General features: G+C 38.4%; 1 protein-coding gene across 1 annotated transcript; it reads right to left on the bottom strand.

The window, feature by feature from the left end:
• On the bottom strand, positions 6,425-202,221 carry USP32 (ubiquitin specific peptidase 32). The gene is made up of 34 exons (XM_018064149.1): positions 202,003-202,221; positions 140,422-140,549; positions 100,163-100,268; positions 96,648-96,766; positions 92,497-92,656; positions 64,625-64,756; positions 62,664-62,771; positions 60,658-60,773; positions 60,065-60,127; positions 58,664-58,747; positions 53,329-53,390; positions 50,081-50,183; positions 46,223-46,418; positions 44,055-44,230; positions 43,266-43,406; positions 39,096-39,213; positions 35,542-35,696; positions 34,350-34,431; positions 33,249-33,323; positions 32,620-32,758; positions 32,050-32,155; positions 30,443-30,616; positions 29,491-29,665; positions 28,821-28,972; positions 27,819-27,930; positions 26,413-26,624; positions 21,809-21,993; positions 20,545-20,631; positions 18,990-19,110; positions 13,105-13,296; positions 10,172-10,460; positions 8,322-8,746; positions 7,786-7,878; positions 6,425-6,752 (listed from the first exon to the last, which is right to left on the bottom strand). The coding sequence occupies exons 1-34, from the start codon at positions 202,058-202,060 to the stop codon at positions 6,579-6,581; spliced, it is 4,818 nt and encodes a 1,605-aa protein (XP_017919638.1). The 5' UTR covers positions 202,061-202,221; the 3' UTR covers positions 6,425-6,578.

Here is a 204,891-nt window from a genome sequence, read left to right as displayed (position 1 = left end):
TAGTGATGCTTCCTAAGGCCCACTTGACTTCACATTCCAGGATGTCTGGCTCTAGGTGAGTGATCACACCATCGTGGTTATCTGGGTCATGAAGATATTTTTTGTATAGTTCTTCTGTGTATTCTTGCCACCTCTTCTTAATATCTTCTGCTTCTGTTAGGTCCATACTGTTTCTGTCCTTTATTGTGCCCATCTTTGCATGAAATATTACATTGGTACCTCTAATTTTCTTGAAGAGATCTCTAGTCTTTTCCATGCTATTGTTTTCCTCCTTTTCTCTGCATCAATTGCTGAGGAAGGCTTTCTTATAATTGGGGTATAATCACCTATATCCCAATACAAAATAAAAAGTTGAAAAATTAAAAAAAGAGAAAATCCTGGTTTTGCTTTATGGCCTAGCTCATCCCCCTTCCTATATGATTTTCCTGAAGTACTCTGCCAACAGCTACTGTCTACCGTCCACGGTCAGCACTTCATCCAAGACAATTATATCTACCAACCCCCCTTACTCGTGTGCATGAGCATACCATCTTTCCCCAATTAGACTGGAAGTTGACTCATTCTCTGAAGAGGTGGTTTCCACAAATGACCAGTTTGCAGGACAGTGCCAACCGGCTGCAAAAGAAGCTCCCCTGAAAATTTACTAAAATGCAGAGATTTGGACTGCGTGGAAGGAGATGATCTCATAAATCTGGGTGTCAACAGGCAGAGAGCACAGATATTACATGACAACGTGGGTGGAACTCTGGAAACAGCACGTTTAACAAATTCCTAGTTGATTTTTAAAAATCTGTTTTTGGCTGTGCTGGGACTTTGTTGCTGTGCAGGTTTGTCTCTAGCTTTGGAGAAGAGGGCTACACTCTAGTCGCTGGGCATCGGCGTCTCATCGCCGGGGCTTCTCTTGCTGCAGAGCACAGGCTCTAGGCTGTGTGGCATTTGGGCTCTAGAGCACAGGCTCAGTAATGCGGCCCATGGACTTAGTTGCTCTGCCACATGTGCGATCCTCCTAGACCAGGGATCGAACCCCTGTCTCTTGAATTGCCAGCGGGGTTCTTTACCACTGAGCCACCAGGGAGGCCCAACTCCTGGCTGATTTTGATGATGCTCTTGAATTGACAGGTTGGGAACAGCTGCCCCTAGAGAACCAAGTGCGGAGCTCTGTACATGCACTCCTATGTGGTACGCTTCTTGACTGGTAATGAGTTTGATCCTAGTATTAGTTATGGTATACCTGGGTTCTGCTGCTCTAAGTGGGGAAAGAATACTGTGATTTGGGTACCCAATAGGTGTCAGGGCCTGTGCCTATTTACATTAATTATTTATTCCTTCTAATAACAACTTGAAATGGTACTCTCATTGGGAACGAGAAATCTGAGGGTGTGAAGGACTTGTTTCAGGACTTACTGTTATAGGACATGGAACTCTGCCCAAGGTTATGTGGCAGCCTGAGTGAGAGGGGTTTGGGGGAGAATCAGTTTAGTTCAGTTGCTCTGTTGTGTCTGACTCTTTTCGACCCCATGGAATGCAGCACGCCAGGCTTCCCTGTCCATCACCAACTCCTGAAGTTGGCTCAAACTCCTGTCCGTTGAGTTGGTGATGCCATCCAACTATCTCATTCTCTGTCGCCCCTTCTCCTCCTGCCTTCAATCTTTCCCAGCATCAGGGTCTCTTCTAATGAGTTGGCTTTCTGCATCAGGTGGTCAAAGTATTGGAGCTTCAGCTTCAGCATCAGTCCTTCCAATGAATGTTCAGGACTGATTTCCTTTAGAATTGACTGGTTTGATCTTCTTGCAATCTAAGGGACTCTCAAGGGTCTTCTCCAACACCACAGTTCAAAGGCATCAATTCTTTGGTGTTTAGCCTTCTTTATGGTCCAACTCTCACATCCATACATGACTACTGGAAAAACCATAGCTTTGACTAGATAGACCTTAGTTGTCAAAGTACTGTCTCTGCTTTTTAATATGCTGTCTAGGTTTCTTACAGCTTTTCTTCCAAGGAGCAAGCGTCTTTTAATTTCATGGCTGCAGTCACCATCTGGAGTGATTTTGGAGCCCAAGAAAATAAAGTCTGTCACTGTTTCCACTGTTTCCTCATCTATTTGCCATCAAGTGATGGGACTAGATGCCATGATCTTTGTTTTCTGAATGTTGACTTTTAAGCCAGGTTTTTCTCTCCTCTTTCATCAAGAGGCTTTTTAGTTCCTCCTCACTTTCTGCCATAAGGGTGGTGCCATCTGCATATCTGAGGTTATTGCTATTTCTCCCTGCAATCTTGATTCCAGCTTGTGCTGGATGTCTGGCATTTTGCATGATGTACTCTGCATATAAGCTAAATAAGCAGGGTGACACTATACAGCCTTGACGTACTTGTTTCCCTGCTGTCAACCTGAAACCATCACAACATTGTTAATTGGCTGTACTCCAATATAAAATAAAAGTTAAAAAAAAATAAAAGAGAGAAGACATAAACACACTTGGAATGAAAAAATGAAAATTAAGAACTTGTTTTAGTGCATAGTTGTAATATGGCAAGAAGCAGAATCTGACCCTGATAACGGACTCCAAGCTTTTCTACTTACCAGAGGGCATAAAACCAGTGGGTAGTATCTGGCTTGCAAATAACTTTTATTTAGACAATACGATGTTTAAAAATTAACAAAACAAAACAAAGCCCTGCCAACATTTCTAAATTGGATGTTCTGCATAAATACCTGGATTTCTGGCTTCTCTTTGGGGTGGAAGAGGTTTGGTAACACTGGGGCCTGCATTCCTGCGTGGCAACAAACAAATGCAGCCTTCAGATGGGATGGGTGTCCTAGAGCTCACCAGTCCCCACTGTTCCCCGTTCTCCACAGCGGGACCAGCTTCTCTGACACTCTGCTCCCAACCTAGCCCCTATGGGCCTCTGAAGGTGCAACTACTGCACTATTTATTACCTTGCTTTCCACTGCTACGAAATCTAAAGGCAGCGTTTTTTCCATTTTGAGGGCTCTCTCTAGTTGAGGTGAGCAAGGGGCTACTCTTCATTGAGGTGCACAGGCTTCTCATTGCGGTGACTTCTCTTGTTGTGGAGCAAGGGCTCCAGGCACAAGGGCTTAGTTGCTCCAAAGCATGTGGGATCTTCCTGAACCAGGGATCAAACCCATGTTGCCTGCCTTGGCAGGTGGATTCTTAACCATTAGACCACAAGGGAAGCCTGGCAGCCTCTTTTATTGCACCATCTTGTATGGGTCTCTCATCACAGAGGTAGGTATATTTCTGACCTCATGATTTCAATACTAAGGAACCTACCTGGTGATCCGTCATCGAGGAAAGCTGGGATATTTGTTCCCTAAGCTTCACGTTCTGGCCCTAGCCTATTAAAATTCTTATTTAATCTTTAAAACAGTTAGGGAAAATAAGCCAACTCATCTACTTGCTCCTGTTCATTGGTATATACAATGAAGTGGGCAATGCCACCAAGTGGAAGAGAGATTCCATGATGAACTGCCTTAGCCAGAGAGGCTGGGAGGCTGATGACCACTCTGTTTACAGGGCCATTCAGGAACTAGAAGTGAAACACCTGCCCATCTTTCTATGCTGTTTCTTTCCAAAGTTGTCCCTTATTCTTATTTTTTCATTAAAACATTATTTTACATATTACTGACTTCCTGTGTGCCAGGAACAATGTTTGAGATACAAGGATGAAAATATTCAAGGTGGTCATTTAAAAAGCCAGAGACACAGACTGCACTTTAGAAGTGGTGCTTCATTTTGGATCCTTTTCTGTTTGTTCGTTTCCTTAAACAAGCTACTACTGCTGCTGATTCAACATGTTTCATTCTATACATTTTTAATGTCTGTTCCTGTGTTTTGGAGAATGTAAGCAGAGAGATATTAAATTCTTTGAGTGTCAGTGTAATAAGCGAATACATAAATCTCTTTGTCAAATAGGACTGAATCTCATGGGGGTAGGATTTCACATTCACTGAGCACTTACCAAGAAACTGTCAGGTATTTGTATACCTCACTTCCTAAAAATGAGCCCAAGAGGCAGGTATTCTGATTTTAAAGATAAATAAAACAGGACTGAATGTGAAGGTCCCATTAACTCTAAATCTTCAACTCTTCTTAACACTGTCAATGGGCTCCCTGGAGACCTCTCAGAACAACAACCTGGGATATGTCCCTGGTTTCTCAGCGTCCTCTATAAACTAAGGGTCAGCTCCAGGCACCGTGTAAGAAGTGCCCCTCTTCTTCACTTTATTCCTTAATCTGCACGAAAACTATGGCAAAAACTCCTTCAATTCTCAGTTTCCAATGGGCAAGCTACTCTTCTCCTGAACCCTTTCAATGTCTTCCAAACACTTTCCTAACAGGGATATGAAGCAAATTTATCTGGTCACTGCAAGTACCTTGTTCTACATTCAACACACCTTCCATTCTCTCACAGATGGAACCTCCAACTCTGTAAGTCAGGTAGGTATTCAAATAGGAGAATTAAAACAGGGTCACAGAGAGGAAGGCTAAAGAATTTGACATTTTTGTGTTTACTTGTATACAGGAAAAAGAGCACACAGATGCAGCCACAGTATTTAATTTGTTTGGATAATAGTTACAGAGAAACAGGTACACTCCATATACAATTACCAATACTTTTTTATACAGTTCATATTTCAGTACATCAACACTATTTTATTTACACTCTATTTATGTACATTAACATCTTTCTAAAGTCAGTGCATTGTCAACAAGTTTTATACAGTAATTTACAAGGTGAATGTAGTTAGTTAATTTAATAAATTTTCTGCTAGTCATGAATTAAAAAAATTAATTACAACCAATGTAACAAACACAGATCAAACAACATTAGTAGATTGTGCTACCTGCTTAAATAAAACATCTGTAAGGAAATTATTTAAAATCTTCCACTTTTTCATGGGACTTGTCCAGTTAGGAATGGACAGATTTTATACACTGAAAATCATGAAACTCTCAAGTCTGCATTTTGTCTGACTTCATTATATTATAGCATTTAGGCCCCTCCTTCCTACTTGCAATTATAGTCTTCTTCTGAATAGGCTTTCAACTCAGCCATTTACCTTTGTAAATGCTCTGAGAACTGGTTAGTAATCGACTTTAGGTATCAAAACACAAACGCTTAATTACATTGGTACCTACTATCTATGAGGAAGGAAGGGTAATGGAATCTGACAGTTAATGAGAATCAACTTCCAGGGTCCAGATGAGTAAAAAAGTGAAATATTTACCTTGAATATATATTTAGAAACAACACAGAAAAAAAAAATGCTGCCTGAAATAAATAACATTTATATTTTTGTTCCAGTCTTGAATTATTGGAGGATAAAATGAAGTGAGCAAGGAAACATAACTTTTGATGACCAGCACTACTGAAAAAAAGCGAATGGAGATGCAAACAAAACATCTACTTCCTAAATCCCCCAACTGCATTAAAAATATTATACATTATCAACGTCTGGGATGTGTCTTGTTTTTAAATTTAATATGATAGGGGAAAACAACCCCATCAAGTTAATTTATAGCCCTTACAGCCATCAAATATGAACAAGTTTTGAAAAGTTTATCTGCACGTATTCTTTTTTTAAAGTGCAAAACAAAGAAACAAAGAAACAAAGAACAAACAACCACTAACTGCAAAACACCATCTAGCTTTGTGGCCCTGTTCCCTCTCAGACACCGTGCAACAGTGCGTGGAAGGATGGTGTCAAAGTCGGCCGTCACTCCCCTCCCACCCCCAGCAGTGGAGGGGTATGTTTTTGAGGGCACTTGAAGTACCCTCAGAGCAAGCTGCCTCTATCTGGAGGGCTATTTTATTTTAGCTGGATCTCCCACGATGCTTTTCTTTTTTCCTACAGGGTCTCCCAACCAAGGCCCTGGGGAGAAGGCACGCAGCTCTTGAGAGAGCCTCCTTTCAGACTGACCACTCATATATGTCTCTACTACAATGACACACAACAAAAACAGAAAGCAATGAAGATATAGAAAGAGCGGGAAAATGGTTTCAAAAGGAAACTGAAAAATCTGTGTCCATGCTGTAAGAATCCTTCACACGCCTTCATGATCTCGCTTTCTCCATCGTGTCAGTCGCTACAATGGAATAAAACTTCAGGAAAAAGGAGGTAGCATATCATGTCGTCCCCAGACAACACTACAATTTTTTGTTTTACTTTTGACTCCAAGGAGATTCGTAGTATTCTGTTATGATTATTGGTAAACTATATTCGCTACAGGGTTGTTCGTGTCTGGACAAGCACAATTTAGTTCTTATTTGGTCCCAGGTGGCTGGTGCCAAACCCTTTTGTTTACAGGCTAATGGTGGGCTCTGCCTGAAAGCTCTCTACCAGGGAGCTTACGTGAGACACTTCCAAACAAAATTATTACTACTGGTATGTTAACTGCTATTTTAATTAGGGTTTTTTTAAACTTTGTGCTTCAGGGTCACAGGATAAAATAAGTACACACTGAGCTTGCCTTTCAGTGATGCTTTTGCCAAATGTCAGCTACAGGGAGTCATCTCCCTCATCACCAGTCTACCTAGCAGCCAGAGTGGTAGCTTCACTGTAATACACAGTACTTTTTGTAATCAGACTCGAAGTCTTCGTCCATGCTGCTTGTGTCTGCCATCTTTTTGCCATCGATCTTTGGCAGAAATTGTGCATAGTCTATCCCCTGCTGCTCATAGAAAAGAATGTAGGCAGAGTCGGTGTCAATTTCATCAGGGTGAAGTTCCTGGAGGAGCAAGAGAAGTCTTTAACAAAACAGCCGGGCTTCCCTGGTGGCTCAGATGGCAAATAATCTACCTGCAATGTGGGAAATCTGGGTTAAATCCCTGATGGGGAAGATCCCCTGGAGGAGGGAATCCAACTCACTCCAGTATTCTTGCCTGGAGAATCCCCATGGACAGAAGAGCCTGGCAGGCCCCAGTTCATGGGGTTGCAAAGAGTCAGACACAACCGAGCGAGTACGCACACAGCATACACGCTGACTCTAAATCCTCACCAGGGAAGGGAGGACCAACCCTCTGTCATGACTAAAACTGATTGCTTCCAATCAGCTTAATATTTTGGCTATCTCATACCTGCCCCTAAAATAAGAACCATTATTTTCAATGTTTGGTTTTGGGGAAATATACAGGCCACAGACAAGTCCAAAGAATGATAGAAAACAAAATAACACATTAAATTCTAATCGCTCAAAAGATAATAACTTTTTCTTATTAATCAATACCTTCTATTTTTTTCACTGTTTTCATTTTCTGCTCTGCATATCACTTTTTTGGGGTGAAGGGGCATGCTGTGTGGCTTGTGGGATCTTAGTTCCCTGACCAGGGATGGAACCCAGGCCCTGACAAGTCTCAGCCACTGGACTGCCAGGGAATTCCCTGCGTGTCAGTTATATTCCTTTATGTTGAAGGCATCTATATATGGATTCTAATAGAAACAACTACTTTCTATTCAGGAGAAAGGGCTTCCCTGGTAGCTCAGTGGTAAAGAATCTGCCTGCCAATGCAGGAGACACAGGTTTGATCCCTGGTCCAGGAAGATCCCTTGGAGAAGAAAATAGCTACCTACTCCAGCATACTTGCCTGGAGAATCCCATGGACAGAGAAGCCTGGTATGCTATAGTCTATGGGGTTGTGAAGAGTAGGACATGACTTAGTGACTAAACAACAATAATTCTGGAGAAAATCCATTATTTCAACAAATGTCCTTTGGATCTGTTGACATTTCTGTTTCTTTATGAAAAGATCAGGGACATTTACCTTACAGCTGCTGTCATTGTAACAGTACCACTTGCTATTTGGGTTTTTGGCATAAGTGACGTAATGGCCCCCGCCCAGAATTCCTGAATGGCACTGTAAGAGAGAAGAAAGTGGAGGTGTATTAGTAGTTGACAATACTCAGGCCAGGGCAGGTGTAAGGATCCAATCCAAGGAAAAGTGTTTTCCTTCTTCCAAAAACAAACCAAGAAGGAAAACTGAAAATTTTAAAACTTTGAATCTTACCATTCTATTGTTGTAATTATTTTTAGAAAGCAAAACTCCTCAGAAACACACACTTCTGAACGGCTTAAGCCTGTGACTCCACCTAGAAGATTATATGACTGTTCCCTTTATTAAACTGTGAGCATCTTGGATTCTACCCAAAAGGCCAAGATATTTACTGCTAACTTAGTCTATCACCAAGCTCAATGCCTTCCAAATAAGCAGGCTCTGAAAAAATGATGAATGAATGAAGATGAACAAACCAACCACTGAAAAGGTAGATCACTCTAAAAATCATATAAGAAACCACTTACCGAAATTGCATATAGGTTATAAATAGGTTTAACATGAATATCTTCTCTTTGGTCATCAGTAATGTCTTCTTCACTGTGGTTTTCAAGCTGACCATTGCTGTAGCCATTGCCACATGCCTCATGCTCATAAAGGAATCCATTGGCCAAAGCTACTTCGTGGTCTTGCGGGGTAACCAGCTCAGGTTGGCTGCCCCCCAGCATGTGCCCTCGGCTCAAGGCATCAGACAGCTCACAAATGTGGCCAGCCCCATTCTCTTTGCTGGCATCCAAGTTCTCCTTACTACTCGACAATTTGTTTTTGCTGCCGATCTGGGGTAGGCGGAGCCTTCCTTTGCTCCTCCCTAAAGTCCTAGGGCTGCTGTTAGGGCTGCTGTTTTTGCTGGAGGGACAGCTGGTTCCACTTTTTCTTGATGTAGATGGTGAACCTGTGAAAGGGAAGAAAAGATAAATCCAAATGTCACAAGTTAAACCAGCCACCAAAAGCTAACTCTGCAGTCAACTGCACAAGTATACACAAAAAGGTAAAGACAGGGGCATCCTGGCTGGCGAGGCTTTACTCCTGTTATGTGGCCAATAAGTTACATTCTTGTCTTCCTCAATGCCAACCCTCTCAAGGCAGCAACGTCCTGAAAATGTGAAGTACAGTTAAGTATGGACTTAGAAAAAGAGCAGAAAGATGATTTAGGGCAGATTCAGTTCAAAATAATATTAGATGAAGGGGTTTGACAAATATGCATTCTTCTTTAGATTAAAATTATGACCACAAACTATCAAGCACTTATTCCTGCAAAGCGTGACATCGGAAACTTTATTATCTCTACCTCTCACAACAATCCTGCAAAGGAGCAGGTCTCAAACAGCTCCTGACTCCCTTATATGCCCTTAAAAATTGTTAAGGATCTTCAGAACTTTTGTTTTTGTGAGTTCCATTTATCAATATTTATCATGTTATATACTTACCATAGTAGAAGTTAAAACTGAGGAATTTGAGAAACACAAGACACATATATTTCATTGACAATATCACACCTATGTTGGCTCTAAGCCAACCTGTGAGAGAATGAGAGTGAAAAGGCAAATACTTAGCTCTGGTGTTTTTCTTTCGGCTGCACCGTATGGCTTGTGGCATCTTTAGTTTCCTTACCAGGGACTGAACTTGGGGCTACAGCAGCGAAAGCGCCGAGTCCTAACTACCAGACTGCCCGGGAATTCCCAAACATTTAGTATTTTTATGAAAACAGTTCTGATCTTCAGAAAGGGTTTCAGGCACCCTCTAGGGGTTTCCCCAAATTTTACTTTCAGAACCTCTGATATAAGCAAACAAGGATGACAACTATCATTCATAATCACCAAATGCCAGGCACTATGTAAAGTGCTTTGCTCTTCATTTTCTTAATAATATTTATTTATTTGGCTGCACTGGATCCTGGTTATGGCATGAGGGACCTTCCTTGCAGTGCCCAGGCTCAGTAGTGGAGGTGCTTGGGCTTAGTTGTCCTGCAGCAGGTGGGGAGCTTAGTTCCCCCACCAGGCACTGAACCCTGGACCCTTGCACTGCAAGTGGATTCTTAACCCCTAGACCACCAGGGAGGTCTCTACAGTGCTTAATTCTTGATGTATCAATTTCTCACTGTGAACTTAGTATTTTCTTCTTTTTATGAATGAGAAAAGAGATTTAGTGAGGATGTATCTCTTGCTAAAACTCACACAGCTCAAATGTAGATAGGTCTGAGTCCAGAAGGATCCTGGTACAACCAAGCTGTTGCTCTACAATGGAAGACGGAGGGAAACGTGCAGCCTAGAGGGGTCCCAGGAAAGCCGCCCTCCGGAATGAGGCTTGGGATCCTCACCTTTAGGACTACTGACGATGTTGGCACTCAGTGAGGACGGGCTCTTACTCAGGAGCACGGCGTCTTCCCCAGCGGAGTTCTGAGCATCTGCTTTCTTCACCTCTCCTGCTGGGATCCTGGGCTCAGAGAGGTCATCCCCCTGGGGTGTGAGTGGTTTACGATGACAGAGAGCTGGGTCCCTCGGCACCAGAAAAGCACTAGGGTCAAAACTTTCACGAGGAAATTTAACAATTTTCTGTGATTTTATCCATCGACCATTTACAAACTGAAATCGTTTGAGATGAATAATCTGGAGAAGAAGAGAAAACAGTTGTAGTAACATGTTCTGAAGACACAAATTACACACTTAAAAAAAAAGTCTAAAACATATGTAAATGTTCCAAAAATATGTCTCCCCCCCGGCAAAGAATATATGTTCTTATGTAACCTAGTTAAGAGGCCACTGCCCTTTAGCTATGTGGCTAAAATGGTAATCCCCCTAATTTCATAATCAGTGTAGATCCAAACTCTCTCCCAAATGTCTTCAACATCATAGGAGCCTCTTCTTCCATGTCCTCTGGGCTTGTGACTCATACTGACCTTTACCTCTCTCCAATATCATCCACTCACAAATACACGAGGCTAGAATACTATAGACCGAATCATTTGAAGAAAAGTGAAGGTGTTTTTAACAGATGAAAGTTACCCAGCCTCCAACAGGAGGCCTCTCCTTTTTTAACATTTCTGTTGGCTGTGATCATGGGGTTTCACTGTCCTGAAGAGCATAAGAATCTCCCTTCTCCTTTCTGGCTTCTCTTTCTTTTCAAAAGCAATGAATTTCTTCAGGCTTAAACACAATGTTATTATGCTCCCTATCGTAAGCATACTCTTGAGAGTCCCTTGGACTGCAAGGAGATCCAACCAGTCAATCCTAAAGGAAATCAGTTCTGAATATTCATTGGAAGGATTGATGCTGAAGCTGAAACTCCAATACTCTGGCCCCCTGATGTAAAGACCTGACTCATTGGAAAAGACCCTGATGCTGGGAAAGATTGAGGGCGGGAGAAGGGGACGACAGAGGATGAGATGGTTGGATGGCATCACCGACTCAATGGACATGAGTTTGCTTAAGCTCCGGGAGCTGGTGATGGACAGGGAAACCTGGCGTGCTGCAGTCCATGGGGTCACAAAAAGTCGGACATGACTGAGTGACTGAACTAACTGATTGTGGGCACAGATATCTGGGTGGCTACCTCTACCCTAAATGCTTAACTATTTACTATTTACATAAAGAGAATCCCTCTCTAAGGGCCATGCTGGTATGTGGATGTAACAAAAGCCCATCAAGCTATCAACATAACATTTACTCCTCATTATTCTTTGTGTTCAGTTGCTAAGTCATGTCTGACTCTTTGTGATTCCATGGACTGAACTGTAGCCTGCCAGAGTGATTCCTCTGTCTGTGGGATTTCCTAGGCAAGAATACTGGAGTGGGTTTCCATTTCCTTCTTCAGGGGATGTTCCCAACTCAGGGATTGAACCTGAGTCTCCTGTCTCAAAAACACAGTTTTATAAATGCTGATACTTCATGATATGTGATATGTTTTATGTGATGGTCATATGAGTATAAATAATTGTCAAAATTCATCAAACTAGATATTTTAAATCTATGAATTTAACTCCATGTTAACTATATACCTCAATCAAAAAAAATAAACCTTACCCCTTCCCACCTACCTGTTCTCAAGCCTGTCCCTATGCTCAGCTTCCCATCCCTGTGCTGTGCTTAGTCGCTCAGTTGTGTCCGACTCTTTGCGACTCCATGGACTGTAGCCTGCCAGGCTCCTCTCTGTCCATGGGGATTCTCCAGGCAAGAATAGTGGAGTGGTTGCCATGCCCTCCTCCAGGGGATCTTCCCAACCCAGGGATCAAACCTAGGTCTCCAGAATTGCAGGCGGATTCTTTACCAGCTGAGCCACCAGGGAAGTCCATGAATAATGAAGTGGGTAGTCTATCCCTTCTCCAGGGATCTTCCTGACCCAGGAATTAAACTGGGGTCTCCTGCATTTCAGGTGTATTCTTTACCAGCTGAGCTACCAGGGAAGCTATCTCTGGAGCTAGCCGATCCCTGTTAGTAATTTCTTGTGCTTCCTTCCCTAGGGAGTTGTTCTTGTCTACATTCAGTCTCACAGAGTGGTAGGAAGAAGACATGAATAAGAAAATAGACACAAGGTCTGGTTATCGATACGATTTCCTCCCTTATGGAAAAAAGCTTTCTTAAATGAATAGGAAGAACTGACACTTCCAACTCTTGACAACCAACAGGAGAGACTCCTAATCCATGAAGGAAGAAGGCAGAAGCGCATCAAATCGGAAAGAACATATTAGCCCTCGTGTACCTGGTGCACACACATTTAATTCGGCAGTGTCTGCACCTATGTGACCAAGCACAGCAGGACTGGAGGCTCAGGCTCCCCTGCTCTTCTACAGTCTGTAAAGCGCGAGCCTCAAGCTTCCTCTCTCCCTAGAGCTAGAGGTGCTTCCACCTTCTCCTGAAGTTCAGCCTCACCAGGCTTTACCACTTGGGGCACTTCTCGCGCGTCTCCCTCAACTGCAGTTACTGGTCCATATGACTGGAGGCTGCACCCTCTTTAGGATACAAAACTAGTAAATGTCTGTAGGACAATTCAGGTCTGCGTACACCAGCAAAAATGCTTTATGTATGTAAATATTTGGTTGAACTACATGGCTTATGGGATCTTAGTTCCCTTAGTTACCAGGGACTGAACTGCCAATGAAACTGCCGAGTCCAAAACACGGGACTGCCAGGGAATTCCCAGCAAAAGCATTTTAAACACTGTGGCAAGAAAGATTATTCTCAAAAATTCTTCTTTGTTCACAGCTTCTTTCCTTCAAGCTAGACTGCTACTCTCAGAGGTGAGGCTGTGACATACCAGGATGGGGGGAAGCCTCCAGAGATCCAGCTTCTTGGTTGCCAGGCAGTGGGTCTTACACTTGGAGCAATAGTACATCTCGTTCTCCCCCAGCTCCTCCTCACTGGTGAAAGCTCGGAGACAGCTGTCCAGGTTGATGGGCTCAGCTTGTGCACGCCGACTCTGTTCCACACTCTCGTGCTCATCTACCACCTGCAGGTGGAGGAAACAAGAGGAACGGGAGAAGGGGTAGGAGGGAGTTTAGAATGGTCACCTGCTCTGCATCATCCTCTTGGTGACTCAACCTCATTTACTTTACTTTAAAATACAACCAAACCAGAGTCTGTGCAAAGAGAGCATTTGTACATTTATTCCCAGATATCACATCAATAACATCTTTGATCAAATTTCTACTTAAATGACCATAGCTTTTTGGGAAAAATTTCTGCATGCTACTAAATGACAAAAACAAAACCAACAAGGAATTGCCTGTTTACTTTACAATTTTGAAATCCGAAAACAGCTTATATGCGGGCTGGCTTTCAAGTCAAGGGTGTTGAGGTTAGGACATTTATTTTTTTAACAGGGACAGGGGACATTATTAGTATGCTGCAGGCTCTACAGAGGCTATGAGAAATAATATCACCGGAACACAGAGGCCAGACCTGGATTAAATAAGAAAGGGTACAGACAAACTCACCTTGAGAGGACAGTCACCAGGGCGTTAAAACCCAAAGCCACAATCATTTGCATGTTGATGCCAAGTCGTAACACAAGAGTTATCAAAACACCATGTGTATGCTGAAGAGCAACTAAGCCCGTGCGCCACAACACGGGCTCAAAACCCTGGGAGCTGTGACTACTGAAGCCCTCACGCCCTAACTCCTGTGCTCTGCAACGAGAAGCCTCCGCCATAAGCCCGAGCACCGCAACTGGAGAAAAGCCTGAACAGCAATGAAGACACGGCACAGCCAAAATAAATAAATAAACAAAATTATGAAGATAAAAAAACACCATGTGTTTCATTACCTGTCTCTTGCCTCTTGGTGCTTTTTTATTTGACATGGTTAACAAAAGGAATAGCAGACTCAAAAAAACCTGATTTTGCTAAGACCTGCCCAGACCTCTGTGGTCCTATTAACCAGCATGCTAGGCTCTGAAGCAAGGAGGAGGTCCACACGAGGAAGGAGGTGGCGTGGGAATCAGGAGGAAGGAGACACTGAGGGGCCTAGGATGCAACAGCAAGAAATTTTCCCTCTGCCATTCTTGGCTGCCACTTAGAAAGCAATTAGGAACCACGGCGGGTGAGGCACACATTGCATGACTATGAATGACCGTGAGACCACACACAGCGATCACATCCCAGGGTGGAGCCCGGACGAGCACAACAATGAATGGCTCTTTTTGGCAAAGGTCATACTCAGGTCCCTTCACCCTACTTGTTACTCCTCCCTTCCAGAGGTGAAATGGTTCTCTTTGCCCGAGGCAATTTCCCTCCAGTTTTCCTTCCTGAGCTCTCAGTTTAGAACAGCTTTCAGGTGTGACTTTTTCCCTGCATGACATGGCTGAGTCAGAGGCTGTCAAATGTTTATATAAACTATCAAGGTTGGGGTTTGACCATGCAATGAAGAGTTTAGCATTGCATCACCAATCATTTCTAAAGAATTTATTTGAAAATGGGGAACTTCAAGGAAAACTCTTTCAGAAAGGAAATCTGGATTGACCTTGAGTCACTGGCTTCTGACCCTTTCCCAGGGAAAACTGACATGCTTCAGAAGGAAACATGCTATATCATGGTGGTTAGAATCAGACTAGAAAAAGAGGTATGCTGGGAAGGTCATGTGCACACTGCTATATTTAAAATGGATAACCAACAAGGACCTATTGTATAGCACAGGGAATTCTGCTCAGTTACACACCAGCCTGGATGGGAGGAGGGTTTGGGGGAAAATGGATTACATGTGTAGGTATGACTGAGTCCCTTCGCTGTTCACCTGAGACTACCACAACACTCTTAATTGACTATATCTCAGTACAAAATAAAAAGTTTAACGTTTAGGGGAAAAAAGAAAAAGAGGTATGTCAAATATAGTACTGTCTCTTTTCTCACAGCCAGTTAAACATTATCTATATTATCTCTACCAGGGGTTCTTTATGGCCAACCACAAATTACAGTAAGCAGGTAAAGAATGTTGACTTTTACTGACTATATTTTCTATATAACACACAGGCTAGACAGCTGGAAGAGACAGGAAGGAATGAGAAAACTGATGAAAAAACATATCTGCAGATGACAGTGATTTTTATTAATAAAATTTCCCCTTGGGATCTAGCCCCAGATTCTCTATAATTACTCAAATAGTCTAAATTACTTATTGGCACCCTCTTCCTTTATTTTTCTCTAAGTTGCCTGAAAGCTCATCCTTAGCCCAAAACATAAAGTAATGAAGTAATAGCTTTCATACATTATAAGACTATTAGAAAAAGAGAAGATCTAAGAAGTAATATAGTTTAATTTTCTATTAATGAATATGAGATTCAAACAGGGAAAAATTTAAAAGAATAAGAACAACTGCCTATTTTTTTCCCTCCTTATCAAATAAAACATTCATGTAGAAATTTTGGAAAGCAGTAAAAAAAGTTAAAAGGCAGGACACCTTATAAAGGCAAACCATCAAAATATTGGCAGATTTTCTTCAGCCCTTTTTATATGATATTTTTCAGGATATACAATTTTATATCTTACTTTATAAAAAACTTCACATGATATTATTAGTATCTTTCCATGTATGGTGGTGTAAAAACTTCTGGTGATCATCATTTTCAGTGATTGCATAGTATTTTATCCAATCACTATACCATGCTTTATTTAACCACTCCTCTAATGTGAGAAAAATACAAGTTGCTTCTAGTTTTTTTTAACTACTTTAACAAATGTTATGATGAAATTTGTCAGCAAATCAAGAGTATTTCCCTAGGATAAACTCTTAAAAGGGAAATTACTAGAATAAAAAACATAAAACATATATTTTACGGGGCCACATGAATAATCTCAAGTTTGAACCATGATATCTCTTTTGTCTAAGTGACTCTCCAAGCACATGCAGAAGCCACATGTAGGAAGATATTAGTCATGTGGCCCCATTCCCCAGAAAGGAAGGATATCTCACCAGCAGCTTGGTTTCCATGGTACCCTAAAAGCATCACTGAAAATGGAAGTGGAGTGAGATTTAACAGGTCACACAGGTCCTTCTTCCTGTAAGTAGGATGTCCTCTAGAGTTTTTCAGATTGCACACTGGGATTCTTAAAAAGGGAAGGAGATTTACAGCCAAATAGTTTTTCATCTTTGACACGAGTATCTTGTCACAGTAATGTCCTGTCAGATTCTGTGCTAACAAAGATTTAAGAATCTTTCAGTTGCTAAAATTTTCCCTCTTCAAAGGAAGTGTGGTGGAGGTTACTGAATTAACCTTGCTCCAATGAGCAAAATCTGCCAAAACATCAACTTCTCTGCAGCTTCCTTTAGCCCAGTGATCTTTCATTTGGCAAGTATCCATAAAGAATACTCATTCTTGGTTAGTGAGAGCCTGAGGGTGTGTGGGGGCATGGTTAGGGTTTCAAACAGGGAATCTGGTCTGGAATTGGGAGCTCCCCGACTCCTCAACAGCACAGAAAGACAGAAAAGTCCATAGAAAACAGACTGTGGTGGCCAAGGGGGTGAGAAATGGTTGGGAGGTTTGAGATTCAGTTCAGTTCAGTCGCTCAGTCGTGTCCAACTCGTTGCGACCCCATGAACTGTAGCATGCCAGGCCTCCCTGTCCATCACTAACTCCCAGAGTTCACTCAAACTGATGTCCATCAAGTTGGTGATGTCATCCAGCCATCTCATCCTCTGTCGCCCCCTTCTCCTCCTGCCCCGAATCCCTCCCAGCATCAGAGTCTTTTCCAGTGAGTCAACTCTTCTCATGAACTGGCCAAAGTACTGGAGTTTCAGCTTTAGCATCATTCCTTCCAAAGAACACCCAGGACTGATCTCCTTTAGAATGGACTGGTTGGTTAGCAGACGCCAACTATTATATATAGAATGGATAAATGACAAGGTCCTATTGCATAGCACAGGGCACTGTAGTCAGTACCCTGATTATAAACCATAATGGGAAAGAATGTATACATGTATAAGTAAATCACTTTGCTGTATACCAGGAACACAACACTGTAAGTCAACTATATTTCAAAAAGAAAAAAAGAGAAAATTTAATTTTCATTACTACCTTATCTAAAGGGAATGTATTAAGAAACAGTGAAGGAAATTTCCATCAAGAATCATATAAATGCAAAACCCACAACATTTCTTCCTGTGACTAAAACATCGCCATTGATTCTGTTCCTTTTACTTCTCAATCGGATTCTTCCTATCTCTACACACAAGCTATCTAGTCAATCTTCCCTTCAAACATTTTTGCATATGGAGTTAGTGGAGTTAGTATTCTCTTGGAAGTTTTATTTTCAAAATTGAAGAACTGCTCTGGCCTGAGAGTGGCAGTAGAGGAATGCTAAGTGTGAAGAAGAGGCATGGAGATGTACTCTTAGGTGCCCCATTTTGAAACAGTCAATCCTTTCTCTAATTATTCTGACCACTATGTCTATTAAAGGTGGCAGCTATGTCCCTGGAATGCATTTGAGCTAAGTAATAGTGGTTACCAAATGCTGTCACTTCAATATATCTTCTTACTTATGCCCAAACTTTGGTTTCAAGATTTACTATTAACATTTTCTTTACTTTCTTGGGCTCCAAAATCACTGCAGATAGTGACTGCAGCCATGAAATTAAAAGACATTTGCTACTTGGAAGAAAAGCTATGACAAACATAGACAGCATATAAAAGCAGAGACCTTATTACGCCAACAAAGGTCCATCTAGTCAAAGCTATGGTTTTTCCAGTAGTCATGTACGGATGTGAGAGTTGGACCATAAGAAGGCTGAGCGCCGAAGAGTTGATGCTTTTGAACTGTGCTGTTGGAGATCAATCCAGCCAATTCTAAAGGAAATCAGTTCTGAATAATCATTGGAAGGACTAATGCTGAAGCTGAAGCTCCAGTACTTTGGCCACCTGAGGTGAAGAGCTGACTCATTAGAAAACTCCCTGATGCTGGGAAAAACTGAAGACAGGAGAAGGGGAGGACAGAGGATGGCCTCACTGGATGGACAGTGGATGGCCTCACTGACTCAACTGACATGAGTTTGAGCAAGCTTGGGAAGATTGTGAAGGACAGGGAAGTCTGGCATGCTGCAGTCCATGGGGTCGAAAAGAGTTGGACATGACTGAACAACAATAATACAATTAACTCGTGGTGTGTGTGTGTGTGTGTGCAGTCCATGGGGTCAGAAAGAGTTGGACATGACTGACTGAACAACAACAATACAATTAACTCATGTTTTGTGTGTGTGTGCGTGGTGGGGGGTGCTCAGTCATGTCCAACTCTTTTTGACCCCATAAACTGTAGCCCATGAGGCCCCTTTGTCCATGGAATTTTTCCAGGCAAGAATACAGGAGTCGGTTGCCATTTCCCACTCCAGGGGATCTTTCTGACCCTAGAATCGGACCAGAGTCTCTTGGGTCTCCTGCATGGGCAGGCGGATTCTTTACCACTAGTGCCATCTGTGAAGCCCCACAATTATCTCTACAAGTGGGAAAACTGAAACCACATAATCATGCTAATATATCTAAGTGCCACAGAGAGTATCAATGAATATTTGTCTGGTTATTATTTAAATTATCTGAAAATAGAAACGGCATGATACAGTTAAGCTGGGGAAGATTTTACATATATTTTAATACAAAAAAAGTATATATTTTTATTTACATATAAAAACTGCCATCTTATGGTGACTTGGAGTACTTACCCTTTCCTGTGATGTTTGATAGCGGAGGTGAAGGGCTGTGGGGTCCCAATCCACAGCAATATAGGCATTTCCAATGAAAGCCCTGTCTTCCCCACAATCAATTTTACAGCCTCTGCAAAATCTAAAGGGGGGAAAAACAATCTACTGAGGAAAGAATAACTAAGGAGTCCAAATTTTGTTTATCAAAATTATTCTCCCTGGGAATTCCCTGGTGGTCCAGTGATTAGGACTTGGTGCTTACACTACCATGTCCCAGGGGTTCCATCTCTGGCCGGGAAACTAATATCCTGCAAGTCATGGCCAAAAAATAAAAAATTCTTTTTCTACTTCTCTACTTTCCTTCTTGGGCATCACAATTTGTCATGGGCTTCTAACTTCAGATTGATAAATGCATGAATATGTGTTAGTAATTATTATTAGTTCAGTGAATCACACTTAACACTTCTCAAATCTTTAGTTTTTCAAGGCATTTGATAACCAATTGTTAATCCACATGAATATGTGAAACTTCATGGCAAATAAATGATATGGGAAGTGGATATCTGAGATAATTTACCTCTCATGAAATTCTAAATTTACTTAATGCTTGAAGTTAGGACAACTTAGGGGGCATGCTGCTGCTGCTGCTGCTGCTGCTAAGTCGCTTCAGTCGTGTCTGACTCTGTGCGACCCCATAGACGGCAGCCCACCAGGCTCCCCCGTCCCTGGGATTCTCCAGGCAAGAACACTGGAGTGGGTTGCCATGTCCTTCTCCAGTGCATGAAAGTGAAAAGTGAAAGCGAAGTCACTCAGTCATGTCTGACTCTTAGCGACCCCATGGACTGCAGCCTACCAGGCTCCTCCATCCATGGGATTTTCCAATGCCTATTTCCTTGTTTGTCAAATAGCACATTAAATACATATAAAATTTATGAGTGGGTAGGAACCATGACACGGAGAAGGCAATGGCACCCCACTCCACTACTCTTGCCTGGAAAATCCCAGGGACGGGGGAGCCTGGTGGGCTGCCGTCTATGGGGTCGCACAGAGTCAGACACGACTGAAGCGACTTAGCAGCAGCAGCAGCAGGAACCATGACAAAGGCCGTGGCTTTACTGCCGATACAACTCAAGTTTGCTAAGGCTATTACAGTTCTCTGAAACCTGACTTCAGTACTCAGGCATTTTCCAAGCTGGAACACTAATGACTAATCAATCTCTATAACTTTTCTTAAAACCAAAAATAGACTCCCAGTAAGGTCTAGTAAATAGAATATGTTTTACCGAACTCAGAATTGCTAAACTGATTTATAAGGAGCAGAAGGTATTGAATGATAAATGTTGATCATAAACTATGAATCTGATGAGGATTGTAGAGTTAACAAAATCAGCTAAGTCTCAAGAGCAAAACTTAGCTATAGACCTCACAGGGAAGAGATGAATGAAGAACTCCTAAGTTTATTTCAAGCTTCCCATTACTACTTATTATGTCTAAAAATTGGAAAGCTTATGAAAAAGGTATAATATCTGAAGCTGCAATTCTACTAACATTTTTCTTTTGCAGAAGGTGACTTTACCTGTACCATGGGCACCAAGCACAGGAGTTCCCATCTTTCTGCACAACTCGTAGAGTAAATGGATACTGATAACCCATACTGTCATCACTGAAACAGAACATAAAGAGTGTAAGAAACATTTCTTATCTGGAGTCTCTTTCATCTTCTCTAAAGTAACCTTAAAAAGGGGCATCTGTCAGAGCAGTATGCTCACAATGACAGCTCCATGCTGGTTATCCTAACCCATTAACTTCAGCCCTGCACAGCTGTACTCAGGGCTCCTTGTTTGTAGAGGGGAAACACAGCAGACTGCCAGATGTCTCTGACAGAGTCCATGTGGTCCATGGAAATTTCGTAAAATAAGCTAATCATGAGATCGAATGCTAGTTATCTTTCAGTCCTAATTCTATCAAAAGATTTAATTCACATTAAACCAGACTCCTCCTATGACAAGAACACGGATACAACACAGGAGAGTGAAAGGTCACAATGGTTTTAGAGGAGTTGACTGACTATATATTTAGAAGCTTCTTTAATCAGAATCCCTGATATGGTACATGATAGACATCCCTTTTTCCTTGTCTTAACTATCTAAAGCTATAAGCTATATAACATATTTAGAATAATGTCTTAACTGCAAGATAGCTTTATGAGTTTTCTGACTATAAAAAAACAACAACAAAAAAAACTATTCATCCTTGCCCCAGTAAGAAGCAATACAAAGAATATAACATAAGAGCAATATACTTTATGGATCATTCGGCAGTTTGTAGTGGCTATTACATGACTGCTAAAGGTAATGAAACTATGATAAGGACTCATGGTTGTAAGGGCAACCATTGTAAGGGCAAGAATGAGTATTATGCCTGTCACAGCAGTTCCCATCTTTCTGTCTAACTCGTTGACTGAATGATTATGGATAGCCCATGTTGTCTAGTATCATGTCAGTGATAACTAGGTCAATGGTAAGTAAGGAATGCAAAGAAAGATACAGAGATAAAACAGCCAGGTAAAACTCCGGCACAGAACTGTACAACAATTCTCTTCTAAAAATTTTCTTTATTACAATACTTGCCAGAAAGATTTAGGTAAGAGATTATAAGGATTATAGGACTCTGGAATGTCTAGGTGATGAAAGGAAGGTGTAGCGTCTCTCCTACTCAGAAAACCAGAACAAATAAATGGTTGAATTGTAGTGAGTCCTATAAATCACCCAGAATTAACATAAATTCTCCTTTTTCTGCATTTGGAAACTGTAGATCTAGGAAGATGCCCAGAGACTCACCAATCCTGAGCATGATTACTAGCTTCCTGAGGTGGCAGTGGGCTGGCTAATCGTGACACTTGAATCCAAACCGCATCATACAGGTCTTTCTTCCGGGTATGCACAGTACATGGAACAATCAAAGGCATTCCAAAAAGGCTGGGGCGATTCTTCTGAGATGACAGGAAATACAGTTCTGTCCTCATCTGTAAGTACAAACAAGAGAAGAGTGAGCTGAGAAGAAGCCTCTGATTCCTCTCTTTTGTTCTTCTAGCACTGCCCCGAACAGGCATCACTACCATTTTCAAATCAGTCACTATCACACTTCTCTTTATTTACAGAACTATCTTTTATTAAAATGTGAAGAGAATTGTTATTCAAAGTGGAGACACTGAAGGGGTGCCAAGTTCTGAGTTGCTCTCTATCAAACTTGGGTTTTCAGCATATAATATTTTCAAATTACGTAGTTTTCTCTGATAAACATTTCTCACATACACTGAATCATATATAAAAATTTTTTAAATTATATTTTAATTATTTGATGGAATAAAAGGTAAACTTTTGAAATGTTTGCTCTGAGTATGTTAAAGGAGATTTTTATCACTTCTTAACACGTGAGATACTGCACAGAATTAGCCTGGAAATGGTGACTTAAAACAAAAGTTTAGTATAATAGAAAAGCTGCTGGGGAGTTAGTTACAGGATTATTCAAAAAATCTGCTGAGCACTTGGACATTTAATTCTTTAAATTTGAACTTTATGTAGTAGAAAAGCTAAGCCAAAAACTTATAAACTCACTAGTTTTCTACGTGGAAGACTCTTATTTCAGATCCCCAAGTATTTTATTTTGCTGTTATTCACTTAAGATTATTAGCTAAATACATGATTTTAAGACCCCATTTCATGTATTGGTGGTTATATTATTATAAGACCTATAGAAAGCAGACATAGTTCAGAATTATTTTTTAAAAATCAAAAAACTTTGATTAGTTTTTCTCTCCTTAAACTTATACCTTTCTTCCACTCCAACTCTCAGTAGATGACTTATGTTACTAAATAACTGAGATCATTTAAGCAACCATCTCTTTCCTCTACTCTCCTCAGTGTCGTTTCCTTTCTAAACTCCTATGATTCTCCTCCTCTCGGAGGTAACTTCTTCCAGGGCCCTGTGGCCTATACCTCCCATACCTGCTCGCTTCTTCATGGGATAATGCTCCCAGCTTCACTGTACAGGAATCTTTCTTTGGTTCTATCCTAACAACTTCTTTAATCTGAAAAATCTCACTTGACCTAATTGTGCTAAATTCTTGCCCTATTTCTTTACTTGGTTACTAGGCCAAACTTTTCAGTTTTCATTCTTTCCAATGTCTCTAGTCCATGTAGCCACTTTTTCTTTCCTTTTCTGAAGCTGACTTCCCTTTAGTAGTTGTGTCAACACAACACTATTATTTCTCCCTTTATTCTCTGATATTCTTGCTTATGTTACCTTGCCTTATTCCTCTTCTTTTTCTATCTTGTAGAAGGGAGTAGAAGACAAATACACTATTTTCAAAGTAACTCAATCATGAGATCAAAGTGTCTGAAAAAAGAAGGTGGCAACGAAAATGAAGGAAAATGGTAAATTCAAGTAGTATTTTGAAAGGAGAATTTAAAAGGCATAATATACTACACATAGAGTTTCAGAAGAAAAGGGGGGAAAAAATCTAAGAATATCTCTAGCCTTGAGCCTTTAACATGGAAGGATGACATTGCCTTTCACATAATGAGAAAGGGAGTTGACTTGGGACAGATGGTAAAATTGATTTTCAGTTCAGTCGCTCAGTCATGTCCAACTCTTTGAGACCCCAAAATTGCAGCACGCCAGGCCTCCCTGTCCATCACCAACTCCCGGAGTTCACTCAAACTCATGTCCATTAAGTCGGTGATGCCATCCAGCCATCTCATCCTCTGTTGCCCCCTTCTCCTCCTGCCCCCAATCCCTCCCAGCATCAGAGTCTTTTCCAATGAGTCAACTCTTCGCATGAGGTGGCCAAAGTACTGGAGTTTCAGCTTCAGCATCATTCCTTCCAAAGAAATCCCAGAGCTGATCTCCTTTAGAATGGATTGGTTGGATCTCCTTGCAGTCCAAGGGACTCTCAAAAGTCTTCTCCAGCACCACAGTTCAAAAGCATCAATTCTTCAGCGCTCAGCTTTCTTCACAGTCCAACTCTCACATAGATTTTAGGCACTCCCCAAAGCAGCTACTAGATTATGAAGTAAACTGGAAACAGGGAACTGGTTAAAAGGTAAAAATTTAGAGCAGACTTTATGGTCCAATAATTACAAAAAACCTTGTATATAATGCTTAAGCACTTACCAACCACTTTATATAACATACATGATAGATGAAGGGAGCTGTTTTGTAAGAAAGATTTTTTAAAAATACATCAGAGTTTTTAATATTTAATCTGATAACGCTTTGTTTAAAGAAATGGGGAAATGCACGAATCACCCCAATGATCTTAGCTGATGGGACTGTGCTTAAACGAGATTTAAGCTGCACTTAAACAAAATTCTAAGACACAAATATATCCCTTAATTCTCTAGGATGTTTACTCAAACAACCCTGTCTAGAAAATGATCCACAGAGCATCATCTACATGGTCAGAAAAATCACTTTTACTTGGGAGTTACTAATTCAAAGGGAAAATGTACATTTCAAAGAATTATCACAAAGTAATTAGCTGTGTAATCACCGATCAAGTCAAGAAGCAATTCGGTCAGCACTCCAAAGCCTTCCTCGAGCTTTCTCCTAAAGGTAACAGTTTTTCTGAATTTTATGGTAATTATATCTTTGCTTTTCTTTGTTTTATACCCTATGAATAATAAACAGTAAATTTCATCTTCCCTGTCTCTAACATTTTATTTATAAATATATTATTTCATTTCTTTTTGTTTCTGACTTCTTTCTTGCATTATTTTTATGAGATTCATTTATGTTGGGAATAAGTATAAATTCACTCATTCTCAATGCTGCATAACATTCTATGACTACAACTCAACTGCCTTACCCTTTCTACTACTAATGGACATTTTAAAAAACACAAAATAGAACGGTGGAATTATTTATCTTCAGTTAGAAAACAGTTTTCCAAGTAGCTGTATTAATGTGCACTCATCAGCAGTGTATGAGAGCTCTTGTTGGTAATATGAGTTACAAACATCTTCTACTCCATGGCTTGCCTTTAATTCTTTTAGTGATGTCTTCTGATGAAACTGAAGTTCTTAGTTTTAATGATGTCCAATTTAACAATCTTTCCTCTTATATTTAGTGCTGTGTCCTACTGAAGAAGTTTACCCCCCTAAACCAAGGCCATGAACATATTCACCTTTGTTTTGCCTTCATATTTAACTCTACAGTCCACCTGCAACTGATTTTTATGTGGTGAGATGTAGGTATGTCAAGTTTCATATGGATACCCAATTATCTCAGGACCATTTACCAAATGAGTTGTCTTTTATTGCTCTGTAATGCCATCTTTGTTATAAACCAAGTGCCCAAACATGTGTGAACCTGTTTGGGGGCTATTTTATTTCATTGGTCTATTTGCCTTTTCTCATACCAATATCACAATGTCTCAAATATCACTGCTTAATAAAATCATGATATCTGATAGTTCAATTCCTCATTCTTTGTTCTTCAAGACTGCTTTGGTTATTTTAGTGCTTTGCGCTTCCATATATTAGAATCAGCTTATGAAGTTATACACACACAAGTATAACACACAGAGTGTGCATTTTCATTGGGACTGTGTTTTGAATCTATAGATCTGTTTGTGGAGAATTGTTATTTTTGAAATATTGAGTCTTCTAATCCATGAGTGCATGCTCTGTTGCTTCAGGCATGTCCAACTCTTTGTGACCCTATGGACTGTAGCCCTCCAGGCTCCTCTGTCCATGGGATTCTCCAGGCAAGACTACTTGAGTGGGTTGCCATCCCATGGACATAGTCTATTTCTTCAAACTGAGTCTTCTTTAATTTCTAGCAATAATATTTTATTGTTTTCTACATAGGTATCTTGTATATATTTTTTAAAGTTTATTTTCAGGTATTTACAAGTTGGAAGAGGCAAAAAGGATTCTCTCCTAAAACCTGCGGAGGGGCACAACCATGTTGATGCCTTGATTTCAGACTTCCGGTCTTCAGAACTGTGAAAGAATTAATTTCTGTTGTTTTAAGCCACCAAGTTTGTGCCAATTTGCTATAGCAGTCCTAGGAAACAACTTGTCTTGCCTAGGAATCTTCTTGTTTCTCCCTCCAAAACAAACAAAACTTTATCTAAGGCATCCACACATATATGGTAACGAAGATGTACACGCTGACATGAACATAGAAGAGTCACAAACTTTCTAGAGACAACAGTATTCCGATGCACCAGCTGTCTTGTTGCTGCTTAATGTGAGTGAGGAATATCATTTCCTATGTAGGCTGTCAGATGTGATACTAGATCCTGGCTGTAATCACTTAGAACAGCATACACAACACATTGAAAGTGCACACACTGAAGATGTTGCCAAGGCAGAAACTGCTGTTTCATAAATAGCACTGGCAAGACCGAAAGTAACTGGCCTAACATTAAACTAACCATTTTCCGGTGGACTGCAATGATGTAGCCTGTAAAGGAACTGTCAGGAAGAGACGGCATATGACCATTCACCATTCCATTTGTGAAGTTTTTCTCAGTTCCACATGGCACAACAGTGTTTGGCATTCCATTGGGAATGAATATTGGTCGAGGCAGGTCCCCGTTGGTGGTCAGGGTGAACATTCCGTTTGTAGATGGGGAGGAGGAGAAATCTACAAATTCAAAGGTAAGCACAGCATCATTAGTTTGTCTTTTGCTCTTTATCTTTGCTCTTTTGTCAAACATTGCTTGGACCCAGACCACTGACAATCTCTTTTAACATAGGACCGGAAGTAATCATAGGTCAAATAATTCTAGATTAACTGGGAGATTTTCATTTTATAATTTACTTTTATTACTAATACTTTTGATTAAATGACTAAACAAGAGTAACTGCTAGAAAGAGTAAGTGGAATTTTTACAACAATCTTTATCAGTCCTATGTTGTGGCATGAAAATAGTTCTGCTTTTCTTTTTCTTATCCTCAAAAAATTCATTTCTCCATGTAGTCTATAGCCAGATATTTTACAAACATTTTATTTTTAAAAACACCTGCAGAGAACTCCCATCTGCTCCCTGCCCCCACACAAGCACAGTCTCCCCCATTAGCACTCTCACCCACCAGAATGAAACATTTGTTATAACTGATGAAAGAGGTTGCTTTTTAAATTACAAATGCATTTTCTTAGTTTTACTAGCCACAGTTCAAATGCTAAACAGTTGTGACTATTGGATACTCTATCGGATGGCAAAGATTAAAGAAAGTTTTCATCATTGCAGAGAGTTCTATAGGACAGTGGTATAAATGATATAAACAAAAAAGCAATAATAAATCATCCACCAACCCACATCAGTACTATCTACTGAGCACTAATGAGAGGAGCCCCCTTCTCTCTGAAGCCTTCGATAGCTGGGAAATCTAATTATCAACAATAAAAAGAAGAGACGATGGCCAAGAAGACTAACTGGATGACCATATTAAATTATATGAATGACCATATAAATATCAGAGTATAAGCAAATTTATTTTTTAGTCAAATTCACTATTCTGTTTTCTAAAGCACATTTCTCTCATACCATCTGTTGCCATGTTAGTATTAGATAAGAGAGTTAAAAGATCAGAATTCCAGTGGTAGATTTAGCTAAGAACTACCTATCCAACTTAGGTTCTCTGAATTTTAGGTTCCTCATCAATAAAATGAAGAATTTAAGATGATCACTACGGTTTCCTACAGGCGTCAAAATTCTTCTGCTGTAAATTTTTTTCTCTAATATTTTTAGCCTAAACAAAAGCCGAAAAAGAATGACAACCCTTAGACTATTATTCAAAGCTAAAATCATGAGAAAGAGCTCTAATTCTCTCTTACCTGTCTGTATTGGACTAGAAGCTGAAACTGGAGATCCAGGGATGGGAATTTCAAATGCACACAAAAATCCACTCACTGAGAGCCGTACTTTCTGGTTGTCCTGAGGAAAATTCTACAGAAAAAGAAGCAAGAGGAGAAGAGGGAGATGTTTCAGATAAAATGGAGAATCATCTCTGATATATTTGAAGCAAATGTCTTAGATTCTTTTACCAGTAAAGCAAACAAGATGTCTGAATAAATTTTCTAAAATAACTAAAAGATGCAGGTTTGATAAACTGAATGAAAACTAACCTTACTGGAGGAACCATTATCCCCTTTCATAGGAAGGAAGTATGATGTGTATAACTGACTTAAATTTTGCCCTTCATTTCAAAAATCTAAACCCCAAATCCCCAAAGATCTCATCTCTGCATTTCACATGAAAAAAAATGTTAAGGAGGCAGGAGTTTGTTTAAAAATCCTGAAGATGAATATAAATAATACCAATGGCAGGAACTCAATTTAGGGCAACTTATTTATTGAATTGCTTCTCTCTCTAGCTGGTATGGAGGAAGAAGTGATTTGCATCACTTTGTTTTTACCCTCTTAGTGTGTTTAAAGCCAGGTATATATATTTATAAATAAGTACTAAGAACACACATTCATAAATATACGTAAAATACTTAAAGAATTCTAGGAAAAGTAGTAACACATAAGAGATGTAAAACAAAGCACTGGCGGTCCTTGGGGTAAATTTAGACTGTACTGACATAGGTAGATGGCTCCATATAGGTAGCTCTGGGCTTACACGTTTCTCTTCTTTAAAAAATATCACCATCATTTTACTCTTTTAGTTTGGTGGACAACTCTTTTAGTTTCTTCTAGAATGAAAAGCATTACAATTTTTTTCCAGTTTTCGTTGTGTTTTATTATCTCCCTTGGTCATTTAACACAATAATTAATTGAGAAAACTGTGATTTTTGAAGGAATCAAGGGTTTCCCAGAGAGAATAGTTAATATCACCTTTATGTTGGAACCATGTACTTCAGCAAGAAGGATTTGTTCTGATTTAAGTCCACAGAGATCGCTCAGCTGTTTTTTTAAACCTGTGTACTTTTCATCCATATTCAGTCTTAGTCCATATCGTACAGGGGTAGTACCATCCAGCTTAATAACTAGTAAAGAGAAAAGATTTTTATTAGTAAAATTCAGGTTTCACTGAAAGCTTCATACCTGTGTGAGACTTGCAACTAGTAAACATTTGTCTAGAATTTTTATTTTATATGTACACACTACAACAGATGGTGTTTAAAATAATAGTAAGTGAAATCATTATTTTTTTATGTTTACCTGATAAAGAAGTGTGAGTGGCTTTGCAAGATTTTTCAAGAGAACTTCTGGCACATTTAAAATTAAGAGAACTCAATGAGCACAAAAGTGGAGGCATGTTCAAGTCTTTCAAACCTCAAATCATGCCTGAAACCAGACTTGTTATCATTACAGAAAGTGTTCTTCAATTATACTGTAAATCAATTATACTCCAACAAAATTTTTAAAAATCTGTAACATGCTGACTACCAATCTCTATGAGAACTCACTATAAACAAATGACTAAACTTACCAATTCAAGCTGACTGAATACAAGGTTAATAGACAAAGGAATTAAATAATGTTTCAGAACTTTGTGACCTACCTGTTATTTCTAAGTGCATGTAACTGTCCATTGGTAGTGGCAAAGACAAAAAATTGAAAGGGTCAAATCGGACACTTATATGCCCACATGTCTTGCATTTGACTTGGGACCTCAGCTGCCCATGGAACAAATCCACAACAATTGATCTATTTCTCCTTAGATGATTATCCCAGGCCTAGCAGGAAAAAAGATTAGAGAACTTTTTTATCCCCTCCAAATTCAAAAGATAAGCTTTTCTCCAAAAATTCAAGGCAATGGTTAAATGTATTAGATTTAATGTCAAGATTATAATCCTTAATTTTTCCTTCAAAATAAGCTTTCTGTCTATAGATTTACAAGTCAGGTATGTAATTTTAACTATATTGCCTGCTGAGAAAGTAAAGAAAGCCAGTGACTGAACAGAATGTAATTCTTTTTTTTTTTGGCCACACCATGCAGCACTTGGATCTTAGTTCCCTAAGCAGGCATCCAACCTGGGCCCCCTGCAATGAGAGAGTGGACTCTGCCACTGGACTGCCAGGAAATTCCTTAGAATGTTTCTTTTTTGCTCAATATATAAAATACTAAATTCAGATGAAAAATCCTACTTTCTTTTTACCATGGTAACAATGGTGAGTTCTTTGTCCATTAAAGGCACATAAAATATGCTTATTAGTCACTATACACATTACTTTAGCAATTATGGGGACTCCTAAAGTTCTACTGAATAATTATTCCTACATCCTCTCCCCAAAATATGTGATGTGAAAAGGAAACATTTTTCTATGTTCATTAAGGATACTTTGTTTTAGGATTATGGAACAAGAAATAAGCAGAGAATTATAAAATTCCTTCATTTTCACAGTAAAATTCTGATCACAGAACACTTTAGTCAGCATTTAAGTTGTGTAAAACTTATTTGGGGCCAGAATATTTTATCTGTGCTTACAGTAGAAACTCAAAAGTGACAAACCTCTGCAGCTACTTCCCAGTCTGGTCTGCCATCACTGTCCTTTAGTTCCACATATGGCTTCTCATGGACTCGGTTGAGATCTTCATGCAGACCATCCAAGAGAAAAGCCAGAAGTTCTTGGGAGTCTTGTTGTTGGAACCCATTAAACCTGGGAGCATATTTTGCTATGGTCCACTATAAATGTAAAAGGAATCAAACTCGTTATTTGCTAGCCCCCGAAATTGAGAATGACCATACCCATAATTCAATCAGAGACATGAGAATAAGTAAACTATACAGTCCACGGGATCCTCCAGGCCAGAATGCTGGAGTGGGCAGCCATTCCCTTCTCCAGGGCATCTTCCCAACCCAGGGATCGAACCCAGGTCTACCAAACTGCAGGCGGATTCTTTACCAGCTGAGCCACCAAGGAAGCCCAAGAATACTGGAGTGGGTAGCCTATCCCTTCTCTAGCAGATCTTTCCGACCCAGGAATCGAACTGGGGTCCCCTACACTGCACATGGATTCTTTACCAGCTGAGCTACCAGGGAAGCCCAAACAATATAGTACTTAGTCTATTTCAGCAAACATATTTTGGATAATCAGGAAATTTTTCTAATCTTTATATCAAATGATACTCCCCCAGCCCACTAAAAAAAGTATTATGGCTAGTCCCATGTCCTGGTTTAGTATCAGTATAGGTAAACAGTTCTTTAGGTACATAGATGCTATTTAAGATACAAGATGAAAATATTAAAATAGCATGTGGTCACATTGGAAGATTCCCTGTTTTCTTTTATAATTAACTTTTCTGGTGTTGTTGTATCCTAACTTTTATTATTAGAGGCAGAATAGCCCAGTATTCCACTGTGAGGACTTACTAACTAGCTTTCAACCTTGGATAGGCTACTTAACTGCTATTAGCCTTAGTTTCCTGAGCCATAAAATGGGGATCATAACACTGCTTTATATTATGGGGCCATTTAGAAGATTAAATGAGTTAATACACATAAAGTAATCAGATAGTGGCTGGTAAGTGATAAGTAGCCAAATTTTTAGTTACTATAATTAGTAATTTTTAACCTAAAAAGCTTTTGCCTTGCCTTTAAAAAAATTATTTATTTATTTGGCTTCACCAGGTCTTAGCTAGAGCACACAGACCAATCTTCATTGTGACATGTGGGATCTAGTTCCTTGACCAGGGATCAAACCCAGGCCCCTTGCAGTGGAAGCAAGGAATCTAATAAACCACTGGACCACCAGGGAAATGTACTGAGTATCATTAATTAGACTCAGGGCTACCTTGCAGTTAGAATACTGATAATAGTGAAGGTCAAAAAAATAAAAGTTTACTATATACACACACTATATTTACTTGTATACATATAGAAGTAAAATACCTGATGTTAGTAAAATGAATGAAATTTCCAAATTTAGACTGCACTTCTGAACTTTTTCTATCTACTATGTCTATAAGAGTATTTTGCTTATATTTGAACAAGTAAAAGTTTATGTCTATGAAAGACCCAAAAACATTAAGATAAAATTAAAAGATAAATATAAAAAACAAAGAAAATTAAACAGTTGTTTAAGACTTAATACCTTTATATTATTTTAACATGCTTACCCGAAGCTTTAATGGGGCGACATTCTTCTGCGTTCCACTCCAAAGCTCCTGTACTAAATCCCCATAGCATTTAGCCATATGCCCCTTCATACCAATGGGATTTGTCCTACAAGTTTTGAGAGGAAAATGTATTGTTTAATGATTCTTATAAATCACAATCATGTGAACACAGAAATGCCTAGTATCTGTTTTCTCACATCAAAATACATTTTCAAAACAAGAGAAGCAACATTTGGTCCTTATCCTTTAGTTGCTTCAGTCACGTCTGACTCTTTGCAACCCCATGGATTGTAGCCCACCAGGCTCCTCTGCCATGAAATTCTCAGGCAAGAATACAGGAGTGGGTTGCCATTTCCTTTTCCAGGGTATCTTCCTGACCCAGGGATTGAACCCATGTCTCCTGCATTGGCAAGCGGATTCTTTACCACTGAGCCACTAGGGAAGCTTACGTCATGCTTAACAGGGCATGAAGAATTTTCTCCCTCAGGGTGAATAAAGAACAGATTTAGGTAATATTGGGTTCATATCAAAATTACAAAAGTTAAGAGCCAATGACTCAAGGAAGATTACCTGTTGAGTTCATAAAGATGTCTCCCTGAGATAAAATACTGTGTCAGTGGCTGCGTGTTACTAACACACTGGATGCTTGAATTCATGAAGCATGTATTTCCCAGGTTACTCAGACCTGTGGCCCCCTTTTCTGTCGGAACTGGAACAAACAATATGAGAACAGAAGCCTAGCTGGAGCAAGATGTCATAGACCAAACAGTTATTTGTATTCAATGCAATGATTTTTATAATTTTTCTAGTCGGTTAAATGGAGATAATAATTTTCTGTTGGGTCCTGAACTGTTAAAGTAGGAGTTTTTCATGGAGCCTCACCGGCAATCACGATAATCTACTGGATCTATGCTCATCTGTGCTCTGGAAGTAGCAATGATTCTCTTCAACTGCTCTGACGGTTTTTTAGAGTTCAAACAATTCTCTCCTAGAATTGTTATCTTTTAAAATGAATAAATAATTTAATTGCAAGGTTAGAAAGAAATGTGATGCTTCAGGAAAAAGAAAAATAAGAGGGGGCCTAATCACTATTGAGCTGGAAAGCTACAATTTGTTAACACTTCAACAGTTGAAAGAAGAAAACATAAAATAATAATTTTAAGATCATCTGTTTAAAAAGAAATACAGTGGAAACTTACCCTTGTGTCTGTCTATTTTACTACTGTTTGCTATAAAGGACATTTCTTCAGGCCAACTCATATCTTTGTTGCGAACTAGAAAGATAATAATGTGTTAATCTCTTATCCAATCAAATCACACCCACTCAAGTGTTCTGTTTAAAAACAAAAACTTATTTCTAAACCAGAAACTGAAAAAAAATTTTTTTCGGTAATTGGCTCTGAAACTGTTCCAATTCTTTAGATAGGGGGCCTTTATAGTCAGTGATTAGAATTAATTAGTAAACTAATTCCTCAATTGCATACTTGAAGTAAAATTATACTCAACCTTCAATAGGAGGAGTTAAAATTCTTAAGCCTAAAACACTGGAACTATCACAATTCTTTCTTCTTTCTTTTTTACAATTCTTTCTTAAACTGTGAAGCTGCCAGAGTATTCATTCTAATACGAAGGCAGCTAGGAACGCTTCACGAATCTTGAGAAAGCCACACGACATTTTCAGTGGTCTGCACATGCCACTGTGTAAATGTATGCTTACTTGAGCTAAGCTTTCTTGGTCAGTGTTGAGGACTAATGAAAAGCCTGCAACGCTGACAATGCAAGAATGTTAATCTCCTCATTCAAACTCAAGGAGGCAGCTTGAAAATTTTAATAAACTGCAAACTTATAACAGGATTCACTTGGTTTTACAACTTTTTCCACCCTTTCCAGATAATGAATGTAGACATGTTTTTCCTCTTAAAACAATCTAAATAGTATTCCATTACAAAAGGATTACATAAAGGTTTAATGGGTTTTCTTTACTACGAAGAATACAGTGATCAAATACCAGTTGGAAAAAACTATAAAGCAGGTTTGTCATGCTCAGTCGCTCAGTCGTCTTCGACTCTTTGCAACATCATGGAATTTTCCAGGCAAGAACAAAGTAGGAGCAGGTTGCCATTTCCCGCTCCAGGGCATCTTCCCGACCCAGGGATTGAACCTGCATCTTCTGCCTTGGCAAGTGGATTCTTTACCACTGCACCATCTGGGAAGCCCCATGAAGGAGATTATCAGTGAGTAATTAAACCTTTCTTTCTTCCCCTAAAAATCTAATACAGATGTATGCTTCCATCTTGTACCTTCAATTACCAGGTGCTGCTCATCCTGGATTTTCAAATATTCCAATCTGTGATCCTCATCATCCAGGAGAGTGAGGTAATTCTGTATATGGAGGAGGAAATGTTTTGTTAATTTAATTACTAACTTTGAAACAAATGCTGAAATAAAAATGAATGACAATTTAAAAAATTCCTTGAAGGTACATAACTCATGTACAGACATTTAGCATATTAAGGTTATTCAAAAGTACTTATAATTTTGGTGGCAAGATGAGGGAGAGACAATCTATACTCTGTAAACACATATTTTATGTTTCTAAAAAATTTATATCTCATTTTGGGGAGACCACGAAAGACTGATCACACAAAACAAAATTCACTGAGGTTTAGATTTTCTAAACAGCTTACAGAAAAGAAGTCCTGATTAATATATAGTAAGTATATACTAAACTGAGTAAATGTTTACTCAGATCAAAATGTTAACTCAGATCAAGATGGACCTTGATCACTAACTAGGAAATGAAAAAGTAAAACCAAATGCCATACAAAAGAATTATACATTTTGTTGACACTCACCCTGTCTAAAGTGCTCAGAAAATTAACTCATCTAATTCTTACAACTATCCTAAGGGAAATACTATTATTTTCCCATTTACTCATGGAAAAACTGTGACAGAGAGTTAAGGGACTTGTCCTTGGTTAGTTAACTAACAGGTGAGAGACAGTCAGGACTTAATCCTTGGCAGTGAGGCGCCAGGAGCTGTGCTCTCAACTTTCTTTACTATACTGCTTCTCAGTTCTCAATGGTGACCAAAGAAGGATGTAAGAAAGAAGGAACTAGGAGATAAAGAGCTGGTTAAAACTACTTACCATCCAATTTCAGAGTAAAATGAAAACATATTGCATGTGTTAGGAAGAATACACAAATAATTAAAAGCACTGCCTCTAAGGAGAATGGAAGACAGAGGTCAGAGGATGGGAAGAATTTTCACCACATACTTTCGTATTGTTTAAATTTTTTTTTAATATGTGCATACCTTACTTTAAGACAAATCCAAAATAAACCATTTGTTAAAAAGATATTTATTGTTACTTTATAATAATAATTTTTTAAGATTGTACTGTCCATGAACAATTAATGTAGACACACCCTCCATACTTATGAAACATGGATCTAACAAGGAGGACTTTGCTTGACTGACATGCCTCTTACCTCACTGTTGTATAGCCACAGGCGCATATCTTCCTCTTTGATGCGCAGCCTCTGAGATAGATATTCATGAATTTCCTTGATGGTCTGCATTCGACTAAAACAGCCTGTATAGGCTAAGACTCGCTTTAATGGTGCATTCGGAGAAGGGACATTTCCTATGGTCATAGTAATCACAGTAAGGAAAAAGGCAGATGTTAAAAAAAGAGAAAGCACCACTTTTAGTAATGGGGACCATACTATTTTAGGAAATAATAATGAGAAATAAGAATTACAGATTTAATAATTTTATAAATTAAGAAATTTTAAGAAGCTTTAAAATGAAGATAGGAGACCTAAGCGTCTTAGAGTAAGTCTTAACTTTGAAAGGAAGAATAACAAAATCAGACACGCAAATAATTGGCACTATCTGGAATCCAAGAAGAGTGGCAAATAATGAGCACTGATTTCTTGGCCCTCAGCTGGATAATACTCAATAGCAAAATCAAAACTCAGCGTTAAAGAATGGGGAAGAGTCTTACACTGGGAAATGGGACTGGATTTGAACGCCACAGAAGGATAATTGGATTCACCTGATCTACTTTCTTAAAATAAACTATCTTTGAATTGCTAATCCCTCACTCTCATTAAGTGGCCCAATTACCTGGTCCACTGTGGCACAATTACTCAAGAAACTTTGACTTAGAATTCTAAGTAGGCACAGATACTACATGGCCAACAGAGTTTTAAAGTAAGCCAAGAAACATCCCATGACAAAAAAGAAACTGCCCTATTGAAAGGTACTAGGGAGAACCATAAGGCCTGTCTACTCAATAAGAGGACAGTAGACATGACCTTGAATTCCTGAAGGGCTCAAAGTGCAAACAAAAAGAGGCAATAAAGGGAAAGAGCAAAGACTAAAGGAAGAATGTATCAAGTCTAACCATATATTTCAAAAGAAAAGGGGGATAACATGACAAGAGATTATGGAAATCAAAAACAGGTTGCTAAAACTATCTGCTAAACCCTGGATAACTATTCAGCCAAAAATCTAGACAAAAGCTTTAGCTTAAAATGGTCATCTCTGCCTATAAGAGGTTATATTTAGTTCACTGAGCAACCCAAAACAAAAATACACTCAATGTATCAATATAATCTATTAAGGGTACAATTATACACTCCAGGTAATTTTCCACCCATTCAATGGTGACTTAGCTTTTTTTCCTCCTATTAAATGTGCTTTGAGTCTTTACTTACTAAACAGAGGAGAAAAGCACTGGCATCACCTACTTTTTCAGAGCTTCCAAGAATTAACTCACCTAAAATAGGCTGCAAAATCATTTAACAATGACTTCTGTAGCTTTGTCTGTTAAAAAGGCTACCATTAAGTCATCGATAACTGTAGTAAGGTTTGGAAACCTGTCACTTCAAAAGGAATAAACTGTGTGCTTAATCACTCAGTCGTGTCCGACTCTGTGACCCCGTGGACTACAGCCCTGCCAGGCTCCTTTGTCCATGGGGATTCTCCAGACAAGAATACTGGAGTGGGCTGCCATGCCCTCCTCCAGGGGATCTCAACCCAGGGACTGAGCCCAGGTTTCCTGCATTTCAGGTGGATTCTTTACAGTCTGAGCAACTAGGGAAGCCCAAAAGGAATAAAAGAGCCCAGTAAACGGCTGTGATAAATTAGAAAGAAAGATGAAAACTACGTATGGAGAACAAAACCCAACTATGATTAACTTTTAAACTCTAGCAAAGCAAATAATTTACTATCAGCAAGCAAAGGATAATCCTAGAAGAAAACAAAAGAGCAAATTTCTCTAAATACACATCAGAGGATTAGTTATAAGATTACAGCAAGAAAGCATATTTTTATAAACTTCAAAATGATTAATGATTGATTTCGTAACTAATTAGTAAGAAATAAAATTTCAAATTAAGAACAAATTTGGAGCATAATGACTATACAGTTGTAGGATTCAGAAGCATTTGCTGGTGTCCAAGTCAATTTCTATTGTCCTAAGCCATATAAGAAATTTATTTGAATTCTAGACAGTTTTTGTAGCATAGCTCATTAAGCAGGCAGCCACTTATTATACATAATTTCATACTTTTGAATAGCACCAAAAAATCTAGTGAAATTTACAGAAGCAGCAAAAATCTAGGATCAGCACAAGAGTTATAAAGAATACTTACTAAAAGCGCAACAACACATCTTGCCTCTCATGTTATCTTTCAAAGAGAATTGAAAAATATATGTACTATGGGTGCCATGAAAGAAAGGCAAATACTATTGATATTATTCAATGGAAAATTAAATCAAGACTGTTTCAGAGATATTCTTATTTCACTGTTTTTTGATTATAATGTGTTACCTAAAGACAAAGTTTGAGGGCACTGCTTTGGTATAGTGAAAGTGAAGTCGCTCAGTCATGTCCGACTCTTTGCGACCCCATGGACGGTAGCTACAAGGCTCTGAGACCCATGGGATCTTCCAGGCAAGAATACTGGAGTGGGCTGCCATTTCCTTCTCCAGGGGATCTTCCCAACCCAGGGATCGAACCTGGGTCTTCTGCATTGCAGATAGACGCTTTGCTGTCTGAGCCACTAGAGTGATCCAAACAGTACATGTAAGAATTTCCATATATTATCTGAATATAATCTTAAATGATGAAATAAAACTAATCCTACTAAATTTCAAAGGAGGAATGATATTTACAGGGTTGGTTTGGGTTCATAGGTGGTTTTTGCATAATAAGTTACAGTGATTATAATAACATTATGGCATTGTTAACACAGTCCAAGATTTTGTGTAAATGGATGAACTCATTATTTTTGCTGAAGAAATATTTGTAACTCAAAAGCACAGAGCAAGCCTGGCCCATCGGTAAAATTTAACCTCAGAGAGAAATCGAAAGGGAACTTTTTGCATCTATTACATTAAAATGGAAACCTATTTATATATCATTTTGATAGGCTTGATGTTTTTGAAGAAAATGTGTCACTTTTATTTTCAAAACCAGATCTTTTCCTTTGTATTATCTGTTATAAAGGCTCCTTGGGCCTAGCATGAGAAATACATCATGTTCTGTTACAAACCCCCCCCAAAACAAAAAACTCAACACACACACACAAGAAGAGGATATTGCCTAAGAAATTACTTCTTAGAAATCTGAGTGGAGTTGAAAAGAACAGTCACTGGCTGGCAGACTCTAACTGAGGTCAAGCACATAATTTATAATGGCTTGTTCTCAAAGAAACCAAGTATGTAAAATTCATTTCTGCTTATTATCTTTGTATGTTTGCAAGCCAGAAAAGGAAACAACCCTTTTCAGTTTGCTGCTGGGACTTTGCCTCTACCCCAGCTAGTCTTGCGCATGACCGTAGATCTAAGGCCCATAAGAGATTTTCTGATTCTGTATAAAAACAGATGAAAATGTGTATTAGTATAGTGGCACCAGACTTGGAGCAAATTGGTTTTCATTTTTATTATTTTCAAGGAAATGCACAGTATTCTTGCTGCATTCTTAAGTTACCTCTTGGTAAATGCTGAGGAAACACTCTCAGGCTCATCATACCCATATTCACCCAGATGTTAGACTGCTGTGTCCGAGTGGCAGGCTGCTGTCTCAGGAAGAGAAGATAGCGAGGAAACAATTCCAGTTCTGGGATTTCTGTCTTGCTATTTTTAATCACCTGTTGTTTTAAAATATATGAAGTGATCACTATAAAAGAAATAAAACCTGCCATTTTAAACTAATTTCTGATATTTACTTCCAAAATAAAATGTTCAAAAGGTTCACTGCCTATAGGGCAGAAAGTTGCCAGTTTATATGACATGGGTTTATAGGCCCTCAGGCTCTTGCATCTAAGTCCATTTTCCAGGATTAGGATTCCTGGTAGGTATTTTCTCCCCCTTCATTTAAAAGCAAATAATATCAATATTAAGGGGAAAATTTTAAATATTACCTACAATTCTAGTACTCTCACACAATAACTCTTTTCACTTTTATATATCTCATATAGAAAAATGATGTTCTTTTAGAGGACAAATTCTTAGGAATGGAGTCACAAGTAAGAGTACAGGATTATTCATCAGTCTTGCCTGGGGAGTCCCAAGGACAGAGCAGCCTGGAGGGATAGTCCATAGGGTCACAAAAGTCGGACAAGATTAAAGTCACTGAGCACATACGCATTCATGTCATTAACTCCATAAGTTATATGGCCTCCCAAAATGCAGCAATTTACAATATTCCCAGAGATATATGAATGTATTACTTTCACAAAACCTTATCACTGGACATGACTTTAATTTTTTAATACATATAAAGAATATTTTAAATGTACTTTAAATTTTATTTCTTGTATTAGTAGTGAGAACAAAAATGTTTCCATGTTAAAATTTACTATCTATGTTTTCTTTAACTGGACTGTTCATATATTTTTTGTCTATGATTAAAACAACTAAACTGGATGTACTAAACCGAAAGTCACATGGTTGAAACAGTCCTCACGGGCTCCACAACACAGGCTCAGCAGTGTGGCACATGGATTATAGTTCATCAGTGGCATGTGGGGTATATTTTTCAGGACAGGGATTGAACCCACGTCCTCTGCATTGGCAAGTGGATTCTCTACCACTGGGCCACCAGGGAAGTCCTCAAACTCTCTAAAACATAAAATCTTACAGAATCTTTAACAACCTCAAGTAATTGGGCTTTCATTTTCTTTTGCTTTAGAAATCAATGTATTCTGCAACAGAGCATTTTTTAATATCAAGAGGGGGCAGTAAAGAGCCAGATAAAAACAATGATACAAACCAAACCTTTAGGACAATTTCTTTAAAGTATTCTGCATGTTCTGATATGCTATCGTATACTGCAAAAGCTCCACTTGGAAGCTTTATCAACTACTATTTAAATAATAAGCAGTAAAAGGAGCTCTCCCCAACAGTAAGACCAATGGAGAAAAACAAGTCTCTCCATTTCTTCTAGAGAGTCACTGAGCGCTACAAAGCCAATAGTCAAATTTTCTTAGGACTTCAGTTTAACTGTGATTTGGGGAAAGATCACTAATTCTGTACCTGTAGTTATCAGGCTACACAGAAAACATACTTTTGGCAGAATCTGAACTGATAATGAAATAACTTTTAAATGTGTAGCTTACTTTTCAAGATAAGTGATTTTATGAGCAAATTACAGATCAACAAATTCTTATACATTCATGCGTAATCAAACATACATACATATTTATTTACATTTTAATTATTCTTGTCTATGAACTAATTGAACTACAACTTGATAACAATAAATGCAATTCCATTTACAGGAATTTATCTGAAAGAGATCATCACATGTTGGAGAAGAGAATATTAACCAGAAAATAGTTTTAAACAACGAAAATCTAGATGCAAACTAATTGCCCATCCATGGTGATTGGTTAATAAATTATGAGTTATTAACCTAGAAAAGATACCAATAACACCTATCTTAGATTGAAAAGATTATAAGACAGCAAGTATAATATGATTCAATTTCATAAAATTATTTATACTAATTTGTATATGAATAGGCACAGAAGAATGTTTGGGAAGACGTACACTGAAATGTTAATAGTAATTACTTCTTAAGGAGTAGGATATGGTTTTTATTTTCTTTGTTCTTTTTTACATTGCTCAATTTGTTATTGAGCTTGTTCACAAGAATTAAAGTTATTTTTTTTTAATGGTGTGATTTATGTAAACATGGCGATGAAAGTACTGATTTTTAACCTTGCTGTGGCAAATTTAGTATTCTTTAACATGGAACCCCATACTTTAAGTGTTTTTACAGCAATTTTTCCTGAAATCAGGCAAATTATCCTATTTAGAGGTGAAAAATATTGTCAAACCAGCAAATGAAGCTTTAATGTAGTAAAATGGTAGCTTAACTAATATTTATCTGATATCAATGTTAAAAAGCATGACCTTTTGTGAGACTGAAAAAACTCATTTAATAATTATAATGATGATGACAGCAGCAACAGGCAAAACTTGCTACTGACCATTACTATAACTCAGATGCTGTGCTACTCATATGGATTATTTACTTATCAAAACAAGTCTAATGAGGTAGACACTATTGTTAACTCCATTTTACAGAAGAGGAAACTAAGATTTAGAGATTAAAATACTGATGCTTTTGAACTGTGGTGTTGGAGAAGACTCTTGAGAGTCCCTTGGACTGCAAGGGTATCAAGCCAATAAATCCTAAAGGAAATCAGTCCTGAAGCCACCCGATGCGAACAACTTACTCATTGGAAAAGACCCTGATGCTGGGAAAGATTGGAAGGCAGGAGGAGAAGGGACGACAGAGGATGAGATGGTTGGATGGCATCACCAGCTTGATGGACATGAGTTTGAGTAAGCTCCGGAAGTTGGTGAAGGACAGGGAAGCCTGGTGTACTGCAGTCCATGGGGTAGCAAAGAGTTGGACACGACTGGGCAACTGAACTGAACTGAACTCAATGTGAATCCAGGCAGATTCTAAAATATCAAACTGCATCTATCTATCCATCTATCCATCAAACATCTATCCAATTATCACAATGATTCCCTTACAGGTACAGAATATTAGATAGAGCAGGAAAGTCCCAGAAATTAAGTGATTAATTCAAGGACTACCCCAAACCCCAATAAATAAAGAATATGGATACATATACATCTATGTATATTCATATTTACATGTAGCTACCTAGGAGTTCTGTTGATAAATATAGTAAAAACCTTTTGGAGGCAACAAATACAAACCCTAAATTCCTGATTAAGATTTAAACATAATTTTTGTAAACATAAGTATTAATAACAAAATCATTATTAAAATTATAGACTATGGATATACAGCAGAGTTTTACTCTTTTTGGAAGTGATCTAACTTACTATATCTTATCTATGTAAAACCTTCCTGGTATAAAAAAGTTCTAGTTTGGACATTATATAAGGGAGAGTGTTTTTTGATATAGCAAAAGAATCTGCTTATAAAGTATTTTACTGCATCAATAATGTAAAGAGTATTCAAGGCAATGAATACTGCTGTTTACTGTATAAGCAAAATAATGCTGTAGAGTTAACTAATATTTTGATATTACACACTCCAAGCCCTTTAAATTACTTCAGAGCATTTTACTTATGCTCTAAACGACTCATTCTATTAATGGTCACAATCAGAATTCACCAGCTTTGAATTCTTATTATCATCTATTGTGATCTTGTTATGTCCCTCCTTCAAAAAGACAAACCACAAAATCCAACAGCTAAGTGGATGTCTGTGTGGCTAATGGGAATAACAGTTTTAGAAATAACATCTGCACCACTCTGAACATCTTGGCACTGGCTCTCAGACTTCTGCTCCAGTCTAAGTTCTGCATTATCTTAATGTCTGTATTTGTGTGGATGACTTATGTAATTGCCTAGCCTCATAATTCCTTGACTCTATTTAGTCCAATGATTATTTCCTCCGCTTTATATAAGTTGCCCATTCCCAGAGGAATATCATTTTGCGGTTAGTATCTAATACAGTGCTCAATAAATGTATGAGTAAATGAATGAATGAACATAAAAGAATCTAAAATTTATTCAACTAATTTGAACAGGTATTGAAAGCTCTATCATGGTTAAGAACTAATTTGTGGGCAGTGAGGTTCATACAGTGAATTAATAGAAGGACCTATTATAAATGCTGCTTATATAAGGCAATACTGGCTGTACTTACAGGTCTAGGTAGGGCCAGGTTTGCTCCATACCAATGATAAAGTGCTCTCCATACAGGTTCTGGGACCATCTCATAATCTCTTCCATGGACCAGCTGTGGGGTTCGTTTTAATCGTCCTCCTTCTAATGTTAATGATGTAGCCTTAGAAAGAATGGAATGTAAATGTTGACTTTTTTTTGGCCCCACCTCTTGGCTTGTGGGACCTTAAGTTTCCCGACCAGGGATGGAACGCAGGCCCACAGCAGTGAAAGCTCGGAGTCCTAACCACTGGACTATCAGGGAATTCCCCCAAATGTTGGATTTTTAAAATTAGTCTCTTGTGTTTTAACAAAACCTAGACACAGGAAAATAAACACATGTCGCTACTCAGTTTCACATTACTAGAAAAAAAAATTTTTCTAAAAGGTTTTTATTTTGAACTTTCAAAATAAACTAATTAAGAAAGGAAACTCAAGGTAAATCACTTGAAAGAAAATCACTGGAACATTTGAAAATATTAAGGATGGCTTTCATAGACTTCTTTCCAACAGTCAAAAGTATTATTTTTTTAAAAAGCTTTTTTCGTATACACGTGAAACTACATTTTCATAGCAGCTGTTCTAAGTAAGAAAAATAACATTTCCAAGGATCACTAAACCGAGTCTATGCAAGTAGTAAGTCATAAAATACTCTCACAGAAACATTTATATCTACAACAGGTTAATAAAATGAATCACAAACATTTTCTATGTGCTGAACTCTTTAGAATGAAATTTATTAGCCACTTGAAAGAGATGTCAAATTACTTACCTTTACTGGTTCTTGAGTTACTAGTGGCTGGTTATCAATAGCCCCTGGCTTCTGAGGATTGAGGTGCAATAAAATATTCCCATTGGCTCCCAGTAAACACTGGTTGTTATTGTCAGAAGTGTTATGTTGTCGAGCAAAGCACATGTCTGTTCCTGGTGTGGCAGAATACAGAAAGCCTGTAAGGACAAAGAAGATGGAATCTCTGTTTTATTATACACAAAACAGGCTTGAAGATATGAACTCAATGTCCATGTATTAGGTTAATGCTATTATTCTGTGGACATGTCAGTACAGTGTTAGATTCTGTAATTGTGTAGAAGACACAGAGGTATTCCTTTCTGGAAAATGTCTAGAATAACACTAGGTAGAATAAAAGTTTTAAAAGCTATTATCAAATGAACATTTGGCCAGACTCCTAGAATATCTAATAATTCACAAGAATTCTGTCCTCTGATAGGAAAGGAAGAAACATAGCCAAGTAGCTGGACTCTCCCATATCTTTCCTTAATTCTCTTCTGCCTGCCCGCAAAGGTTCTTAGTAGATAAAGGTGGTAACAAGTCTCAAAAATACATACAGGAAAATGATAGGTAAGTCTGACTTAAAAGAGTTGTGAACCTGAATGGTATCTTAAGGTATTTCAACTCTCAACCACATGTTAATCTTTGGTAAACATTCTAGTCATCAACCACTTTTAACCTTCTACTTGTGGTGCTGCTCTGCACATGGACAGCACAGAGCTGAGCTGTGTACAAAATGAGCATATATCAAAAAGGACCTGAGGGAGGGTCAAGAAACAGTGAAAAGCTGATCAAAGACAGCACTTTTAGGACTGCTGAGTGATCTCTGTAATAACATCAGATGGGGAAAGAGAGCACCGAAGAACTGATGCTTTTGAACTGTGGTGTGGAGAAAGCTCTTGAGAGTCCCTTGGATACCAAGGAGATCAAACCAGTCAATCCTAAAGGAAATCAGTCCTGAATACTCATTAGAAGGACTCACGCTGAAGCTGAAGCTCAATACTTTGGCCATCTGATGCAAAGAACTGTCTCATTGGAAATGACCCTAATGCTGGGAAAGATTGGAGGCAGGAAGAGAGGTGGACAACAGAGGATGGGATGACTGGATGGCATCACTGACTCCATGGACATGAGCTTGAGCAAGCTCTGGGGGTTGGTGATGGACAGGGAAGCCTGGCATGCTGCAGTCCCTGGGGTAGCAAAGAGTCAGACATGACTGAGCGACTAAACCGAACTGAGATTCTACAAGGAGTTCTGCAGAGAAAATGCTAGTTGTGTTCAATTTGCCTTCTTGCTCCACAGAAAAGGAGAAGAAAAATCTCAAAGATGAAACAACTGAATAAGACTGAGAGTCCTGGAGAATAACAGGAATCAACTAAATTCATTTGGGCCAAAATATAGCAAAGCGCCTTTCATGTAAGGGTAAAACTACTAAGTTTAGGTAGGCATCAACAACCAAAGGGGATTATGGGCAACATTACGAAGAGCTGACTCATTGGAAAAGACTTTGATGCTGGGAGGGATTGGGGGCAGGAGGAGAAAGGGACGACAGAGGATGAGATGGCTGGATGGCATCACTGACTTGATGGACGTGAGTCTGAGTGAACTCCAGGAGTTGGTGATGGACAGGGAGGCCTGGTGTGCTGCGATTCATGGGGTCGCAGAGAGTCGGACACGACTGAGCAACTGAACTGAACTGAACTATCAATTCTTTCTAAATATGTTGACAAAATAACTCCCAAATTCCAGCCTGGAACGTCTGAATCTAATATGAGGATGCATTTGATCCAATGAAGGTGTGCTATGGTTAGAGTTCTGGAGATAAAAATTTAGATTTTCTTCAAAAATGGCTTCTCTAATCTAAATTTATTGACAAAATGATTTAATAATAATATGGAAAGACTGACCTAATCAATGAAAACTGTGAAAATATTTTCAAATTGAGAGATTAATGACACAGAATATAGAAGAGTTCCTCTTTGTAAAGCTACTAATACATTCAAGAATCTGTTAATTGACTATTTCATTCAAAACCTGTTTCTGTGAATGGAAGCCTGATGCCCATATCCCACCAAGCATACTCTCTGACAAACTGTACCACTTTAAGAAATGACCCTGCCTAAACCTCACGGAAAATAAGTTATACTGACCACTGCCAGCAGTTTCTGAGGCTTCAGATGCACTAGAAACGTTGTCTGAAAATTTTTCTTCGGTGGTGTTCACATAACTTGGGCTGCCTCCTCCAATTCTATCTTCACTCTGCTCTACAGGATGTACTGTTGTTCCAAATGAATATTTTCCTCCATTCAGCACAGATGATGGCTCAATCACAACAGGGCTGGCATCCTAAAAATCATGAAGTCAGAAATTAAAAGGTAAAATTCAATAATCTGACAATTATTCAGCCTTCAAAAATGAATCCCCCAACTGTCTACTGTTTCTAATTCTCCTATGGCTGGCTATGGCACTTAAAACATTTGGATGTATAACTGAGTTTTAATTTCTTCAAAGAAGAATTGTGTATATAAGAAAAACTGGTAAGGTAGAATGGGAACAGACTGCAAGCGACCCTGTACCACATAAAGTAATTTAGACTTTATTCTGTTGAAAGTTGAAAATCATGGAAAGTTTTTATCAATATTAAAAAGCTCAACAGTATTTATTCTTTTATTATTAAAGATTACATTGTTATTATAGAAAATATAGAAAAACATGAAGAAATTAAACATCACAAGTACTCAGATTCCATCATTTAGCATTAACTATAGTTGACATTTTGATGTGTTTCCTTTATTTTTTGTGACTGAACATATACACATATCTATAAAAAATAAATGTGGGGGATACGGTTAGAATTAAGGGCAGGGTACTGAATTACCAGCTATGCAGCCTTTCATAAAATAAACTTACAAGCCTCAGTTTCTTTATAGGTAAAAACCAGGATATTAGAATCTCAGAGTTATATGAAGATTACATGAGTGACACACGTAAACTGTCTGGCATTTAGTAAATATAAACTATCCTTCTGGCTGTTGTCAGAAAACACATTTTAAATACAGCATATTGCTTCTTTTTCTTTCACCTAACATTATATTGACAGGATTTTTCTGTGAGAGGCTTCTAAATAGGGGATAGGATAATCCAGTTTTTGTTTTAAAAATAACTCTATAGCGTGCAAAAAGCAGGCAGAAAGTGAAAATTGAGACACAAGTTAGAAGACTTCCATAATAATTTAGGCAAGAGATGCTGAGATACTCAACCATAAAGCTAGAACCAGGAATAAGGAGATGGAGAGAGAGCATGGATTTAAGAGACAAAAAAAAAGTGGCAATTAATTGTGTACGAAAGAAGGGCACAGATATTTCCAAAGTAGAACATGAGATGCTGACTTAGATGACTAGATGGGGGTTGACATCTTCATAAGATAAGGTGTATAAGTGAATGGGATCATTTTGGGAATGAGCTTATTTTGGTTTGAGATTCTGTGGATATTTGAGTCTAGTGCTCAGGACAGAGAATGAGATGAGACATAGACTGGGGACTATACAGATTTCTGGAAACACAAGAATACGGCATATGTACAATAAGGAGAGAACAGTATCTATAGGATTGGTGGCAGAAGAATCTAGGAAGGATACTGAGTCTGAATGACCAGAGAAGAATCAGGAGAGGCAGCTTCCCAGGTGGCACTAGTGGTAAAGAGTCTGCCTGCCAACGTAGGAGACGCAGATTCAATCCCTCTGTTGGTTGGGTAGATGCCCTGGAGGAGGAACATGGCAACCCATTTCAGTATCCTTGCCTGAAAAATTCCATGGAAGAGGCCACGCCTGGCTGACAACACGCAGTACATGGGGTCAAAAAGAGTCAGGCACATTTGAGTGACTAAACACACACACAGAGCCCTAGAAGCAGAGGCAGCTAGCATAGAATTATTTTCTACTAAGCTTATTTGTGAGGAAAAAAAAATCAGCAAACAACACATAGAAAACAGAGATAACTAAGACTGAGGAGAAGCAGAAGGGAAGGTGCTATGGGAATATGTATTTGTGAGCACTTTTAAAAGATCAGGATATTTTTAAGTGAAGGTAAAGAGAAAGACTAAAGGAGAACAAGGTCCCAGAGGCATCTGAGGAGACAGACAGCATGGCTAGAGGAACTAAAGTGGTATTCAGTAAACTGCGACATAAATTTTAGTAGATGAAACCGATGAATGGATGGGGGGCTTGAAGGCACCACTTAGAAAGTAACTAACTGAAACTTAAGAGAAACATCAAATCATAGCAACAGCACAGTGCAAGGTTTAGATTCTTTTAATACAATTAGAGCATCCCTGTGAAGTTGCTCGGTCGTGTCTGACTCTTTGCAATTCCATGGACTGTAGCCTACCAGGCTCCTCTGCGCATGGAATTTTCCAGGCAAGAGTACTGGAGTGGGTTGCCATTTCCTTCTCCAGAGGATCTTCCCGACCCAGGGACTGAACCTAGGTCTCCCACACTGCAGGAAGATGCTTTTTCATCTGAGCCACAAGGGAAGCCCTAATTTTAGCTAAAACAAGGAGACATTTAATCAATATTTTATTAGATGTTTTTTGCCTCTTTGATCTGTAAACCAGGTGAACACTATCAATATGTAGATTCTTCAAAAGCCAGTTCTGAAGAAATTACAGTGATTTACTCAAGAGTGGCAAGAAGAATGAGAATAAAACCTAGATTGCTTTCTACATACCAATTAACTCTATTGAACTAAGAAAAGTTAAATAGCTTTATTGTTAGAACTTCAAATAATTCAGAAGCACACAGATTCATAGTCTTTATTACTGATCCAAATGTTAGTATCTTCTATTAATTAGTAACTTTCTTAAAATATATGAAAGGTAGCAGATTATGCTGGGTTTTAAATAACTCTACTTCACAGTGAAAAAATTATTCCCTATTCAATTCTCTTCCAGTCCTTTGATTACTTTGAGGAAAGGGTCTCAGTTTGGTGTTAATGTGCTAACTGAATACTTGATATGCCAATCTAATACTTGATAATTTCTCTTTTTAACAGAGAATAGGCCTCAGTATCAGTCTTCAAAAGGCAACACTACTTGGAATTAAATATATTTCCATTAAATTTATTTTTACTTTGATCTTCTATTTCTGAAATGTGACACTGATTTCTATTTAAGATAGTGACATAAATAAGATTTAAAATAAGATATATTTATTTACATAAAAATGATAAAGTTATTTATATAAATGTAACTAAGAAAATAATAGTATGGAAATTATATGGCAAAAAAATGGTGACCACAGTATTCAAACGATTAAAAACTGGCAATCTACATTAAGCATAGATTTAGAGCCGTCAGTATTTTAAATTCAACTATTAACTAAATAAGTCATACTTGTATGGACAACAGAACAATAGAATCACATTGACCTATGGCCTGTGAATTAGGCCTGAGTATTTAAATTATTAATCATATGTTCGGACTTCAGTTTGTAGACTTCTTGGCAAATCATTAAAGATATATTGATCTTCTCACAGCTTTTCTAACAGCGTTCATACTGACAAAATGCATTCCATTTAAGTTAGATTTCAAAAGAAAATTTTCAGTATACAAAAATGACTTATTTAAATTAATTCAATCCCTTTCTCCAATTATGCTTTATAAATTTGTTTGCTCAGGAGTTTTTTTAAAGCTTTCTATGTGATTCTGCTATGCAATCAGAATTGCTAACCACTGTCCAAGTGAGAATTACAGTCTCATACTTTTGTTTTCATAATGTGCTATAAATAGTAAGTATATAGTACTTGATTTCTTAGCGAATCTATTACTTCCTCTGGAACTTGCTTTTTAGAAAAGCAGGTTGGTCCTTAGCAAGCATCATATAGGCATTCATTTCTTTCACCTTCAAATCTTTTTCTAGGTTGGAGCATTTTATTACTGTCCAGTAGTCACATAAAGTCTGATGGAGCTGAAAATCTTATTTTAAATGTAGATAAATAGGAATCTTACTTACATATTTGACATAGTCTTTCCACTGCTGCCACCACTGCATAGAGATGATAAACCAATTGTGTCCTGGTTGCAGACCATACCTGCTTTCTCGTTCTAACCATCCTCTACATACAAAAGAAATTCAGTACATCAAACGGTGTGTAAAACAGATGACCATACACCCACAAGTTATCATTAGAAACTTTTCAAAGGAAAAGTATGAAACAGATATACTTGGGAAATGGCCACATATTAAATTAGTGAAACACTGATAAGCCAATTTCAGGAGTCATAATACCACTATTAAGTCTCCAACTGATGTTTCAAAAACAGCTTCACTGAGGAATAATTTAATAACATACAAGTTATCTGAATTAAGTGTAGAACTCAATGATTTTGGCAAATTTACAGACATGTGCAACCATTACCACAATCCAATTTTAGACTATTTCAGATACCTCCCGAAGACATCTTATGCTTTATTTTTAGTCATTTTTTTTAGTCAAATTACTGCCCTCAGCCTCATGACACCACTGGTTTACTTTCTCTCTCTTAAAAAGTCACATAGTTATACATGACTCTTTGCGACCCCATGGACTGTGGCCCACACCAGGCTCCTCTATCCATGGAATTCTCCAGGTAAAAATATTGGGAGTGGATAGCTGCCATTCCCTTCTCTAGGGGGTCTTCCCAGGGATCTAACTCAGATCTCCTGGACTGCAAGTGAATTCTTTATTGTCTGAGTCACACACTCCTGATAGCAGGGTTTAACAATGCCTGTTCTCCCAGCACTGCCATTAGAGTGGCTTGTCAAAATTATTTTTTGTCAATGTGCAAAAGAGACAAATGATGTCTCAGGGTAGCTTTGGTTTGTACTTCTCTTATTATAAAGTCAATTTGATCCCTTTATATGAAGATGAGCCATTATATAGCTTTTTGGTGAACTGTTTATTCATGTCTTTTGTCCTTTTTTCTATACATTTTTTTTTAACTTTGATTTTTAAGAGTTCTTTCTATATTAGAATATTGTTGTATAGTTGTTAAATCGTGTCCGACTCTTGGGACCCCCATGGACTGCACCAGTCAGGCTCCTCTGTCCATGGGATTTCCTGGGTGAGAATACTGACGTGGGTTGCCATTTCTGAACATTTCACAATTTTAAAATGGGCAAGGGAATTAAATAAATAAATGGAATGTTATAACACATGGTCTCTTGCACCGGACCTCTTTTATTTAGCATGTTTTTGAAGTTCATCTATGTTGGAGCAGATACTATTACTTTGTGCTTTTTTAAAAATTATTATTACTGAGTAGTATTCCACAGCGTGTTGCTGTATGTTTTGCTTATCTATCTAATACCTGATAATGTGCAACAGGCACACTGTTTTCTCAAGCAGCTGCACCATTTAATTTCCCCATCACTACTGTATGAGGGTTGCAGTTGCTCCATTCTTCTCACTAACACTTGTTATTGTCTGTCTTTTCTATCACAAATCTATCTAGTGGGTGTGAAGTGGTGTCACAATGTGATTTTTAAAAACACAATTCTTATTGAGAAGAAATTCATATAACATAAGGTGGTCTCTGTACATTCTGACTGTACTAAATGCCACTGAATATTACATATGCTTTACAATGGTTAATTTTATGTTATACGAACTTCTCCAAAACAATTTCATACACCACAGCTAAGCAGTTATTTTCTATTACTCCTTTTCCCTAGCCCTTAACAATCCCCAATCTGCTTTCTGTCCTGATAGTTTAGTTTTACCTATTTTGGATATTTCATATACATGAAATTGTATAATACATCACCTCTTGTATCTAGCTTCTTTCATTTGCGAGGTTCATCCATGTCATATCATGTATCAGTACATCATTTCTTTTTATGGCTGAGTGATATTTCATGGCATATATATACATTTTGTTTATCCATTCACCTTACTGATTGATACTGGGCTGTTCCCACCTTATGGCTATTGTGAATAGTGCTAATAGGAAGATCTGGGTACAACCATTTTAGTGCCTATTTTCAATTTTTTAGATAAATACCTAGAAGGGAATTGCAGAGTTATGTGGTAATTGCAATTTTGAGGAAATACTAACTTGTTTTCTATAGCAGTTACACCATTTTACAAACTCTACCAGTGACGCAATAAGAATCCCAAATTCTCTACATCAAAATTATATCCTAGTAGGTACAAAGTGGAATTTCATGTAGTTTTGAGTTGCATTTCCTTAATGACAAACGACTTTGAGCATCTTTTCAACTGCTGGACAACCATGTGTATATCATTTGTGTATATCATCTCTGGAGAAATGTGCATTGAAGTCCCTTGCCCGTTTTAAATTGGGCTATATTTTGGTTGATGAGTTGTAGGAGTTCTTTATATATTCTAGTTACCTGACTCATGTCAGATCTATGATTTACAAATATTATGCCTCAGTCCATAGGTTTTCTTTTCAGTTTCTTGACAATGCCCTTTGAAGAACAAGTTTTTAATTTACATGAAGCCAAATTTACCCATTTTTTCTTTTACTGCTTCTAAGAGTCATATTTAAGAATTCATTTCAAAATCCAAATCACTCTTGAAGAAACATTTTTTTTGGGATATAGAATTCTTGGCTACAGTGTTCTTTATCTTTCAGTGCTTTAAATTTTATGAAGGATACACACAGGTATCTTAATGCTATTACTGCTTTAAAAGCTCTGCCTCTGGCTTTTGACAACCTAATGGTGATATGCCTTGACACGGATTGCTTCATCAGCTTGAAGAGACAGCTCTACTCTCACATTCACTGCAACATTACTCACAATAGCCAAGGCATGGAAACAATCCAAGTGTCCCAAAACAGATGAAACTATGAAGAAAAGGTGCTGTTTATGAATATATAAAATGGAATTTTATTCAGCCTTTCAAAATAGGAAATCACGTCTTTACAAAAACTCACAGATGAAGCTTGAGGGTATTATTCTAAATGAAATAAGCCGGACAGAGAAAGACAAATATTGCACGGTATCCAAAAAAAAGCTGAATTCAGAAACAGAATAGAAAAGAGGCTGCCAGGAGCTGGGAGAGAAATTGGTAAAAAGGTACAAATTTTCATTATAAGATATGTGATGGTGATGGGTGCCTTAATTAACTCAGAGGGGGGAATTCTTTCAGAACACATACAATATACCAAGTCATCACAGTAACAATATATTTCAGATGCCAGAAATTATAACTATTTAATGAAAATATACACAGATTGTATCTATAAACTTACCTAATAATTTGTCCTTCCTCTTCTGGAGTAGCTGGTCTTAACCCCAAAACTATGTGACATACCTAGAAATAAAATGGTAAATTAAACTTCATTGGTGCCAATGACTGGACTATAGAATATTTCACATTCTCTATATAAGATCCACTTCTAGACGGGAACCTAAACTAGCAATAGCTTTTGGCTGATGAATTACCAAATGATCCACTTGAGCAAATCTGAACTTAAAATTTTTTTTTTTAAAGAAATAAATCATTTCAATGGAAGCAATTTCCAAATCTCTGTGATGGGGGGGTGGGGGGGGGAGAGAGACAGAGAGACAGGAAGAAAAGGAGAAAGAAAGGAAGGAAAAAACTACTTTTTAGAATGTTTCATTAATACTATATACCTTAATTATCTCACACAGAGAATATTATCTTCTTTCCGGAAATCTGAAGAGCATACTATGGCACTTGGGTAGAAAGGTAAAGGGGAGATGAGAAGGATACCGGAAATGAAGGATAAAGGTAGCATTTCAACTTCAACAGCTCTGAGAAGAACATTAATGCTACTAGCACTAAATATGCTTTTAAAAAGAGAATTTATTTTTTTATTTTTGGCTATGCCTGGTCTTTGTTGCTGCCAGGGCTTTATCCAGCTGCAGTGAGCTACTCTCTTGCAGTGCCCGGGCTTCGCATTGTGGGTGAGACTTTTCTTGTTGTGGAGCATGGCCTCTAGGGTGAGTGGGCTTCAGTAGTTGTAGCACGCAGAAACAGCAGCGGTGGCCCACAGCTTAGTTGCTCCACAGCATGTGGAACCTTCCCAGACCAGGGATTAAACCTGTGTCTCCTGCATTTGCAGGCAGATTCTTTTTTTCTGGCAGGCAAATTCTTAACCACTGGACCACTACGGAAGTTCTAAGTATGCTTTTTAAGGTTCATTTTCTCCTCAATTTATTTGCCTTCTCTAAATCATTATAAAAGAAGTCATTCCCCACCCCCTCATTTTATCATGAAAAATATAAAAAACACAGAAAAGTTGAAAGAATTTTACACTGAACACCTCATATTCATTACCTAATTCTGACATTAACATTTTATTATACTTCATCTATCCGTCCCTCAATTCATCTATTAATCCATCTTAATTTTTGCATGTATTTCAAAGTAAGTTATAGATATTAGTACAGCTCCCTGTAAACATATCAGCCTGCCTGTTTATAATTTTGTTTACCCTTTGAGGTAAAATTTACTTAACAATACACAAATTAGGTTTATGAGATTCATCCATTTATCAATAGTTCATTCTTTTATTGTTGAGGCAATACTTTTTAAAGGTTTTTTAAATTGAAATATAGTTGATATACAATGTTGTGTTAGTTTCACATGACCTTCATCTAGTCAAGAAACAGAACATTGCTACCTCCCCCAAAGCTCCACTTTGAGTTCCTTCCCAGACACTAAGCACCCTCTGATGTATTCACTACCCTGAATTCCACACCATGGATTGCCTTTTGTCTGCTTTTCTGGTCCAGTATTTCCCATTCCACATTATGTAAGATTCCTTGATGTGGTTGTGTGTAGCAGTAATATATTTATTTTTATTGCTTTAAACTAAACCATGTGTATGTAAGTATCACCATTTACTTTTATATATTTATTGTTGACAGGTAGATAGGTCATTTTCTGTTTGGGGCTGTAATAAGAAGTGATTAGAAAAACTTATTCTACATCTTTTGGTGTCCAGATATACAAGTTTCTATAGAGTATATATAAAAACAGCCAATACTTGTAAGAATTTATATTCCTTCTGGCAATGTGAAAGAGTTACACTTTCTTATTATCTTCAACAATGCTTCATTATTACTTCAAGGCTAATCATTCTAGTGGATGTCTAATGGTATCCCAAGTACAATTTTAATATGCATTTTCATTATGACTAAAGAAGTTAGCCCCCTTTCATAATTATTAGCTATTTGGATATTCTCTTTTGTGAAGTACCCATTCAGGTTTTTTGTACATTTTAATACTAAGCTTCTGCCTTGTTTCCCATTGGTTGTTGTTCTTTGTATGCCCTGGATGGGCTTCCCAGGTAGCGCTAGAGGTAAAGAACATGCCTGCCAATGCAGGGCATGGCAACCCACTCCAGTATTCTTGTCTGGAGAGTTCCATGGACAGAGGAACCTGGCGGACTACAGTCCAGGGGGTCAAAAAGAGTCGAACATGACTGAGCGACTAGCACACACATTCTCTATACAGAAGTCTTGCTGGACACAAGTAAAGCAAATAAATTCTTATCATTTTCTTAATGGCATCTCTTGAAAAAAAGAATTCTTAATTTTACTGAAGTCCAACTTAAAACTTTTCTTTGTGCTTGGTGAGCTCTGCACTGTTTAAGAACTCTTTGCAACCTCAAAGTCACTAAAATATCTATGTTATTTTCTAGACACTTTATTCTTTACTTTCCAAATTTATTAGATTTATAATCTACCTAAAATTACTTTTAAAAAATTTGTTTATTTTTAACTGCAGGATAATTGCTTTACAATGCTGCACTGGCCTCCATTGTGAACCAGCCACATTAGTTGCTCAGTTGTGTCTGACTCTTTGCAGTCCCACAGACTATAGCCCGCCAGGCTCCTCTGACCATGGAATTCTCCAGGCAAGAATACTGGAGTGGGTAGCCATTCCCTTCTCCAGGGAATCTTTCTGACTCAGGGATTGAACCTGGGTCTCCTGCATTGCAGGCAGATTCTTCACTGTCTGAGCCACCAGGGAAGCCCGAATCAGTCATAACTACACACAAGAGCCCTTCCATCCTAAGCCTCCCTTCCTGCTCCCATCCCACCCTTATAGGTCATCACAGAGTACCAGGCTGGGCTCCCTGTGTTACACCGCAGCCTCCTACCAGTCATCTGTTTTATACCCGACAGTGTATATATGTCAGTGTTACTTTCTCAGTTCCTCCTACCGTCTCCTTCTCCTGCTGTGGCACAATTCTATTCTCTACATCTGCATGTCTATTGCTTCCCTGCAAACAGGTTCATCAGTGCTGTTTTTCTAGATTCCATATATATGTGTTAATATACAATATTTGTTTTTCTCTGACTTACTTCACTTTGTGTAACAGGGTCTATAATTATTTTTCATGTAATGGGGTGAATAATGATGCACAGTTTTTCCCATAGGAATACTAATTAATCCAGTACCACTTACTGAAAAGACCACCCCTTCTCCTCTGCAATGCAATGTTTTCTTTGTTATAAATCAAGTGATCACACCTATGTAGGTCTGTGTAAGAACTCTCAATGTTGTTCCATTGGTTGATCTAACTTTATGCAGACATCACACTGTTGTAACACTGTTGCTATTTTATAAAAAGTTCTAATATCTGGTAATATAAATCCATTGTTCCTGAATTTCTTCTTTGCTATATTTTTGACCCTCGTACTTCCCTGTGTACTTAGAATCCTCTGGTCAAGTTCTACAAAATCTCAGTGACAAAATGAGCTTCTGGGGATTCTGATTTTGAGTGCACAAGTCTTTAAGTCAACTGAAGGGAAACTGACACCTTTAACACATTGAGCCTTCCAATCCATAAATATGGGTTATCTCCCTCTGTACTGGATTTTTATTACTGTTGTAATAAATTATCACAAAATTTATAGTTTAAAACAACACAAATTTATTATCTTACAGTTATGCAGGTCAAAAGTAAGGTACAGATCTCTCCAGGCTAAAAATCAAGATGGTAACAGGGTGGTATTCCTTTCTGGAGGTCAAAGGAAGAATATGCTTCCTTCCGTTTTCCAGTGTCTAAAATTCACCCACAATCCTATGCTCACGGCTCTTTCTCTATCTTCAAAGCTGGCAGAGCTGTACCTCTCTAGCCCTGCTCCCAATGCCATCTCTTTTTCCTGACCATAGCTGGGAAAAGTTTTCTACTTCTAAGGACTCGTGTGATTAGACTGGACCCATCTGGATAATTCAGGCCAATCTGTTTACACATATATTAAGTGAACATAAAGTTTTAAAAGCATGTCTAAATATGGGATAAAGTGAGCATGGTAAAATGTAGATGATGGGTAATGGGTACTCATGGAAAAAATCTTTCAACTGTTTAATATAATGCTGGAAACACTGACAAACAAAAACAAATCTCAAGCATTCGCTTATTTATAAGTTAGAATCACAGGAAAATACTGTCACTGCAAGTCCCTGATAAGCATGAGAAAATAGTCGAGGCAATACAAAAATTCAAAATGCTTTGCTACCTGAGAGCTACAGGATGATACAAATACAAACTCAAGTGGCCAAAATGTTTATATAACTAATTATGACTTAAAATTTGAGAATATTATTTTAAGTGAGATTAAAAAAAAGAGCTCATCAATTTTCATATTATCAAGTAAGTCATTTCTGTTTACAGTAGTGATTTATATTACTTTTGTACATTTTTAATTTTCCAAAGCCATCAACTTAAATTTCTGTTGAAAATTGACAGTGGAGTAGCTGAATGATTTAAATGGCTATTATAAGCGTATCAGATTGCATATGCTTTAAATATACATTAGTTACTAATTACCCATTAGGAAGAGTTCAATTTCCATTTATTCTAACAGTTATGTCATAGACCTTTTTATTTATAATGGAAGATCATGATAAAGACAAAGATACCAAACTTTTCTGACTTTCACAGGGGTGCTTTTATAAGGAAAGGAAAATAAGAAGAATCTAAAATATCACTATTAAGTCAACTTACATATTTATGAAAAACTATGAAAAATGGAAACCATAAACTATTTTTTTAAATGGGAGCAAGAGAAATATTTTAACTGAGAAAACAGTTAAAATCTGGCTGCTCATTCCTAGCAGCTATTCTTTCTTCCTTCTCCTTTGATCTTTTTTGGACCTTATAAAGAATTAGAAAAAAAAAAGAAATAATTTTGCATCTAGGATAATCTCTTAACTAGAAAGATTGAATATTTTGTGAAAAATTTACAGGTGCCTATTTATGAACCGTCTCTGTTCTACAGCCTTATGAGGGGTCTTTGAAGAAAAATAGCAATTATAATGGCTTTTACAATTTAAATTATTCTGTGTTTACATTCTGCTCTGTCATGAGTTTTAAGATAAACATAATCAGCTATATTCCACTTTTCTAACACTTCATGACTTTGAGAAACTTCAGTAGGCACTCATGCTTTATCTCACCATCTTTCAGGTGGTATACAGGATAATGTAGTTTTTTAATAATATATGGTTTTGTAGCTTAGATGGCAGTAACTATTACGTAATGGAAAAGATGCAGAACTACTGGTATCACTGCCCTCTGTATCTGTCATTTACCTTAAACATACCTGGAAAAGTAGATTCAAAAATTCATTGGCAAGAACATTTTTCACACTCCAGATTTGATAGTCCTCTAGAGTAAGATGACCCATCTGAAAGAGAAACAGTATTTTAAAAGATCTCATATTAAGAATGCCCTCATTTTTTATTTGAGTAAAATCTGGTTTATTAAACCTTTAATGATTATTTGTCTGAAAGAAATCCAACAATTTAAGGCAGGTGCTATCTGTTCATCTGAGAAATAGGACAGCCAGGATAAATTTAAAAGTAACCAAACTTCGTTAAAGTAGTCAATGGCAATGAGGATAATTTATCACCAACCATCTTCTTTCAACAACACCTGGGAAATAACTCACATTATCTTCTGGTTCAAACGTTACCTATGGAACCTACAAAAGGCCCCAGGTAGGGAAAATGAAGTATTTGCTAATTTTGAAAGCATTTTTACAGACTCTGGATTATGTGCTTTGATCCTAACAATTTTCTAAGACCTCCTTCTTAGAAATATCTAGCAACTTCATCAGAGTTCTTAGAGATTGAAAAGAACTTAATAAAAATAAAAAATGAGTATCTATATTATATTTCCCTAAAATACAATTTCGTGTTACTCTTTTTTGGTTTCAAAGTATACCAAAAATTACATTTTTCATACATTTTGTAGGAAAATCACAGCAAGCTACAGAAGAAAACCTATTATAATATCCCTAACTAATAAGTGTTGTCAAACTAAGTTTAAGAATTTATTATTTGTAAAGTACACACTTATTTCTATTACATGGTTATTCTGGGTGTTATTAAAGAACTCAGAAGAGACTTTTACCAATATTACTTTAGAAATTTTGTAAAACAATGTATGTATCCAAATTAAGATAGTCATTTCCATCATTTCCTTATGGTCCCTCCCAGTTGAATCACTCATCTGCAAAACCACTATATAACACCCATTACCACTTGCTGGTTTTGTCTCTATTCTCAAACTTCATATAAATGGAATCATACAATGTGTTTTCATTTTTCCAGCGTTTCCTTTGCTCAGTACAAGGTCAGCCTTTCTGTAACTTATTAAAATGGGAGAAATAAAGATTATAAACTGTAGATGGCAAGGGCTGTGTTTACTTAATTTTATAACATGCCTACCTTATAAAATATAAATGTTTTCATGTACATAACACTTCAGTGGAGTTGTTTAAAGATGGAATAGGCTTTGCTTGCTTCGATAGCACATATACTAAAATTGGAAATATAGAATGGGCTGTCTTTAGAGACAACTTGGAGGGACTGTAGCCACTGGTCCAAATAAGCACTTGGTTGAGACAATGTAGAAGAGATTTAAATATATATGCCAGCTACATATACCGATTCAAAGTATGAGGTATTTTTAGAAAAAAATCAGTCCCAGCTGGACTCACCTTTGTGGTGTCATGTGCATTCAATATGCCTTCTACAATGTCACACAGATCCATGTGTAATTCCTTAAAAACAGAAACCCAAAGAAGTAATTAGAAAAAAGCAGATATCATTTTTATTAGTCAGTGACTAAGTTTATGATGTTGGGCTTCCCTGGTGGCTCAGAGGTAAAGAATCTGCCTGCCAATGCAGAAGACATGGGTTCAATCCCTTGGTTGGGGAGATCCTAAGGAGAAGGAAATGACAACCCACTCCAGTTTTGGTGCCTGGGAAATCCTAGGGACACAGGAGCCTAGCCAGGCTACAGTCCATGGGGTTGCAAAGGAGTCAAACACAACTCAGTGACTAAGCAATAACAAAAGTATATGATATTTTGGTCAAATATTTATAATACATTCAGTTTATCAAATTTTCTAAGGCAAATTCTCTTCCCAATTTTGTACTTTTAACTACAGATATTTTGAGTAGCATAATATAGCAACTAGAAGTCAGAGCAAATCCTTTATTGTCGATCTCTTTAAAAGTTTTATTCACTCCATTTTCCTGTTGGTGTGAAGTTTACATGCACCAAAATGTATACACAAGCAGAATTTACCGGTATATCATCAGTGCGGTTGTCCTTCCAGACCTCTAAGAGTGCAACCACCATGTTTCTCAGCTCAGCCCTGGAGAGAACTCCATCACGGTCAACATCAAACACCTTGAAACAAACTAAACGAAAGAAACTCTTTTGGAGGGAAATTACTTTTATACTCTGAAGTACAATACATATTACTAGAAGCTGCCCTAGTAAAATTACCAAGTTTCTCAAGCAAGTACATTCTGGATTAAGTTCTCATCTAGAGCAGAGTATGTCATGGAAGTCCTCTGAACTTGTAGGGCTTCCTGCACACATTTCTAAGTCTCTCTCTCCAAATCATTAGCCAGGCTGGAGAATCTTATCCTTCCCCCAAATCTAGAGCTAAATTCCTTACAAACTGAAAAATATTCATAAGATCTAAGTTACTATAGTAAAAAGCCTCTTGATGAAAGTGAAAGAGGAGAGTAAAAAAGTTGGCTTAAAGCTCAACATTCAGAAAAACTAAGATCATGGCTTCTAGTCCCATCACTTCCTGGCAAATACATGGGGAAACAGTGGAAACAGTGTCAGACTTTATTTTTTTGGGCTCCAAAATCACTGCAGATAGTGACTGCAGCCATGAAATCAAAAGACGCTTACTCCTTGGAAGAAAAGTTAGGACCAACCTAGATAGCATATTCAAAAGCAGAGACATTACTCTGCCAACAAACGTTCGTCTAGTCAAGGCTATGGTTTTTCCAGTGGTCATGTATGGATGTGAGAGTTGGCCTGTGAAGAAAGCTGAGTGCCAAAGAATTGATGCTTTTGAACTGTGGTGTTGGAGAAGACTCTTGAGAGTCCCTTGGACTGCAAGGAGATCCAACCAGTCCATCCTAAAGGAGATCAGTCCTGGGTATATCATTGGAAGGATTGATGCTAAAGCTGAGACTCCAATACTTTGGCCACCTCATGTGAAGAGCTGACTCATTACTCATTGGTGAAGACCCTGATGCTGGGAGGGATTGGGGGCAGGAGGAGAAGGGGACAACAGAGGGTGAGATGGCTGGATGGCATCACTGACTCGATGGACATGAGTTTGGGTAAATTCCGGGAGTTGGTGATGGACAGGGAGGCCTGGCGTGCTGTGATTCACGGGGTCGCAGAGTCGGACACGACTGAGCGACTAAACTGAACAATTAGAAATACTAACATTTGCTAAGTACCATCAAATGAATCACTCTATCTTATTAACTTGCACTAGCAAAAAACAATTTTTAAAAAATTAAGGCAATAATAAACCTCAACTGAAAAGCAAAGATGTCAGTCTCTTTATTTAGTATTTGAACTTTAATGGAAACAAATAATCTATCATAAAGTCACATTGGAATAATAGTATACCATATCAAAGAAGAAAAAAGAAATCTAACAAGTAACATATCCAAAATAGGGAACATTTGTGACTTTTGTAAATATATTAGAATTAGATTCCAATTAAATGTAAACTTACATTTTCTCAGATATGGTTAAGATTTATTAAAGCAATATACTAATGCTTATAAATTATGGCATAACATTTTTAGCTAGGTTTAAAAGACTTTTAGTATTTAATAAAATTGTGTTTTGATCATAAATTTCATTTTGTTAATAAAGTATTAATGTATAGAAGTGACAAAATAAATTATAATTCAAGTCATGTAAGATACAAAATTTTCTATACAGACTACCAGAAAATATTTCCTAAATGCTTAACATTTTCAAAGATACCATGATCGATGTAGTTCATTTATTATGAATTGCAACCTCATCTGGAAAATCAACCCCATTACTAATGACAAAGATTACAAATCACTCCACAGTAAAAAAAATAAAAAAATAAAAAGATGACTAAATCCTTACAGTGACTTCACTAGAACTTCAACATAGATATTTGCCAAAGTAATGAAAATTTAAGTCTTAATCCACAGATGATTTCTACATGAATGAATGCTGATATTTTTCTCCTTATAATTTGCAAATTTTGTGACAATGTTTAACATACTCACATTTTTGTCTTTCTGCCAGAGGTCCTCTGCAACAAGCTGATAACCCACAGGATATCTCCTTAAAATCTATGTGATTATCACGATTTTCATCAAAAGCATTAAATAAACCTGTAAAATAGGAAAAGACAACATAAATCAGAATCAACAAATTTCCTAATGTTAATGACATGTTTATGAAAGGAGGCATGACTTTTTCCCATAAACTACTGAATTAAAAATAAAAGTTTATCAGTAGCTCCCACTGTCTCAGGAAGGTTTTTTTTTCCCTGATATAATTATAAAACTTAACTTTTTAACAGAAAATACATTACTATCATTTAGTGTTTGGTTCTGTTTGCCTGCCTGTCTCTATCTTATATCAAATCCTATAGCTAGAAATGACTATAGTATGTAAAAAGTAAAAACAAATTAAAAAAATTAAGAACCGGAGAAAAAAAAAAGCCAGAGACCACAACTATCCTTATTTGGAAAGAATGAGAAGAAAAAGGAAAAAAGAAGAAAAGTTGAACTGTATATATCAAAGATATACTGTGTTGTTATTAATAAGCTCCATTAAGCTCTTTCTTGAGGCAAAAAAAAAAAATACACTATAAGAGAAAGAAATTCTGTATTGCAGCCTTCTTTGTGCTACTTAATATTATAAATATTTTAAATTTCAGAAATAAAAGGGAATTTATAATATAATCTGTGGTTTTCAAACTTTTAATATGACATAGAAATGAAATAATTTTTTTTAAATAAAACGGCTTATCACTCTCTAATTCTAAAAAGATTAAAAACATAACTGCACTTCTGAAGTAGCTGATGTCCTATCTGTTCTGGTTCCCCTAACAAGTATTTCTGAAATACACAGGGAATGTGAAGAATACAGGTAGTCTACAAGACTCTACTTCTGTGCCCTCAGTTTAAAGAGTAGGAAAATCATAGCTAAGGAGGAGTTAAACAACTTGCCAAAAGAAAGTTTAACAAGGTCTGAACCAGAAGAAAAACCCAAGTATTCAGACTCCATATGTGGTTTTTGTGATATCACCCGACAACTACTGTTTACATTTCCATCTTTTTAAGTGATAGCAATGAGAAATTTAGGGCTAAGTGAGAACTGTAGATATGGTCCAGTCCAGTGGTTTCCTAATCTTTTTTTGGGTGGTGGAAGGAGTGACACTACAGTGGAACCTTTTTCTTCTTTTTTTAAAATTTTTGCTGTGCCATGCACAGGATCCTACTTCTCAACCAGAAATTGAACCCAGGCCCGTGGCAGTGAAATCGAGGAGTCCTAACTGCTGGACCGTTAGGGATTTCCCCAGTGAACCTTCTTATGTGAAAGAAAAATTGTGGAGGTTCTTGAGCTGAGGCAGAGGTGGGGCTGTATGTAGAAGTCCAGAGCTTTCCCTGCTCAGTGGCCACCTCACTAACCCCTGCACTACAGGAGTGAGTTTCTGAGGCACCCATAGGAGTAGTTTCATAACCACTGTCATGGTCAAAACATTTTATATATGAGAATACAAAGGTGAGAGGGAGGCTTCCCAGGTGGACCTAGTGGTAAAGAACCTGCTTGCCAATGCAGGAGCCGCAAGAGAACCTAGGTCCCTGGGTTGGGAGAATTCCCCGGAGGACGGCATGGCATCCCCCGCCAGTATTCTTGCCTAGAGAATCCCATGGACAGAGGAGCCTGGCAGGCTACAGTCCATGGGGCCAAAGAGTTGAACACGACTGAGTGACTAATTAGCACATATGTACAGATGAGAGAGCTAAACTGATTTATGCAAGGTTACGTAAGTAGAATAGGATGCTCAAGACTATAATCTTAATTCCCCATTTAATTTTCCTCTCCACCTAACTTTTGCAAGAAACCTGCAAACCTATAACATTATGGCCTTTTAGAGTAAAGATGTATTGGTTAGAAATAAAAGCTGGTCTCGTGTGTTTAGCAAGGAACATCATAGAAACATAATGATTCCTACCTTCACTTAGAGATGGACGAATTGGTGGTGAAACCAATGGGCCAAATGTTTCTAAATCAAATCGTCCAGTTCGGGATTGAGCCTTCAGCAACCAATAGCGTTTCTCCAGATCAATGATGTCTGATTCCTCCACTGAGAGTCAAATCAAACAAGATCATAAAACCTCAGTCTTCTCTTCTAGGCAGTTAGTTAGCTCATCCTGATAATGCAGCTTCTAAGGATATATTTTAATTTCTCAGTTATACTGCTAACAACTACCTAAAACAAAACTCTGAAAAACAAACACATTATACCTAAAATGAAATGAAAAGTAAGCCAAATTAACATGAAACAGGTTTTATTTATTTTATTTATTTATTTTTTGAAACAGGTTTTAAAATGGAATTTTTTTCGCGGAAGGCTGTTTTAAGTCCAACATGTAAATAGTAAACAACTGAGATGTTTCATTCTGGTTTCCCACAACATTTTTGGTAATATTTAATCTCTATCCTGGATTTGATGATTTTATATATATATATATATATTTTTTCTTTTCTTTTCTCTCCTGGCTGTACTGTAAACACCCTAACAGAAGGATTCCATGTCTGATTCATCCTGTTGATATGGTAACTACTTACACATTGAATACTTATTAAAGAAACAAAAAGAACAGGATAAAAGATGTTAAAAGTAATGAAGTTCCCTTCAATGTTCACCTGAAACTATCACAACACATTGTTAATTGGCTAATTCCCATTATATAATAAAAAATTAAAGATATATATTAAAACCCCCCCAAATTATGAAGTCAATAAACAAGAAAGAAAGATTAGAATTTATAATGTGATAGGTAATAGGGGCATCATGAAAACATGATCAGCTTTTTCTCCTCATTCATCAGAAAATGCATTTTCTTTTTTAAAAAAAAAATCACAGATAATCTCTAACTATGGTTACATTCTATATGTGTGGTTTTCTTCCTTCCAAGGAACAAAGACTGAAAAAATTACTAGAATCTCAGGGACCTGTAAGGCAATATCAAAAGTGCCGCAAGGCTTCCCTGGTGGCTCAGTGGTAGCAGTCCCCTGCCAACACAGCAGATCGGGTGTGATCTCTGGTGCAGGAAGATCCCACGTGTCGTGAGGCAACGAAGCACATGTGCCGTGACTACTGAGCGTGCTCTCCACAGCCTGTGCTCTGCAGCTACTGAGTCCTGCTCACTGTAGAGCCCACGGTCCACAACAAGAAGCCCTCTCACTGCAGCTAGGCAGTAGCCCTCAGAACTGGAGAAAAGCCTGCGCAGCAGCAAAATTCAGCACAACCAAAAATAAAGTAAAATTTTTTAAAGCACAGCATATATATTATTGGGGTCCCAGAAAAGAGTGGGCAGAAAATGTTTAAAACAATTAACTGCTGAAAAAATTTCAAATTTGATAAAAACTATAATCCTATAATCCAGAAGTTCAATGAACCCTGTGTAAGAAAAATTCAAAGAAAACCAAACCAAGGTAAGATGTAATCAAGTTGCTGATAAAGAAAAACATCTCTAAAGCAGCATGAGAGAGGAGAAAAAATACATTATAACCGGGGGAATTAAGCAATGATTTCTCTTCAGAAACAAGGCAGCCAGAAGACAATGGGGGCAGGGGAAGGGAAGAGGACTAAAAAGGAGAAAAAAAACTAAAACTCTATTAATCTCAAATCTATAACCTATGAAAACTCCTTAAAAAATAAAGGTAAAATAAAGCATTTTTTGACAAACAAAAGCTGAGAGAATTCATCAACAGGAGAACTATACCAAAAAGAATATAAAAAGATGTTCTTCAGATTAAATAATACCAGATGGAAACCACTATCTATACAAAGGAATGATGAAAACAAGAAATGCTTGGCTCCTAACATCTATCTGATATCATTAATCATAACAGATTGTGGGTGGGCGTTTAAATGCAGCTCTGGTTAGACGAAGTATACCTCTAGTTCAAATGTTCTGAAGGTGAGCTCATATTTCCATTCCAGAGAGCCCAGAAACTACCAGTTTTTAAATGCAGAGGTCTACAAATTTTAGCCTCATTGGCTGCATGCATGTTTGTATAAATGTTTTATTAGCACACAATAACATTTACAGACAGAGTTTATGGTTGCTAATATGTTACAATGGCAGAGTTGAATAACTGTAATGAAAAGCCATATGGCCCACAAGTCTGAAATATTTACTGCCTTTTTAAGAATATGTTTGCCATCCCTGAATTGAAATTGCACAACCACAAGACTCCAACTCCATAAAATGACAGCATCTGAGGACCACAGAGTCTTCAGACTGCAACCTTCAAAGATTCTGAGACTTCAAAACTGAGCCCATGAAACTGCCGGCCCATGAAACTGCCTAGCTTCAGTCTCAGGAAAATTTCCACAGGACAGAACTACTGTCTGGAGATGATTATCTCCTGACTTTGTGAGGGTAACACAGGCAGAGATCTCAAGGAGGCAAGGGGTCCAATCATGGAGAAAAAACACTTTATAGAGAAGGAACAAGGATAGAGGCTTTGAGATGAGAGCATGCCTTGAAAGCTCAAGGAAGAGAAAGAACAAGAGTGGCTAAAGTGAAGTTAGTAAGCGGAGGGAATAATAATAATAGTCTTGATGAAAGTGAAAGAGGAGAGTGAAAAAGTTGGCTTAAAGCTCAACATTCAGAAAACTAAGATCATGGCATCTGGTCCCCTCACTTCGTGGCAAATAGATGGGGAAACAGTGGAAACAGTGTCAGACTTTGTTTTTGGGGGGCTCCAAAATCACTGCAGATGGTGATTGCGCCCATGAAATTAAAATACACTTACTCCTTGGAAGGAAAGTTATGACCAACCTAGATAGCATATTCAAAAGCAGAGATATTACTTTGCCAACAAAGGTCCACCTAGTCAAGGCTATGGTTTTTCCAGTGGTCATCTATGGATGTGAGAGTCGGACTGTGAAGAAAGCTGAGTGCCGAAGAATTGATGCTTTTGAACTGTGATGTTGGAGAAGACTCTTGAGAGTCCCTTGGACTGCAAGGAGATCCAACCAGTCCATTCTAAAGGATATCAGTCCTGGGTGTCCTTAGGAAGGAATGATGCTAAAGCTGAAACTCCACTACTTTGGCCACCTCATGCGAAGAGTTGACTCATTGGAAAAGACTCTGATGCTGGGAGGGATTGGGGGCAGGAGGAGAAGGGGATGACAGAGGATGAGATGGCTGGATGGCATCACCGACTCAATGGACATGAGTTTGGGTGAACTCTGGGAGTTGGTGATGGACAGGGAGGCCTGGCGTGCTGTGATTCATGGGGTCGCAGAGAGTCAGACATGACTGAGCAACTGAACTGAACTGAAGGAGAGAGTAGGAGGAGATAAAGTCAGCAAGAAAATGGTGGTCAGGTTATACAGGCCACTGGAAGGATTCTGATTTTAAGTAAAACTATGAACCACTGGAGGGTCTGAAGCAGAGGAGTGCCATGATCCAACCAACAACCACTTTTGACTGCTGAGTTAGGAATAGCCTGGTGGGCAGCTAAGAAGAGAAGTGTGTTTAAATCTATACATGCAGTTTAAAAACATAAAGACTACAATAGATTAACAAGCACAAGACAGACAATTCATAAAAATGGGGAGAACTTTTCACTAAGAATAAAATGTCATTTGAAAAGAACAATTTAAACAGAATCATGCTACTTCTCTGCTTCAAAACTTTTTAAGCCTCTTTCCCAAGATAGCATGGCTATTTCCACAGGTCCTTCAGATCTTTTCTCTTATGTCACATTCTCAGATCTTCCAAAGCCCATCCCGTCCAATGACATTCCTCCACCCCTTTCCTTATTTACTTTGCTCTCTACGACTCATTTGTTTTGTTTATTGCTGTCTCCTCCAACTAGAACATATACTCCTTGTAGGCAGGTTTTTGGGTCTATTTTATTCTTTGCTATGTTCTAAAACTTAGAATAATATCTGGTACATTTTGAGCATTCCATAAATATTTTTTAATGGACAAATAGCTTACAAGTTACCTGGGAAGACAAGAACAATGTATTTTAAATTTCCAGTGACTTCAACGCATTCATTCTTACACTATTTCTTAGCAGTTTTAATAAAAATTTCAGGGAAAAACTTGTCCTCATCAGCAAGAGATCTAAGAGATAATCAAATCAACATATGTATTGTACTGCATTTATGTAATTATCACAGTCATAAAAACTGGTTAATAAGTGAAAACATATTCCACCAACTTACATAAAATTTTAAGAAAAAAACTACTCCTTTGGCTTGACCTTCAAGGGGCTCCCGGGACAGAAAGCTCATGTTTCTCTGTCTTTCCTTCCTATCGCCTACTCTACTCTGACGCTCACTATGTCTAAGATCTAAAAGAGAGTATTTACTTAAAGGACCGAGGAATGACTTTTTTTTTTAAACAAAAAATAAAAATCCTTTGCTGGGAGAACAAAATTTTGTACACATCATCTTATACATCAGTAAATGAAAGAAATGAGATTTTCAGAAAGACACTCTTCTAATTTATTCTTAAGTAGAAAGAAAAGTTCATGGGAATAACTATATACCTGCCATAGCTGAAAACAAAACAGGCTTTGAGTCACGTAATTAGTCCCCACAATTTACAAAGACAAATGCTCTCCTGGAAAGTTCTTGCCTTGCCTATCCTAGAACATATACTCCTAAAACCTATGGAGAAGGAGTCCAGGATCAACAATGAAGTTACCCTACACTTGAAGTAAGGGCTTTCCTGGTGGCAGTAGAGAATCTGCCTGCAAAGCGGGAGACCTAGGTCTGATTCCTGGCTCTGGAAGATCCCCTGGAGAAAGAAATGGCAGACCACTCCAGTATTCTTGCCTAGAAAATCCCATGGACAGAGGAAACTGTCAGGCTACAGTCCATGGGGTTGCGAAGAGTCAGACACTGTTGAGTGACTAAATCAGAAAGTAGTCACATTCCCTTCCCACTTCTTGAAGTAAAGGAAACTAATCACTTATTATTTACTAAAAGTAATAAGTAACTGAGTGATAAGGATATAAGATAATGTATTTTATGAAGTTAAAAAATGAAAATACTAATAACACTAAATTGATTTAAAAATTTGTATTACTTGTTTTTATTGAACTACTGATAAATTTTGCTGCATGAAAAATATTTAAAATGTAGGTAATCAAAAAAAGGAAAAGGAAACATAGTTCTTTGGCTTCATTTAACTATAATGATAAATGTACTTGATCGTCACCTGGGTTGTTTGGGAAGATTACATCTAATAATTTCATTCTATCATCTATACCACTGTATGATTTTTCACATTACACAAAATCCTAGTTCAGAGGGATTTTTTTTGCTATGCCTTGTGGTTTGCAGGATGCAGAATCTCAATTCCCCAACCAGGGACCGAACCCAGGCAGCAACAATGAAAGTGCTGAATCCTAACCACCAGGGAACTTCCCCTAGTTCAGTTTTAAATAACCAATAGAATAAATTCATTTTTAAGATTTTACAGAAAAATCATCAAAAGTGAGTGAAAGTCACTCAGTCGTGTTTGACTCTGAGACCCCATGGACTATATGGTCCATGGAATTCTTCAGGCCAGAATACTGGAGTAGGTAGCCTTTTCCTTCTCCAGGGGATTTTCCTGACCCAGGAACTGAACAGAGGTCTCCTGCATTGCAGGCGGATTTTTTTTTTTTAACCAACTGAACTATCAGGGAAGCCCAAAATCATCAAAAAAGATGACACAATAAAAGATACAATTTTCACACAAGGTACATGTCTCAGGTACATACAATATAACTATCATATATTTTTTCTTATTTAACCAAATAACAAATATATTACATCCATACTACATTCATTACTATAATGTAACCTCTTGATGAATCAACCTTTGCAAAGGTTCAATTACTTTGCAACTGGAATTGATTTTTAAAATTATATGAAACTTCTATGAGTTGTCAGCTGAACTGCTGAGAAAAAAAAATAACTAACTTCATTTTCACTTAAAGAAGTTAGAGGTAATAATTGCAGTAGTTACTCTATTTGCAATTCATACATCAATAGCAAAACTTCTATTTTATTTGCTAAACAGGAATGAATTTATCACCCACCTATGGGTATAATTTTTTCTGGTTCACAACAGTAGCATAACATATTCCCAACAGTCTAAGTAGTTCTTGGCCTGCCCTTTGGGCCATCCTAATCAAGTCCCACCTTACCGGAAGGCTCCAGCTGCAGAAAGTGCTTTTTAATGCCAGAATTGGATTCTCATTTAAAAACAAAAACAAGGCTCAGGAAAATACCAAGTATTTTCAAAGAGTAATACAGTTCTGCAACATTTCTGAGAAAGCAACCTGTTCTCAAAAGCAATGACCTTCTGCAATCTACTTAAGCTTTACATCATTACAACCAGATAAGAAGATAATGAAGAGGATATTGAAGAAGGGACATGAAGATTTACTAGACAGTTGATGACCGAACAATCACTCAAGTACTTTTTGCTTACACAAAGGAGGTCTTAACATTGCAAACTAAAATGTGGCAAGGTAATATACTAATATGTATATTTTAGTTGAGATAATAAAATAGAGACTATATAAATTTGACTCAGATAAGAAAAGAAAAACAATGAAAAAGAGTTCAGTGGCCCTAAAATTAGCCCCAAATATTTATAAATCACCTCAGGATCTAGATTCTATTATTTGAAACACATATTTACAGAAAGAATTAGCACACATATTTTCTTCTAAATAATATACCTGAACTCTATGAAAATATGATCATCATTAAGGAAAATAATTCTCAATTTAAAACACAGTCCTTAAAAATCATAGTTCTTCTAATTACCTATTTCACTGCTGGTAAATGGGCAATCTCAATGATCTTGCTGGATCCAATGAAATTAATTATTAAAGAGAAATTCAAAATGATAATCATTTGAAGGTATCCCAAGGGGGGAAAAAAAGGAAATTGGAAAAGTGAGCCTGCAAGCCTGTCCAAAGTAAGTCTGAGGAATATGGCTCACCGCAACCACAACTACCCCACGAGCACCTCCTTTTACCTGCAATCACAAACTACTCATACGAGATTAAAGAAGCAAAATGACTGCGTGTCAATAAACTGTCTTCAAATCCTAAAGTGATAATAATATGCACTCTGGGTTCTCACATTCCAATTTCAGCACCTCTTAGCTATCTGATCTTGAGAAAAGTTTCTTTAACTCTTCATAGCTGTGATTTCCTCATTTTTGGAATGGAGATAAAATTAACTCCAGAGGTGGTACAGGCTTAAATGAGACAATGTACTAGGAGCACAGTGCTTCCTTTAGTGAGTGCTCAGTCTGCATGTGGTAAACTGGAACCTTCCTAAAATGGCAACCCACTCCAGTGTTCTTGCCTGGAGAATCCCAGGGATGGGGGAGCCTGGTGGGCTGCCGTCTATGGGGTCGCACAGAGTCGGACACGATTGAAGCGACTCAGCAGTACCAGCAGCAACAAACATTTTTTGGGGGGCTTCCCTGGTGGCTCAGAGGTTAAAGTGTCTGCCTCCAATGCAGGAGACCCAGTTTCGATCCCTGGGTCGGGAAGATCCCCTGGAGAAGGAAATGGTAACCCACTCCAGTATTCTTGCCTGGAGAATCCCATGGAGGGAGAAGCCTGGTAGGCTACAGTCCACAGGGTCACAAAGAGTCAGGTACAACTGAGTGACTTCACTTTCTTTCTTTCTAAGCATTATGGCGGGGGGAGAAAAAAGAACAGGAGCAATAGTCAAGATCATTTAATATTTGGCAAACATTCAAAAAGACATTTTATGTGTCTGACATTGTGCTAAAAATTAGACATGATTGTGAACAAAATAACTGTATTTAGATTATAGTAGAAGAGAAAATGGGTCCTTTTAATCTAGTGTGGAAAGTACAACAAAGGAACAGAGACACAGTTTTCAGAGAGCACATTAGCAAATAGGCCCTCCCTGGTGGCTCAGAGGTTAAAGTGCCTGCCTCCAATGCTGGAGACCAGGGTTCGATCCCTGGGTCGGGAAGATACCCTGGAGAAGGAAATGGTAACCCACTCCAGTATTCTTGCCTGGAGAATCCCATGGAGGGAGAAGCCTGGTAGGCTACAGTCCACAGGGTCACAAAGAGTCGGGTACAACTGAGTGACTTCACTTTCTTTCTTTCTAAGCATTATGGCGGGGGGAGAAAAAAGAACAGGGGCAATAGTCAAGATCATTTAATATTTGGCAAACATTCAAAAAGACATTTTATGTGTCTGACATTGTGCTAAAAATTAGACATGATTGTGAACAAAATAATTGTATTTAGATTATAGTAGAAGAGAAAATGGGTCCTTTTAATCTAGTGTGGAAAGTACAACAAAGGAACAGAGACACAGTTTTCAGAGAGCACATTAGCAAATAGGCCCTCCCTGGTGGCTCAGAGGTTAAAGTGCCTGCCTCCAATGCTGGAGACCAGGGTTCGATCCCTGGGTCGGGAAGATACCCTGGAGAAGGAAATGGTAACCCACTCCAGTATTCTTGCCTGGAAAATCCCATGGATGGAGAAGCCTGGTAGGCTACAGTCCATGGGGTGGCAAAGAGTCGGATATGACTGAGCGACTTCACTTTCACTTTCCTAGAAGTTTTGATATGAAAAAAATGAGGTACACACAGAACATCTAAGAGTTGACAAGGGAAAGGAAAAAAGAGTGTAGCAGAAGGATATTACAAACAAAGGCAAAACACGTGTAAAAATCTCTATGGAAAACAGGTAGTATTACGTTGGTGCAAAAGTAATTCCATTTTGCAATGTTGCACTTTGCCATTTGATACTGGAATATATTCTTAAATAAATGTGGCTATGTTATACATCATTTTAATGTGCGTTTCTCACTTTACTTTTTTTTGCTAATGACTTATTACCTGATGTGTATTTTATATTTATTTTATACTAGGGAAATGATGTCAGGCAAAAAGCAAATTTGAGTGATTTTCTTATTCACATTCAAAATAGGTTATACAGCAGCAGACATAACTTGGAACATCAACAATGCATTTGGTCCAGGACCTACTAACTAACGTACAGTGCAGTGGTGTGCTCTTTGCAAAGCAGACAAGAGTCTTGAAGATGAGGAGTGTAGTGGCCAGCCATCAGAAGTTGACAACAACCATTTGAGAACAATCATCAAACTTGATCCTCTTACAACTACATGAGAAGTTGCTGAAGCACTCAACACTGACCACTCCATAGTCATTTGGCATTTGAAGCAAACCGGAAAGATGAAAAAGCTCGATAAACATGTGCTGCATAAACTGACAGCAAATTTTAAAAATCATCATTTTGAAGTGTTGTCTTCTTCTATTTTACCCAACAAAATAAACCATTTCTCGATAGGACTGTGATGTGCGACAAAGAGTGGATTTTATATGACAACCAGCGACGACCACCTCACTGGCTGGACTGAGAAGCTACAAAACACTTCCCAAAGCCAAACTCGAATGAAAAAAAGGTCACGATCACTGTTTGGTGGTATGCTGCCTGTCTGACCTACTACATCTTTCTGAATTCCGGCGAAACATTACATCTGAAAAATGTGCTCAGCAAACTGATGAGAAAACTGCAATGACTACAGCGGGTACTGGTCCACAGAATGGGCCCAATTCTCCACGACAAGGACCGACAGCACACCATACAACCAATGCTTCAAAAGTTGGATAAGCTGGGCTATGAAATTTTGCCTCATCTGCCATATTCACATGACCTCTTGCCAACTATCACTTCTTCAAGCATCTCATCAGCTTTTTGCAGGTAAAATGCTTCCACAACCAGGAGGAGGCAGAGAACACTTTCCAAGAATTCCTAGAATCCCAAAGTACAGATTTTTATGCTACAGGAATAAACAAACTTGACTGTAATGGGTCCTATTTTGATTAATAAAGATGTGTTTGAACCTAGTTATAATGATTTAAAATTCATGGTATGAAACCGCAGTTACATTTGCACCAACCTAATAATAGGACAGACAAGCAAAAACAAAGAATAACCGTTGTATTCTGCTATAATTCAAAAAAAAAAAAAAGGAAAAGGAGAACCTATAAGAAGGATTTATGCTATGACCCACAATAAAAGACAAAAAACAAGAAAGAACTTTACTTTCCAGTGAGTGACACCTTCCCACCCCCTGCCAAAAAAAAAAAAAAACCAGGAATGTTAAAAATGGCAATTCAACCTAGAATTAGTAGACAGTTCAGTTAGAATGTGGACATTCCAAAGCATCTAAAGGATGAGCCTTCAAATTCAAGCAGAGCTTCCAAACTGTGTTTAGACAGGACTGTGCATGTACAATAGTAGGGGATTCAATACACTAAATTTGTAAAAAGTTGATTAAAGCAAATTACATTTGGAGTTTATAGTCTGTCTCCAAAGTTCAACACTATGTGATGCTAAATAATAATGAACAAAATGGGTGAGGAAAGGGTACTACAAGGAAAAAAACCAATGATTAGTTAGTCTTAGAAAGTAGAATCTTCTTTCAGATATCAATAATAATGATGACAACAACAATAAAATCTGTAAGAAACTATTTCAAATATTTAAACTATATAGAAAATGTTTAAGTTATCTATACATGTTCTCCAATTTGGAATATCATCAAAATGTGTAAAAATTAACTTGTCAATAAAACACTGTATATATATTAACATTTGACAAAAAAGATCTTTTTAGGAAATCTAATCTTAGGTATTTAAGTAGCAAATTACAAAATAAAAACATATCATAAAAATCTATTGTTGATAAAAATCTGTTGAACAATTTGACCTTTTGGCTGAAGTTCTAATTCATGAAATTCCCTGGCAGTCCAATAGTTAGGGCTCAGTGCTTTCACTGAGTCCCTGGTTGCAGAACTGAAATCCTGCACTGTGGGTGGCTTGGCCAGAAATCCAGAAAGTTCTAATTCAATTTCTTAAATTTAAATAAAAGTAAAGTAACAACAGTTTGGAATCTTAAGTTCTAAAAACTACTGGCCATGACAAAATCTAAAATCTTGTAAAATCAAATCAGTTAATTATTTGAAACTCTGTACTGAATATACAGTATTCAGTGTGTAATAATATAAACAGTGACCCAGTTTCATCTGTGATATACATAAAAAAGAAAAAATTTGATTAAAAATGGCAGATGTTCAACTTACTGGACTTCAAGTTTTACTGTATAATCGTAAAGTGAAAAAGTAAATGCATCTGTACTCTAACATAAATGTTATTTACAAGTGAAAATTTATAACTCCTTTTTGTTTCCTAGATTCCTTGGCTTATTACACAAATTTAAATGGAGTCACTGATGCTTTAAAACAAATATCTACTTATAAATGATAAGTTAATAACATTCTCTATTTTTATCCCAATTTTCCACATTCCTAATATATTATTTGAAAAGATTACTGTACCAAATATTTTTGAGTGGAAAACCCTGCAACGTGGTCCACAGTGAACTGCTTAGCCAGAAGCTTAGAATTTATAACTAATACAACAAATCACAGTCATCAGAATATAAACCTGCCCATGCCAGAATTTCTATAAGAAATGTAGCAGTAGTTCTGATTTTATGATAATGCTTTCATAAGAAAGTCCACTAGGAAAGCAGCTATTTGCTGAAGCCAGGAGCAACGGAGTTGTCTGTTATACCTTTATTTTTATAAATTGTAAAGTAAAGGAAAGCAAATTGGTAAGGGAAACATTTTCTTCCTATTGACATGGATGAGTTAATTTTTGTAGTCATCTACAGTTCTCTGTTAGAAAATTGCTTGTTCCCAAAACAATTTCTAGAAAATTGCTTATTCCCAAAACAATTACTCTCTGAGAAAGTGGGATGAAGCTCACTGACATTTCCTAGCCAAGTGTTTACTAATACAAGAGGATGAAGGGAATCCCTTGATGGTCTACTTGTTAGGACTCTGTGCTTCCAATGCAGGGGACACAGGTTCAATCCCTGGTCAGGGAACTAAGATCTCACATGCCTTGCAGCACCTCCAAAAATAAAAAAAAACGGATGAATATTCATCGTAAAGCATCAATTCTATACCAGACACAATGCTGAGTCCTTTAAAAAAGGTAACATTTCACATAGCACCATATGCTACTGGAAATGTTTTTTCAGTAAAAGGATTATTTTGAGTTGAAGGCAAATGAGAAGCAGCAGATATAAGAAAAGCTCTCTAGTTCCCCCTACTGGCCTAATTTGAAAAGATGGCTTCCCGACCCCTCTAGCAGGACCCAGGGAAACTCCACGAGAGACTGAGCCAGACCTGCCGCTGAGTGTCTGAGTGTCTCCTGTGGAGGCACCTGTCAGCAGTGTTCTGCTTCGAGGACAGGGGCTCTGGCTGCAGCAGACTTGGGAGGCACGGCGTATGGCATAGGTCCTCTTGGAGGAAGTCACCATTAGCTCCACTATAGAGCTGCCGAGCAGACAACAAACAAACTGGAGAACAATTATAACAAAGAAGTTCCCGCACGCTTGGAAAACTTCTGGCGCCCACAACAGATTTCCCAACCTGGAGATCCAGCAAAAGGACCGAGATCCCTCAGGGAATCTGACTTTTAAGGACAGTGGGATTTGACTACAGAACTTCCACAGGATGGGGAAACATTCTAGGAGGGCACAAACACAACACTGTGCACACTGGGACCCAGGAGAAAGGAGCAGTGAGCCCACAAGAGATGCAGTCAGACTCACAAGTGAGCATCCAGGAGCCTCCGGGGGAGGTGTGTGTCCACAGCAGCCTGTCTTGAGGTCAGAGGCACTGACTACAGCAGACAGTCCTGAGAGCTGCAGCATGCTGGCTCCTTTTGAAGGAGGTCGTCAGTACCCCTACCATAGTTTGGCCTCACTGAAAGATGAACTCCCCAGGTCAGTAGGTGACCAATATGCTACTAGAGAAGAGTGGAGAAATAACTCCAGACAGCATGAAGAGGCTGAGCCAAAATGGAAACAATGTCCAGTTGTGGACCTCTGGTGGTGAAAGTAAAGTCTGATGCTATAAACAATACTGCATAGGAATCTGCAATCAAGGTAAATTAGAAGTGGTCGAACAGGAAATGCTAAGAGTGAACACTGACATTTTAGGAATCAGAGAACTAAAATGGACAGCAATGGGTGAATTTACTTCAGATGAACCTTAAATCTACTACTGTGGGAAAGAATCCCTTAGAAGAAATGCAGTAGCCATCATAGTCAACAGGAGTCTGAAATGCACTACTTGGGTGCAATCTCAAAAATGATGCAATGATCTCTGTTCATTTCTAAGCCAAATCACTCAGTATCACAGTAATTCAAGTTTATGCCTCAACCACTAATGCGGAAGAAGCTGAGGTTGAACAGTTCTATGATGACCTATGAGACCTTCTAGAACTAACACCAAAAAGAGATGTCCTTTTCATCACAGGGGACTGGAATGCAAAAGTAGGAAGTCAAGAAACACCTGGAGTGCAAGTTTGGCCTTGGAGTATAAAATGAAGCAGGGCAAAGGCTAACAGAGTTTTGCCAAGAGAATGCACTGGTCACAGCAAACCCCCTTTTCCAACAACACAAAGAAATAACTCCACACACGGATATCGCCAGACAGTCAATACCAAAATCAGACTGATTATATTCTTTGCAGCCAAAGATGGAGAAGCTCTATACAGTTAGCAAAAACAAGACTGGGAGATGACTGTGGCTCCGATCATGAACTCCTTATTGCAAAATTCAACTTAAATTGTAGAAAGTAGAGAAAACTACTAGGCCATAACAGTATGACCTAAATCAGGTTCCTTATGATTATACAGTGGATGTGACAAATAGATTCAAGGGATTAGAACTGATAGACAGAGTGCCTGAGGAACTATGGACAAAGGCTCGTAACACTGTACACGGGGCAGTGATCAAAACCATCCCCAAGAACCAGAAATGCAAAAAAGGCAAAATGGTTCTCTGAGGAGGCCTCACAAATAGCTGAGAAAAGAAGAGAAGCTAAAGGCAAAGGAGAAAAAGAAAGACATACCCACCTAAATGCTGAGTTGCAAAGAATAGCAAGGAGAGATAAGAAAGTCTTCCTCGGGGACCAATGCAAAGAAATAGAGGAAAACAACAGAATGGGAAAGACTAGAGATCTCTTCAAGAAAACCAGAGATATCAAGGGAATAGTTCATGCAAAGATGGGTACAATAAAGGACAGAAACAGTATGGTCTAGCAGAAGATATTAAGAAGAGGTGGCAAGAATACACAGAACTATACAAAAAAGATCGCAATGACTCAGATAACCATGATAGTGTGATCACTCACCTACACATTCCGGAGGGCCAAGTCAAGCGGGCCTTAGGAAGCATTACTACAAACAAAGCTAGTGGAATGACGGTATTCCAGCTGAGCTATTTCAAATCTTAAGAGATGATGCTGTTTAAGTGCTGCAATCAATATAACAGCAAATTTGGAAAATCCAGCAGTGACCACAGGACTGGAAAAGGTCAGTTTTCATTCCAATCCCAAAGAAAGGCAGTGTCAAAGAATGTTCAAGCTACCGCACAATTGTACTCATTTCACACGCTAGCAAAGTAATGCTCAAAATTCTCCATGCTAGGCTTCAACAGTATGTGAACCAAGAATTTCCAGATGTTCAAGAGGGATTTAGAATAAGCAGAGGAATCAGAGATCAAATTGCCAAAATCCGATGGATCATAAAAAAAGCAAGCGAATTCCAGAAAAACAACTACTTCTGCTTCACTGACTTATGCAAAAGCCTTTGACTGTGTGCATCACAAACAGTGGCAAATTCTTAAAAATATGGGACTACCAGACCATCTCACTTGTCTCCTGGGAAGCACGTATGCAGGTCAAGAAGCAATTGTTAGAACGAGGTATGGAACAATGGACTGGTTCCAAACTGGGAAAAAAGTACTGTATACTGTCACCCTGCTTACTTAACTTATATGCAGAGTACATACATCATTCGAAATCATGGGCTGGATGAAGCAGAAGTTGAAATCAAGATTGCCGGGAAAGTATCAATAACCTCAGATATGCAGATGACATCACCCTTATGACAGAAAGTGAAGAGGAACTAAAGATCCTCTTGATAAAGGTGAAAGAGGAGGGTAAAAAAGCTGGCTTAAAACTCAACACTGAAAAAACGAAGACCATGGCATCCGGTCCCATTACTTCATGGCAAACAGATGGGGAAATAATGAAAACAGTGACAGACTTTACTTTCTTGGCCTCCAAATCACTGCAGATGGTGAGTGCAGCCATGAAATTAAAAGACGCTTGCCCCTTGGAAGAAAAGCTATGACAAACCTAGAAAGTGTATTAAAAGCAGAGATATTACTTTGCCAACAAAGACCCGTATAGTGAAAGCTATGGTTTTTCCAGTAGTCATGTATGGATGTGACAGTTGGGCCATACAGAAGGTTGAGCACTGAATAATCAATCCTTTTGAACTGTGGTGCTGGAGAAGACTCTTGAGAGTTCCTGGGCTGCAAGGATATCAAACCAGTCCATCCTAAAGGAAATCAACCCTGAATATTAATTGGAAGGACTGCTGCTGAAGCTCCAATACTTTGGTCACCTGATGCGAAGAACTGACTCATTAGAAAAGACCCTGATGCTGGGAAAGATTGAAGGCAGGAGGAGAAGGGGAAGACAGAGGACAAGATGTCTGGATGGCATCACCGACTCAATGGACATGAGTTTGAGCAAGCTCCAGGAGATGGTCAAGGACAGGTTAAGCCTGGAGTGTGCAGTCCATGGGGTTACAAAGAGTCAGACATGACTGAGCAACTGAACAATAATAACTCTTCTACCAGGAAGGATAGATGTTAATCACCAGAGAAAACTCTAGATCCTTATCAACCTGGAGATGGCACCAGAAGAAAGAATCTGCGTAACAAATTTTATTAACCAGCCAAATCAACCAAAGGCTTCTCTAGTAGCGCAGACAGTAAAGAATCGGCAGGATTCCCAGGAATGCAGGAAACCCACGTTTGATCCCTGAGTCGGGAAGATCTTCTGGAAAAGGGAATGGCAACCCACTCCAGTATTCCTGCCTAAAGAATTCCATGGACAGACCATGGGGTCGCAAAGAGTTGAACACGTCTGAGTGACTAACACACATACATCAAGCAACGGTTTTTCCATGTATTTGTTTCCCCACAATGTGCCACTCCTAGCAGCTCAAAGTTCTTTTCCTTTGTTTTGTCACTTCTCCACAAAATTATCCCTCTTTGCTAAGATGCTATGTAAGCTCAAGCTCTAGCCACCCCTTTGAGTTATTCATCACTAAATGTTCCAGTGCGTAAGTAACTTAGTAAGTAATAAGCAAGCTTATGTTTTTCTCTTGTTTTCTGTCTTTTGTTAGTCTAATTTAAAGGGCCCCACCCAATGAACCCAAGATGAGCAGAGGATAATACTTTTCCTTCCCTGCCCTCCTTACCACAAATCTATGATGTAAGTTGTATCATTATCCCTGTTTTCCATAGACAAAGTAAGAAGTTAAGAGGTTTGCAGACTAAATAAGTGGCTGACTGAACTCTGCAAAGAGATAGAGGAAAACAATGGAATGAGAAAGACTAGAGATCTCTTCAAGAAAATCAGAGATAACAAGGGAATGTTTCATGCAAAGACATGCACAATAAAGGATAGAAACTGTATGGACCTAACAGAAGCAGAAGATATCAAGATGAGGTGGCAAGAATACACAGAAGAATAACTATACAAAAAAGATCTTACTGACCCAAATATAACCATGATGGTATATGATCACTCACCTAGAGCCAGACATCACAGAGTGTGAAGTGGCCCTTATGAAGTATCACTACGAACAAAGCTAGTGGAGGTGATGGAATTTTAGCTGAGCTATTTCAAATCTTAAAAGATGATGCTGTTAAAGTGCTACACTCAATATGCCAGCAAATTTGGAAACCTCGGCAGTGGCCACAGGACTGTAAAAGGTCACTTTTCATGCCAATCTCAAAGAAGGGCAAAGCCAAAGAATGTTCCAACTACCACACAATTGCACTTAAATCAAATACTAGCAAGTAATGCTCAAAATCCTTCAAGCCAGGCTTCAACAGTACATCAGCTGAGAACTTTCAGATGTACAAGCTTAATTTAGAAAAGGTAGAGGAACCAGAGATCAAACTGCCAGCATCCACTGGATCATACAGAAAGCAAGGAAATTCCAGAAAAACATCTACTTCTGCTTCATTGACTAAGCTAAACTTTTGACTGTGTGGATCACAACAAATTGTGAAAAAATTCTGAAAGAGATGGAAATACCATACCACCTGCCTCCTGTGAAACCTGTATGCAGGTCAAGAAACAACAGTTAGGACCGAACATGGAACAATAGACTGGTTCCAAATTGAGAAAGGAGTGTATATATTATTACCCTGTTTATTTAACTTATATGCAGAGTACATCATGCATAATGCCTGGCTGGATGAATCACAAGCTGGAATCAAGACTGCCAGGAGAAATACCAATAACCTCATAAATGCAGATGACACCACCCTTATGGCAGTAAGCAAAGAAGAACTAAAGAGCCTCTTGATGAAAGTGAAAGAGGAGAGAGAAAAACCTGGCTTAAAACTCAACATTCAAAAACTAAGATCATGGCATCTGGTCCCAGCACTTCTTTCATAGCAAATAGATGGGGAAGCGAAATAGTGATGACTTTTTTTGGCCTCCAAAATCATTGCAGATGGTGACGGCAGCTCTGAAAATAAAAGACACTTGCTCTTTGGAGGGCATCCCTGGTGGCTCAGCTGGTGAAGACTCTGCCTGCAATGCAGGAGACCTGGGTTCCATCCCTGGGCTGGGAAGATCCCCTGGGAGAAGGGAACGGCTACTCTACTCACTCCAGTATTCTGGCTTCCCTGATAGCTTAGTTGGTAAAGAATCCACCTGCAGTGCAGGAGACCCCAGTTCAATTCCTGTGTTGGGAAGAGCCACTGGAGGAAGGGATAGGCTGCCCTCTCCAGTATTCTTGGGTTTCCCTTGTGGCTCAGCTGGGAAAGAATCCACCTGCAATGTGGAAGACCTGGGTTCAACCCCTAGGTTGGGAAGAACCCCTGGAGAGGCGAAAGGCTACCCACTCCCGTATTCTGGCCTAGAGAATTCCATGGACTGTGCATGGGTCATAAAGAGTCAGATACTTTCACTTTCAACTGCGCCTTGGAAGGAAAGCAATGACAAACCTAGACGGCATATTAAAAAGCAGAGACATTACTTTGCCAACAAAGGTCCGTATAGTCAAAGCTACAGTTTTTCCAGTAGTCATGTATGAATGTGAGAGTTGGACCATAAAGAAGGCTGAGCATGCCAAAGAACTGATGCTTTTGAACTGCGGTGCTGTAGAAGACTCTTGAGAGTCCCTTGCACAGCAAGGAGGTCAAACCAGTCCATCCTAAAGGAAATCAACCCTGGATATTCATTGGAAGAACTGAGACTGAAGCTGAAGCTGAGGCAAAGAACCGACTCACTGGAAAAGACCCTGATGCTGAGAGAGATTGAAGGCAGGAGAAGGGGACGAAAGAGGACAAGATGATTGGATGGCATCACTGATTCAATAGACATGAGTTTGAGCAAGCTCTAGGAGGCTGTAGTCCATGGGGTTGCAAATAGTTGGACACAACTGAGTGACTGAACAACAATAACAAATTATTTCTCAAAATGCAGTTCATGGTCCATCCATATCAGAATTACCCAGAGTTAAAAGTACAGAGCCCTACGGCCCACAGATAAAAAATCTTTGAAGACAGAACCAGTAACCTGCACTTTTAACACCCTCTTCAAATAATTCTAATGCTCAAGATAAAGGCCATTAACTACAAAATAGTGGTTGAACAGTTGATTATTTTGGTATATCCTTCTTACAAGAAATAAGGATATAACAAAATTCAGCTAAGAGGTCAGCAATTAAAAATATTATAAATAAGTGAGAAAATTAAAAGCATAAGTTATTTCTTCAGGTTTTTACCACACACTGCCAACTTACTTCTATAGCCACCAAGGAAACCAACAGGTACATTATGGGAGATAGAATAACTAGTTCAGACAGCTTATTCCATGTAGTGGTTTTTTTTTTTTTTGACATTTAATTTATTTTTTAAATTAGGATTTATTGGAGTATAGTTGCTTTACAATGTTCAGTTAGTTTCTACTGTACAGCAAAGTGAATCAGTTATATGCATACACACATCTTCTTTTTCCCTATAATATTTAAAGTAGACTGATCTCTATGCGCCTCAAGTTACTGCTAACCAATTTTCTGTAGCTCACATAAGTTTTCTAACCGAAAGTTTTAAAGAGAAGATCTAAAAACAACTATTTTGCAATCTTAAGCAGTTCTTTAAATTGACATATACAATTCATTTCCACTCTAAAAATATGGTAGGTCTTTATATGAACACTTACATACTATGAAGTTGTTAAACTTTATTCAAACATGATGATTTATCTTGGTCCTTCTCCCTCCTATGGGTTTAGTCCTACAATCCTAAAACAACATATTCCTCCTGCTCTCTCCTGGGGAATTCAAATGTTTAAATCAATACTCAGAATGCAGACTTTTGGTTGCTGAAAATTTTCCAACACAGTTCAGTCCAACAACATGCACTGTGGTTCACTAAACTAAGAAAAACCCAAAGAAGAATAGAATATAAGCCTTGTCCTCAAGAGACTTGTTTGTAACTTCTGTTGAAAAACAAAGCCATTTTCAACTGACTTTACAGTAAGGCAAAAAGCATCTTAACTACTTTAATTCAAAAGTAAAGTGTGTAGGAATGCAAAGAGAAAAACTGATTAATTCCAACTGCAGAAAAATGGAGAAGGCATGACAAAAGGGTTATGACATTTGAGTTAGGATTGATGACAAAGTATTTTACTTGTCAAGAACTGAAAGATGGAATGTATTCTTATATGAAGGAATATTAGCAGTGATGGTAGATAGGGTAGCCATGGAAGTTCATGGTATAGTCATGGAATACTGACCAGTGCTCTTTAGTTGAATCTGAGAACATAAGTGAGGAGAAATGGGTATTGAAAATTAAGAATAAACTGAGAGACTTAAGAGTCATATTAAGGAGTTTAAAACTTTGTTCTACAGAATATGAAGATTTCTCAAAGGTTTCAAAACAGGGAAGAATGGTTTATTTTTGCTTTTATGCAAACTAAGTAAACAACAAAGGTCCGTCTAGTCAAGGCTATGGTTTTTCCAGTGGTCATGTATGGATGTGAGAGTTGGACTGTGAAGAAAGCTGAGCGCCGAAGAATTGATGCTTTTGAACTGTGGTGTTGGAGAAGACTCTTGAGAGTCCCTTGGACTGCAAGGAGATCCAACCAGTACATTCTGAAGGAGATCAGCCCTGGGATTTCTCTGGAAGGAATGACGCTAAAGCTGAAACTCCAGTACTTTGGCCACCTCATGTGAAGAGTTGACTCATTGGAGAAGACTCTGATGCTGGGAGGGATTGGGGCAGGAGGAGAAGGGGACGACAGAGGATGAGATGGCTGGATGACATCACTGACTTGATGGACGTGAGTCTGAGTGAACTCCGGGAGTTGGTGATAGACAGGGAGGCCTGGCATGCTGTGATTCATGGGGTAGCAAAGAGTCAGACATGACTGAGCGACTGAACTGAACTGAAGTAAACAAAAACAGAAATGTGTCTTTCATTACTCCTATTATCATACCATAGTCAGGTTAGATAAGTAAGAAAAACTATCATAATGATGAGAGTAGCAAAGAAAGATGCAAGAAATATGGTTAAGATTGATAGGATTTAATATGAAGCTTGATAAAGAGAAGTCAAAGGTAACTTCAAACTGGATTACTAGAATTATTAGGTTGGTGCAAATGTAATTCCAGTTTTTGCACTGTTGAAATTTGCCATTTGATTCTGGAATACATACTTAAATAAATGTGGTTATGTTACACAGCATTTTAATACACATTTCTCACTTTATTTTTTTTTTTGCTAATGACTTACTACTTGATGTGTATTTTATATTTATTTTAGACTAGGGATATTAGAAAAAAAGCAAATTCAAGCAATTTTGTTATTCCAGTTCAAAATGGGTCCTAAAGCAGTGCAAACAACTTGCAATGTCAACAATCCATTTGGCCCAGGATCTGCTAACGACCATACAGTGCAGTGGTGGTTTAAGAAGTTTTGCAAATGAGACGAGAGCCTTGAAGATGAGGAGCATAGAGACCGGCCATTGGAAGTTGACAATGACCAACTGAGAGCAATCATCAAACCTGATCCTCTTACAACTACCCAAGAAGCTGCTGAAGAACTCAATGTCTACCACTCTAGACTCGTTTGGCACTTGAAGCAAATTGGAAAGGGGAAAAACCTTGCTGAGTGAGTGCCTCATTAACTGACAGCAAATTTTAAAAATCGTCATTCTGAAGTATTGTCTTCTCTTATGCCGCTCAACAAAAATGAACCATTTCTCAATTGGATTGTGATGGGTGACGAAAAGCGGATTTTCTACAAAAACTGGCGATGACCAGCTCAGTGGCTGGACTGAGAAGAAGCTCCAAAGCACTTTTCAAAGCCAAACTTGCATCAGAAAAAGGTCATGGTCACTGTTTGGTGGTCTGCTACCCATCTTGAGATGGGTTCCAAGTTGGACATTGACAATCAGCCGGCCCCCTGTCAGCATTTCCTGAGACAAGAGCTATGTGGGCTCCAGTTGAGGAATTTACAATTGCTCTCCAAAATGGAAGTAACAAAAGAAACAAGGTAAACAGCCAGTCTTTTTCTCCTGTAAACATTTTGAGGAAATATAATTATGGCAAAGAAATAATTATGGCAAGGACAGAGGCAAAACCCTTTTTGAGTAAACGACTGAAGGATCTCCACTTCCCCCTTTTTAGGATAAGGGAGACACTATACATTTCCATAAAGGCTCTTTGGGGTCAAAAGTCAGAGGATAATTCCAGGCCACAGTGAGTCCTGCTCCTCACAGAAGTCTTTGCTTCAAGATTCATTTTGGCTAAAGGGGTGCATGTGCACCCCAGAGGAGAGTCCTGATATAAATTAGCAGGGGGAGGGGAACAAAGCAAGATGATTGGCCTGAAGGAAGACAGAAACTTCTTACTTTACTCTTTACCTTCTGCCTCCTTGCCTGAATTCATTTTTAACCAGTCAGGCAAGGACTAGGAAGGGACTCTAGCCTTCACTGCTGGCCCCTGTGGTCCAGTGGTTAGGACTCCCAGTCTGGGAAATTAAGACCTTGCTTCCAGCTATTGCTCGCTGCTGCTTACTGTTAAGCTGCCATTTACTGCTGTGCATGTCTGAAATCAATCTGCTCCACCACAGCATTCTGAATCCTGGTGAAACCATTATATTTGAGGACTATACACAGCAGATCAGTGAGATGCCCCTAAAACTGCAGTGCCTGCAAGCCAGCTTTGGTCAACAGAAAGAGCCCAATTCTTCTCCACAACACTCGACCAACTATCACACAACCAATAACTCAGAAGTTGAACGAATTAGACTAAGTTTTGCCTCATCTGCCACATTCACCTGATGTTCAGCCAACTGACTACTACTTCTTCCAGCATCTCAAAAACTTGTTTTGCAGTGAAAATGCTTTCACAACCAGCAGGATCCAGAAAATGCTTTCCAAGAGTTCGTCGAATCATGAAGCAAGGATTTTATACTAGAGGAATAAACAAACTTATTTCTCATTGGTGAAAATAAGTTGACTAATGTTTCCTATTTTGATTAATAAAAATGTTTGAGCCTAGTTATAAAGATTTAAGGGCTCCCCTGGTGGCTCAGACAGTAAAGAATCTGTCTTCAATGCAGGAAACCCAGGCTCAGTCCCTGGGTCGGGAAGATCCCCTGGAGAAGGGAATGGCTCCCCATTCCAGTATTCTTGCCTGAAGAATTCCATGGACAGAGGAGTCTGGCAGGCTACAGAGTCCATGGGGGTCACAAAAAGAGTTGGACACAATTTGGCAACTAAACAACAAAAGCAAAAACTATACTTGAATTTCAAAAAAGAGAGAAAAAAAAATCATAGGAGGAAGAACAGGATGTTTGCTTTTTTTGACCTATAAATGGACTGAAGTAAGGAAAGGTGTTAGATATGAAATTAAGATGTTAGAATATATATCCAGGAGGCATTTATTAAAATGAATATACAGTTTGATACCTCAAGATCAGCAAACTTCATCTAGGTATCATCTGCAAAGACATGAAGGATAAATGAAGCAAAAGAAATGGCTGTAATGAAGCAAAAGCAGTTAAGAACAGAATAGAGCTAAAGGCTGATCAATGAGAAATAACTTAAAACTACAATGTTTCAAAATTAAGGGAGAAGAGAATTTCAAGCAAACAGTCAATAGTACTAAAATGTTGCAGAGGTACTAGTAGGTACAATGAGCCTAGGAAAAAGCCACTCAGTTCAGAAATTAGGTCATTATTTCAGATGAAACAATGCATAAATTCAAGATAAAATACTTTTTAACAAGGCAAAGGTAATGTACTTTTCAGTCAGTTCAGTTCAGTCGCTCAGTTGTCTCCGACTCTTTGCGACTCCATGAATCAAAGCACACCAGGTCTCCCTGTCCATCACCAACTCTTGGCATTCACTCAAACGTATGTCCATTGAGTCAGTGATACCATCCAGCCATCTCATCCTCTGTCGTCCCCTTCTCCTCCTGCCCCCAATCGCTCCCAGCATCAGGGTCTTTTCCAATGAAGTCAACTCTTTGCATGAGGTAGCCAAAGTATTGGAGTTTCAGCTTCAGCATCAGTTCCTTCCAATGAACACCCAGGACTGATCTCCTTTAGGATGCTCTGGTTGGATCTCCTTGCAGGTACTTTTACATACCATTAAAAATCCCCAAATCTTCCCAACTGATAAAAAATTAAACTGAAAAGATCATTTTCAAATTAAAATGGAGCCACATAATGGGATAACATTTTTAATATTTTGATAATAATTTTGACTGATTAAATTTACACAAGCCTGTAATCTTTGATACAGTGCTTTGGAAAACAAACAATAAGCAGCTTATTCAACTTATATGCAGAGTACATCATGAGAAACGCTGGGCTGGAAGAAGCACAAGCTGGAATCAAGACTGCCGGAAGAAATATCAATAACCTCAGATAGGCAGATGATACCACCCTTATGGCAGAAAGTGAAGAGGAACTAAAACGCCTCTTGATCAAAGTGAAAGAGGAGAGTGAAAAACTTGACTTAAAGCTCAACATTCAGAAAACGAAGATCACGGCATCTGGTCCCATCACTTCGTGGCAAATAGATGGGGAAACGGTGGAAACAGTGTCAGACTTTATTTTGAGGGTCTCCAAAATCACTGCAGATGGTGATTGCAGCCATGAAATTAAAAGATGCTTACTCCTTGAAAGGAAAGTTATGACCAACCTAGATAGCATATTGAAAAGTAGAGACATTACTGTGCCAACAAAGGTCCATCTAGTCAAGGCTAGTGGTCATGTATGGATGTGAGAGTTGGACAGTGAAGAAAGCTGAGCGCCGAAGAATTGATGCTTTTGAACTGTGGTGTTGGAGAAGACTCTTCAGAGTCCCTTGGACTGCAAGGAGATCCAACTAGGCCATTGTAAAGGAGATCAGTCCTGGGTGTTTTTTGGAAGAACTGATGCTAAAGCTGAAACTCCAATACTTTGGCCACCTCATGCAAAGAGTTGACTCACTGGAAAAGACTCTGATGCTGGGAGGGATTGGGGGCAGGAGGAGAAGGGGACAACAGAGGATGAGATGGCTGGATGGCATCACCGATTCAATGGACATGAGTTTGGGTAAACTCTGGGAGTTGGTGATGGACAGGGAGGCCTGGCGCGCTGCGATTCATGGAGTCGCAAAGAGTCGGACACGACTGAGTGACTGAACTGAACTGAAGCAGCATTTGTATTTGCAAAGTGTGTCAGAACTAATTCAACTTGAACCAGCTGACAGAGACTCTCACCTTGACTAAAATTTAGTCCCACTCCTTTGAGCCCTCTTTTCTACTAGGCTCAGAAGTTAGCCCCTTATTCTAACGTTGGCCTGTCCAGCTGAATCTTAGCAAAGAATCCTGCTGCATCATCCCCCACCCTTGACACCTGATCAAGTTCCTCATACCCCATATTTAATGAATAAGTCTTTGGCTGGCTTTTAGTAAGAACTCCCCTACCCTTGATGATTTCTCTTAGTAATTTTCCTTCCACTGATCACCTCACTTTGCTCCTTGGCTGTAAGTTGCTTTCCTTATAATATTTGGAGGTAAGACCAATCTCTCTCCATTACTGCAATATGCTACCGTAAAAGTCTTGAATAAAGTTTTGTTTATGGGACTTCCCTGGTGGTATAGTGGATAAGAATTCGCCTGCCAATCCAGGGGACCCGGGTTCTATCCCTGGTTCGGGAAGATTCCACATGCTGAGCAACTAAGAACCGTGCGCTATAACTACTAGAGCCCGAGAGCCCTAGAGCCCACATGCTGCAACTAGAAAAAGCCTGAGCACAGCAACAAAGATGTAGAGCAGCCAAAAATAAATAATTTTTTAAAGTCTTGTTTACCATTTTATTAAGTGTCAGAACATTTTTTTCTATAACATGAGTCATTCAAGGAAAGTAATCACATCCTTAGCCAATGATAGAAAAATAATTTACCATACAATTACAAATGAAAGCAAGAGTTCAGCAGAACATCCATATGACTGACAATGATAAAGCTTAAAGTATAAAAAGATTTCCTAATTTTTTATACAAAATGATTTTTTTAAAAAGGCTTTCCTCTCAAAATAAAGACAGTTGTGCTGAAAAAGTAGGAGCATCAAATTAATTGCCTATTCATGCCAGGATTTATGTGTCAGAATTTTTGGTAACAATGGAATAAAAATGAGAGAGAAAGCAGCTGGTGAATAATTAGTAGCCAACTCATAAATTACAAGAAAAAATAAATACAAACAGTGTTTGATACCCAAGGTCCTCTACGTGGTCAACAAATAGACTTATTTAAGGCTTGACACTGAGAGTGAATAAAAGAATAATACAGACTCTCTATGATTTAAGAGAAATGACATGTACAAATAAATAAAATATTATAAATAATTATAATACAAAGATGAAAGTGGTTGAGTTCATCCAAGAAGAGTACAAAATAAAATGTTATGAGAGTTCAGAGGAAGGAGAGATGATTTCTCACAGGAAGGCAAGAAAACATTTCATGGAAAGCAAGCAGCATGTGACTTAAATCTTCAAGGATGACTAGGGTTTACAGGGAGAATAAAAGGCAAAGGCAATCCTTCTAGTGTTAAGAAGTAGCATACGCAAAAGCCCAGAGTACATCCATTCTGTAACCACAGAAAAGAACAGTAGAAGTTGACACTTAGACCTGTGCTGTGGTGGACTCAACAGCATCCCTCAAAAGTTCATTATCACCTGGAATCACAGAATGTGACCTCACTTGGAAATAGGGTCTTTGCAGATGTAATGAATTAGGGCTCTAGAGTTAAAATCATCCTAAATGTAGACTGGGCCTTAAGTCCAAAGAGTGGTGTCTTTAAAAGAAGGGGAGAAGACACAGACACACACACACAGACAGAAGGCTATATGAAAACAGAGGCAGAAACTAGAATTATGCTGCCACAAGTCAAGCAAAGCCTGGGTTCACAAGAAGCTGGGAGAGGCAAGGAAAGATGCTTCCCTGGGATCTTCAGAGGGAACATGACTCTATTAACACTTTGATTTCAGCTTCCAGAACTGTAAGAGTAGATTTCTGTTTTTTCAGTTTATGGATTGTGTTAATTTTGTTACAGCAGCCCTAGGAACTAATATAGCTTGGTTAAGAACAGTTAGTAGAGGGCTGCTGTGAAATAAGTGATATTGATCCCAGTTCTTGCTAATATTTTCTCTTTTGAGGAAATTTCTTTAATTTCCTGAGTGACAGGAATGTCTGATGCAGAGCTCCTAAATCTGTCAGAATTTTCTGGGTGATAGGAATCTTTTGTTCTGATGCCTGAAGTAACTCTCGGTAGGTTCCTGGAAAGGGGCTGGTCACTAGAAAGACCAAACCATACACTAGAAAGTTGGAACTTTTAACCCCATTCCTCCCCATTCTCTGGAAAGAAGAAAAGATTTAGAAATACAGTTAATAACTGATAATGCTTATGTAACAAAGCCTGCACAAAAATCCCAAGCACAGGGTCTGGAGAGCATCTAAACACATCTACATGCCAAGAAGGGGGCAACACAGCTCCATGTGGACAGAAACTCCTGTGTGTGGGACCCTTCCAGATTCCGTCCTACGTATCTGTTCACCCAGCTGTTCATCTGTATCCTTTAATACAGCTTTTATTATATAATAAATCAGTAAAAGTAAATGTTTCCTGAAGTTCTAGTAAATTACCAAACCCAAGGAGAGGGTCATGGGAAGTCTCATTTTCAGGTGGTCAGTCAGAAGCACAGGTCACAATCTGGACTTGGCATCTGAAGCGGGGAGGGCAGGGGGCAGTCTTTTGGGACTGAGACCTAAACCTGTGGGATGGGTCTGTGCTAATCCCAGGCAGACAGTGTCAGAACTGAACTAAAGTGTAGGACACCCAGTTGGTGTCCACAGAGCACTGGAGAATTGCTTGGTGTGGGGGAAAAAACTTATACATTTGGAGTACGAATGTATTCAGTGAGTAGACAAAAAAACATTTATCTTTTTCAGTTATGTACTCAAGCCTCCAGCATTCCATGTTATTACATTTTGGAAGAAAAAAAAAGCCACACTGATAACAGGCATATTCTCATATTACCAGGCAACTGTATTAAAAAGTGAACAGAGCACAATAAAATGCCATTACTTACAATGTGTGACTCCAGCCAGAGTTTGGTAGAAAGTGGGAGTATCACTATCATCAGTGAGGGTCACATATACACCTCCAGACAGCAGCCAACGAGAGAAGGTAAAAGCATCTTTGTTTAGAAGAAGCCAATTTCTAAACTTTTCATAGTTTACCTTTTCACCCTAAAATTAAAACAAGAAAACACAGGTTTAGTTAAACTTTAAGGTACCTTACTTGGAACTTACACAATTTTAAATTTGCATTTAATTGACATTTACTCCCTTCTACTATCTATAAAGGAAGAATAATCTAAATATCATTATAGGGGAAAAAAACTGTCTTCAAACATAGCTATTTCAGAATTTCTATTTACATAAAACCTATATGGTAATTGCAAATTATTTTATCAATTCATTAAAGCAGTGAATTTCTACTAAGTCACATTTTATTTGCTAAGGTACATCTTGCAATCAGTGTAAACTGCATTTCTTTCAATACTTAATAAAAGCAATTTTTCATTTGTTTTATCCTGCTTCTTCAACACTTCCATTGGTTAGAATTAGCACATTTTAATCAATGTGTATGGAATATGAATAATGTTTTAAATTTCATTGGTAAATTAAAAACTATCCAGGAGTCCCCTTCCAAAAGTCATCACTGAAAACATACATTCACAAGTCAACTAGAATACAAAAAAGAAGCAAGGTTTCTATTTCTTTGCTTTCTTTCCAAGTACTTGTCTTGCTAAATCTGCGGAGAAAAAAAGCGTCCAGGCTGAGAAAAAACATCATATGGCTGTGCAAGTCAATCTCTTTGTCTGGAAGGCAAGAGTATGGGCCAGATATTTCTATGAGAAAAAGGCAGAAGCAGCCCACATAGAAATACAATGAAGAACGACACTCAGGAGCCTAGTAGCTATAATCCTGATGGAGCTATTAAGTGATACAAATAACTTATAACCTAAAAGAGTTGCAGTAGAAATAATTTCTATATTGTTAGTAGCATCCTATTAAGTACAGTAATATGCTTAGCTTCATGGTTTCAAAATATTTAACAATACAATCCAAGCAATCAAGACAACATTGGAGGACTTCCCTGGTGGTCCAGCAGTTAAGAATACACCTGCCAGGGGACACAAGTTGGATCCCTGGTTAGTGAACTAAGATCCCACTCGCCGAGGAGCAACTAAGCCCATGGGCCACAACTACTGAGCCTGCGTGCTGCAACTACTGAAGCCCGTGGGCCTAGAATCTGTGTTCCACAACAATGAGAAACTGATGCCTCACAACAAAGAAGAGCCCTCACTGGATGCAATTAGAGAAAGTCCACACACAGCAACGAATACCCAGCACAGCCAATAAATAAATAAGACAACACTGGAAGTCTTAGCTTTCTAAATGGAGGACTATAGCACTCAGACTTGCTGCAGGGACATGAGGACACTGCTGCATGTTTAGAGGATCAGACCCATTTTCTTTCTCTATCCACATCTGGTCTACAAAGAGGGTTTGCAGTATAAATTCCACAAGCTGAGGCACATTTTTACACGTTAACATCTCCGACGTTGGGATAAGTCTTAAAATCAATAATAACTGTAACTGGTAGTTTTTCTGTTCTTTATAGTAATACATAAAAGCACATCTTATTAATCAAAAGTGTCTTATATCCAGTGGACATGATTGTTTTAACGGTTTTATGAAGCTAAGATGCTGTTGTAAGACATACCTTCATGTACCGCTAAGAAAAAACTGCCCGTTATAATAGGTGCTTCCAACAACTTCCCATACAGTTAACATTTAATGCGTATTTACAATTCCCTAAGCACAATTCTAAGTATTTTTATACTCATTTAATCCTCAAGCAACCCTCAAGCAACAATAAGACATACTATTATCCCCATTTTACACGTGAGAAAACCAAAGCTCTGAAAGCTGTATGTTCAAGGTTATACAGTGGCAGAGATAGAACTGAACCCAAGCAGTCTAGGCTCCAAAGTCTCTGTGCCTGAATTACACACTATATATACTGCCTGGCAACTTAGTGAAATACAAAGCGACCTCTCAAATCTGCTTGCCCATTAGGATCACTCCATATAACTGGCAGTACTAAAATCCCATCTGTCAAACATGACTTTCTATGTTCTTGAGTCATGGCTCTAAATAAGGAAGCAAAATGGAAATTTTTTATAAACTGTCACAATAGCAGTCTAGAAAAAAAACTTCCAGTACTAAAAAAGGCAATTAAAAACAAACAAACTTCTGAAATTGATACATCTTTGAAGAGCAATATAAAGTATGAATTCCTACCATGAGAATCAACAACCAAAAAAGTTCAATAAGAAAAAAACCAATGTAACTCCTATGTGGATTTCCTTCATCTCAAGTTACTGGATACACAGTAACTCAAAAAGCAAGAGTATGGATCACATAATTATGTAGGTAAATACATCAAATAGTTGAATTAGGTAAAATTAGCCCATTCACAGTCTTTTTTTTCTTTAAACAACCATAAGTACCTAATGATGTAAATAGCTATACACATGAGTATCCCCAAACCTTGGCTTCTCATTTCTTTGATCTCCTCTCTTCCAAAGACCTTGTTCTTCACATAAGACTTCCCTATCCATTTACTACCATACTCATTTCCTTAAAATTCTTTGTTCTAATGTCCCTTTCTCTTATAAGCTGTTCTTAACCATCCCATAACAAAATACCTACACCTAGTCATCACCTCCCTATCACCACCTATCTCCTGTAGTCTACTTAATTTTTCCGTACAGCACTAATTATTATCTTAGTATATGTACCTGCTATTGTGCCTAAATTTTAAGAGAACTGGGTGGCTAACCAAATTAAATCCCCATCTATAAAATAGGGGTGTCTGCATAAACCTTATTAAAATGAAAAAAATATACATTCTCCCCTAAAATAAGCAAACCACTTGATATTTCTGTGAAAAATCCAATTTATCAGGCTTGCAAAGATTAGATAACTCTTTTTTCTTTTTCTAATAAAATTTGGCCAGCAAATTTTAGAGAGGAAAAACAAAAAACATAATCTAGTTTGTCTTAAGGTACTGAAATACCATCATAGCAACTTCCAGTCAATAAGACAACCAAAAATGCAGGAAGACAATCCTTTTAGCACCAAACATGTGGAATTGCTGACTAAAATGTAATGCCATAACTACTACCAAAAACTGCTTAACTAAGCTGAAAAGCAAGAAAGCGAAATCTCCAGATGCTATCAACACAGAGGAAACTTAAAGCCAGAGTGATGAAAAGCTAAAGCCAGAGAGTCCAAACAGATATCAGAACCAGATATATGCACATGGCTGGAGTATGAATAATCAGTGCTTATATAGTTAGGAAGGTGACTGAACTAAACTGAATAAAAGCTCTGAATAAAACCAACAGCAGTGAAAGACTCTTTTATCTGTGAAATGGAAGTGGATCAAATGGCCACAAGAAATTACACAGCATTGAGTGCTGCAGGCAAGGATCAAAACCTTGTAGAAGAGCTTTATTTTGCCACCTTTTGGGACTTTTACCATGTGAGCAGACCTCTGAAAAGAAATTAAAGAAAAGTTTTCTCTGTTAAAGATACACATTTTCTGTTGTTAAAGTTTTTTTACAATGAAAATATATTATTTATGAGAACAGGAAAATGACCAATTTTCAAAACCCAAATATTTCAGTATGCAAACCAATTAAAAAAATAAATTATATATAAAATGCATTTATGATAAAATAGGCATTGATGGATCACAGAGGTCACCTACAACTCAAGGCCAATGAGTGCTATTTCTACGTGCTCATGCTGAAAAGCAATGAAGAGCACCACAACTTAAGCAATGCTCAGGTGTCTGCAGGATCACCTGTGAGTGCATGTGTGCGTGCTGGTGTGAGAGTGGGGGAGTATGTTTCATTACACCATAAGTAGAGATAGTTGCCTTTACAGTAGAACTGGGAATTTTCAGATTCACAAACACAGCAGTAGTAACTGTTATGGACCTTTGAGTCTAGCACACAAATCATTAAAAAACTTCAACCATTAAATACAAAAACGTCAAGAATATGCCACACATAAACGTCTGTTCATCACAGCTAAACTCATTACACAACTAAGATTCAATACTCTGTCCACAGGGATGCAATGTAAATCTTTAATGTACCTCTGAGAAACACTTCCTGAGTGTATCTGGGACTTTACCATCCACCACATGAAGCATTCTTTCCATTTCTTCCCGTATAACATAGCTCCCGGATTCACTTGCAAATAGACTAAAAATGTCTAGGAAAAAGAAATTATGAATTAATTTTATCATAGATTAAAAGTACCCTGGTGGATGTAGGGAGGAAAGAGAAAGGTAACAATTATTGAGTGACCAAGCATTTTATAAATATACAATTTATCCCTTAAAAAAAAAACAATGCTAATTACAACAGCAATGTGGTATCTTTTCACATACCAAATTTGCAAAAAATATTTAAGTGTGACAATACAAAGTGTTAGCAATAAACTAGGATAAACTGGAACTCTTATATACTGTTAATGAATATGTATTACTGTAACACCTTGGAGAGTATCTTGCCAAAATGTAAAGATGAAGATTTATGCTAGAAGTTCAATTTCTAAGCAACTCCACCTCCACTTGTGAAAAACTCATACATATCTGCCTGAGGTACAACATACTCTGAAGCAATCTTTGTAATAGCAAAATTTAGTGGGGGAAAAAAGATAAATGTCTACCAACGAAACAATAGGTAACCTGAGACACACACACAATGAAATACTATATAGCAATTAAAATACAGGAATTAATGTTCCAACATGGTAAATATCAATAATCTTCAGTACAAAAAGCAAACTGAAAAATCTGTATAGTATACCATTTATTTGGCTTGTATACCATTTATTTGGCTTTAATTTTGCAAACAACAACAACAACAACAACAACAAGATCTGGGACAAATATGACACAGTAAGAAATAATAAAGTTGGGTAGAAGAACATATAATGTTTGAAATACTGCTGTTAAGGGTTGAACTGCATCTGCCCAAAAGATATGCTGAAATCCTAATCTCCAACTACCTGAGAATTTGAATTTATTTGGAAACATAGGTGATAGAAAGAAGAGACATTCTATTCCTCTGAAGGCCCACTGGGTTCCTCGCCTGCCCACCCACATGCCATGGCTGATTCTGTTAGGGGGGATATTTGCTGAAAGGCTCTGACCATCTGTTACAGATTAAATTATATCCCCCCCCTCCAAAGAAAATGTTGGAAGTCTTAACCCCAGTACTCATGAATGTGACTTCATTTGAAAAAGGGTCTCTGCAGATAAAATCAAATTAAGATGAGGTTATTAGGTTGGGTTCTAATTCAATATGACTGAGAAGACAGAAACAGTGGAAAGAAACCATGTGATGAGATAGTGAGAGACTGGAGGGAAGCAACTGGCAAGTCAAGGAACACCAAGCATTGAGGGCTACCATCAGAAGTTAGGAAAAAGGAAGGATTCCTCCCTGTAGATTTCAGAGGGAACAAAACTCTGCTAATATCTTAATATTGGACCTCTCCTGTACAATTGTGCTCATATCACACGCTAGCAAGGTAATGCTCAAATCCTTCAAGCTGGGCTTCAGCAGTACGTGAACCAAGAATTTCCAGATGTACACGCTAGGTTTAGAAAAGGCAGAGCAACCAGAGATCAAATTGCCAACATTTGTTGGATCATGGAGAAAGCAAGGGAATTCCAGAAAAATACGTACTTCTGCTTCAATGACTACACTAAAGCCTTTGACTATGTGGATCACAACTCAGCAACTAAATAACAACACAAATTTGTTGTTCATTGTTGAGTCCAACTCTTTGTGACACCATGGACTGCAGCAAGCCAGGCTTCCCTGTCATTTACTATCTCCTGGAGTTTGCTCAAACTTAGGTTCATTGAGTCAGTAATGTCATCTCATCTGCCGCCCCCTTCTCCTCTTGCCCTCAATCGTCCCCAGCTTCAGAGTCTCTTCCAATGAGTTGGTTCTTCACATCAGGTAGATGAAGTATTAGAGCTGCAACTTTAGCATCAGTCCTTACGATGAACAATCAGGGCTGATTTCCTTTCGGATTGACTGGTTTGATCTCCTTGCAGTCTAAGGGACTCTCAAGAGTCTTCTCCAGCACCACAGTTCGAAACCATCAATTCTTTGGCGCTCAGCCTTCTTTATGGTCCAACTATCACATTTGTACATGACTACTGGAAAAACCAGAGCTTTGACTATAAGGACTGTTGTTGGCAAAGTGATGTCTCTGCTCTTTAATACACTGCCTACTCATTTCACTTGATAGCAAGGTAATGCTCAAAATCCTTCAAGCTAGGCTTCAACAATACATGAACTGAGAACTTTCAGATGTACAAGTCGGATTTAGAAAAAACAGAGAAACCAGAAATCAAATTGCCAACATCCACTGGATCATACAAAAAGCAAGAGAATTCCAGAAAAACATCTACTTCTGCTTCCCTGACTATACCAAAGCCCTTGACTGTGTGGATCACAACAAACTGGAAAATTCTTAAAAGAGACAGGAATACTAGACCACCTGACCTGTCTCCTGAGAAATCTGTATGCAAGTCAAGAAGCAACAGTTAGAACCGGAGATGGAACAATGGATTGGTTCAAAACTGGGAAAGGAGTATGTCAAGGCTGTATGTTGTCACCCTATTTATTTAACTTATATGTAGAGTATATCATGCGAAATGCCAGGCTGGATGAATCAAAAGCTGGAACTAAGGATTGCCAGGGAAAATATCAACCACCTCAGATATGGAGATGATACCACTCTAACGGCAGAAAGCGAAGAGGAACTAAAGAGTCTCTTGATGAGTGACAGGAGAGTGAAAAAGCTGATTTTTAAAACTCAACATTCAAAAAACTAAGATCATAGCATCTGGTTGCATAGCTTCATGGTAAACAGATGCGGAAACAGTGGAAACAGGGACAGGCTTTATTTTCTTGGGCTCCAAAATCACTGTGGACGGTGACTGCAGTCACAAAAGGAAGAGACACTTGCACTATGGAAGAAAAGCCATGATGAACGACTACACAAATACGGACGCGTGAAAAGTGTTTGGTTTTCTCCTGTTAATCTGTCTCACATCAAATTAATTATTAAATCAGCCAAAGAACCTAGAAACGAAGTTTTTTCTGCTCTTTCAGAGTACTTTATTCCTTCTTACTGTCAAGCAATATTCTACGGCTGGTTATATTATACTTTGCTTATGATAATTGCATCAGTTGATGGGCATTAGGATTGTTTCATTTTGTAACCATTATGAACGTGCTGTTATGAACTTTTTTTAAATGAATATATGGTTTCAATTTCCTTGGGTATATATCTAGGAATGAAACTGAAAACTCAATGTTTAACAGTTTGAGAAACTGCCAGTTAGTTTTCCAAAGTGGCTGCATTACCTATCGTACACTTGAGTGGTATCTCATTGTAATTTTAATTTACATTTCCCAAATAACTACTTACGTTTAACATTTTTTCAAGTGCTTACTGGCTATTTGTATATCTTCTTTGAAGAAACATCAATTCAAATCCTTTGATAGTCATCAAAATTTTGAGGTATATTATTCTGTACATAAATGTAGTATTTTAACATTTTGAGATAATGAAAGTACTTACATTTTGCTTTCTCTTCATCTCTGCCTCTTGTAAGAAGGACAAGTCCAACTATTAAGTTATTGAAGTGCAGTCCTTTGGATGTTCCACCAAAAGAACAGTAAATCACCTAGGAGAAAATAAATGGTAAAGCCAACCTTAGACATTTCAGTTGTTGAGAAATTTGAGGCTGGTATCATCACCTTTAGTAAATCTTATCTCCATCTCCAAACAAGGTCCTGGTAAACTTCAGCGCAATGATGTTAAATTTCTCCCTCTTCTTCCTCCTTTATACCTTGTTATCACACTCAATCAAGAATATACTGTATCCATCCTAAAGTATATGTATCACTGGCTGACACACTGAATTTTCTTTCTCTTGAGAGTCCTCATCAAAGTCCAAAGAGATAAGTTTTTTTCCTTCAATAGTCCCATAATGTGATAAGAATTTTGATCAGAGAATCTCCTTCAACTTCCGTTAAATGTCTACACATCATTTTGATTTGAAAAATCAACATTCTGTAAGTGGATGTTCAGAAATACAATGGCGATTATACTACAATATATAAATGCACCTAATTAACATGCTGCACACCTTAAATTTATACAATGCTGTACATTAAATATATTCAACTTTTAAGTAAAAAAAAAGACATTTTTATACTCTTAAAATTGAATATTATAATAGTCAGAAATAAAGAAGAAAAGCTATTCATAAGAAAGTGACAGTAACAGCAGTAACAAATTCATTCACTCAACAGTTCCGTGTTGAGAGCCTAGTGTGATACTGTCATATAACAAACGTATTTTGGTCTTCTGCCAGGTTCCAAAAAAAACAATGCAAGAGCTTCTAAAATCTTTGGAATTCCCAGAGTGATACAGATGAAAGGTGGAGAAGGAAATGGCAACCCACTCCAGTATTCTTGCCTGGAGAATCCCATGGACAGAGGAACCTGGCATGGGGTCACGAGAGCTGGACTAGACTTAGTACTAAACCACTACCACCAGCACCACAGATGAAAGGAGCATCTTTTGTTATTGATAATAAGCCTCTTTAAACCACACCTGAATTTATGCTAATAAGGTGACCCTTGGTGGGTCCTTACAAAGCTTTAGAATGGGAGCTGGTAGTCAGAGGAACTAATGATGTGATTAGAGGGTTAGAACTTTCACCCCCACTTTCCAGAGTCAGGGAAGGAGGAAAGGGCTGAAAATGGAGCTAACCACCACAGCCGCCTGTGTACTGGAACTTCCAGAAGAAGCCGTAAACTCTGGGTATGTTGGTGAACACATCACGGTGCAGGAAGGGTGGAACACCAGGACATGGAAGGACGGTGCACAATCTCCTTCCGCACTGTCCCTGCCCCCAGTATCCACCATCGCGTGCATCTCTTCCCATCTGGCTGTTTGTGAGCTGTATCCTTTATGGTGAACTGGTAACAGTGAATGAAATGCCTTCCTGACTTCTGTGGGCCCTTTCTAGCACATTACTGAATCCCAGGAGGGATACATGGGAACCCCTGACTTACAGCTGATTGGTGAGAAGTAGAAGAAGTTGGGGACCTGAAACTGGCATCTTCTGAAGTGGGGGGCAGACCTGGACGTCTGCACTAACTCTGGGTAGTTAGTATCAGAAATGAATTGATTTATAGGACACCCAGCTGGTGTCCAGAGAGTTAGAGAACTGATTGATGTGGGGAAAAAACTCCACACATTTGGTGTTAGAAGTGCTGTGTGGTTTAAAAAAGAAAAAAACCTGACCTAGTATCTGCCAAGAAGAATTTGTCATTAAAATACATGATTAAAGATAATTCAAGGAATAAAACTTAAAGAGTCAACACATGAAAATACATATTCATTAAACGATATTTATAAATATATTTAACAACACTATGGCAGCTGATGCTAGAAACTGTGTGTCTCCAGGGCCACTGCTAGCAGACTCGGCAGAAACTGCCACAGGGAGAGGTTTCCAAGTCAGAACACACGAAACATAAAAGGAATGTAACACGCATACTTTGTAGGTAACTATTTCAAGTTGGCCCCTGCATAACCAGGGGCAAAAGCGACAGTCCCTCGTTCATGTCCAACTCTTTTGTGACCCTCATGAACTGCAGCCCACCAGGCTCCTTTGTCAATGAGATTTCCCAGGCAAGAATATCGGAGTTGGGTTTCCATTTCCTTCTCTAGGGGTGGGGATCGAACCTGGGTCTCCAGCATTGCAGGCAAGTTCTTTACTGTCTGAGTCACCAGGGAAGCCCAAGAGGAAGGTATCCTCTATCCCTAAGGGAGGGTCAGGAAAACATCATAGCCACAGACCTTTAAAAGTCCCCTACCATTCGGCAAGAGGCAGAATCAGTGAGAAAGTCTCGTCCTCCAAGTTGCAGAGACATAAGGACCACCTAAAACTGAGACAGCAATCGGACAACAAAGAATCCCCCACCCTGGTACCCCTCACCCACCTCCACCTCTGCATTAGCAAACACCGAGCAATCAGTAACAGCAGTCTCCCACTGAGGAGAGGGAAGAGTGCAGAGAGATCCTCTCTGAGGTACAGTACCAAAGAGAAAACAAGATCAAAAGTTAAAGGTAGAGCAGACATTACAAATCTCTCCTGGCAAATGGGCCTCTAATCTAAAAGAGGAAACCTTAGTGTGGAATTTGAAGCCTGTGGTGTGCACTGCGGGTAGTTGTAACAACACACTAAAAAACCAGCTCAGCTGAAGTATAGACTGACGCAACTGCTTGTGTGGAAGACTCAGCCAGGCATAAATACTGTTTAGCTCAGTCTCTACTGTCCTATATAAAGCATCTATCTTCCCACCACAAATTACATGTCACACAAGGAAGCAGAGAATACCCAAAACCTCACAGACTGACAAAGGAAAAACACAGAAATAGAGTTTTATAAAGCTCCGGAATGCCTCAACAGCAAACTCAACAGGCTCAAGTTAGAGACTATCCAAACGAAACAGAGGGGAAAATATGTGGGGATAGGAGGGGACAAAGCAGAAAATCCAAAGGCTGTGAGAAAATACCAAATGATTTAACATGCATGCAACTGAAATCCGAGAAGTAAAAGAGAATGGAACAGAATAGCTGAAAAGATAAAGGTTGAAAATTTTCCAAAACTAATAAAGACACAAAACCACAGATATAAGTTGTTCAGAGAACAGGTAGGACAATCACACTTTTAACTCCCCCAAACCAGCTAGACAAATCGTACCCAAACTATTCAAAGCAAAAGGTAAAAAGAAAACCTTTAAGGCAGCCAGAGGAAAAACAATGCATTACATTGAGAAAAACATTTCTCATCAAAAACTACATAAACCAGACAACAGCGGAATGACAATTCTAAAGCAATTAAAGAAAAGAAAAGAAAAAACAAAACAAAACAAAACTGAGAATTCTATTCCCAACGAAAATACCTTCCAAAAGGAAAAAGTAGACTTTTTCAGGAAAATAAAAACAGAGAACCAAATGTATACTACATAAAAGGGTAAAAGAAAGTACTTCAGGCTGAAGGAAATAAGATATCAAACAAAATAACTGTATCAACACAAAGAAAAAAGAGTAGGAAATAGAATAAATGAAAGTAAATATGAAATTTCCTTATTTTTCACTGGTCTAAAAGATAATTGGCTGGCTAATGGAATAAAGGAAGTGAAAGTTGCTCAGTTGTGTCTGACTCTTTGCCACCCCACAGACTATAAAGTCTATGGAATTTTCCAGGCCAGAATACTGGAGTGGGTAGCTGTTCCCTTCTCCAGGGCATCTTTCCAACCCAGGGATCGAACCCAGGTCTCCCTCATTGCAGGTGGATTCTTTACCGTCTGGGCCACCAGGGAAGCACAAGAACACTCAAGTGGGTAGCCTATCCCTTCTCCAGCGGATCTTCCCAACCCAGGAATCGAGTCCGGGTCTCTTGCATCGCAGGCGGATTCTTTATCAGCTGAGCTACTAGGGAAGGAACAACAGTCAAATTCTAATGTGTTTACAGCATATGTAAAACACATGACAACAGAACATGGGACAGAGCAACTGGAAGTTTAATACTGTATTCTAAAATGTTATACCATGTTGTAGCTCAGTCTTCACGTTGCCAGTGAGAGATTAATCACAGCACATAGTGTTTAACCCAACATCAACTCCATTAATAAATCATTATAAAAACAATAGCTAATACATTTAAATGGTTATTATATGGCATATAACTATTATTGTGTTAGTTGCTCAGTCATGTCTGACTCTCTGCGACCTCATGAACTGTAGCCCGCAAGGCTCCCCTGTCCATGGGATTCTCCAGGCAATAATACTGGAGTGGGTTGCCAGTCCCTTCTCCAAGGGATCTTCCTGACCCAGGGATCGAATCCAGTCTCCCCTACTGTAGGCAGATTCTTTACCACCTGAGCCACCAGGGAAGTCTGGTATTAATTCCAGTGCTTTGCTTCACCAGTATTAAACTGGTGATTCCATGGGGGAGATATTACTGGTGTCCCTATTTTATGGCTGAGAAAAACTAGAGCCCAAGGAGACTGAAATAACCTTTCCCAAGTCATACATCAATGAAGCAGCAGGATCAAGATTGAAACTGAGGTTCCTAACACTGAACTCTTAACCCCTTCACTGTTCCACAGTACAATCATACACATTCTTTAGCATATAAAATGAAAAACATCACCAGCAGGATGTATACCATTTTAGTCAAATATACTGAAGATTAACAAAAAGAAATTTCAAAGTATTCACAAACCCAATCTACAGACACTATATTTTTGGCATCCCTTTCTTTCCACTTTAACTTGATAATGTGGTCACTTCACTGGCTTTTATACAAACAGAACAAAGTTGTAAAAGTAAACTTAACCAAGAAAGTCTGAGTAAGATATGATTTTTCAGTTTTCCAAGTATCTGTAAATTGTAGATTTTGTTTTGAATACATCTGGTTGGAATGCTGGAATGAATATAGTGGTCCCTCATGCCCAAAATATAAGAACAGCAATAACTTTCTAAAACCACAAAGTTCAAAAGTTCATTTAACAGATGATGAAAGCAGGCCCAAGAAAATTACCACATCCCCTGAATTCTAAGATGAATGTATTTTCCACCTTTTATTAATGTTCCAGGAATCATTATGCATCTAACATTAAATGTGTAATATCTTTCTTTCACTCTGCAGAAGTCATTTTTATATCAACAGTCACCTTATAACTGACAATACTTTAACAGTAATGAAATACTAAGCGCCATGCTCATTACACTGTTCTTAGGATCCATTGAGAGGCTGTACAGGATAAGCAAGGATATTTTGATGCTACTTTTTAAAAGGCATGTAAGTGTTAACTTATTACTATAATCTGTTATAAGAACTTTATTTTAAAATCCCTCTAATAATTTTCTGTAGCTATTAAAAATGAAGAAGAATAAATAACATATTTTCTTAAACATTTGGTAGCCGTTAACATCTGGATTGAGACTTTGGCATACTGTTACACTAATGTGTAAAATTGATGCTTATGGTAATGATCTCACTAGCCTCTTTTCAGACAATGATATCATCCAGTAAATAATATGATTAGTTGAGAAGACTGGGGAATTAGTCTGCATTTTAAAAGAGAAAGACTTATACTATAATATACAAAGAACTTAACCCTCTCCATATAGTTAGAAGGTTAAAAAGGCAGATGTTCGTAGGTGTCCAGTGTAAAGGAAAGACTGTGTCACGTTTCAGCTGATGTACTACGATCCTCATCCTTCTCCTTTCAGCATCTTTTGGACATAAAGCACAAGGATAAGCCACTGTTCCTAGGGGAAAGCAGTAAGTGATGCATATTGTATCATAGCATTGCTTTTGGAGTCAGGGAGTCCTGAGCTGAAGCCAGGCTTTACTAATTTACCAGCTACATGATCTTGGGCAAACCACTTAACTACCTGAGCCTTAGTTCCAGTCCTACGAGGCTATGTGTCTCATGTCTTCTCATTCTAGAACCCAGGTGGAAGAGCAGCCCCTGTATGAGAAAGGCTACTCTTTGGGCATAAGGCAGACTGCAGCCTGACTCCATTCTGTTTATCAGGAAGAATTAATTCAGCATTGATGAGCTCATGGCTTTGCCCTTGGAAACAACTTTTCCTGATTAAACACTATTACATTTTTTAAACGATTTTGATTCACAGTCAAAAGAACCAAATTAATATCTTCAAATTTTCATTCATTTTATATAATTTTCAAGAGAGTCAAACTTTTCCATTTAAATTTTTAATCGATATTTGATTGTCAGCTGGTTTTTGTTCATATCAAAAGTTTCTAAACTAACAAATCTAGTCTTCTTAAATCAAATTCAGCTGATCTAAATTTGTTAATGAAAAATTGATTTTTCTAGAAATGTCTAAACAACAACAAACTCTTAACTGTGTGCTTGAATAAAAACAAAAACAACCTGTAGTGCTCACTTCAGCAGCACATATACTAAAACTGGAATGATACAGAGGACATTAGAATAGCCCCTTTGCAAGGATGACATGCAAATTCATGACGGGTTTCATACTATGGATCACTTATACGTGGAATTTAAAATATGACACATGAAATTCCCTGACAGCCCAGTGATTAGGACTCCATGCTTTCAATGCTGAGGACCCAGGTTCAGTCCTTGGTTGAGGAACTAAGATCCCACAAGCTACACAGTGTGGCCAAAGAACAGATTTTAAAAAATAAAAGATACGACATAAATGGACTTATTTATGAAACAAACAGACTCACAGAAATAGGAAACAGACTCACGGTTGTCACTGGTGGGAAGGGAGAAGGGATGGATTGGCAGTTTTGAATTAGCAGATACAAACTATTATACATAGAACAGATAAACAACAAAGTCTTACTGTACAGCACAGGGAACTATATTCAATGTCCTGTAAAAGAATATAAAATAGTGTGTGTGTGTGTATAGAATCACTGTGCTATACACCAAAAACTAACACAAAATTGTAAATCAACTTTATTTCCATTACAAAAAATTTTTTAAATAAGTAAATAAAATTTAAAAACTTGTTATAATTTATTCTTAATTTGATATGAAAATATCGTCTCCACAAGATTTTTTAAAATATAACGCATAATATCATTATCAAACTAAAAAAATCCCTCTCTTCCCAAATTCCTATGTTGAAACCCAGTAATGGGACTTTCAGGAGGTGATGAGGTGATGAGGGCGAAGCCCTATAAATGGGCGAGGGGGTCTTTTTTTGAAAGTTTATTTATTTTTGGCTGCCCTGGGTCTTCGTTGATGAGCAGGCTTTCTCTCGTCTCAGCGAACAGAGGCTGCTCTCCAGTTGCAGCGCGCGGGCTTCTTGCTGTGGCGGCCTCTCCTGTCGCAGAGCGTGGGCTCTGGTATGCATGAGCTTCGGTAGTTGCAGCGTGTGGGCTCAGTAGCTGCGGTACTCAGGGGGATCAGTACTCTCATAAATGAGAGACCTAGGCAAGCTCCTTTATCTCTTCAGCCACAGGAGGATACAGCAAAAAGATGGCCATCTATGACCAGGAAGTGGGCCCTCACCAGATACGGAATCTGCAGGCACCTTAATCCTGAAATTCTCAGCCTCCACAACTATGGGAAATAAAATTCCGTTTATAAGATACCCAGAACATGGTATCGTTATAGCAGCCAAAAATGGACTGAGACAAATACAAAAATTCCTTTGTATCATCAAATATCTAGTTAGTATTCAAATTTCTCCAAATATCTCATTTTTTTTTTAACTTAAGATCTAAAATATATAATTGATTGCTAGTCTCTTAACTCTCTGGATCCGTAGGTTTCTTTCTCTCTCCCTCTTTTTCAACACAATTTATTCGCTGACGAAACAAAGATATTTGTCCTGGGGAGTTTCCCAAGGTCTACATTTTGATGACTATATTGTCTGTCCTCAGTATTTCCTGTAAATAGGTAGGTAGACCCAGAAAACTGATCACGTTAAAATTGTATTTTTTGGCAAGAACCATCTCCCAGTTGGTGCTACTGTATTTTCATCAGGAGGCACATAATGCCTATCTCTCTTTTTGGTTACCCTGAGATGTACTTCTTTTCCTTCATTAACCAGTTTTTAAAATATGAGTTGGTTTCCCAGCATCTTTCAGAGGTATCTGTGCAGAAAAAAGAAAATGCAGACTACCTGAGACTGTTTTCCTTAAATCTGCTTTCAAGTTTGGCCCTTGACTGGTATCTGTGAACTTGGATTTGGGGGAGACTTCCTGAATCGAAACTGTTCCCTAAATGTTAAATGTGGTTAACTGCTTAAACTGTTTATGAAAACAATGTGGTTTATGCTCAACATCTGCTTTCTTTTGGAAGTTTGGAATTTTGGCCTGTGATAAGTAGAAGTTGTCCAAGTGACCAGCTCCAATAAAAGCCCTAAGCAATGTGTGTCTCTGTAAACAGCGTCCCCGGTGGTAACATTTCATACCTGTTGTCACAACTTACTGCTAGAGAAACTAAGTATATCCCCTTCTGAAGAGGAATGGAAGAAGCTTACACCTGGTCTCCTCCAGACTTTGCCCCATATTCCTTTCCTCTTTGCTAATTTTGCTTTGTATCCTTTTGTGATAATGAATCAGAATAGTTGAGTATGACTATGCTCAGTCCTAGGAGCCCTTCCTCTGAATCATGAATCTGGGAGTGGTCTTAGAAACCTGTATCTGAAAGGGGTATATATATTTTTTTCTCTTGCACTTTTTATTTTGTTGGGGTATAGCTGATTAACAATGTTGTGACCATTTCAGATGAACAGCAAAGGAACTCAGCCACACATATACACGTCCTCCATTCTCCCTTAATCCCCTTAAAAGGGGTAATTTAAAAAATATATTTGCTATGTTTCAATCTCTTTACATTCATACTTAGTTTAGCCATGATCAATTTCCCTATCCCTTTGTAGAGGCAGACTGTTCTTCAAATTGGCTCCTGAATCCATTTTTTATGACTCTAAGTACTGTCTGACACTTTCCTTCCTTTCTAGTACAAGATATTCTAAGCTCACTTCATAAATTTCCTGACCCAAACCTAGAATCAGACACCTCCCCAAGCAGCCTGGTTCTTTTAAGTGGGAAGTTCTATTTAGAGATCACAATCAGGATACTAAGGGTGCTTGCTGCTTGGGTATTATTGACTGTTTCTCAAACCTTTCAGTGGACAGATCTAGGAAAGTAAAACCCAGAAGAATGTGTACTAATACTCCCACATATATACAATCTTTTCCATTTCATCTCAAGCTAAGTTAATCATTGCATTTGATAAAGATTAAATGTTTCAATATTAACAATGTTTCAATGTTCCTTTCTAGAGGACATTACTGAACTAAGGTAAAAGAGAAGTAGGATAACAAGAAGATAATTCTAAATGATAACTTCCAAAGGGAATCTAGGGATTTCCCTGGTGGTCCAGTGGCTAAGCGGAGAAGGCAATGGCAACCCACTCCAGTACTCTTGCCTGGAAAATCCCATGGACAGGGGAGCCCGGTAGGCTCCATGGGGTAGTCCATGGGGTCTCGAAAAGTTGACGACTGAGCGACTTCAGTTTCACTTTTCACTTTCGTGCACTGGAGAAGGAAATGGCAACCCACTCCAGTGTTCTTGCCTGGAGAATCCCAGGGACGGGGGAGCCTGGTGGGCTGCCGTCTGTGGGGTCGCACAGAGTTGGACACAACTGAAGTGACTTAGCAGCAGCAGCAGCCAGTGGCTAAGACTCGGTGCTCCCAACGCAGGTGGCCCGAGTTCGATCCCTGGTTGGGGAACTAGATCCCATATGCCACAACTAAAGGTTCGCATGCCACAAATAAAGATCCCGCAGGCTGCAACTAAAAGAACACAAATGCTGCAATGAAGATGGAAGAGCCTGTGTGCCGCACCTAAAATCTGGCATATCCAAATGAACAAAAATTTTCTTTTTTATGTTCTGAGTACATAAAGCATGAGAATACTGGACTTAGATATTTGTAAAAGAGACTTCTGATGCTCTCACAAACGTAGTTCCCCTTTCCTTGGGGACATAAGGCATGGAAACATTTCCCCCATGCTTCTTGCAGATGAATAGAGCTGTATAACAACTTCTGGCTAAAAGGTTATACAGAGAAATGACAGTCACCACTTTTGGGCCAAGTACCTAATTACATGAGTAACTGAGCATGCCCTCCATTACTCCAGTACTGATTTACAGAGCTCTTTCTGATATGTTAAGTGCCAAAGATTTGACATTGCCAAGCAAAGCCACTAATTCAAAAAGATACATGTATCCTAATGTTCATAGCATTATTTACAATAGCCAAGATATGAAAGCAACCTAAGCATTCATTAACAGATGAATGGATAAAGATGTGGGGTGTGTCTATATACCTACATATACACAATGGAATGCTACTCAGCCATAAAAAGAATGAAATTTTGCAATCTGCTACAACACGGATGGACATGAATGAGTGACTAACCGTGAACGCATGCCAGGAAGATCTCACATGCCACGGGGCAACTAAAGCCAGCGCCACAACTATTGAGACTGTGCTCTGGAGTCCAGGAGCCACTGCTAATGAGCCCATGTGTCAAAATTACTGAGGCCTGCACGCCCGTGTTCTGCAACAAGAGAAGCCATGGCAAAGAGAAAACCAAGCACCGCAACAAAGAGTAGCATCTGCTCTCAGGCAACCAGAGAAAAGCCTGCACAGCAACGAAGACACAAAGCAGCTATAAATAAATAAATAAATATTTTAAAAAACACATTCAAAAAACAAAATGCTTCAGTCTGCTTTATTTCTTTATGCTTCTGCTAGATCTTAAAGATTGCAATAAATCTTTCAGTGCTTCATACATTACAGACAACAAATATTTTTTGAATTACTGAGTGCACTTCAGAAAATAGACATTTCACCCCACTATCCAGGTTTGTTGGCAGCTAGAGTCCCATTGTGCCAACCTACGTTCCATTAAAATGCTACAACTATAAGAAATTAGGAGTAGATTCATGGGACGTACTAAAACACATAAGATCCTAGACAATTTTGAAGTTCCTAAAGTCCATTTCCTTCTTCTGAATGTGAACTCATTTCAGTGTTGAAACCAGACATAGCTGTAGTCTAAGATTTCTATCTTCTTGTATGCTCAGTTGTGTCGGACTCCTTTGAACCCTATGGACTGTAGCCCATCAGGCTCTTCTATCTACAGGATTTTCCAGGCAAGAATGCTGGAGTCGGCTGCCATCACCTTCAGGGGATCTTCCCAACCCAAGGCTCAAACCCACATCTCCTGCATCTCCTACACTGCAGGTGGATTCTTTACCTCCTGAGCCGTCGGGGAAGCCTTGTATTACTTATAATCCATTATTTCAGGAAACTTAAGTGATTCTCTGGATGCTTAGGATCAAAAGATCTAATGACATGTGTCCATCTGTTTATACTGTCTTAAAGGAAAGCTGAAATTACACAAAGTATAGTCATCTGGGAGTTTTAAAAGACTGGCAATTTTTCTCTTTGTATGTTTTGCTTATTATCTGTCTCTCCTGAGAAAAATGTAAGTTATACAAGGGGCAGGGATTCTATGTGACTATTTACTGCTATTCAGCACTCACTATTCCTCTTTATATAAATATTAGAAAAACACATTTTCAAAGATAATTATAATAGACAAATCATTTGTTTTCTCCTTAAGTAGGTCCTTTTAGATAAAATTTATACAGATACCACTTGTTTTTACTTCAAATGATTTTGAATCTTATACAGAAATCTTAGCAAAATCAAATTTAGACTTGAATTAATCTTAGGCTTCAGATTATCCTGCAATGATGAGATGAATGTAATTTGGAAAATAAACAGTCAATAGCACTGGCAAAAGGTCAACCTGACATATTCTTTGTTTTACCATAATATAAGAAGCAACTATTTTCAAGTGAATGAAACAATCTTCTAATAATAACTGAACATATCAATTATTATATTTTTTCTACACCTATTTTGAAAAAGGATTCAATTCAAATCTCTATAAAAGTGAATTTTATGAGAATTCCCTTAAGGTCCAGTGGTTAGGACTCCAAGATTCCACTGGAAGGGGCCCGGGTTTGATCTGTGGTGGGGAACTAAGATCCAGCAAGCAGCACTGTGTGACCAAAAAAAATTGCTTCACTTTTTAAAAAATAAATGTGGAGAAATTCCCTGGTGGTCCAGTGGCTAAGAATCGGCCTGTTTATGCAGAGTGGAGAGGACATGTGTTAAAGCCCTGGTCCAGGAAGATCCCACATGCTGCAAGGCAACTAAGCCTGTGCACCAGAACTACTGAGTCTGCGTGCCTAGAGCCTGTGCTCCTCAATGAGAGAAGCCACCGTATGTGAAGCCCTCATACCCCCGGGAAGAGCAGCCCCCACTCACTGCAACTAGACAAAGACTGCACGCACAGCGACGACTCAGTGCAGCCAAAAATAAAAGCAGAAGAAAAAATGCTGAAAATTAAAAAAATATGTATCAGTCAGTTCAGTTGCTCAGTTGTGTCCAATTCTTTGTGACCTCACGGACTGCAGCATCCCAGGCTTCCCTGTCCATCACCAACTCCTGGAGCTTGCTCAAACTCATGTCCATTGAGTCGGTGATGCCATCCAACCATCTCATCCTCTGTCATCCCCTCCAGAGGACATACAATGAAGACTGAGTGCAGCCAAAAAGAAAAAGAAAAATAGAAGAAAAAAAGCTGAAAAGTAAAATTTTTAAAAATACACCTTTCCCTTTAAGAGATCACATAAGAAGTAGACCAATTTCTTCATATGCCTAGCTATAAAGCTAGCCTAGAAGTTACAAAAAGTTAATTAGTCCATGTTAAGATAAAGATCATGTTCCAGAAAATTAAAATGGTACAGTGATTAAATTAACTAATAATAATAATTAAGATGAACATGCTGACTTTAATTAGGGAAGTTTTTGACAAGGTCTCATATCAATAACAACACATTTTAGATAATAAATTGTGGACTGAATAATTAAGAGTTGTGTTGTGTTAGTCACTCAGTCATGTCCGACTCTTCGTGACCCCACAGACTGTAGCCCACCAGGCTTCTCTGTCCATGGAATTCTCCAGGCAAGAATACTGGAGTGGACTGCCATTCCATTCACCAGAGGAACTTCCCAACCCAGGGACTGAACCCTGGTCTCCTGCCTCACAGGCAGATTCTTCACCATTTGAGCTACAGGGAAGTCCCTATAGGGTCATGCAAATCTCACTGAAACTCAAATACAAAAGAGTGTTGATTAAACATTCTACATCTTTTTTGGAAAAAATAGGTCTAAAGAAGTGCCAATCTGCCAACTATTAAACACTTTTTGTTGGAGATGACTCTTGAGAGTCCCTTGAACTACAAGGTGATCAAACCAGTCAATCTTAAAGGAAAGCAAGCCTGAATATTCACTGGAAGGACTGATAATGAAGCTGAAGCTCCAATATTGTGGCCACCTGATGTGATGAGCCAACTTACTGGAAAAGACCCTGATGCTGGAAAAGCCTGAAGGCAAAAGGAGAAGGGGGCAGCAGAGGATGAGATGGTTAGATAGCAATACTGACTCAATGGACATGAATTTGAGCAAACTCTGGGAGATGGTGAAGGACAGGGGAGCCTGGTGAGCTGTAGTCCTTGGGGTCGCAAAGAGTCGGACATGACTTAGCGACTGAACAACAACAAATCAGTGATTTGGATTATGACATAGAAGGCATGTATATTAATTTTGTAAAAGACAAAGCTGGGAGGAATGACTAATAAAACAGGCAATAGAATATAGAATTAACTTCATCTTAGGCAGGAAACAAGACTAAATGCAGCACGATTAAATGTTATGTAATCAGAATTTTTTAAAAAGTCAGAATTATAAGTGAGGATACAAGAACAAGATCAAGCTTGGAAATTTTAACCAACAAAGCTATGACCTTTTTGCTTAAGCTAATACAATTTTATGCTGCTGCTGCTACTGCTAAGTCGCTTTAGTCATGTCCGACTCTGTGCGACCCCATAGACGGCAGCCCACCAGGCTCCCCCGTCCCTGGGATTCTCCAGGCAAGAAAACTGGTGTGGGTTGCCATTTCCTTCTCCAATGCATGAAAGCAAAAAGTGAAAGGGAAGTTGCTCAGTCGTGCCCAACTCCTAGTGACCCCATGGACTGCAGCCTACCAGGCTTCTCCGTCCATGGGATCCTCCAGGCAAGAGTACTGGAGTGGGGTGCCATTGAGAATTAAATATTCTCCTACTGTTCACTAATCTAATTCCATCTAGAGAACAGCATGGGATTAACCAGCATGCATATCAACTATGGTTAAGGAACAGCAGGGGAAAAGGACTTGTTCAGGTTCCCATTTTGCAATTCAAATTGTTGACTTCCATCTCTGAGTAGTAGTAGATTTCCAATGGGGGTTCTAGTGGTGACAGCAAAAATTACAGACTCATGATAACATGCCAAAATCCCCAGTGACTTCTACCTCTGTCCCTATCTCTAGAACCAGAAAATGAGGCTGCGACTAGGTCAGGTGAATATACAGATCTGTTTCAATGCCCCCAAATTTAAAGGGGGTAAATGAAAATCAAAAACTTCACTCAATTCATGGTATTTTACATTTCAAGGTGACGTGTCACATCAGTTTATAACATCTAACACTTAGCAAGACACAAAAACTAACAACATAAGAGAAATGCTAAACAGAGAAGGATGTTTGAGATAAAACTGACCGCTACTAGAAGTTATCGCACTTCCCTGGTGGTCTAGTGGTTGACATCTGCCTGCCAATGCAGGGGACATGTGGTCAATCCCTGGTCCGGGAAGACCACACACGCCACGGGGCAACCAAGCCTGTGCACCACAACTACTGAGCCTGGGTGCCTACAGCCCAGGCTCCACAACAGGAGAAGTCACCAAAATGAGAAGCCGGAGCACGGCATCTAGAGAGTGGCCCCTGCTCACTGCAACTAGAGAAAGCTAATGCATTGTAACGAAGACCCAGCACAGCCAAAAACTAATTAAAAAATAAATAAGTGATCAGTTACAATGGAATAGTATTCAGCCATTAAAAGAAATGACATTCTATCATACTACAGTGTGGATGAGTGCTGAAAACATTACACAAAGGAAATAAGCCACACACAAAAAGCCATGTGTATCATTTCACATATAAGCAGCCCTTAAAATAAATGAAGCAATTAGTTATTAAGTTATTTAATTATTAACAAACAAGGAAATCATTCCCCACTCACAAACTACACCTTATGGAAAGAACTGCTTAGAATTCAGAATGCATTTTCCTTTACAACCAATGATCAGATTTCCCTGGTTAACCCCATGAATTCTACATAAATTATAATGTGGTTAAAATACTGAGTAAGTAAGCAAGTAAAGTCACTCAGTTGTGTCCAAGTCTTTGTGACCCCGTGGACTGCAGCCCACCAGGCTCCTCAGTCCATGGGATTCTCCAGACAAGAATACTGGAGTGGGTTGCCATTTCCTTCTCTAGGGGATCTTCCCGACCCAGGGATCGAACCCGGGTCTCCCGCATTGGAGGCAGACAAAGAACACTTTAAAAGTATATGACTGTGAATGCATTCATTTCATCTGTATTATGAACTAAATAAACTTAGGGGCTAAGAATGCAGTCATTATTTACAAAAATCGTACACTATGTGGTGAAAAGGAAATAAAAAGACAATATGAATGTCTCAGTCCATTTCTCCTCTTTATCCTGGCCCTATGCAGTCCCCACTGCTCAGACTTTTTCTTTAGTTTTTATTTATTTTTGGCTGCATTGGCTCTTTACTGCTGTCGTGGGCTTTCTCTAGTTGCTGGGAGGGGAGGGCTACTCTGTAGTTGTGGTGCACGGGCTTCTCATTGCAGCGGCTTCTCTTGTGGCAGAGCACCGACTCCAGGCTGTGCAGGCTTCAGTGGTTGCAGCCCACGGGCTCAGCAGCTGTGGTGCACAGGCTTAGTTGCCCCACAGCAAGAGGGGTCTTCCTGGACCAGGGATTGAACCCGTGTCCTTTGCATTGCAAGGTGAATTTTTAACCACTGGACCACCAAGGAAGTCCCACTGCTGAGATTATTAATCAGACAAAAGAAAGCTAAAGAAAAAGTGAGCAGTTGGAATAGCCACAGAGGAAATAATCAAGTCCCTCCATGCCAAAAATGTCCTTGATAACACATCTATCTAAAATCACATTTCCAGAACCTAGACCACCATTCCTCTGAAGATTGATCAATCAAGCAAGATACTAACATGTCTGGTTATCCTTTTTCCATGTCTTATTCTCATCCAGGAATCAGTTCAAGTCAAGAAGTAATGTGCATGAAACTATAATCTATTCGATTGGTAAAAAGTAATAGCAGTTTCAGACCCTGAATTTGAAATCGTCGTTATAACTAGGCTCAAACACGTCTTCATTAATCAAAATAGGAACCATTACAGTCAACACATTTCTGTCAAGGAGAAATAAGTTTGTTTATTCTTGTAGCATAAAAATCCTTGTTTTGGAATTTGACAAACTCTTGGAAAGCATTTTCTGCATACTGTTCGTTGTGGAAGCATTTTTCCTGCAAAAAGTTGTTGAGACGCTTGAAGAAATAGTAATTGGTTGGTGAGATGCCAGGTAAATATGGAGGATGAGGCAAAACTTCATAGCCCAATTCATTCAGCTTTGGAAGCACTGGATGTGTAACATGCAGTCAGGCACTGTCGTGGAGAAGAATGCCAGCGGCAGATGTTGCAGTTTTTGGTGCATCTCATCGATTCGCTGAGCATACTTCACAGATGTACTGGTTTTGCTAGGATTCAGAAAGCTGTAATGGATCAGACAGCCAGCAGACCATCAAAGAGTGACCATGAGCCTTTTTTGGGGAGCAAGTTTGACTTTGGGAAGTGCTCTGGAGCTTCTTCTCAGTCTAAGTGCTGAGTCAGTCATCACTGGTAGCAGCATAAAATCCACTTTTTATCGCACATCACAATCCGATCATGAAATGGTTCCTTGTTGCATAGAATAAGAGAAGATGACACTTCAAAACAATTTTTTTGATTTGTGGTCTGCTCATGAGGCACCCACTTATCAAGCTTTTTCACCTTTCCAATTCACTTCAAATGCAAAATCATCTTAGAATGATCAACGCTGAGTTCTTGAGCAACTTCTCGTGTAAGTTGTAAGATCATCAGCTTATTAAAGTTATGCTCTCAGTTGGTTGTTGTCAATTTCTGATGGCCAGCCACTATACTTCTCATCTTCAAGGCTCTCATCTTCTTTGCAAAACTTCTTGAACCACCGTTGCACTGTACATTCATTAGCAGCTCCTGGGCCAAACACTTTGTTGATGTAAGGTGTCTCTGCTGCTTTACAACCCATTTTGAACTTGAATAACAAAATCGCTCGAATTTGCTTGTTGTCTAACATCATTTCCCTAGTCTCAAATAAATGTAAAATAAACAGCAAGTAATAATTCATTAGCAAAAAACATAAAGCAAGAAATTTTCATGAAACCACATCTATTTGAGAATGTATTTCAATATCAAATGGCAAAGTTAATGCAAAACCACAATTACTTTTGCACCAACCTAATATAAGTGTAACTGAATCACTTTACTGTATACTAGAAACTAATACAGCGATGTAAAGCAACTACACATTAATAAAATAAATTTTAAAAAAGGAAGTAATTGAGCATACAGCACTCTTTCTGCACATATGGACACTGGTTACTGGTAAAAATAAACCTGGAGGGAAGTCAACAGCCAAACTAAGAGAACCAGCAAGGTGCTGTCATATGCAACTGCTCCCTTGTAGCTACATTTAAGAATATGTGGGCTCTAAAATGCCATTTTAAGAACTGAGATGTCTTTGTGCCAAGATATTCTTACATTCCTATTTCCCTCAGTAGCCAAAAATATGCATTCAACAAATAAATAACATTCTGGGATATCTTATCATCAGGCAAATTTGAGAAACAGAAAAATATTTGCAAGTCATGTGTACGATAAGGGATTAATATCCAAAATATATAAAGAACTCAATAGCCAAAAGAAACAAAACAAAAAAGAAACCGGGTTTGGATAAAGACAGAGGAACTGAATATAAACATTTTTACAAAGACATACAAATGACCAACAGGTACATTAGGTACATCACTAGTCATTAGGAAAATACAAATCAAATCACAAGAAAATATCACCTCACACCTGTTAGAATAGCTATCATTAAAAAGATGAGACACTGCTGTATGGTGTACCTGAAAGTTATCAAGAGAGCAAATTAAAAGAGGTCATATCATGAGTAAAAAATTTTTTTCTTTTTTATATCTATATAGAATGACAGATGTTTAAATTTACTGTGGCAACATTTCAAGAAATATGTAAGTCAAATCATTATGCTGTACACCTTAAACTTCAATGCTGTATGTCAATTTGTATCTTGATGAAATTGGGGAAAAAAATAAAGTGGTGAGGCCGTGGAGAAAATGGAGCCCCAGGGCACTATTGGCAGGAATGTAAATTGGTGCAGTCATTATGGAAAACAGTATGGTGGTTCCTCAAAAATTAAAGAGGATTACCATATAATCCAGCAATCCCATTTCTGGGAATATATCCAAGGAAACAAAAAGAGGATGTCAAAGACATATAGGTACTCCCACTTTCAATGCAGCAAATGTTTTTCACAATAGCCAAGATACGGAAACAACTTAAGTATCCATCAATGGATAAATGAATAAAGATGTGGTATCCCCTTGAGAAAATGGCAACCCACTCCAGTATGATTATCTGAAAAATCCCATGGACAGAAGAGCCTGGCAGACTACAGTCCATGGGGTCGCAGAGTCAGATAGAACTGAGCACACATACATTTACAATGGAGTATTATTCAGCCACAAGAAAGAAGAAAATCCTGCCATTTGCAGTAACATGGATAAAGCTTGAGGGCACTATTCTACAAGTAATAAACCAGAAAGGGAAAGAAAAATTCTGGTGTCACTGACATGTGGAATCTTTCAAGGAAAAAAAAAAAAAGGTCAAGCTCTTAGAAACCGAGTGGAAAAGTAGTTACCAAGGCTTGGGGGAAACAAGGTCAGGTAGGGAGAAAGGCACAAACTTCTCAGCTGTAAGATGAAGGAGGGAAACCTAATGTACAACATGAATATAGTTGATAATATTATTAATACATTTTATACTACTAATTCAAATTTGTTAAGAGAACTTAAGTGTTCTTACCAAAACAAACAAAAAATCCCAAGAGTTAGATTCTGTAAATTCCAGGATAACAAATAGTTTTGGAAATTTAAAGAAACTGCTGTGATGGCAATTTTTTTTAAATAGAGTAAATATCCCAATTCATACTTTTAAGATATATCTTAACTCTTAAAAGGATACATCAAAACTTAGTAAAAGAGAATTGCCTGGCAGTTGGTCCAGTGGTTAGGACTCCACGCTTCCACTGTCAGGGGACTCGGTTCACTGCCAGGAGCTGGGTCAAGTAGCTAAGATTCCACAAGCTGCACACTAAGGCCAAGGAAAAAAAATCCTGGTAAGAAATATTCTTCCTTCTGGGAAGAGAAATGAGGTGCCTTAGGGGACTGGGTAGAAAGGAGATTTTTTTCACCGTCTGTTCTTTTACAAATTTTGAACCATGAGAATGTATCATTTGTTAAAAAGTACAGAAAGAGAACAAGAAAAAAAAGATATATTTTCTAATTGTCCTCACTGGCCATATCATATGGACAGGGATATAAATCACGTGAAAAATGAAGCCATGGTCACCAGAGAAGACGGTTTTTCAATAGAATACAGTGTTGTACATCTTATGAGGGTACAAGAATTAACATGACAAATAAATGTACGTTCTTGCAACTGCAGGTAAGTTTTCAGTGAAACATAACTGTTACCAACTCTGGAACCAAAAAGATCTGGGGTCAAATCCTAGCTCTTCTAATTAGGAGGTGTATGGTCAAATAAATTATGTAACTTCAATTTTCTAGTCCAGATAATGGGACTAACTACCTCCATGGTGCTATTAATAATAACACCAGTCACATGGTATGGTGAAAATTAAATGAGATAATTTACATAAAATAATTATCCTAAGCCAGGTACATAGTAAACAACTCCATAAATTTTAGTTATTATCATCATCCATGGGAGGCACCACAGAACAGAAGCTAATAAGGATTTGGATACCTGGACCTGAATCCTGGTCTCCTCATTAGGTTTAATACTGGGGCAAGTAACCTAACATCCTTAAGACTTGGTATCTTTTTCTCATTCATTAAATGGTAGTAACATCAGTACCTGCATCATGAAAAATGCAATATATACAAATGTGTATGTTAAATGAAAAGATTAAAAAATTGTGAATTTAATAGGCAAACACAATTTTTACCAAGTATTCAAAGTTAATATCCCCATCAACAGCATTATGTGGTTGTTCAAAGTATAATACTAAAAGATATATTTACAAAGCAGCATTATAATATTAATAAACCACCACCAAAGTCTCTCACAGTCATATAGTATCTCTAAGGAAAGGTTTGGTTTCAAACAAACAAATTACTTTTATTTGTACCTCCTGTAATGTTTGCAAACCACGTTATCATATATAACTCTGATATTGCCAGTTTGGGGTTCAACTGAAATTATCCATAGAAGGATAAAATGAACCACCTTGGTTATTAAAGCATGATGCTTTAAGTGATCTAGTAGAGAAAAGGCTAATGGTAAGCCCAGGTCATATCTCTTTGGGATTCAAGGACATGAAATAAATGCCCTATTATCCTTCAAATAAACAGGCTGGTGAGGGCTTAATGTGGTTCCCAGGGGGGCTGAAAAACATATTCCTGATCCTGGTAAGGGGAAAAAAGAGACAATGAAAATTAGTAACGGGGACTATTTTTCAGTCCAAAAACATTCAATACAGCGCTTTCAAAATACCAGTACAATTAAGCTGCCAGCCCTTTTTCAGGGCTCTCTTGGACAAATGAAAGGATCCCCAAACATACTTGAATGAGGGACTTCAACTCTTAGGAACTAAAGGGTATCATGAGACGTGCCCCAGACCAATCAGAACCAGAAACCAAAGGAACTTTGCTGGAAGATTGATAAATGGACTGTGGTAAATCATACTGCATGTGGTTCCATGCTGCGACTTCTACCAACAGAAAACCCACAGGTTATCAAGCTATTAAGCTCGATGACTTTACCAACTATCTAGAATCTTGATTGTGATGGTAGATACATGCACCCACACAGTTATAAAACTATACAGAATTAAACACACACACACACACACACACACGGAAAGCGAAATGAGATCAGTGGATAATACCAGTGACAATACCTGGTTGTGGTTTTTTTGCATCTGGAAAATGTTATCTTCATGAAAAACTGGCAAAATATATTTTTGTTGTTGTTATTAAGTGCTCTTTTTTTTGTTATTGGTGCTCTTTTCTTTGTTATTAAGTGCATGTGAATCTGTATTTATCTTACTAAAAATTGCAGTTTGAAAGTTTAGGATGAACAGATCTTAATATTTGAATAAATGTACCACAGAAAGAATTTTTAGGAAAAATTTTCTATTAAATGTATTCTACATAATATTTTCTCTCTACTATTAGCTATAATAGCTAGTTTTTCTCCTAAAGGGCAAGTGACCACAGAAAAAATTCCACATAGATCCACACATTTACAACATGAATGTATTTGAAAACAAAAATAATATAACACTTTTCCAATTAAAAAGAAGAAGCAAACTGAGACTTCCCTCACTGTCCAGTGGTTCAAATTCTGTGCCCCCTACACAAGGGGCATGGGTTCAACCCCTGGTTAGGAACTAAGATCCCACATGCTGCACAGCACAGCCAAAAAGAAAGAAAGAAAGAAATTATTTATAAAGCCAAAAAAGTAATAAAATTATACCCCATGTAACAAATATCTATGGGCCAGGCATCAAATGGAGAGACAGTAAAGAAGGAACAACTTAATTGATCTTTCTTGGCACCAACATTTTGTTGAACTTTAATCAGAAACTGACCTATACTACTTCTGTTCCATGTGCCTTTTGCTTCCTCAGTCTACATCTTTATCTCATTGAAAGTGTCTTGGAACTTATTCTCGTAGATTTTTTAAAAGTCCTTTGAAATGGAAAAAGATTTATTTGATCCAGTGCTGTATCATCCCTATTTGTTTTTATTATTTTATTACTTTGTTTTTGCATTTTTATTTTTTTCCTATTAATTTTTTTTAGAGAATTTTTTGGGGGGAGGTGCTGTGCCAGGTCTTCCATTGTGGCATGCAGGCTCTGGTTGCGGCATTAAAACTCTTGGTTGCAGAATGTGGGATCTAGTTCCCAGACCAGAGATCACACCCAGGTCCCCTGCATGGAGAGCATGGAGTCTTAGCCACTGGATCAGCAGGCAATTCCTATCAATCTTATTTCTTAAATGTAAATTTACAGAAGGACAGCTCTTAGGACAGCTCTTCTGAGAACTACCTTCATAGTATCTCTCACTGAGACAAAAAATGAGCAAATTACAGTATTATACTGTTATTAGCTTGATCTGTCCCTCCAGCTAAGAGCCAGGAATGCTCAGATCACGATCTTCCGAAACTTACGCCAGTCCATGCCCTCACCTACAACCTTTGGTAGCTTATACTGACCTAAACACCACACCATGTAACTATTAGGTATAGGTAAATACTACATAACTCTATGAGAAATGGGAAAATCAAGACCCAACTCAACAATTTATATGAGGATGTGATACACACTGTGTAAACAGCCAATTTTATTTAATTAAATCACAAGGGCAACTAGAATACTTATTATAAAACCAAAGAGGACAGGTTATAAATACCTTCAATATCATCATTAGCACAATGCCACCCACACAATAAATTTTCAGAGAACAAACACTGTTGAAAATATCTAACTGAGAAACAACCAAGAATACATAATTATGTAAACCTATTTCCAGTAGTCAAGGAAGATTTTTTTCAATTAAATAAAAATATTTTCAGGTAAGGTAATAAACCTGGCATTTTAGAACATGCACATATATTACCACGATTCCACAGACATGCCACATATGGACTCCAGGAACTAACGCCTGGAGATTTGGGGGTCCATGATTCAGTCTATCATACTCTCCAATTAGAGTAGCTCCAGTCCCAAGAGGGTGAGACAAACTCTCATTATTGGCTTTTTCCTCTCTCTGTTGTCCTCTGGCTTGGCTCTGATAGGACAACTAGACATGGGAGCTCAGGGAAAGGAAAAATATTATGGATATTGAGAGGAGGAAGCAGCTCAGGAAAGATGTTTTTGAACTACTGGGTTTGTCTCCAAACTGCACATGCATGGATGTGGCCCTAACCAGCATGGATCTGACCCTAAACAGAATTACAAATTGAAGACAGATCAACACCCAGGTTCCAGACTGTCCACTGGGTGCGCTGCACATGCAGTACAGATCCAAACAGCACTGCAAAGGCTGCGAAACCTTCACTGACACAACGGAAAGAAGACCGGTTGGAACTTACAGCCTGAACCATCAATACCCACAGCATGATAAAAACAAATATACAGTTGTCCCTTGGTGTCCACAGAGGACCGGTTTCAAGCTCCTGGCAGATGCCAAAATCCATGGATGCTCAAGTCCCTTATATATAATGGAGCAGTGGGACTTCCCTGGTGGTCCAGTGGTTAAGAGTCTATGGGTTCAATCTCTGGTTAGGGAACTAATATCCCACATGCCATGGAGCACCTAAGTCTAACTGCCACAACCACTGAACTCATGCACCGTAACTAGAGAGTCTGTGCACCACAACCAAGAACTAAAGAACTAAATAACATTTAGGAGAACTAAATAACACTTGTTTATGTATCTAAAAAATTGTCCTTGGAGAAATGAATTTAGTTAGTATTATACCACAAATGGGAATACCAGACCACCTGACCTGCCTCTTGAGAAATCTGTATGCAGGCCAGGAAGCAACAGTTAGAACTGGACATGGAACAACAGACTGGTTCCAAATAGGAAAAGGAGTGCGTCAAGGCTGTATATTGTCATCCTGCTTATTTAACTTCTATGCAGAGTACAGCACGAGAAACGCTGGACTGGAAGAAACACAAGCGGAATCAAGACTGCCAGGAGAAATATCAATAACCTCAGATATGCAGATGACACCACCCTTATGGCAGAAAGTGAAGAGGAACTAAAAAGCCTCTTGATGAAAGTAAAAGAGGAGAGTGAAAAAGTTGGCTTAAAGCTCAACATTCAGAAAATGAAGATCATGGCATCTGGTCCCATCACTCCATGGGAAATAGATGGGGAAACAGTGGAACAGTGTCAGACTTTATCTTTTTGGGCTCCAAAATCACTGCAGATGGTGACTGTAGCCATGAAATTAAAAGACGCTTACTCCTTGGAAGAAAAGTTATGAGCAACCTAGATAGCATATTCAAAAGCAGAGACATTACTTTGCTGACTAAGGTCCGTCTAGTCAAGGCTATGGTTTTTCCAGTGGTCATGTATGGATGTGAGAGTTGGGACTGTGAAGAAGGCTGAACACCGAAGAATTGATGCTTTTGAACTGTGGTGTTGGAGAAGACTCTTAAGAGTCCCTTGGACTGCAAGGAGATCCAACCAGTCCATTCTGAAGGAGATCAGCCCTGGGTGTTCTTTGGAAGGACTGATGCTAAAGCTGAAACTCCAGTACTCTGGCCACCTCATGCAAAGAGTTGACTCATTGGAAAAGACTTTGATCCTGGGAGGGATTGGGGGCAGGATAAGAAGGGGACAACAGAGGATGCGATGGCTGGATGGCATCACTGACTCAATGGACGCGAGTCTGGGTGGACTCCAGGAGTTGGTGATGGACAGGGAGGCCTGGCGTGCTGCGATTCATGGGGTCACAAAGAGTCGGACACGACTGAGAGACTGAACTGAACTGAACTGATACTACAAACCAAGAAAATGTATAAGTGATTTAAAAGCCCAATGGCACTTTATCTTGGTTCTCTATAAATTTTCAGAAAATTTATACAAAATTAACAGATAAATAGTATAAAAAATGGATTTTAAAAAGCAGAAATTCAGAAAAGGGATCAAGACTGGAAAACATCAAAATGAACTGACTTGGGTTTCAAAAACGAGGAGACAGTCCCTGATTTCTAGACCTAGAACTTATAAAGCTACCATATAAAATATAGATTAAGTCCTTTATATCAACATTAAATTTGATGAATGACTATTAAAATTTTCAAATTTTAATTTCATGAATGACTTAAATTTTCAAAAGTATCTATTGCTGAAATACAGAAAACCTCAAATTCTTCAGTGCCCTGAAATGGCTTGAGCCAATTAAGCCAGATACAAACTCTCACATACATGTATACCACAGAATGTATAAACCTTTACTATACATTTTAGATCCACTAATATATTTAGTCAGGATACCTGAACAGTTACTCTTTTCAAACACTCTTCTTTAAGAAAATAAAAATTTTATTTCAGGATACCACTATTCAACAAAATGCAAATCAAAACCACAATGACATACTACTTCACACACACTGGGATGACTATAATCAAATACAGTTAATAACAAAGTTGGGCTTCCCAAGTGGCTCAATGGTTAAGAATCTACCTGACAATGCAGGAGACACAAGAGACACAGTTTCCATCTTTGTTTGGAAAGATTCCCTGGAGAAGGAAATGGCAACCCACTCCAGTATTCTTGTCTGGGAAATTCCATGAACAGAGGAGCCTGGCGGGCTACAGTCCAATGTGCTGCAAAAAGATCTGGACACAACTTACCAACTAAAACAACAAATAAGAAGGTTGGCAAGGGTGTAGAGAAATACTGGACCCTCACACACTGTCGATGGTAACGTAAAATGGTGCAGCAACTTTGCAGAACAATCTGGCAGTTCTTCAAAAGGTTAAACACAAGAGTTATCATAAGATATAGAAATTCCACCCAACGTATATACTCGAGTAATGAAAACATACGTCCACACAAATGCACAAGAATGTTCATAGCATCATTATTTATAATAGCCCCCCAAAGTGAAGATAACTCGAATATCTATCCATAGGTAAACAATAAAAAAATGTGATATATCCATGTAATAGAATATTATTCTATAAAAGGGAATGAAGAAGTGATACATGCTGCAAGACAGATGCTAAGTCAAAGAAGCCAGTCACTGAAGACCATGTGATTCTACTTATATGAAATGTCCAAAATAGGTAAATCTATAGAGATGAAAGGTAGCTAGCATATTCTTCAGCTTAGGGCTGGCAGAGGAGGGGATGGAGAAAAAAAGGTTTCTTTTAGGGTGATAAAACTGACTGTGGTGATGGTTGCACAATTCTGTGAACCAACTAAAAACCATTAACTATATACTTTAAATGAGTGAATTAAAGAGCATATATTGTATCTCAATAATTAGGAAACTGTTAAGGGAAAAGCTGCTAGGGAAAGAAATACTACTATTTCATTTAAATCAAAGAAGGGGCATACATAGCAAAGTTGGTTTAATACACTCTTCTGAAGACTGCTCCTGTAAGTCTTTTGATTCCTAATCTGAAATTTCTGAAAATCAAATGTAACTACAAGAAAAAGCAAAGATGGGAAAAATAGTTCAGGATGAATCTTAACATGAGGTATTATATGCCAGTATAGTTTTCGATACAACTGTCAAAATGCCTTTACTGCTTCTGTCATTTGGAAACTTATGAAAAAATTATTCTTCAAAGAGAGAATACTATTAAATTTGCCACCCATACATAAAATAAAACTGTTTTGCCTACTATTAATTTCTATGAACAGCACAAATTATAAACTGATTTTTAGATTTATAAACTATTTGAAGAGCTAAACTCTAGCCGGAAGCTAGAAAAACACAAAAACATTTTCAGAGATGCTACTAACCTGATTTTAAAGGATATTTCAGCTTCTTTCATGAGGGGAAAAAAATAAAATTAAACAATTCTTAAGCCTGATTTCTCCTTCCTCTGAGGTCAGCTGCTTTGCACAGATGGAATTTTATATCTGGTATATTCCCACAGTTGTCATTAATGGTAATTTAACAACATGCAAATGATGTGATTAAAATTCACCCTCAATTCACTTCCTATATTTTATCTCAATGTCCCACATTACTTCAACAGCAAGTAAGGAAAAGTCACTAATTAAATCTTGCATCAAATTTTTTTTTCATTCATGGTTAGGACAAGGAAGTCCAAAAAGCACAAAAATCCATGGAATATTAGAGGAAACAAAGACACCCCGATATAAATAGATGGATATGACATGTATATATGTATCTACCACAACTAAGATAATTAAGCTAAAAATACATCTAGAAGATCAATGTAAAAAGTTAACCACCATCTCACAGAAAATTAAACTAAAAAGCTGTTAGAAGGTGTAGAACGATTTAGCCACAGGTACGAAAACTAAGGAAATAAAAATATAGGCAATATTTTATAGCAGCTATAAATGGAGCATAATCTTTAAAAACTGTGAATTACTCTGTTGAACATTATAAAACATGGTAAATAAACTATATCTCAATTTTTTTAATAAAGAAGGAAACTGTTACAATTCCAGGGGGAAAAAAAAAAAAAAAAATTAATAAAAAATTAAATTATACTACAACATGTTGCAGAGAATATTTACACAGTTATAATGCTATAAATAACAAATACCAATTTAATCAAAGATTATGATACAATTGCATTGGGATGACATGGTATGGAGTGTGCAAGGATGTTAAATATCTTCTACCATTGGAAAGGAACTTCCCTGGTGGTCCAATAGCTAAGACTGTGCACTCCCAATGCAGGGTTTGATCTGGGAGGATCAGGGAGTTAGATCCCACATGCTGCAACGAAGACCCGGCAGAGTGGGAGAAATATCAATAACCCCACATATGCAGATGACAACACCCCTATGGCAGAAAGCGAAGAGGAATTAAAGAGCCTCTTGATGAAGGTGAAAGAGGAGAATAAAAAAGCTGGCTTAAAACTCAACATCCAAAAAACGAAGATCATGGCACTTGGTCCCATCACTTTGTGGCAAATAGATGGGGAAACAACAGAAACAGTGACAGACTTAATTTTCTTGGGCTCCAAAATCACTGCAGATGGTGTCTGCAGCCATGAAATTAAAAGACACTTGTTCCTTGGACGAAAAGCTATGACAAATCTAGACAGCGTATTAAAAAGCAGAGACATTCTTTTGCTGACAAAGGTCCGTATAGTCAAAGCTATGGTTTTTCCAGTACTCACGTACAGATGTGAGAGGTGGGCAATAAAAAAGGCTGAGTGTCAAAGAATTGATGCTTTTGAACTATGGTGTTGACGAAGACTCTTGAGAGTTCCCTGGACTGCAAGGAGATCAAACCAGTCAATCCTAAAGGAAATCAACTCTGAATATTCATTGGAAGGACTGATGCTGTAGCTGAAGCTCTAATACTTTGGCTACCTGATGCGAAGAGCCAACTCATTGGAAAAGACCTTGATGCTGGCAAAGACTGAAGGCAGAAGGAGAAAGGGAAGACAGAGGATGAGATAGTTGTATGGCATCACCAACTCAATGGACATGAGTTGGAGCAAACTCCAGGAGATGGTGAAGAACAGGGAAGCCTGACATGCTGCAGTCCGTAGGGGCACAAAGAGTCAGACACGACTGAGCAATTGAACAACCACCACCATCACTGGAAAGCAAAGGATAAAATCTAAAATAAGAGTGAGGAGTAAAGAACAGTATTTAGAAAATGGAGGTATGTATATAAGAAACTATTACTGGAAAGTGCTTGCTTCTGGAACCATGATGAGATTTAAATAGGTGGGGACAAAGATTCTTGTTTTTAAATCTCTGATTCCACTTTAACTATATGCATATATCACTATGATAAAAATAATAATTCAGATCATAAATAAGATTATAAAACATGAAGTATAGAGCAATTAACAGAAGAGCAGTATAATATAAATAGTATAACTAAAACATTTATTGCATACGTTTTTTAAAGGCAGTTTTATTAAATAAAATATTCAACTGTCCAATGTATTTAAGTATATTCCTGTTGCTACTTATCCTGGATCATAATACACCCTGTATGGTACAGCACATCGCAGAAACCATTAGTTATCTATATAATTCTATTTTCTTTTCTTTCTTGTAATAGAACCCTAATTTTTTCTAAGATACTATCATACTTCTTCAAACTTACAGTTTTTACATTTTCTAGCATCTCTTGCAACTGGGGAGAACCAATGAGATAAAACTAAAAGTCAACAGATGGACTTCCAGAAAGACTGATCAAATATGGCCTGGGTCCCTTATAATACAGTTTTCCCTGGTGGCTCAGCAGTAAAAAACCCGCCTGACAAGCAGGAGATGGCAGTGGGTCAGGAAGATCCCCCAGAGAAGGAAACAGCAACCCACTCCACTATTCTTGCCTGGGAAATCCCAAGGACAGAGGAGCCTGGCAGGGTAAAGTCCATGTGGTTGCAAGGAGTCTTCTGCCTTCCATCTTTCCCAGCATCAGGGTCTTTTCCAATGAGTTGGCTCTTTGCATTGGGTGGCCAAAGTATTGGAGCTTCAGCTTCAGCATCAGTCCTCCCAATGAATACTCAGGGTTGATTTCCAAATTAACTTAGCAACTAAACAACAACAACTCTAACGATAAAGGGCAGCTGCCACTCAAGCCCTAGAATACCTGCCTTTGAAATTCTTTTACATAAAAGAAAAAATTAATGTATTTAGTCACTGTGGATTTTAGGTGGGAGAAGGTGGTTTATTATTTATCAATAATAAAGCCTGTATGTCGGCCCATCTACCCACATAACTTGATTTAAGGTCCATATTTGAAATCATCGTTTATTTTCTCATTCTGCTGAGACTTAATACTTGTGTTAAGTCACATGGTATTCTTGGATCTCAGTATGAGATATTCTGTAAGATGCCTCTCTCCTTGAAATTATCCTAAAGATGAAAAGTTCATGCACAGAATATAGAATAGTTTGTAAGTCCTATCTCCCCAAACATATGTAGCCAAGTTTTGTGACACAAGTCTGGTTATTTTCACAGGATATCCTAAGATACAGATATTAATTTTATTTATATAGATTACTATCCTGTCAACTTACTTTATTGTTAAAGAATAAATTTTGAAATTTATTATTAAAGGGAAAACATTAAATATTATTTTCAGAAAATATTAAAACATGTTAGTTGCTCCATATTCTTGGTATATTTATTTCATTAATATTTGTCCTATAATCCACTATTTTTCACGTTAAGAATTATCCCAGACCTGTGTCATATACCACACGAAACTGTTGACTGTTATACGCTAGTCATGAATCCATGCCATTAAATGTTTATGTAAGAGTCAGGAAGTAAGCTACTAATAAATATTCTTTTCAAATATAGAGAATAGAACATTCATTATCTTCTCTCTTTTCCTCGAGTCCAAAAGCAAAGGAGCCTTGCCTAAACAAAACATTCAGAATACCTCTGTACATTACTTACTTTATATCTCATAGACTGTCAGACCAATAAACTAACTACTCCCAGGAATGACTAAACAAACCAGATTACTACCTTTGTCTGAAGTAAATTCCTGCTGCCACCACACTGGATGGCAAGTCCTGAGATTCAGTTATACCCTCCTTTCTCATCTCTGAAGATATCTTGCCTACTGAAGTCTATTCAAATACACAACTAGAAAAGAGACTCAGTATAAACTACAGTGTCACTAGACATCAGTGAGGTAAATTATTGGTATACCCTCTCAATTAGCTTGGCCCTGACTTAATATAATCAAATATTGTCTTTGAAGTTCTGGGTTGTAACTCCCCTTCTATTCACTAGCTTCCTTTAAAGCAAATATTTGTCCCTTATAACTTATCTATTCCCATCTGAAGAAAGAAATGGAATTTTCCGTAAACCCACTGATGGTTGAAGAAAGAAACCTTTAATATGCTACAAATTCAACTACTAAGTTTCAAGTGAAAATCGTTCTCCCTGGAGTTAGTATTCCTGAATTCTGTCTAGGGAGACTTCTTGGCTAGCTTTCTTCTTTGCTGTTGCACATCTTGATCCATGATGGTAAGACTGGATCCCTGTCTTCACCCTGGCTCCCCCTGTCTATCCTTATCTACTTTATTATCCATACTTTTCTTAGAAGCTAATTATCCTATACCTTTTATGATCAATGATCTCATTCTAGAATTGCCTTGCTGTAACTTTTGTTTTCTAAAAGTTTAATTTAACCCGTGACTTTAAACCAGGAGAAAAAGGTAGAATTCCAAATTTATCATTGAGAATTCCTTCCCTTCACTGCTCCAACTTTCTCAGATTAACCTAGCCCACAACCTTCTCTCCTCCCATTCAGGCAGATCTCAAAGTCAGTCTCAAAATTCTTGTAGAACATCACAATTTAACTGCACTTCAAACTCTTCTAATTATAGTCAAGCTGGTCATAAACCTATAAATTCCTACAATGATTTTGATGAAAGGTTTAAAGGTTCTTTTGCCTCAGAACTTAAGTGACTAGTAAAAGATCATGAAGTACATAGTAAAGTTAGAACTAAAACCCAAATATCCTAACAAAGACTGAAAAGGAAATCATACATCTGTCAATAATTAATTTTTATATTTCTGGCTCACTTTTCCAAGTAGATCAAATATTCTTCCTGAAAAGCTCAAAAAGTATATCTAATCAAATGTTTTACAAAGTTTTTGAGGAATAACTGAGGTACAATTACCTTCACATATTTTATGTTTACAATTTATGTTTTGTCATATGTCATGCCATATCACTGAAATCATCACCACAATCAAGAAAAGCTTCAAACATTCCTATCACCTCAGAAGTTTCTCATCCCTGAGGAATTATCCTTCCCTCTCTTTCCACCTGCACCAGCATCAGTACCCAGTCTCTAGGTAAGCTTCATTTCATGACAGACTCTGTATTTTAAAGAATTTTATATGAATGGAATCATAGCAAGTGCTCTATTTTTACCAATTATGTTTTTATTTAGCATAATTATTGTCAGACTCACTCATACTGTTGAGTGTACAATAATCTTCCTTTTTACTGTTAAGTCACTGAATATAATTCTGCAAAGTAGTTAAAAAAAAATTTCCTTGTGGACTTCCCTGGCGGTGCAGTGGATAATAATCTGCCTACCAATGCAAGGGGACACAGATTTGATCCCTGGTCCAGGAAGATTCCACATGCTGCTGAGTAACTAAGGCCCCACGCCACAACTACCAAAGCCCACACGCCCTAGAGCCCGCAAGCCACAGCTACTGAGCCTGCCTGCACCACTACCAAAGCCCATGCGCCTACAGCCCGTGCTCTGTAACAAGAAGAGCCACCACAATGAGAAGCCCGTGCACCACAACCAAGAGCAGCTCCAGTTTGCCACAACTAGAGAAAGTCCACACCCAGCAAAAAAGACTCGGAGCAATCAAAAAAAAAAAAAAAAAAGGATCAATAGTCTAAAAAAAAAGAATACTCTCGGAAAAAACATCATACTACATTTGTAACGAGCAGAATGAGCATTTTCAATACACTTCTGTTTTAAAACGAATGTCAAAGACTGCCTAATGAAGAAATATATTTTACTAGTATCAAACTCTCAGGAAAAGTAAGAATAAATTAAAGACTTCAATAATTTAGCTTTAGCAGCTAAAAATATAGGACACGACTTATTTAAAATATATTCCCATGAGTTAGTTATTAAATGTACATTGCTGAGAAAAGGTACTGACATGGGAGAAAATACAGTGGCAACATGCTGCTGCTACTGCTGCTAAGTCACTTCAGTCGTGTCCAACTCTGTGCGACCCCATAGACGGCAGCCCACCAGGCTCCCCAGTCCCTGGGATTCTCCAGGCAAGAACGCTGGAGTGGGCTGCCATTTCCTTCTCCAATGCATGAAAGTGAAACATGCTAGTGTGTGTATTATAACCCAGTTATTACACACTATGATTTTGAATTAATTTCAAAAACCTTTTATACATTCACAAAAAATCATTGTACAACAAATAACTATTTTAAATAATGGGAATAAATGAGACTGCTACTAAAAACAACACTTTAAAAAAAAGGATAGACTATACAATGACTTCCTTTTAAGCCATCATACATTAACATTTTCCAATAAATAACTTGCTATCCTGTATTAGTTTGTGTGAATATAGGAGGATATACTGTTGTTTCTTCAGGCCATTTATTTCCTGAGAAAACACCCATGAAAGTCTCAAAATTGAGCAAAATGTTCCTTAATTGCAAAGTTAGCCCCAAAAATCACAATTTTGGATGACTATAAAATGTCATATATTTTTGAAACTACAATATATGAATTGTATATATTTGTATTCAAAATCACAACATATATATAGTATGAAAAAGTTAACCATTACACAGTTAACAATTATGTCCATCGTTTTTTATAACAGAATATTTGGGACAACACCTTAGATTCTCAGAAAGGTGCTTCAGGATGTTCCTATGACTTGAGAGAGATCCAGGGACAAAAAAGTATACCTTAAAGCTATAAGCATAAATGACTCTGAACACAAATTCTTTTCTCTTCATATTTTCAGGCAGCTACTCATAAAATATAAAGCATCAAGAAATTACATTTAGAAGTACATTAAGAAAGGATACTCGTATTTACCACTTAATGACAAAAATATGGAAATATAGAAAGTTCAACTATATGTTATAACCCTTCTTACATTTTAATATAAATACAGAATATAATAACTCATACTACTCAAAGATGATAGTCTAAAAGATAATAACTACCATATACAAGGCAAACATAAAACCATTCCATTTCTGTTACAAACAAATTTATTAGGCACTCAATAAAATACAGCTGTATTTATTCCATGGGCAAGCAGAGAGGGGGGAAAGGATAACAATGAATATGCTTTCCTTCTACATTCACCCAAATTTAGAAAACTTGGGTTGTTATTTTTCCCACCATTTAGAATTCATTTTATAAAAAATTTCCAGCTTCTATAGTCAAACTTGGCTGAATTTTATCAGCTAAATTTAGGCAGAGGTTTTTAACACTCTCAACTATCCATTAAATCAACCTGATTTTATCTTATAATACCAATTAAGGAATATGCTATTGGATAGACATGTCTTATCAAGACTGACTTGAAAAAGATATCAATTATTTTCATAATCTACTTCACTAGTCATGTCAGTAGCTCACTTAATATACCCAGGATTCAAAATAAGTGATTATGCATAAGTTATTTTCTATAAGAGTAATTTTTAGTACCAATGTAAGTAACTTCTTTGACATCTGGCATACCACTTAGAACATTCATAATTTACGTAATGTATTTGACGCAATGTTTTATACAAGGAGTTCCCTCGTCCCATTATGCTTAATGACATGTCAGCTCTTCTACTATAAACTTTGTTTTCCAACAGTTTATGAAACTTGAAAAACTGCTCTAGGATAGCTCACTCTGTCAGGCCATTTGTAACAGGCAGCTGTGCTTAGAACTCACTGTTGACACAACAGTGTGAGCTGTGCAGTGATTCCTCAAAGGATGAATAGATCCATCACTTGCTAGAGTCACAGAAGCTGCCTGACTTAAAGCTGCCACCAGGACCAGCCAGTCACAGGGAATCCACCACCTCTTCCAGGCAGAGAAAAGGGACAGGACAAACTCAAGGTAGCCAAGAGAAAAACCAAAATGATTGCACTAAGCCAAGTAAGAAGAGATGGTAGCTATTGACCAGTACAGAATGCAAAATCAGCAGTTTCGACAGAAACACGCTAAGACAATGGGCTGTCAGAAGTAACATCTCAGGAGAAACAGAAGTGGAAACCCTGAAGAAGATAAAAGAACTGAACGCAAGCTACCTCAAGTCCATGGAAAGTGTAATCAACGAGCTTTTAAGCACCACCTGATGTGAAACCAGAAATCCATCCAAACTATAGAACTGCCAACTAAATGTGCACCCCATGGTTCAGTAAGTGGTGTCTACAGACAAAGGAAAAAAATGCTCTAGGATAAAACTTGGCAGTTAAGAACCATCAAGACAATGATGTACTTTTTAAAAAAGTCTATCTATAATTTTATAAGAAGGGAGTGATATATTTTCTCACTATCTTCATCTAACATAGCCTTTGGAATCTTTTTGGACCAGTCATACAAAGAGAAATATTTTTAAAAAATAAAATAAAATTTAAGAACTAGCATGAATATTACACTATGAACAAAAGTGATTCAGTTGGACTTCCCTGGTGGTCCAGTGGCTAAGACTCTACCTCCCAATGCGAGCGACCAAGTTCAATCCCTGATAGAGGAACTAGATCCCACATGTCAAAACTAAGAGTCTGCATGCTACAACAAAGATCGAAGATTCCACATGGCACAACCAACACAACCAAATTAATAAATTTTTTTAAGTGACGCAGTTAAGATAAAGACAGTGGATATTTTACAGATTCTAGTTCCAAGGAAAGATTTTAAATCAGTATCCTGCTTAGTTTTCTCCTGTTAGCTATAAGGTCAAGATTAGTATTTAATGTAACAAATGAAAACATTAGTTGCTTTTCTCTGGTTGATATATTATTTTAGTCTTTTATAATAGTCAATGATCAATAGCATCATGAGATAACAGTCAATGACTGCAGTTGTCAAGAAAGTTGTTACCCATGATGCTAGTAAATCCAACATAAAGGAATGTAATCAATAATACTGATCAACTAACATCAAAACAAACAAACAAAAATCACAAGCCTGTATTCTATGGGTAGTCCCCCTAAACCTAGACTGTCTAGTAAATGCATGTCTCAAGTCCCAAGGGCCATCTAAATGCAATACGAATACTTCAGCATAAACTTATCAATACTAATGGAAAAATATACTACCAATCAGTTGCTTGTTTGCACATGTTGATCACTATGCTAAAAACACTCCAGGGTCTGTGATTGTTTTTGCTTAAAATGTACATTTTCCTCTAATTTGGAAAAGATTTAATGTTCAAAGAGGAGTATGGTTTCAGCATCCTTCTGCACGAAGATTCCAAAACTATCTTTCCTTGCTCTTGATATTATGTTATCACTACTACTGTGAAGAAGAGCTCTGATTAACTAGGGAATAGAGTTCTTTCTCCATCCACAATTGGCAGCTTTTAGGGGTTCTGTGGCTTTTCTTATGAACGGGGGCTTCCCTGGTGGCTCAGACGGTAAAGCATCTGCCTGCAATGTGGGAGACCCAGGTTCCATCACCGGGATCTGATACTGGTGTTAAAACACGACTATTACTTCAAATCATTATTTTCACATCTCACCAGGAGTAGGTGACCCTCTTCACCCAGATTTAAGGCCCAAACTCTCCAAAGGCTTTTAAGAAAGATCTCACAATGACTATATACAGTGGAATGATTATTTCCTTAGCTTTGCAACTAATCACATTGTTTAGAAATCCCCCCATTTCCCTGCAACTAGAGAATACAGATCTTCCATTCTATGAGTCTGCCTACCCACTATCATCTAAATTCAAATTTCAAAACTATCTGCCCAGATTTATACTTCCATTCTACTTCAAATGTACTATTTCCTCTTTAACAAATAACTACGTACTCTGCAAGGATGAAACATACTCATAAATTCATTCCTTTTTCCAAATACACACAAAAGTTGATGAAATCTATCTATTAACCTGCCTGCCTTGGAAAGATGCCTGATATAAGCAAAAGGCTCATTTTATACAAATGCTGAAACTGTTCCAGAACTGAGCTTAATGGGGATGACTCGTTCTTTGAGATTACTGTATGAGACACTATACAGACACCCGTTCCATGAAAAAACACCAGAGATCAAAGACAGAAGTACTTGATTACTTACAGTACTTTAAAACTTACACTATGTTATATGTACTAATCAATACTCACATGCTAAAGTACCTCTCACTTAAAATAAGCCTAGGTCAGAAAATAATAGAATAAATGAAGCTTACCACCATCATCACTAAAAGCATTTATAAAATTCTTTTTGTGTTTAATACTGTGGTAGAATTTACACACAAAAATGTGTAAGCTGCAAAGAAACTGAAATTTGAAACTATCACTGTAGATTTTACAATTTAAAATTAAGATTGTTCTTGTAAAACAATTACTTGTTATTCTAGCCAGTGATAATTTTTAACACATAGTCCAAAGGACAGAGACTCTTGAAATAGTTTTGGGTAAAATGAAATTTACAAAATATTCACATATAAATGACGCTCCAGGGAGTTCCATTTTCACTGAAGCTGTAGAAAGCCTGAAAGAGTGTCACTCCTAACCAAAAAACAAGAAAAAACCATTTAACTATCATCTTACATTTCTTGAGCATATCAGAGCTGAGATAACAGGGAAACCTGTATTTGACATTTCAAGAAGGATAGATTCCTCCAAATCAACAGGGGAAAGAGGCAACTACTATGCAAGAAAGTAAGAAAAAAAATCGGCTAAAATTTTAACGAAAGTGCCATTAATCTATTTCCTGTTTCTATAGTGTTGGCTATCCTGGCCATTTCATGCAAATGGAACAAAAAATTATGTGGTCTTTGTGTTTGGCTTCTTTGACTTTGAATGTTTTAGAGGTTTATCCATGAATGTAACAGAAAATTTCACTCCTTTTTTATTAACAATATTCCTTTTTACAGATATATCACATTTTGTTCTATTGATGGACATTTGACTTGTACACTGAAAACTATAAAACATCACAGAAAAAAATTAAAAATCTAAATCAATAGAAAGGCATTCTAATTTCATGAATCAGAAGATTTAACATATTGTTAAAATGGCTGTACTCTGAGTCAATGCAACTCTTATCAAAATCTCAGCAGCCTCTTGCAGAAATTGAAAAGCTGATACTAAAATTCATATGTAAATGCAAGGGACCCAGAACAGACACAACTTGAAAAGGAATAAAGCTGAGGAGACGACACTTTCTGATTTAAAAACTTGCTACAAAGCTAGCGTAATCGAGATAATGCAATATTGATGCAAGGACAGACAGAAATCAATGAAATAGAATTGAGAATTCAGAAATAAAACAGTATGCTTATGGTCAATTGATTTTCAACAACAGTGATAAGAAAACTCAGTGGGAAAGAATAATCTTTTCAACAAACAGTGCTAGACTGTAACTGACGAGAAGAAACCTGACTCCATACTAAATCCATTCCTTTAACTCTAACCCTTGTGCTCTGCTGCCTCTGCTTAGTCATGTAGGCTCTGCACCTTTTGTAAAAGAATGATGCTATAGCCTGAAACATACAGGAGAGCCCATTCTCAAGGCTCACGCATATAGAGATAAAAAGTTGTAGAATGGAGAATAATTGTTATCTCATAGGAGGTCTAGGAACATTGTGATCAGACTTGCCTGCACAGCTGTTAAGAACAAAGGTACCAAAAAGTTTGCAACAACCTGCCACACCCTCTCTCCCCTTTCACTATAAAAGCCTAACTTCTAATTCAGGTATCAGATGGTTCTCTGGGACACTAGTTGACCATCTATCTTCCTGATCTTCTGGCTTTTTGAAAAAGTTGCTATTTCTGGCACTAACAACACATCTCTTGATTTACTGACCTGTCAAGCAATGAGCAATAGGAGCCTGGACTTGGTAACAGGACAACTAAAAAGCTATTTCCAAAAGAATGAAGTTGGACTCGTTGCACCATACACAAAAATTAGCACAAAACAGATGAGACCTAAAGGGAAACATAAGAGTAAATCTTTGTGACCTTAGTTTCCCAGGCGAAACAAGGGATGAAAGGAAGAATGGGTAAGCCCATCAAGAGAGTGAATTATGGGCCGGGTGAATATTTTTGCAAACCATGTATCTTATAAGGGCCTGGGATCTAGAATACATAAAGAACTCTTACAACTCAAGTATTAAAAAGACAAACAACCCAGTTAAAAACTGGACAAGGACCTGAATGGACCTCTATTTATAGATATATAGATGGACACATGTAAATCTTTATACATGATCCAAAGAAATAAATCAGATATTCTAACCTAAGTTTTCTGGGCACCACGAATTTACAATCTGACATTTTGACCTAAGGAAGGAGCTGAAGAAAAAGAAAGGCTTAAGTTAGTATATATTTGAATTTGGAAGAATGTTGTTTTAATTACTATGGATTCAGTTTAAATCCCTTCCTCTAATTGGCAACTTGTATTAACTCGTTAAATTGCTAGTTATATCTTAAAATGAAAAATTCTAAATTCCAAATTTTTATATTATACTAGCATTTAAGACAAAACAGGAAGATGAATTCATACTGAAAAAAAGGTCCCAATAAATAGTATTAGGAAAAAATTAATTGTCATAAATCCAAAATAAAGACAGCAAGAAAGTACATAATAATTCTACACAAGAATAAATGATAAAATTAATACAACATATATCCCCACCAAGAAAAAGAGTAAAACACACATAAAAGAGCAATAAGTGTACTTTCTATATTATAAACCATAAACTCAAAAGCACATAGCACAGGTTAGAAATTGCAACTGTCACTAAAGAGGAATAGTGAATTAAGGTTTATGAAATACACTAAGCTTTAAATTCTTATTACAATTTTCATTGTTTTATTAATTGTATTCTCATTTCACCTTTCAAATGACATATTACATAACTGTATATATACTTAACTACATATACTTTATTCACTGTATAAGGCAGTGAATTTAATGTTAGAAACGGGATATTTATACCAACTTAGCTCACTGTATCTCTACCTAAAAATTTTTCATGGACTCTAAATAAGACTTTACAAGTTTCAATAAGCTAGTGTTTCATATACAAAACTTAATTTTACAGAAATAATTTAATTAGGTCTTACTATATGGAAAGCTTTAAAACTCAAAGTTTATCAAAACACTCCCAACATAAAAAGGACATGTTGGAGTGACAAAGTTCATAAGAATAAGAAGCCAGTCATATAAATGGTTCCATGATTATGATCTGTGGCTCTTAAAGATCAGAAGTACACAGAAGCAGAGCTGCACTCCTGCAGTTCTCCCATTTGGCCTCTAAGAACACAGCCATATTGACATCTAAAGCAAGACCTATTTACCTACTCAGCAAGAAAATAACTGTAGGGAAGATTAAATCGGTCAAGACCAGGAGAACCCTCAAGAATTCAGACTGGTGGATAACTATCTCAAAGGAAAACTTAGAGCATGAAGATTACCTCAGCAACTTTTGGAGGCACTCCATCTCCAAGCACTTCCCTGATGAAGCAGTGCTGGCCCATGTAATACGAGAGTCCACAAGTCCTCTTGAAGGCATCTTTCAGTCGTTTCAGCTCGACATCTGTAACTGCAATTCAGAAACAGAAGACGGGTAAGAAACCTGAGGAGAAAAGATGTCTCTCAAAATCTTTACTTTTTTTTCAACCCAGTTTCTAACAAAATCTAGCAAATACTACTTCTCTTCCTCGATAAGTAAAATAAATCCAAAGATATTTTTTATAATTCTAATATTTTCAAATTTAATCTTAAAAATAAACATGAAAATTCTTGACCCACTGTCTTCAATTGGCAGAACATTAAATTATGCATACAAATTCTAGGCAGGAGTAAAGAAGAGGTAACAATTAGCAGGTAAGCTGAATGGCATTAGGCTCTGACATTAATACCTTTTCAGCAGCAATGTCCTCATTTCCTCTGGAATAAAAATTATATTATTTGTACTCTTTGAGCACCTATTTATCCATGCTCCCAAGTTTAGCTTTAACTGTATCATCCTCAACAAAGAAAGTAACCTATAAATTGACTATAATTTTTAGACATCCACTAACAAAAAATTACTGAGCCATTGCTTTATTTTAGGCACTGAAGCCTTTCACTGAATAGAACAATCTCTGTCTACAAGGAGAGAAAAATATTCTTTAGTACTATGCAGTCAGTGAAGGTACCACAATGGTACCTTTAGCCCATGCTAGAGAAGAAAGATAAGACTTCTGGATGGAAGGCTGGATGGAAATTTAAAGGCCAACCCAAGCGAAATGGACAAGGGCATGCCAGGCAGAGATAATAGTTTGTTTCAAAGTATACAGGGCATGATGTATAGAGTTACCAGAACAAAATGAACAAGGCTGGGAGTAGTAAAAGATAAACCTAAGGCAGTCATTGACCAAGTCATAGAATTCTGTTCTGACACAATAAGGAAGGGATTCTGTCAGACACAATTCAGGTATGAACTCCAGGCAGATAGGAAACAGAACACAGTCAGATAAAATTCAGGTAGTTCACCAGTTCTGTGGTAAGCAAAATGTGGAAGCAAAAGGTGGACTGCTACTATGAGGAGAAAAAGGAGGAGCTATTTGGGAACTATTTAGAAGGAAAAGTCAACAGAATTTGAAACTTAACTGAAAAGTAGAAGCAATGTAGAATAACATTCAGGATTCTACGCTGAGAAATTTTGAAAGATGGTCTTAGCATGTAGAAAGAGAATGTAATAAAAAAAAGTGAGGAAGGAAAAATGATAAATAATAAATTAAATGATTAGTCATGTATGGATGTGAGAGTTGAACTATAAAGAAAGCTGAGCGCTGAAGAATTGGTACTTTTGAACTGTGGTGTTGGAGAAGACTCTTGAGAGTCCCTTGGACTGCAAGGAGATCCAACCAGTCCATCCTAAAGGAGATCAGTCCTGGGTGTTCACTGGAAGGACTGAAGTTGAAGCTGAAACTCCAATACTTTGGCCGCCTGATGTGAAGAACTGACTCACTGGAAAAGACCCTGATGCTGGGAAAGATTGAGGGCAGGAGGAGAGGAGGATGACAGAGGATGAGATGGTTGGATGGCATCATCGACTCAATGGACATGAGTTTGGGTGGACTCTGGGAGTTAGTGATGGACAGGGAGGCCTGGTCTGCTACAGTCCATGGGGTCACAAAGAGTCAGACACGACTGAGTGACTGAACTGAACTGAAATGATAAGGACATACTGAAAATGAGCAACCTTCAGGAGACCCCCTGAGTTTTTACAATTCAGAGCGTAAAGTTTAGGAAAGGTTCGATGAAAGTCATGAGCAGGTAGCTGGCAATTAAAGTCAAGAATAAAGAGCACAAATGACATAGAGACAAAACTGGAAGAAAGCAATGCTTACAGTACCTGCTGAGAAAGGAAAAAACATTCAAACAAGACTGACAAGGAATACTTAGGAAAAACAAGAGCAGCTTCCAAAGGACAAGAAGAAGGGGCTGGTCTACACACTCAAGGAAGGCAGAAAGGGCCAGCAAGATAAAGACTGAAGAGTGCCTGGCACATAGATTATCATTCAAGAAAAGTCCGTGGTAGGGAGGGAAAGTTCACAAATTCTACAACCTGTAGGGCAATGATAAAACAATAAGAACTAATATTCAAACAAGCAGCTACAGAAAAGTATAACTACTAGATGCTTAATTCATTAAAAAAATGAATTCATAATATTAACATCCCCAATTTACTGATTTTTCCCCCTTTTTAGAATGCAAAAGTGAAAAAACAAAACAAAGATAATTTCATAAATTACAGTTATGGAGAAGAAATTACTTCAGCTGCTGGAATACCTATTTCTTCAGTATGCCTACTTTTCATTAATGGCTTTATAACAAATTAGGATGCTTGTAGTCCAGAGGAGGAGACAAGAAAAACCAATCACTGTGAGAATCTATACACTGTGGGTCACAGATATTTCAAGGAATGCTTGGTAATATGTTTAAAAAAAGCAATGATGACTAATGAATCTACTCATTTATAATATGAGAAGACACACACATAAACTTTTTAAAGCATTTGTAAAGGCAAACAGGGCTTCCCTGGTGGCTCAGCGATAAAGAATCCACCTGCCAAAGCAAGAGATGCAGGTTCAATCCCTGGCTTAGGAAGATCCCCTGGATAAGGAAATGGCAACCCATTCCAGTATTCTTGCCTGGGAAATCTCATGGACAGGGAAACTTGGTGGGTTACAGTCTATGATAGCCAAAATAGTCGGACACGACAGAGTGACTAAACAACAACAACGAAAGCAAACAGACAGACTGAATAAGCTCTTGTGTAGGCACAGAACAGACTATCAGACACTAAAATACTGCCAGAGATCCATATTTACTGAAAATAAACTATTTTTATTAAAAAATAAAATCTGACAATTAATTCAGCTGTAGACAAGGAATACCTATAAGTGTTCACTATACAAGTGAAACCTTGAAAACTTTCACAATAAAAATTTAGGCAGGATGGAAAACAAAAGAGAATCAAGCCTAGAAAATTTAAGGTAGGAAAACATAATATTAATTTAGAAAGAAAAGGTAATTTCTGGAAAAATTAGAAAATTCAACACATGGGTCTTTTCTTTACCTCCTTTCTCTCTACAGACTTCACTAAAATTGCAGCAAGAATAAAAAAAGGACACAAACTCACAAGGACAAAGAAAATAGGAGAAAGAAGAACTGAGGAACTATGAGAGTCAATCTTTTTCTGGGGAACATTAGTGTCTGGAGAAGTGGTGACTCACTTAAGCAGACCCATGAAAATTGAAACCTAAGCAATCGAAACCAACTGAGAAATGTGGACAAGAAAGTAAACTAACTTACCCTGTCTAGAGCACCCAAAAAAGGCTCTGGAATTCACTGTACCAATTACCACAAAAAAAGGGGAAGGCAGCGGTAAAATGCGGGATGGAAGAGAAATTGGTTGAAAGTTACAAGAGAAGTGCTTAGACTAATCTCAGGTCCCTTAGAGCACAAGAGTCGGGCACCAATCTACCATCTAGCCACCGCACACCACTTTTAGATGTAGGTATATATCAAGAAACCAAAGACATTCTCTGAGACACTGAGACAGAAAGGCTCCATACTCGACCACACCAGGTTGCTACAGGAAGGACCACGAGGTATGAAAAAAGGTGAAGATTAAGTGAGCATCTGCATTGCGCTGCTCTCCTTCCCCTATTCTGACATATGTATCACCTGGGCAGAATCAATGAGTATTCTTCTCTGAAGAAAGTAAATGATTCTAGAACAGAGACCTACTGTTACTGACATGGGGTGAGGGGGATGCCGCCATTCCCCTTTTAAAAATGGCTGGGTTCCCAAAAGGAAAATCCACAAGTCAACAAGCGATATACTCAAACATATAAGTCTTCCAATCAATCTTTTAATGCATAAACTATTAAAAGAAAAAGTCACTTTGATAGTCATTATACAGTTAAGCATATACTTAACCTTATGACCGAATTAATTCCACTCCTTGTTAATTACACAAGAAAATACTGCACAGAAACATACATAGGAGCTTTATTAACAATAGGAAAAAAATCTAGCAATATTAACCCCTTGATAAAGGAACAGGTGATAAAGTAAATGCAGTATAGTCATACAATAGAATAGTATTCTGCAATAAACATGAAGAAACCACTGGTCCATGCATCAACATAAATGAATCTCAAAAACTACACTGAGCAAAATAAGCCAGACACAGAAGAGCATATACCATGTGACTACATTATATATCAAAGTCGCAAAGAAGCAAAACCAGTTAGTTTTGGTGTCCAAGACAGTGGTTGACAGGTAGTGAAGTAAGGAGTATGTGACTGGAGTTGTAGGAAACAGACACCTGCAGAGAGATAGGAAGGAACTATGCTGAGGTGTGGAAATGTTTTATATATTTGACTGGGGTGGTGGCTACAAAAGTGAACAATGGTTCACTTATTGAATTCTTAAAATCTATGCATTTTATTGTATATAAATTATGTATCAATAGCACAGACAGAAAAAAAAATGAATGAACAGTCATGGAACACCAAATATTGAGGGAGATTTCAATAAGAAAATTACCAAGACAAACAGGGGAAAGGAGGGGTAAGTAGAAATAATGATGAAGGATGAAAAAAAGTGAAAACCTCCAAATATTCTCAGAAAAGGAGAATAAGAAAATTACATCCAAATAAGAATAGGGTACTATAAAAATATAACAAGGGAAAAAATGTAACACTCTCTTGTACCTTTTCCAGAAAGTTACAGGAGACTGTCCTACAACAAAATGAGGGGGTAAACAAAGGAAAGAAGACAGATCCAGGAAACTCTGACTGCAGCAGTTCAGTTCAGGCACTCAGTTGTGTCTGACTCTTTGTGACCCCATGGACTGCAGCACACCAGGCTTCCCTGTCCACCACCAACTCCCGGAGCTTACTCAAACTCACGTCTATTGAGTCGGTGATGCCATCCAACCATCTTATCCTCTGTCAGCCCCTTCTCCCCCCGCCTTCAAATCTTTCCCAGCATCAGGGTCTTTTCCAATGAGTCAGTTCTTCACATCATGTGGCCAAAGTATTGCAGTTTCAGCTTCGGCATCAGTCGTTCCAATGAATATTCAGGACTGATTTCCTGTAGAATGGACTGGTTGGATCTCCATGCTACCCAAGGGACTCTTTTTTTTTTTTTGCCCAAGGGATTCTTAAGAGTCTTCTCCAACACCATAGTTCAAAAGCATCAATTCTTCGGCACTCAGCTTTCTTTATAGGAGTACATCAAAGCTGTATATTGTCACTCTGCTTATTTAATTTATATGCAGAATACATCATACAAAATACTGGGCTGGATGAAACACAAGCTTGAATCAAGATTGCCAGGAGAAATAATCAATAACCTCAGATATGCAGATGCCACCACCCTTATGGCAGAAAGCAAAGAACTAAGAGCCTCTAGATGAAAGTAAAAGAGGAGAGTGAAGAAGTTGGCTTAAAACTCAACATTCAGAAAACTAAGATCATGGCATCTGGTACCATCACTTCATGGCAAATAGATGGGGAAACAGTGGAAACTGACAGGCATTATTTTTTGGGGCTCCAAAATCAAGGCAGATGGTGACTGCAGCCATGAAATTAAAAGATGCTTGCTCCTTGGAAGAAAAGCTATGACCAACCTAGACAGCATATTAAAGAGCAGAGACATTACTTTGCCAACAAAGGTCCATCTAGTCAAAGCTATGGTTTTTCCAGTTGTCATGTATGGATGTGAGAGTCGGACTGACTGCAACAGGAGAGAGGTAAAGGAAATTTCCAGGACGATTAAGGTATCTGAGGAGGACAGCTATGCAGTAAGCATAGAGAACAAGACCAGATTAGAAATGAAGAAAGGACTCCAGAATAAAAATGGAAAGTCTGACAGTAAACTAATACACCTGACCACAATGATAATATCTTAAAGAGGTATTTCACCCTCAAAAAATAAATCTTGGGACTTCCATGGTGGTCCAGTGGCTAGGACTCTTTGCTCCCAACGCAGGGGGCTCGGGTTCAATCCCTGGTCAGGGAATTGGATTCCACATGCTGCTACTGAAGAACCAGCTCAGCCAAATAAATAAATCTCAAATAAATAAATCTCAAGGACTGGTTTTACTTTAGGTTTTGCTTAATCTAAGGAACTGCAGAAACATTTCAACTACACCTATAACACTCATGAGAGTTAAGACACCAACTAGAATCTTACTGAAAACTATAGGAACAGAACTAAAATCCTTTCTCAAACAGGAAAAGTGAAAGTGAAAGTCGCTCAAACAGGAAGTATGAAATAAGACAAGGGAGTAAGGGAGAAACTTTGCTCTTCTCATATCAAAACAAATTTTCAAGAGAATTGAACACAAACCTCATTCAACAAAAAGCCTTGCTTTCAAGACATCTCAGTTTTCAAAATATTCAATTAGTGAGAATTAGCAATTCACACTCAAATACAAGATATGGTAAGAAAAATAAAGTACTTGATAGTCACTTAATGATTAGAGCACAAAAGTATTGATAAAAGCAATTACACAGAAAGGGCAAATACTGAAACAGAAACAAAATAAAGATTACGGTGTTTACCACAGAAACAGAATCCCTCCAGTAAGACCCTCTGAAATGCAGTCAGTCAATCAATCATTAATTAAAGGTTACTGGGCCCTTACTGATCACATGCCCAAAAACTGTGCTAGGCCATGAGGAACACAAAACTAATAAGCCAACTTTGCCTTCAAGGAACTCAGCCAAGAGACAAGACTCATGAATAAGCAATAACAATACAGTAAACATGAAAGACACAGCTGTGCACAGGGAAGAACACCTAAAAAGGGGAAAGGGAGCTCCCAGACTACATTACTAAGTACAGCGGAGAATGAAGCAGGTAGCCAGTTGTGATTCTAGTGACTGTTTGCATATATATATATGTATTTCATATCAAGATCTCCTTACTGTGATTTCTTCTCACATTTGGACATCCATAGCATGACATTCTTAAGACCTAGCTGACCTATAATAAACCTAATATAGCAACTTATCAATATAAACAACCTAAGCTGAAACTCCAGTACTTTGGCCACCTCATGCGAAGAGCTGACTCACTGGAAAAGACTCTGATGCTGGGAGGGATTGGGGGCAGGAGGAGAAGGGGACGACAGAGGATGAGATGGCTGGATGGCATCACCGACTCGATGGATGCGAGTCTGAGTGAACTCCGGGAGTTGGTGATGGACAGGGAGGCCTGGCGTGCTGTGATTCATGGGGTCACAAAGAGTCGCACACGACTGAGCCACTGACCTGAAGTACCAGTTACGTTTATAAGAGAAAATACGTGTCTTCTGAGGTAAGTAGGATTTATATGCATGTGTGCTCCGTCACTCAGTCGTGTCCGACTCTTTGTGACACCATGGACTGTAACTCACCAGGTTCCTTCGCCCACGGAATTTTCCAGGCAAGAATACTGGAGTGGGTTGCCACTTCCTACTCCAGGAAATCTTCTCGTCCTAGGGATCAAACCTGCATCTCGTGCATCGCCTGCATTGGCAGGTGGATTCTTTACCACTGTGCCACTTGGGAATAGAGAAGTAAGATTTACAGCTTGTATCAACTGGTGTAACAGTGACTGATGTGGCTGGATTTGGTTTAAACGTAACCGCACATCTGTGTTTCCTGGACACCTTCTCATCTAAGACTTTCCCACCCTCTCTCATTACTTGGTTTTCAGTGCAGGATGAAAGCAACAGTATACTGTGTGAGCTAAGGGGAGGACGCTGAAGTCGCTCCAGGCAGTCTATATCTCAGTGAAGGACTACATAGTCAGGGTGGTGAGCACTAACAAGAAACTTGTGCTTCTTTAATCAGAGACGGCAATGGCACCCCACTCTCCACTATTTCTGAACCAAATTTCATTTGATCCTCTCCCATCACTATCAATAAATACTGTCCAAATAAATGAACATACATGTGTAATTCCAACGCAAAAGGCCAGAAACATACGGCATCTCCTTTGTATTTGACTATTCTCAGATTCGACACTGGGGAAAAAAGTTGTATGAATAAAATATTCTGTATCTCCTCTGCTCTGGAACACAAGTTCAAGAATAAAAGGAATTACTGGTGGTAGTAAAGACTAATGATGCAAAGTTCAAAAACGGAAATACTGGTAATATAAATGATGAAGTGGGGCCTGTGGAATCCTAGAAAACACATATTCCTTCCCCAGCATGAAGCTGCTACTAAATTCCAGGCATAGGCTGCAATGTAGCAATGAGGAACCCAAGAATGTAAAAACTTTGTGAAATCTCTCTACTTTAAAAGTATTAGCAGTTAATAAAAAAAATTAACCAACATGCAGTCTTAATATGGCCCACCAGCTGCCAAGTTTGGAAACCTCTGGTCAACTGGTTATGAGCACACACAAAACATACATATATTTGAATCTAACACTGTCACTTACGTGTGTGTGTGTGTATGTGTATAAAGACTTAAATACAGGAAAAGAATGGATGTCTGATAATGACAGTCTAGGAGGGGAGGAAGAGATTTCCAGCAGCAATGAGAACAGCCCTGTTCCCTTTCTACTCCTAACTCTGGAAGAAAGTTGTGACAAATGAGGTCCGGAGGGAGGAGGTGAAAGTTCAAAAAAGAACAATTTTTTTCTGCCCCTCTCCTTTTTCCTCCGCAGACTAATATTACCATCCCAGCAGACCCACCTAACCCTGGAACAAAGGGACGGAAGGAAAAGAAAAAGCGAGGAGGAGAAATATCAAGAAAGAGGAGGAGAAATATCAAGAAAAAGGAGGCAATTTCTGCAGGTATGACAGACAAGCATAGAGAAAGTATTGTCATTAATCGTAAAGAAGGCACCCGAGTCACCTCTTAGTATCCTCAGGGAATCGGTTCCAGGACAAGCACTGCCACTCCACTCATCAAAATCCAGAGAGGAACAAAATCTCTTATATAAAATGATGTAGTATTTGCGTATGATCTAAAGAAGTTCTCCTCTAGATTTTTTTTTATACTCTGTATTTTAAATCATCTCCATATCCTTTCTAATGGGCTTCCCTGGTGGATCAGCGGTAAAGAATCTGCATATCAACACACGAAACTGAAATATGCCCTAGAGAAGGAAATAGCAAATCACTCCAGTATTCTTGCCTGGGAAATCCCATAGACAGAAGAGCCTGGCTGGTTACAGTCCATGGGTTGCAAAGAGTTGGACACAACTTAGCAACTAAACAATTCCTCATAATACCTAACACAATGTAAATGTGAGGTAAACTGCAAACACAATGTAGATGCTATCAACACATAAATAGTTGTCTGCATGTAACAGGACCGGTAAATTGAAGTTTTGTAGTTTTTTGGAACTTTCTGGAATTTCCCCCTCCCAAATACCCTTCTCTAGAGGGTATTTTTAAATGGATTTTAAAATATAAGGCCTTTGACTGTATAGATCACAACATATTGTGTAAAATTCTCAGAGATGGGAATACCAGACCACCTTACCTGCTGCCTGACAAACCTGCTTCCTGACCTGTAGGCAGGTCAAGAAGCAACAGTTAGAACCAGACATGGAACAGTAGACAGGTTCAAAATTGGGAAAGGTGTGCGTCAAGGCTGTATACTGTCACCTTATTTATTTATATGCAGAGTACATCATGAGAAACTGCCTGGATGGATGAAGCACAAGCTGGAATCAAGATTGCTGGGAGAAATATCAGTATCTTCAGATATGCAGATGACACCATCCTTATGGTAGAGAGCAAAGAGGAACTAAAGAGCCTCTTGATGAAGGTGAAACAGGCAAGTGAAAAAGCTGTCTAAAACTCAACATTCAAAAAACTAAGAACATGTATCCAGTCCCATCACTTCATGGCAAACAGATGGGAAATAATGGAAACAACAACAGACTTTATTTTGGGGGCCTCCAAAATCACTGCAGATGATGACCGCAGCCACGAAATTAAAAGATACTTGCTCCTTGGTAGAAAAGCTATGACAAACCTACACAGCGTATCAAAAAGCAGAGACATTACTGTGCCAACAAAGGTCTGTCTAGTCAAAGCTATGGTTTTTCCAGTAGTCATGTATGGATGTCAGAGTTGGATTATAAAGAAAGCTGAGCGCCAAAGAATTGACACTTTCGAACTGTGGTGTTGGAGAAGACTCTTGAGAGTCCCTTGGAGATCAAACCAATCAATCCTAAAGGAAATAAATCCTGAATATTCATTGGAAAGACTGGTGTTGAAGCTGAAGCTCCAAACCTTGGCCACTTGCTAAGAGCCCACTTACTGGAAAAGACCATGATCCTGGGAAAGACTGAAGTCAGGAGGAGAAGAGGACAACAGATGATGAGATGGTTGGATGGCATCATGGACTCAGTCGTCATGAATCTGGGCAAACTCCAGGAGATGGTAAAGGACAGGGAAGCCTGGCAGTCCATGGGGTCACAAAGAGTCGGACATGACTGAGCAACTGAATAACAACAACAAGAATATAAATAAGAGCAGAAAAAAACATTTCACTGTTGTTTGTCTAGCTGTTTCCAGTTACACAGTAATCCAAGCATATTCTCAATGGCCCATACAGCTACATAAAATACCAGGAAAACTAAACGAAACTATGTATTTCAACTAATTATATACAGGCGGAGCCTCCCAGGAACAGCTAGTGGTAAAGAACTCGCCTGCCAATGCAGGAGACATAAGAGATGTGGGTTCGATCCCTGGGTCGGGAAGATCCCCTGGAGGAAGGCATGGTAACAACTGACTCCAGTACTCTTGCCTGGAGAATCCCATGGACAGAGAAGCCATTGGGTCCAAGCAGGCTATAGCCCACAGGGTCGCAAACAGTTGGACACAACTGAAGCAACTTTGCATGCACACATACACACATACACAGGTATCCCCCAGTTTCCAAAAGTTCACTTTATACCACTTCACTTTTAATGAGAAACCTGCATTAGCACCTGTTTTCGTTAACCAAAAGAAACCTGAGGATGTTTGTTTTTATGAAAAAAAGGTGACAAGAGAAAACAGCTTTCAGCATTTGTTTTGCAAAGGACTATTAGAGAGGCATCATGCATCACAAGCAATGAGAGGGGTACTGCCATGCTCCTTCCCTAAGCACTCCACCAGCATCTCAGCATCAAGCCACCACAACTCTGAACTCTTTCTGTGGGCACTGTGTTATATCTTTATTTGATAAATTCTTAATCCTGGAATCACCTGAGGCGCATTGAAAGAATTCTGATGCCCAGGCTCCAACCCGAAACAATAAACTGAAGTCTGTTAAGTAGAACCCAGGGATTCAAATGTTTGCTAAATAAATGAATACATAAGTAACATTCTAATAACACAAAGTAAAATATAATAAATAGCCTAAATGGTATAAGTAAGTGATATGGGAGTACAGAAGGTTACAGAGGAATCTAGGAAGTTTCATAAAAGGGGGCCATTCTCACGCTAGAAAATTAAGAATGAGCCCAAGACAGAGAAACAGGAAGAACAGTCGAGTATCAGGAAGGGAGTGAGCACAGAGGTCAGAGGATGTTAGGAACGTTTAGAGCAGGGGTCCCCAGTCTCCAGGATCTAAGGCCTGGTGATCTGAGGTGGAGCGGATGTAATAACAATAGAAATGAAGTGCAGAGTAAGTCACCTGAATCATCCCCAAACCATCCCCACCCCCAACCCCAGTCTTCCACAAAACGGGTCCCTGGTGCCAGAAAGGTTGAAGACCACCGGTTTGCAGGACAGCTTAAGAGGCTGGAATGCAAAGTGTGGGAATTGTGAAAGTATGGGAAAAGAAGTGGAAGGAATATCTAGGGTGATAAATATGCTAATGAGTTTTTATGTTTTCAGGAGTTATTCTGGTAAGAGCGTGAAAGAAGTATAATAAAGTGTTAACTTTTAAAATCTGGAACGCACACTTGGAAGCTAATGAAAAATTAAATCTGATTTAAGACTTCTATATTAAGTGTTCACTGTTCATATGAACACAACACATTCCATGTATAGACCTCAAATCAGATCACGAGGCCTTAGATACTGGAGGTTTGGGGACCCCTGCTCTAAACATTTGAAAAATCTGAAAAAGAAAGCCAAAGAGATATACATTAGCCCTCATACAAATCCATCCCTCCTCATTTTATGTGATCTTCCGATAACAGAGAAGAAAGGCCACTGGGCCCTGATTTGAGATCTCCAGCGTTACGGAAAAATATTTACCAAAATTCCCACCAATGAGTTCTCTGGCCTAAGAAAGAAATGACGCAGGAAGTAGAAGTAGAACAAGATTGAAGAAATGAAGGCAAATGAAATAAGAAAGTTAATAAAGTGAAAATAGAAAGGTTAAAGAGAAAATATTAGACAAAGAGGCATCAGAAATCAACATACATTTCATTGGTAACCCATATTTAACCATACCCAAATTTAACTAGGGTGGTGGGTCAGCACCCTGAACCCCTAAAGTTAATCAAAGGTCAACCAGTATTACATTTCTGTTATGGATCAAATGTATGCGTCACTACACATTCATATGCTGAAGCCCTAACCCCCAGTGTGACTGCATTTGGAGTTAAGAACTCAGTTCAGTTCAGTCGTTCAGTTGTGTCTGACTCTTTGAGACCTCACAGACTGCAGCACTCCAGGCCTCCCTGTCCAACACCAACTCCTGGAGTTCACTCAAACTCATGTCCGTTGAATCGGTAATGCCATCCAACCATCTCATCCTCTGTCGTCCCCTGCTCCTGCCTTTAATCTTCCCCAGCATTAGGATCTTTTCAAATGAGTCAGTTCTTCACATGAGGTGGCCAAACGATTGGAGTTTCAGCTTCAGCATCAGTCCTTCCAATGAATAATCAGGACTGATCTCCTTTAGGATGGACTGGTTGGATCTCCTCGCAGTCCAAGAGACTCTCAAGAGTCTTCTCCAACACCACAGTTCAAAAGCATCAATTCTATGGCACTCAGCTTTACAGTCCAACTCTCACATCCATACATGACTACTGGAAAAACCATAGCTTTGACTAGACGGACCTTTGTCGGTAAAGTAATGTCTCTGCTTTTTAAGTTAAGAAGTAACTCCTGTTAAATGAGATTATAAGGGTGGGGCCAATTAGATTAATGTCCACATAAGAAGAAACATGACTCGCAGTGTCTCAAGGACCTTCCCACAAACATAGAAGGTCATGTGAGGAGCTCAAAAAGAAGGCAGCCATCTGCAAGCCAAGAATAGTCCTTACCAGAAACCAAACTCTCCTAGAATCTAAACTTTTGTAGACTTTCAATCTCCAGAACTGAGACAAAATAAATTTGTTTTTTAAGCCAACCAGTCTATGATATTTGTTATGGTGGTGGTATTGTTTAGTCACTCAGTCGAGTCTGAGTCTTTTGAGACCCATGGACTACACCCTGCCAGTCTCCTCTGTCCATGGAGTTTCCCAGGCAAGAATACCAGAGTGGGCTGCCATTTCCTATGCCAGGGGATTTTTCTGACCCAGGGATTGAGCCTGCGTCTCCTACATTGGGAGGCAGGTTCACTACTGCTGTGGCACCAGGAAAGCCCTGTGTTATGGCAGCCCAAGCTGTTTAATACATACAGAATTTGGTACTGAGAAGTGAGCTGCTACTATAACAAATGTATAAAAATGCAGAAGCAGATCCTAAAGGAAATCAACCCTGAATATTCACTGGAAGGACTGATGCTGAAATTGAAGCTCCAATACTTTGCCACCCGATGTAAAGAGCTGACTCATTGGTAACGACCCTGATGCTGGGAAAGACTCAAGGCCAAAGGAGAAGGGGGCAGCAGAGGATGAGATGGTTAGATAGCATCACCCACTCAATGGACATGAATTTGAGCAAACTCCAGGAGACAGTGAAGGACAGAGGAGTCTGGTGTGCTGCAGTCCACGGAATCTCAAAGAGTTGGGCACGACTTAGCGACTGAACAACAACAATGGGTAGAGGCTGGAGGAGTTTTGAGATACTTGATAGAAAAGACTTACACTGCTGTTAAGGAACTGTTGGCAAATGTATGGACATCAAAGGCAATTCTAGGGTGAGCTCAGAAAGAAGAGGGCTACAGAGAAAGTCTCCAACATCTTAAAGAATACATCATTAACAGAATGTTGGTTAGGACTATGAATGCTTAATGCCATTCTGGTGAGACTGAAACGAAGTCCCACTGAAACCAAGTTCCCCTGCAAAGTTTACGATTTACCTCTCTACCCAAAACTTCATTCCCAGCTGCTACCAAAAAAGCCTACAAATAATAAATGCAGGAGAGGGTGTGGAGAAAAGGGAACCATCTAATACTTTTGGTGGGAATGCAAACTAGTACAGCCACTATGGAGAACAGTGTGGAGATTCCTTAAAAAACTGGAAATAGAACTGCCATGCAATCCAGCAATCCCACTGCCGGGCATACACACCAAGGAAACCAGAATTGAAAGAGACACGTGTACCCCAATGTTCATCGCAGCACTATTTACTATAGCTAGGGCATGGAAGCAACCTAGATATCCATCGGCAGAAGAATGGATAAGAAAGCTATGGTACATATACACAATGGAATATTCAGCTATTAAAAAGAATGCATTTGAATCCGTTCTGATGAGGTGGATGAAACTGGATGGAGCCTATTATACAGAGTGAAGTAAGTCAGAAAGAAAAACACCAATACAGTACATTAACGCATATACATGGAATTTAGAAAGATGGTAACGATGACCCTATATGCGAGACAGCAAAAGAGACACAGATGTAAAGAACAGACTTTTGCATTCTGTGGGAGAAGGTGAGAGCGGGATGATTTGAAAGAATAGCATTGTATATTATCATATGTGGAATAGATCGCCAGTCCAGGTTCAAGGCATGAGGGGGGTGCTCAGGGCTGGTGCACTGGCAAGACCCTGAGGAATGGGATTGGGAGGGGGGTGGGAGGGGGGTTCACGATGGGGAACACATGTACACCCGTGACTGATTCATGTCAATGTATGGCAAAAACCACTACAATATTGTACAGTAATTAGCCTCCAATTAAAATTAATTAATTAATTTAAAAAACCCTTTATTCCCTTTCTTGTACCACCCCTGCCCCTCGTGACCGAGGAGCATCAAAGAAAAGGAGGAGATTGACACCAAGGGGGACCTCACAGAATCTTCCTGGGTACTAGCCCCTCTGTGTCCCTCTCTGTTTTGGCCAAAGAGGAGACTCAAGTAGTTAACAATTAAAGAAGTGGAAAATGCTGAAACAAAGGAAAAGCAGTTAAGCAAGAAATGTAATAATAGCTTGAACAGAGTCACAAAACTAAGTCACTGGAGGGATACAGAGGACAGTCTGACATGTATCTTTGAGCTATTCTACAGAAACGAAGATGCCTACCCAGTGGAGGGTGGTATCTACAAGCTGACCACAACCATGACCACAAGCACAAAGACCCCAAACTGACTGAAACCAGAAAACTGATGATTAAGATTCCTGAATATCACCACCAACCAATCAGAAGGATGTCTACTAGCTGATTCATGCACTCCATGACCCTAATCCCTAATTGTTGCCTTTTAAAACCCTTGCCTGAAAGCCACGGGGGGAGTTCAGGTCTTCTGACCATTAGCTGTGCGCTCTCCTTGTGTGGTGTCCTGCAAAGAAAGTCGATCCATTTTTTCACCGCTACCTGGTGTCAGGAGACTGCTTTGCTGGGTGGTGGGCAAATGAACCCAAGTTCAGTTGGGTAAAAAGATATCAGATAGAAATGAGGAAGAAAAAACTGGAGGAGAGGTGATCCTTGTTGTTGTTTAGTCGCTAAGTCATGTCCAACTCTTTTGCAACCCCATGGCCCACCAGGCTCCTCTGACCACGGGATTTTCTAGGCAAGAATACTGGAGTGGGTTGCCATTTCCTTCTCCAGGGGACCTTCCTGATCCAACCTAGGGATCAAACCCACTTCTGCATTAGCAGGTGGATTCTTTATACCACTGAGCCTCTGATCCTTATTAAAATGTGACAAAAACTTGGCTGAACTGTGGTCACGTTCTAGTGCTCTACAGAACTTTCAAGTGATGAAACTGGTTATTTGGGTGAGGAGATTTCTAAGCAAAATGTTGAAGACTTGTTTTCCTCTTACTCGTTTTTAGTAAAATGTAAGGAAAGAGATAAATTGAAGGAATTGTTAAACAAAAAGGACCCAGAACTTTAAGGTTTGGAAAATTCCCAGCCTATCCATACTGCAAAAAAAATGATAAAGGCTTGATCTGAAGAGAACAGTAATATCTATTTGACAAGGAATTTAGTTATGTCCACGAGCCCTAAACTTAACCAACTACTTCAGCAGAAGCCAGGAATAAAGATGGGAATATAGCAGGAGATAGGCTTCCCAGCTGGCTCAGTGGTAAAGAACCCACTTGCCAATCCCTGGATCAAGAAGATCCCCTGGAGGAGGAAATGCCACCTCAGGCAGACCAATACAATAGTCATATTACCAATAATAAACAGGCCAATTCCTCCTTTCTAGTTCAGATAGAAAAACTACTGAAATGCTTCTACAGGATCAGATGAAGGGATTAGAACGCACTGTCTTTGAAAGGAAAATAAATGTCTATATTTGTGATTGCCCCCCTCCTTTAAAAATCAGTATAAAAAAACAGAACATTGCTTATCTCTAAACTTTTATAATTCTTTTGTCTATACCAGTAATCATCAACCTTTTTCTGCAGTGACCCAAGATGCATATTTTCATTTCCATGTGCATTCTCTGAACTCTAGCTGAAACTACGTTCTTTTTAACTTCCATTTAAATCATATACATACATGTGAAGTATATGAACTTTAATCCACTTTTGTAAAGGTAAGCTTTTTTTAAAAGCTCAGTACTTCACTACTACTCATTATATGCTTATAAAATATTTCACAGTACTGGTACTCTATACTCCTATTACACACTGCCTTAAATCACAATTTTTTTTCAAAGGTTATGGTTAAGTCTTATCTCTCCAAGTAGATTTTAAGTCTCTTGAAAGCAGGGACCAAGTAATCTATTTCTTCACCTTTCTTATACAGCCAAAGCCTGTCATGCATTCAGATTTTTGCTAAAAGATAGGAGTTGCTATTTTAACAATTTAGTTCCAAAGGCATGGATGAAAATTTAACATCTGAAGCATAAGATAACCACAGAAGTAAACAAACACTAGGAAATATGCTTTTCTCTGCCAAACTAGAATAAGAATATCCAAATACAGAAGGAAAATGCCCAAAGTAGAAAGAAAATCACAACAGATATTAACTTATAAATGTCCTTGATATGTGTATATGTGTATGGCTGAGTCCCCTTTATGTGGTTCACCTATCACAACATTGTTAATCGGCTATATCCCAATACATTTTTTTTTAATATGCTTAGTGTAGTTGATCTAAAAGTGAATTTACCTACCAAAAGCCTCTGGCAGACTACCCAAAACAAAAACTACTGCAAAGTCACTTCAAGTAGATAATAAAGGCCAACCTAAATGTCTCAGATAAGAGACAGCCTACGAACAGCATTTTTTTTGCCACTAGTGACTTCAGAAAACAAGAGTTTCAGAATATGGACTTCCCTTGTGGTCCAGTGGTTAAGATTCTGCCTGCCAATGCAGGAGACATGGGTTTGAACCCTGATCCAGGAAGATTCCACCTGCCACGCGGCAACTAAGCCTGTGCATCACAACCACGAAGTCCAGGTACCTTAGAGCCCATGCTCTGAAACAAGAGAAGCCACTGCAACAAGAAGCCCTCACACTGCAACTAGAGAGTAGCCCCCACTCACCACAACTAGAGAAAACCCACACGCAGCAATGAAGACCCAGCACAGATGAAAATAATAAATTAAAAATTTTTTTTTATTTTTAATTAAAAAATTTCAGAATATATCTAGGGTCAAATGGTACGTAAGAGTGTTTCCTCTCAGAAGAAGGGGAAAAGCAAAGTTGAAGGATTAAAATCACACACATATTCATAATCTTTAATCAAGTGGCACAAAATTAGAAATTCTGAATCTGGCCTAACATTTGTTCCATAAACTAGAGTTTCTAATATAAAGGATCAATTCCTTTTAAGCAGACATTCATTTTGACACAGGAAATTAACTCTAAATAAGATAGAGTTAAAAAACTAATTTTAACGATTATGTATTTATTCTTCTAAAAAGACATGAGGCCAAAAAAAGACTGATTTGGCTAATCAAGGACAATGTTAGTATTGTTAAGTACTGATTTTGATCTCTAAGAAATATTACTCTCAAAAAAACTAACAGCTCGTAGGAGTCGTACCAATGCTCATACAAACTGTTGCTAAGGCAGATATGGCTATGGCTCTACCTGGGAACCCAAAGTTTAAATTCTATTATTACAGTCTAAGTTAATAGTAAATTAATGCTTAATTAAGTCTAAATTAATGCTTTCTACTTATTCTGAATTCTACCCATCAAAACACAAAAAGCAAACGAGATCATTGAAAGTCCAATCCCCACCCCTCTCATCAATACAGAAAACATCACTGCCTGGTTTAAGAGTATTAACTACATTGCTTCTGAACATCTACAACTTCATCTTTAAGTATCGGACTCCTTTTATTACCTTCCTTTAATGCACACATTAGAAAGACAGAGAGCCCAACTGAAAGATGGGAAAAAAGACTTAAATGAGCATTTCATGAAAGAAGATAGGAAATGTAAACTAAAACCACCGATGGGGGGGCTTCCCTGGCAGCCCAGCAGTTAAGACTCCCCTTCCAGGAGTCTTAGGAGGTGCGGGTTCCATCCCTAGCCTGGGTGCTAAGATCCCACATGCTTTGGGGCCAAAATAACAAAACATCAATCAGAAACAATATTGTAACGAACTCCATAAAGACTGTAGAAATGGTCCACATTAAAAAAAAAAAAAAAAAACTTCCTCAAGAAAAAAACCATTGATAGGATACTATTACACAACTATTAAAATGGCTAAAACTTCAAAGGCTAAGAACAGCAAATGTTGACAAGGATACAGAGGAAGTGAAACTTTCACTCACTGCCAGTGGGAATATAATAAAACAGCATACCTTGCTTTGGAAAAAGTTTAGCTGTTTCTTCTTAACACATACCTATCCTATGACCCAGCAATTTCACTCCTAAGTATTTACCTAAGAGAAATAAAACTATATGATCCCAAAGGACTTGTACAAAATGTTCATAGTAACTTCACTATTAACAGCAAAAAAATGGAAATGATCCAAATGTTCACTGAACAGGTTAACAAAAAATCATTATACATTAATATTACAGAATATTATTCAGCACAGAAGAGGCAAAAGCTACTGAACCAAGTTAACAACATAGATGAAATTTCTGTTATACTGAGCAAAAGAAGGCTGATTAAAAAAAGAATAGATTCTAACCAGGTGAAAAATCTAACCCAAACGCATAGGAACATTCCTACAAATACAAACACCTGACTTACTGACAACTTCCCAGCTATGTACAAATAGACAAAAATTCCCTAAGAATACTTTTAACCTTCTTTGTGACTAATGGCAGTTGATAAACACACTGAGGCTGCATCTGAAAAGCACTCACTGACTTAGCAGGGAACAGTATTCGACATATTCAAATATTGGCATTTAGATATATTTTAAAATAACTTTTTCAACTTTATTGTTACTGTAGTTCATCTAGTATCCCCACAGAACTGTTTCTATTACTTTTTTATTGCAAATATACAATATTTCAGAAACTCAGTGACTTAAATTTCTGGAAATCACCACCCCATGAATCTAATCATATTTCTAACACTGTTTCTATGGAGAAATAAAATTTAAATTCCAAATAAACTTACAGAACTCAATGTGTAGAGTACTTTAAAACTAGCTCACCCTCTCTTTTGTGTATATGTATATATATACACATATACAAAATACATTTCACACTGGTGGTCCAGTGGTTAAGAATCTGCCTGCCGATGCAGGGGACACAGGTTCAATCCCTGGTAAGGGAAGAGTCCACATGCCACCGGGCAACTAAGCCCATGTGCCACAACTACTGAGCCCACACCCAAGAGCCTTGCTCTGCAACAGAAGTCACCACAATGAGAAGCCTGAACACTGCAACTAGAGAAAACCCAGGAGCAGCAATGAAGACGCAGTACAGCCAAAAAAAAAGTTTAACTAAATAATTTTTTAAAAAACACATTTCAATTGCTCAGTTCTCTTAACCTCATTAAATCACTCAATAGTACAAAGCTAACTTCTTAGAGTGAACACATCTACCAAGATAAATTTTCACAAATCCCTTTAAGCATTCACAGTATTTTGACTCTAAAAAACAGAAATACTGCATTTTGAAGGAAAAGTCAAAATAACGGTTCTTTCAAAGTTCTCAAAGTATCTAACAGAGAGGAAAAGAACGGTAAAATATAAACAGTTAACTAAACATAAAAGCACAAGTAATAAAGCAGAAATCCCGCAACAGAAACAAAGAAATTTCTACAAACATGACACAGGAAAACGGCAAAAAGCAAACTGGTGGTGACTAAATTATGTCTGGCATGAACACACTGCAAAGGTAAGTACAAGATACATTCACCTAGCATAAAAGAAAAACTTCTGAACTAAATCTGGGTATCTAATATAATCAGGAGAGCATATAAAAGATAATTTAATGGTTGTGCTATGCTGAGCTTAGTCGCTCAGTCATGCCCAACTCTTTGCGACCCCAAGGACTGCATGGAGCTCACCAAGCTCCTCTATCCATGGATACTCTCTAGGCAGGAATACTGGAGTGGGTTGCAATGTCATTCTCCAGGGGATCTTCCCAACCCAGGGATCGAACCCAGGTCTCCTGCATTGCAGGCAGATTTTTTAGTGTCTGAGCCCCCAGGGTAGCATGTAATTTAATGGTTATTTGAATATACAAATATATAGGGAGCAATCACAAAAAAATCAGTTATCGGTCAGAACCTCACAACTGAGAAACAGTACTAGAAAAATGTAGATAATGCAAAATTCAAAGGATCAGAAAACCAGTAAAGGGTTAATAAAAGTAACGTTACTCTGTACATCAAGAATACAAGCCCCAAGCAAGAGTTTTTACATCTAAAAATTAGATTTTAAATGAAACGAATTTTTACATAAAGAGTTTATTCTATATTGAATTTGGATAAAGTAGCCAAGACTAGAATACTGATGATGAGAATCCTTGTCTTAGACCAAAAGGATCTAAGATGTTTTAGCATGCAATAAATAGAAGATATTTTTTATCTTTTTTTTTGACCACTTGGCATATGAGATCCTAGTTCCCCAACCAGGGATCAAACCTGGGCCCCCTGCAGTGGAAGCACAGAGTCCTAACCACAGGACTGTCAGGGAAGTCCTTTTTCTTTTTGGAAAAATTTAACTCTAGAACTTAGAATGAGAAGTAGCAACACAAAGGCTCCAACTATTCCATTACAGTTGACTCTTGAATAATGAATGAACGGCGTGGGAGTCGGGAGGAGGCTCCATGCAACCGAAAAATTCATGTATAACTTAGTCAGTTCTCTATATGTGCAGTTTTTCTGAATACATGGTTGCTCTGTATCTTCAGTCCCACATTCTCAGATTCATCCAATCATGATCATACATACTATATGTATTTACTACTGAAAAAAAATCTGAGTACAAATGGACTTGTGCAGTTGATTAAGAGTTAACTGTATTTACCATTCCCTAACAATATTATAGGTGGTTCCTTGGCTCAGACAGTAAAACATCTGCCTGCATTGCGGGAGAGCTGGGTTCGATCCCTGGGTCAAGAAGATCCCCTGGAGAAGGCAATGGCAACCCATTCCAGTACTCCTGCCTGGAAAACTCCATGGACTGAGGAGCCTGGTAGGCTACAGTCCATGGTGTCGCAAAGAATCAGACACTAAGCGACTTCACTTTCACTAACAGTATTATACTCCCTGTCATCCTTGCACTGCCTATTAGAGAGGCCCAACATCCTTCAAGACAGGGCTGAATGTCTCTCTTGTGCTTTTCCTAGAAGCATATTCTACAGGCTTCCATGCCCCACTACCTGAAAAGTTAGGCGTTCCTCCCATAGAAAGACCTTCCTTATTGCCATTTACTTAGCCTCAATTTTTCAATGCTTCACCCTTTAAATAACACAACTTACACTGTGTTCATTGATTTAATTGTGTATCGCCCCTCTGCTCGTGAGAACAAAGAAACAACCTTGTTAATCTGTACCCCAAGCAATCAAAGAATCTTAAACACTACTGATGTTCAGTAAATTTTTAGATAAAGATTCAGCCTTCTTTTAATGATCAAATGCATGTCCTGTCTATTCTTCTATTCATAGCCTTTCACTTATTACTGAATCACAGCCATCTAAAACAATACTAACAATGGGGCTCAATAAAACTGTTTTCTCATTATACCTAATGTTTGTCATCATTAAAAGTATCTCCTCCTCTTTCATTTAGCATCCTACTAAATGAAACCCAGGTGGGAAATACAGTATGTTAGAAAAGGCAGAGGAACCAGAGATCAAATTGCCAAAATCCACTGGATCATCGAAAAAGCAAGACAATTCCAGAAAAACATCTATTTCTGCTTTATTGACTAGCCAAAGCCTTTGACTGTGTGGATCACAATAAACTGTGGAAAATTCTGAAAGAGATGGGAATACCAGACCACCTGACCTGCCTCTTGAGAAACCTGTATGCAGGTCAGGAAGCAACAGTTAGAACTGGACATGGAACAACAGACTGGTTCCAAATAGGAAAAGGAGTACGTCAAGGCTGCACATTGTCACCCTGCTTATTGAACTTATATGCAGAGTACATCATGAGAAACGCTGGGCTGGAAGAAACACAAGCTGGAATCAAGATTGCCGGGAGAAATATCAATAACCTCAGATATGCAGATGATACCACCCTTATGGCAGAAAGTGAAGAGGAACTAAAAAGCCTCTTGATGAAAGTGGAGAGTGAAAAAGTTGGCTTAAAGCTCAACATTCAGAAAATGAAGATCATGGCATCTGGTCCCATCACTTCATGGAAACAGATGGGGAAACAGTGGAAACAGTGTCAGACTTTATTTTGGGGGGCTCCAAAATCATTGCGATGGCGATTACAGTCATGAAATTAAGATGCTTACTCCTTGGAAGGAAAGTTATGACCAACCTAGATAGCATATCCGGAGAAGGCAATGGCAATGCACTCCAGTACTCTTGCCTGGAAAATCCCATGGACAGAGGGGCCTGGTAGGCTGAAGTCCGTGGGGTCACTAAGAATCGGACACAACTGAGTGACATCACTTTCACTATTCACTTTCATGCACTGGAGAAGGAAATGGTAACCCACTCTAGTGTTCTTGCCTGGAGAATCCTAGGGATGGGGGAGCCTGGTGGGCTGCCGTCTATGACTAAAGTGACTTAACAGCAGCAGATAGCATATTAAAAAGCAGGGACATTACTTTACCAACAAAGGTCTGTCTAGTCAAGGCTATGGTTTTTCCAGTGGTCATGTATGGATGCGAGAGTTGAACTGTGAAGAAAGCTGAGTGCCAAAGAATTGATGCTTTTGAACTGTGGTGTTGGAAAAGACTGAGAGTCCCTTGGACTGCAAGGAGATCCAACCAGTCCATTCTAAAGGAGATTAGTCCTGGGTGTTCCTTGGAAGGACTGATGCTAAAGCTGAAACTCCAATACTTTGGCCACCTCATGCAAAGAGTTGACTCATTGGAAAAGACCCTGATGCTAGGAGGGATTGGGGACAAGAGGAGAAGGGGACAACAGAGGATGAGATGGCTGGATGGCATCACTGACTTGATGGACATGAGTCTGCGTGAACTCTGGGAGTTGGTGATGGATAGGGAGGCCTGGTATGCTGCGATTCAAGGGGTCGTAAAGAGTTGGACATGACTAAGTGACTGAACTGAACTGAACTCTTAAAAGTGCTGTGGAATAGGTATAATTTAGACATTTGTTTGTGCAAAGGCAGAAAATCAAATGATGACTCAAAATCGCTTAACTTTGATAAATGAACCTTTTTCCTTATCATTAAAACAGATACCATGTACTCAAAAATTATATATTTATATATTTTCAGGGTATGTTTTCTTCAAGATAAAAAGTGACAAATTTTAGAAGAAAAAGAATCATACAATATCAAACAAGTCAGATAAGATACAAACTGGATATGACACAGTCTTGTTCCAAGGGGCCTCCAAATTATTTTTTAAAAAATTTTTATCTAACATATGCTCTATGGGAGGCACTATTCCAGGTGTTTTACAAATATTATTTCATATAGTCCTTGTAATTTCCCTACAGAGTCAGTTCAGTCACTCAATCATGTCCGACTCTCCACGACCCCATGAATCGCAGCACACCAGGCCTCCCTGTCCATCACCAACTCCCAGAGTTCACTCAAACTCATGTCCATTGAGTCAGTGATGCCATCCAGCCATCTCATCCTCTGTTGTCCCCTTCTCCTCCTGCCCCCAATCCCTCCCAGCATCAGGGTCTTTTCCAATGAGTCAACGCTTCACATGAGGTGGCCAAAGAATTGGGAGTTTCAGCTTCAGCATCAGTCCTTCCAAGGAACACCCAGGACTGATCTCCTTTAGGATGGACTGGTTGGATCTCCTTGCAGTCCAAGGGACTCTCAAGAGTCTTCTCCAACACCACAGTTCAAAAGCATCAATTCTTCGGCGCTCAGCTTTCTTCATAGTCCAACTCTCACATCCATACATGACCACTGGAAAAATCATAGCCTTGACTAGATGGACCTTTGTTGGTAATGTCTCTGCTTTTTAATATGCTCTCTAGGTTGGTCATAACTTTCCTTCCAAGGAGTAAGCATCTTTTAATTTCATGGTTGCAATCACCATCTGCCTTGATTTTGGAGCCCCAAAGATTAAGTCTGACACTGTTTGCACTGTTTCCCCATCTATTTGCCATGAAGTGATGGGACCAGATGCCATGAGCTTCGTTTTCTGAATGTTGAGCTTTAAGCCAACTTTTTCACTCTCCTCTTTCACTTTCATCAGGAGGCTTTTTAGATCCTCTTCACTTTCTGCCATAAGGGTGGTGTCATCTGCATATCTGAGGTTATTGATAATTTCTCCTGGCAATCTTGATTCCAGCTTGTGCTTCTTCCAGCCCAGCGTTTCTCATGATGTACTCTGCATAGAAGTTAAATAATCGGGGTGACAATATACAGCTTTGATGTACTCCTTTTCCTATCTGGAACCAGTCTGTTGTTCCACGTTCAGTTCTAACTGTTGCTTCCTAACCTGCATACAGGTTTCTCAAGAGGCAGGTCAGGTGGTCTGGTATTCCCATCTCTTTCAGAATTTTCTACAGTTTATAGTGATCCACACAGTCAAAGGCTTTGGCATAGCCAATAAAGCAGAAATAGATGTTTTTCTGGAACTCTCTTCCTTTTTCCATGATCCTACAGAGTAGACACTTATTATTCCTATTTTACAGATGAGGAAGTTGAAGAACAAAAGGTAAGTTACTTGCTCAAGGTCAGGCAGCTGAGGGGCAGAAATGTGATTTCCCAAGGACTGAGTCCCAAGGACTCAGTTTCTAGGGTCCATACTGTTAATCTCTATGTTATGTTTTTAAGAAGAAATTTGAATGCTGAGGTTATGAAGTTAGTGCATTTCACTTTTGCGGGTAGCATCATATACGGGTAAAAATCCTTTGGAAATTAATACGGAAATACTTAAGAGCAGGAAATGTCCATATCCTTTGATCACATGGTTCATTCCTGGTACTTTCATTTAAAGAAACAGTTTAAGAGTATCATTAAAGATTGAAAAAAAAAAAAAAAAACTTCACAGAACCTTGAAAACATGTTTATAAGATAAACTGACCAAAGATTATTAAAAGCGTACAAAATATATACACAGTGAATGATATTATACAAAAACAAAGTGGTTATTGTATTGGACAGTACTTTGGGATAGCTTTTTGATTAACTTTTTTTTACAGAAGTAATAAGTAAAAGCAGTCTTCTTTTAAATTCAAACTGCACACAGATACGGCTAAAGGCCTCACCACTACCAAATCCTTGTCACTTCCTCCCACTAGTTTTGATCCCACTCCCTTCTCCTAGAGACAATCAGTGTTTGGTCTATCTCCTTTCACATCTTTTTTTCATGCCTTTGTAAGTACTACTCACAGAAATGTAGCTCATTAGTTATTGTGTTGCACAGTACTCCGTTACGTAACACTACTACAGATAGTCTAGATATTCCTTATTGTTGGACATTTATCTTGTTTCTCATTTTTTCCTTCATACAACATTTGCCTCCTAATGAAATGTATACATATACATGAAAAATAATGCCTCCTAATAAAATATATACATATACACATATATTATGCTTCTTTAGAAAGCGCTAACTAGGTCATTCACATTTCTTTCTTTTAATAAATATCAAACTTCCTTCCAAATGGCTCTACCAAATTACATGCCTACAATTGTGCTTTTCCTAGCCTTTTATTCACTGTTGTTTATATAGTGTCTATAATTCAAACAAAAATTTCTAAAAGAATCTATCTTGTATGGCCCTATACAGTTAGATATTCAAATAATGGAGAAAATAAATCTCCATTTCTCTTGTTATTGAGAAGGTATAAATCTAGTTCCCTGCTCTTATGTACTAGTTTCAAATCATCTGTAATTCAAAGCAGAAGACAGTGCGGCAATGTAAATGCCGTTTAGCCTTAGCACTCACAGATATAATGCTGACAGTGTTGCTACATGTGGGCGTGCGGAAAAGTGAATGCATCACTTCTACGATGCCCATACAAAGCTGTTCTTGACTTTACCACAACACACACGGTTAGTGCATGCTGTAGACTAGACTGTGGCTCGGTATCTTCACTTCACAGACTGCCAGTGTCTGTAATCAAAAGGAACCACTCCGTCTTTGCAGACCATCAGGTTGGACCATCTGCCACTACTTCTGCTTCCCCAGCATCCCTGAGCTTTGCTGCATTGCATAAAAAATTGCAGTAGTCGAAGAGAAAATTCTGCGTCTTCCTATTGGTTTCTATTAACAAGCATAAAAATGTGGAAAAAAAAAACCAGAATGGACTATGTGTGCTGGACAGCTGAGCTACTTTATCAATGAATGCACGAATAACAACTCATCAGCTGAGAGCACAAATGGAGAAACAGGCAAGTTGTACAGGTGTTCTTCTACTAAGAATGGCAGCTCGCATTCGGAAACATGCCAAATATGTCACTTAACAATCTCAAATAATTTTTAAGGTTGAAATGTCTTTGAAAACTGCCCATAAGAACATTAATCAGAAAAGACACCACTTAGTTTATGATCACAGGAAATTTGTGGTATACTTAAAATGCTGCAGGAGAGACTTAAATATGTCATGGAAAGAATGCCTTTAAGTATTCACTTGGCTTTTTTTATTCTCCATAATATAAAATGGCTATTTAACATATGTTGATGACAAGTTTTCTAGTTCATTCACTTGCTTCCAGCAGTTTCTCAAATCAAACACACAATTTATCATTCTCCTGGTTCATAAACTTTTGAGCTATCAGCAACATTGCACTCATCAGTTCAACTACACTAAAATATGTTTCCAAGTACTCTTTCCCCTAGAGATGAAAAAACTTAGTCAAAAGACAATCAGTAGCCCAAATTTCTCTGCAAATCTAACCAAATGTAATGACAAGTTGTCATCAGTGCCTTTAATCTCTTAAAAAAAAAAAAAGAATATGCGTTGTATCTAACCTAGCATTTTACGCTTTAAAGGCATTTTCACAGACACTATCTCATAAGATTCTTCCCAAATAAGTGGGGGGCGGGGTGGGGGGGTGGAATTCCCTAGCAGTCCAGTGGTTAGGACTCCGAGCTTTCACTGCCAAGGTCCTAGGGTTCAATCACTAGTCCAGGAACTAAGACTCCACAAACTGCTGGGGATGGCAAAAAAAAAAAAAAAGGATTTTGGCAGTAGTTTAGTCAGATAAGCACAGACCACAGCTTGTCTAACTCAATGAAACTAAGTCATGCCGTGTGGGGCCACCCAAGACAGATGGGTCATGGTGGAGAGGTCTAACAGAATGTGATCCACTGGAGAAGGGAATGGCAAACCACTTCAGTATTCTTGCCTTGAGAACTCCATGAAGAGTATGAAAAGGCAAAAAGATAAGACACTGAAAGATGAACTCCCAGGTCAGTAGATGCCCAATATACTACTGGAGATCAGTGGAGAAATAACTCCAGAAAGAATGAAGGACACCGACTCAATGGACATGAGTTTGGGTAAACTCCAGGAGCTGGTGATGGACAGGGAGGCCTGGCGTGATGCGGTTCATAGGGTCGCAAAGAGTCAGACCTGACTGAGCGACTGAACTGAACTGAGTCAGATAAGGCTAACATATATCTCTGTACTGATTCTTTTGAGGAGAGAGAAAAAGACTGAAAACAAGGAGGGAGGGGAAGGAGGAAGCAGAAAGGCAAGAAAAAGGGAAGGAAGGAAAGAAGGGGGAGGGGGAAGAGGAAAGATAAACGGGAAGCAGGGAGGGATAGAGGAAGAGAAGGCCAGCCCACACACTGGTTTCAGGTTTCCTAAGAGAAACATCCTGAGAAATGCTGGGCTGGAAGAAGCACAAGCTGGAATCAAGATTGCTGGGAGAAATATCAATAACCTCAGATATGCAGATGACACCACCCTTATGGCAGAATGTGAAGAGGAACTAAAAAGCCTCTTGATGAAAGTGAAAGAGGAGAGTGAAAAAGTTGGCTTAAAGCTCAACATTCAGAAAACTAAGATCATGGCATCTGGTCCTGTCACTTCGTGGCAAATAGATGGGGAAACAGTGGAAACAGTGTCAAACTTTATTTTGGGAGGGCTCCAAATCACTGCAGATGGCGACTGCAGCCGTGAAATTAAAAAGACGCTTACTCCTTGGAAGGAAAGTTATGACCAACCTAGATAGCATATTCAAAAGCAGAGACATTACTTTACCAACAAAGGTCTGTCTAGTCAAGGCTATGGTTTTTCCTGTGGTCATGTATGGATGTGAGAGTTGGACTATGAAGAAAGCTGAGCGCCAAAGAATTGATGCTTTTAAACTGTGGTGTTGGAGAAGATTCTTGAGAGTCCCTTGGACTGCAAGGAGATCCAACCAGTCCATTTTAAAGGAAATCAGTCCTCGGTGTTCTTTGGAAGGACTGATACTAAAGCTGAAACTCCAATATTTTGGCCACTTCATGCGAAGAGTTGACTCATTGGAAAAGACTCTGATGCTGGGAGGGATTGGGGCCAGGAGGAGAAGGGGGCAAAAATCGATGAGATGGCTGGATGGCATCACTGACTCGACGGACAAGAGTCTGGGTGAACTCTGGGAGTTGGTAATGGACAGGGAGGCCTGGCATACTGCAATTCATGAGGTTGCAAAGAGTTGGACACGATTGAGTGACTGAACTCAACTGAAGGGAACCAATGATGTTTCTTTCATCACCATCCCCTAAAACCTGCTAAGCCAGTCACATTTAATATCCATGAATTCAAAATTAAAATCATTTACTACTTTCATTCTCCTTCCCTTTAAGAAAAGTTTCTTTATAACATAATACAGTAAGTTCCCTACATACAAACAAGTTTTGTTCTGACTACACATCTCCAAGTCCAATTTGGTTATAAACCTGACAAAGTTAGTAACTCAACTAACACAATTATATATTATAGTACAGTACTGTACCTATGTGTGTGTGTGCATGCACTCAGTCATGCCCGACCCTTTGCCAAGACCCTGGACCATAGCCCGCCAGGATCCTCTGTCCATGGAATTTTCCAGGCAGGAATACTGGAGTCACTTGTCATTTCCTCCTCCAGGGGATTTTCCCCACCCAGGGATCGAAACTGTCTCCTGCATCTCCTGCGCTGGCAGGCAGATTCTTTACCACTGCGCAACCTGGGAAGCCCCAACAGTAGCCCCATTCCACACAAATAGTACATTAACAAAACAAACACAAAAATTAAAGAAAATATTTTTAATTTCACAGTACAGTACCTTGAAAAGTACAGTGGGAAGTACAACAGCTGGCATACAGGGGCTGGCATCCAGTGAACTGGAGGAGGGAGGGGAGATCAGAGATGGCACAGCTGAAGGATCATCAGTAATAGGAGACAGATGGCAAGCTGCGATTTCACTCACACCTGAAGTTAATGGCACAGGTTCTGGATCCGTGCTGATTTCAATTCTACTGACCCTTGAAAACAATCTTGAAAAGATGATCCAGTGATACCTGGGTAGTAGCTCTTTTCTCATCTAGATGACACGGTAGCAAGGGATTGCATTCGGAATGGCTGCTGCAATCTTTGTATACTGTCCTATGTTCAGGTCCTGGTGCCTCCAAAACAGTGCCTCCTCAAATAAAGAAAATCCCCTTGGCATCTCCTGCATTGTGAACACCTTTGGTTCTTCAGTTATTTCTTCTTGTCTCTCTTTGCCCTTTCTCTCGGCCTCCAATTCCATCTTTTCGCCTCACTCCACTCTCCATCATTTTCATTTTTGCTTTCATCGTTACATCACCCGGCGTTTCTTAGCGGTACCAGCTACCTCACTGCTGCTTTTATGCTTGCTTCTAGACATCTGGGTTTGAAAAAAAGATACTGTACTCCTGTAGGCTATACAGTACTGTAAACTACGTAAAAGCACAAGTACTTCTAGAGGAAGCACACACTTGACGATGTGTCCCAGGCACGTGAACTAACTAATGTGACTGGATATGCAGATGCACATTCGCATCTTTGAAAGTTCACAACTTGGAGAGTCACATGTAGAGGACTTACTGTATATCCTAAATCTCCCTTTTAGAAATTTTACTATTCACTGAGATGTCTGCAAAGAAATGAAAGCTCAGTTCTCCAATGACATCATCTTCCAAGTAAGTCAAATTTTATATTTTAGACTCTCATTGGTAAAGAAAGTCACAAATAACAACACAGGGGTACATCTTTACCAATTAATTACAGAATTAAAAGCCTGACATTCTATATTCTACTATCAGTACTAATTAAATCCATAATATTCAAAGTTATTTTTTTGTACTTTTCAATTAAGAAGCCATGAGCAATTCCCCACAATTCTATGAGAATTCACCTATCTTTATGTTTCAGATCCTTGATGACAGGCATGACAAAGAAAACCACTTTAGAAGAGAACAAGTTGATGAACTTTGGAAATAAAAGAAATGTATTAGAAGAAAACAAATTAATGAAATTTGGAATTGTTCTTATAATTTCCATACAGAGTGGAAACAACTAATTTTTTAACTATCCTGGAAAACTAGTGAAAAAGAACACACACAGTGCCTCTATTCTCGACACTGCTGTCATTTAGGAACAGTGTTGAAAATAAATCAATGCCTTGGCAACTACTACACCTAATAAAAGACAGGAAAAAATGTCATATTCAGTACCACTAATGATAAGAACACATAACAACTGACAAACTTTCATACGTTATTCCTTCAAATACCAAAAGCAATTTTGAAAAAAATTATTTAAATGGGACAATCTTGAATTCTTTAAAGAAGTTCACATATTTACATTGTCAAACTGAGTTTCTGCTTTACATTTTCTCAATAGTCTTCACTCATAATTTATGATAAGAAGGTACACATCAACCTGGTAATAACAAATGCTTTAATCTGATAATTTTTAATTAAAATTTTAATAAATCTAACAGCTTCAAATTTTTATAGGAAGGATTAATATACCATAGACACTTAATTTTCTTCAGTATTTTAGATATTGTCCCTTACCAGTTCTCTTATCTCAGACTTTCTAATAGCAATGATTATCAACAAGCCCTGGAGGGAAAAGCCATTACTATTCTACTAAATACTCAGGTAGAGTTACCAACAACAGCATTATCAACTTATGGTCTGAACAAAAATGAAAAGGAAGTTAATTCAACAAGTGAAAGTTAATTTTGTTTAAATGAAGAAAATACATATTGCTCTCCAGCTTTCCTTGTCAACCAAGCTCTAATTATTCAGTTAATTTAGTTTCATAAATGATTTTTTTCTTTAAAAATGACTATTTTAAAGTTGAATTTAACTTTCAAGACAATTAATCTGTAACTAAAGAATTATCTTTCCTGTAATCATTCACTCAATATTTCCCCAAGGAATTTCTGTCCTAGTTATGTACAAAAATTTTATTACTTTTATCATAACTCTACACTGTGACCTCATGGCAGTGGTTATTAAGTCATCAGGAAACAAAGTAATTACTAGAAGGATTCATTCAGAGAGTCATTTTTTACAAATAAAATTATATATATATTTATTAAAATACCCAAAATAATGCCATGGAATAAATATATAAGAGGAAAAATTAGAACAGGGGTACCAAAAAGACTTCTGCCTTTTGAAGAAATTTGATCATATTTTTAATAGTAATAGTTTTTTTAAAAACTGAAATGAATATTTCACTGCATTTTTAGGAATAATAAATACAACAGATTTGGTAAGAGCCTGCTATTGATTCTTTATTTTTATAATTCTAAAAATATTCTAATTTGACTCTATTTTTGAAAATTGTTGTGCTGGTGTTTTTCTCCCAGAAACAGAAACATGTTGCTATTATTAAAGTGGATAAGCATCTTAAACCCACGTTTTAAAAGAAATCCATAGGCTTCCCTGGTGGCTCAGTGGTAAAGAATCTGTCTGCCATGCAGGATACATGGGTTCAATCCCAGATCCGGGAAGATCCCACATGCAGAGCAACAAAGCCCATGCGTCACAATTCTTGAGCCTGTGCTCTGGAGTCCAGGAGTAGCAACTATGGAAGCCTTTGCACCCTAGAACTGCTGCTCCAAAAGAGAAGCCAGCGCAATGAGAACCTTGTGCATTGCAACTAGAGAGGTGCCCTGCCCCTCACCTTGCCCAAACTAGAGAAAAGCTTGCAGAGCAACCAAGACCCCACACAGCCAAAATTTTTTTTTTAATTTTAAATAAAAATAAAAGAAACCCATATATCTCAGAGAACCATTAAGCTAATAGGCAATAAACAAATAAAAAGAAAATGCAAGGGTTGACAGTAAATAAAAATTTCATATAACCAAATTCACCTTGTTTCATAAACATAATTTCATCCTTTCTGCTGCAAGAAATATATAGTATTTAGAGATAATGAAGCATTTCACACTGCACAACACTACTGGATAGAGTTCTGCTTGCTGTTTATTTTAATGTAAAAATTTTTTAAACTTGACAGAATTATATAAACACTAAATTTCATTTCAATATGAAGTGGGGTTTTTATGTTTTTCTTTCTAGCAATCAAGGGAAAGAGAGGTTCCATTGTTAATAAGAAATCCTGACATAAAGACCTAAAGGAACTTTACTATTAGAAGAAAATCTTTTCACCAAAAGGCCCTGGTTCAAAAGAAACAGGCTACCACTTACATGGCCATTATAAGTAGGGGGGATAAAGGCTATCAGGAAAATATATTTTAAACAAAGGTCCTAGCTAAAGAAACAAAAATAAAACAAAACAAACTATTAAAACCAAGAATTGAATCTGGCCATCAAAAAATAAACATAAAACAAGCCTAGGAGTTTCTTTTCTCTATTGCACACAATAAGCACTTCATAATTGTCAGCAATTTCCTGATAACCATACATGGCTTTATAAACAACCTCAAGATGGCAACATTCTGAAGTTATTACACAAAACCAAAAGTGTACAAACACTTCCCAAACAACCAAAGCAGAACAAAATAATTTAAAATAAGGAAGTCTAGATTACATATGATGCAATTCAAGTTTCTCTGAGAAAATACACAAGTTCTGTGGCAAGACTACACGGAGGAATAATCAGAACGAAATTTATGAGGCAAAACAGGAGTTACCACATGTACTCAAATTCTTTTTAAAGACTTTTTAGAAAATGGAAATGTTTCCCTGGCTCATACTGGATTAGTTGCTTAGCAGTTAAAGAAAAAAAAAAAAAACATAAATTCAGATACTAACTTTCACTCTAAAATAAATTTCAGGTAAATTTTTTTAAGGCTCAATACTAAAAATATAAAGTCATAAATTCAAATTTTTTTTGACATCTATTAAGAGTAAAAATGTGAGACTTCCTAAGTGTACAAAATACAGTTCACAGGTTTAACTATATACAAATTTTAAACTTATGCATATTAAAAAATAGCAAAAAGAAATCAATAAAATGGTAAACCAACTGGAGAAAATATAGCAAATCTGTCAGACAATTTACATTTAAAGCCTTTATTATAAAGAGGTTCTACAAGGTGATTTTCTTTAAACTTAAAATGTTGGTAAGAAAAATGACAAAAACACAATGAGTAAATACAGCTACCAAAAATGACAGGAAAGCTTCCAGTTTGACAACTAAATCAAAAAATACAAAATAAAATAAGTTGCCATTTTAGACTATTCAATTAGCAAATAATTTTTTCACAAATTATAATACCAAATTCTGACAAAATCTTTAGTAAGATCAACACTTATATCACTTTCAGAAAATGATGTCAAAACAACAAGGTCCTATTATATATATATACCACAGGAAACAATATTCAGTATCCTATAACAAACATAATGAAAAAGAACATGAAAAAGAATATATCCATGTACTGATATAATTGAATCACTTTTCTATACAGTAGAAATTAACACAACTTTGTAAATCAACTATACTCCAATAAAATTAATTTTTTTAGAAAGAAAATGATTCAGACAAAAGATGTTATTTCTTGAATTCTTTCCTAAGGAAATAATCCTAAATTTGGGAGAATCTTCAATGAATGAAGACGTTCATTTCACCATAATGTAATAAATGAAAAACTGGAATAAATTTAAATATCTAATACTAAGGCAACAGTAAATTATAGGCAAGTTAGGCAATGCAAATATAAAGCAACCAAGAATAATTACAAATATGAAAATGTTAACAATTTGAAAAACTAACATACGATACACTATATGACAAAAAAAAGTTTAAATAAAAGAACACTAGATTGAAATATTTAATTTCACTCCCTGTGTAAGAGTCCACTGAAACTCAGTAAAGGGACTGTTTTCTTCTTTAAATCCATAAACCGCCCCCCCAAAAAAAATCAGCATAGGAAATGAAGCTAAGAAAATTTTGGAAGTTATAAAGGATGGACACATATAAAATATTAGGACTTAGCAGATGTAATAAAGCTGAATCCCTAAGCTGACAACAGGAGGTGAGCTTTTTATACGACAGAATCCTATGAAGGCTCAGAATGAGCGGGACCAGGGTGCCTCTAGAAGGTGTAGAAGGATAAGAATAAAGAACGCAGTTGTGCTATTGGCTCAAAGCTACTTAAGAAACTGTGATACTCCAGAGATCTCCAACTCCATTTCACACAGACTGGCCACTAAGACTCGCCAGCGGTGGCAAAAGACTAAAAGTTGATTGTCTAGAAGACAGGAAACATTTATCTGGACATCAGACATAAATGAGGTTAGGTAAGCCATTCTAAAAACAAGAGTATTAACTAAATACACGAATGGAACATAGAGACATCTCTCCTCTTCCTCCTCTGAGCTTCCAGAGCCTAACAGTCACAGATTTACCCTCCAGACAAAAGACTGGAGGGGACTTTTCTCTGAGAAAAGACCTAAATATACTGAGTTGGGGGTGGGGTGGTTTCACATTAAAAATGCTCAGCAACAAGCCTAATACAGAACTTCTAATTAGCATTATAAGCAGAGAAACAAGATGATTAGGCATCTGCAAAATGCCTCTAATATGAAAGAAGCGAAAAAAAAAAAAAAAACACAGGAAAAAAATTAAGGAAACAGTCTATAGAGTGAGGGGAAAAAACCTGTTAATAAAAACATCATTAATATCCTCAAAAATAAAATATGAAAAAGATGAAGAAAAAAACCAACACTATTAAACAAAATTCACAGAACAAAAAAGGGCTCTTAAGGACAAATAGCCAACACACACAAGTAAAAGTATTTAATATTATTAGTCTTTAAGGAAATGCAAATTAAAACCACACCAAGATACTACTTCCCACTAATCTGAATGTTTGAAATTAAAAAGTCTCACAATACCAAGCATTGGTAAGGAAGCACAGCAACTGAAACTGGTGAAAGTGAAAAAATTATACAACCACTTTGAAAAGCTATTTGATGGTTTCTTGACTTCCCTGGTGGCTCAGATGGTAAAGCGTCTGTCTACAATGCGGGAGACCCGGGGTTCGATCCCTGGGTTGGGAAGATCCCCTGGAGAAGGAAATGGCAATAGTCCACTCCAGGACTATTGCCTGGAAAATCTCATGGACAGAGGAGCCTGGTAGGCTTACAGTTCATGGGGTCGCAAAGAGTCGGACACAACTGAGCGACTTCACTAATAAAGGTAAACATACACCGACTCTATGTCTCAACCATTCCACTCCACTCCTAGGTATATATGAAAGCATATGTTCAGAAAGACTTGTACAAAAATGTTTATAGCAGTTTTATTCATAATAGCCAAAACGAGGAAACCCAAATGTCCTACTGAAGAATACTAAATTCATACAGGAGAATACTACTCAGTAACAACATGGATGAATATCACATCTCTCAGACATTTTTTGAGCAAAAAAAAGCCAGACACTAAAGGATACACACTGTATGATTCCACTTATATTAAGTGTAAAAATGAACAAAACTAATATATAGTGACAGAAATCAGAAAAGTGGATGCCTCTGGTGGGTGGGGGAGAAGGAAATGGCAACCCACTCCAGTATTCTTGCCTGGAGAAACCCGTGGACAGAGGAGCCTGGTGGGCTGCTGTCCATGGGGTCACCCAGAGTCGGACATGACTGAAGCGACTTAGCAGCAGCACCAGCAGCTGGTGGGTGGGAATAACTGATTGGAAAGAAGCATGAAAAGTCCCCTCCAGTGTTTTGTCTGGAGGGTAAATTTGTGACTATTAGACTCTGGAAGCTCAGAGGAAGAAGAGAGATGTCTCTACGTTCCCATTCATGTATTTAGTTAATACCCTTGTTTTCATGCTTTCTTTCTGGGGTGATGGAAATATTCTATATCTTGAACTGGGTAATAACATAATAGTAAAGCATTTGTCAGAATTCACTGAACTAAACATTTAAGATCTATTTTGAAAGTAGTGTAGGTTACATGAATGCATGTTTTTAAACTCAATGAAGTGTACACTTAAGATCTGTGCATTTCACCACATGTAAATTTACCACATGAAAATTTTCAGTAAGAAAAAATTGCACTCTTAAAAATTAAAAAAAATGAGAGCAGAAAAACAAAGATCAATTGAAAACCTATAAGGTAAATTTAAAGAAATCTTCCCCAAAGTGGTAAAAAGACAAAGATGGAAAAAGCTAAGAAAATTAGAGGATTAGTCCAGGAGATTCAATATCCAAATAAAAGCTGCAAGAAGAAAGAAAATATGAGAGAGGAAATCACCTATGAGATAATTTTTTTTCATTTCCTGTTCAGATTAAAAGATTCCAGTTTTAGTGGTAAATAGGTGAAAACAGAGCCATACTAAAAGACATCACTGTGAAATCTCAGAACATTTTAGATAAAAATCCTGTAACTGTCCAGAAACAGAAACAAATATAAAGGTTCGAGAATTAGAATGGCACTGTATATCTCAACAGCAAATGGAAAGTCAGGGTAAAAATGAAGCAACACTTTTTCAAAATTCTGAAGAAAACTGATTTCTAACTTAGAATTCTAACTCAGACAAACTTTCAGTTAAGTATGAGGACAGAATCAAGATGTTTTCAGACTTACATATATCCACAGCTGCTGAATGAAATAAAAAGTATGAAGTAGAGGAGTCCACACAGCTTAAATGATGTGGTCACAGTAACAGGAATTTGTGGAGGACAGCGTCTTTTTTATCAATATGCTATTTGTAATGCCAGTTATGAAAATAAAGTCTTACTGTTAAAATATATATATTTTCAGACTTACAAATTTTAATAATTTACCTTAGATAAACTCATGCTCAAAAAGTTCCTCAAGGAAATCAAAACAAGGAAAAATCTAGAAAGCAGAAGATATGGAATAGAAGTAACAAAGATCTAGTACAGGAGAAGCCCCAGGATAAGGGTAGAAGGAATTCCCAGGATCCTAACTATGAACTAGGTTCAAAGAGTAACCAGTCTAGTTTGAGGTGAGTTCGAAGGCTACAGGAAAACATTAGAAGAAACTGATAACATCTGATAATCTTGAGAGGTGAATATACGGTTGAATTAGTGATTCTTACTTAGGAACACTAAACAAACACAAACAAAACCACCCTTATTAGCACTAAGGGGGGAAAAATTGCGATAGAAAAATCATAGCTCACTATATAACGCTGGCTGTGAATTTTATGTACATGGTCCTAAGGTACACACTGAGTATCTATCTAATCAAAATTACTATATTACTGTAGTGGAAGGATGAAGTAATAGGAAGAGGTGAATGGGGAAGTGGTTAAGGGGGAGAGAGGAGAAGAAAGCTAAATTCACATGCTAAGAAGTTGGGAAGTCAGATAATGCCTAGAATATAGTCTCTTGTGAGAAGGAAAAAATATGAAGATAAGGCAATTGCTTAATATTCAACAAATCTGAAACTATTTACCCCTTTGAGCTATATGCAGGTATGTTACTAATAAAAATAGACATTTCATAAAACGCTAGACAATATAAAACTGTACGTGTTATGGTTCAGTTCAGTTGCTCAGTCGTGTCCGACTCTGCGACCCCATGAATCGCAGCACCCCAGGCCTCCCTGTCCATCACCAACTCCCGGAGTTCACTTAAACGCACGTCCATCGAGTCGGTGATGCCATCCAGCCATCTCATCCTCTGTCGTCCCCTTCTCCTCCTGCCCCCAATCCCTCCCAGCATCAGAGTCTTTTCCAATGAGTCAACTCTTCAAATGAGGTGGCCAAAGTATGGGAGTTTCAGCTTTAGCATCAGTCCTTCCAAAGAACACCCAGGACTGATTTCCTTTAGGATGGACTGTTTGGATCTCCTTGCAGTCCAAGGGACTCTCAAGAGTCTTCTCCAACACCACAGTTCAAAAGCATCAATTCTTCAGCGCTCAGCTTTCTTCACAGTCCAACTCTCACATCCATACATGACTACTGGAAAAACCATAGCCTTGACTAGATGGACCTTTGTTGGCAAAGTAATGTCTCTGTTTTTGAATATGCTGTCTAGGTTGGTCATAACTTTTCTTCCAAGGAGTAAGCGTCTTTTAATTTCATGGCGATCACTGCGATCACCATCTGCAGTGATTTTGGAGCCCAAAAACATAAAGTCTGACACTGTTTCCACTGTTTCCCCATCTATTTGCCATGAAGTCATAGGACCAGATGCCATGATCTTAGTTTTCTGAATGTTAAGCTTTAAGCTATGGTTAAAATAATGTAAAACATTTATCAGAAAAAAAAAAGTAAAAGCAAATGACTGGCTTTGCCAGGCGACAGGATCATCAGTGAAATTCTCTCTTTTCCAGGTTTCAGTAATGCTATTGTATTGCTTTTTAATTTGTAAACACATTTGACAAAAGTGCTATTGGTTGTTAGATGACATCCCTGTTTGCCTTTCTTTACAATGCTCCCTCCTTCTCAATAGATACCACGCTACTTTTTACAAGTGCCACCTGATCACTTCATCATCTTTCAGTCCTCTTTCCTTTCATCCCCAAACTCTCCTTCATGACTCTGTTTTATCTTACATGAATCATAAAGCCCTGAAGGTCATATCATGTCTTATCTTGGTACAACTAGCACTCCCAACAGAGCCTAGAACAGTACAAAGGCATTTAGTAAAAGAATTAATCATCCAATTGTTTATTTCAATAAGAAATCTAAGTGCCTTTGTCAAATCTAACAAACTATGAAGGTTTTAAAAGGGGGGAAAGGCAAAAGGAACTTACAAGTTACACACAGAAGAGATCTCTGAAAGAAATGTAATTTCTTACTATTCAACTTTATTTTTTCTACTTGAACACTTTAAAAATAATTTACCTTTAACTTCTCTATATAACTCAGATTAACAAAGTAGTATTCAAATGTTTAATAGGAACTTATCTAGATTACTTTAATGATAAACTCAAAACATCTTCAATTCTTTATAAGCTAATGAAAGAGGCAGCTATCAAATCATTCTCCAAACTTTAATTTTGAAGAAAATGTACTACATTTTTTAGAAAAATTTCTTCAATTATATTGAAAAAAACTGAATGTTTTTCAGTAAGTCCTAGAGCTCTTAACCTGATATTCTGTCAACACATACACTTTAAATTGTGATACCAGCAAACAGCCTCTATTTTTCTGCAGCACAAAAAAACTTTGTAAAGTTGTTAAATAGTAAAGGGAATAAATTAATAAAAGCTGTTGAAAGCTTTATAAAACACAACTCCATGTTCATAATGGCCAGAAAGCACACAAAATGTATTTATACATTAACCTGAAAATTTAATCTTAAAAATAGTCACAGAAAATTTATAATGGGGGACTTCCCTGGTGGTCCAGTGGCTGAGAATCCACCTTCCAATTCAGGGGATGCAAGTTTGATCTCTGGTTGGGCAACTAAGATCCCACATGCACTGAGGCAGCCAAGCCCACGAGCCACAACAAGGGAGCCGATGTGCTGCAGCTACAGAGCACTTGTGCTCTGGTGCCCACATGCCACAACTGGACAGAAGCCTGCACGCGACCACGCAGATCCCACACGCCTCAACTAAGGCCCAACACAGCCAAAAACAAATAAACATTTAAAATTTCAATGGGACTTTAATTCCACCGGAATATCAAAAGACGTGGAACTCCTTATTACAACTAAATATGAAAGAAACACACGTCATTCATGAAGTGGCATAAAACGTGATACTGCCTCATTTTTTGGTAATAAGAAAATACAACTTAAGCTTTTTTGAAAAACACACACACAAGGAGACAAGAAAAACACCATCAACTTCACAACACTGTGATAATCTGTTAATATTTTGCAATATATTCTTCAAATTTGTTTTCCTTTACATGTATACCATTTTTACAAAACTGAGATCACACATTATACTGCTTTCCTCACTGAATCATATTTTGAACAGCATTCCATGTTATTAAATATTCTTCTACAGTATCAGTTTTAATGAACATATGATATTCATTGTGTGAATATAATCCACTTTACTAATCTACTGGTGGACACAAACTGTTCATAATTATTTTAATTATAAACAATTTAAAACAAATAATCATTACTAAATTTGGGGAGGAAAATAACACTATCATTGTTAATCAATTTCACAAGGTAGGTAAGAAACAAAAAGCATCTAAAATCTACCCACAGAATGTAAGCACATCATACATTGTCTATGTTAAAAGCAGTAAGCTCGTAGAATTTTTAAGTGTAAGAAAAAACTGAGGTTATATAAGTAAGCCTCATATCCTTTGGCTTCCCTAGTGGCTCAGTAGGTAAAGAATCCACCTGCAATGCAGACACCCGGGTTCGATCCCTGGGTCAGGAAAATCAGCTGCAGAAGGAAGTGATAACCCACTCCATTATTTTTGCAGGGAGAATCCCAATGACAGAGGAGCCTGGCAGGACCATGGGGTCGCAAAGAGTCGGACACAACTGAGTGCCTGAGCACACATGTCCCTTTTATTCTACAAACCATAGACACATTTATTCCCTTCTTGAGAAATCAAATCCTCACCAAAGCACTTATTTTATGAACTGTAGGGAAACTAAAGTTATTCTTCTTAATACAAAGGCAGTCCTTGCTTTGTATGGTTACCACACAATGCAGAATTTCAGTCACTGCAGTTTAGCTGAATAACCCAAGTCCCCCCAAAACATAGCTTAAGTTTCAGTTATCCTATTCATATTAACTGTAAATAACAGCATAAAGTCCAAACTTCACTGCTATCTCTTCAGTGCATAAATCTCTATGCAAACAGGCACATCATCATCAGTGATAAATCATGTCACTTCTCTAAAAGTCTGTCTATAATTGGTCACTTAGCATCTGTTATGTAGTTCTCACATGGAGAGCAAAGGTACTTGCATAATAAATCCATGATATTTTATGAAAATGGATAATCAAAGAGGGAACTCATCAACAAAGATAAAAAATGTAGCAAACAAATGAAGAAATAACGCTAAATTCAAATTGAACATAAATGGAGATTTAGAAGAAACAGTTGACCATGGAAATACTGATATTACTATCTTTTAAGTGACTGCTGCTGCTGCTACATTCGTTTCAGTCATGTCCAACCCTGTGCAACCCACAGACGGCAACCTACCAGGCTCCCCCATCCCTGGGATTCTCCAGGCAAGAACACTGGAGTGGGTTGCCATTTCCTTCTCCAGTGCATGAAAGTGAAAAGAGAAAGTGAAGTCGCTCAGTCGTGTACGACTCTTAGCGACCCCATGGACTGCGGGCCACCAGGCTCCTCCATCCATGGGACCTTCCAGGCAAGAGTACTGGAGTGGGGTGCCACTGTAGACATGCATTTAGAGGAACTTAGTGAAAGGCAAATAAGGATAGTGGTTGTGTTGAAAATGATGATGTCGTCCCAGAGGAAGCAGCACAGGTGCAAAAAAAACCAACTTTAAGGAAACCTCAGAGGTACTGTCACAACACTGGAAGCACAAAAGAGAAAGTACTGGAAGTTAATCCATATTTAGAAAGGAATATGACAATTCACAAAAGAAAAGAGGCCCACTCCATATTTTAAGTTATACAAGAAGTAAGCTTGAAACTACTCGTGATAAATTTCTTTATTACAAACAATAAAACACTAATTCTGATAATTTAAGTTATAGTGTACTACATGAACAGTATTATTGAGCATTTAAAGAAATATCTATAATGCACCACAAATTATATAGCATAATGCTGGAATTTGCATTCTAGGATCAAACACATATATACATACACCCATAAAGTGTATAAATAACATATACTAAATTATCTCTGGTTAATACTGCTTTTCCTTTTCCTATTTTAAATGTAGTAGAGCTGAGTATACTCCATGGATAAGGCCAGAGTTATGATTACCATAATCCCATCAACACTGGTAGAAGCAATCTGACAGAAAGCTGCAGAAATAAGTCTAATATGCCAATCAGAATTGAGATGTGAATTCTAAGCACAAAATGTCAGCAGGAGGAAGGTGAAAAAAGTAAATACTAATTTTGACTCATCTTTTTAAATTTTTCCAACAAATTTCTAATTTCTACATTAATTTGGAAATAAAGGATAACCCATCTTCCAACATATGTAATCAAAAAACAGTAGGTCAGAATATGCACTGCATTTTTCCTATCAATTTTTTTGCCAATTATATTCTGATTTTTTCAACTTTTTTAAAATGGAAGAAAATTTTAATTCTTCCTTGGAGTATTCTACTGTAATTGCACTAAATTGCAACATTAAAGTATTAATAATTGATTAAAGCTGGTTACTCAGTTAAACAACATTCAAAAGCTGGGGAAAAAATATTCAGACTAACACAGAATATCAGCCTTAAGTCTAGAAAAGAAGGTTTCTCCAATATATTAAGTTTTAAAAAGCCACTGCCAAGAGATAAAATCTTCTGAAGTAAGAATCATTAGATGAGTGGCTGACAACCTCTAATAAAATCACACAAAGAACACTGGTGTAGTAAAATTTTGATATGGCAAAGAACTACATCTGTGAGGTTACAAAGCTAAAAAGAAACCTCTTATGGCAGGTATTTATCACCCAGTATTACTCATCTATTAATCTCTATATGCCCATTAAGATATAACTTTTGAGAATCTATTTCCAGGTAGAAAGTTTAAAAAAAAATGGCAAAACTTTCTTTAAAAGAATGCCTACAAAAACATAAGATTTTAAGACATATAAACATTATTTGCATCACTAAGTGCCATCTTAACAATAAACTGGTCTCTACTCTGGCAGCATATATAACACATAGGCTTTAGACCTCCTCAGCATTGATAAAGACACAAGGCACATCTCATTCCTTGTGAGGCTACCAATTATCACTTGTGCACGTTTGCCAACAAAGGTTCATCTAGTCAAAGCTATGGTTTTTCCAGTAGTCATGTATGGATGTGAGAGTTGGACCATAAAGAAAGCTGAGCGCCAAAGAATTGATGCTTTTGAACTATGGTGTTGGAGAAGACTCTTGAGAGTCCCTTGGACTGCAAGGAGATTCAATCAGTCAATCCTAATTTCCTAAAGAAAATCAGTCCTGAATATTCATTAGAAGGACTCATGCTGAAGCTCCAACACTTTGGCCACTTGATGAGAAGAACTGACTCAGTGGAGAAGACCCTGACGCTGGGAAAGATTGAAGGCAGGAGGAGAAGGGGACAACAGAGGATGAGATGGTTGGATGGCACTACTGACTCAAAGGACATGAGTTTGAGGAAGCTCCAGTAGCTGGTAAGGGAAGCCCGGCGTGCTGCAGTCCATGGGGTCACAGAGAGTCAGACACGACTCAGCGACTGCACTGACTTGCAATGACAGAGGTTGATCTTTACAATGTTCCTCAATGAATATCCCAATTTTCCAACCTGGCTAAATCTGATCATGAAGTTGGCTCTCCAGTACTTTCATTTCAGACAGCACTGCCTTTATGAATATTGTTTGCTTTTAATTTACCCACAGCCTGTGCATATTATTTATGTCCAAAGGATTCTCTTATTTGGGGAATTCTTTTGGATATAGGAAGTAGGGTACTTTTTGCTCTGGATTTCTACAGCTGTGGGTTCAAGCTTTTGGGGTTTTATGGTTTTATCCTCTACACACTCTATAATATTTAAAAACAAAGCTAAATATCTGACATCAAAATTTTGACCACCAAAGACACTATCAAGAGCATGAAAAACATCCCCCACAAAGGGAGAAAATATTTGCAAATCATATATCCAATATGGGATTAATATCTAGAATATATAAAGAACTTGTACAACAACAAAAAAGCAAACAACTCATTTCAAAAACAAGAAAATACACAAATGACGGAGCACAGACAAGGATGATCAACCATCACTAGCCATTAAGGAAATACAAATCAAAACTGCTATCCACTAGGGTGGCTAAAATAAGAAAGGCAAATAGGGACTTCCCTGGAGAATCCGCCCTGCAATGCAGCAGATGCGGGTCGGATCCCTGGTTGGGGAACTGAGTTCCATGTGCCACAACTAACAGAGCTTGTGGGCCACAACAAAGATCCCATGTGCTGCAACTAAGACCCCACACAGCCAAATAAAAAATAAACACCAAAAACAAAGAAGAAGAAAAAAGACAAATAACAAGTGTGACAAGGTTATGGAAAAACTGCAATCTCATACACTGCTGGTGGGAGTGTAAAAACAGTGCAGCCACTTTGGAAAACAATTTGGCAGTTCATCAAACTGCTAAACGTTGAGTGGACAGTGACTCCAGCCATGAAATTAAAAGAGGCTTGCTCCTTGGAAGGAAAGCTATGACAAACCTATACAGCATATTAAAATAAAAAGCACAGATATAATTTTTCCTACAAAGCCTGTATAGTTAAAACTATGGTTTTTTCAGTAGTCATGTACGGATATGAGAGTTGGACCATAAAGAAGGATGAGCACCAAAAAATTGATGCTTTCAAATTGCAGTGCTGGAGAAGACTCCTGAGAATCCACTGGACTGCAAGGAGATCAAACTCATCAACCCTAAAGGAAATCAACCCTGACTATTCACTAGAAGGACTAATACTAAAGCTGAAGCTCCAATACTCTGGCCACCTGATGCAAAGAGCTGACTCACTGGAAAAGACCTTGATGCAGGGAAAGACTGAGGACAGGAGAAGAGGGTGGCAGAAGATGAAATGACTAGATAGCATCACTGACTCAATGAATATGAATCTAAGCAAACTCCAGGAGACAGTGAAGGACAGGGGAGCCTGGGGTGCTGCAGTCCATGGGGTCACAAAGAGTTGGACACGACTTAGCGACTGGACAACACTCCAAGGTATATATCAGAAGAACTGAAAGCATGGTCTTGGAGAGATTATTTGTATACCAATGTTCCTAGAAGGATCATTCACAATAACCAAAAAGTAAAAACAATTCAAATGTCCAGATGAGTGGATAAACAAAATGTAGTATATACATATTATCCAGCCATAAAAAGGAAAGAAATCTGCTACATGTTACAACATGGATGAACCTTGAAAACATTATGCTAAGTAAAATGAGACATGAAAGAATAAATATTGCATGATTTCACTTGAGGTACCTAGAACAAATTCAGAGACAGAAGTAGAATAAAGGTTATCAGAGGCTTGCGGGGGTGGCAGAACTGAGGAGTTATTATTTAACAATTATAGAGTTTCTGTTAATGAACAAGTTCTTGAAATAGATACTGGTGATGGTTGCACAGTATCATGAAATGTACTTAATGGCAGTGAAGTATGCCCTTTTAAATGGTTCAAAGAGTAAAGTTCATATTATATACAGCGTACTATAGTAGTTTACTATAGTAATAATAAATTACTGAAGTCAGAAAAAAAAAATGACATATACACCCAAGTCTGTGAAGATGAGACAAAAATTCACAAGAAACATTTCAGAAGTTCCTTACAACAAGGTTAAGACATAGTTGAAAATACTAGTCATAAAGCTATATTCCTATTACAATCAGCAATCATAATTGAGTGCAATTTTGTTTTCTCTCATATGTATGAGAAAAGTATATTCATTTCTTAATATTAGGAATACACACACAGCGTTTAGAAAGGGTTTTACAGAAGTGCAAACATCAAATCAGTTTTCTTTTTTAACTATGAGGAAATAATTGTGAAGGACTTAATAAATGTGAAAATTTTGAAAGGCTAAAAAATCCACTTGCAGTGTTTTCACTTGCATCAGTCTGTCAGTTCAGTTGCTCAGTCGTGTCCAACTCTTTGCGACCCCATGAATCACAGCACGCCAGGCCTCCCTGTTCATCACCAACTCCCGGAGTTCACTCAAACTCACGTCCATCGAGTCGGTGATGCCATCCAGCCATTTTATCCTCTGTTGTCCCCTTCTCCTCCTGCCCTGAATCTCTCCCAGCATCAGAGTCTTTTCCAGTGAGTCAACTCTTCGCATGAGGTGACCAAAGTACCAGAACTTCAGCTTTAGCATCAGTCCTTCCAAAGAACACCCAGGACTGATTTCCTTTAGGGTGGACTGGTTGGATCTCCTTGCAGTCCAAGGGACTCTCAAGAGTCTTCTCCAACACCACAGTTCAAAAGCATCAATTCTTCGGTGCTCAGCCTTCTTCACAGTCCAACTCTCACATCCATACATGACCACAGGAAAAACCATAGCCTTGACTAGACAGATCTTTGTTGGCAAAGTAATGTCTCTGCTTTTTAATATGCCATCTAGATTGGTCATAGCTTTCCTTCCAAGGAGGAAGCGTCTTTTAATTTCATGGCTGTAGTCACCATCTGCAGTGATTTTGGAGCCCAAAAAAATAAAGTCTGACACCGTTTCCACTGTTTCCCCTTCTATCTGCCATGAAGTGATGGGACCAGATGCCATGATCTTTGTTTTCTGAATGTTGAGCTTGAAGCCAACTTTTTCCCTCTCCTCTTTCATTTTCATCAAGAGGCTTTTTAGTTCCTCTTCACTTTCTGCCACAAGGGTGGTGTCATCTGCATATCTGAGGTTATTGATATTTCTCCTGGCAATCTTGATTCCAGCTTGTGCTTCTTCCAGCCCAGCGTTTCTCATGATGTACTCTGCATAGAAGTTAAATAAGCAGGGTAACAATATACAGCCTTGACGTACTCCTTTTCCTATTTGGAACCAGTCTGTTGTTCCATGTCCAGTTCTAACTGTTGCTTCCTGACCTGCATACAGGTTTCTCAAGAGGCAGGTCAGGTGGTCTGGTATTCCCTTCTCTTTCAGAATTTTCCACAGTTTATAGTGATCCACACAGTCAAAGGCTTTGGCATAGACAATAAAGCAGAAATAGATGTTTTTCTGGAATTGTCTTGCTTTTTCGATGATCCAGCGGATTTGGCAATTTGATCTCTCGTTCCTCTGCCTTTTCTAAAACCAGCTTGAACATCTGGAAGTTTCACGTATTGCTGAAGCCTGGCTTGGAGAATTTTGAGCATTACTTGACTAGCGTGTGAGATGAGTGCAAGGTTTGAGCCTTCTTTGGCATTGCCTTTCTTTGGGATTGGAATGAAAACTGACCTTTTCCAGTCCTGTGGCCACTGCTGAGTTTTCCATATTTGCTGGCATACTGAGTGCAGCACTTTCACAGCATCATCTTCCAGGATTTGAAATAGCTCAACTGGAATTCCATCACCTCCACTAGCTTTGTTCATAGTGATGCTTTCTAAGGCCCACTTGACTTCACATTCCAGGATGTCTGGGTCTAGGTGAGTGATCACACCATCGTGATTATCTTGCTCATCAAGATCTTTTTTGTACAGTTCTTCTGTGTATTCTTTCCACCTCTACAAGTGCCTATCTTCTAATAAGTTCTTCTAATACATACTGAACTGCTATGCAGTATAGTTCTCTTGGACCTATAATTGTAACCTTCACTTACATTCCTGCAAAGTTTGAGGTAGGAGCCACATGTTATTTAAACATTCAGATGAAGACACGGAAATTTAAAAGGTACAGTTGTCCCTTGGTATCTGTGGGGGACTGGTTCCAGAATACCAAAATCCACAAATGCTCAAGTCCTTTACATTAAATGGAGCAGTACAATAAATACAGTCAGTCCTCCTTATCAGCAGACACAAAACCCACAGAACACAGAGGGCCAAGTGTGTATCTTAAAAGAAAACTAAGAAATAACTATTGATTTTATATAAAGTACAACACATCATAATCATGTAAAGACACGATGACTATAACCATCTGGTCTCTTGTGCTGTGTACTCAGTCACTGAGTCGTGTCTGACTCTGCGACCCCACCAGGCTCTTTTGTCCATGGGGATTATCCAGGCAAGAATACAGGAGTGGGCTGCCATGCCCTCCTCCAGGGAATCCTCCCAACCCAGGGATCAAACCCAGGTCTCCCACACTACAGGCAGATTCTTAACTGTCTTAGCCACCAGATCACCCAAGAAATGCTGAACCTGTGCAAAGTGACTTGTTTTGAAAAAAGATTCCTCCTTGAGAAACTTGCATTCTAGCAGGAAGATTGAATTAATACACATACAACACCACCATACATATGTAAAGATACTGAAATAATAAGTATACAAATTAAGAGTCACAGGAATTCAAGGGTAGTAAGCTCTGGATAGTTAAGCAATGTTCTAGAGAAGAAAGGAAGATTTAGGCAACGTCTAGAAGTCCAAAAAGATGAGTAGATGGGAACAAACCATTCATACTCCAGCCTCATCAGGCTTGTCCAACACTTCATACAATATAAAATTATTAAAATAGATGAAAGTAGAGAAAACGTCACCCAGGCAAATGACAGAAATTTGAAATGAGGAAAACCAACCAATTAGCCCAGATAATGCTTATTATGGAGAAGTTAAAAATTTTAAAGTAGGAGTAATATCAAGTTGTGTAAACCATATGGAAAACATTCCTAAAAATTACATGGACTTCTGACATGACTTTTCCCTTTTACCTATTCATACTAGTATTTACAACTTATAAGAAATATGAGTGTCTCAGAACCATTAAAACTTTTTGCTCATCTGCACAAAGTGGGCACTCAAACTTAATCAAAGGTGCAAATTATAACACAAATTAGAAATCAACTAGTCCTTGCACATCGGAGAAGGCAATGGCACCCCACTCCAGTACTCTTGCATGGAAAATCCCATGGACAGAGGAGCCTGGTAGGCTGCAGTCCATGGGATCGCGAAGAGCTGGACAAGACTGAGCGACTTCACTTTCACTTTTCACTTTCATGCATTGGAGAAGGAAATGGCAACCCGCTCCAGTGTTCTTGCCTGGAGAGTCCCAGGGACGGCGGAGCCTGGTGGGCTGCCGTCTATGGGGTCGCACAGAGTCGGACACGACTGAAGCGACTTAGCAGCAGCAGCAGCAGTCCTTGCACAGAAGGTTGTGTTTCTGTTTTCCTTCATATTTTCTAAGAAGTGCTTCATGGATTCCGATAATTTTAGTTTAGAGCCAGTTTGTAACTCAATTTTAAATATTTATATCCCTGGAGCATTCAAATATTTGCATAAATGTCATGAAACAACCATAATTTATCCTGTAAAAACACAGTTTATCAGATTATTACTATTAGCTTTATTCTGTCAGCTTTCTTCATAATTCAAAAGGCACTAAGCTGGCCCATTCATTCTGTGAACATTTTAATAAAAGCCCTGCCAGGTACCTCTAGATCCCAGAGTTCTCATTCTCAAGCATTTCAGAACTTAACATAAAGTAGAGGTGACAACTAAACCAGCAGCTGTGACGCAGTGGAGTAGCTACTACAGTAAAAGGGCATTGCAGCAGGAGAGGAAGCAGGAGCAGCGTCAGGGAAGGCTTCTCCGAGGACTTGATGCCTGGGCTCAGTTCTGAGGGATGAGGACCTGATGAGGGAGCTGGTACAGGAAGAAAAATGCACATCAACTCATGCCAGCCTCTATGTCAGCTTCTAGAAATAAAAATAATACACACTGACCCTAATTTCAAGACACTAGTAATCTTCTCAAGAACTTACTTCATAGAGAAAAGGCTTAAAATTTGGCCTTAAAAATGAGTTTACACTCAACTTTTTAACAAATGAGTTCACTGTGCACAAAAAGGCAAATATTACATGATCCTATTTACATGAGACTCAAAAATAGGCAAAACTACTCTACAGTGACAGACGTCCAAACACTGCTTACCTCTGAGGGGTATTATCAACTGGGAGAGGGCAGGAAGGAGCCTAGTGGGGTGTGGGAAATGTTCTTTTTCTAGATTTTACATGATGGTTACTTGGGTACACATCGAAAATTTCATCAAGCTGTACAGTGAGACTTGAGCACTTAACTATATGTAAGTGATAAGAAAGTACTCTGCATTTTCAAAGGCAAAAAGTAGTCAGGCAAGGACCAAATCACAGAAACTACGAGTGCTTGTCATGCTAGACTGACTTTAAACCATAAGGTACAGGTACTTTCCATTGAAAGGCACTTGAGAATTTCAGAAAGACTATACTGGTGGAAAAATAAATAATGGATTATGGGTATGAGATTAATAGTCCAGGAGACAGATGAAGGTCTTTTCTAAGGCAACAACTTAAAAGGTGGAAAAGGAACAGAAGATAAGAAGGCAGCACCAAAGGGACACTGTGACTGATTAAATGTGAACAGAGGAAAGAAAGGAAAAGTCTCAACTGATGACTAGGTTTCTGGCCTGGGCCCATGGGTAAATCGCAGACATATGCATTACAAAAGCAGATTTGTAGAAAAAGAAGTTGCACTCTACTGAAATAAGAAATATGCTCCAATCAAAATGGAACATTTTTCTATGAGATGTTATTCACTGCCAAGTGTTCATTCAGATGATGTCTTATTTCTTTGTAATTTAAATACATTTGCTTGGTAATCACCCGTCAACTTCTATTTGAATCTCTAAGATGGTACCAGTGATATGACAAATAAAATGGATCCACCATTAGGTAATTCCTCCTTACTACACCTCCAAACTTATAAAGAATAGGCAATTTGTCCTTCCATAATCAGCTTTAAAGAGGTCGAGTCAACATCTGACAAAATGAATAACTTCTGATCTATAAAATTTCACACAGTGAAAGACTTCATTTATAGATGCTTACATAAACTAAAGAATCTCTAAACCAGATTTATTAATCGAACAACTGTTCTAAACCCATCACAGTTTCCCGCCACAGCTGCTCACCAATAGACTCCAAAACCAACTTTAAAGCAAGGCCAAAAATGACATAACATGCCTAATACAACTAACCACTTTTTATAAAGTAAAAGATACATTTAAATACATATATACTATAGATATGAAAACATGAGTTTTAGGTCTCTGGGCACACACACACATATACCCAAACCAAGCTTCCTCTAAAAATTCAATCTAGTTTTTAGAAAAGATTGCTTTGATATGCAATTCACTCATTCAACAAATATGTATTGAGGACTTCACTGGTAGTACAGTGGGTAAGAATCCGCCTGCCAATGCAGGGCACATGGGTTCAATTCCCCTCCGGGAAGATTCTACATGCCGCAGAGCAACTAAGCCCATGTGCCGGAACTACTGAAGCCTGTGCACCTAGAGCCTGTGCTCCCCAAGAGAAGCCACCACAGGAGAAGCTCGTGCACCACAATGAAGAGTAGCTCCTGCTCGTCACAACTAGCGAAAGCCCAGCACAGCCTCGAAGACCCACTGCAATCAAAAATATGTAAGTAATTCTTAAAAACAAAAAATCTACATTGAGTAGCTAATATATAACAGGCCCTGTGTAAGTGCTAGGGATACAGCAGTGAGTAAAACATACATGTCCCACCCTCGTGGAGTTTTATACCTTAGCAGTAGTGGTATGTTGTCATTTAGTCGCTAAGTCGTGTCTGATTCTGCAATTGCTTGGACTGTGGTCTGTCAGGCTCCCCTGTCCATGGGATCTCCCAGGCAGGAATACTAGAGTGAGTTGCCATTTTCTTCTTGAGGGGAATCTTCCTGACCCAGGGACTGAACTCACATCTCTTATGTCTCCTGTATTAGCAGGTGGGTTCTTTACCACTGAACCATATATGATCATGGAAACTCCATTCTAGGGCAATGTCTTCCTTCCACCCCAGCCTCTCTCTAACTGATGACTGCAATGAATCTTCCCTGAGCCTTAAATTAAGACCCACATGACTGGAGATTAAGTGTTAGGATTATTCAATAGGAACTTCAAGATAATTAGTTGATTAAAACATAGAAGGCCTCTCGGACACTAAAGACTAGAGAAATAATAATTTTAAGGAAAGCACCAGCTTAGGGCCTTCCCTGGCAGTCCAGTGGTTAAGACTCCAAGCCTTGACTGCAGGGGGGCACGGGTTCAGTCACTGGTTGAGAAACTAAGATGCCACATTCTGTGTGGTGTGGCCTCACCAAAATGGAAGGGTAAATCAAGAAAGAGGAAAGGAGGTATACAGACAACAGGATCCAACACAGGATAGCAGAGGAGATCTCCAGGACAGCAACGAGGCTAGAAGGGCAAGGGCAGAAGTACAGACTGGAGCAGGCCAGCAGGCTCCAGGACATGTTTTTTTCTAATATGGTGAACTGAGTGAACATCTGAGGTCTATTAACATATGGGATAGATTTAACATTTGGTGGCAACTCTGGGGGTTGAATTACAGTAAATAGAAACCTACACAAATAAAAGCAATTAATAAGGGAATATTTAAGAGGAAATAAAGTGTACAGGAAAAGGAAAGTAATCCTATTAATAGTATATTAAATAGCTTAGCTGAGGAGAGCACTTACAAAGGCCTAATATATAAACAGTTAACAACTATCTCTAAACAAAATTAAAATATACACACACTAAAAAGAGAAAATGGGAGGACAGGAGCACATATGTGTGTGTTGGGGACTGGTAGCAGTGTTTAAAAAATAAAAACCAAGTCCTCATCATATTATTTCAAGACATAAGGACCAAATTAATAAATTTAAAGTGTTCAAAGTATTAGCTGATGACTAGAGGAAAACTGGCTAAATGAAAGCTGGGAGAGAGAATAACAGTACTATTGTTTCCATAACAAGCCCTGTAAAATCATTTGATTTTAAATTATGTGCATATATCATTGTGATAAAGATTAAAACTAAAAGACTAAAAGAAAGAAAGGCATTACTGTGGAGTGTAAGAAAAATAATCCTAATTTTTTTTTAAAAGCTATTCATAAAATTTAGTTTAAAATCATTTGGATTATTTACAACGAGTAAGAACGCTCTATATGTGAATTTTATTCTCGGCTTCCAAAGTAACTCTGTACAACACTTGAAGCATATAAGTTTTCAACTCTAACTTCATATCCAGCAACAGAATGATATTTGTCATTATGGATGAAAAGTATATGAATATCAATGTATAAAAATAAATTGAAAATAAATAAATCTTTTCCCAAAAAATCACTTCATGAACAAAATTTCTAAATACTATGTATTACTAAAAGACACTCTTAAGCGTTCATAAACACAATACTGACTGCCATTCTAGTCTCTCAATGACTACTCAGGAATGTATGTTATTAGATTAAATACCTGAACTAAACACACAAAATTATGTATTAATTTTAAGGATTCCATGTTTTTAACTATGATTCAAAACCTTTAGCAATTTTTTTCAAAGTTGATGAAAGGAAAAGAAATTCTGGGATGGACATATTGCTCAGTATACTCATCCCTGTCAGCACTTCACTCTTTACCCTCCACAATCATTATGTGGTTCTCCAAATCTTCTCTCCATCATTTATATATTCACCCAATCATGCAATATTTGCTGAGCACAAAATACACCAGGTACTGAACTTATCTTGGTACTGGGAATGCAGCATCATGACTGACAATAAATGTAACAATCACAAGTTGTGAACTGTGCAGAACAGCACAGCACTGACAGAAGGCCACGTCATGTAAGATGATGCGAGAAGGCTGACCTGAGGCAATCAGAGCTGGGACTTCAGGCATGAAAAATGAGCCAGACATGGGAAAATTTGTAAACAGTTTTTCCAAGCTGAGAGGAAAGCAGGTTGACAGGAAAGGGATGACAGGATCCCGTCTGAATGTTACGATTACACTGGCTGCTATGTAAAACTAGGAAACCATGTGAACTGGCAAGAGATGATGGCCACTGAGTAGTGGCGGTGAAGGCGAGCAGACGTTAACAGACTGGACTAGACAACAAACTCGGCGGCAGACTCGAAATGGGGACCAGAGGGTCGGTCAGATGGTGAGAGAGGAAGTGAGGATGTCTATCAATTTTTGGCTTTAGGAACTATGTTGGAATAGTGGTGCCATTTACTGTCACATGGAAGACTAGGCAAGGCCTAGCTTGATACGAGTCCTTCTCACAATGCAATCTCTCTAGACTCTTACAAGGTATTAGGAAAAGGCAAGACACCACAGCAGACCTTAAAAGCTTTTTTCTGCAAGCGGTAAGATGTTAACACAATCTAACTTTATAGAAATGAAACAGAAGGAGAACTTCCTCTGTAACACCTCCCAGTTTTGCTCCTAATACTCCAACCACCATCAATTTTCCTGAACCTTGTTCACAAGATAGTGATAAACATGGGATTTCTCTAAAATAAGGAGAGCATTATATTAATATTAAATTCCTAATAAAAATGGGTGACAAGGGAAGGCCTTCATCTTTGAATAGCTGGATCTTCTAACAGAAGGCCTCTGACTATAATAGTAAATTTCATAAAGCTGGTTTTGTCAGGTTTTGGGGTCAGTAATCAACTATCTACCTCTGACCTCCAAGAGCACCTTCTTAGTAGAAGAAAGGAAAAAGGCTGAGTGGGTGGCCCAATTTAAACAAATATCATGAAGCCCAAAAGGTAAAAACAGAAGCATAAACAAGCCCTGAAAAGAGAAGCCACGCTTTCTGGAAACCGTATGGAAAGAATTGTCATCAACAAAGATCTACTGTATAGCACAGAGAACTCTACTCAATTTCCTGTAATAACCTAAATGGGACAGGAATCTGAAAAAGAATAGATATATGTCTACATGAATACGGAATCACTTTGCTGTTCACTGGAAACTAACACAACATTATAAGCCAACTATACTCCAATGTAATTTTTTTTAATGTAAGATATAATTTTAAAAAAGAACTGTCAGTCCCATCTTAGCCTTCTCAGTACCACTATCAAACCACCAACTTCTAATTCATAAATAAGTATCTCTCCACCTCTGCAGCTGGCTAACAATGGAGTTTAAACTCTCAGCATTAAACTCTAGTGCTCCAAAAACAGATTTTCTACAACCACAACAACAAAAATATTCACGTTCGTAACTCTTCCAGTGACCTATCATAAAATCAAGGGCCAAAAACCTTCCCTGTCTCCTGAGAAAACACCTGGTTATAGGCTGGTCACAATATTCCCAACTCGAAGGAACTTCCACATCTTTTTGGAAGGCAACACTGAATGCTGTCACTGTAAAGTCTCACTAACCGAGCACAAAGGCAAACAATGAACAAGAAAAAACAAACAACAGCTGTCCAGTTTGGTAAATGGGGAGGCCGTTAACAGTCAAGTGATGTCACCTCATTCTGCTCATCCCCCGCAAATCCAGGGTTCACTGGTGTATTTATCTCCTCTTTGTCACTGACACTCCATATGGAGTGTCAAACTGGAGATTATGAAGAACAGTATCTTTGTAAGCACTTAGGTAACTACATATAAGCAAACTAATCCAGTGGCTAAGACTCCATGCTCCCAATGCAGGGGTGCGACCCCATGGACTGTAGCCCACCAGACTCCTCTGTCCATGGGGATTCTACAGGCAAGAATATGAGAGTAGGTTGCCACGCCCTCCTCCAGGGGATCTTCCCAACCCAGGGATTGAACCCAGGTCTCCAACCTTGCAGGCAGATTCTTTAGCATCTGATCCACCAGTGAAGCCCCCGTATGCAGGCGGGTAGGTTCAGTCTCTGGTCAGGGATCTAGAGCCCACATATTGATCTAGAGTGCACACACTGCCAACTAAGACCTGGTACAGCCAAATAAATAAATTTTTTTTTTAAACTGCTCTGTTTTTCTCCTTTACATATAACAACAGTTGATGAGGCATACTTGCAAAACGCTAGACCTACCATTGCACACTAATGCTAGACAGTTCACTGGTAAATTTAGCAAATACTGAGAGGCAAAATTGGTGTCTTAATAAAAGAGAACAGTGCATCCCAGAAAGTACCAACTGTGAAATTCAATTTCCATTTATACAATGATATGTTACACTAAACCAGCTAACATCACATCAGGGTTAGTATAATACTAATGAAAATTTAATTTTAATACTATAAAACATGGAGGATAAAATCTTGGTTGAAGAGTCAATGTCTTAGAGCACATTAGGGTTGGTGGGTAAGAAAAATGAGAAGTTTTGCAATCTTCAACTATTACATGCTTAATTATTTCACTAGCAAACACAATGACCTTTAAGTGCTAAATTCTTTAACAAACAATTATTGAGCACATACTATGAAATGAGCATGGTGGCAGGGCACTTCCAGGTCACCAAATACTCCCACACACTTTGCACTCCCACAGCACGCCCTTCTATAGTACTGTAACACTTAATATATTGTGTGTTAATTATTTATAGTTCTGACGAGATGGATGAAACTGGAGCCGATTATACAGAGTGAAGTAAGCCAGAAAGAAAAACACCAATACAGTATACTAACACATATATATGGAATTTAGAAAGATGGCAATGACGACCCTGTATGCAAGACAGGAAAAAAGACACAGATGTGTATAACGGACTTTTGGACTCAGAGGGAGAGGGAGAGGGTGGGATGATTTGGGAGAATGGCATTCTAACATGTATACTATCCTGTAAGAATTGAATCGCCAGTCTATGTCTGATGCAGCATACAGCATGCTTGGGGCTGGTGCATGGGGATAACCCAGAGAGATGTTATGGGGAGGGAGGTGGGAGGGGGGTTCATGTTTGGGAACGCATGTAAGAATTAAAGATTTAAAATTTAAAAAAAAAAAAAAAAGAAGTTATTATGCCCATTATCAAATAAACCCAAAAAAAGAACCTTAAAATGGAATTCCTAATATTTTATTCCCACCTCGCATGGATAGTCCTACACACACTTTAAAGTATATACTATATATTTCAGTGGAGAGCATTGACCCAGGTTATAAGAGAGGGGGTACCAAGTCACCTCTGTTCCTTCAATGTCCTAAGTGGCCAATGCTCAGTAAAAATTTGCTGAATGTATGAGCAAAGACACACTTCAAAACGTGAATCCACAACAAAATTTTCTGACATCACCTAACTGCTTAGTCTAATATAACTGCCAAACTCTACTCAAAGAAAAGGATTGGAAGAAATTTACCCACTGTATTGTATTACCACAATTTAAAAGCTAAGGTGGCTCAGACGGTAAAGCGTCTACAATGCGGGAGCCCCGGGTTCGATCCCTGGGTGGGGAAGATCCCCTGGAGAAGGAAATGGCAATCCACTCCAGTACTATTGCCTGGAAAATCCCATGGACAGAGGAGCCTGGTAGGCTACAGTCCATGGGGTCGCAAATAGTCAGACACGACTGAGCAACTTCACTTAAGGACAATTTTAATTTAGACAATTCTTACTTAAAAAAAAAAAAAAAGCCTTATAATTCTGTTTCCAGAATGATGCAAGGAAAGGAGGAGCATGAAAAAGGAATTTAAAAACTGGAGAAGATATTCTGAGTTCTGAAATGCTCTAAACTGCAGCTCCTTCCATTTGGTTGCTTTTTTTTTTTTTTTAATGCTATGCTCCAAGCATTTAGAACACATTTTTAGGAATACACGGCCACAAACTTAAGATGAAATAAAGAACTGAAGTAAAGAGATGTAGAACTTATCTGCTAAAATTTTCACTATCCATAAAGTATGGTAAGTATATTATACTTTAGATAATATATGCAATTTAACTAGAGTCAAGCCTTCAAGGGAAAGCTTGTGTTCTATTTAAGAAAGATAGAGATACAAGCCAAAAATAAAAGCTACCACTAATACGTCTCCTTTGAAAAAAAAAAGGTTAAGGTATACTTTAAGGAAACTATTCATTTTTATTAAGCTGATATACAGTGTAGCTAAAATAGTATCCAAAAGCAATCTTCTAATTTCCAGAGCTTCTGAAATGTAAACAAGAAGTCACTAGACTGCCCTTTCACTCAGGTCCAGTAGGTGTTATCTGTCCTTAACATAACACTGCATTTCCAAGGCCCCATTCTGCAAGATAAACAGCCCGTAACTCCATATTTGAAGGTGGCAATACGTACTTGACTTTTTTTAATACCACCTAATTATGGTTAGGCATTATTTAGGGATCACTACTTTTAAGTAAAGCCAAGCAAGTAGGTATTGCAGTAGTCTGTCAAGATAGCTTTTTACTTGTACAGTGATTCATACAGCATACATTGTGTATTTGTCCTATCACCTCCCCATTCACCTGATACAATATAAGCAAGCAGCTAAGACTAACAGACATGTTTTAGAACCTATTTAGATTATTCACATGCCTCAAAAAAGTTCTCAAACTATTTTCTAGCTCTATCGAAAGCTTTATAAATTCCTTCTACAAGCTTACTAAAAAAATTTTATATCAAAGTCTGACATTTAACAAACAGTATTACATTCAAAAGAACTACCCACTTTATTTTTTATTTAAAAAGCTCACCTCTTCTCAATGTTATGTGGCAGCCTACATGGGAAGGGAGTTTGGGGGAGAATGGATATAGGCATACAAATGGCTGAGTCTTTTCACTGTTCACCTGAAGCTATCACAACACTGTTAATTGGCTATACCATAATACAAAATAGAAAGTTGTTTTTAAAAAAAGCTCCTGGTTTACACTTAGAAATGCTGTTTTATCAACAGCTTGCTTCTCTTTCTTGCCTTAATTTTCCTCTCCAGCAAAAATGATAAAACATAAATTCATTCAAACAAGTTGAAGATTTTAACAAATATTTCGCTACCTCTTCAAAGATGTTTTAAAACTCAACAAGCAGACTCCTAACAAATTGAACGAAGACCTTCAGTCAAATCAGTTTAAAATACACCAATTGTTAATTTCCTTTATATTTACAAAGGTAGAATCTTATTTTATATGTGGCTAGAGTTAGATTAAAATTTAATTTCAGAATTCCTTAATGTCAGCTAAATCACCCTCAAACTTAAACTAAACACCTCTAAACCTTGAAGCTGTAAATCAGTTTCACTGAAGTCCTCTTTCACTGCCATGTAAACCATTGCCTAATTGAGGCCAGACCTGTCAGGCTCAACAGCATCCCGGAAATGACTAGTCTACTAGAGCTGGAAACACATCAAGAATTTGGAATATTTCTCATATTGAAGCAAGGAAAAAAGTTCAAGCAAGATTACCCATAAGAACAATCAGTATACTGTTCCACAGGGTGAAAAAAGACCTAAAAGGCGTTTTTTTGTTATTCTGGTTATTTCACAAGAATATATCAAAATTCTGTATGTAATTTCAGGTGACGGCCCAATGAACTTACCCTTTCCTTCCAACATAGGAACAAGAGTTCGCTACTAAATTCTCATATTGAATGCCTGTCTTGTAATCCAGTTTTTTCTTCAGCTACTAATACCATCACCTGAAGCATGGCTGGTTTCTTGACTTAGAAACCTGTTAACAATAATGCCTAACACCTAAGCTACTTAATGGGTTTTTTTTTTTTTACTTTTTACCAAGAAATATAAGCGAAAGCGTGCGCGCGCGCGCGCGCGCGCACACACACACACTCTCTCTCTTTCTCTCTCTCTCTCAAATCCCAGTCATGAAAAATTAAGTCACATTCCGGCCATAAACTGAGCAATAGACACTTCCAGTTAGCGTGTGCTTTAGTGATCATGGACAGTGGTATCAGATTAAGTGGTAGGGGGGTTGGGGCTGTTAACAACATACTGTGCATCCGAGCCAAGAGCAGCAGGCTAGAACTGGCAGCAAGAAGGCCGGTCTCTAAAGGGAGCTATAACACAATATCAGAATGCTGGATTTCCGAATGCCATTTTATGGGGAAGGAGGGGAGGCGAACTGGGGATCAAGTGCAATGAAAGGTTCTGACCAATGTCTGAGGCGATGAAACCGAAGACAAGGTCTTGTGGCAACACCAGCTGTCCAGTCTCATCTCACCTCAGACACAACTCAATTTCAGGTCGTTCTCATCAAAGTCAGCCGCTCAAAGGGTGAGGGGGTGGCAGGCAGCGGACGGTGACAGCCCCCCAAGAGACCGGCAAAAAGCCTTTGGAAACGGCAGAGACGGCACACAACTGGAAGGGGCTTCTGCTAGCGAACAGAGAGCACTGCAGCCGCCTTCCCCCTGCCTTCCAGCCCGGGCTGTTAGGTACGAGGTTAGGATGTCGCTGGAGGGTCTATGAACGAATGACAGGAGAAAATGGCAGTAAAGGATAAGGGGGGCTGGAAAGGGCTGGTGCCACCCAAGGAAAAAGGGGAGGAGGACTTCCCTGGACACATCCAGAACAACGCCACCAGAGAGCACGGTCAGCGCCCTGCCAGCGCCTGACACCCCTCTCTCTGGGAAAGCTTTGCCCCCGTCCACACGATCCCAATCCCCAAACACTGCTCCCATCCGACCCTGCTCCCCCGCAAAAACACCCATCGTGGCCTCCTTTCCCTTCCGCCTCAGGCGCCCCACGCCCTCAAGCTCCCCTCCCCTTCCCGGTCACCCACCCTCCGGGCGGCCCGTCGCCGGCCTCCCCGGCAGCTCGCTCAGACCCCTCCCCCCTCACCTCTCCTCAGCGCCTCCTCGTAGCTGAGGAATCCGATCCGTGACTCCTTGGCGCCCATGCTCCCTTCATCCCCTCGGCCGGGGGTCGGAGCCCGCTCTCGCCCCCACCCCCCTCCCGCCTCCTCCTCGGCGTCCCTGGCTGACGGTGTCGGCGTCCCCCGGTCCCCACCTCCCCCAACACTAACAAGTGCGGCTTCTGCCCCGGCGGCTCCTCCCGGCCGCCGCCACCGCCTCCATGCCGAATCACGTGACCAGCTCCCACCCCGCCCCCTTCCCCTCCCTCTTACTCCGCCCTTCTCCTCTCTCCTCCCCTCCCCTCCCTTCCCTCCTCACGCCCTTTTCCCGCCCCCTCCCTCCCGCCTGCCCCGCCGAGGGTCACCTGACCCGAGGCCGGGGATTGTTCCGGGTAATGGCCGCCAGGGGCCACCCACTCCGCCCCGCCTCACGCTTGCCGCGCGCAGGGCGTGGGGGCGGGGCCAGACCCTGCGCGTAACGCATCATCGCCACCTTCCGGCCAATCCGAAGCCGCGAGGCCCGGGGGCCTCCGCCCGCCTGAGGGGTGGTGACTTCCGGGGCGCTTGAGGCCGTCCTCCCGCCCACGAGTTCTGGTAGTCGCTGGGCGGGGTCGTAGCCCTTGACGGTTGGTCTGATTGTGGCCCAGAGCCGTCTTGAAAGAGAAATGGAATCTTAGGGAGTCGGGGTCCGAGGGGTGCGGTTCGTGAGAGAAAGGAACGGGCAGGAGAGGCATTCCAGACGTTAAGGACATTTTTGATGAGGAAGGAAGTTGTGAAAGGAAAGGAAACTCAAGGGTTTCACTAGAGAACTCTGCATCCTAGTGGAGTGATTCTTAAGGAAAGTGAATCTTGTGACAAATTTTAGAACATCTTCCTTTTAGCTTTATCCCATCCCCCGACCCTTTGACGCTGGATTTTCTTTCACGCAGAGCCAGTTTGCCCCCGGGCGCATCTCCTGCTCTGCGCCTGCCTCTGGTACAGCCTTTGGAAGCTGTTATGCAAAAGCTTAGCTTATCTGCAAGAGTTGCTCCCCACCAGAAATGTGAGCGTTACTAGACTGATGAGAGTTCCTTGCGCTTTTGTTTATTATTTTTAAATTGTGTTAAAATATAAATTTTCCATGCTAATCATTTTTAAATATCTCAAGAGCAGAATCACACAGTATTTCCCTTTTTGTGATTGGTTTATTTCATTTAGCATAGTGTGCTCAAGATCTGTCCACGTTGCAGCACAGTAGCAGAATTTCCCAGGTTTACCATGTGACCCAGCACTTCCACTTGTGACTATATAGCCAAAAGAATTGAAAACCCGGACAGGAACAGATACTTACATCTCCATGTTTATAGAACATTATTGAAAATAACCAAAAGGTAGAAGCAACTCAAGTGTCTCATCAACTGGACAGATGAATAAGTAAATACAGTATATGCCTACAATGGAATAAATTCAGTACCTTGCTTTTTTTAACTCAGTTTGTCTGGATACGAAAATACATTGAAAAATAATCATTTGAATTAGATTAGATTTAAGGTGATACTTACGTAATTCAGGGACAGCAAAAGGATTTTAGTTCCTAAAGTCAACAGATTATAATATGCCCTGCTAGAGAGAGAAGGTAATAACTCTACTCATCTTTCCTGGCAGACCAGATCAGCAGCCTGGCATTAGTCACAGTGCTGGCCTTTCCAGTTCACAGTGAGGTAGTTAGTTTTAAGGCCTCAGATTAGTTTCACTACTAAAAGGCCATGAATAAGGGGGTTGGGAATGTACTTCAAAGCCTTTAATTTCCAGGTGATTAGTTCGGCTCAAACGCAGGTTTTCAGACAAAACAACTCAAGTCATCTTCAGCCTGCAGTAGATTATCATTATTAATGGGAAGTGACTCTTAAGAAAGGGCTCAGCTGTGGGAGAAAAGACCCTCAAGAGTTTAATTACAACATACCTTGGGTTTATTACTGTCCTAAATAATCAGTACCTAAAGGCAACCTTGCTGTAGAAAGGACAGCCCTGGGTGATTATCTACCCACTTGATTTACAGTAGAACTGGAAGCAAATTGTTTTATCTCTTTTTAGTACTTGCCCCACTTGAAAGGTGGGATTGGGTTGGAATTAATCTATCTCATGAAATAGTAAATTATTATAAAATACTCAGGAAAGAATAGACTATAAACTACCTAATGAAAGATTTAGAGCAGTACTAATACACAGGAACTTTTAAGATTTCTTCCTTGGGTTTAGGCCCAGCTTCCCCTAGGGTCATAAAAATGTTCATCATGGGGTTTACCATGGATTAAGTAGTACTCAAAATTATGGGTTGAGATAGAAAATTAGGAAATACTATTTCTCTGTTGTTTAAGGTCATTTAAACATATTATTGAAGGCAGTGAAGCAGATAGTTATGTCTGATGGGAATTTTAAATGTTAAGCTGGGATTAAAACCTGCATTTTGGTTTCTGTTAGGCTTACCTGGTGGCTCAGATGGTAAAGCATCTGCCTACAATGAGGGAGGCCCAGGTTCAATCCCTGGGATTTCTCCTGGAGAAAGAAATGGCAACCCACTCCTGGAAGATCCCATAGATGGAAGAGCCTGGTAGGCTACAGTCCATGATGTCGCAAAGAGTCGGACCCGACTGAGCGACTTAACTCTCTTTTCTTTCTTTGGTTTGTATTACACCATCTCAGGCAGTCAGATGTTAAACATAACCTCTATTATAACTTAAAATTGATATAGCACTTAAGTTTGATGGTGTAGAAAATCTAAAGTCTACCTGTCATGGTGAAAAGAATTCTATTAATCATTTAGTTTGTTCTGTTTCGTTATCTTTCATTTAATCCACTGAAGAGTTGGCCAGCCCCTGACTTTAAGCATTAGATAG

The sequence above is a fragment of the Capra hircus genome, chromosome 19 (genome assembly GCF_001704415.2).
Source record: "Capra hircus breed San Clemente chromosome 19, ASM170441v1, whole genome shotgun sequence".
Classification (NCBI taxonomy): Eukaryota; Metazoa; Chordata; class Mammalia; order Artiodactyla; family Bovidae; genus Capra; species Capra hircus.
The sequence above is the reverse complement of the archived record's forward strand: the minus strand, read 5'-3'. Positions and strand labels throughout refer to the sequence as shown.

Coding starts and splice junctions, on each gene's coding strand:
- USP32 (XM_018064149.1), bottom strand. CDS start 202,060: ATGGGCGCCAAGGAGTCACGGATCGGATTCCTCAGCTACGAGGAGGCG. Junction 92,657..96,647: donor TCAGGAAGTGTTTCTCAGAG/GTACATTAAAGA, acceptor TTTTAATTTTAG/GGTGAAAAGGTAAACTATGA. Junction 53,391..58,663: donor TTTTGAATCTACTTTTCCAG/GTATGTTTAAGG, acceptor TTTTATTTCTAG/GTATGTCACATAGTTTTGGG.